At 48.7% G+C, this 288,358-nt stretch overlaps 1 protein-coding gene across 3 annotated transcripts; it reads left to right on the top strand.

Annotated features, from left to right (window-relative positions):
- Positions 1–73,710: 73,710 nt before the first annotated feature.
- On the top strand, positions 73,711–287,596 carry RUNX1 (RUNX family transcription factor 1; the record flags this gene model as incomplete). 3 transcript variants are annotated; one of them, XM_084231751.1, is made up of 8 exons in its annotated part: positions 73,714–73,771; positions 196,145–196,183; positions 201,652–201,905; positions 207,915–208,071; positions 228,292–228,396; positions 249,669–249,860; positions 280,848–281,009; positions 287,121–287,596. In XM_084231751.1, 8 exons carry the CDS (start codon positions 73,714–73,716, stop codon positions 287,594–287,596), a joined length of 1,443 nt encoding a protein of 480 aa, XP_084087877.1. The 3 variants fall into 3 exon arrangements, with proteins under 3 accessions (XP_084087879.1, XP_084087877.1, XP_084087878.1); XM_084231753.1 differs by lacking the exon at positions 196,145–196,183 and having other exon boundaries at positions 73,711–73,771; XM_084231752.1 differs by lacking the exons at positions 196,145–196,183; positions 249,669–249,860.
- Between the last annotated feature and the right edge of the window lie 762 nt (positions 287,597–288,358).

The raw sequence follows: 288,358 nt of genomic DNA, 5'->3' as shown, positions 1-288,358 counted from the left end.
GTGAAAAATGTGTGGCACCTAATCAGTAGGATTCTTCAAGATTTTCTTTCAGCAAAAAAGTGTTGAAAATTGTGCTTCTCAATTAATTCATTACATGTGATGCTTTTACTCTTCAGTTAACTAATGTGGAGATGATGATGATGGTGATGATGATGGTGATGATGATGATGATGATGATGTGCCTAAAAGTGAGCACTTACTCTGTGCCAGGTCCCCACCCCCAAGCATTTATGTGCAATTCCCAGATACACTTGTTAACAATTATTTGAGGTAAATATAATTATTGTTTACAAAAGGGAACAGATTACAAAAATTATACCACATATATACTCATGGTCACAGAACCAGAAAATGATATAGCTGAAAAGGGAGTCTTTACCAATTTTGTGGTGGCTTTTCACATCAGCAAGGCTTTACAATTGCTACATGCAGCTGTGCATGAACTTTTCTATCCAAAAAGGTACATCCCAAAGCAAACAGACAATTTCACTTAATCAGTTGTTGCTATACATTTATTTTTATTTTTTTATTTTATATATTTTTTACATCATGCTTCATTTTTGCACAATGTGTGCATTTTCATCTTGGTTATAGTCCCCACAGAATTCCCACCTTGTTTTTTTATTTCCCCTTGTCCCCGAAAATCATATGTTGGAGACTTAACCCCCATGTAACTGGTAATTTGGGACAGGAGGTAAACAAGGTTAAGTGAGGTCATAAGCGTGGGTCCGCCCAAACCCAACAGGATTAGTGTCCTTATGAAAACAGACACCACAGAGCTCTCTGGCCCACTCAAAGAAATAGTGAGAAAGCAACCATATGCAAGTCAGGAAGCAAGAATTCACCAAGAACCAAACTGGTTGCCTGCTCTATCTTCAGCTCTCAGCCTCCAAACCATGGGACACACTCTTCTGTCATTCAGGCTGCACAATGTGTGATGTGTTGTTATGGCTGCCTAAGCAGACTCACACAGTTGTCTACAAGAGAAGGGAAAGAAGAAAGATGAGAAAAGAATAACAAGAGAAACAAAAGAAGGAAGCCAAATCACTCAAAAACACATAAGTTGTTACAAAAGTGGTCCCGAAATCCATTGTTAGTGGCAGACTTAAGACCATGACTGCAGTCAGAGTTCAGTCGATTTTGATAGTTAAGAGAATGGATTGGGAAGGGACTGGAGGGTGGGTTCATTTTTGTAATCATGACACATAGCTATATTTTAACAAATTAAGTGGGTAAAACAATAAAATCAGTTCAAAGCTTTCAATACGTACACGAGCATGCTACTCATTAGTCTATTCCCAAATGGTTGCAATTCCATAGCAATGTTTAAGAAGCTGACATTTGGATTAGTGTGCACTTTTCCAGAGCACCCAGAGATGACACATCCCATGCATTTAATTGTCCATATTGGGAAATGCAATTTGTGTTTTCATCTTTCTGGGTGAAAAGTGCGTTTCAGACAGGAAGAGTTCAGAGCCGCACATTAGCCAAGGATAGTCGCATTTCCTGCAGCCCAGACTGGGATCTGATTTTGCCTCCCCTGGGCAGCCTGCCAACAAGGAAGAGATTATAAATACATAGAGGGAAATTTTGCAAACCTCTTTTTCTTATTGAATATAAATTTGGAGAACTACAGTTAGAGAAGGAGAAATACACTGTTAGATAGTATTAAATTTATCATCCTTCCTGCAAAATGATTTATAAAACTGCAAAGACGTATTCTGGTGGATGCTGTTAGGAATCCTTGTCTGGGAATCAAGCCATGGATGCTCATCAGAATTCCCGCGTCAAAAGCAATGAAGGATGTTTTGGAATCCAGGTGTAATTTCCAGACACAGAAGGAAGTAAAGAGTTTCAAGGTGGATCGGCCAGTGATTTTGGCACTATCATTGCTTTTTCCTGAACTGGAGAACAGAGCACAGAGAATAAGAACTTTGGAAGGAAATTGAAACAGTTGGGGAATTTTTAACAAGTATGTAGTGTCCAGGCGATCGGCTTAGAGACACAGCCTGGGATGCTGCTGAGAGGAGGGTGGCTAGGTCTTTGTAGGACACAGCCTTGAGGTTTCTCTTTTTATATATTTTTTAGGCTTCTCCAACTTCTGCAGCTGCTGCAGGACAGGTGAGGAATTGGCAGGGATACTTACTCTAGGGGAAGTCAGAACATTCAATGAATTGAAGGCACCAGAATTAGGCTTCCATTTCATGAATGCCAAAATTACAATCTGATGTTTCTAAGAAACATATCATTTCCTTCTATCCACCTTCTAGGCCATGGATCAAGAACAGGACTTGGGGCTACATCTCACCCATCTCTAACCAAACCAAGCACATTTTGGCTTGACTCAAATCTAGCCTGACTTCTTGATTTGTCAAGAAGACTTGGTAAACTGTTTTAATTCCATCACACGAGACTCACTATTTGAGTCTTATCAAAGCAAAGTGAAAATGATCAATATTGAAACTTTCAAGGTGAGCCTTTTCAAATAAGATATATTTACTTTGAAAATTGTTCATAAAAGATCTCCCCATATTTGGGGCACAAAATAAATCATTCTAGATTCAAATCTAAAGTGCACTGCAGGGCCTCCCCGGTGGTGCAGCGGTTGAACGCTGGGCTGAGAGGCTGCCCCCAGCCTCTGCAGCATCGGTTCTATCCCCGACCTCTGGGCGAGGGTTCCACATGGCGCACAGACCTCTCCTGCCACCCGCTGCTCCCCTCAGCAGTGTATTTCGTCAGTCTGCCTGCTCTGCTCCTCGCTCTGGCTCTGGTGAATTCTCTCACCCTCCCACACTTCTGACTGTACCCAATGCTTGTATAAATAAATAAATAAATCTTAAAAAAAAAAAAATAAAGCGCACTGCATCCTTACTTGGGATTGTTGCTCTTTCCATAAACAAGGAGTGCATTTTTGTGTCTTTGTTTACAATTTCTGATCTAAGATGCTGTGTTTGTAGGGGGAGAAATTGTCCATGGTTCCCTCTGTAGGTTTCAGTTCATGATCTATAGAAAATTTCTGTGGTTGATATATTATGGAAACACTTCTTTACAATCATCTGCCATTGCCTTGGTTCTGAAAGTAGAACCCAATTGACCCATGGGGTTATTTTTAAAAGAAATGTCTTCACCATTTATTTTATGAAAATTATGGCTATGTACTCTAAAGAAATATGGATCATATCTGAAAATTCCTATAATCTCATCATTCAAACAGAAACATTGTTAATATAAAAGGAAGTACAAATTTTGAGTCATAGCAATGCCAAAAAAGGAATATGTACCGAAATGATGAAAAAAACATGTTCAAAGTCACACAGCTAGTTAGCACCTACAACAGGTGATCAGTCATCCCAGTTGGCTCACGGCTGGCCCAGGTTTAAAATGGAAAGTCTTGTATCCTGGGAAAACCCTCCGTCCATGAAAAAATCAGGACAGTTATTAACCTTTGGCAAAACCAAGACTGATCTGCAAACCTCGTTGTCAATGCATGCAGACTTACTCATCTGTGTAAACAATGAGCACTTGTGATACAGGGTTTAGCAACTTTGCAAATATGAACTCTATAAATATGGAACGTATTTCTATGTCAACACATGCGATCCTGTAATACAATGTTTTGTAGTTGTACCTCACTCTATTGCATGGATCTAACAAACTTGGTTTCACTAATGCTCTGTTGATGGGTGTGTGGATTATTTCTAAATGTTTGATCTGGCAAACAATCCCAGGTTGCAAAAATATCTTTCCACATACCTTTTACTTAGAACAATATGTTTAAAGTCAAGAGCATACACAAAACTTAAGACTTTTAGAATATATTGCTGGATGTCCTGCCGAAAGAACATACCAATTAGCCTTCTCATCAGTGGCCACCTCCTCCCCAAGAATGGATGTTATCAAAAATCCAATCATTCATAATTTCATGTGGGAGATCACCCATTCAATAATATTTTAATTTGCAGATTTTATGAAGGAAGTCAAACACACCTTTATGTTTCCATCAGGTATGTGAATTTTTGTGTGTGTCAATGTCATATTCCTAAGTCGTGACCCTTTTTTACTGGAGTATTTATCTTTTTATTGATAAATGATCTTTTCATTTCTAAAAATTCTTCATACACTCCTTTATCATTTTTCCATGTTCTTGTTTGTCTTTTCTCTACCTTCATGTTGGCATTGGTGATGATCCAAGCCACAGAGAAAATTTTGAATTGAAAATAGCCAAATATTGTACTTACTCCCCAAATTTTAAATTTTAAATGCCATTTTCCTCTTGAGCTAATATAATTGAAGTCTTGTTCCACCATATTTACAAGAAAATTCTTGCTTGACCCAAATCTAGTGTTATGGGCACCAACATAATACAGGGGACGGAGTGTGAGGCAGAGCTGGAAGACCCGGTCCAGCCCCCCATCACCGCCTGTCACTTGGGATGCAGCATTTACTTCTCTGACACTGGCATTGTCGAGCCCACACATATTGCCTGCACCAGGACAGAGAATGCTGGAGAGCTGAGATTTTCAACCTTGGCTGCCCATTGTCATCCCCTGAGGAGATATTTGATCTCTGGACACCCAGGACAGGCTGCAAACAATTAAAATAAAAATGGCTAGAGTGGGCCCTGGGCACCCCCCTTTTTCTAAGTCCCCTGGGGATTCCAGTGGGCAGCCAAGCTTGAGACCATTGATGAGTGGCTGCTGTTTCTCCAAATTTACGTGAGGATTTCTCTAATTGTTCACCAGACCTCTGGCCTGGACTTTGAAAATGGCAAACAAGCCTAGGCTGGGTCCTGTGAATCCAGGTCATTAGCAAGTGTTTCAACAGTGATCATTTGTAGGCATTTTGGGACATGCTGAGCCATCTCTACCTCTACCAGTCAGTACCCAGATTCTTTATGGGCATTCTTTTTGCAGTAATGTCAACATGAAGGTGATTTTAGTGGTGCAGACTTGAAATACATCCTCAGGACTAGTCCTCTGACACTTGCCCAGCCCCCCTGACATTATCATATATTATTAAAACTGCACAGAACATTTGGGGTCAACCACGTCAACCCCAAAAGAACTGAAGGCTGTCATGCATAGTCACACAGCTCTCAAGCAGCAAAACCAGAGACAAGACTTGGGCAGCCTGACCCCTAATCCAACACCATTATCACCTCTCCAGGCCTCAGTCTCTCCATCTCTGCAATGGGAGCAAGACCTCTCCCCCTCCCTTTGAGGAGTGTTCTGACCCGGGTGAGGTAATGTCTGCGGGGCTTACAAGGGAGACTAAGATGAAAGGCACTGTAATAAATACAAAGTGCTATTTTTTATATTATACTTTAAAGCTCTGTCAATGTTGAAAGGGCCATTTTATATAAACATGCAGAAACAACAGTAAAAAGGAAGTACCCCCTTTATCCCGCTTTTTATATTCTCATACCCTTTACCCAATCATTTTCCTCTGCGTTGCATCAACGGTGCCCATGCCTGGTTGGGAGGAGGAAAAGAGGTGAGAGAAGGTGCAGAGGACAAGGCGCTGCTCTGCTGCTTCCCTGCTATACTCTCAACCACCTGGACTTGGCTCTTATAACAGTCTCACAATTTGCACTGAGCGCTGATCTGAGAGGGCCCGTGCTCAATGGCTGTCTACCCCACTAGACCAGCAGCCTGTGGGGACAGGATCCGCAGAACTTAGACCTGTGCTTCCCCGGTTTTCTTTGAGTAAGTGAATACTTGGGCTTCTGAATGATCCCCCTCAAAATGCAAGGCTAACGGCTGCAGGAACCCAACAGGGTTTCTCTAACACAAAAGGGCTAGTTTGCCCTTGAGATCCGCACCTTTCCCCAGGGAATTTCATGTTTTCCTGCGCTCATTACCACCCTCCAATACACAAAACGTGTGTGTGTGGTGCCAGCTTTGATACTCCAGCCCCTGGGCGCATGGGAGGTGGGGGTGGATGGAGTTAAGTGCTGGGAGCTGAAGCCGTCAGCATTTTTAGTAGCTCTGACTAAATGATAAATGTAGATAAGACAGCCTGTCTTCTTTTGGTGGAGAGTCTGCTGTGAGAAAATATGCATTGCTTTATTCATCATCCGTGAACACATTATTAGCCCCACTTTGATGATCAGTAAATCAAGGCTCAGAGAAGTTAAGTAACTAGCACAAGGTCACACAGTTAATACTTTAGTTTAATCATCAGGTTTCTAATCTCTGTTCTCTCTGCAAAGGCACACCATCTTCCTGCCACTTGAACATGTCTTTTCCTTTCTAGATTGTCTCTCTTGCTCATACAGGAGCAGGCTTCTAGAAATACGAAGTGGTTTAGGGCTTGCAGGGAGTGATGGTCAAAATATTTAACAGTTCACATGACACAGATGCTGGTTGGAAACCACCAGTTGCCCCTATAGGGTTTCCAAATAGAATACAGGCCCTCAAGGTAACTTTGAACTTCAGAAAAACAAAATGTAAGTTTTCAGTATAAGCAACAATTGGGATATAAACACTTAGAAAAAGTTATGTAGGAGACTTGGACTTGCAGGCTGACCTTCTACATAATAAATCCACCTAAGTGCACAGCTAGACACAGTTCCCTCAACCTTGCTACTCTTGGGGGTCAATTTCTGGGGAAAATGTAAGAGTGGGTTTAATGAGATCAGTTGACATAGTGTTAAGAATGGTTTGTTTTATTTTCAAAGCTTGAACAGTTGTGGTTGGGGCAGAAATCTCTACTCTACAGCTTGTTCTGAACCCTATGGTGATGTAGTCTGTTATGACTTTATTTTTATGATTAATGCATTTGCATTTCTAGCTAAAACTGCCTTCTTTACTGAAGGACAAAGCAATGAAAGTTTGAAAAATGATTAAGCATTACTAAATAACATTTAAAAAATATATGTCAGTGTTAAAAGTAATCCTGCAGCATGACATTATCGTAGTATTGCTATCAAGTATAATAATATATATAATATAATGTGAATTATTTAGATTAAATACATATTAAAACCATCCAAATGTTCAGCAATTAGAATTGGTTATGTCAAGTTCAGAGTCATCTGTTCTGGGTTGTGGACCTGTGGCTAATTTTTCTTTTCTTCATCTATATCTGTATTTTAAAGTTTCCCAAAGTGAGAACATGCCCTGCATTTTACAATTGTGAAGAAATTCCTGAAAAGTTTAATCATGACCCAAGAACTTAATGATCTATCACAAGATAAAAAAGATAGGTGAAGAGGGGCAAGGCAGGTAAAAATGAGTAGTTATTTCATGGAAAAATGCGGCGGTTAAACTCAGAGTGAAAATGCCCACGGTGGCTTGCTGCATTCTGTCTCCACGACATAAATAACTGGGCTGATTTTTCTTTCCACTGCATTGGCCAATTTAAGTGTAGTGTGAACAGAGTATTTGATTCATTTAGACTGTTAGCAAAACTCCAATTTGGAGTAATGCAGGGCTTAAAACCTATGAATATTCTCAACCCCCCATGAGTTGCTTCTATGGGAGCAAATTCACCTCCTTAATTATTGCGCTTGCCTCCTATGCTGGGGACGCTGATGGGCCGGGTGCAACACCCGTGTGTTTCTCTGTGACAGCAACATCACCTCATGAGGGCGTGCTGTCTGCCCCTTGAGAACATTTGTTTCTTAAGGGGGGGTGGAGGGTTTTTAATATATATGCAAAGAACCATAATGAAATGTGTTTGGCCAGAACATAATCAAGCAAGATCCCATCTCGTTTCAACAATTCCGAGCGCCAGGGGTTGAAGCCATTTTTACCGTAACTCAGAGTTGAGCCCTGTGAAGTTGCCGCCTACACAGGAAATGACTTGGAACAGGTGGCCCTCCGAGCTTGCTGGTCTTGTCTGGCTCCGCGGGAAAAGCTTGTGGGCTACTGAGTCACTGAATAATTATGAGCTTGAACAAAAGGCTCTCAGATCAGCCCAAAGTCAAGACACAGAGAAAGGCAAGGTATAGCAAAGACTGTCTGGGCGTGCTGGCTGTTCCGAGGGAGCTGATGAATGAGCATTCCTGGGAAAACAATGCGTCCTTGGTTTGTGCTCCTCCTGGCTCCCCTAGCACCTGGTGGCAGCAGGACGAGAACGCACAGGTGAGGAAGCGCTACGGCAGAGCTCAGATTTTAATGAGTGTAAATGCCTTAGAAAATATCCTACTTGGAACCGTTCCTCACAAAGACAAGGAGCTGTCATTCTTCTGCTCTGTGTCCAATGTCCAACATGGATCTGTGGACATCCATCCATTCATCCATCCATCCATGATCCCTTCCCATCTCTTTCCAGACTGGAAGAAAATGGGACAATTCTGCCCATTTCACAGATGAAGAGGTTGAGGCTTAGGAGCTCACCTACCTAGCATCATCCTTCAGAAAGGAGAAATTGGTGATGTTATGGTTTAAAATGAGTGCCCTTACAATAGATAGTTCCATGTCTCAGCTCCCAGGACCTCAGGATGTGGCCTTGTGCAGAGATAGGGTTGCTGCAGATGTAATGAGCTAAGGTGGAGTCCTACAGGGGTAGCATGGCCCCTCATCCGAGAGGACTGGTGTCCTCAATTAAAAGAACACCCTGTGAAGAGAAAGACACACGGGGTGACACCATGTGAAGATGGAGGATTGGGTGATGCAGTTACAAGCCAAGGAACGCCCGAGATTGCCCGTGAACCACCAGAAGCCAGGGAAAGGCAAGATTTCAAAGAAATCATAGCCCAACTGACACTTGGGTTTTCAACTTCTGGCCTCAAGAACTTTGAGACAATGAGTTTCTGTTATCTTAAGCCACCCAGTTTATGGTACTTTGCTAAGGCAACCGCAGCAAACTAACACGGATGGGAACCAAGGTTTACTGAGTCTAGTGAGTGTTACCGCCTTTACTCTCACGGTTCCCAGAAAATCTGCACTGCATCAAGGAAATTTGTAGGGAGGAAATAGAGGTTTTCAAGTCCTTCAAAAACTAGAGTTTCCTTTTATCTGGGTTGGGTATGTAAGTTTTAATAAGAATGTTTTAAAAACTTTTTTAAAAAGAATCTTTTAAAAACTTGTTTTAAAAAGAAGACATTGCTAGTTTGTAGAGGAGCCATTGAAGTGAAAATGGGTGTTGTGTGGTTGAGAGGCGAGAATAACAGAGTGGTCTGTTAAAAGTGGGAGAAGCAGGGGCGGCAAGGCCACCATGTCATTCCTAGAGGACTCCCTCATGTCGCGAGTCACACCTCGTTTCAGGAAAAAGACTCCAGGTGAGACCCCACTTGCAACATACAGGATCAGCGTCTGCAAGAACCCGTTCGCTTCTGACACCAATTCCAGGCACAGGGGTGCTGAAAACACCCTCAGTTCTAGTCATTCACTGGGAAGATACACAGAACTCACCCCACATTTTTGTACTCACAGTTACAGTTTATTAAGGGAGAAGGACACAGCTTAAAAGCAGCTGAGGGAAGAGGAGGATGTGATAGTCCAGGAGGGAACGGGACTCAGAGCCACTGATTGTATTTCCCCCGGTGGGGTGGGACAGTGCTATTATGCCTGCAAGGATGTGTGACAACATGAGCACTTCCAGCAGGAAGATCATCCCAGCCTTGGGGTCTCATCCACACCCTGGACTGAAAACTGAACTCTTGTTTCTAGCCCCTCAGAGGCTGAAGCAGCTACCCTGGGACCCACAGCCTCCACCCTAAAGCAGGTTGGTGTGGCTCAAAGTCTCCTCCCTAAATCACACTATTATTATCTGGCTGGTCTAAGGCCCCGGGGCAAACACAGGCACTCCTAGCAGGCTTGACATTCCAGGGGTTTGGCAATTACCTCCCAGCAGCCAAGGGTGAAGGCAGACCTCTCGGGGCAAGTTTAAATTACTTAGCACCCCCTGGATTAAACACAGACCTCCACTTTCCAGCTACCCTTCCCCTGGGGAGACATCTCTGCCACCCCAACTCTGGGAGGAAACTTCCCTCCAAGCCACCCTTGGGCTGGCAGGGAGCGGGGACGGGTGGCCCTTATCTCCTGCCCGCTCCTGTCTTTGGAGGGAACCTGTTTGGAGTCTTCTCATGGTGGGGGGTCTTCCGTGCTGGGGGTGCTTCTGCGCCCTCTCTGTTGTGGTCACAGGGCTTGCTTGAGTCAGGAGCGAGATGAGGAGTAAGGAAGGCCTGGCAGCCGTTCTTGGCCCAAGACTGTCCACCCCTGTCTATGCAGATGTCTCTTTCTTTTTCCTAATAAGCCTGTCCTTTCAAAATGCCACAAAAAAAATGAAGGCAGGCAGGTAGGCAGGCAGGCAGGCAGGCAGGCAGGCCTGGTCAACCAGGATGGGACATGAGACAGTGGGGAGGGAGTCTCAGAAGGGTGAGCCCTGGGGCAGCAGGGACTGCCCCCTCCCCACTTCCCCAAGATCAAAACCAGCGCCTGCAGTTCCCTGCAGCTATCCCTGTGCCTGTGCCCAGATTCCCTGAGGGCAGGGTCCTCCCATGGCTCAAACTGGGCCAGGGGAGTCTTTATTCCGTATGATGTTGCTGTCATGCCCACATACAGAGCCTGTGGCTCTCCCACCTCCGAAGCTGCCCTTCGTTACCCACTTTACCAAGAGGAGTGGCTGGCTCTGCCCCCTCGGTGACAGTGACATTCTTCCTTCTGGCTCTGCCACCAGCCTGCTCCCTGCATGCCTTGGAAAGCAGCTGCCTTCGCAAGGGCATTCAGGCATCTGTCTAATTTCTTGAATTTTGCTACCAAACAGTATAGGCTAATTCCACGTTTTCTTTAGCATGCGAACATGTGTGAGCATTTGAAATATCTTCACAATGCAGACAAAAATTACAGACCAAGGGGAAAAGTTGCCTGAGCCATACCCCTACCACAGCTGCTGCCTTAATGTTTGATGCAAAATATGCTGCAGGCGAAAAGGGCAATTTTAAAAGGCAAAAGAGAAAAGACAGGGAAAAAATACAGGAAATTAGTGTAATCATTTACAGTCAATTTGAACTTTTTTCCACAACTTTACAGGATTTGGAAGGATGCATGGCGTAGCAAATGAGTGAAATGAACATTTTATTTTGGGGGGAGGGGTGGCGGGCTCTGAACCTCATACCTGCCACCAGAAAGGGAGCTAAAGTTATCGAAATTGTTTCCATGGAATCAGAAGACCTACAGGATGGAAGAAATGTGTTTCGAATCTTGAGTTTTGACCCATCATTTGAAATTCATTTTCTCTGACTTTTCCATAAGCCATGCCAAAGAAAACAAAGGAGCCGGCCACTGCCCCGTGTAGGCTCCCCCACGCCCACCAGCCCACTCCCTTCCCAGATCGCCATGTGGCCACTCCGAGTGGGATCCAGAGGCATCTGAAGTCTTCCCAACATCTGTTTCTCATCGTCAAGAGCAAAAATTAGCATCACCTTCGGCCAGAATCTGCATCGTGTCCATAATGCATTAGGGGCGCTTCTCCGGTTTTGCTTGGTAGTCTGGCTTGATAGTGCAATTCCTCTTCACTTCAAAGGTTGTTCTCTGACTGAAGAACTTCTCCAAGCATGGGAGGGGGCAAAAAAAAAAAACCTGGTCTTTATTCTAAATGGAAAAGTAGACAAAATCCCCCCCCCCCCCAAATCTACCAGCGAACCTAGAGGCAACATATCCTGGATAGCGGAGTGAAATAATACAAATCTTCAACAAGGCCCAGGGCTCAAAGCGCTCCCCTAAGTGATCCGTAGAAAAGCTCAGCCGTGCCCACGTGTTTAGAGCATGAGGGGAGACGGTAACACCCCTGCAAAGCCTCATCTTGGAGCTGCGAGTCTCCACATCTCACCCATCGGGGTGCTGGCGTGACGTGGGGGCTACGTGCTGTGGTTGTACTTTTCCAGTTTATGCAGCTTCTTTCGAGTAGATTAATATCAGGCGTAATGTCAACATTTGGAAAAGGTTTGTGACTGACAGGGCTGAAAAGGCATATTTCTCCAACAGCCTGTTTCTATAATCAAAGTCATTCTTCTTCAAGACTCAGACCACCATATGCTTCCACTTTTTTCTCTCTCCCTCTTTTTTTTTTTTTTTTTTTTAATCAGGGGAGCTCAGTCCATTGGATCCCTGTATAAATATCAAATATATGGAGACAGTTGCAGAAACTCAAGCCAGCGCACCCTCGGGCCCCTGCGTCCCCCTCTTGTGAGTATTTATTGAGGCCGGGGAGGCCTCTCTGCAGTGGGGTCAGCACTAACGATGGTAGTAGCTGATGTTTATTGAGTGTTTACTATACCCAGACTAAGTGTTTCATGTGTGCTGGGATTTTTAGTCCCCCCAGCAACTCTATGAAGGACAGATGAGAAAACTCGAACGCCAAGATGTGTTAAACAACTTGCCCAGGACGGCCATTCCGGCGCAGCAGTGACGCCACACGACGCGCGGCCGCCATCTTGCCCCACATGACTGGGCCCTGGGCGCCCGCTCAGGACTCGCGGGCTCATAGCTGCGTGCCCCGCCCGAGCACCCCATTTCCTTTTAGGAGCGTGCACCTCCATTCCCAACGGACTTGTGCCCCTTTTCTATGCCTAGTGGACACTGCACCCTCATGGGGGTGGTGGGGGTGTTGAGGAGTGATGAGCTGGGATGCCCTTACAGGCTGGGAACCATAAAATGCATTTGGTTCACAACTGAGTCTTTCTCAGAGCCTCCCATACACCTGACAGAGAAATAGTTCGAAACAGTTAGTCTCCATCAAGCACATATTGTTTATGATACTCATCTGATGATGATGAGGGCAAAGGTGTGCATAGATTCTTGCCCTCAGTCATTTTGGAAGCTCCATCCCCTTGCGCACACAGACACACTTCTGGGCTTCTGTGTCGCTGTGGGACGCTGTTGAGGACAGTCAGAAAAAGCCAAATCTTGACTTAGAAAAGGTCTGGGCCCTTCATAAGCGCAAAGAGCAAATCTGGGAAATAACAGGAGCCCCCCCAGTGGGTGATGTGGGAGGGTGTCCCGTTTCTGGGAGGATCCCATGGTCTTTCCTTCTGTGGTTCTATGGGGTGCAATCCCCCCTTTCTGCCTTTTGATGAGACTTCACCAGAGATGTCCTTTCCTTCTGGTCCTCATAATGGGAACAGCCTCTTGTTATATGTGTGGAAGTTGGGGGTGGGAGGAGTACCCCAAGGTCCTGGCAGGGAATGGGCTGACCTCTGACCACAGAGAGCTTACACATTCTTGTGCAGCTTAAAACATTTGTCAAGAAATGATGATGGGGCCTCCCTGGTGGTGCAAGGGGTTAAGGACTGCACTATGAAGCAATTCGCAGCCTCTGCAGCACTAGTTCGATCCCTGGCCAGTAAGGGAGCAACCCACATGGCACAGCAGACCTCTCTTGACTTACCTGCTGCTCCCCTCAGCAGTGTATTTCAATCAGTCTGCCTGTTCTGTTCCCCACTCTCTTTCTGCTGAATCATCTCACCCCCCACACCTCTGGCCTGTACCCAGTTCTTGTAGCATAAATAAATAAATCTTAAAAAAAAAAAATGATGATGCAGAATAAGCAAATACAAGGTTAAAACAGCAATAAGAAGAGAGAGTGAGAACTCAAAAAGCTGAAGATGGTTTCTGTGTGTCCTACAGGCAGAGGGACATAGGATGCGAAGGGAATTTGTGGGAGGTGGGGGTGCTGTGTATGTGTGAGGAGTACACTTCTCTTGTACTTCTATCTCCAGCTCCCCTGCCCTAGCACACCCATCAGCTTGGGGCAAACCAGGAAGTTGGTCAAGGGAGCACCATCAGGAAGAGAGGAAAGGCCTCAGCTCCACAGTCTCTCCTCTTTACTGTTCTCACGTCTCACTGTGGCCCACCAGCACCGGGGAAGGCTCCCCAAACTCCGCTTTCTAAATAGCACAGTGGAACGCCTAACAGATGATAAGAGTTGCAGAAGGTAAAATAGTAGCTATTAGGGGAAAGTTTTAAGATTATGGAAAGAAAAGAGAATATCCACCTTTCTCTTTGAAGCTAAGTAAATGATTAGTCTTATCTATCTGGCATATTTTGCTCACATGGGTTTGGGGGTTGTTGTATAGAATTATAATTTTCTCCTTGATGCTCGCAAAGATAAGCCGGCATCCCTGTGGGTGGCAGACAGAGCTTTCCCGGAGGCAGAAGGGCACTTTCTGACTTCTCTCCCTGGGAAATGACAAGGAAGCAGACAGAGGGAGCTTCCGCACAGGTGGAAGAGGTGCCATCTTCCATTCTCCACATGGATTTCTCAGCTACCCCTATGGGGGGAATCTCTGCTTCCCACCCCGTGCTGTCATGTAAAGACATATTGGGTGGACCAGGAACCAGGTGGGAAAGTGCCAGGCAATCTGGGGGGTTGTGGGTCCTGTGCCCGCAGCATGCCCCATCTTGTCGCTCACGCTTCATTTATCATGTTCTCTGTTCACTTTCCTTATCTTGTCTCACACCACCTAGTCAAGCCATTCCAATACTGCAAACTTATCTCAGATATTTCAAAATATTTAATAAGTACTGGCAACCTCTTGGGTCACCATAGATGGGGCAGAGGTGATCATTCCCACCGCCAACCCCCAAACTGGGGGAGCCACATTGTAGGAGCCAAATCTCCCCAAAAGGAGCATCTCCTTGGAGTCTAGATGGTGACTCTGTTTGATTTTTCTGGGAATCAAGGAATGTCTTATTTCCTTTTATGTGGTCCAGGTTCTGAATAACAGATCTCTGGATATGACTTTCTTCTAGAACAGGTGTTTGGCAATTTGACTTGAGCCACCACTTTTGGAGAAGGACCTGTGAAGACTGCCCTCCACGGCAGGTGTCTGGCTCCCACAGGGAGGAAGGCTCTCATCCCCGGGCCCTGACAGGGCCTCCAGCATCCTGCCTTCTCTTGAGTGGGAGTAACTGGACAGTGCGCCAGGCAAGTTCTCCTGCCAGAAATAAGACTCTGTGTGTTGTTGGTTTGCAGGGCCCACCCCTCACCTCCTTCCCAACCAGCTCCCCCATCATAATCACTGGTGTCAGGCTGAGGTTCCAAAGGGATGATGAAAAATGAAAAAAAAAAAAAAAGGCACACAATCATTTGGACCAGATCATATGAACCTGGAGGTGTTTGATGTCATGAGGACGAAGACGCTGGTGTCTATAGAACTTAAGCTATTTCTGGGCTCTTTCACACGAGCATTGCAAAACCTTACCTTAAAGAAGAGGGTAGAACTAGTACATTTTGAGTCTTGGACCTGTGGGACCACAGAATGATCCAGAATAATCTGGTTAAAACTAGATTTTTATTTTTTTACTCCAGAAAGAAAAAACAAAATCTGCCTCTTATTCCCAGCTCTCTCTCTCTCTCTCTCCTTAAGGAACCATAACTGGTATCTTGAGCTAAAGACCCAAGGCCCAAGAAGAGCCTGGATAGAAATCCTTGGCCAGCACACACACAGAGGCCCTGGCTCCAAGGGCTGGTCCTTCACTCCTGCTGGTGCGTGGAGGCCAAGGAGACAGTTTTCTCCCTGGATCAAAAGTGTCAGGAAGGTGAACGAAGTGACATCTAGCAGTTGACATAGTTTTGAGGCATTCTGTGCAGAACTTAGGAAGCCAGTCCTGTGCTTCGGGAATCTAGCAGAATGTTCCATGGTGTGTAAACAGTGTTCCTGACTTGCACTGTCAGGATTCCCATGAAAATGTCAAGATTGAACTTAAGTCACACACGAAGGATTCGGGTAGAACCTCAGGTTACCAAGCAAATTACCCCCCAAAGACCAGCTCGGTTCCTGACTGGAAGATTGATAAATCTCTAGGAGAAAAACCATATCAAAAGATTAAGTTTGGTTTAATTAGACCAAAAAAAAAAAATAGAAAAAAGGATAACCATCAATAGAGATAAATCTTTCTGAAATTTTAGAAATCAGACTTCAGCATCTGCAGCTGTTCATTTTCACAGCCTTCTTAAGATTTATACCCACAGTTTTATTGTAATCATTAATCTAGATGATCTAAGATTATGTTATTGCATTAAAGGCTAACGTGATGAAAAGATCAAGGCATTTAATGAAGTGCAAAATTCATCCCACTTAAGAAAAGCAACACTTTGCTCCCAAGGGAAACCCAGGCAGAAAAGGAGGCTTTTTCATGAAAGTTATTTGTTTTTGTTTAAAATTCTGGATGGCAGGATACATTTATGTCGTTTTCACACATAAATAGCAACAAGTGTCAATGAAGCAATTGAATTCCTTGGCACCCAGCCTGACTCTGCAGCTGGCTATCTTCTCAGCTTTATGAGCTACATCAGTAAAGTTGCTGTGGATGATGCAGGGGCAGAGAGAGAGAACTGCAAGGCTGCCTAGAGTTGGCTTAAAAGGTAAAACACCTCTCGGGGCTTAGAAACTCTGCTCCACCACAGTTGCCGCTCAGCTGCTTCATCTGACGTTTCTTGCTTAACTTATGTTAACGCATGTTCAGTTTCTGGGATGTCACCTGCTTAGTTGTGGCTAAAATCCTATTTGCTGTTTTAAACCATCGTTCCCTCTTTTTTCTTTCTGAAATCATTTCTTTTTTATTGTGCTAAAATGCACCTAACATAGCCTTTACCATTTTAGTCATGTTGAGGTGCACAATTAAGTGGCATTAAGTAACGATCCCACATTTCTTTCTTCATGGTAAAGATTTAGATAAGCATTAAGAAAGGCAATTTGAAAAGAAAATACCCATGATAAGGATGCTGAGGAGGAATGTGGCCACATCCATTTAAATGGTATACCCCTAGGAAGGGATTGTGATAAAATAATTAATTTTACTGAATTCTTTCTGTATATAGTCATGGTTTCGTTCTTGTCAGTTCAACCTTCTGCCTGAAACACAGAATCTTGTTCAAACAGCAGCTTTTAGTCATAATGAGGCCTACCTCGAGGTCAAGGAAACAGGCCCAAAGTAACTGGGCAAGAAGTATTATGACCTCATTGCTCATATGCAGTTTCTGTGATGTCACCAGAATCCTAGACACACACGGAGCCTTTCCCACAACTTCTTTCCCTCTTATTATAAAGATTGTAAGATTCCTGGATAGCCAAATAAAAGGAAGTTGTTACGAATGTTCAAAAAGAGTAAAAATAAAGGAACAATCTTATGGACAAACTACAGACCTCACATAGGAGTCGTTCTAGAGAAGTTGATGATATGGGGTGGAAGCAGGATCTTTCCAAAGTAGGAATCTCAAAGCATTTATCCATTTTTTGTTTTGTTTTGTTTTTTCTAACCAATGCAGGGTTTTCAACAAATCGACTGGTGGAGGCTTGCTTACCAAGACACATCACACTGGACGACAACACGACCTATGGGAAGACAGCAGATGGCAGAGAATATTCAAGAAACAGTTGGCCATTTCAATCAAATGCCAATCAAAATATGAATGGGCTCTTCCTCTGGGCCTGAAATTCAACATTTTCATGAACTAACACCGCCTGATGTCAAATACCAACCTTTCTGGAAAGACATACATCCACTTCTGCACAACTCATTTCACTCACTCAGATGTGCCAATACTTTTTCACCTCTATCATCTATTAGCTCATCAAAGGCAGAGTTCACGTTATGTTCATCCTCATGGTGAATGTCAAAAAGTAGAAGTAATTGACTCATCCCTCACACTCTGAGGGCTTGTAAAACCACATGCATGTTTCTTGCAGCTTGTAGGGACACTTTGACAGCAAAGATGGGGTTAGAAAGGCAGTCACAAATAAGGTGAGGGGCATGGCTCTGCCTGCATCCGCAGGGGAAGCATGGGCGGGGTAGAGAGGAGCCTGAGAGTTTGCTGTTGTCCTTTTCCCCAGGGCAAACCGAGAAGAGATGTCCCAGGAGGGCTTCGCGGTGCTGGAGGTCAGCATGGGTGGAGGCAGGTGTCTGCAAAGATCCCACGAGGTTTGAGTTAAAGCAAAGTAGGAAATGAAGACTTGCTGGTACAAAGTGAAGGATGACAACGGATTCCAGTTTTGAGCATGTAATAGTTGCTGAAAAATGTCATGTCACTCTTTAGGCACGAATGCTTCGCAGCAGATGTCTCTGCAGGAGAAACACCCGGCCTGGGGGAAGGAGCCCGGAGGACGAGCTAGCAGTTGCATGATCAAGGCCTGCCTCTGACACTAATTGGTTGTGGAGGCTCGAACAAGGACATAAATTCAGTGGCTCTCAACTCCCCTCTGAAACGAGGCCATGTGGGCGTTGGAGGACCTCTCTGGAGCTCTCACAGGGCATCGCGCTGTAAATCAGAGAGAGCAAGTCAGCCCCACGACACTGCTCCTCCAGATCAGCCGTGGCCTAAACACCTTCCTGTGCGAGACCCCAGGCAGGAGAGAGGGCCCTGGCTCCAGGGCCTTCCATGCCCAGAACTGAGACCTGTCCAGCAAGTCTCCCAGGCTCGTCGGGGTACTGAGCCCTGTTTGATCTTGGCGAGAAAGCCGAAGAACCTCGCCCTGATGGCCTTGGTGCCTCGGCCCTGATGCCACGCTCACCTTCTAGGTGAGGCGTTCACTCTGCAGTGACCCGCCCACCGCGACAAGTGGCCGCTGCTCCACTCTCAGCCCCACGTGCTCTGTCCCTTTGTAAAACATTAGAATCGTGGCAGAAAATCCGGGGGGGGGGGGGAGAAGAAACAAGGAAAAAAGTCTTATTCTGGCATGTCTGGCATGCATTAGGCCGGCAGCGGGTGAAATGTGTAAATACCTCGATGCATGTTAAAGACTGTTTAATAGAAACCTTCCCCTGTGCATGCTTAGCCTTTAGCAGAGCTTTTAAAAATAAATCTCGGAATGTTTTATTTTCTCTTTATTATTTCCACTTAGCAGCGTTCTCCTGCCACCCATGAGGTGATCCTCTGCACGGCCTGAGACTCCCCGGCTGCGTGTGGCGTCCTGCATGGCCATGGGAAGCTTTGGGACACATCTGGCAAGGATGGACCCGAGAGGCCGCCGTGGTCCCCGTGTCAAGCTTAAGTGTGGAGGAGGCTTCACCTGCTGGGTTTGTGTAACTGAACCCTCAGGTGTTCACCCCGATCAGTCCCCGCGGCCTCACTTCTCAGGGTGTCCCCTATGGTCGGCTGAGCGCACGTAACTCTTGGCTTCAAGGAGTTCTCACCCCACCTGCCTTGTCATCCTGCTCTTGTCTGCGCTTTTTTAATGCTTTGGGAGCAAAACAGTTGGGTTTTATTTTTTTTAATTTGTCTGTCATTAGCATAATGTCATCTTGGGGTACAGCTGCTCCCCGATGTGTGCACCTCTACAGTGCTTTTGTGACAAGTCCCTAAGGGCAAGGAGGAGGCAGGCTGGATGTGGGAGTCTGGCCAATGACCTTGCGTCCCTGGGGGACAGTGTCCTCCATGGTGTTCCAAGGCAGCTTTGTCAATGTAGCCCCCCAACTACAGCCCCTCTGATGTGGCCCCCTGCAAAGATAACACTGACCCCCCCACTCTCAAAATTCCTGGAACCTGGGCACATTGAGAAAAAGGCCTCAGAGGCAATGAGCTTCCCTTTTTCTCTGCCTTTTTACCAGTTTCAGTCTCTTGAGAGGCTTCATTCTGGACGCTAGGTAACAAACGACCTATCTGTGTGGAAAAGCTCAGAAAGACAGTTGTCACAGAGTCCTCAGCTTTACAAACTGTATTGGCTTCGACACTCATTATCTCTGTAAGTGCTGTTTTGCAGTGCTCACTTTACAGCTGAGGAAACTGAGGCACAGAGAGGCTAGCCAGATGACTGGAAGTCACACAGCCAGCATGGTTATACGCAGGCCGGGGACGAGGTTAACCGCAGACCGGGGAGCCAAACAGCACCTGTTCCTCACCACCCACTTTGGGCTTGCTCCTCTCCCAGATAACCTGTGCATAGGGAGGCTGGCCCCTGGGAAAGAGAAACCCCTCTAGTCAGTGCCTTGTGGGTGGTTCCCTCTCCAGACTTTTAGGGCTCATTTGCCTCTGCCCTTATCTCCCCTAAATAAGTTCCCTGGTGACACTCCATCATTCAGCCTGACTCCGATCCTGAGTCAGTTCTACCTGCAGCAGGAGGCAGCTTCTCCCTCCTTGGGGCCTAGCGGATGTTGGTTAAGAAATGCCCCCAGACCCAGCACCTTCTGGGCGGCCAGTCTGGTGGTGGCCACTGTTACCGTATATGCAGTTTCCAAAATTATAATGTGTCCGCTTCCTTGGTGAACCCTAGGGGCCAGGACGACAGTACCGACACCGTCAGGGAACAGGGAGAAACCACAGAAACAACTCTAAGCATCGGCAAGCGTCGGCTCTCTCTGGACACAGTAGAATGTGAGTGATGCCACTGTCAAAGCTCCCGAGAACCTCAGACAGCTGCCCATTTCACCCAACTCAGGTGAAGGCATCAAAGAACAAAAACTCAGGGTGCATGAGAGTTCCTGATGCACTTAGCAAATATGGGTGTTAACTTTACTAATCAAACAAATCATTCAGATGACAAGTCAAAATGCAGTGACCATGAAATTATAGATCTTAACCTATCACATCTTTATTGGGATGCTTTCTATTACTAAAGTAAGAAGTGTACCGTGTAGAAATTTTAGAAATTGTGTACTAGCAAAGCAAAGACGAAATGGTATCTTCTGTGAGTCCATGACTCCAAGATGATTAGAGTTAGCAATGGGTGTGTCATTCAAGTCCTGGCACCCTTGCTTGTGTGTGTGCACATGTATTTGTGTGTGCAACACATATACACATGCATGCATGTACATATCCATGTGAATGTGCATGCCATGAACACACACATACGTATAAGTATGCTTGTGTACACATGGACATGTGTATACACATATAACACATGTGCATATATGTGGGTCATGCTAAGTACGCTATTATAATCATTTTTATTTCCAAACTCATGCCATGTGTGGCAGCATGGATGGAGCTGGAAGGGACTGTGCTAAGTGAATTAAGCCAGAAAGAGAAAGGTAAGGCCGGATACTGTCGCTTATATGTGACAGTATATAGAGGACCCGAACAAAGGTCAGGCAAAGACAAGCTTTGTGTATTAAGGGTTGATTTAAAATCAACCTTAGCCACTGACCATAGATCTGAGATATCCAGGGGGGAAGAAGAGAGGGAGGAAGAGGAGGAAATATGAGGGGGAGGAGAGCACAGTGGAGGATGGTGGAGGACGCGGGTGCTGTGGTGGTGGAGAGCTGCCGTGACCACACCAGAGGGGGGACATCCCATACTGTCAAAATATCAACAAGGGTATAAATCAATGATACTTCATTAAAAAATAAAAAAATTAAAATTAAAAAAGATTAGCAAAGATATTTTTAAAAAAAAGAAGACCAAGAATTATTTTTTAACCACCGACAACCAAATAAATAAATTAATAAAATCTGGGAAAAAATGTTTCTGATTCACAGCTGTCAGGGACATCTTTGCATGCTGTTAGCTAGGCATGTGGTTGTGTAATGATTAGTCCCGGGTCTGGGGTCTCACTGGTAGCCCCAAACTGCCCCCAGACCCCGCTCTCCCCTGCCCTCTCCAGGCTGCCCTCCTGCCCCGGAGGAAGACACCTGAGCGGCTGAGGACAGTCTGTCCACACGTCCCCTACGCGCGTTCCCTGCCTTTGCCTGCACTGTCTCGGCAGGACGAACTCCTAGGAGTATAAATAGGGGCTCCAAGACCAGGGGGCCCTTGAGACTCACTGTTAAACTGCACTCCAGAAGCTTCTGCTAGTCGGCAGCCCCTCCAGCACCGCGTGTGCCCCCTGCCGCCATGGCGAGTGCAGCAAACCCCTGTCTGCACGTGCTGGGAGCTGCACAGTTTACAATTTGGAACTAATTTGGACCATTTTACTTAGAAGTTGTTTCTTCTTAAGAGATGTGTGTCTTTTTCCTTCCTCTTGTGGTTTTGGCAACAACAGTCATCTTTTCAGCCAAATTCGACTAAAGAAGCAGCGAATGAGACATGTGGACAGGGAAGGCCCTTATCACGCGTCTCCATCCCATGGGTGCCCCGCACCAGCCCTGCCTGTCGTTGGTGAGAATACACTGCTTAGGCGGGTTCCCAAGACAGCTCCCTTACGTTTGGAGAGCTCCCTGCTTTCCCAGGCACGCGGCGGGGCGCTAGCCGCCATGAGGAGAGTGCATGGGTGGATGACAGCCCAGGATGGCGAGGCAGGCAGCTCCGGGACCCAGGCCCGCTGCACGGTGGGGGGCTGGTCACTCCCCTGAGAGCCTGTCTTTCCTCAGGTTTAAATGGGAGCGGAGTGAAATTAAACAAGCCCTTCTCTCTGGCTCCGCGATCCATGTGTGCGTGGAAGCATTGACGAAAATGGTATCTGTGTTGAGTTTATAAGGACACATTTGCATCCTAGAAGCCTGTGTCAAGGCGGTGGGGCTGCTGCCACCAGGGCCCACACACCGGATGCTGACCCCACGCCGATGCGCTTCTTCCAGGCTCTGGAGGCTGGGACTACAAGGCCAAGGTGTTGGTGGAATTGGTTCCTGCTGTGTCCCTTTCCCTGGGCGTGGACTTAGACAGGTCTCACTTGTCTTCGCGTCGCTTCCCTCTGTGTGTTGCTGGTTCCAAATTTCCCCTTTTATAAAGACGTCAGTCACACAGGTCTAAGACCCATCCTGGCGACCTCATCCTCACGTGATGGCCTCTGCACAGACTCTGTCTCCAAATAAGGTCAAGTTCAGAGGTCCTGGGGTTTGGACCATTGCTGTGAGTTTCCAGAACACACTCAGCCCATCGTAATAGCTACAGCTCACTGGTAACCTCTGCTGTGACAACCTTTAATCGCTGGGGAGACAAGTCTGGAGGGGATCTGCTCCACCGGGAGCCCCTTCCTGTCCCCCGCCCCCCAACCCTCCCTCCAAGAAAGCAGTAGCAAACTCTGGTGTCATTTCATCCCCAGAGGATGAAATGAGTTTTAACTCAGTTCCACACATTTCAGCTTACTTTTATTTCCTCATGCACTCATGTATACACAGACCATTGGGAAATACAGTTTATAAATTTCCTCAGTGAATGAGGGTAAAGGGTTAAGCTCAGCTTCCCTTCACCCAGATGGCCAACCCTCCAAAAAGGTGAAGGAAAATTTCACAGGAGCTGAGCTAGAAAGAGAAAACCATTCCTGGCTCCAGTTGGAGAATCGTAGCATCACACTGTTGGGCTGAAACTCAAGTCCATTTAAGTATCACATCTAATAATCATACAAATGCCCATGCTTCGGTAAAATTTGCAAAGAAAGGAAGTAAATTTCATAGATCATGTTCTCATGGTAGATCCGACTCTCTGCTTTCACATAACTTATTTCCCTTCAATATAGATATGTTTTAGGGTATTAAACATTTTGAATGATCTTCCTTAATGCTTTCACTCAAACATTCAAATCAAGGCTGTCTCTTCATATTAATTAGCGTAAAGATCAGAAATTTCCCCCACACTGGGGACCAGTTATGGAATAGCCCAGTCAAGACTTCAGCCTCCTTTGTCCCTCGGTTTTTTAATCCAAAAAAAATGGAGATAATTGGCTCTGTTTTTTTTATCTCCTACTAAGGGCTCTGAGTTAACTAGATAATTCCTTATATAAACATTGCCTGTAAGTGATTAGGATTAAAATGTGTTGTTTCCTACAAACTCAGTCAGCCCAAAGGAAAACTTTGTGGAAAGTTTACTGTGAGTGACAAATGTGGGTTGAGAATTACAAGTTTCAAAATGTTAAGAAAACGGAGATAAACCATTTCTCAATGCTATTATAAAAGCCACTGTGTGTTTTAAATGAGGACATTGGGGAGTTTTTCCTTGAGCTTCACATAAACGGTCATGATGGGGATTTGGAATGAAGTAGATCAGGCACTCATTTACCAGCCATGACTTTCTGGAAATGGATGTACCGGAATCCCAGGACACAGAGTCTCCAACTGGGTTACCAGAATTGAAGGGATGACCTCTTCTTCCAATGCCATCCTTCCTGCCTTCCAGCTGGAGTCCTGCACAGTCAGTGACTAACAGAAAAATCCCCTGTTTACATCTCCTCCCCAATGACTCAGGTAAATGAAGATGGGACCCTGAGAATGGTGAAACCACTCCATGTCCAAATACAGACAAGACAAGAAAGGGGCAGCTCCATTTTTAAGCACTCTTGATGTTCAAATTCCAAACAAATGCAGCTAGTCATCTGGAAGTCTTCCAGGATCCATCATGGGTGCTGGGTATTTCCCCAGGGAGCTGTGATTGCCAGGGATTCATTGAGGCTGGAAATATGCTTTCTGCTCTGGGCCTGAGGAGGATCAGGGAGCTTGGGGCACTAGAGATGGGGGTTACAAATGAAAATGAAGTAGGCATCATCATCAATGTGTAACCTATCCCTCCAGCTCAGTCATTTCACACTATTTCCAAGTCTCCCTCTACTCATGCAATGTCAAGTTCACCATCTTTTGTTTCCCAGATTCTATATTGCTCTTATCCTTGTACATAGATTCTCTTGTGCTCATAATTATACTTTCCAGTACATACCCAGTCTACCTCTGCAAATGTCATTCATTTAGTATGACTTCTTTTGAGTTCAGTCCCTTAGGTCTCTTCAATATACACATGATTGATTCTCAATTTGTCTTCCTACGCAGACCTTTTGGCTTTGTTAGCAGTCAACTTCCCCATTCTTTTGGATTCTGATGTCTGTTAGGTACAATCAGAACTCTTGATATCCAAAAAAGATGGGTGTATCCCAAGCCAAGGGTGAAGTCTCTGCCCCTAGGGTGTGTAAGAATGCTTGTTGATGAGTTCTGAGAAAATTGTTGGCCCACTGCAGTGGATTGAAGCATGTGGTCAAACGGATATTTTCAAGTCCTAGCCCAGACACCTTGGAATGGGACCCCATTTGGAGATAAGATCTTTGCAGATCAAGTTGGCATGCGGCCATATTGGGACACAGTGGACCCATTGTTTTGCTGATGGGGAGTCAACAAAACATGTGCTCAACTTTGGAGAAACAACATAGCCACGCATACAAATATATGTGTGGCTGTTAAATATATGTTTTCCTGTTAATATAACAGGAAAAAAAATCGCCATGACTTTGGTCCAATCCATTGGTTATTTAGATAGGAAATTTAGCAAGGTTAATTAAAGAAGGACTCCAAGAAGGACTTCCCAGCCTCCTTGAGCCCTGTTTCTTCTTTCCTTTCATCCCTAATTCCCAGGATTTGTTATTTTTTCATTGATAATGTCGTTGAGTTTCCTTTCCTCCCCATTCATTCTAGTGTCCAGATCATCTTCTCTCACCTGAACTATTACAAATTCCTCACTGATCACCTCCCTCCCTGTGGTTTTCAGGCTCATCCAACCCAATCTCCATTTCATCTCTAATTACTTTTCTAAGGAACTCCCTAGAGTAAAGCTCAATCCCTTTATCTCCTGCCATTTGTTTGGAAGATTTATATTCAATTTGTGAACTTTTTAAATTCCATATTAATTAGATATTTAAATTGAAATATTTTCTTTTGAAATACATATTTAAAATTAAGATCAATCAAACTTCCCTATCTTCTACTATATAATAAAGAAAAACCCAAGAATGCTCAATTCTTATACTCTACTTCCTGTTTTATCTATTATGGTTTTCTAGTGCTGATTTCAGTTCTACAATGTTCTTTATGCCATAACTCATCATTCTTATTACTGCTGATTTATACAGACAAGTAGTTTTGGTTTCATCCCTTTTTTCTTTGATCACACCTCTGAGCCTATCCAAGATCTGAGGTATTTGTTCATTGTCTATTTTCTTTCTGAAGAGGATCTTTTTGAAAACCCTTTTTTCAAATTCCTTAGAGGGATGATTCCTTCCCTCTTAAAAAATACCAATGGTGGTATTTTTTTCACCATTCACAGAATGGTGAAAATACATTCACTCTCATTGTTCACCGATAGTTTAGCTAGGTAACATTTTCTTTTAGCACTTTGATCAGTGTCTTTAGCTATCCATATTGTTGAAAATTCTGCTATTGATCTGATTTTTGTTCCTTAATAAATCTGTCTTTTCTCCATGGCAGCTTTTAAGTTATTTGCATCAACTTTCAAAATCTTATATCAATACACTATGACTGGGAACAAATTTCCTCATTTTTTCCCTGTTTCTGATATATCATGCTCTCTGAATCCGTGGAGTTTATCTTTCATAATAGCTGAAAAATCACCAGTCTTTATATCTTCACACATTTCTTCTCTATCTTTTTGAAATTTCAACTCACCCTTCTCATTCTTCATTGCCCTTTGTATTGTCCGTCTTGTTGCCCTGCCATATTCCACGTTTATTCCAATGTGTTTTAATCTGCTATTTCTACTCCAGCTGCTCCACAAGACTAGGAACGTTGTCCCTCTTTGTTATACCCAGAACCTAGGAGGGACCCCAGAATCCCTCACTGACTGAATTAGTTTCATATTTGATAGGAGATTGAAGCTTAGCAATACCAAAGGCTCCTCCAATGGCAGACCCCAAGTACATGATAAGATGGACTCAGGCCTGGCCAGTCTGACTCTTGAGACACTGAATGCACAACGAACAAATAAGTAAATGGAAGAAAACTAATCCAAAGATGTAAAACCAAAGCTGTGACCCGTCCCACCTTCTCCTGATTACCAACATGGAAGCTTTCTTTCTCTCCAAACAGCTCTGTGATGTCTCCAGGCTACCCAGGGGACACCGCACAATCATCCTCCTGACAATGACTGGTGGCACTGAGCACCTTTGTTCACTTTAAACTTGATTACTTATTAGGTTTTGATTTTGCTTTTTGGTAGCACTGACTATTGAAGGCAGGTAGGCAATTTGAAGAGTCAGAGAGAAACTGATGGGATCTGTCTTTGCAGAGACTAAGCCACCTGGTGGAATTTTCAATATGATTCCAATCGAGCACCCAGTAGACTCAATCTGGCATGTCCCATAGAACATGATCTGATCTGGGATTGTTCTACTTCACGATGGCGTGAAGGTGATACACACCCAGCAGAAACCACCTTTCGTGCCTTGAATTTTGATCTTTTTCTAGGTCAATGGTACAATTCTCTCGTGATGCTGGGCAGAGGCAGAAGCAGGAGCTGCAGCCCCAGTGAGGGTGACAATCCGCGGGACAGCACACGGTGTGACCCGCATTGCATTTTCCACCCACATTTTCTGCTCGCAGCGGGTTTATTGGGCAGGAACCCCACTGTGATTGCAGGAAGAGCTACGTTGACATTTTAAAGGAGGTGGGCAAATAAGTGAAGAAGTAGCAGACCTCACATCCCAGCTCTTCTCAATGTCTCCTGATGAGCAACCGGTTAGCACGCTCACGTAGCACTATCACGTCTCTGAAAGGCTCTCCATGGTTTTGTCAAAAGCCTGGGCAGGGGCAGGGCTGGGTAGCTGCAGCTGGGTAGCTGCAGGCAGAGCTGTCTACACCCAGGCTCCTTCCTGCTGGCCTGGCAACAGCTAGACACGGTGGGCAATGCCACTACCCTCATGACAACTGCTGGAGCGTCCAAGGAAGCACTTCCCTGCCAGATGGCACATGGAGAGCGAACACAGCAAACCCCATCTGAGTAGAGCTTTTAGTAAGTGTGAACAGTGCTGATGATAAGGGCAAGTTTCGTGGAAGACCACTTAGAAGAACGTGGTCATTCACGTGGGTGTAAGACCGGCAGGCTTATCTTGCACACGTGTGTGTGCTCTCGCTTATCTCAGCCGTCACGCGGCGGAAGCGGATGTGCAGATCAGCTCGCTCAGCTGCCACTGCAGGACGGTGGGGGACAGAAGAGCGCTGTCTCCTGCAGGCAGAGGCGGCAATAATGCAGGTACCTCACAGCTGTGTGTGAGAGCAGGACCCGCCAGGATGTGAGGGCCTGATGGGCGGCCTTGTGGTAGCGGTGTAGGTGCTCATGGGAGAAGCGCTTTCTCTTCAGGGGAAGATCATCTCTGTGTCTCTGGCTGAGCAGCCAACTCAGGAGCTCAGCAGAGAGTTTGGATGGTGGGTGACCAGCCGTCTCTTCCCTGCCTACCCCCCAGGGCAAGTGGGCAAATTTCTGTTTGTGTGAGTCCTTGATTAAATTTGTATTTCTCTGGAGACAACAGGTTCCATGGGCTAGAGTTTTGGGTTGTCCCACAGTTTTCTCCCTAGCAGAGAGCAGGCTGCTTGGCACGTGGTAGGTGCTTAAGCAGTATTTGTTGAATGAATGGTCACCCAGCTGCTTTAACTACGACGATTACTACGGTTTCCATTATTCTCAAAACAGAATTTGGTTTTGTATGTTATAGGTTGTTATACTGAAATAGGGTTCCTGACTAGATATTATACATGTCTTGAAGATAGGTCAAGAGAGGCTTGAATAATATTAGTAATAATAATAGTAACATTCAACTTTGTTTTGCAAAAAAAAAAGGAGAAAATATTTTTTCTGAGGATACGTGGTTCACACAATAGAAATCTACAATGCAGACCAGATCAACACAGCTGACACCATAGGAAGGTGTGTGTGATTTTGGGGGGATAGGTTGAAAATTAAAGGCATTTTAAAGGAGGTGGGCAAATAAGTGAAGAAGTAGCAGACCTCACATCCTAGCTCTTAGCACGTGATAGGTGCTTAATCAATATTTTAAATGAAGAAAAATATTTTAAATGAAGAAAAATAATTAAGACTTCATTCTGTGCAAAATGTAAGATAAACACTGAGAAAATGTATGGGGAAGACAGAAAATAACACCACCAAGTGATGCTCAATAAGTCACAATTAGAACAACTTGCAAGAAGCCTGAATTAAGTGCTTATGTCCCTGCACCCTATTGGTAGGAGTCAATTGTAGTTAAATGACTATAGGTTTCTGGAGTGGAAAGTCAAGCACCTCGACTCACCCCATGAGAATTTAAAGAAGCAGGGTCTTGGCTGGCCCAGGACACCAAGGTCAGGAAAATGTTTTGTTCAAGACCTGCATGTCCGACGGCTAGACCAGCCTGAGTCAAGTGCACCGGAAGTGAACTAGGTGGCTGTGACAATGGGGTTGTGCAGGAGAGGGTCTGGTAGAAGATTAAAGGAGGGAAGCTGGGAGAGGCAGCGGACCACCCACCCCGATGGAGGAAGCGATGATGTTTTCCAGACACGGATCAAACGGCAGACACATTTGCAGCAAGGGGAGTTGGGTGGTGGCAGAGGGAGGGGCTGAATGGGGAGGCCAGAGGGACATCTGCTAGAAATTGACTTCAGCCAAAAGAGGAAGCAATGCAGAATGCTTCTCTGGATCTATTCTAACCAACAAGGAAGTGACAGCGGCTCTGGAAATATAGTACTAGGTTAGTCCTGAGTTTATGGCAGTTGACCGTGGGTGAGCGGGGCATCGTCAGATGGACCAGCTGGTTTGAAAGGCAAACTTCTAAAAGTTTAGAGCAAAGACCGGTGGGATTTCAGGTCCAGAGAGTGAAATAGCAGGTTGTTTCAAGAGGAACAGAGAGGCCTTGTTTATGGCACAATCCCAACTGGGAAGAAAATGGAGAAGTAGCTAAAGAGGTGACCAAACAGGAAATTCTCTGTAAAGTCAGATGTAAAAACACTTGTACACACACACAAAGACGGACGATGACTACAAATGAGAGTAAGAATAGTGTCAGGAAGCCTGGCACTTTGAAGAAGTTTGAAAAAGAGGCTAAGGCCCCAAATGAGGGTCCAGGGAAAGAACAAGGACAGGAGAGGAAATCTGTCAGGGCAGCTGGCATGTCATTCAGGCAGACAAGAGAAAGGAGAACTCGACTCAGTTAAATTTAACAAGTATTTACTGGCCATCTTCTCTAAGCCATTGTCAGCATGGGCCACAAGTCGCAGGCCAGATAAAGAAAGCAGACAAACAAGGTAAGTTTTCATGGGTGCTGTGTATCTCCAGGGGCTTCAGGGAGGAAACACTTCACTAAGGAAGAGAACGTGGAGCGAGGTTTGGAAGGAGCTGGTAGGGACCCCGCACTGGGAAACACCAACACCGCAGGGGCAGGTAGAGCAAGAGACCTGCTGAGAAGAGCGAGTCGGAAGGTTCTATAGATTCAAGGGTGGTTTTGTGGGATGATGGGGCAGAAACACAGTCCCTAGAAGGTGCATGAAGTGAGGGAGAGGAGACCGTAAGTTTATTATTTCCAAAAGTTTGCCTGTGATGGGAGCAAAGAGAAGATGACGTCCTGGAGAGGTGTACCATCAAGTCTGAACAAGGGCTTTCTTCTTCTTTTTCATTTGTGTTTGTTTATGATCTTATTTTTCGTTTGTATCTGTGCCTTAAATATAGCTCTAAGCTTAGAGGAAATAGCGAGTAGAACAGAAGTCACTGGAAATTAAAGATAGTGAGGAAGTAATTGATAAGGAAAGACCCTGGAGGAAGCAGATAGGCGAGAGGGGTTGAAGGCCATTTGAGGACATTAACTGTGAGAAGTGGACACAGCTTTTCTGTTTCAGGTTCAGGGCTCTGGAAATCGATCCACCTGCAGTCAGCACTTGAGGGAAAGTGTGAAGGTGTTTGTTCAGGTGTTCATTTCTTGAATTAAGAAGAATTAAGAAGTGATCATTCCCCAAGAGAGATGAATAATAGGGCCCGAAGGGTATTTGAAGACTGTAGAGAATCAACTATTTAGGGGAATGGAAGAGAGAGACATCACAGGATTTGGAGGAGAAGAGTTGGGTAGAGTTGAGTTCCCAGCTCAAGCAGGAGGCTATGGCTGTGTGGGGTACCAGCTGCATGGTATCTGAGCACCAGCAGTCCGGGTGCAGGAAAGGTAAATGGTTGTAATGAACCAGGTAATTGTGATAGAATGAAAAGAGCACCTGAGAATGGAATAGGACAAGAATGAAAGGAAGGCAAGGGAGGTTTTGAAGTGATAGATCAAGAGGCCTAGGTTATTTAGTGCTAGAATTGAGACTATAAAGTGATTAAGAGCAAACAGATCCTACGAGACATAAGAGGACATGAATAGTAGGCAGGCAGAAGTTATGAGGACAAGAATAGTGTGATGTGCTAGGCAGAGGGAGTGATCCTGGGCATGAACTTTCAAAGGAGGAAGAATCCAGGTTATGTCAAGGTCCCTGGGACTGTGTGTCTGGATCAGAGGGAGGCAGAAACCAATAGTTGCTGAATGGGATTTAAAAAAAATATCATTGTTATGTTTGTTTTGTCTTACAAGGGGGAATAGCTTACCTGTGCGCTATGCTAAGGGGGAAAGCTAGAGGAGAGACTGTTGCTAGAACAAGGTTTTGCAAAAGTGGGAGGGAGGCATCCAGAGGGCAGCAGGTGACCGGCTGCAGAGAGCTGAGCCAAGGAGCAGGAATTAAAGACGGGGCTGGCACCACAGTCCCCTGGACATGGAGGTAGGAAGTTGAGAGGCTGGATTTTCTCTGGGCCAGGCCCTCAGCTGTGAAATAGGTATGGGGAGGTAGAGGCTGGGAGAAGGGAGGTGGAGTTTGGGAATAGTCACGTGAGGTTCTGTTCTCTCCAGCTGTGCTCAGTTACCAGGACTGAGAGTGGAGAGGGCCAAAGATGGATGGATTCACAGTGGGCATTTTGCCAGCTCTCGGTAACAAGAAGACAAAGCGGGCAGAGGATTGATCACCAGCGAGAGGTAGCAGCCTTGTGACCCGAGGGGGCAGGGGAGAGAAGCAAAGCAGATGGAGCCTGATGGATGGAAAGCAATGGGAGGCACCAAAGATGTGGAGGGACTTCAGGGAACAGAGTGGGAACAGTGGGAAGGAAACTCTGAGGGAGTAGAAGGCACCGTGGGGAGCTGGTGAGGATGGCTTGGGCGCTGGACTTCGCTGGAAGCATCTGTGAGTCAACAGTGATAAAATGGCTGTGATAGGAGATGACCTCATTGTTTGAACTGAAGCATCACAAGCATCTGTCTCTTTTTTTCACTGTACATCATTTTTTAAAAATTGTAATTGATTCATTACTTTTTTTCCTGTGAGGAAAAAAATAACCCAAACACACACACACGGATAGTATCATTCTTTGGCCTCATTTCAGTTCATCCCATTCAATTACAGAGAGCATATTGTGCTCTTTCCCTCCATGTTTGTAAACCCCTAATACTTCCTCACAATCTCAAAGATAAAATTCAGACTTTTCCCTTTTGTCACCTATTTTCAGCTGCTCCTTTATGCCTACCCTGTGCTCCAGGCCAACTGGAAACGTGCTGGGGACACATCCACACACAGCCAATGTCTTTCTCCAGCTGGTCCCTCTACCCATATCTAGTATTTTCTCAACCCACCATTCCTTTCACTCCCTGTCTCTCTCTTGTTTAGCAAAGCTAGAGGGCTGGGCGGCCAAGTGGTTGCACAGCTACCTGGAGGTTTATGTACAACTCCACCCCACACTGCAGGATGAATCCATAGCAGTCAGTGGATATATATTTCCTATAAACTCTTAATTACACCATCACCTTCTCCAGGATCTTGTGTCAGTTTTCTGGTATGTTCTTCATACTGTGCATGTGATGCTCTTTGGAAACATGTTGCATCTTCAGAAGAGGAGGGGTTAAGTCATGACCTCACTAGTTTTCTATTATGAGCCCAGGGGGGTGAAAGGGATGATACACATTTTCCTCAGGTGAGTCCTGCAGGGATGAATGATTTACACCTGGAATTCAGCTCTTTGTGAGTCGTGGGAAGCGATACAAATAAGGTGTCTGCACTTACTGGTTTACTTGATTAGGATACCATAAGAAGCATAAGAAAAAATGAACCAACATTGCCTCAATAATAAATATATTTTTTAAAGATTTATTTATTTATACAAGCACTGGGTACAGCCAGAAGCGCAGGAGGGCGAAAGAACTCACCAGAGCAGGGAACAGAACAGGCAGACCAACGAAATACACTGCTGAGGGGAGCAGCAGGCGCGGCAGGAAAGGTCTACGAGCCATGTGGGACCCTCGTCAGAGGCCGGGGATCGAACCAACACTGCAGAGGCTGCAGGCAGCCTCCCAGCCCAGCGCTCAACCACTGCACCACCAGGGAGGCCCAATAATAAATATTTTTAAAAAAGAAAAATAGGAAAAGTATTAAGTAATCCTTTTTATCTCATTTAACCCAAACATTGGCTACATTCTTTTTCTTTATGTCATGTTATTGCATTAAATTTTCACATTTCTAGAATGTGAGGTTTTATTTATAGGAGAGGTTTTATTTATAGCTAGAGCAATGTGACTGATGGAAAACATGCCAATATGATTTATCATTAAGTCTTCATATATAATAGCTTAACCTGCAGCGAGTCAAAAATGCAACTTACCTGTAAAAGATCAGTTTGCTCAGTAGGCCCACAATAGGGACTGTGAGTAAAGAGCAATGAGTAAGGAGATGGCGTGTCATAACAGTGCATATAACCCCTCTGCCTCCTACCTGTCTCCATGGCCACGTTGTCAGTGTTGGTGCCAGCATACAATGCTGTCCTTAAAGACCAAAATATGATAGATAGATAGATGGATAGATAGACAGATAGATAGATTAGACAGCATGGGTAGTTGGATGGATGGATGAATGGATGGATGGATGGATGGACAGCTAGAGGTCATGGGACTGGCAAATGAATGCAGCTTAAACAACTCCCCAAGGGTTTATTTCTCATCCAAAAAAATCAGAGATATCTAAGAATTAGAGAAGAATTTTATAATTTTAATTCTTCTGCCTGCCTCCAGAAATAGCCAGCACCTGTTGCTGTTCTTCCTAGACCTAGAAGCTCTCTGACAATAGGCAGCCTCACCAGAAGCAGTAAGTCTTTATCAGCTTCAAGTTGATATTTTTAGGGTGGAATCAGGTATTGTCAGGTTTCTCGGTGACAAAATAGAAGAGTATGTCTGAGTCCTATCTTTTGTTTGACCAATTCTAGTGGGATTATAAAATGGGATAGCCAGTTGGCAAACAGTTTGACATTTTCTTAAAAAGACTGACGTACACTTAACCATATGAGCCATCAATCCCACATCTAGTTATGTATTCAAGAGAAACGAAAACATGTATCAATAGGAAGGCTTGTTTGAGAATATTCATAGCAGCTGAATTCATAACAACCAAGAAAAAGGTAAATATCCATCAACTGGTGATTAGATAAACTCATTGTGCTGCCATAAATTGGAATACTACTCAGCAAGAGAAAGGAACAGTGACCTACTGAATCTCACCAGCAGCAAGCTGAGGGAAAGCAGCTGAACTCAGAAGGCCTCTTGCTGTGTTACTTTGTCTATATGGCATTATGGAAAAAGGTAGAACTATGAATACAGAGCTCAGATGAATGGTTTCTCAGGACTGGGGCATCAGGCGAGGTGTAATTTGAAAAGAAAAGATGAAGCAAAAGGCGACTCTTGAGCCTGATGAGAATGTTCTGGTTTGTGGTGATTTCGTGGCTTCATGAAACTCATCCATGGTACACCTAAAAATGGGGAGTTTTATAAATTTAAAATATCTGACTTTTAAAAATAAGAAGCACTAGGTTAGTGGAGAGGGGGGTCACAAAGAACACTGCTGAGGGGGCAGAGCAGGGAAGAAAGAGAAGCACTCAGGGGAAGCCTGCTTAAGGGAGAGGGGCGTGAGGACATTCCATCGGGCACACAGACCACATCTTCTGAACTGTCGGAAACAACAAACTCTTGCTTTGTGTGACAACGTGGAAGGAACTTGAGGGAATGCTGCTAAGTGAAATAAATCAGAAGGAGAAAGAGAAGTACAGGATAATTTCACTTTTATATCTCATATATAAAATATAAAGAAACAAAGCAAAGGAACAGACAAAACTAAAGCAAAATTAAAAAAAAAAAAAAAACCTCGAAATCTGCAGAGCTGAGCCCCCAGGGAAGGAGGGTGGGGGGTGGGGGGCAAGAGAGGACAGGGCCCAGTAGAATAGGGTGGAGGGTTATGTGTGCTGTGGTGGCAACGTGCTGTGGAAACATGTATCTGAAGAGATGTGGTCCCGTACCCCTAAATAATATACAGTTATAAACCGATGTTACCTCGAAATTAAAAAAAAAAAAAAAAAAGGAAAAGGAAAAAAGAAAAAAATGTGACATGACAGAAACCAGTTGTCTGGAAACCAAAGAATTTACAAGTATAAAAAGAGAAGGAAGAAAGATAAAATACATGACTAGTTGTGATAATGGAATTCAAAGAAGCTTCTTGGTAGAGGCAATTACCAGGATAAAGAAGAGTCTAGTAAGTCAGTCACGAGGGAGGGAGAAAGGCATGCACACTGTTACTCACTGGCTTACTCATTCATGGGTTCATTTGTTCATCCATGATGCCTGCATGTGTCCCGGGTTTCTTTCATCCTTCACATGGACAACAGGCAGGGCAAATGAGAAGACCGAAGCCAACCCCAGGACCAGCACGCCTGGGGGCCAGCCCCAGCTTCACACGGGGTCCTCATGCTTCCACGTTTACTCAATAGTTGCCCCCACCCATTTTGCTTCAAAATGTTCAACAGAGGTAGGTGCCTTTCTTCCCAGGAAGTGAGCCCATGCAGAATTTATGATGAATCCTGATTGGCATGGACCAGCCAAGGAAACCCTACTCTCCTTCAGCAGTGATCACTGGAGAGGGGACATGACCTTGTTCTCCAGATGAGACACAAAGAGAGGTGAACCGTCAGGTCTTCATGTTCTCAATCAAAAGGCAGTCCCGAGGACAGTACCTTTGGTGTCAGTCCCTTCCTTCCTGCTTGAGTAGCTGGAATGAGAGTGTGTCATCTGGCGTTACATCAGCCATCTTATGACCATGAGGTAACAAGTCTGAAGACAAAAGGCCAACTGGCCAAAGATCACAAGAAGGAGAAATAAAAAGAACTGAGTCCTTGAGGACACAAACCTGCCACACCAAAGGTGAATCATCTACCTCTGGCTCTTTGGAAGAGAATACGGTGGCAAGACTAATGAGTCACCATTCACTGCTTTCTGCTTCTTACCATCATAACTGACGGAGAGAGCATGGCTCTAGCTAAGAAGACCCCAGAGTGTGGTCACAGGGTGAGAACCAAGCAATGGCCCACAGGGTTGTGCCTGCAGCCTCACCCCCAAGGCTCACCAAAGAAGAGGAGAGAGGGAAAGAACTAGCAAGAATGCAAAGGAAGGAAAAGACCCCGCTGGGTTCCAGGGAAGGAATCCGTCCATGGGGTGGGAATGGGTAGGGAAGTAGAAGGTACTGGAGATAGGGCTGCTCTAATCTCTGCAGTGAAAGTTGACAATGAGAACAGAGATTAGGGAGAAGACAGACCCACTGGGAGGGAGACAGGAGAAGAGAGGCCCAGATGGTCACAGGATGGCTTGCGTCCACGGGAAATGAACTCCCAGTTTCTCAGAAATGAGCCCAAAGTATCCCAACCAGTTCATCCTGCGGTCACCAAGTCAATGGATGCAAGGGATATAGGTGATTTACATCATCCCCAGTCCCAGTGAAGGGGCAGGCGGAGGGAGATGGAAAGATAAGGAATTAGGAGCCCAGATTTGTGCAAAGTGAGTCAGGCCCTTTGAGAATCACCAGAGGGATCAGGCAGTTGAAAGTCTGAGAGTTCTTTGCTGACTTGCTTGGATTCCAAGGCAGATCTGAAGTCTCCTTTACACCACCCGTCTCCTGCTCCCCAGCAACATCCAATGTTCACAATGCAGTCCTGCAAGTAATTTCCCAGAAAAAAGAATGGACTAGAAGGGAGGTGGGAGACGTCAGATACAGATGTGTCCTCTTCAGACTGCACTTTCAGTTTCTTGTTCATATTTTTCATATTCTGCAATTTTATAAAAATCAAAGGACAGAGAAATTAAACACTATCCCAACATTAACACAATGTAAGAAATTAAGTAAATTCATTTTTAAAATTCATGGCACAGTGACTATCCCTTTTCCTCTAAGTAGACTTGGGGTTTGGTTATGGATTTGGGGTCCAACCTTGTCTCAACCCAACTCCACACCATCTCAGCTCAACTTTGATCTATTACACAACTTTTTTTTTTTATCAGTGTCTCATCTCTGCCAGGCTTGACCTGAAACAGATGATCTTAACCTTTCTTAATCCAAATCAAGGCAGACAGGAAGAAAATATGAACTTGGTGGAAAACACCACCATCCATCAGTGTCACAGGACTTGCATCTCGTCCTGTCTTTCCTTTTACCACATGTGTGATCCTGGACTGGGAGGAAAATCCCACATTATGTTGTGTGATGTTGTTGTGTTATGTTAAAATTGTAATGAAAAAAATCACAGTTTCCCACACTTCAAAGGAAATGGAATTATTCTTTCCAGTTCTACTTTGCAGACAGATTTTTGGGTTGAATCAAAATTGAATTGTCTCCATATTTTTTAATCGAGGGAGGCAAAATTAAAACAAATTGACATGCCTTGAACATTCATGTGGTATGGAATGATAAAGAAATAATATTATTTTGTATTATATAAGAAATTTGAGATGTACACAATGGAAACACATTTCAATCAATGAAGCCACTGTGCAAGTTTTTCTTTAGAGACCACACTTTACCTTTTCTGGTTTCTGTATTTATACCCCAACAAAGAGATGCATCAGCATAATATAAAATAAGCACAAATAACTTTTTATTTCATGATTTACTACATTACATTTGGCATGTTATTAATTGCATCACAGAATGCTTTTAGAAAAAGCATTTTTATAGTTTTCTATTTGGCCAAAGGACTCAGTTACAACAGATTACATTGAATCCACACTCGATACCCAGCATTGTAAGGATTCTTTGACAAGAACGGTGCTTTCAATCACTAGAATATATTGTTCCTACAGGATTTTTAGTGTTCTTAAATGAATATTTTTACTGAAGTGTAACACACATTCAGAATATAATTGTCAACTTTGATGCGTTTTCACAGAATGAACAAAGCCACGTAAACCCCATATCAACAGGGAAACAGAACATTCCCAGCCATCTCCTTCCACTCCCTAAAGCTACCAGCTGCTCACCAGCCACTCCACTCCAGGTTTGCTTTTTGTTGAACTTCATAGAAACAGAATCATAGCTTGTGCATTTTATTGTGTCTGCACCTTTCTCTCAATAGCTGACCTGTGCGGTTCTTGTGAGATGTGTACAGTGAGTCACGTGTTCCTTTTCACGGCGATGTGCCATCCCCATGTTGTATATCCAATTCATTTATCCTGCTGCGGTTGGCCATCTGGGGCACAATAGAAATATCTTTGCTGTAAAGACTCACACCTCATGTCTACTGTACATGGCTGCAGTATGTTTACGTGTAGATTTAAAGTACAGTTTCCATCAAGGGGATGGACTTGTGTGCAAAAATGAAAAAGCTCCCAGACAGTTTTCCTAAGTAATATTACTAATTTATACTCTACCCGAAATGTGGGGAGAGGAGAGTTCTGATGACTTATCAGTCTCTAGGACACTTAGCATTGTCAGTTTTGCTCATTTACTCACTGAGATTCAATCACTCCTGTGCATGAGGAGCATCCTGCTGTTACCTAACTTTGCATTTGCCCAACTTCACTGCATGTGTTTCTTGGTCCGCGGGAGGACTTCTCTGTCAAGTCTTTTGCCCATGTTTCTATTTGATTGTTTGTTTTTTAAAATTGTTGATTTGTCAAGGGGGCACATCTATGCATTATGCACTGTGGCTTGCACTATCACCTATGTGATGGTGTCAGGCGATGAACAGAAGTGTGATGTCACCAGTTTCCTAATGGTCAATATGTTTGGTGTCCTAGTTAAGAAATTGTTGACTAGATCAAGAAGATAATGAAGACACTGTCTTAGCGTATCCTCCAGAAACTTCCTCACATTTAGACCTATAGCACACTTACATGCTTGGTGTATGTGGGGTGAGAAAGGGGTAGATTCTTTTTTTTTCATGTGGAAATCCTTATGTATATTTCAAAGAGCATCTTTTCCCACTAGTTGTTGGCTTCTGATTTCTTTCTTTTTCTTTTTTTGCTATCAATCTATTTTTTCAAACAGTTATACTAACTTAGAGTGTATGCCCTTACACTGATACCACCTCATCTAGGTAACTATAGTTTTATAAAAATTCTTAGTTTGCTCATATAATTCCTCCAATTTTGTTCTTAAAGATAGATATTCTATTCTGGAGCTTTTTCATTTTTGCACACATTTGAATAGCAGTGTGTCAATCTCCACAAACATAAATACATACTTGTTGTGATTTTCTTTTAAATTATGTTGAATTGAAAGTTTAATTTGTGGGAAATTGTCATTTTGTAAGATTGAGTCCTCTAATTCATGATTATCAGTTGTTTATGTGCATTTTTATTTATTTGTATCCATTGTAATTTCTCACAAACACATTTTGTAGTTTACAGTTTTTTCTCTGTTTTAGTTTGAATATGTTTTAGTAACACATCACAGATAATATGCCCTTCAGCTGTGTAATTCATTAACAATTACAACAATTGCATCATCAATTCCAGATATTGTATTTTTTAACTTCCTAAATTTCTATTTAATTCCATTGCCTTTGTACTTGTACATTCCAGCTCCCTGGTAATATTCTTCCCTTTTTCATCATCTATTTTGTCCTCATTAGAGCTTTTTTGTAAAAAATACAATTGAGGGTTCCAGTATTGTCTGGGTTAGGGTGTTTTTCCTCTCTTTGATTGTTTTTCTCTCTCTTGATCCTGTTTCTTGGCAAGCCTACTAATTTTTGCTGAAACTCAAACATTATTTACGAAAAAATGCAAAATTTCTGGATGATCTTATCTAACTTCAAACAGAATTTTCTTCTGGGCCCTTAGAGATGGCTGACACAGATTCAGATCTCATAATCCAATCAGGGAATGGGTTGATTTGAAATTGGATTTTAGTCTTTACAAGGTTTTATCTAATTTCCTGCTTAGCCTTGCTCCTAAAATATAGTACTTCAGAGGTCTCCAACTGGGCTGCTAATAGGTCTCTCTCCTTTGGAGACTGAACTACTATCTCTTTTACCCCAAGATCAGGAGATAGTCAAGGGTTTTACGGAGAGATTTTGGCTTCTTAGCAACTGATGTCCACACAGCTTCTCTACTTCCAACCTGAACAACTGAAGACCCAGAGAAAGCTTTAGTAGAGAAACATCCAGAGTATATTTCCTTTCTCTGAGCTTACTTTTCTTCTGAGCACTGTCCTTGTTGCTTGCATAGGGCTGAATGTCAATTTTTATCTTCCCAGGACCATGAGACCAGCAAAAACTTCACTCAATTCACTGAGATTGTTTTCCTCTTTGTCACTGAGCTAAACTTGCCTTTTTTCTCAGTCTCTTCACCCAGGATATGAATAAACAAGACCCTTAGGAAAAATGAGCATAGTACGTTTCTTCTTAATGAGTGACATTTCTCTTTAACATATTAGATCTTCAAATGTAGTCCATTTCAGCAGCACTTTACTCACACTCTCTCTTTGTTGGGGGTGTAGGGTACTCACGGTCTTGGTTTTTCCAGTTTTTCTTTGTTTTTGAAGCAGGATTGTCTGTCTCAAGCTAATCCTCCAAACTATTAGCTGAAGTCCTTCCCAAAGATCGAAAAACCAAAGAAAAAAGAACTTAGATTACGATTTCCATTTTATACCTTTTTCCCCTCTTGGGATGTCTTGGAAGAAGAGATTTGAAGAAAAGTCTTGCAATTACTCAATTTCTCAGTGAATTCCATTACACTGATTAAGCACTGACACATACTCTGGATGCCTACGATGTTTTCTGTTTTTAAAGTTCTTCCACATATTCGACTATAAATTCTTAAATTGCTGTGTGGTAGTCATTATTACTGGTTTCCAAACATTTTAATTATTCCTTCTTCTTGGTAGTCCCACCTTCTGCAGGAGAGCCTCTCTTGGCTCTCCTCTGGTGGGTGTGACTAGCTTCTGGCCAATGAGTTGTTAGTATAAATACAGTGTCTTTTTCTGACCAAAGATTCCCCTTGCCCCTCCAGAATTCTCTCTTTCTTCTGCCACAGTGATCAGAAATATTTCAGATAGTGCTCTGTCCTTGAGTGAAAATGATGACAATATGGAACAGAGCCCCTCCCAAGCCATGGGGAATGAAAACTATGGGTGATAAACAACCTTGTTTTAAACCACTGAGGTTGTGGAGCTGTTTGTTACTGCAACATAACCCAGCCTATACTGAGTCATACATTGAGGAAGATATGGAATATCTACAGTCCTGTTGTACTGATCAAACTAAACAAGATTCAAATTCTTGCCCAGAAATCACCTTATGAACATGAAGAATGTCCTATTTATTTCTACTGGCTTTTTATCTAATATGGTTTAACTAAACTATTGAATACAGAAGATATGTGAGGAATTTTTTAAATGACTGTGTGAATCACCTAATTAATCCCTTTGTATGATTCTGTGTATGTAAGACAGGAAGGAAGAATATTATGATCTCATGGATTTGAAATCAGATAAATATGAAGTCAAATCCTAGTTCTATCACTCTATGTAACTCCAAGCAAATATGTGAATTTCTCCAAGTCTCTGCTTCCTGAGCAGTAAGTAATACCAACCTCTAGGGGTTGTTATGAGAATTAAGTGAAAAGATATGTTGACTCATTAACATAGTTTCTGGTACTTGTTAATACTTAACAATGGCAGCTATCATGATTAGTATCCATCAAGAACCAGTAGAAAAAAAGAAAAATATAGGAGGGGTTGGAATATCACTATTTCAGAAGTCACTCATACATTCCCTCCAGTTTTATTTATTTTTTAAATTTTTTTTATTTATTTTTGCATAAAAAAACTGGGGTGTAGGCCAGAGGTGCAGGGGGTGAGAGGATCCACCAGAGACAGAGTGGGGAGCAGAACAGGCAAATGTACTGAAATACATTGCTAAAGGTGAGCAGCAGGCGAGACAGGAGAGGTCTGCTGCACCATATGTGGGTCAGCTCCCTAGCTGGGATGGAACTCAGGCCTTAGCAGTGATGTGCTGAGACTTAACCCCTAGGCCACCCCTCCAGTTTTACATAAAATGAAAAGGAAATTAATCTGAAGAACAAAGCAAAGCTAGTTTACAGAAGAATAAATCAAAAACTAAAATAATGGAATCCATTAATCTATTCAAGGAACTACGAAATTCAGATATGTGGTGTCGATATGTCCATGTGTTATATATATATATATATATATATATATATATATATGTGGATATGTTTGAAATTTAAGATTTGAGATGCATGAATAGATCTAGATGAAAGATAGATAGATAGATAGATAGATAGATAGATAGATAGATAGATAGATAGATAGACAATATCTACCTAGGCAGCTAGATAAAGGATAGAGAGTAGGGGATATTATATACAAGATCACACTTGAAGATTCTCACAAAGCTCTCTTGAATACAATCAACTTAGTGCACATGAGCAAGACTTCTAGGAAGGCAATGATTGTTACATAAACATGGAGTTATTAAAAAGAAATCACGGTCTGAAAAAAATGTGTATCATTTTGCATTTTCATGCCAATCTTGGCATGAAATTTCTAAAGACTCATCTTACAGACACCATGGTATAAGCAAATACTTTGAAACACTAATGTCAACAGAATGTTTTGAGAAAAACAACTCCTTGGCTCCAAAGAAGGGGCAGATCAAATAAATGCTAAAACAATCTTTATACCCAAACCCTCGTAGATTACCCAAGATGGTGCCAATGCTGGCTGCCACTGGGCACAAAGCAGGGTCCTTGGCCTGCACATGGACTCAGCATGGCAGCCAGGTTCTTGAGGCCATGCAGAAGATGCCCGTTCTCTTCAAGGCTAACTCCAGAACTGCCATAACATCACTTCCCCGAACCATATTGACCAGAGCTGCCACAAGCCTCATATTTAAGCAGATAAGAAATAGGCCTTTCTATTGATAACAGAGGTGTCAAAGACTTAGCATCCATCTTTATTTTGCCATGGTTTGATATGGCAATGCCTTGTACAAACATCGTTTAACAAGGGAATGATTAAATCATTCATTGCCTTAAACTCAGATATGCACATTTTTTCTGAATGTGTCCATTTCCCATAAGCATCAAATTTTTAAATTCTTCCCTTTCACCCTTCCTTCCTATCACCCTTCCTATCCACTTCTCTTTGCATCAACTCTCTCCATCCCTCCCCCATCACATCTCCTGAGTGGGGGACTATCGCAGCAATAACAGAGTGAGCTAGAGACCTGGGCCCTTGCGGTTGGTGCGGATACTTCTGGAAGTCATGTGTTTGCGAGTTGGCAGTGCCCCCTTTGAAGCTTGGAAGTGAGAAGAAAGAAAACAGCAGATACACATTTTTCTTCATTGCACAAATTTGTGGTTTCAAGTCTACACTTTGCAAAATATGATTTTCCTTTCTCAAATAAAAAAATAAGACTGATAATATCGGTAAATCACAGAGCCATTGTTGAGTCACATCTTGAGGATTTAAGTGTAAATGGATAAGAAACATATGGATTGCATTGCCCATGGAGCACACACATTGGAAATGGGTGGGGGAAGTATCTGGCCCAAAGTGTTTCTGGTTTGGTAGAGCTGGGGTGGCTTGGGATGTGCAGTGCAGGATGTTAGCCACCCAAATGCCAAGAGCGGGCTGACTTCATTCCATCCCACTGCCAAGGCAGTGCTGGGTTTTCATTCACATTCAGATGTACTTCACTTCATTTTTTGTGCCTCACATTATAGACTTGGCACTGTCTGAAGATTCCTTCCACTCTGGGTTCATATGAGCTCTATGTCCTGGCATGAGCAACGTAATCTAATACAAAATGACATAAAGTTTGGGAAACTCACGATTTGATCTCATGTTTGCTTTAATATGGAAAGGTTGAATAACATTCGATTACAATTCACTCTACTTTTCATCTTCTCAATGAAAGCAAGGGGCAGCTGAGCAGAGGTAAGTGGGGAGACTTCAGTGTCTGGGGAAGTGAGGGGAGCGGGGAACGGGCCTCCAGGGGTGTGAACAGCTCTGCAAAGATTTAAGGACGTAGCACCCATCTTGACGACGGGCTCATCTGCCTCTTGGCCTTTTTGGCAGTAAGTTAACTCATAAGAGGGACTTGAAAAAGAAAAAAAACAATTTACTCTGATGTCAACATCAAGATTTGAGAAAGGAAAATCGCTAATTCTAATCACAAAAATCAAGGACGGGGAGAGGAGAGGCAAGGTTGGTTGAAAGAGAATCAGCTGTGTGTGTCTACGTGTAAGGCTGTCAAAATCCACTAGATAATAGACTTGAAAGTGTGCGGTCTGGACCCGCCCAGTGCCAACAGCCTTGTGGAAAGGAACAGACCCCATCTTGGTTGACTTGCGGGCTCATACTTTGTGCTGCCCAGCCCTGCCACTCCCTAACCCTGGCCGTTCTCACATCTCTTGGGGATCCCCAAGGTCCCCATGCCCAGGCCCCGGTCCTCACCTCCAATATGCCCACACACCCCAGCCCCTCCTCCCTTCTCAAAAGATACGTCTGATCGTGTCACTCCCCAACTCCACACCCTTCGGTGGCTCCCCAGCATTTTTTTTTGTGGGACCCTTGCTGGTGGCCAGGGATCGAACCGGCCCTGCAGAGGCTGAAAGCAGCCTCGCAACCCAGCGCTCAACCGCTGCACCACCAGGGGAGGCCCCTCCCCAGCTTCTTAAGTCTGACTTCCACAGCATCACACAGGAGGGGAAGGTGGTCAGCCCCCTGCTCAGCCCTCAGGCCTCACCTGTCCATGACAATGAGCCTCACATTCTACTTTCCAGTCACAATGAGTTGATCTCAGTTTCTCAAGTGCCAGTGTCTTTCTTGAACCTGGAGCTTCCCCTCTACCTGAGATGCCCCTCCTTCCTCTACCCGGCTTACCCCCCTGGTTCACATCTTCCCTCCAGTCTTCCCAGACACCTCGGCTGGCAATCAAGCCCCTCAGTGTGTTCTCTCGACTTCTATCTAGGGTGTTGTAACTGCTGCCCTGGTTTACTCTAGATTGATGGATGATCGTGAACTCTGACCACGCAGGCTACAGCTGTCCCGTTCACTTTCATATCTCCAGCAGGAGAACAGGGCCTGGAACTTTCTAGCTGCGCAGAAACATTTGAAAAGCAAGTCTGAGTTCAGGTCCTTGTGAGAGCTGATGTCCTATGTCAACTTGGGTGGGCGATGACCCACTTGTTGGGTCAAAGACCAGGCTAGATGCTGCTGGAAGGTATATTTTAGATGCGATTAGTACTTCAATCAGTAGATTTGAGGGAGGCAGATTGCCCTCCCTAAAGTGGGGGAGCCTCATCTGATCAGTTAAAGTCCTTAAGATGTCAGACCTTCCCGGTGTGCAGCAGTGTGAGCCGATTCCTTAAAACAAATGAATACATCCCTCCCTGCTCCCCCTCTCTCCTCCCCCGCCTCCTTGTCCTTCTCTCTCCCCACCTAACAGTTCTGTTTCTCTGGAAGATCCTGACAAAGATGTGGGAGAAGTGCACCTTCTACCTCTCTTGATTTTCTATTCATTCCGCGGGCACAAAGCTCAGTGCCGCTGCCGGGAGCCCCTGCTCAGGGCTGGGCTGGGCTACGATGCTGGGTGGGAAAGTGGGGCAGGGGTCTGTGGAGTCTTGTCTCCAGGTCTGGGTCTGCTGGGTGACTGGCAGCCCGTGGGCACGCTGTCCTCTTTGCCACACAGCTGGGTGACCCTGTCTGCCGGCTCCCACTCCTCGGCTGTCTCCACAGCCCTCTGGCAGTCACAGACACCATTTGCTGACTCTAGAACTCGGGACCTGGGAGAGAGCTGGAGGGAGAACTCTTGGTCTCTGAGCTCTTCTTTCTCAGCCCTTTATCTGGGGAAGAAGACCCTACACCAAGTCTAAGCCTTGGGAGGGAAGGTTGGGGGTTCAGGGTCTTTTCTCGGGGATATCCCAATCTTGCCCCTCTGCAAAGGATTGAAACAGTGACCCCCCCCCCAAGATACATTCATGAGGTAACCCCCAAATCTGTGACAGTGACCTTACTTGGGGAAAGTAAGGGTGCACATATGATTAAGTTCAAGATGAGATTATTTGGGATCATCTAAGAGCCCCTAAACCCAGTGAGAAGTGGCTTCATGGAGACTTGAGAGGGGATGACACGCAGGAGAAGGTCATGTGAAGACAGAGGCAGAGACGAGGGTGATGCAGCCATAAGCCAAAGGACATCTGGAGCCTCTAGAAGCTGGAAGCACAAGAAGGATCCTCCCTACAGCCTTCGGGGGTGACCGTGCTGCACCTTGATTCAGACGTCTGACCTCCAGGACTGCCCCAGAATAAACTGCAGCTGTGGAAGCCACCCGGTGTGCGGTGACTTGCTGCCGCAGGCACGGGCCAATAGGACACACGCTGGTTGCCTTCCCTTTGGGGGGAATCCTGTTATCATCAGGACGTGGGAACAGTAGACTGTCTTACTCATCGGGAGTTATTCTGATGTAATGTATATTCCAGGAATCTTGCTCGCTCCCCTCTGGGACTAGGCGTCTGGAACTCAGATCACCAGGAAGAAATTAGTTGACTAATCAGAGAGCGCTGAGTGAGGAGAGTCAGTTCTCTCCTGAGAACTTTAAGAAACATATTTTTTTTTTCTAAAATTGTCCTGAATTCTCACTTACAGGGTAACACGAAGTCCAGCAGACACAGGGCTGGGGAATTCCTGCTGCTTTCTTAAAGACGGAAACTGATTCCCTCCCAACTCCCGCACTTGTTTTTCATAAGCGTACACCCCTCTTGGCCAGACTCCCGGCGTGTAAAGTCAACTATCTATGACCAAATGAATTCTCATTAACCAGGAGACTTTTCTGATCATTTAATAGATAAGGTTGCTTCTCTTCAGTACTTTTCAGCTCCACTTGCTGGTCGTCAGGCTCAGTTCTATGGACCCTCCGGGCTGCCTGTCCCCGCCAAACAGAGAAATGTCCACACCTGGAAAACCTCCCAAGTTCTAGGGATGTGCTGACCAGAGGGAATTTCTCCAGAAGAAACCAATAAAGGATGTATCATTGTCACAGCACATGTGAGGCTAAGTTTTGCCTTCATTCAGACCCAGGTCCAATCCCAGCTTTGCTTGCATCGATGGGTGACTTCTGTAGCTGATTGCTAAAATTCCTGAAGCCTCGGTTTCCTTGTCTGTGAAGTCGAGAAATTAGCATCTAGATTATATAAAGCAGTTGTGAGGAACAAAATAGTTATAAAATGTAAAGGACTTAGCACTAGTTGTGTCATCTTTTCTCTGTTTAATATTTCTCATTCACTCTTAAACAAATTCTTTGCCAACAATGATGGAATATTATATACCCATTAAAATGATGCATCATAAGAGTGTTTAATAATGTGAAAAAGATCTGTGTTGTATTACTAAGGGAAAAAAGATTATTAAGAAGTATGTATAAGATCCCAATTTAGATAATGAAATATACAAGAACCTATACAAATCCTTACATAAAAATTGATAGAAAAAATAGACTTAAATGAATATACACTGAAACTTTAATAGTGGTTATCTCCAATTAGTGGCCTTTTATGAATTTTAAATATGTTATTTTTTACCATATTTTTAAAAGTTTTCTGCATACTACACTTATAATCAGGAAAAAATTCATGCAACCTGGGGAAGTGACTTGATCTGTCTATTCACTGGCAAATTAGGGATAGTAAAAATTTCTGAAGATCAAAGGAGAAATTACATAAAAAGTATTTTGTCCCATATGTAAAAATTAGTTTAAGGAAGCAATGCTTTCATTGCTAATGTATGAGACTGAGTTTTTGGTAATTGGTGTTGGGCTGAAAGTTTTAGCACAAAGTAAAAACTCAACATACTCCAAGCACAGTCTTTGCTGTGCACTTGTAAGGAGACGAGACGCAGGTATGTGAGAAGGCTGTCTGGGCTGGCTTCGTGGGTACAGGACCTCTGTGATCTCAGTGCTCAGAAGGGCCTGCAGGTTGGCTCACTGCTCAGCTGCCACCACCTTGAAATTGATACTGAACCTCACAAATTACACAGCCCGCCCCGAATGCAGCCTACTGTGTACAGTGTGTGAAGCCAGGAATATAGTAAAAGAAACTGAATAGTCGACATTAAGAACGATAGCTGGCAGATGAGGAGGTAGTAAGTTTCTTTGGCTGTGCTTGGAAGAAGCCACTGGGAGAAACAAAAGCATCGGAGCCTTTTGGGAGCTAATTGAGTGGGAATGAGAGACGGCTGCCATTTTGTGAAAGAGAATCTGTTGGCAAACAAAATCACTGAACCCTGATTAAGGGACGTTCTCCTCTCAGTTCATATTAAACACTTGAGAGTTTGTTCACACTTTTGATAAGATTCTAAATAAAATGAGAGAGAGAGAGGTTTATAAAAATAGAAAACTTTCACTCTAAAAGAAAGCTGTTGGCTCAGACTATGAAGGGAAAATGTAGCTAAGAAGACAGCAAGTTTTGCTCCCTATAGGATCTATTTCTGTCACAGAAATCCTCAACATGATCTATTTATCCAGAGATTAAGGTATCTCAGGGATTTGTGTAAGACTTGGCCGGCGGCCCCTGGCGCTGCTCACGCTGACGGGAGGCTGAGGTAATAGGGCTGGGTGATGGAGGACCAGGGTAGAGCTTGCACGTGGCCCCTTCCTCCCAGCAACCAGAGGGACTGGTGACTTTGAATTTGGGGTGATGTCATCTTATCTCTGAGGAATTGGTTGCTACCGGCTTCTGAATTAATAGGGGCCTGTGTCCTGAAGTAACAGATTCCACACCAAGTTATGGAAGCGGTAAGCATTCAAAATCAGGGGAACCACCCCGAATGTTGCTCAGGCTGTCTACTTTTGGGTCAAAGAGTCCTCTTATAACATCTCCTTTTCCAGGGGTTGCCCACATACTTTCCCCCATTATTTATTCATTCATTTATTGATTTTTATTGATTTTTTTTTAATTTTCTTATATTGTTGTTAATTTTTGTCCAATATTTGATTTCTCCCCTCAGGTGCAGTCCCTGTAGTTCCCCCACCACATCACCTGTGATCCATCTCCACAGTCCCCTGTGCTCTTTCCTCCCCTGTTTTGAGGCTCCACCCTCTCCATCCCCTGCTGGGTGCCTCAGATCTACAGTCAGCTTGCGTGTTTTGTCTTTTTCTTGACCTTTTGTTTGGTTTCTCTATATTCTGCATATAAGCGAGCCACCTGATATACTTTAAATCAAAACAGTTAGTTTTAATCATGGGAAGATAACACAGAGCGTGGAAACCCTCTCTGACCCAGGACTTAGGTTTTTCAAACTGCCCCAGTGTTCTAGAAGCAATTTTTTTTTTTCTTTGGCATAGAAGAACTGGGGTGTAGGCCAGAAGTGTAGGGACAGGGGGAGGAGATTTGAGGCGACTCACCAGCAGAGACAGAGTGGGGAGCAGACCAGGTGGATCCACTGAAATACACTGCGGAGGGGAGCAGCGGGGAAGACAGGAGAGGTCTGCTGCGCCAAATGTGAGTTAGCTCCCTGGCTGGGGATGGATCTATCTATTTCATCAGTGTTCTTAGTGGTGATAGTGCTGAGGCTTAACCCCTAGGCCACCTGGGAGACCCTCTAGAAGCAATTTTAAATAATTTAAATAATGTGGCCTATTATTTGAGATTTACACCCCAACTAACTTTTAGAAATCAGGAACCTCCAAAGTTCAAAGACAAAAACAGAATTCACAAAGATAACAGGTCAATTATTCAATGGCACTCTTTGTCTCTTGCTCCCGACAGAAAAGCTATCTGTGCCCATGTAGGCAGACAGATATACGGATAGATACAGATATTGAGAGATGATAGATGGATGATAGATGATGAAGATTGCTATTAAAAAGGAGACAGATGAAAAGTTTCTCAGTCAGAGAAACTTTTAATGTAGTAGTTTTTATTCAAGTTGTATACTTACAGGTGCTAAGTTCATGCCCTGGCACAGTGCAAAAGTAAAATCTGTTTTCCCTTATCGGTGAAGGATACTAAGCAATTATCCTCCTTAACTTGAGGAGTTCTATAACTCCAATTTCAGAGTTTTAATATCCCTGGGATGGCCACCAATTTGCCAGGGCTGAAGCCAGAAAAATAAAGATGCTTAATTTAGGATATCTACGCTACATCTATCATTTTAACTCAATGTAGATTGTGTTCTAAAAGTTCACCTTCAAAAAAAGAAAATGATTCTTGCTTTATTGCTGATGAGGATTTCTTTGACTGTCCCTCCTGTGTTACCAAGTTACATATGCTTAAAATGACTGAGGCATAAGCTCATGTTTCCTGCATCTTCTTAAAAGGTCAAGTAAAGTCAGATTCCCTAACACTTTGTACCTTTAAAAAGATTAGAAAATTGGGCCTCCCCTGGTGACGCAGCAGTTGAGCGCTGGGCTGCGAAGCTGCCCATATCCTCTGCGGCGCCAGTTCGATCCCCGGCCACCTGCGAGGGTCCCACATGGCGTGACAGACCTCTCCTGCCGTACCCACTGCTCCCCTCAGCAGTGTATTTCATCAGTCTGCCTGTTCTGCTCCCCGCTCTGGCTCTGGTGGATTCTCTCACCCTCCCGCACTTCTGACTATACCCAGTGCTTGTATAAATAAATAAATAAATCTTTAAAAAAGAAAATTTTAAAAAAATAATAAAAAGATTAGAAAATTGCAATGTGCTATTAAGCAGTTTGCACACATATCAAAAAATAGAATGAGCCCAGATGAGTTTTCTCATTACTGTCAAACAAATTATCACAATCTGAGTGGCTTAAAACAACAAACATATTGATTCTCACATTTCTGGAGGCTGGAAACAGGTCTCCCTGAGCTACAGTTGAGGGGTGAGCAGGGTCCTGTTCCTCTCTGGAGGTTCCATGGGGCAGTCTGCTTTCTAGTCTTTCCCAGCTTCTGCAGGAAGTCTGCACTCCTTGGCTTGTGTTCCCCTCCATCATCAAAACAAATGCTGGCAGATTAAATCATCCTCACCCTGCACTGCTCTGACACTGACCTTGTGCCTCCTTTTGCTCCTTCAAGGACCCTTCTAATTTTATTGACCAACTTGGACACTCCAGAAAAATCTCCATCTGAAGGTCTTTAACTTAGTCACCTCTGTGAACCCTCTTTGCATGTAAAGTGACACATTCACAAGTTTGGAGGCTGCAATGTGGAACCTCTTAAAAGGCTGTGACAACTTCATTCAATGTTCTTCCTCTGGTGTTCACTTCTCTCTCTTCCTTAGACAAACCTGACATCTGATGACTTAATGGACCCCCCGCTCCCTTTCCAAAGCATGTTGGTACCGCCCTGGTTTTGACTCTTACTAATGTTCTGTGAATTTGGATTGGATCCATTGGGTCGTTTTCACGTAAGCCCCCTATGGACAAAAATGCATACCAGAAAGGCAGCCACCGCTCTTCCCCCTCTCAGACTAAAAAAGTTAAATAGATAGCTAATAGGCAGACAGCTATATGGCTAGATATTGAGAGAGGATAGATGGATGACAGATGATGAAGATCGGTATTAAGAAGGTGACAGATGAATGACTAGACGATAGACAGACAGATAGATAACGGACAGACCGAAAGATGGATACATATAGAGGGATGATATATGATAGATGAATAGCTAGAGATAAGTGATAGAAAGATAATAGCTGAATTGATAGATAATAGACAGATACATAGACATATGATGGGTGTATAGCGAGAGGTTGATGGTGGACACATACATCGTAGATGGACAGAGAGACGATAGAGAGATGGATGGGTAGAGATAGGGAAGTAGGCGGGTAGATAGGCAGGTAGATAGAAAAATGGAGAACATCCCACCCAGCCAGCAGAAAGATTTCAGACTCAGATCTGACTGGGATAGTTCAACGCAGGGCTCAACACCACATTGCCACGTGTCTCCCTAATAGTCCTTTCCCCAAAAGGGGCCTTCAGAACCTTCCCAGGGTTAGAGGCTAACCCAGACCACAGGATGTGTGTGGATGCGGTGAAGGTCTGGCCCCACCTCCCATGCCAGGCAGAATGACTGCTGTGGGCGCGCCTTGCAAATCTCCCTCCTCGCAAAGCCTTGTATGAGCTTGAGATGAGTCTGTCCAAGTCAGAGCTTGATGACAAGATTTCAGGTCACGTCTACTAACCTCCACTATGCTGTTGAGCCTTAGGACATAAATATTGACCCCCTGTACTGTGGCACTCGTTCAAATGAGCCCAGTGGACTGGCTTGAGCCCAGTGGAAGGCTTCAGGTCACCTTCACCAATGACATGAATGACCAGGAACGGCAGTCCACACACCTCCAAGCCCTTCTGCACCTCGCGAGTGAGGAGGCCAGAGGTGAGGCTCACCCCTTTCTGAAACAGCCTTGAGACATCCATCAGACCTCTGCCTGCTTGCTAAGAAAACTGCCATGAAGAAATTCTTTTAATTCATTTAAACAATCCTTACATCTATTTGAGAAGTAAAAGTCTCTTCCCTGCTCCAGTACTAAAATTAACTCCCTGGAAGGCGACAGTGAGGCATCCAGGAAATCATTTGTTGTTGACCCACGAGGACCTTAGCCCTCAGGCCTATAAACAGGCCTGTATCACAACCCATCAAAAGAGAGATAACTAGATGCCAGCAGAACCATCCCGCGGGTTTAAGCTGGATAAGCTCATCCAAACAGTGGCCTGTCCGAGCGGGGGCTGCCTTTGCCAAGCTCTGCCTTCTCCAGCGGCCAGGGACCCATCCAGAAGGAAGCAGGCATCTGCTTTCTATCTTTTCTCACGGGCTGGTCCACCCGCTTCTCCTACCTAAACTCCACCGCCTGTCTTTGCACCATCATTAGGAGCTTATAATAGAAATCGTTTTGTCTGTGTGTAGTGGAAAACACCAGTTTAAACAGGATGTCGGAGATCGCAGCAACTGACCCAGAACACGGGCCAGGGCAGACATGAAAGGCCCCAGCGTTTCATTCACAAAGGTTTTCTGGAAGAGGCTCTTTCTCAGCCTAAACAGTCACGCACAGGCCGCGCCGGCGCTCCCCCATGGCTTGCAGCGCAGAGGCGATGTCTTGGAAAGCCCTGCAGCCCTGCAGCCCTGCAGCCGGCGCGGATGGCCGCGAGCAGGACTGGGAGTAATTACCAGCCCAAGAGCGTGCTGCCTCGCAAGCGGCCCTTCTGCCAGCTACTCCCCTTGAGGAGCAGAAGGGAAGGAGCTGTCCCACGCCTCCTTGTTTTCCTTGCCTTCAGTGGGACAGTTTCAACTGATTTTGATTACCCTGGCGCCAAATAAATGAAAACATTTCATAGACGTATAATCATCCATCACTGTGAAGAAAGGAAAAATGTTTCATGTTCAGTGTGTTTATAAATACACTTAATGAAAAAAGGACAGTGCTGTCCAGCCTGCACTCCATCGCTGCTGCTGCTGCCGGCCGCACTGTCCCACCACTCGGGTCCCCAGGGCTCCGCCTGCTGCCCCCGACATGTCACCGACAGCGAGAGGCGCTCAAGGTAAATCAGGCCACCGTCTAAAGTCTGGCACCTTCCCCTGGACAGAGGGCGACGTGGGCCAGGAACAGGTAAGAGGCTTGTGGGTAGGAACAGGAAAGGCAGCTTCTGGCTTAAGGGCCCGCGTGAAGCAGCACCATCCCCGGAGGTGAACGCTGGTGTGTGCGGGTCACCGAGGCCCTCACCACGGGTGTGGGTTTAAATGCGTGGAGGATTGATCATGGCGCAGTGTGTGGGTTCTCCCAACGCCAGGGACTGCGGCCAGGGTGGAGGGAATCCACGTTGCTGGCCTGCACCGGGGCTGTGTCCCTCTGGGCTCCATGCACTTGCACGGCCATGTTCGGTACCTGGGGTTTGGGATTTCTGCACGGGTGATAATACTTTCGTGAATGAAAGCTGAAGCAACAAGTTCTCTCTAGCCTCTGCCTCATCCTGGTGAGGTGTTTGGATCTGGGATCCCAGGTGTAGGCCCGGTAAATGCCCACAAGATCACCTTGGGCCTCCATTGTCATGAGTTCTGTGTGTATGATCCAGCACACGGGCAGTCCTGTAACATATTAAAATAATTTTGGTTCCTTTTCCCCTAAATGTCACTTTTGCAATGTGTTAGATATTTGCATTCACATTTGACTTGTAACCAGGGCCAGACGACTAGAGTATGGAAGAGACTCCTTACAAGTCATGTATGCAAACACATGTCCGCTTCAGTCCCCGGGAGGGCCGCAGAGTGGGAAATCCATCCAAACACCTGAAAGTTATCAACATCACCTGAGACCGTTTCCTGATGCCAGCCAGGTGGCCGGCCCAGGAGCAGAAAAGACAGAGGCCCCCCCACCCCTGGCATCACAAAATCTTGAAGAACAGAGCTTGCAGTTGTGTTTATTCCAGGAGCCTGTGAATTCGTCAAGAAGAAGCAAGTGCAGAAGTCAGATATTCTATGTGGCACCCTCCTTTGGTGTGGGGCCCGTGAAGCCAGAGCTGGAAGGAAAGTTCCAGCATGTTTAAAACGCCTCTGCATGCCAAGCGGGCTGTAAGGCCCCATGCACGACGCAGGATCTTCTGTGACTCTCACAATGCATCAGATCCAGACTTAGAGTAAGTGGGGAGGGGTGTTGTTTATCGGGATTTATTTACATATTCTCAGAATCTGTCAGTTACTGGAATTTCAGGACACATCCCCCACCTCCAGTGAAATAACAGCAATGCCAGTTCATACTTGTACCACAAAGCCATTCAGGGTACGTTTTCCCATCAGATGCTCTTGACCACGTTGGGAAGAGGAGAAACTGGCTGAGGGACAGGATGGAGCATGACATCGCGGGCAGAGGATGACCCGAGAGCCGGCTCTCCCCTGCTGCCTGTTCCACCCCTTGTGCTTCCCCTGTACTTATTTATTCCAGTGAGGACAGACGGACCTCAATACTGGCTCACCTCATCCTTCCCCTGTGCTCATTCATTGTGACGTGACTGTTTCATTTCCATCGAGATACGCTATTTCCCCACCTTCGAATGGGGACTGGCCTTGCGGTTTGCTTGGGGCAGTAGAAAGCAATAGAAATGAAAACATGTCTGTTTCAAGTTTAGACCTCGGGAGGGGGATGTGTTGCCCTGGTTCTCTGTCTCTTCCACCCGCCTGAGAACATGCCTGGGCTGGCTTCCTGGCAGGGAGCACAATCCTAGTCTAGCTGGCTCCCGAAGCGAGAGCCCAGACGAGGTCAGCAGAGCACCCAGTCATCCTGCAGCAGTCAGGTGACAGACAAATGACAGGTGAGTGAGCCCACCTGAGAACAGAGGAATCACCCCACTGACATACAGACCTGAGAACAGTAACACACTGGCATTGTTAAAAAGCACGCAGGACCCAGGGCCTCCCTGGTGGTGCAAGGGGTTATCCGCAGCCACTGCAGCATGAGTTCAATCCCCTGGACAGTGGAACTACCCACATGGTGCAGCAGACCTCTCCTGTCTCCCCACTGCTCCCCTCAGCAGTGTATTTCAGTCAATCTGCCTGTTCTACTCCCCACTCTGTCTCTGGTGAATCCTCTCACTCCCTGTACCTCTGGCCTGTACCCCAGTTCTTGTACGCATAAATAAATATTTTAAAAATAAAGGGTTAAATTTATTAAAAAAAAAAAAGCACTCAGCATCCTGGGGAGTTTCTTAAAGATTTTTTTTTTTTATTTATTTATACAAGAACCGGGGTATAGGCCAAATGTGAGGGAGGGTGCTAGGATTCACCAGAGACAGAGCGGGGAACAGAACAGGCAGACTGACTGAAATACACTGCTGAGGGGAGCAGTGGGCGAGACAGGAGAGGTCTGCTGCGCCATGTGGATATCTCCATGGCTGACGGGGATTGAACTGGAACTGCAGAGGCTGCGGACAGCTTCACAGCATGGCACTCAACCACCTGCACCACCAGGGAGGTCCAAGGATCCTGGGGAGTTTTTAATGAAGCATGATTGTGCCAGCAGGTGACGGAGACACCAGTTAACAAAAGCGGGGTGGACCTGGGCCACTTTCTAATTTCTAAAGGTGTAAGAGCAATGGAGGAGCCAGCCCGGGGCACTCCCAGCTTCGCAGTCAGGGGTGGACGGCGAGGGCATCGGATCTGCCGTCTAGGGTGACAGCAGCGCTCGGTGTGAACGACTAAGCAGTCCCCAGGATATTTGGAGGAGCCGAACGTGGACTGGTCAGTTGAGTCACTTCATAGACAATCCAGGTAACTGCTAAGTCATCTCTTTGCCTTTCTGAATAAGATCTGAAATGACCTAAATATATCCTACCTTTTATGAAGACGTGGACGAAAGCAGGCCTAGGCATGGTCAACTTATATTATCCCTCAAAAATGCTATTTAAAATCTCCAAAGAGAACAGACAACATCTTTGTAGTGTAATTGAACACCTTATAAATAACACATATTGTAGAGACAAGAAAGACAATAAAATTGGGGAACTACCTCCTACAAACCCTCTGAACTTTCATGAAAATATTTCCACTAACCTCAAGCAAACAACTCCTGTGCTGATGCACAATGGAGGGAAAGTTTGAATGCCTTTGAAACACATCTCTTTCCTAGCTTAGCTCAATCTTGGATTAAAAATTCAAACAGAGTGAAGTTCAAGGAGGGGTGTCTTCTAGATTTCTTACAGAGTGGTGACGGGTGTAGACTTTGGAGCCAGCCTGCCTGGGTTGGAAATCCTGGCCCTCCCTCCGCCTCCCCCCACTTTCTGTGTGGCCTTGGAAATTACTTCGTCTCTTTATGCCTCAGTTTTCTCACCTGTAAAGTGAGGATAAGTATGGGGTTGTGAGAAGTAAATTAGTGGTAGGCATTATACAGGGGGAGGGGACGAACCAGTGACAGTTACTGGTGTAATTAGTGAGCTCTTAATGAATTCCATTGCAGATGAAGTTAACATCAAGTGCTTTCCTGTCATTTCTTCATTTTTAAAAATTTCTCTGCAAAAAGGAAGTGTTTTTAAGTGATCAGGGGTCATAAATTTGACCATTAAAATAAATAGGGTCATTCCTCTCCTTTTTTGTTTTGTATAAAGAAACGTCTTTCAAGTGAAAATATGGTCACCAAAGAGGGAGACATAGTTCTTGTCACTATTATTATTTTATCTCTTTTTCACCCACTCCTGACTTTGGTTGAGAAGCAAAACTCCATTTGTCCACGTCCATGTGAAATCTTGGCTCCATTTGTTTTAGTGTTTAGATCTACTACAAGATCTCGACACAATGGGCCTCCCCTGGTGGCGCAGCAGTTGAGCGCTGGGCTGCTAGGCTGCCCGCAGCCTCTGTAGGGCCAGTTCGTTCCCTGGCCACTGGCGAGGGTCCCACCAAAAAAAAAAAAAAAAAAAAAAAGATCTCGGCACTTATTAATAGAAAGGCTATTTGGAAATTAATAAGATGTGATGTACCCAGGATCCTGGAAAAAGTGATAATATGTTCAAGTTTAAGGAATTTTTCTTCCCTGCTCCTAGACTCCAATACCTATAAAACCTCAAGTGCAAGTAGATGACAAAAAAGAAAAGTAGAAAACTGAACCCATTTTCTAGAACATTCTGGCAGATACTGCTGTAATACTAATGTAATACACCTGGATGTTTTTTGGAAGAAAAAAGGAAGAAAAGAAAACAATATCTTCATCTCCAACAAAGTAATGTGGTATCAAAATGTGGAGAGATTTTTGGTGACTAGCTACAAAGGGGATAAACAAGTGAGGTGTAAGTGGTCAGTAAGAGGCATCTTATATAAGGAAACAGAGGGGGCATTTGGTGAGAGATGAATGTAATTAAAAACAGGTGTCTGGAGAGAAAGCTTTGGAGGGAGAAATGCCATTCAAGTCTCCACCCTTAGAAAGGGCACCAATCTGAGTCACTACCAGGTCACCCACTCACAGGTGCTGGAACTGGCGGCCAGGAGCCTCAGGTGAAAGACAAGGTGGGCGAGAATCACAGGGTCACTCTAGCAGCACCTAGTAAGTGCCTGGAACTCTACATCCTAAAATAAAGTCTCCCACTCTTTTGATAAATTTTGGGGAGACAGGAGCCCTGCTTTATGCACATCTGAACTGCCCACCTGGCTCCCCCAGCACCCAACCCAGAAGGAGACATAGACTGGTGTAGGGTAAGTGAAAAAGCATCAGGCTTTTGTGCCCTCCCACCATTAGGGTGAATGATGGATCCTTGTGGTCCTGAATGCATGCCTGATGGTGGACACCTGGAGTAGGGTGTGGGCATGTGTAAGTGGGTACACCTGGGCTAAGACTGGGCTTATAAGGGCAGCATCACAGGGACCCCAGCAGAGAAGCAGAACCATAGGCGAAGCAGAGAAGGCCAGAGAGCCCAGATAGAGTGAAGACTTGCTGGGGGCTGGGAGGCTGGCAGGCTGGAGGCCTGCTGGAGGCCTGCCAACCTCCCAGCCTCCCGGCCCCCCAGCATCCCTGCCTGCCATGTACCTGGTAAATCCCAATAAAGGCCTGCAAAAGCCACTGAGGGCTCCAGGACTCTCTCCTCCTTTACTCCGTCTGATCGGGTCATAAAGATCCTGCTCCATGTCCTTCCTGCCATTACAACTGCGGACTTCTGAAAGTTCTTCCCAGTGAACAGGGAAATGATGGAGAAGTCAGCAAAACACAGGTGAGTCCATGATAATTCAGGAAGGAGACAGGGTTGTTTGTGATGTGACCCCTGAGTTGTTATTATGCAAAAATATTCTAGAATAGTTAATCAACATAAAAAATAAGTCAGTAGTTGGCATCAGAGTAAGAGCAAGGAGGGTGAGTTGGATGGACATTGGCTGGAGCCCATATTAGGGAGAGCAGATGATGCACACACTGTGCAGATCTCAGTGGTTTACGGCTACGGGTTGATTTCATCCCATCAGCTCGCCAGTGGCAAGTTCTTGAAGCTCAATCCTCGCCTGTTAAAGAAGCATCCCCCTCGCCACGACACTGCCAGTCTCAAGACAGAAGGAGGAGTGAACACACCAGACGTGTGTGTAAAGCACACGGAAGCACAGAAAATGTTGTGGACAGTCCTTCAGCCCAAGCACCCAATCAGACAATTCTGATTTCTAGTCCAATGATGATAAATATGCTTTCTGCACCCCCCGAACACTGGCTCCTACCACTGGTGCCCTTTGGATCCTTTTTAAAGAATTGCTTAAAGTCATGCTTTTGATATTTGGGAACCATTTTTGAATGTGGCAAATAAAAACAATCTCTTCAGTTATTTGTCAGCTGTGGGAGGGTGTGAGCATAAAGCCACATCTGTCCAGCCCTCCTCTAGCAGCATTGAAAAGTGATATTTTTCCCTTCATCATTTTTACAAAAGGCCCCACATATAGCACATTAATTAGTTAAATAGTAAATACTATCTGTTAAATAGTAACACAGCATCACCCCCAGCTAAGCGCTAGTGTGTACTTAGTGCTGAGCATGTGCCAAAAAGTCTTCTAAGGGCTTTAACCAATACAATGCCCATAATTTTTTAAAGATTTATTTATGCATACAAGAGCTGGGGTGCAGGCCAGAGGTGTGGGGGGTGAGAGGATTCACCAGAGACAGAGCGGGGAGCAGAACAGGCAGCTCTACTGAAAGACACTGCTGAGGGGAGCAGCGGGGAGACAGGTGAGGTCTGCCGCGCCCTGTGGGTCAGCTCCCTGGCCAGCAGGGGATCAAACTGGTGCCATGCTGCAGTGGCCGTGGACAGCTTCATAGTCCTGTGACTTAATCCTTAGCGCCCCTAGGGAGGCCCCACAATGCCCATTTTTTTTCAGGTGAGAAAGTCGAAGCACAGGTAACCCAGGCTGCTTCCCCTGGGGACACAGCTTGCAAGTGGCTGACCTAGGGGTCAAACTCAGGTACTGCAGTTCTCAAGTTCATGTTCACAGCCATGATTCTGGCCCGCCTTACCCCAGGACTTAAAGGGGACAGGTGTTTTGTGTTATTTTGCTCTCCATCAGGGTGCCTGCTAACAGAATACACTCAGCAAACACATATTGAATGAGGAGACGGTTCAGCCCCACAGTGTGAAATGACGGAGCTGTTTCCAAGTGTCTCTCCTTCCCCCCACGCCTCAACCTTCACTTTTTAATTAGCGTCTCTTTGACATTTTCCTGCCAAAACCGTACCTGGGAAGAAAAGAGATGCACTTTTCCTTTTAACAGTTATACCACTAAATGTCTCCAAGATGACAGTCCGATGTGTCCTGATTCTTTCCCTTTATTGAATAGTTTTCCCAGCGCAGTGTATCACCTGTACCAGGTTCCCCATCCTGGCAGCACTGACTTCGGTTTCCCAGACAGAAATGCAAGGGAGCCCTGGACTCAGATCCGAAGCGGGCTGCTGAGGGGCGCCCCACTACCCCGGGAGAGTCGGGAGCCCGCAGCGGCCACAGCCCTGGTGTTGCTGGTTTGGGCGTTTGCCACCCGCCTGTGGTGGCTGGTAATTGCTGGGTTCATTGTGTGCTTTTGGTCTCTCAGGTGTATTTCCTCAACCAACACAAAAAGAGAATGATAAGGGCCAGCGCATGGAGGTGTTTTTGTTTTCAGCTCTAGCCAATTGCTCGAGACCTAAAACAAAAGTCAGTGCAGATGGATGGGGGCGAGATGATGACGCTGAATACAATAGAAACCCAAACCTCCCCCTGCAGAACATGCCCAGCCCCAGCTGTCAGCCACTTCATTCAGTGTAGTTGCCACCCAGCAATTAACACGCCCGGGTTGTCCTTTGGAAAAGGAGCAGAGAGGAACAATTGCACAGCGGGACCTCCTGGGCAAGAAAGCAGGTGAGTCCGGCGTGGAAAAACGATCCTTTCTCCATTGTTTCTTACTGTTGGTCAAACCACGGGCAAGTGAGCCCGGTGTTAAACTCTCCTTGGGGGCCTTGAAAGGACTGCAAGAAAGAAGAAGAAATCCCTGCCTGTCCACAGTGATTGAAACCCGCTGGCGTACTGTGTCCTTAAATTGGCTTCAAACCTCCTTGCTTCTTCGGTGCAGTGTGTTCCCATGCGTGTCTCGCACCTGGGCCATCAGCTCGGACTATCAGCTCCAATACAGGAGACCCAGTTAAAGCTGAATGTCAGTTAAACCATGGCTAATTCTTTATTCTCATTGTGTCTCGGGCACATTTGGGACTTACTACAGACATATTTTTTTTTCCTCTTCTGCATCCAGCTTATTTCACTAAACATTATGTTTCTGAGCTCCATCCACGCAGTAGTATGTATCGAAATTGCATTCCTGTTTATGGCAGAGTAGTATTCCATTGTGCATCCTTCTGTTTTGTTTTGCTAACCTTGGCAACCCTCAATGCATCACAGAAGCATGTCCCTGGTAGAAATAAACTTGAACTTGAGAGTAAGTGATGGGCCAAAACCATGTTATGTTAGTCCATTAAGCAAGGGTTTGAAATACTATGAAATACGTTCTTACGGGTTTTCAGAACCCCAAAGACAGAACAAGCTAACGTTCATTCACTGAGTGATATGAACAATGATGGCAAGCTTGGTGCTCAAGGGTGTTCATTTTAATAGGTGAACCCTTCTGAACCTAAAAGAACTCATCACTAACTTCCCACCACCAGGTCCTGTGTGTCCAGGGCCATCACTGTTCTGGAAACACCATAACTCAGGACACACAGTGTGGAGTCCTACCTCCACCCTCTCTTTAGAATTTCCATTGGCATGCCCAAGGAGGACTCCTGAGGAGGCATGACATTCTGGAAGGGATAAAACAATCTGGTTAGCATCACACCATGGCTTGGAATGAGGAATGAGTTAGCTCCTGAATGACTCTGGAGCCGGAACCCTATTAATGAATCCTTGAGTAGATCCAAGAATAAGATGTGTTGTGGAGGACTGAGCACAAACAGCAGGATACCTAGAATTCAGGCATCAAACAAGATCATCTTTATGTATTAAGATGCTGCAGAAAAACAATGAATCATTTGACTTATCGTTAAATCAGATCATCTCCTCCAGGCCTCATTTCCGTGGCCGGGTAACTTCTAGAAGAGGGGACACTGCTGGGTAGGATGGCTGGACTTGCTCACACCTGTGTGCCGGCAAGGACAGAACAGAGTGAAATCAGTATTCAGGATTCAGGTGTGTGTGTGTGTACTGTGTGAGTCTATATACTTTCTGAAGTGAAATTTAGAACAAGTTAATTAGTTAATTTATATTCTGGAAAAAAAATCCTGTTTCATTTTTCTTATTAAGATGCAACACCAGATTCTTCAACAAACAGACAAAATATATTGACTCCCGTGGAGAGTACAACCAAAGTTAAAAACTCTCTGAAGGATCATTTCTCTTAGTCTTCTGATGCTTCCTGTTATCATAAAAACAATAAAGATTTAGAAAATGCCTCTCAGCTAGTAAGGACTATATTACCATGCTGACTACTAAATTAAAAGCAATAGTCTCAATCCATAAGGCAGACTACGCTGACCCACTTACCTAAAGGCAAGAGCCAGATCTTGGCTGTATCTATTTTGAACTGGCCGTCCTAGCATTGCCAAGGGAGATAAACAATAAATAAATACATCTCACTGCAGCTCGCCCTGCAGCTGTGTGGACCAATACACAAAAGAGTAGTGCCATGGAGATAGAATCGTTTTTTTGGACACAAAGAATGTGTTGGGTCTAATCATAAAAGCTGTTTCTAAATTTTCTTGTTGGCTAATATATGAAAAATGCATTTATCATGTTACCATTCCTATGTATACAATTCAGGGGCATTAATATTTACAATTATCATGTTGTACAACCATCACCACCATCCATCTCCAGAACATTCCACCTTCCCAAACTGAAACTCTGTGCCCAGCAAACAATCATCCCCCAAGGCCCCCTCCCCTCAGTGCTGGGAATCTCAGTTACAAGTTCTGTCTCTGAATTTGCCTAATCCATTAGTACAATACTTTTCCTTCTTTGGGTGGCTTATTTCACTATTGTTTTCAAGGTCCATCTGTGTTACAGTATGTGTCAAGATTGTATCCTTTTCGTGGCAGGCTAGTATTCCACTGTGTGGCTAGACTGTATTTTGCTTTTCCATCCACCCATTCGTCATGGACACTGAGTTCTTCCCACCTTTTGAAAACCCATGTGAGTTTTGAGTCTGTTTGAGGTGAGGGAGCTGCTCCCCGACCCCTACTTAGACAGGAGACGTTCTACAGCCACAGTCACTCTGAATCATAAGCAGATTCTCAAATACTCAAAACTGCAAACTTGGTCTGATGCCCAACAAGGCAGTTGGGGCCTCTTGGGCTGACCTTGTGGGTGGGTTAATGGAGTGCGGTCAGCTCCTGTTTTCCTACAGCCTCGTGTTGCTTTGCCCACCCAAAGCCTTGCTAAAAAAGGCCCTTCACGGCCAAGTGATGAAAAGAAGGGGGAGAGGAGGAGCAATTAGGAGGCGCTTACTTATCACCACTGAGAAAGTGGCTGGGCTCACGCTGGGCCTCAAGCGTGTGACGTGGATTATTTCACTCCCGTGGATTCTTGGGGTCTGTGTGACTCTCTCTTTAGAGCTCCTTTTGCTGAAACTTCCCCTGCAGAGGGGTTCAGATCCTCTCCAGGCCCTTTGCTCCCAGCCCATCTCAGTTCCTGCTCCCAGTGCCTCACACCACAGCCTCTTGGACCGAGTCTCCTGGCTTGGGCATCCGTCCTTATGGGCAGCAGCCTGTGTGTGGGTGTCCATATAGGAAGCGTCCTGGAGAAGGAGCTGGGAATTCCTAATTAGCCCCTGCCCCTCCTTCCAAGAGGACACCCGTCCTCCCAGGGATGAGTCGGGCCCAGAACCAGCAGCACATGCTGTCTGCCTGGGTCCACTAAGGCCCTCTCACTAGGTTTGCCAAGAGTGACAGATGGTCCCTGCTCCTTGGCTCAGGGGTGGGCACAGAGGAGTCACACTGTTACTGCCTCCCAGGACCCTTCTCTCTACACCCAGCCTTGCCCCACCCTGTCTTTACTAAGAATCAGTTGTCCAAATGTTCTTCGACTACCTCTTTGGAAATCCCCGCTCAGTGGCTGTCTCTCGGCCACGCTGAGGTGGAGGCTGGTTATCCAGGTGTTTGCCGGCAGCCGCTGAGGCCCAGCTCCAGTGCTGCATGGAAGCGGCTGCCCAGCCCTTTGAAGAGTCACATCCTCTGCCCCACATCAACCCGAGACTCAAGCAACCCTTAGAATCCAGCTGTTTTCTGGAATGCAGCCATACAGAGTTTCCAAATTTGCCTTCCTTTTTTTATTTTAAATTGTATTTTAATTTTTTATTGAGGTAATGTTGGTTCACAACACTATGATTTAGGGGCCCAGGCTCACACCTCTTCAGACATATGTCCCACACCACACCCATGAGCAAAGCATCCAGAACCCTCCACTGCAGTCCATGCGCTCCCCCGTGCGCCCCAGCCCGCCTCCCCCTTTCTTTAGCTATAGTTTCTCCCACCCTATCAGAGGAGTGGATGCTCTATAAATATTTCTTGTATTGAATGGAAACAGAAAAAGCCACAGAAGCAGTTTAGATGTATTTGGACAAACATACATAGAGTAATAAATTTTATATTTGATTCTTACTCCAGCGAAGGAGGAGCCGCCTGCCTGCATTCCAGCGGCCTGGATGTCTCTCTTTGTTTAGTCTGGGGAGCCGTCCTGAAGGAACCAAGCTCAAGTGGCTCTTTCTTGTCCATTCTGTGTATCTTCCCATTGCCTTTGTTTTGCTTGACTCTCCCTCCCCGCCAGCCCACTGCCTCCCCTTGCCTGGTACCATGCATCCTTGTTCTGCCCTCTTTCTCTTGCCCCCCTCCCTCTGACTCTTATCTTCTGCTCCCCTCTTGTCCCTCATCTTCAACTTTCTGCTTTCTTCCACTCTGGGGACTAAGAGATCCTGCCTGATGGCCTCAACCAGGGCTGGTGCTTTCTGCATCTCTACCTTTGCCACAGCAAAAAAAGATGGCCACCATAATGCCATGTGCTGAGCACGCCCAAACTCTACAACTTAAAGCCATGACCATGGCTTACAGCTCACATGGCACCAGGAGGCTGGGCGGTGCTGTCAGCCATGGATGGAACTGGCTGGTCAGTTCTTCTGAGTTAGCCTGGCGCTTGCCCAAGCACCTGATGGTCAGCTGGCTACTGGCTGGCCTAGGATGACCTCAGCTGGCACAACCGCCTCTTCCAGTACCCCAGTCCAGGCATCTTCAAGTTGCAAGCAATTTTTCAGTCCTCTACGTCCATCAAGTGTGTCGCTATCCGGTGGCCAAAGCGAGTCCTAAGATCAAGTTCAGCTTCAGAAGGGGATGAAGTGAGGGCTCTGACTACGCAAGACGTATGAAAAACTGAGGCTTTCAACTCATCACCGCCCCACTGCCCTGCGTCCCCACTGCTGATATGAATCCTGGTGCTTGTCACCCTGTAGCTGAAGCTGCAGCCTCGGATTCCCCAGCCACTTGTCCTAATAAGCCCCACCTATAAAATCCCCTGCACAGCAAGCATAGCAATAGAGGCTGGAGGCACATGAGAAAGTATCAAGACCCAGACTCTCAAAAGTCAACAGATTCGCCAGCGGTCACCAGTTCCACGGCCAGATCAACTGTCCAAAGTCGATTTCATCGCATCCCTTTCCTGATCCAAAGTTTCAATGACTCCCTACTGTGCACATCAAAAGCAAATTCTTAGCTTGCTTTTGACTTTTTCCTTTGTGTGGCACAAGCTTTTCTAAGTGGGTCTTTCTCTTTCTCCTTCATCCACTCTTCTCTTCCCAAACCGGGCTCCTCACTGGCTCCCTAGCAGGCTTCGCTGAGTTCCAATCTGCTTTCGCCTCGGAGCTCTGGTCCATCTTCACTGCTGGCTCCATCCTCTTGCCTAGCCAGAAAGGATGTCCATGTCTAGTGCAAACAAAATGAAACTTGAGCATCTGTCAAGGCCCAGCACAGGACTCCACTGTTATTTTGTGGTGACAGGATTTTCAGCTGCAGTTTCATCCTGACTAAGATGCTGTGCCCTCCCAGCCCAGCCAGGGTCTCTGCTCAGTTTTGTGAGTCAGACTGGGGACATTGGGGGGTTCATGTAGGACAGGTTGCCAGGCTGCAAAACTTAAGGAAGCATTCACTTTTAGGGTTGAACAAGTCCAGGGTCAGCTCTAAGAGCCAGTGCTTCCTTAAACTTTGCATTCTGGTAGCACACCAGTCAGCTACAAAAAAAAAAAAAAAAAAGATAAAATCTTGCCGTTTTCAACAACAAGGGTGGACCCTCGGGGGTGGGTTAAGTGAAATAAGTCAGACAGAGAAAGACAAGGCTCTTGATTTTACTCATGTGTTAAAGAATCAAAGCAAAAAAGAAAATAGAACAAAACAAATCCTTAGATTCTGACAGGGTGCCAGGTGCCAGAAAGGGTGGGGGAGGGGTGGGTTGGGAGGAACAGGTGAAATGGGTCAGTTGGATGGTGGAGGATGGTAACTAGATCTTTGCTGGTGGGTGTGGTGTGACAATGCAGAGGTCCAGATGTGAAGCTAAACATCTGAATTGCACAGTGTTATAAACCAGTGTTCACTCAATTTTTAAAAAATTATATCATTATTGAATTATCTAGATTGTATAAGAAAATGGAAATACATTCCATGCTCATGGATGGGAACAACCCATATAATCAAAATAATTATTCTACCTAAAGTAATATAAGATTTAATTTGGTATTTATCAAGATACCAACAACATTTCGTAAGTAAATTAAATAAAAAAGATTGAAATTTATATGGAACCAAAAGTTGCCTCAAAATAAAATTCCTCAAAATAACCAAATAAATCCTGAGGAAAAAAATGAGAGAAAGAGAAGGCATCATATTAACTTGCTTTAAACTATACTATAAACAATAATACTTAAAACAATATGGTATTTTGGCATAAAAATAGACACATGGATCCATGGAATAGAATCAAATGCCCAGAATAAAACCATGTATCATCAATTTTAATTTATGATAAGGCAGACATGACCAAGCAGTGGGCAAAGGAGAACCTCTAGAAGAAATGGTGATGAGGGGCTTCCCTGGTGGCACAAGGGGAAGCACAGCACTGTGAAGCTATCCACAGCCTCTGCAGCATGAGTCCGATTCCCCGCCAGGGAGGTGACCCACATGACCCAGCAGACCTCTCCTGACTCGCCCGCTGCTCTCCTCAGCAGTGTATTTCATCAGTCTGCCTGTTCTGTTCCCCACTCTGTCTCTGGTGAATCCTCTCACCCCCTTGCAACTCTGGCCCGTACCCCAGTTCTTGTATGCAAAAATAAATAAATATTTTTTAAAAAGAAATAGTGATGGGAACATTGGATGGTCACATGTAAAAGAATGAAGTTGGGTCATTCAAACTCTATACAGAAAAAAACATTCCACATGGATTAAAGACTCAGATAAAAGACTTGAAACAATAAAACCTATAGAAGGAAACACTGACATATGTTCCATGGTGTCCATGGTTTGGGAGGCTCAACCTCTACAGCAAGGGAAATAAAAGCAAAAACAAACAATTGGGATTACCTCAAATTAAAAAAGCTTTTACACTGAGAAGAAAAGAAAAACATCTTATTGAATAGGAGAAAATATTTACACATTACACAACAAGGGGTTAACATCCAAGATACATAAAGAACTTCTTCAACTCAAAAATAAACAAACCAACTAATAAATGGGCTGAAGATCTGAACAGACAGTTCCCCAAAGAGGAGCTCCAGAAGACCAGCAGATCCATGGGAAGTGCTCGTCACTACGTCTAACAAGAGAGATGCAGGTTAAAAGCACAGTGAGCCACCATTGCACACCCTGAGAATGACACAAGTTGAGAAGACCCCAACAATAAGGCCCTGTTACACTGTTGATGCAAATACAATCTGAAGCGGCCATTGTGGAAAGCAACCTGGGTTCGCCTTCAAAGACTGAAAATGAAAATACTTTATCATTCGGCAATCTCAACCCTGAGCATCTATCCAAAGAATATGAAGCCAGGAATTCACTGAAGTGTTTGTTTCACATTATTGTCCTACATTTTTAATTTTTTTTATTTTATATATTTTTTACATCATTTTTCATTTTTGTACAATGTATGCATTTTCAATAAGGGGGTGGGAATTGTATGGGGACTATAACCAAGATGGCCTACATTTTTTCAGTGCCCTTTTCAATCGCTGGGAGCGCCCCTGATAGCAGACTGCTCGAGAAGACGTGGTCTGTCCACCCCATGGATACTACTCAGCCATCAGGAAAGGCAAAATGTTGCCATGTAAACAAAATGAAGGAATGAAGGAATTTAGGTGGAGTCAGGAAAGTCAGAATGACAAAAACTGGCAAAGGAGGGCAGAGGGAAAAAAGAGAAGGGACTCAAAAGCTGCTACCCCATTTTTTAAGTGTGCTACACCGTTTTCTCAGTAGGGTTGATGTTTTTCATTGTGACATTTTGAGGCTCTGTGGGAATGTCAGCCTGCCCCTGAGTAAACGAATGATTTTCTTCCGAAAGAACATTTAATTCAAAAATGAAGGGATGACCACTCAGGTTTCTCCAGGATTGACTGCAGAGGATGTGTCTGCTCATTCTTACCCAGCCTGTCATGTAGGGGCCAGATGTCATGATTTTATGATGCTGGCAAGCGCAGGTATTAAAATTCACATATTGCGTGTTTCCATGTTGAAACAGCAACCACGGGGCTCTTGCCTCTTCCATTCAAAACCACTTTGCATAGTCCAGAAAGCCCTGATTCTCACAGCAGCCCTTGAAAAAAGATAGCATTATGTTTCCACTGGCAGAGTCCTCTGCGCGTGTGTTCATTTGCCTACCACCAGGAAAATGAGGAGCGAGTCCAATAAAAGTCCAAAGTTCCAAAGCCAGGTGTTTGGGTCTGTCTGAAGACACTGGGCCTCATCTGAAACACCTGAATCAGATCTTACCTGTCCACCCAGAGCGATTTCTTGCTCCTCTGGCTCAGACTAATTTCAATTTCCTCATTTCCCTTTTTTTTTCTCACCTGGCTCTCATGCTAAAGTCAGACTCAAGGTTGGATGCAGTGGCTGGAAAGCTCAGGGCCAACTCGGAATGTTTTCATCCTTTGCCCAAACCCGGAATGCTGGGCATCACTAACATCCAAAGAGTGTTGCTGAAGTTTTCTAGTTTTACCCTCCTGGTTTCAAATGGCACCAGAAGCAGAAGAGCCAAAATTCCGTATGGAGAAGCTATTCCAGACAAAATTCCTGGCCCCAAGGCTGGCCTGAAAAGATCCAGATGCATCTGGGAGAAGTGGCCAGATCCCTGGGTGCCTGTGTCCAGGGAGCCTGTGGAAAGGGGTGGCTGTCATGGTGGACCTGATGGAAGGCAGGGGCCTTTGTTCTGGAGCAAAACACAGGCCTGACATCTTCAAGGCAGTGTCTGGAGAGCAGGGGATGTCACCCACAGAGATGAGGATGGCCGTGGTGAGACCACGAAAGTACCTGCAACACACGGCATGAACCCACAGTGTCTGCAAGAACTCGCAGGATAGATGTGTTTCCAAACTGACAACAAGGTGAAAACTGGTAGTCTTCTGGCCCTGGAGGAAAAGAGCCTTCTGTTTCTGCACGTGTGACCATCAGCTTGGGAGATGGAGCACACGGGGACCTCCCCCATCAAGTGTCAAACCTCAAAATGCAAACGACGCAACCCCACAACTTGGGAGAAGAGGTCCAAGGGACAAAGAAAGACATCTCCATCTTGGAGGACAGGAGCCAGGCCTCTTGTGGACTTCTGTCTAGAAACATCCAGGGCTTACAAAATTATACCTTGGTAATAAGGTAGAAAATCTAGCACTTTCCAGAAAGTTCTAGCAGTTTTAAAAGTTAGAACCTTCCAGAAAATTCTAGCAATTCTAAAAGAGCTTTCCAGAAAGTTCTAAGAAAAAAAGAGTTCTCAAAGAATAGAGAATAGCATCCTATTCTTTCTTTACCAAGTTCCTACAGACGCAAGACTTCCCTCAGAACAACTTCTCAGATGTTAATCTGCATGTAGGAAGTGCGGGTCTCCTGTGACAATACCGACTTTCATTCAGCAGGCCTAGGTCCCCACCCTAACAGTCTCTGTGTGGTGTCAGCACTGCTTACCCTCGAGGGGTGAAACATTCTAAACGCTGAATTTGTGGAACAATTATCAAACAGCATATATCTGAGGGACTGGTTTCAAGGCCTGCCTTTTAAAGATTTATTTATTTATGCATACAAGAGCTGGGGCACAGGCCAGAGGTGCAGGGGGTAAGAGGATTCACCAGAGACAGAGTGGTGAGCAGAACAGGCAGACTGACTGAAATGCACTGCTGAGGGGAGCAGCGAGCGAGACAGGAGAGGTCTGCTGCGCCATGTGGGTTGCTCCCTAGCTGGGGATCAAACTCATGCTGCAGTGGCTGAGGACAGCTTCCCAGTGCTGTGCTTAACCCCTTGCGCCACCAGGGAGGTCCTCAAGCCCTGCCTTTTAATGTTAGTATTTCCAATCCTATTTCCCTGCAGAGCAATACATCTTCATCGAGGAAAGGCTAAGAAAAAACACTGCAACTCTTGCTGGCTCTGACGTCTGGCGGTGATGTCCACTTGAATTGTATGCTCGTGAAGAGAAGCCGGACTCCTGCAGGAGACAACTGTGCCTCTCTGTGGACATCCTCACGGGCGTCCAGGAAAGGAGGCCTCTGGCGGGTGGCTGAAGAGCTACCCAGTTATTTCAGCCTCTGGCTTTGCCAAGAGCAGCCACACTCCCTGGATGAACGTTCATGTCCATGTCCCTATTTGGGAGGTCCCCTGAGGTCATCGGCAAACATCCCTGTTGGGACACAAGATTCAGTGGGATGCGTGCAGACCTCATCTGGCTACTCTGTCCCCTGGGGGACACCCTCCAGCTTTGGGGGCCCTTCTTTGACTCCATCTTTTGGCCAGACTTGCTTCACAGTAAGTTGTTCAGAGACAAAGTGAAGGAATCAGGGCCTGAAATCCCCTGTGCAGCGTTCGCATTGGGTTGCGCTGCACTCGGAGCCTGGGCATTAATTACAGGGTTAAACAACCTGCATCTGCCCTCCTGGGCTGGTATTTTTATAGAGTCATTAAAAATGACACCTGAGCATTTCTCCCTGATGGTGGCACGTAGGAGCAGCTGCCAATCTGAGCTTGGATGGGAACTGCCACCTGACCACCTGGCAAAGCCAACGTCTCCCTCAGCCGTGCAGGGCAGTTCCCAGGCAAACAACCCAGGCCTGAGTCACTCGCAAGAAGTAGGGCAGAGGGTGCGGGTCCACGTGTGAACTCAAAGGATCCTGAATAGTGGTGGTGAGGATGGGTTTGAGGAACTCCAGGCCGTCCGTGGAAGGCATGTGTGTCTCGGCTGGGACTCCTAGGGAAGGGGTGAGGTCAGTTTCATCATCGGTCGGCGGGGTCTGCACTTGCAGTCACCACTCAGAGGACACCCGGAGGAGGCGAATGTATAGGCCTCCAGGCCCTGGCCCTGCTGTCCCACTGAAGCAGAGGACCCCCACGCATGGTGAGGTCTCCCAGGAGGTCTCCCCAACCCCAGATTTACCCACCCTGTCCTCTGAAGACCCCACTGGGAAAGAGTCCTAGGTGGGCTGTAGCTTGGTCTGCTGAGAACGGCTGATGGGGAGACCCCCACCTGTCCGGGCATCCGGACACCTAAGGCCAAAAGCATCTGGGGACTTTCTAAAAGGAAATGCTGGAAGGATTTGTCTGCACTGCCTCTTGGATTTCTGAGTGCTTATTAAGTCTGGCTTAAAGTGGCAGCTGCATGTCACAGCATCCAGCTCCGAGGACTCATCTGGGGGTATAACGTGTAACAAGAAAGAAGAGAACCTGATGGGGGACTTAACACAGAGTTGACTTCCTTAGGGCGCACAGGGACATCATGCTTATCTGAACCAAGGATTTGCATGGAGAAAACATACAAAACATGCTGTGCATCTGGACATTAGCAAACTTCATAAAAGAGACACCCGCCCAACTGTCCTTTCAAATATGAATGAGTTGTCAACATTGGGCCAGAGAGCTTCGTGCCGCCCGGGAGTAAGCTGTCACTTGAGTTTCAATTCCTGCTTGAGTCAAAACAGGAGTAAGTAAAATCATATTATTCCTTTGTGAGGACGGAGCCATGGCTCCTGGAGACCTGTTGCTGGGGGTGTGGGTGACGCCAAGCGGATGCGGGAAGGCCCAGGGTGACACGTGGGTGATTCTGATGGTCCAGACTTTCCAACGTGCCTCTGCCGGCTCTTAGGGATCCATGTGGAACCTGGGCCTATTAGAAGTACAGTCTCAGGAAGCCCAGCGTGCCCAGGGGTCCCAGAAGATCGCCCTATTTGCAGTCCCTCCCAAAGGGTGTGTCTTCCGGAGGGAAAGGAGTTGCTAGAGAATATTCCCTCACCACAAGCAGGGGCTTGCTCTGCAGAAGTGCTCCCCCGGTAGTCTCTCCCTGGTCAATCTTCTTCCCGAGCTCACAGTGTGGGCCTGACCCTGTGGTGTGCAGGTAAAATCAATTACTGACTGATTTGAATTGAACTAGAGAGCTGCGCGCACTCAGCTTTCACAGGTGAAACGAAAATTCCCCAGTGGCAGGGTAGACACAGCTTGAGTCAAATTCCGAACCTCTTTGTTTTCCTTTAGTTCGTGTGTGTGTGCGTGTGTGTGCGTGTGTGTGCGTGTGCGTGTGCGTACTATGATTTTTATCTCTTCACTGACAAGATGTTCATTTTAGGAGGGCCAAAACCACATGCCTTTGGCTTGGTTAAAATGATCTTCACTTCCCCCAAATTTCCTTTTTTTCAGGCTTTCCGATGCCAGTAAGGGGCTCGATCATTTCAGGGGTCCAATCTTCGCCCAAACATTTCCTTTGATTATTATTGTGTCTTGGACAATTTGACTTCAGCCGTTACAGTCTTCGTGCAGGACTGAATTCTTCAGAGTTGAGGCCCCACATCTTAAAGGATGGGCTCCATATCCTGCCTGAGCAGCAGCCCCGAGCCAGGGTTGAGTTACTGTTGAATAAGGAGCAATGAATTGTTATCGAAATAATCAGTAGTTCCCCAAACCACAAGGAGCAACAAGAGGAGCCGCTGTCCTAAGTCAGCAAGGACCCCCGAGAGGACAGGAGGCTGAGTCATCCTTTTCCACAGTCTGCCTCTGGCAAAGTGTCCTAGGCCACTTTCTTGTACGGCCTGGGGGAGGCAGGCAGGTGGAGGGAAGGAAGGGCCCAGCTCAGAAAGCAAAAAAAAAAAAAAAAAAAGAAAAAAAAAAGAAATTGCCATCACTTAAGTCACATGATTGGCAAGAACCAATGGGGATGGGCTGTGGAAAGGGGAACAGTTAAATTTGTAATTTGGGTTGTGTGAAAACTTCTTTGGGCCTCATAAACAACCACAGAACCACAAGTCGGGGAGGCTGGCAGTGTCAGGAGGCTGAGCCCGGCAGTGGTCAGCGAGGCAGGCGAATCACACCGGCTGCAAACCACAGGCCCGGCTGAGTGGTGAGCATCACCGCCCGCAGCCAGGGCGCGCGGCTGCTTTCTTTTTGAATCTTTAACAATTTGAATATTTGTTTTTGCAAAGGTACCTTTCTCCAAGGGCTCGGGGAGTCCCAGAGATCTTGAGGGGGAAAAAAAGAAAGAGAGATGTAGGGGCCAGGATGGGGGTCAGGTGGGACGGTGACCTTTCTTGGTTTCTGCTCCTAAGGTCGAAGCAATCACTGAGCCCCCCGCCTTCAGCAGAGGGTGCATTCTCAGCAGGAGGAAGCAATGGCCTCGGAGAGCATATTTGAGTCATTTCCTTCATACCCACAGTGCTTCATGCGAGGTAAGTACACGCCGGTCTTTTAATACGGACTTTTGCTCAGCTCTGCAGCTCGTGCAAGGGCAGACCTTGCTAAGTGGGTGCCCGGGGGCCCCGCCGCGGCCGTCTGCGAGGGGGGAGCAGGAGGACGCTGGCGTGTGATTACAAGGCTATTGGATTACTTATTCATCAGATGGCAGCTCTTCAGAAATGTTTTAATAAATACTTAGTTAAGCTGCTGGAGTTTTCCGTCGGTGCGTGAGAACGTTGTCAAGGGCCAGTCCTCTGGGCGGCTGCTGCCGAACGTCCTGGAGATTAGGGAGATTGTCCTGGGCCTGCTGGGGGCTGTTTGGCTGCCCCGTGCCTGGGGTGACTGTGCGGCTGAGTTAGCCGCAGCTCAGCAGGTGTGTGTGGCCCAGACTCCAGCCTGCCGCGGGGCTTAACGGGCACATGCACGCTGGAGGGCTGAGCCGGTGCGAGGTGGAGAGAGGCTCCCGGGGGCCCCTGGCCAGCTCGGGGAGCCCAGGGGTAATGTGGTGATCGTTGGGCTCTAGAGGAAGACCCAGGAACCTGGCGATTTGGGGGAAAACCCAGCAAGATGGGGAGGTGCAGTTATGCCTGCAGCCCCATTCAGAGAGGCAGGCGGCGTCTTTCAAGAGAGAATTAGCAAGTGGTCACGTCCAGAAGTCTCTCTCACTGAGTGGTGATGGTTTCTAAGTCAAGCCTTGCAGTTTAAGTCAGCAGCTCGCACGCTTCTGACGAGACCCAGCGAGGGTGGAAAATCTGTCTGCATTTTTGCAACCAGTCTCTTGAAATGTGTAAGGCTGGAGTGGAGCTGTGTGTGAGTGCGTGTGGGCGCGCGTGCCTTTGGTGCCTCTTGGGCGGGAAGAGAGGGCCAGGCTTAAGAAAACAAAAATAATAACACAAAAATGTCAGGAAGCGTTGCAGTGTGTCCGGGCCTGCACTCTGCCCAGTGCCTGCGACGTGTGGCTTGATGGTTTGGCAGTGCTGGGCTGGAGTGGGCTGGGAGGGGGGGTAATTAATTTTCTGGCTACCAACTCTCTCGCTACTAACTCTCTCGCACACCCAAATAGTAACTGTGACTCATTATTTATTCATACAGACAAGTGAGCAGGGGAATGCAGAGGGCTGCCAGCCACTCTGTCACAACAAACGCTATTGTGAATGCCACCGAGCTCTCTGCTCCCGGCCGCTGAAATTTCAAATCTTGACAAAGAGGGGCGTGTGTATGTTGGGGTGGGGGGGGTTCAGGAGAAAGGGAAGAAAGCAAGTCATTAACTGATGCAAAGCTTCAAATGAGAGGCTTTTCAAGTGCTTCTTTACTGGCAGTGGAGGGAATTTTAGTGAAGTTGAATCATGCCAGGCGTATGACTCACCCTCCGAGCACCCACCGGGGCTCTGGTGGCAGAAATGCCGGCCGCGGGTGAGAAGCCGCAAACTGCTCCCTCTCTCGTTGCATTTCCTCTGGGCTGTTAACAAGCAGAGAAAGCAATATTTGTAGCAGAACAGAAAAGGTCTTCCTGCCTTTCCTCTGTTTGAGACCCTGTCCCGGCGATGGTCTTTTCTCTGTCATCAACTCAGGAGGCAGATGCAGGAGACTGGGCGAAGTTCCCCCGGGGAGAGGGGTGATGAGGTGCACAAAACTGTCCTAACCAGTGGGACAGCCAAGACAGGGAGGGGATACAGTCCTGCACCAGGAGATCAAGGGAGCCGGGTCCCTAACGTGGCCCAAGGTGCCCCGCGGAAGGCCACTGGCCAGCTCGGGTTAGGGACGGGGCAGCTGCTCCCAGGGGCAAGGTGGTGGCCGGGGTGGGGCTGGGGCCCAAGAAACGAAAAATGGTCTTTTCACTCCTTCCTTTCAATAAAAGGGACTTGGGGCCTTTCAGAATCTCTAGCTCGATAATATGAAATAAAGGCTTCATTTCAGCGTTCCAAAGGGAAATCTCGGCCATTTCCTGGCTCACGGCCTCAAGGCGGTGTGTCCAGGTGAGAGGCGATGGATGACGAAGGGTGGATTAGCCGTCCACACCACCCTCTGGAGCCTGAGCAGCAAAAGGTGGTGTTGCTTTTGGTATCGCTTAGGCCGGGCCTCAGAGAGAGCATTTGCCAAAAGGATCTTCATCCTCTGATCCTCAGCAACAGATTGTTCTTTGAGCTTCTGCTGTCTCCACGGCCTGGCGGCCACTGGCACAGCTCAGCTCACTGGCCACTTCTTGCTGCTGATAATTTATAGCCTGTGTTCCCTTCCCAACTGCTGCAGAGAGCTAGAGGGGAAAATAAGGTCTTGTTTTCTTCCTGGGATGGTCTTTATCAGTCCGTGCAATCCTCACAGAAGGAAACCCATAACTCATCTGTAGTGAGATACCCATGTGGACACGGTGGGGGCTGTGGAGCGGTGTGGGCCCTCCTTCCCTCGGCGAGCCCCGCGCGTCTGGAAGGCTGGTGCGGAGCGAATGAGGTCGCCTCTCCTACCACGCCGCGCCCCAGGTTCACTTCACCTGCTTCGGCAAAGATAAGAGGTGATTGCAGTTCTCTGGAACGACCTCACAGGGTTCACAGCATGAAATTCTGGCAGAAACCAAACCTTTATCCCCTCTGAGGCCTCCGAGTCACTAGAGGAGTCGAGGTGGGTGTGGGGAGGAAGAGCGGTAGCACACACTTTGCAGAGCACCTCAGGTAGGCTGGTTCTTAGAAGTGGCTTAGTGGTCTGTGCGAAGCCTGAATGCTAATATGCCTCGAGTTCCTAGAACCACAGGTAACAATCTCAGCGAGGCCGACTCGCCGCGTCTTCTCGGCGGCGCCCTTCAAAGGCAATTGAAGACTTCGGGGTGAAGTGTGTGAAGCCTGCATCTCTGTAAGCCTCAGTTTGCCATGATTTTTAGAAAAACATTTGTGGAGACACTTGTTCCCTGCTTGAAGGAAGAGGAGAGATGGCAGAAAGGCATAGGTTAAACTGAGTGTGAAATCTGTTATTTTTCCGGGGCTGCCCTCCCGAAGACCATGGAGTGGCAGAAGCACAGACTCTGGTGGACAGAGTCTCACCGAGAGCCCTGGTGTAGCTCAGTTATACTTTTCAAGGCTTCCAGGGGTGGGGAGGCCCCTCCAGAGACTTCGCTCCCTGGCTGTCTTCTCCCTGGATCCTCCTCTGTGTGTGTCTGTTTCCTGATCTCCCCATTGATAGGGGCACTGACCTTATAGCCTCAGCGTCCATCCTAATTACCTTCTGTAACTTTAATTACCTCTGTAAAGATCCACTCTCCAAATACAAATGACCTCTTCATCCTGGGACTTCTGGAGGAGGACACAGCCCTGTGTCCCACAGCCCTGTGCATCTGACACCCCTACCCACCTGGAGCTGAGTTCTTCATAGGTTCTGTTCTGGGTGTGGAAGGATCACATGCTACTGGCCCCTGTGTGAGATGGAGCTATGGATTCTGAAACTGCCCACACATTTTGAAACTAAGAAAAAAAGGGTGTTAAAAAATCTATCTCAATTCACAATCATGCCATTTAGTTCTTCACACGCTAAGAAACTTTTGAAAATGACAAAGCAATTTTGAAATGTTAAGACTTTATTGTTTTTTAAGACTTATTTGTGCATATAAGAACTGGGGTACAGGCCAGAGGTGCGGGGTGAGAGGATTCACCAGAGACAGAGTGGGGAGCAGAACAGGCAGACTGACTGAAACACACTGCTGAGGGGAGCAGCAGGCAAGGCAGGAGAGGTCTGCTGTGCCATGTGGGTAGCTCCCTGGCCAGGATCGAACTCATGCTGCAGTGGCTGTGGATAGCTTCACAGGTTGTGTCTTAACCCCTTGAGCCACAGGGAGGCCCAGAAATGTTAAAATGTTAAAAGAGCAAAGAGCAGTCTCCCAGAGAAGCTTCTCTTCCTCCCAGCGGTTCTGTCCCTGTAATTCAGAACCTTTCCAGACGCACGCTATGTAAACAGGGAAGGGAGTAGCAGTGGGTGGACCCCAGGAAGTCTCAAATGGACTCACACACCAAATCCAGCACCAGGAGCAGAAGCATCTTCAGTCATAGCTGCTGACCCAGGATTGAACGTTGCAAGCTTCCTTGGGGGAGCGGATGAGTGCCCAGAGAGTTGCCTGTTCTCTTGAACTAGATCTGAAAGCTTGCTCAGAAATGTTCTGCCCCTTCCTGGGGAAAAAAGGCTGGATCTGATGCTAGGACAGAGAGTGGCTCCAAGGTCTCTGTACACAGGCTTTTGTGGAGAAACTGGGGCTTGGCTGGAGTCAGGCTAGAGGACAGCAGGAGTTCGCAAGATCTGCTGAAAGAAAAAGCCACCAGCAATCAGAACATGGAAACACCCGTGCTGAATATATATATTGCTTTCTCCTCTCAAGTGTAGTACTGGTAAAATTCCCACCACCAATTCACCCGTGCACTAGCACCATAGTACGTTTCTCCTCTTTATGAGTCCTGGTGTTGCTTTATTTTCCTGAAAGCTGGGAGCCAGGATCTCCTGGGCCCTGAGAGATCGTCATCTCCATGCTCCTCAGGAATACTTCTGAGCATACACTGTATCAAAGCCCCAACTTGAGGGGGGCTTGCCTGCTGTCTTGGGTGGCAGGGGAGGTGGGCACCCAAGAAACGCAAGCAAATTTGCAGTTTCTCAGGTAACTTCCTAGTGACCCATATTAGTCACGAGAAGTCTGGTCTCATTTGAGTTCTGCAAAGAGGTTCGTCATTGGCTAGACCGACTTGCCTCCTGGTTACCAAGTTCCTGGTCAAAATCTCCTGGTGCCTCCCGGAGAGGCCTGGTCAGAAACACCGCCAGGTTTCTTAGTTTGACAAAATGAAGCAATGTTTTTAATTATTATTTAAATTTCTGAAAGAAAATAGTAATCCTGCCATTTCACACAGGCAAAGCATTTCCCCACCTTATCTCAAAACTGGCTGGCCCACCATGGATTTTCCACAGGATGGGGGTTGTGAGCTGGCAACTTGGAGTTAAGGTCATACCAGTTTTCAGGGTCAATGCCCAGAGTCACATTTCTTTCTTGGTGTTCTGGAAAAGACAGAGAGAGCATGTATTTACAGGAGTGTTGAATAGGAGCCACCCCACGTGGCTAGGGCTTGACTGATCCACCAGCAACTGGAGGATGTTTCCTTTTGCTCTTCCACACTCTTCTGAATTCCCAAAGCCCATGGCCCAATAGCCTAAAATTTGTATTCAGAGATGTTCTTTTCTACAGAATTTCTTGAGTCAAGCTTTCTGGTAAGTTAGCCTTCTTGCATTTACCAAAAGATATTTTTATCTTTGAAACATGACAACCAGATAATGCCCCTCCTTCTAGGCCATAGAGCACTTATTCATACCTTGTATTTCCGCAAGTTACAGACTATTTTTGCTTCGTAATTACTGGCCCTATCTCCTTCCTGAGTCTGGATGCAAATCTATCTCCCTGCAAGTGAATGCCTCATTTTTTTTTTTTTTTAAATCTTGGTTCACTTTTTGCCTGAAATGAGAAATAATGTAAACCTTTTCTTTTACTTTACTGAAAAAAAAAAAAAAAGGTGTTCATTTAGAGAACAGTTGATTTCCATGGTCCCCAGTGTAAATTGCGCCCAGACATAAAACACTACCAAAACCAGAAATCTCAGTTGTCTCGTGGGGTGTTCTCAGTGACTCTGCCCGTCACAAGACTGACACTTCTTTGCGTCAATTGTGGATATCTGTGTAAACTCCAAACCCACACCTGATCAAGCGCTCAACTTGTCAAGGGCTCACCTTGTCAAGTCTTGAAGCCATGTCCACGGGAAGAAAGAAACATTCCATTCTGCATTTTGCAAAGCTTCTGCTTAAACTTCTTTGCCAGCCCTCCAGATTTTACTCCTGATTTTTTGGATGTCCTCTGTAAAAAATGATGGTTCCTAAAATAAATTCCTCTGATCTCTGCTCAGAATAAACTGAAAGGACAGGAGCAGAAGAGTCTAAGAGAGCCTGAGGGGACCAGCCTCTGTCTCCACCCTCCTTGAGATTTATGTTGTCACTTTTTCTGGAAATGTGTAATTCAGATTCGTTTTCATTATTATAGAGGCCACAGAAAAATCTAGAAAATACTGTGGTCATCAGCTTGCTAGAAAAGGATATGGTCAAAGGAACAAACCCAAGCCAATTCAAACACTGGAGCACCTTGCATGCTATTCCATGGGCACATGGTACCCTCGGGTGGGTTTTTATGGGAGGCCAAACTTGTCAAAACTGCTCTTTCATGACCCAATGTAAGAGTGGTTTCCTTTTTATGCAAATGTTTCTCAGCACCTCTAGCCTTCTATGTTTATTTTTTAGTACAGCCTCAAAATGTGCAAAAGAGAATGTAGATAAACTAAAATACTCTGGTTCAGGTGCCATTTTTTTTTTCAGGATGAGTTTCAGTGCCAACCACCATTTGCTGCACTTTATTACACAGCTTCTGTGTGCACTTTGATCTGCACTCACCCAGCCCCTCATTCCACCATCTGCAGGCTGCATCTGTGTGGCCCCAGCCACCTCGCTAACAGTCACAGCTGAACTTGACCTTAACCCAATTTGAAAGCACGTAATTTATAAAATCGAAGGTGGATCTGTGTCTAAAGCCCGTGCAATGGTCTGGAGGAACTAGCAGAGGAACTAGCAGGAGGAAGGGAAATAACAGGTCTGTTCCACAGGAGTTTCTCTTTCACCTCAGCACCTTTCACGGCTGCTGTCAGACTAGAGCAGGGATGGGTAGAAATGAAAACCTACAGGCGTGGACAGGTAGGAACTGAAACTCCAGAAACTCCAGCTGCTGTTTATTATTATTCAATCCTCTGTTTATAAAGACCGGGATGGCTATTACTTCCGAAGTCCTAAAGGAGAGGAAAAATTATTCAACAACCATAAACAAAGAGCAGGACTGTGCTGGGTGTGGGGGCATATGAGAGGTGCAAATGCCAACAATGGAAATTCTGTTCAGCTGGCAATCATCCTGCATCCTTACCGCGTGCTAAGAAAAAAAGTTATGGCTTTCATAGGCCTCCCTCCGGGTCATGTTCAAAACAGAGAGATCTTAGAGGTGCATGGGACTGTTTAAATAACAAATGAACTATGAGAAATATAACGGAGGAGTCTTTGTACTTTGCAACACTTTCTAAGTCATATATGTTTTCTTTTTTTTAAGATTTATTTATTTATGCATACAAGAACTGGTGTACAGGCCAGAGTTGCGGGGAGTGAGAGATTCACCAAAGGGTGGGGAGCAGAACAGGCAGACTGACTGAAATACACTGCTGAGGGGAGCAGCAGGCGAGACAGGCAAGGTCTGCTGCACCAAGTGGGTTAGCTCCCTGGCAGGGATGGGACTTATGCTGCAGAGGCTACGGATAACTTCATAGTGCTGTGCTTAACCCCTTGCGCCAATAGGGAGACCCCATATATCTGTTTTCTAGATATAATTTAATAGTTTTCTATATAGAGATGTCAACTGACATGATACAAGACTATATACGTGGATAGTTCCAGGAAAAAACTGGACATATGTATACTTTATTTGTATCTGAAGTTATATGACTACAATTAAATACCTGTATATGCAACTACATATATGCATAAATTGTGGTATATATAGCTATGCAAAATAGTAAATGTAATTTTATGTGTAAACACACATGTGTGCATGTGTATATGAATATATGTGTGGGCATGTGTATATGAACATATGTGTGGGCATGTCTATATGAATACATGCACACACACACACACATATATTTCCCTACTGGTGTGATCTTCGGCCTCTCTCTGCTGAGGACACAGGCATTCCCTCCCCCGAGGCCAGCTCCTGGCTCCTGATCTGCGGGACCCTGGAGCTCTGCAGACAGGACTTAGCTGGCTGATTACAGGGGGGTCCCCTGGGGGGTCTGAATGATTAGCAGACGCCACTCCTCATCCTCCTTCCTTGCTCTTTGCAGTGACCACATATTATAGCTCTTTACCAGCTGGATCTCTCTCACTGTGGAGACATTGACTAGGGTCATTTTCTAGAAGCTTCTCAGGCACCTGTAGGAACCTATTTCCCACTCCCTGGTGTGTTTAGATGTTCGCGCCCACTGTGTGTTTGGGAGTCTTGGCTCCTTTGCTCTTGGAAGTGCCCACCTCATGCCCACCGCTCCTTTAGGTCAAGGTCACAGCTAACCAGTTGGTTCTGGTGAGTCTGGTGAGGGCTGAGCAACCAGAAGAGCAGCAAATGGGTATTTGCATGTGGAGGGGCTGCCTAGAGCATGGACCCTTGAGAAGAGGGGAACACAACCTTCTGCAGCCCTGGAGCCAGGCACAAGGCCCCCCTCCCCCCTCCCCCTCCCCCTCCCCCTCCCCCCCTCCCCCTCCCCCCCCCTCCCTGGGGAGCCTGCCTCGCAGGCTGCACTCAGTGCATAAAGAGCTTCCTCCCCTTTCCTTCCCCCCTGCTCTGCTCCTCCCTCCACAGTTCTGTCCCTTTCCTGCCCTCACTCCATTTCCCCCCCCTCCTCTCTCTCTCTCTCTCTCTCTCTCACACACACACACACACACACACACACACACATATCACCCTTCAAAATTCACATGTTTTAAAGAGTCCATTCTGACTTCTTCCCATAATGTATTGAGTTTGTAAAGCTGAGGGTCATGCTCATGGATATTAAACAGATCACAGTAATGACTGGTTTTTATTGAACACATACTATGTGCTGGCACAGGGACCCTGCTAAGGATTTTCCAGGTGGAGCAGTGGCTGCTGCAGGTCTGGACAGTAGTGTGCAGGTCATGCCACATGTTCGCATAGTGGCTGAGCAGGCCGCCAAGCCCATGTACCCTCACTAAGTCCTCAACCACCTGCCCACACTGCTGTGTTGATAGACTATAACTGTGGCATGTGCCTTATACAACCCATCCCCAAAGAAGAAATTAAAATAAGGTAAAACTTCAGATGCAATTTGTAGCATTTTTTCCTTCCTCTCCACGAAAACCTCCATTTGACTCAGAAAGTCCTGGACACCTTCTCCTTTTGCTCACTGGGGCTCAGCTCCAGCCAGCAGACCTCCAGCCTTCACCTGGACTGCCCTGTGGAGGGACCCCATGCCCGTGGCCTCTGAGCCCTTTCCTGTGAGCTGAGCTTGTCAGAGGAGGACAGGCCTAGTTGGGAGTGGCTGGGGAGCAGGAAGCCCAGGCTGTGGGCTCAAGAGGGGTGGTTCGACCCCACTGCCAGCATCTTCCACTCAAGTCAACTTGAGTCTTTTACCCAACCAGGCAGAGCCCAGGCTTCTTGTCTTTGGAGTGGTGCAGTCAGCCCCACTGGGAATGATTGTCAAGGGCATTTGACAGTAGATACACAGGAAGTCAGTAAGTGAAGGGCAACTGAAAAATATCACATGAGGTATATGGGACGGAGGTCGGGCAGGAAAACCACGTTTGCTAAGCCCAGAACCTGGTGCTGCCTCTGACCCAGGTACCAGGCACACAACTGAGTCATCTTCTCTTGGGGTAGCAGTGCAGAAATAAAACCTTAGCACTCCTGGCAGAAGCTCAAGTGCTTGGATATAAAAAGTGGTCAGTGATGGCTAGTGTTTATTGAGCACATACTGTGTGCCCTGCATGGGGCCCCTGCTAAGCATTTCCGGCATTACCTCATTAAACCCTTTGCACCACCTGTAAGTGCTCTCATTCTCGTCCTGAAATGTTATGTCCTAAAAGGCTCCCTCCCTGTCCTGGTTCATGCCCAGGACTCCAGGTCCAGAGGACTCAGCTGTCAGGGGCCTCACACCCCAGTCCAACCCTCAGGAAGTCCAGGAGTCCCTGGGTACAGTGTCGTCTCCACAATGACCCTGGCCAAGGTTTCCAGTGAGGCTCCCAGCAAATGCTACCATCTGGGTCTGCCGGTGGCGGGGATAAAATTCCACCCAGAAACAGCTGACTCGGTGAGACAGCCAGAAGTGGCCGGCAGATTCCTTCTGACAATGGAGAGCCCCCATCGCTGTCCTCCTGCAGACCCTTTTGTGATTTCCAAAGTCCCCATCACATGGCCTCTAACCTCATTACAAATCCTTTTCTCAAGTAGGTGGGCTTGAGGATTTTTTTTTTTCCTCTGCAGCCTTATTTGTATAAAAGGCGTTTCTCATCTGATCATTCTACAACCAGTGACCACACAGTCACAGAAGCTCCTGCCCTTTCTCCTCAGATCCACATCCAAAGGACACAGAAATTAATTACACTCCCCTCCCCCCAGCTGTTCCCAGCCAGGGAGAGTCCCCTGCTCACAGGCAATGTGGGGATCCCTGCCAGCCTCTAATTGTTGCTATGCAAACATCTTAATGGGAACAAATTAAAAGGCGCTCAAGCTAATTATTCTCCACAATAAAAAATAATAATAAATGAACACAGCTGCTTTGGAAAGGTGATTCCGTGTTACCTGGGCGGAGAGGCTTTCTTTGCGCAGAGTGTACAATTGACAGGGGAATAAAAGCTCCCTGGTGTAAAGTGGAAATTATATTTTGGAGAGCAGGGTGACTCTGGACACGCCCTTTTCATGCCTAGGGACGTGCCTGCCTTCTGCATACACGCGGCCCTGCTGCTCGCCCTCCTGCCCCATCTCCCCGGGGTGGCCCGCGGGCCCTGCAGTGAAGGCTTGGGTCTCCGGGGAGCTGCACCCCCCTCCCCACGCCGCAACCACCGGCCACTGTGGCCTGTGCCGGCCCCGCCCCTTGGTGTGACAGGTTTCACCCCAACCACGTGGGTTTCGGATCAAACACGTCACTTACACAGGCACAGCTGCTTCAAGCAGCTTCGACTCTATCCCAGTTTTCAATACAGCCCTTCCAGCTGGAGGAGACGCGAGAGGAGCCCACGGTCCGGCCGTTGTCACCCAGGGGCTGGCACCAAACCTGAACCCGAGGGAGGCACCCTCCCTGAGTCACACGTGGTCCTTGCAGCCTCCTGGAGAAGCGTCTGGGTCACGCGTTAGAGTTCCGTGGGGGTGAAGCTCCTTTGGCTATGCATAAGGAGAAGCCTGGTGGGGGGCTCCCTAGGGCATCAGGCTGCCCCCTTGCTCCAAACCCCGTAAGCTGGGGGGCAGCTCTGAACCCCCACCTGAAGACTATTTTAAGTAAGCACAGGTGGCAACAAAGGTTTGAGAAGGCACCAGGCCACACAGCTCAGGAGGTCCAGATGCCTGAGGGCTCCCCCACCCTTGATGGGGCTGCGAGCACAGCCTGAGGGCTGAGCCGAGTAGCCTGGCTGACTGCTGCCCTCCTGAGCGCCTTGTCCTCCTCTGCCCAGCATGTGTTCACCTGTAGGCTCCCATCTAGGTTGCTGGGAGGCCAGAGTCGGAAATACCCAGATGTGGCTCACCCGCTGCAAATCTCTGGCTGACATGAGCCTGAGCAGTGGTTTCTCTGCTCCTCCTGACTTAGCTGAGTTCATTAGCTACTGCTCTGCCTGCGCTTTCCCCTCTTTCTCTCTCTACCCTGCAGCAAACTGAAGCTGAACGCGAGCCCCATTCTGTCATTCATGTAACACACCTGCGCGTCTCATGTCTGCTGGCGTTTGGGGGCTCTTCCTGCTGGCGGCAGGTGCCAGGTGGGCGGGAGTGTAACGAAGGAGCCCTGAGCCCAGCCTGGCCAAGTCTGCTCTTGCTCTGCCAGCTCTTCGGTAAAAGGAGAGGGCAGGCACCTTCAGCTCAGGGCTCCAAGTGAACGGCAGCCTCAGGGGCAGCTTCAGGAGCCTTCTGCAGTTTCTCAGCCTCACCACTGTTGACCTGGCCCGTGGCATTGCAGACTGGGTCGTTCTTTGTTCAGGTGCACTGTCCTGTGCTGCAGGGTATTCCACAGCCACTGGCGGCTGCTGGCACCATCTCCCCACGTGCTGGCTGTCAAAACAGTCTCCTGGCATTGCCCAAGGGATAGATACCCAAGGGGTATTCCCCAAGGGAGAGATGGCCTTGTCTGGGAACCAGTATTCCAGAAAAACCTTAGGAACCAAGCACCACTGTTGCTTCCCATTTATTTACAGACCAAGGAAATAAAAAGAGGTTCTGATTTTGACCCTCCCCAACACGTGTGCTGCCCCACACTTAATCTGACCCCTGCTTCCACCTCAGTGTCCTAACTCTGCTTCAAGAATCCACCAAAACCAACAGTGCAGGCGGATCTGTCATAGTCCCTGGTATTAAAGAGCAAAAATTAAAAGGCAACCTTGGGTCAAATCTGCTGAGGACAAACAAGAAAGAACTGAGGACCTGGGAATCCTTTCTAGAGGACTGTTCTGTTAACTTGGGTTTCAATCATTTTTCCACTGAGAAACTGGGGCAAGGGAGGGAAAAGTAGGTGATCCTAGAACCTGCCCGAGGATGCTTGGGTTGATGTTCACGATGATTAAATTTCAGAAGGAAGAAGCTATCTCCTAGGAAGTGCTGAGAAAGTGTTGTTGGAATGTCGAGTTTTATTGAACAAGCACTATTATGTAGCATCACCAAGGGCCAGGCCCTGTTTGAATTGATTTACAAACAGGATACCAGGTGTCATCACCTAAGCAGAGTGGACAACTAATCTCTCATTGTGCACATGGGTGGTGGGGGCACAGAGGGACCAAGACACCCCTCCAACATCATGCAGGCTGGATTCAACCCAAGTCTGTTGTTGGCTTCTAAGTCCTTAACCACCAAACTGTACGTTTTCTCAAGAGATGGTCTTCTAGGGCCTCCCTGGTGGCACAGGGGTTAAGTCTCAGTGCTCTCAAGCTATTGCCAGCCATCGCAGCATGAGTTCGAGCCCCGGCTAGGGAGCTGACCCACATGGTGCAGCAGATCTCTCCTGTCTCCCCTGCTGCTCCCCTTAACAGTGTATTTCAGTAGATCCACCTGTTCTGCTCCCCACTCTGTCTCTGGTGAATTCTCTTATCCCCTGCACCTCTGGCCTGTACCCCAGTTCTTGTATGCATAAATAAATAAAATAAAATAAAGAGATGGTCTTCTATGGAGGGTATGACCTGGGCACTGACATCCTTTGGAATAAGTTCAAAACCAGTGATCTTCGTCTCTAATTATATGAATCAAGGGACTTAAGGCCGTGATTGATGATGAATGAAATCTTAACTCTCTCAAAACCATACCTGATGTTCACAGCGCTAAAATTCTGAATCCTTCCTGTGCCTGATTTTGAACAACTTGCTCTCCTTCTCTTGCCATAGCAGGATTGCCAGCATGACTTTAATGGAGACTCTTGAAATCTAGAAGGAAGGTGGTCAAAGGACCGAAGAATATAGATTCAAGGACCTACAGATCACTGAAGATTTGGTCAAAAGTTCCTGAAATCCCAAAGTATATTCAATGCCACTTTTCTATCTGCTATTTTCAAATCCCCCTGGGCGGAAACTCCTTCATGCTCGCTTGCACAATTTCCATTGTCCCCAAAACTTTTGGTAGCAGGTTCATTAGCACCACCCACACACAGGGTTGTTGCTTGTTCAGTGTAGGTTACAAATGCTGGACATGTGTCCACACATGTGCTGGGGCAATGGAGACCAGAGTAGCCTCTCCCCATCACAGACATGGAGGACACACACTATGTTTGCTCTCTGAAGCAGTCAGGCTATCAGAGCAATGGGCTGATGGCCAGGTCTTCTAGGATGCCCATTTGGGAGCTCATGCCAGAGCCTACATTCTAGTTCTGGCTCCTGTAGTCATGTGCCCCCTGTAGTACTTACCAAAATATAACATAAGGTTTTCTCTCCCAGAGACTGTGAGGTCTTTGAGACATAAACTCAGGTCTCATTTCGCTCTTGTTCACAGCATCTGCCAGGATGTGGGCACTCAACAAATGGTGGATGGATGGGTGGATGGACAGATGGACAAGTGGACAAATGGCTAGATAAAGTTCTAACATGTTGTGCATACTGCTTGGGGATGAACAGAAAAGTTTACAGGAGATTTTTTTCACCCACACAACCACAATAGGGAATGAGTAATTAGAACCTTTACTCACACTTGTTTCCTAACTCAAGTCCTGTGAGCCACTAACGCTAGAAGAGAGTGTGTGGGGATATCAGGGCAGAGGAGCCCCACCTCTGTCCAAGGGTGGGCAGCCTATGGGAGGTGGGAAATGTTCCAGAAGCATGTGACAAACACCACATAGTAAGGGACTTATTTCTGTGCCTCTTTTGATTGCTTGGTTCTTTAAATTGAATACCGATGTGGAAAAATAAGTCTATGAGCTGTGAGAATTCATAGCCATAGGACTGATAATAAGGCCTGTCCATTTCCTAGTAGGTAATTTCTAAGACACCAAATAAAGCAGAAAGTATGCCCTCTCTTTCTCTGTTAATCCATTCAGAGACCCCTTTATGGAAAAACTCAGCTATACTTTTCCTCTTCTAAAAAGGGAATTAGTGGAAAACAGAAGTTCAGTAAGTAACTTACGGACATGTGTGATTAAGTTCTTGATGTTGCCTGCATCAGTGATATCCTCAGAAGTTGAACAGGTCCAGGGACATCTAGCCCAGTGTATCCTGAACTCTTTCTCCATGTCTCTTGGTTTAAGGGAAGCTTTTCTTCAGTGAAATATTGGGCAGGCGATGTTCCACATGAGTGCTCCCCATTCTATACTGAGACCCTCAGCAGCTGTTAGAAAATTGTAGTGTCTGGGGCCTCCCGGGTGGCACAGCGGGTTGAGTGCAGCGCTGTGAAGCTGTCCACAGCCTCTGCAGCACGGGTTCAATTCCCGGCCAGCCAGGGAGATTCCCACATGGCACGGCAGACCTCTCCTGTCTCGCCCGCTGTTCCCCTCAGCAGTGTTTTCAGTCCATCTTCCTGTTCTGTTCCCCGCTCTGTCTCTGGTGAATCCTCTCACCCTCCTGCACCTCTGGCCTGTACCCCAGCTACTGTATAAATAAAAAATAAATATTAAAGAAGAAAAAATAATTTTTAAAAAATGGAAAAAAAAAAGAAAAAGAAAATTGTCGTATCTGGTGCTTCTAAAAACCCTAAGCATCCTCCCAAAGCCCTTCTACACCTAAATCCCCCACAATCAGGCCTGGACTTTGACCATCTGGAAAAATCCGCATTTTCCATAGCCACATCTGTATCTGAGAGAGAGCCACATCTGTATCTGAGAGAGTATCTGAGGAGTTTCTTAGTGGATCCTCTTTCTGAATAAACACCTTCTTAGCATGTGATTTTCATTCTTTTCTTCAGACTTGGTCCCTGGTTTCTGTGGACCTGCTTGTTCTGTCTCCTTTCTCGTTTATTCAGATCAACTAGTGGGAACTTCTTGTGATAATAGTCTTTTCTTGTTACTTTTGTCATTTTCTTCTCTACGCTTATCATCATTAAGTATCTTAAATCAGTGGTTCTTAAGGGAGGGGGAGAGTGAGGGGGAGGGAGAAATTTTGTCCCCACAGCATGAAAGTCAATGTCTGGACACATTTTTAGTTTTTGCGCCTGGTAGAGGAATGGGAGAGGAATCCTGGGGTCTCCAGGAGACACCAATGATGCTACTAAGGGCCCTGCAGTGGCAGGCAGCCCTTCATGACAAGGAATTACCAGGCCGGAAATGCAAACAGTGATGAGGCTGAGAAACCCAGCTTGCATTAGTACCAGGGCTTGGGTTATTCTCTCTTGGTGTCTTACTCTCTGGAAAGCACAGCCCCACCCCCCATGATTGGGAAAGCAGTTGTGCATGTCCTCAAGGAACTAGCACATCCAAGGGCAGAACCCAAGAGGTCTTAGCAGCAGTGACAGGAATCTCCAAGCCGTTCACGGCCCAGTATCTACAGTAGACACCGAAACACTATACAAGGAGGGAGGCCTGAAGACTCTCCTCAGAGCTGTGTGTATCAGAGGAAAAGGAAGGAGACAAAGAGAAGACAAGAGAAGCCTCGTACAGAATCTAAGCTAAAGACAGCACAAGAGGCAGCAGATCAAAGGCTGGAGAGAGGAGATAAGGTGAAGCAGGAATCCTAGGAGTGGAGTCAGAGACACCGGCAAGTCGGCACGGAGGGTGACCAGATGGCTGACAGGGGTACGCCTGAGGTCCACAGAGGAAGGGTCTCTATGGAGCCAGAGTCCCTCAAGAGAGAAGCTAAGGACTGGAGGGCAGGGGGCTGGGCCAGCCGTTGGGACCTTAGAGAAGCTTCAGGGCGAGGCATGGCCCCAAACCCTAGGGAGCAGACCTGCTGGAAATGCATTGAGCTAAGGAAGCTGTGGTTTTCTGGCACCTACTATGTGCTCAACTCTCTCTGCGGCCTTCACACATTAACCCACTGACCATTCCCACTGCCCATGGCTTATGAGTCAACCGTCCTGTTTAAACAAGGCTCTGACAAGGCTCAGCGTTTAGATAACCAAAACAAGGATCTTGAAGTTTAGACAGGTTGAGAAAGAAAACCACAGCGGTCTGGCTACTACGCCTGGCTGCATCAGGGTTGAAACTGAGATGTGTGTATTGCTTTCCACCAAATCATGGCGACTCGGCCATTCCTTCCACCCAGCTACAGGCCCTCCACTGAGATTTCCCCCGACCTGAGCTTGGAGTTGGGCTTTTGAGCTGACTGCCCACCAGGCAAAAAGGAAGGAGGGAGGCCGGCTGAGCAGCCGAGACAGTGGGGAGACAACCCCAGACTTGGGGAGGGGAGGGTGAAAAGCCAGCTTCCATCCCCTGCTTCGCAGATGTGAGCAACTAGGTTTCAAAGTAAGTAGATTTAACGCAAAGAACTTCCCTCCCCAGTGCAGAGAGCAGGCTGCTGAGCTGGGGGCCCTCACTCCCTTTTTCTCACTTCCTCTGTGTCTTCAGCGAGCCTGGAACCAGGTTCTCCACCCTTCCCACCACCCCCATTTTCCTCCCCAGCTCCTTCTGATCCTGGAGCCAAGGCACCCCATGCTGTGAATTAACACAGGAGCTACACCCCCACCCCCCAGGAGTGTTCTGAATTGTTGAGCTCATGGTAGCTCGAGGTAGAAAACAGCCAGGACACAGCTGCCCTGGAGGAGCTTCCCATCGAGCAAGGCACCAGAGCCGGAGTCAGGAACAGCCTCTGAGCAAATCCAGGACTGAAGCAGAGGAACAGGGCGCAGTGAGAAGCTGGGATCTGAGGAGGCTGGGGAGGAAGAAGCCATTTTATTGGGGCGGAAAAACAAAGAAGAGGAAATGAATGAGCAGCCTGGGCCGCTCAAGGAAAGTGCAACCAGACACGAAGAGGCCACTTCCACGGGCCGCGAGCAGTGAGAGTAAAGCCTGGTCTTTGGATTCAGCAGCGAGAAGGCTGGACTGGAACCTGACGAGCAGGAGGCACTACACGGGCAGCACAGAAGAAGCCCCTGGCGTGTTGCTAAAATGCAGATTCCTGGAGCCCCCTGATGTACTGGAGAGGCTCAAGGACCCCAGAATCTGCATCTCAGCAGGCCTGACATCTTAGTCTTACTTTGGGAAACTTGCTAACAGGAAGCTTTTGACTGGTGCTAATGAAGTCAAAATGGAAGCTTCGTGAAATGTCAGGGTTTAGTGATGTTCACCGTCTTATTTCCACGGCTGAAGGCTAGCGTGGCCTTGGCAGGCCCTACAGCATCTGGGTGGTGGATTCCCTTTCATGCTCTCACTCATAGAGTGTGGAGTTCTAGTCCAGTCTCTCAGATCACAGATAATACTTTCTGCTATTTAAGTGTGACTCAAAAAACCTGTGTGTAAAGCACTTGCCACAAGGCCCTCATGTCAGTCTGAGACCTGGCGGGGCATAGCATCCTCAGTTACAGCCTCCGCGACCCGCAGCCCTGCAGGAAACCACACAGTGGCTGAAAAGCAGGACCCGGTAAATTCCCACCTGGAGCCGTGGGCGTTTTCATTTCTAGGAAAGACCTAGGAAATACTTTTCTAGGAAAGTAGGCTGGGTGTGTGCGAGTATGAGTATGAGTGTGTGTGTTAATTATTTGTCACACCTCCTTCTTCTCCCACCCCATCTACACTCCCCTAAATCCCCCAAAGTGTTCTCTGTTGGGATTTTAAAAGTCCCTTTAACTCTTTCAAAAGCTCCTTCCCTCTGCAGCAGGAGGGATTTCTGTTCCATTCACAGGGTGCCTGGGGGTGGCTGGTGCTGAGGCAGCCTGGGAGAAATGCAGCTGGGCTGCAAGATTTGCAGACCCGCCGTGAGAATGCTCTGCAGGGACAAGCAGCCTGTGGGAGACTGGAAACTAGACAGTGGCAGAGGCCCATTGGGCAGGGAAATCCCGTTTCCAAGCCTGTGTGCACCAGCCCTGGAAAGCATCACGGGAGCAGCAGCAGAGGACAAGGAAGGAACCTGGTGGAGATGCAGAGGCTCAGGCCCCATCCAGACCTACTGCAGCTCAGTCTGCAGGTTCACAACAGCTCCAGGGCCTTCGCTTGCTCATTCAATTCTGAATCTCACCTCTGTGACCTCCCTCAGGCTCTCACGAAGAGCCTGTCCTGGTGGTGGAGGCTTGCAGAGACCTTCAGTGGGGTGGTTGCGGGGGAGGGGTTCTCAGCCCTCTCCCTAAGGGCACCCCGCCCTCCTGGATGCTCTCCCAGTGACTGCACCTGCAGGGCTGCCGCCTCTGGAAGCCTCTTGAAACAGACCCCACGCTGCTCTAGGGTGGGGCTACACTACCTCTTTTCTCTCAAAGAGCCTGGGATGCTGACAGCCTCCAAGGGAGGCATCCTGTTTGTCGAAAAATAAACCGGCAGTTAAAGCAGGGTTGCAAGAGCGAGAAAACCACAGGCCTGCGAGCCTCAGATAAGGCGCGGCCAGGCAGCTTTTGCAGAAGTTCCGCGGCTGCAGTGTAAGGCGCAGGGCCCGCGCCACCACCACCTTTCCTGTCTAGGCGTTCTTGTCCCTGCCGTTTCTGGCTGTTGCTTTCTACGTTGCTCTTTCAGTTACTTCACCATTGGTTTTCCTTAAGCATCCCCTGGCTCCCCTGCCAGGAGGGGTGGACAGAGGGTGGACTCCCCGGGCGGTGCACACAGATCCCACATGGGCGGAAATTTACAAGCTGTCAGGAAAATGAGTTTAGGAGCAGCTGAAGCTGCTCTCTTCTGTAGTGTATAATGATTTGACCTGGCTTCATGAAAAAGGAAAGGAAAAGCCAGGTGGATGAGAGACCTATTATAACCCTAGAATCTTTTGTAAAAGGAACCTGAATGTCCAATATCCGGACTGTTTTCTTAGAGTAAGTTGACCTGGCCGGATTCCATGTGGTGAACAACTAATTACCAATCTTCCCCTTTTGGGGGATATTAAAAGCTCTTTCCCCATTTGCCTGTTATCAGATAAACAAGGCAGATGAGAAGTCAGTGGGTAACCACAGGTACAACCACAGTATTCGCGGGAAACCAAACGACTTGACCCAGGGAGGCAAAGGGTGTAATTGAGAATTAACCTGAAAATCGTTTTGCTAATAAAATTCAGTGTTCTCGAATCAGTAATAACAATTTCTCTGATCATTAGAATAAGCCCCACAAAAAAAGGAGAGAGAGATCTTTACCCCAAAACATAGGGTACAAGCCATATGCATTCATTTATGTTTCTGTGTTCGTGATGAATAAAACAAACTGGGTAAATAAGTCACCTATTTTAAGGATTTCCTTAAAGGAGAGTCACAATCTCTTTCCTATTTCCTCCCCTAAAAGCTTCTTCAAATTTACTAACCCCCCCCCCCCCCGACAGCAGTTCCTCCTGGGAAATCACTCTGCCCACCTCTTATTTTCAAGCCTGTCTCCCCATTTTATTGCTCTTCTTTGGTCTCGTGCACAGCCTCATACTGAATTATCTTGCGGAGTTTGAAGCCCCTTGGTTTGATCCAAATAAATAGAGGGTCCCCTGCATTTTGGCAAATCCAGGACCCTACTAATGAGTAACTCAACCTGGTGATGAAATGGGGGAGGGGGCAAGTCAAGGGCTGGTTGGCTTCTGGGGAAGGAGCAGAGGGTTGGCATGAGCCAGGCAACAAGATGGCGCCTTGGTGATCTCGTAGACTGGGGTGGGCATGAGCACCCTGTGGGAGGACATGCTGCTACTCAGGCTGTGCAGGGCCAGCCCAGGAGGGTTTTAAAGGTACTTAAGAAGAAATTTTCTTTATTGGGCAGTTGTCCAAATTGAGGCCTGATTATTTTTGCTATGTACGACCCACCTCATTGAAAAGTCCCACATGCACTTTTTTCTCATTTAAAATTATCATAAACAAATGAAGGAAAAGATTGTGAGTAGAAAATAATAAATCTGATTTTAACTACAAATTCCAGAATTTACACATCTATAATTGCAGTGTCCTTCAAAGTAGTCCCCTGGGGAAAATCTACCTTCATTCCAACAGCTCCATTATTATTTTAAGCATTTTTGGAGCTACTCTTTGGAAATGGCTTTCAGGGTGAGTTTATTGGTTAAACAAGTAAAAGCACCTCCTGACTTTTCCATCACACCTCATTTTTGATGGAGACAAGTATTACCAGGCTTTATTAGCAACCGTCTTTATTGCTAGTCTCAGTCTCAGATGGCTTCTGGCTGTTTCTAAAAATCAAATCCATAGCTGATGTTCCAGACATTGTGATTATTTCAGAGAAATTATCCACCCTAGGAATGCTCTTCTGAAAAAGGAATTTTGGCACGAGGACAACATAACATACAGTTGCAAGGTGTCTGTGTCAAAGAGGAACATTATCAGCCTACAAATCTTTGAGAGGGTTTAAAGTCTACTTCAACTTACAGCCATATCTGGTTAAAAGAAAAAAGGAAGAACCAGCGTGTGTGCTGATGCAGTAACACAGGGCCTTCAGCTTCAGCTCAGTTACTTTGGGTGGGAACAAAACGACATCATTGATCCTTGTTATTTGAAAAGCTTAAAGAAAAAGATGCAGAGAGCGAACAAAAAATTTCTGGTCTTTTGGGGAACACTAAGAGACTTGCTTGTACTTCAGAAGTGCTCTGGTGATTAACAGCAGGGTGTTGGTTCTCTTCTGTAATAGATTCCAAATTATCCAGGTCTAAACAAGCTGGAATTGTGCTTGGCTCTCTTGGGGAGCTTGGTTTGGTATTTTATAATCACAAGGACGCAAGCCTCTTCTACCCAGATAGGTTGTCTCCATAAGTCTGGCTCTGACCTCATGACATAAAACGGCTGCTCCAGCCCCTAACATCATATCCACATTACAGTCAGCAAGAGGAGAGACTATCGAAGGAAAAGAGCTACTCTTTTCCTCTAAGAGCAGACTCTGAAGTTTGCCCACAACCCTTTGCCCACAACCTAAACAACCTATGAGGACACCAGGCTATAAGCAAAGCTGGGAATGTGGTTTTCTACTCTGCAGTCATGTGCCAAGCCAAATAAATATATTTATTTGTTTATATATGTTTGTGTTGAGCATATTACATCTGTATATTGCATATAAATATATAAGTATCTACAATATGTAGAATGGACACATTTACTATAGACTATAGAATAACATATTATCTATAATGTATAAATTATGTTGCTATGTAATCAATATAATATGCCATAAAATGTGTAATTTGATATAATTATATTTATATGTAATATAAGCATATTATAATAATATAGAAATTATCCATATATAATTATAATAAACAGGTTAATATGATTAGTATAATCATTAATATATTAACATACTCGTATGTAATATATCAATATAGGTCAATTTAATATCTAGCAATATATGCAATACATATTATACATGCTATTATAAAGACCTAGTAGAAACATATTAACATGTAGTAGGTACATGGATAATAACTGTATTATAGATTTTATCTATAATATCTATATTTACAAACGCAGTAATCTGCAGCCTATGGAAACTTCTGGCTCCCACAAGTGCTCACCATATCTTGGTTCCATCCATTCTGAGTCCCCTGCACTCCCCAGCAGTTACCTATGGACAAGGGGTATGAACCCCGTTCCTGAGCCCCTCCCCACTGCCCACACTCAGGCTGCTCGGGTCCCCTTAGCACAGGGGAGAAAGCCACCCGCTTGCCTAGAAGGCAGGGCTGCTGGACTGGGCCCAGCATCCTGGGTCACGGTGCAGGGTCGGTGGCCTTTGCAGCCCGCGCTGCTGGCTGTGCCTCTGGTGGCTTTAGCCAGACCCACTTAGCAAACTGGGGGGACGGAGCATTAGGGACAGAGCAGGGCAACCCTTTGTGGGTGAAGTCTTGGCCCCTCTTTCTACAGCGAGGACCTTGGGGGCCCACACATCTCACACTTGCACCATCTCGCAAGCAGCAACAACGAGTTGTCATGATTTTGAGACTGGCCATGGAACACAGCTCTCGTTCAGAGTGCAAGTGCACACACTCACGGTCTGGCGACGCCTGTGACAGCTAAGTAGAGCCTACCCTTTGGCAAGGATCTGTGCTTCGGGGGTCTTTCTGCCTGCTGCCTCTAACTGGGGCCGGAGGGGGCTGTGGTCCCCCCCATAAGACCCGCTACAAGGCCAACGTCCCCCATGCGGGAACTCTGGCCTTTTGACCTGGAAGCTGCTTGTTGAGCTTTCTCCAGCACCCGCTGCTTGAGGTAGGAAAGAGCTGCAGGGTGTCCCAAGCCTGCCTGGGACATCAGAGGCCTGTCGGGTCATGCTGGGCCCCACTAGGGGGCTGGCCCACTGGACTAAAAGCTGAGAGGGAGGCTCCTCTCACTCACTCACTCACCACTCACTCACTCATTTTTCCAGCCCACTGACTCCGGGGAAGGGTCACGGTGGTCAGAGCCTCTCCCAGCAGCTCAGGACACGGCAGTCCCCACCCTGGACAGGACACCCTGCATTCGCACCCCCACCCACACTCAGTGGGACCACTGAGCCATGGCAGTGAACCCCTCGAGCCCCCTTCTGGGGTGTGGGAGGATCCAGAGCCCCGAGTAAAGCCTGCAGGATGCAGGGAGGACATGCGCTCTGCATCGTGGCCCTGCTTGGGCATCGATTTCATTTTCTCATCCACATTCTAACAAAATGACATCATTTAAGGACCTGTGTGTATCTCTCAGTCGCTTCAGAGTCTGATGCTGGGAAGCAGTTCCGTGGGGCTGAGGTTTTCTGCGGCGTGTGCCCACCCAGGCATGCTAGTATCCAGGGTGCTTTGCTGACATCGCCGTGTCTGGACTTGCTGTGATTGTTGCTTCATACGCAGCAAGCAAACAGTTTCCCCAATAGAGCAAGAAATAGCCAGGTCTGGAAAGTTGCGGATGCCTCATTTACGTCGTTGTTTGAGCTTGCCACGGGGCAGTGTTCTAAGTACTTTGCAAATAATAACTCATGGTGTCATCCTCCAACAGTCTTGCTCCCATGGCAAATACTGTGATTAGCCCCATTTTACAGATGAGGAAACTGAGGCACAGATTGGTGCCCCTGGGTCTCAAGTACCGATTCAAACCACTGGACTCAGAGCTCAACTCTACTTTCCCTGCTCAGTCCCACCAGCATAAGCCTGACCAGACCCAGGGAGAAGGCACCCACTGGGCCAGGCGTGGAGTTTTCTCCCGAGAGCCGCTAAGGCTGCCAGAGCCTCACATGCTCCCACCCATCTCAGACAGGAAGGTGGCAGAAGTGAGAAAGTGAGGCCTCGAATTCCCAGAGGACCTCATTCCCCACCCCTGTGCGGATCTAGTGAAGCTCCCCAGTGCATCAGAGACAAGGTGGACCCCATGCCGTGGGGGTAAGTCTTAGAGGGGGACAGGAGGCAGACAGCACCCCCTCTCAAGCCTGCTGACAAAGAGCCGGTCAGGACTTTCCTTGAGGTTTTACAGAAGCAAAGTGACAAAGACAAACCTTGAAACCAACCCTTGAAAGGTCTGAGGAGGGCGGGCAAAGGTGCAGGAGGGGGCAGGGGTGGAGATGGGGGATGTGCAAGCTCAGTGGGATGCAGGAGGACTCCGGGTGCTGTGGTGGTGGGAGATCCCCCGTGACCACACCTGGGGGGGGGGGCATCCTGTACCGTCAAAAAATTAACAAGGAGGTAAGAAACCAGTATTTTATTAAATAAGTTAATTTTGAGAAAAGTTACATGGCAATTCCTCTGGAAAAAAAATAAAGTTGCAGATAACTGCTCTTTCCATGAAATGAGTGAGTCCCTATTTTAATTTTATGTAAGGGATTTGCAGGCTCCATTAATGTAGTCACTTATTGTTTTTCAATCAAGATGTCCCCTACACCTTGGCTTAGTCCACAGAGAGCCGGTCCTGGCTTCATCGTAAAGCAGAGACGGTCACGGGCCGGGGGGCCCAGGGGTGCGGCGGTTGGCAGCGTCAACAGGCTCCCCTTTCCGTCCTCCGAGGGCAGTGACACCCAGAAAGCCACCACGGCCACAGACCTGCAATTTGCTGGTGAAGGTGGAAACTCGTTTGCATAAACCAAACCCTTTCAGGCCTCATTGCTCTTAGCTTTCTCCTCCGGTTCTTGTCTGCAAAGACCCCCACAGCCTCTGTGCTGGCTTTGCCTTCTCCACAAAGCTCCTTAGGGGCCCCCCTCAGAAATTAGGGCCCACCCAATCTTCCCTTAGGCGCATGTTTAAATGAGCACCAAGCAAACCCACATGCCAAGTGCTGTGATTCCTGCCCCGGGGACTTTCCAGCCCCAGCTCATCTCCGTCTGTCCAACGCAGGATGGGGACACCGTGCTCAGACAGCACCTCTGTGTGCTCCCAGGCTCTGGAGAGAAAGTCTAGCAGAAATGAGCTAAGTGTTCCACAGAGAAGAGGCAAACGCATGCGCTATACAAGGACCCTTCCTCAGTTGTTTCTTTGCTTTGTGTGTAGTTTTGATCAGGGTGGGGAGGGGAAGCTGAATTTTTCTATTGATTTCCAAGTCTGCAAAACGTGAAACTGGCAAACCCCAGTTACCCTGAGACTATGCAAAACGCCCACTGTCTGCTTCACCGTTCCTTGCTTTCTCTGGAAAGTGACATCTGCCTGAGATGGGCTTACCCGTACTGCCGGCAGGCAGCCCTCAGCTGGCCCCTCCTGCACGCAGGAGAAAGCTAGTACTGCTAGAAAGCGAGTGAGCCGGTGGAGCTCCCAGGCAGTGGGGTATGCAAAGGGCAGGTGGTGGTGGTGGTGATGATGGTGATGGTGCTGATGATGGAGAAGGTGGTGATGGTGATGGAGAAGGTGGTGATGCTGATGGAGAAGGTGGTGATGCTGATGATGGAGAAGGTAGTGATGCTGATGATGGAGGAGGCGGTGATGCTGATGGAGAAGGTGGTGATGCTGATGGAGAAGGTGGTGATGCTGATGATGGAGAAGGTGATGATGCTGATGATGGAGAAGGTGTTGATACTGATGATGGAGAAGGTGGTGATGCTGATGATGGAGAAGGTGATTGATGCTGATGATGGAGAAGCTGGTGATGGTGATGGAGAAGCTGGTGATGCTTATGATGGAGAAGCTGGTGATGGTGATGGAGAAGGTGGTGATAGTGATGGAGAAGGTGGTGGTGGTGGTGGTGATGGGGCACCTATTCTAAGCACTTCCCACAGATGATCTCATTTAATCCCCACAGCAACCCTGTGAGTTAGGTATTCGCATGCACCCATTTTCCAGCAGAGGAGACTGAGATGCAGCGGGCCCACACACACACAGACCGAGTGATGCAGTCTCTCGAGTGCAGGGCCAAGGCCTGTGGCTCCCTGAAGGTCGAGTTTTTGTTTTGGCGCAGATGGAGGGAGGACGGGGCTGGCCGGGGCTGGGGAAGGCAGAGTCCAGGACATGCTGGCCGTGCCCGTGGAGGCTGGGGCTTGCTTTTGAGGATTGCTGTGAGCCGAAGCACGTGTCTGAAAACCAACTGGGTTTCTATCCACATGGCCCTTCATGCTTTATGTTCTGGGTTTTCAAATGAAAAGAAAACCAGCCTGACCAGTCTTCAGGACTCAGTCAGAACTTTGAGGTGCACCTGGGAAAGATGTGCCAGAGGCCTGTTCTCGAGACAGACGGGTCGGCCGCCTGACACACGGCCTGCCCCGAAGTCTCCAGTACGCCGCCTCTGCCGGCCTTACAGTGTGCTCTGTGGTGAGATGCCAGGTGGGTTGGTATTACCTGGGCTAGAGCTTGGCCAGGAGCTTCAGGTGAAACTTTTGTTTTTGTAGATGGGATGGAGGACAATTTATTTCGGGTTCCTAAAAATGAGTTCTGGTTCTGGTTCCCCTTTTTCTCAGCAGCAGTAAAACCCCCATCAAGTAGAAAGTTCTGGAGAATTGGATAGGGGTTTGACTCCAATTTGGTCATTAAACTTGTTTCTACCTTGCTACTCCCCATCTCTCTTGAATCGTTAAGGTCCTTCGCCTGCCGAAATAAATAGACAGCACCAAGTGGTTGAGGGCAGAGATTTTTCTTAACTCATGTCTTTTCGTGGGTATCATGCTGACATTTCCAGCATCTCTTTGAAGGTGAACTGAGCAAAGGTGTGTTCCTTTTTCACGGGTGTGGACTCGGGCACCCAAGTCGTGAAATGTGCCCACCGGGCTATAATGCTCCACCGGAGCCTGGATGAGGGTTGTCTGATTTTGAATCCGCCTCACCTGGCAGGCTCACCTCCCATGCAGGGTTTGCCAGTGTTGCTCAGTAGCTGCAGGTTGCAGACCTAGACCGGTCCCGTCTGGCTCACCCGTGGGCACGGTTCTTTACATACCAGCTGAAGTTGTCCATTGCCTTGGGGAAAAAAATCCAGGTTCAGCTGACTCTACTTACTCACGATATGAACTTTCAGTTGTTGTTCATTGTTTTCTTTCTCTTCTTTCAAATGTTATTTTGAGAAACATTTTTCTGAAAAATCAGAAAAATGTTAAGAAGTTTGTTTGGTTGTCCAGAATCCTAATAATTATCTCAGCCCTTGTTAATATTTTGGAGTCTTTTTGTCCGCACTTTGAAAATATATTTTCAGTTGGCCTCATGCCTGAAGGATTGCTTTCTAAACTACCTTTTATCTCCTAAAAAACATAAGCAATTAAGAATTCTTCAAAAATACCGTGTAATCGTGGCAGCGGTCTCCACGCCACGGCCAGACACAGCACCAGTCTCAACTCACGAGCAAGGCAGGCCATCTCCTTTCCAGTGTTTTGCCCTAGTGGTCACTGCTGCAGTGACCAGCTCTGAACATGATCTTTGGGTGATTTTTGATTATTTCTCTAGGGTAAATTTCTAGCAGTAGAAATGCTGATTCAAAGGCTTCAAGCATTTTTAAGAGTTTTGACACGGACACGTTGGCCCCTGGAGAGGTTATACCAATTCACATTCACCATCACGGTGCAAGGAAGTGCTGGGGTCCTTCAACACTGCCCTCCCTGGACACTGGCTTTGCGGTGTGTTAGTCTCTTTTTTGATTCCACCCCATCTCTGACTGGGAGGTGAGTGTCTTTGATGAACTCACTTCCAGTAGCCTCCCCTCTCTCTGCAGTTGGGGGTATGGTCACACCCCCCCCCTCACCTGGCGGGGCTCTCTCTGCAGAGTAGGACTCACCAGCAGAGCGGTCAGTACTCAATGAGAACCCGGGTCACTGTGCAGGTAAAGGTGGCTACGCATTCGCCTTCTCCCCGTAAGACTAGACCACACCGGTGCCAAGTCTCTAATGTGTGTCCTCGGCCTGGCTCTCCTCTTAGTGATGCGAGAGCAGACCTTCTACGGCTCCTGTCATCTCTAAAACAACGTCAGCTGCTCGCAAGCGCCAGTGTGAAAGGTTGCTGTGCTTTGCCCCTTCTTTAGTTTCTGCTTACCACCTTGGGTGTATCATTTCCTTCCCAAGTTCTGCTCCTCGGCTCTTTCTGCGTGGTGGCTTTGGTGATCCGGCGGTGGTGAGGATGCACGCAGTAGCTCCCAGCCCCGATCCACCTCACGTGCAGCTGCAAACGTGGGGATGAGCGGTTCTTATTCACTTGCACACTGGGCATATGGAGAAGCTGACACCACTACCATGCAGGCACTTGATCTCCTCTTTCCTCGATGACAGATAAACCTGCGACATCTTTAGAAATAACCGAGCCTGGAATGAAAGTCTCTTCTCGTCTCAAGGCCCAAAATTAAGAGTAAGGACTGAGTCCCTGCTGACCTCGTAAGCTCCCTTAAGACACTTTATAAAGTAATTCCCCACTGTGAGTGGGTAACATTCCACTTCTCTCCCTCTCATTCAGGAAAGGAAAAATCATGTGGATATTTGAGCTTTTGGAATGCTTGTATCCTGATAAATAGGAATGTACTGGAAATGTCATCATTAACACAAAAATCTAGCTTTTCGATCAAGACACAGAGAACCATGCACACATAATAGGGGCACATGACAGCCAAATTTTTTAAACCTCACTATTAAATCTGAACCTCATGTTAGATACGGGGGATTAAGCTAACGATCATATTTACTTCAGTAAACTATTTTTTTTAAACCCTAATTCAAAGTTTGTTTCTGACCAGCTACCACCTTAATCCCATAGCACCTGCCAGAAGACATCCAATAACCCTCTCTTTAGGTCAGAGACAAACATACAAAAGAGAAAGCCTTGGCTGGAATGACTCATGTTACAAGCCAGCTGCTTTCCAGAATCCGTTAAGCTTTAGGGTCCAGATCTCCTTTTGTGGCTTTCTACAGACTTTATTTGAACAGAAAAATTACAACAACACCGGCCACATAAAAGCTGGGGAAAGAAGCTAGTTGGGGTGGAGAAAGTGCCCAACATTTTACTCTACTTTAAAACCAAATGGCAAGGGGGTTCACCAGGCTGCTTCGTGGAGCCTGTGCCCCTGGCTCCTGAGCGCCTTGCATAACAGCAGAGAGGCTGACACGGGGAGGTTCACGCGGACCCACGGCAGAGGGCTTTCCCAGGCCTTGATGTCAAGGGCGTTTTTGATTAATGTAGATTCTCTGCCCATCTTCCTCCGCTCCCTTTCACCAAGGCCAAGTTGGTTTGGGGTCTCTTTTCCAGTTCAACGCACTAAGGGACTTACCTTTTCCCGACACATGAACGTGTTCTTGCCAGCAAGAAGCAATGTGCTAGTGATTTTTTTTCCTAAGTGACCAGTCATGAGTCAGTGCCTCAGAACTGGGGGAGGTGGGAGGGTGGAGAAGGTTTCCCAGCAGGGAATTTTCAGGACCAAGGTTGGTATGTGCTGTGGTTCTGGGAGGGGAAGACAGCTGGGAAGATGAAGTGTAGCTGCTGCTCCTGAATAGCTCAGTGGCCTGGGATTGTCTCTTATGCGGGGTGTGGTGGGGGAGGGGAATCCTTGTTCACATTTACTCGTTGACTTACTTACCAAACTTTTATAGACCATCACTCTCCATCAAGAACTCTTCCAGTGTGTGTGTGTGTGTGTGTGTGTGTGTGTGCCATGTCTTCTTGATCCAGTCCTGTGGTTTTGGGCATTTAGGTTGTTCCCATATCTTGGCTATTCTAAATAGTGCTGCGATGAACATAGGAGTGCAAGGATCCTTTTGAACGCATGTTTTTGTGTCCTTTGGGTAGATTCCTAGAAGTGGAATTGCTGGGTCATATGGTAAAACCACTTTTAGTAATTTGAGGGTCCTCCACATGGCTTTCCATAGTGGTTGAACCAGTTTGCACAATGGAATACTACACAGCAATCAAAAAGATAAACTTATGCCATTCACAGCAATATGGTTGGAGCTGGAAGGGGTCATGCTCAGTGAAATAAGTCAGAAGGAAAAAGAAGAAAAATACCAGATGTTTTCACTTATGGGAGGAATACAGGGAAACCATACAAGGGATTGGGGATAAAAAGATGAAACTAGCAGGCAAACTGTAAATTGGAGACATTCCCAGGGGAGGGGGGAGCATAAGAGTCTATCATCATGGTTCCTGGGTGTCTTGGTGATGGGAATTTTATGGGGACAACACCTGAGAAGAGAAATGAAACATCGTACAAAAATGAACAACGATGTAAAAATATATAGATAAATAAATGTGAATTGCTATCGAAAAAAGATAAAAAGAACTCTTCCAGAGGCCGGGATTAGAAAGAAATCTGAGGCATAATCAGATAAAGACGTTCTCTTACACAAAGGCTGTGCCTTTATGTGAAATATATATGTAGGAAGAAGCAAAGGAGAGGAGAGGTTGGTCCCTTGGCTCTCCACTTACTTAAACAGTAAGATGGAAACGATGATGGAAAGGAGATGAATGAACAGATTAAATCTCCAGCAGTGTTTATCGGTACCTCCAAATCTATGTTATTGGGTATTTAAGAAATAATGGTTTTCCTAAGGTTCATGGAATAATAAAGACTTGGAATTGGTCTAAATGCAAAAAGGGAAAAAAACTTGACACCAGAGCATGCAATATGGTTTTCACATGTCCTTTAAAGAAGATGAAAGAGAGGCCCACTTAACACCCCCGACAATACTGGGGCTGTTACAGACTGCAGTGTTTTCCCTGAATGATTCTAACGTCGAGCCTCATTCTCCACATCATCCCTTTATGCGAGTCAGTGTGAGCCCTCAGGATAGGCTTTCAGCTGGGATACTGATACCTGGTGTGCTTGGCCTCACATCCCTTCAGCATAAACCGATTGGATTGTCAAGCTGACAGGCAGCATGGGTCATTTTTTGCACGGGAGGAAACTGAGGCACAAAAATATCAAGCTTTTTAGTCAAGCTCCACTTTTACTTAGTGTAAACATTTTAATCCAGCCTGGAAAGTATGAATCTGAGAAAAGTCATCCTCAAAACATTTGGCTTCCATTATCTTCCTCAGTAGCTTTCACTCCACCTAAACCACCAGTGCACGGTGGGCCCTTTGCCAGTGCAGGCTTGAGGAGGAGGGGCTGAGCAGGGGCAGTGCTCACTGGCCTGGGTTGCACTGCACCTCCGTGGGTGGGGACTCCTCCAAGCTCTCTAGAAGGCCTGGTCCTACAGAGCATCTCAGGCCCCTTGGCCCACCTTTCCTGCCGGCCCATGTCCATGTCCAGGTGTCTGGAGTGCTCATACGCCAAGGTGCCATGTCCCAGAAGTATCAGGACATGTAATTATCCTAAAACTGCATTGACCAGAGTTTGATTTTCTCTGGCGAATCCAACCAAGCTGCGTGGTCGTGGTGAATGACCTGCAGTTGGTTTGTGCAAAAACATTGGTTTCTCCTTTCAGGTTAGGCTGCTTGACAACAGAGAGGATATTGAGTGGGATTTATGTCAGTCTTTGTTTTTTGTTGTTTTGTTTTGTTTTGTTTTAAGATTTATTTATTTATGCCTGCAAGAATTGGGGTGCAGGCCGGAAGTGCGGGGCAGGTGAGAGGATTCACCAGAGACAGAGTTGGGGAGCAGAACATGTGGAGCTACTGAAATCCACTGCTGAGGGGAGCAGATCACTCAGCATGTTCAACAGCCCCCATCTGGGCCCTTCAAAACCCATGACCTGGGAGAAAATTTATCCTCACCTCCACTTTCACCGGCGCTTTGTGAGCTCTTGAGAATGACTGTGTAGACGAGGGGCCCAAGGCAGCAGACTTGGCACTGGGTTAAGAGATGCAGCAGGATTTCCCTCCTGATAGATCAGATTTCCCATTGACGTGCTTCTAAATTCTTTAAAGCCAACAGAGAGCCCACTGATAATTGCCTGTAACTCAACACAAACACAAACACACACACACACACACACACACACATACACGCACACACAACGAGCTCGCCCGCAAGGCAGCCCCGCCCTCCCTACTCCGGTTAGGGGCCTCTGCTGTTGTTGTCTTGCTTTACTGCTTTTCCCCTTTGGGATCAGGAACTCTTTTCATGCACGGTCCTGTTTGATATCCTAATACAAGTGTAATTTCATCTTTTCCCAGAAGTCTTCCATATGCCTGGTCTCCGATCATCACTCTGTAGTCAGTGTGGCTGTAAGAGCTGAGGCAACCGTAGGCATCTGCTCATCCTGCAGCCACGGAAAGGAGGTGGGAGTGTCAGGATCCACCTGGACTCACCAGGACTGAGTTTGATCTTGATATTCCTATTCTCAAAGCGTGCATTCAACAGATATTTTGACAGAGGGTGATTAGACAGTTTTCCTAGAAAGACGTGCATGATCTCGGCTTTCCCCATTGTCTTCAAGTGCTGCCTCACCTGGCCCTGCCTTATCCGTCCTCAAGGAATTCTCCAGCACAGAGCTGAGACAGGCTGGGCAGCCGTCCTTCCAAGGACACGCTCACCTCATCTTGTTGCTCACTTCACTTTCCCACACGTGGTAGCGCCTTCCACATGACTGGAAATCAAGGCTAGTTATGGGGGAGGGCAGGTCAGAAGAAGACAGAACGACCACCAAGTACAAAGGCACTTACCTCCAGAGGGGAAGGGAAATGCTCGCCTGGGTGATGCCAACACAGCCCACTCGTGTGTCTTACCACGGTGCCAGGATGAAAGCCATGGGATCTGGGGCTGTCGGTCAAATGGCTGCGGGTGGGGCTGGGAAAGCTTTTGGAGAATGCAGAGTTAATGCTCACTCTTGAGTTACACGCCGCCCAAAGTGGACGAAGGAATGAAGATGACATTGGCAGCAAGAAAGAAGCCAGTTGTGGACTTAGAGATGAAAGGGTCACGGTCGTGCACATGCTCATGGTAGTGGGGATCGGGTGGGCAGGTGAGACAGTGAACATATCGGGGTCTAAGCTGGATCTAGAAAGGGGGATTGGAGTCTAAAGGACTCTGAATGTCTGAAGGGAGAGTTTGGACACATGGAAGGTCGGAAACACTTTTTTTTTTAATATTTACTTTTTATTTATACAATAGCTGGGGTACAGCCCAGAGGCGCGGGAGGGTGAGAGGATTCACCAGAGACAGAGTGGGGAGCAGAACAAGTAGATCTACTGAAATACACTGCTGAGGGGAGCAGTGGGTGAGGCAGGAGAGGTCTGCCGCGCCATGTGGGAATCTCCCTGGCCGTCTGAAATTGAACCCGACCTGCAGAGGCTGCAGACAGCATCACGGAGCTGTGCTCAACCCCCTGTGCCACCGGGGAGGCCCTGCAAACACTTTTTAAACTGGGACATTAAACAGTTCTAGAATGTGAAAAAGATCGCACCATACTGCTTAGACAGTGTTTGAGGGGCAGGGCAGACAGAGGCAAGAAGATCAGTTTGAAATACGTTGACACAACACACATTAAAGAATAAAAGTGCCCGAACAAGGCACTTTCTCTGCAAGAGCAGAGAAAAGGAATGACAGAGCAATGAAACCCTGTGTGCTCAGTCCACAGGGCTCCAGCGCCCGAATCATGTGATTATAAAACACGCCCACATAGTGAATATTCTAGCAGCCACAGGCCAATAAAAAGATACAGGGAAGATCCCTTTTATTTATATTTTTATTTAGCCAAAAAAGTCAAATAGTATCATTTCAACCTATCTCCTGTATAAAAATGATTGATGATCACTTGTATTTTTTCCTAAGTCTTGGAGATCCAGTTTGTATTTTACACGGTACGTCTCCATCAGTCCCCACTTACATTTCACATCCTTAGTAGCCACATATCACTGGTGGCTACTCTAGTGGCCCGTGCAATTCTAGAAGCTACTTATGGTGACTCAGAGATAGGATAACTTGTCTCTTGTCCTAACCGGGGCACTTCTGAGAGTGGGAAGGGCAGTGGACCTAGCGGCCAGCGGACTGTCCCAGCCAAGCAGAGCGGGTGGTCTCCTCCTTTGTCTCTTCTCCCAGACCGCTCCATCTGCTCTTCTTCCTTCGGGTGCCTTCAGCCTGGTGGAGAAAGGCTATGAGTCATGCACAAGCCTTGATCTGGGCCCTGCCCAAAGCCCTTCTAAAGCACCAAGCTGAACGCTGGCATCAAAGATTTGCTGACTCATCCCTCCTCCATGCTTCGCCCCGCTGGCCCCTGAAGAAAGGAATGTTAGCAATAGCAACGTCACTGTCATGTGCTGCACCTGTGTGTGCCAGGTGGTCTCCCTACATGACACCTGTGACCTTGGAGCTAGTGTTACCTTCATGAAGTTCAGGGAGGTTGTCTAACTTGCCTGAAGTCACCCAGCAGCACGGGGACTCCAATTCAGGCGCTCTGCATCTGAGCCACATGGCTAACCTTGTGATTTATGGCAACTTAGCTAGAGGCAGGGGGTTCTATGGCGTGCTTTGGAAGGCTGGAAAGAGAGAATAACATGGCTTTATTTTGTCAACCCATTGGTATACCCTTCTGCTTGTGTTTCCTGGAAAGGAAATTGAGTTCAGTTGGCTCCTTGAGGCATTTATGGTGGCAAAACAGATTTTCCTTGAGGACCTGTACCTTTCAAATCACCAGATCTCCAGTTGTCAGTGTGTGTGTGTGTGTGTGTGTGTGTGTTTGTGTGTGTATGTATATGTTGTGCAACCTACTAGCAATATAGCCACTGACTGCGAAGCGACATTTCAGCTCCTCAAACCTTAAAGAACTTGTGACAGCCATGGGTGAGCCTTCTTGTCATCCTGCCTTAGAGGAGGACAAGATTGGGATCAGCCCACCAAGGATGATGGGAGATACTGGTTCGTCGTTGAGACCCCGCCTGTGCAGACGCTGATGAGTAGATTACAGTCCCAGGCAATCCAGTTGGGGTTGGGGGACCGGCCACCATGGGTTCCAGGGAAATCACAGACGAGCCTTCCCATCTCCAGGGATTGGATGAAATTCAAGGCGGCTTATGTACGAGAGGGGTAGGAGGTCCCAGCGGCAGCCAATTGCCCAGGTCCTTACTTCCTGCCCAGCATCCCTAACAGATGCCCAGCTGGCAAGAGCTGATGGTGTATTTGAGAGTCCCACGCCCTAGACAGAGCTTCCAGAAGGAAGCAAAGATTCAGCTAGACAATTAGTGTCCCTTGCAGGGCAGATGGATTACATACCAGGGCCGGAGTGGGATTGTGGAGGCTGCTAACTGATAGAGTGTGTCTGGGAATAATGATAGTTTCCTAGGTTTAAAAACAGAGACTACATAACATAGAGCTTCTTAGTATAGATTCATTAAGTGATTAGTGGAGCTGAGAGGGAGGGCACATTTCAGTCTAATCTGACTCCAATTTGAGTCAAGTCAGGAAATTTAAAACATGGTGTTTGTGAGGGCAGAAAAGACTATTTTCTGGGGTCTAAAATGAGTCACACAGAATTCCTACGGTGTGGATAGGATTGTAGAGGAGATGGTGAGAGATTTAGAAATTAAAACACAGTCTCTGTCTTGCGTGCATGCTTATCTCTATACCTCGTTGGCATAAGGAACTGATTCTAAAGTGAAATGCCACCTTAATAAAGAACATGATTATGACCACTGCAAGGTCAACAGATCTACCTGGGACTTTCTTTCTATAACTTGGCAATGGCAAAAGTATAGAGGTTTATGCTGCAGGTGGGAAAGACAAGGATGAGGTTGTCTTACGACACTGAGGTAGACAACAAAACTAAAACTTGGAGTCTCCCCAGCACCATCTCAGAAAGGGCCAGGCGGGATGGCTCGGGGATGGGAAGGTGAGTTTGAGACACAAGCACCGTGTCCAGGTTGCGCACTCGGAGGCCAGGGTTGAGTGCTGGCTGGGCCTGCATCACAAACCAGTCACGTCTCTAAGAGGCAAGACAGGCCTGATTTGGAACTGCCCATCTTGTGGGCCTCGGATTGACTATCGCCATTTCCCAGCTATGACCCCTCACATCCCCACCGCAGGTGCCGAAATAATGGGATGAATTGGATGTTAAACAATCCCTGGTCCATTGGGAAACTCCAGTGATGAATTCCCCACCAGACAGGGTGATAAGACAAGGGTCGACCTTCCTGAGTTCAATGGAACTTCACTCAGGACACTCTCAGCCACGCCCTGAAATCACCACTCCGTTCTCCTGGGAGCAGGAGTGCGGGTGGGGTCCCTCAAATGCTGTGACAGGGGCAATGGAGGGCTTTGATATTCCATACAAGAGGGATGAGCCAGTGCCAGCTTCTGTTTTCTAGAATGATCTGATACAAGAAAATTCTGCTAAGATCAAAGATGTCCTTCCATCCCATGGAATGTTGCCATCCTGGGTGTGACTGTATCAAATCCATTCCAAGTTGAGACAAGGGGCTGTGGCTGGCAGAGCTGGGGTGAACAGCTGCCGTTCTAGTCCATCCAAGTTCTCTCCTCTGCCACCGTCCCGTCCCGAAAGCTGCCACACTCTCTCATTTCTCAACAGCAAAAGGGAATGAAAAAGGTATTACACTTTAAAGAAATCTTACCTGGTGGAAGAGTGAGTATACTGATTATTTTGAAATTATGTTAATAAACAGATAAGAACAAAGAGGCAGGACACAGCTGTGTTCTACCAAAAGAATGTATTTGAAAACTCATTTGCTTTGTTTTTCTTCATGAGTATTTTAAAGGTCGTGTTCCACTGAATGAGGTCACAGTGCTCGCTTTGGGCTCACCAGCCCATCTTAGGCTGGGAAGGGCTCATTTCTGAGCTCAGGGAAGCAGTGGGCCCCTTCCCCCGAGGACAGTAACTGCCCCCAAGAATAGAAATGCAGGAGTGAGCCATGAGGAAGAGCCCCCATGGTGTGTTGACCTTGGAGATGAAGTCGAGACTTTGTGCTGCTCTTCTGGGGATTTCACGGATTCAGGAGCTCAGTGACATAATTCAGAAGAAGGTTCCCAAGACCTATTTAAAATGAGACCTCGATGAGTCATCTAACAGACAGCTTTTCTCCTTCTTGTTCACTCATCATCATCAAAGTGAGAATCATCAGTGAAGTATGTGAAATTGTAAATTTGTTTGGCTCATGGTTGTGTCTACATGCACGAACTTTTCCACTTGTGGGAGGCTCCCCTTTACCATTCATCCCTCCTGCCCACTTGCCTACATACCCGTTATTTTCCTACCAGCTGTCTGCTGCTCCCTTGGTATCAAGATCTGCTCTCACCCAGCCAAAGCCAGGTTCTTGGCATCTCACATATAGTCGTAACGGCATCTCCACTCTCTCGGGTCCTTTGCCATTGAAGATTAAGATGGATTAAGACACCCTGATGACTTTTTCAGACTGGGAAGTGATTTCCAGTGTATTGGGATTTGGGGAACAGGACATTGGAAGGAGAGCTGATGATTTGAAAAGAGCTCCAAGTGAACATAATTTGCAAGTAGGAAATAAATCATCTCTGGGTTATAATGAGCTAGTGCTGTCCTTACCCCAATGTGTTTGGTTAGAATACTAAGTTCTGCTAAGTATACCGTGATGCCACAGTTCCATTACTAGCCACTTGTTGGTCTTTTTTCACTACAGCAACAATACATGGCAACATTTATTTTCCTCTTATGTTTTGTACTCATTCTTGCTTTCAATAACTATCTCAACTGCCTGCTATGTGCCTAAGATGCTGTGGGTATTGCACTGACTAGGCAGAAAACACCGTCTTCATATAACTTATGTTAAAGACTAGAAGTCAAAAATAAATAAGTAAAATATACAGTCTCATGGTATTAAGAGAAGATAATGTTATAAGGAATGGAGAAAAAATAAGAGGCAATTGAGGGTGCAAAGGTGGTGAGGAAGGATCACAGTGAGAAGATGATGATCACAGGTGACTGAGGTGGTGATGGCCTCAGCTGAAAGAGGGGAGAAAGGGCGACAGATAGATATCTGGTGCCAAGGTGTGCCAGACAGGAGAAACAGTAAGTATAAATGCCACATAGGGTGTAGGGTGGATTTTTCCATTTCTGCAAAAGTCCTCATGGCATTTGATAGGGGTTGCATTGGATCTTAGTATTATTAAGTTTTCCATTTAAGTCTTAAATGACATTCCATGAGTGTGGGGTGCCACTTCACTTATTTGCATCTCCCTTCATTTCTCTAAGTAGTGTTTTGTAGTTTTCAACATACAAGTCTTTTTCTTCCTTGGCTAAATTGAGTCCAACATCTTTTTGATGGTATCAAAAGTGGAATTGATTTTTCATTTCTTTTTTAGATTTTTCATTACAAACGTGTATTCTGTTGTATCACTGCAAAGACCCAACTTTGTTGAATCCCTTATTTCAGTAGATCTAGGTTTGTGTATATTCCACAGAATTTTCCATATGCAAGATTGTGTCATCTACAGAGATAATGTTATGTTTCTTTCCCAATTTGGATGTCTTTTATTTCCTTTTCTTGCCTAATTGCTCTGGCTAGACCTTCCAGTACGATGGTACCTAGAAGCAGCAAAGTTCCTTGTTTAGCTCCTACTCTAAAAGGAAAACCTTTCAGTTTTTCACCATTAAGTATGATATTAACCATAGAGTTTTGTATGTATAAACTTTATTATATTGAATGGTTTCCTCTATTCCCAATTTATCAAATCTCTGGGGTGCTGAACAGTTTTGGTAATAGTCAAAATGGTTGTACAATAACCATTCTAAATGCATGCAAAGCAAAATAAGTCAAAAAGAGAAACACAAATATCAGGTGAGTTCACTCATATGTGGAATATAAAGAAACAAAGCAAAGGAACAGACAAAACTAAACCAAAACAAAGAAAATTGGATTTTTTACTTCAGTATGATATGTAAGTTGATGTAAATAAAGCTATTAAAATTCTTTTTTAAAAATAGAGCCAAATAGGGGATTATTGCAAATGCGGGGGGGGGGTGGAGTACAAATAGAGGTGACTTGCAGGGACAATGAAATCACTGTTCTAAAGGTAAAATGAACATCATTCGAGGACAGGTTGGGTAGAGAGTACGAGCAGAAAAAAGATGAAGAGAAGATTAAAATACTCTTTAGCATCAGCAATGCGGGAACTAAAGTTGCAGTAGAAGCAGGAAGAACCATGGGGAGTTAGATTTGGAGGGAAAATCCAGGAGTTGACTTAGACACATCAGGGGCGGCCCAGCTCACCCCAGCATTGAAAGAAGTGGCGCAACAGCGACCTAGTAACTAGCCGTTCCCCTGCAGGCTCAAGGTTACCATCAAGTGTGGCCTCATCCATACTTCCCCCAGAACAATACTCAAATCAAGAGGCCACTCCATAAGGCAAATATGAGAGAGATGAGAGACATAAAGAGATAACAAAGACTTTCCAAATATTGAGAATTTCCAAAATCATCATCATGGATGCAAAAGTAAAGTGCAGGAACCGCTCGCCTGAGGAACACTCCCTCGCAGAACCTCACACACAGTAGGGATGTGATCAGTGGGGACTGGTTGGTTGTTGTTTAACTAGTGTCCAATGAAAACTATGGTATTATCATTTCTGTAGATTGGGAAAAAACAGTAGACTTTGAGTTTCTTTTTTAGGAATTGCTTATGGCTCTATCCTGAGCAAAAGATTCCTTCTCTATCTTGCCCCCTATTGTTTTGGGATATTCTGGTGTCTTGTATTGAAGTCACCTGCCTTCAATTGAGTCACAATTCAAGAAACAACTGAGCAAGAGTCAAATGTAAGGGTGGCTCCAATGTCTTGGGGGAGAAGGTTATCAGCTCATTCTCCTGGGGAGAGCCAGCTGAACTAGTTTGGAAAATTTCACTTAGCCTTCACCCAGCAGGTTCCTCTTTCTCAATGATATCAGTAGTGACTTACTTAGAAGTTCTCATTTAATGGGATGACCATATTTATCAGTAGAGAAGGCTGGGATCTGCATGGTGTTAGCCTCATGGGACAGGAGAAGTCAGAGCTTCTACTCATTTCCGTGTGCGTCCTAGGGGGTGAGGACTGAACCATGTGTGGTCACAAAATGCAATTCTTTCATCTCCATCCCCACATGTTGGGCACTAGACTCTGTGTGTTTTAAATGCGAGTCTGTCTTTCAGGGGGTTTGGAACACACGTGTTCCTTTCAACTCCACCAGACCTTGAGATCTGCAAGCCAGAAAGACTGTTCTGGAAGGAATTTAGTCAGGTGGGAGTGGGGGAGGCAGCCATACACCAGACTGGGACTCTGGGACTCAGGAATCGCTGGGCCCCCAGGCAGCCCCTCGCCACGCACACTCATGTGTGGGAGCTCAGAGGCCTTGCTCTCTGCTGGTCTTGTTGTCCATAAAACACAGATAGTAACACTTGCAAAACAGACACCAAGTGGAATGCGTTTTGTGATGTTGGGAGGAGAGGCAGCCTGCTAGCAGATGCCAACAGTGTGTTGTTCTACAGCAGGTCTGGAGCCCTGGCCTTGGATTGCGCCAGAGAGGGTCCTGGAGCCTGGGCCAAGGGCGGCCCTGCACACCAGGCTCCCAGCTGCGTCCAGCTGGCGTGAGATTAAGGGCCCCTCTGCCCAGCTGCCTGTGCCCCACTCACCCACAGGCCTGCAGTCAAGGTGCCCCAGGCCAGAGAGCCACTGCCAGTCACCCAGACTAGACCCACTGACAGCCATGTGCCCGCCCAGGTCACGCCCATTCCGTCTCCCATTTGCGGGCAGAGCAACAAAGGCTGGCTCCTTGCAAACCCAGGGTTTGCTTGGGAACACAGATTTCCCGAATGCACGCCAGGGAGGGTTTGTGATGTGTTTGGTCTTAAAAAGAAAGCAGTTGACCAAATGAGGGGACCTGGCTCCTTCCTCGCCCCGCAGAGTGGAGGCCGAGGCTCAGTGGTGCTGAAAGCCAGGGAGAGCTCCTCAGGGGAGGAAGCCAGGCGGCAAGGGGGCGGGGAGCTCATGGTGCAGGAACCGCCGCCTTATCTCTCGGCGTCACACAGTGTTCATGGCCGCGGTGTGGTCCTCCCGAGGAAGCCACAAGGGACGTTCTCGGGGACACGGGGCTGATCTCTGTGGCCCCCGCCAGGTCCCCTTTCCTAAGCCCTCTCTCCTCCTCCCCACGCCTCTCCCAGCCCATCTTGCTTCCCTAAATATTTTTGAGAGAGGAAATCAGGACAGTAAAGATATTAATTTTCAGGGACTTAACCCTTTCCTGATGGACTCAAAGTTACAAAAGGGACAGAAAAACGAGCAGGGCTTATCCCAAAGTGCCCGTCTCAATGAGGGGCAGGCTTCAGAGCCCACAGGGCGGGCAGAGGGGACGTGGGGGGCAGAGATGTTGCTGGGCAGGTGACCTCATGCATTGCACCCCCACACCCTTGCGGGACTTGCACCCCTCATGCCTCCCAAATGCACAGAGAAGGCCCCGGTGAGCCCCTATGGCAGCACCCAGCTGAACGGGTCTCAGACTATAGAAACCGTCTCAGAAAGCCGGAGGAAACAACAGGGCTCCCTGTGTGCCCTGAGCCGTGGATGTGAGTGTCAGCGTGAGGAGCTCCAGAGAGACAGAGGGAGGATGTGCCAGAGAGAAAGGCATTCCTGCGGTGCTCGAAGCCCTTCTCTCGGAAGGTCTGGAAATAAGCAAGGCCTCGAGCATTTACTAAGGGAGATGGCGCGCACGGTGCCTTCCAGCACTGAGGCTACCTCCCCAGCTAATTTTAGCAATTCCTCTTGGCAAAGGAAGGGTGCCCCGTCCCCAGCTATCTGGTGCTCCACACACCGGCTCCTACAGCTTCCTTTGATGTTGGCGGGGGGGATCTGCGGACTCAAGGCCAGATATGCTGCAGGAAGAGACGGCCTCAAAGCCATCACGCCGCCCTATCTCCCTGTGGCAATAAGATGCCTGTTTTTTTGTTTTTTGGGTTTTTTTTAATTGTGAAGTTGCAGCTCTTAGCTTGAAATGAAATATGGGCCTCCAGGCTTGGGATTTATGCTCAGAAACGATTAAGTCAAGTGCCGTCCAGTATCCTCCCTTGCAAAGCAAGGGAGCATGTTGACACTCTGACTTTATTTGAACTCATGTAAAGATTTTCATTCATATTTTTAATTCCTGATAAATGAATGCCATTTAGGCCTGCAGGCCATGACAGAAAGTGGCCGGAAGCCAGGGGATGTGTTTCTCATTGTGGAAACAAATAGTCATTTTCTTTTCTCAAACAAATTTCTGCAGTTTGGTGAAGGGTGTGTGTGTGTGTGTGTGTGTGTGTGTGTGTGTTGGGTCTGTCTGTCTTTTAAGAAATCCAAATTTGAAATTAATTTTCTGTCTTCGTGGTAGCAATGCTTCTGAGTTTTGCAAAATATTTTGATAGGCTCGCTGTCCCCTTGCTCAAGACCTAAAATCTCTTTTGTTGTTTTGTGTCTTTCTGTTTTGTTTTGTTTTTTAACCTCCTGACCTCACAGTATAAAGAAAAGTGATAAACTCTGGGGAACGTTACCCTGAAGAAATGCCTACATTTTTAGATCATTCGCAGCAGCTCTTTCTGTAAGGGAGATCTTTGTGAAAACTGATTTTTTTTTTTTTTTTTGGCCACTGACAGTTGTGGGAGAGAAAAGAGAAGCGCTGAAGACAAATGGGGAGGGCAAAGAGAGGGAAGTTTGGGTTTCGTTTTTGAGCCGACCATTATTTACGAAGGGTCAACACTGTCCCAGGAACTTGGCTTTGAGACCAAAGGTCCTGCTTGCAGTTTGCTGAAGTTTCGGCATCTCTGATGGCTGCTGGAGCAGACTCGTGCGTGGGGTTGGGAAGGAGCAGTCGAGAGCCTGAGGATGCTGGCAGGAAGTGGGGAGGCCCTCCTGCTCTCTCTCCCTGCAGGCCTCCGCCAGTCCCTGCCCACAGCTGCACCCCTCCTGGGTCTCCCCCTCTCTCTCCTGCACCAGATTCCTGGCCATCCTCCCGCTAGCCACCATTGAATTCCCTCCTTCTTTCCTGGGGTGCACACCCGGGCCCTGTGGCAGTGGAGAGGGAGCAATCTAAAGTCAGTCCCGAGCCCTGGAGGTGCTTTGACAGGGAGGTGTGGTGAGGGGGGATCCTTCCCTTGGAGGTGGAAAGTCAAATCCCCGGCTCCAGGTCCTACTGCCAGGAGGCAGGCTGCAGGCATAGGAGGGTCAAGGCCCAAGGGCAAGAAAAGGGGCCAGGACCCCAACCATTCTCAGTGCTCAAAGTTCTGAAAAGCAAGTGTGCCCTGGAGGTGAGGCAGGGGCGCTCTGCATGGTGGGAAGGGCAGACCGAAGAGCAAGAGCGAAGAATCCAAAAACACACTTGCCCAGGGGTATGTCCCAGAAGGTGAGGACACAGAGGAAGGACTAGGAGACCTCAGCCCCTCCGTGGCCCGCGTCCAAACCTGCCCCCAGTGTACACAGGCCCTGAGTAATGGAGCCTTGGCGCACTCACATCTCAAAGTGTCCCTCAGAACATGGCAACCCTTCTCCCTAGAGGTCGTCTCAAACAGAATCGCAGTATGTTTTTTTCCCATTAGGAGAAAGAGGATTTGAACTCATTACTCACCCTATCATTTTTATTTCACCAACACCAATGAGAAATGAGTTCCTCGGTCATTAAATTCCACCCGCTGTGGTCAGAGCTGAAAGGGTCAGAAAGTTTCTGCTGGGAAGGGTGGGGCTGGGCTGCAGGGTTCGTGGGGACAGCCAGGGCCCTCCCAGCCCTGCTCTCCGCCGGCGGTGGCGGCTCCCGCCCTGCACCTCCCGCCCGGCCTGGCCCAGCCCTCTGGCCTTCTGCCGGCTGTTGACTCCGGCTACTGGTCAAGTTTCCCCCCAGCCCGGTGCCACCGCGCGGGCGCCATCTGACTCAGCTTTCCCGGACTTCCTGACACCCAGTTCACCGCTTGTCTACAGGACTCTTCGCTGCAACGTGTTGCAATTCCAGCCAGGAAACCAAACTAACCGCCCCAGAATTTGGCTGAGGTCTCCGAGGGTGCAGAACAGAGGTTCCCAGTCAATGTTTAGGCTGGAAGTTCAGGCCAATTTTTTTTCCATTCTTTTCTTTTTCCAGCTTTATTGCTCTATCGCTGAGCATCTGCACTGTAGAGGGTCAAGGTGTGTGGCATCAGGTCTGGACTTACACGTGCTGGGAAATAATTACCAACCGTTTAGTTAACATCATCCCACAGATTTAAAATATGGATTTTGTTTTCTAGGCCCCTTATATTGACCGATTTAATGACAGGCCTGAAAATGTCCATGTATGCGTACATGAACCTAAAATGCAAACTCTTTCATGAGGTCCTTACTTACCCGTGGAAAAGGGTCATTGAGCCACGCATTTAGAGTGTTGACAACGTGGGTAAATACTGCATGCTTTCTTTCAAGTGTATAAAATGTCTTCAAAGATTATTTTTACTTTTTCAAATTAAAATGGGAATGGCAATGATCAAGGAAACCTTGTTCCTCCTTGTCGCTCTGCTGCCGCTAAACGACCCCGTGGTTGCCAAATGAGCTCCATGTTTAGTTGACTGGAACTTGGGTCTTGATTCCCTGCTTCTCCCCTCACTAAGGGGGATGCGCCTCTTTCCATGGCTCAGGGGGCCTGGAGCCAGCTTGGCACGTTTGCAGCCACCTCAGCGGGAATGTGACTTTCCCCACAACCCCTTGCCCGACTCCAGAGGACATGCAAACATCAGCTTTTAGAAATTAGTGAGTGGAGAAGCTCAATATGGAAGAAATAAGACCATTGCTTTATCTTGCCCGCTCATTCCTGAGTCACTTCCTTATGTACACGCATGCATGCGTGTGTGCGTGTGTGTCTGCGTGCGTCCGTGCACCCATGTGTATGTGCATATGTGCCTCTAGGGTCAAGCAAACAGACCAATATTCCCCTGCAAACCTACCCTGTATCATTTTCATGGTGTTTGACCTGAGAAGGCAAATCCAGTAGAAAGTCACTAAGAAATGTGGGAGCCCCCACCTAGGGGATTAGTTGCTTTTGCCCCCAGAATTGCTCCTTCCCCCAAGATGGTTCTATTTTAATATAAAGGTTTCTGCTTTCTCATTGCTAATCGGGCCCTTATTTTATACTCCCGTATAGTGAAGTCATTTTGCCTGGATTTAATGCGACCCACACTCGTGAGCCAGCTCTGAGGTGCACATGTTAGATCTGGGGAACAGCCTTTTGTTCTTCCCAGCAGTTTTCAGAACTCCTGAAATGGGCTCCATGTGTCTTTCTCAAAGCAGCCACCTGAGAAGTACCCCCGGAGGTGAGTGCATCCGCCAGCCACGCGTGCCCGGGGCTCAGCACCCCTCAGGGTGCTCCCCAGAGGCCCTGGACTTTTCCTGGCAGGGAAGGAGAGTGGCCCTTTCAGGGAACGGCCGGCCTGGCTGCCAGCTCAGCTAGGGACGAACCAGCTGGGAGTCTCTGCTCCCCTCCCGCCTGGTCTGGGCAGGCTGCCTGGCCAGTCATCCTTTTAATTGCCGGCCCCACCATGGAGAAACCAACTTGCAAGGGCCACGCCGGCCACGAGGTAGCTGCCTAGCGACCAGCAGGAAGGCCCAAGTCCAAGCTCACAGGTCCCGCTTGGACGGCGGTGCAGATGCCCTTGTGGGTGTGTGTGACGTTTACCCGGTCAGGACATCACCGTTCTACTTGACTTTTGCTTCTGGGTATAGTGCTCAATTCGTGACACCTCATTATCTTTCTAGAAGGGAATTTTCCTTCAGATGGCTTATCATTCTGAAACCATCACTTGCATATGGACTGATTCATGTCCTGCTCCCCGAGTGTTAATTTTTGAGCCAGGCACGTGGTCCATTTCACCTCTTACCTGCTCCCTCCCACTGTGCTGAAAACAGTGTTGCACTCGTGTTCACTAATGAGTCCCTTTTTTTTTTTTTTTAAATCGAGGCACCAGGAGGCTGCGTCTGACCTTCCCAATGTGCGTGGTTATGTGTCAGCTCCATCTTGTGTGAGGTTCTGGGAATCCCCAGACATCCTGTGCGGGGTGGGGGTGGGGTGGAAATCAGGCTGCTGGCCCTCTCCCCTGTCCTGTAAAAAGGTGGGGCTGCCCAGCTGCTAGAGAAGCCGCTCCCTCGCTCTCTGGAGGAGCAGCCTGTGACCTTCCTGGGGCTGCCATAACAAGTGGCCGCAAATGGGTGGTTGAAAACAGCAGTAACTTTTCCTTGTGCAACTCCAATGCCAGAAGGCTAGAATCAAGCCAGGACCCCGCTTCTTTTGGAGGTTCTCAGGGAGAATCCTTACTGGCCTTTTTCTGCCTGCTGCTAGGTGGCCAGTCAGCATCCTTGGCTTCTGGGCACCTCACTCCCATCTCTGCATCCATTATCACGGCGTCTTTCCTCTGAGTGTCTCTGTTTTCTCTTCTTCTGAGGACATCAGTCATCAGATTTATATGACTCAATCCAGCCGTACCACTTTTTAATTAGCTAACCTGTCAATGAAAGTGAGGTTCTCAGGTTCTGAGGCCTGAGTTTGGGGAACACTACTCGATCCAGTTCAGGTGCTATGAACACGAAAGTCTATTAGTTGTGTGACTTCAGGCAAGTCCTTTGTCTCTTTGAGCCTTCGTCTGGCCAGCTGTAAACCAGGATCTGAGTGATGGGCAGAAGGCGTCGGTGTTTGTGACATGCTTACCGAGGTGGCAGTACCCAGTGAGACACTTGCGGGGTTTGGTAAGATAAAGCCGCCAAGTGCCACAGATGTTTCACAAAGCTCCACTGGATAGCGAGACATCAAGGGCCCCTGACCAGACCCATAGCCAAGAAGCACAGGGCGGGGTATGGACCAGTCTGAGGAGGCAACAGCAGACACGAATATGCTTTCAGCAGCAGGATTTTAGCAGAGGAAGGAAAGATAAGGGAGTTCTGGCAGGAGGTGTGGGCATGTACAGAAACCTGGGCAGGAAAGGACTCCCAGTTGGTCAAGATGCCCAACACCCAAGATGGGGGAGCCCTGGGGTACAGAGAGATAGGAAAGATGAAGGCACCTGGCATCCCTGGCAGCCCGGGAATCCCCTGGGCTCACTTGTGGCTTTCAATTGGCCAAGGCCGTTCAGCCTGCTCTGTCAAAACCAGCTGAGTAGCTTACAAACAAGATACTCATTTCTCACAGCTCTGGAAGCTGGGAAGTCTAACAGCAAGGTGCCAGCAGGTTCAGTATCTGATGAGGACCCCTTCCTGGGCAGGGAGCTCCCTGGGGTCCTAATTAGTGCCCTCCTGGAGGGCACTAATCTCCTTCATGGGAGCTACACCCTCATGACCTAATCACCTCAAACCATCCCCACCTCCAAACTCCAACATGATTGGGTGTCAGCATCTAACCTATGAATTTGGGGAGGCAGGTGTAGACAGTGTCCATTGACAGTTTCCAGTCTCCTGGTTGGTCACAATGACCCACGAGCCCTTGAACCTCGCAGCACTCAGGCAAACACAAGGTCACCTGTGGTGCTGTAACCCAACGCATGGCACTGCTGTTGCCTATAGTTGGTTGTTGAGTTTTATCTGCCGTTATGGAAAATGTCAACAGGGTCCATCCCCATCTCCAATGTTGGAGCTACTCATGGAGGTGTTCCAGATGTGTGGGTACATACACCACCCTGGTTCATGACATAACAGCAGCAGGGCAGTGAGGTTCACCATCCTGAACCTGTCCTTCTGGTCCACCTTTGGGACTGGCCCCATGCCACTGCTCATTTCTATCATGGTGCAAAGCCCCAGAGCTGATTCTCTTTGATGTGACTCCACATACTGGATCACGCCTGAAGTCCCCCCTTCTTAGGGATTCCTACCCAGGGAAGCTTCTTCTGGAAGCAGACCCTTGTCTGCAAGTGCACCATGGTTAGGAGGGCCAGACCTTACTCCTATCACATATAAACTCATGGAAGTGCTTCTGGTTGGTAAACAAAAGGATCGTCCTAGTTCTCCTGCTCTACTGATGTTCTGCCAGCTCATGGACCTGGCTGGTCCTCCCCGATGGTCAGGTGGCTCCAAATGAAACAGACATAAAGACAGCCTTCAGGAGGGGAGCAGGAAGGAAGCAGCAGAGAGGTAGAATCTCAGAGATCCTGGTCAGTGGTAGGACAACAAACCTCGAGTCCTAGATGTTCAGAGCAGGAAGTGATCTTATCGCTGTGGAAACTGCTCATTGTGCTCATTCTTCTGCCTCTGAACTGGGTCTGCTAGGCGTGTCCTTCCACTCCATCCTCTTGGATCCTCTGAGCAGGGAGCGATGGGGCTGCTTGGTACCTGGGAGTTCATCCTGTGATCCTCTCTCTGCACAGCTGTGGCAGTGGAGACCTGGCATCTCAGCACCTGCAGGGGGTTGTGGTGTCCGTACAACCTCACCCTCGAGGTTGCCCTCTGCACCATTACCTCCCCTCTCAAGAACTGCAGTATGAGCTCTCTTTAGACATTTCCATTTCTATGGCACAAAAAAACTAAGTTATACCGGGGCCCACAGCCTTTCATAGTTGCTCCCCAAGCTATTTAGGTGCATTCACTGTGTTTCAGACTGGGTGGGGAGAGTTCAGGAAATGAAGGAACCATCCTTGGAAGTGCCTAAGCATCCTGGAAGGAGAGAAACTATACCCATTGGGAACACATCATGCCAGGATGATTTCACAAGCCTAGGGAAGCTCCTGTCCTTGATAAGTACCCTTCCCCTTCATTGACCACATTCCCCCCTTTTTTTCCACAGTCTCCTCATTTCTCCCCATTCTACAGTGCCTTAGTGCCCTCCTGCAAAGGAAGGGGAGGAGCCTAGGCAGGCGCCAAAGCATGGTTTAACACACTGGGTGGTGCTCCTGCTGTGGCCCAAGGAAAAGTCTGGCAGGGCCACAGGCTGGGTGGCTGGTTCCACCCACCCTGGAGAGGGAAGCAACACTAGTCTCTCAAAACAGTGTTTCCTACCAGCCATGAGGAGAATGCACAGCTGAGGCCAGAGGGGAAGGGGCAGTCCTGACCCACCATGGTCCCTGCAGCTGGGCTTCTCTGAGGCCAGCCTCACGCTAGGGGCTCCTGATGCCATGTGGTAAATGAGGTAGCTGAGTGGGGCATCTTGGGCCCAGCGTGGCATGGGAGGGTGCGGAGGTGGGGAGAGGAAAGGATGCCCATCGTATCTGTGTTCTTACGATGCTTAGAAACTGGCAGGAGGAGTTCACAGACCATGTCTCCTTTGAGCCCCACACAGCCCTGCAGGGAAGACAGGGCCAGTAGGGTCGGCTGACCCTAGAAATAGCTTCCGGGGCCTGCCCAGAGCCACCGCGCACTGGATGGGCAAGGATCCTCCCACTGGGTCTTCAGGGTTGGACAGGACTCTTCCTGTCCAGCAAGCCTGCCAGGAGGCGCTGTGTCACGGGGCCCTGGACGGAGCTGTTCTTTCACCTTCTCTCTTTCTGGGAGAGGGACTTAAGCTTTTCCAAATTCCTGCCTCTGCAGAGAGCTATAAGCACCCCTGACTTCCATATTCTTTGGTGGACGTTTCACCAGAGTAAGTCTCTGTGTGTGTGTGTGTGTGTGTGTGTGTGTGTGTATAAGGATTTTGCTTTTATAAGGATTTTTTTTGTGGTGTCAGAATTCAGAGGCGGCCTCCCTCCATCAAGATCGTAACCAGACTCACATTGTGATTCTTTCTCATTCCTGTGAGGAAAGATGGCAGAGCTAACACATGTCTCTGCTCCCCTTGACGCGTCGACTCTTAAACGATTCCACAACCCCTCACTTTCCCTCTCAGGTCCTAAGGTGGTGGGCCAGGGATCAGCCGTTGCCTCCAAGCCAAAAGCTGGACACGGGCCACTTCATCCAGCCCCAGTCTCCAGCCCCCTAATCTCCGTGCTCCCTGTCTGGTGTCAGCCCCCGCGCCCCTCACACGCCTGGCTTTCCTCAGTGACTTGTTAAATGCCCCTGTTCTCACCAAGTCCCTGAAACCCTGGCCACAGGGCGGGAGAAGCCAGGTTTAATTGAATCTTTCAGCAATGATTCACAGAACAAAGCCTGCCTGTGTGACCTGGAAACCACAGAGCGGGAGTCTAGAAGCCGTCAGCATAGTCAAAACAACGTCCCTGCTTCAGCCATTGATTGCAGTTCAAAGGAAGCAGCTGTAAGCCGGGACATGGTAATGACAAGGGACGTCCGAAGACATACACGTACCTGGACATGAAGCCTCCCGCGGCGAGGATTCCCCAGGCCTGAAATCATGTTAGTGGCTTCAGGACGGGCTCCTGGTCCACGCGGGCTCCTGGGAGAAGCTTCCCAGCTGGGCAGTGAAAGTGAAGTGTTCGTGTTCAGGGCCTGTGTTCCGCGCTGCAGTGACCAGTCACCACCGCAGGTGTTCATCACAATAGATGGGCTGGTCTCACAATCCAGAGGCTAGACGTCCAAGGTCAAGGGGTCAGTAGAGCCATGTTTCCTATTCAGACTCTAGGGAAGGAGGTTTCTTGGCCTTTTCTAGTCTTGGGGGACCCCCAGCATCCCGTGACATTCCCGGATGGTCTGTGTCATCCAGTCTCGGCTGCAGTTTTCACAAGGCCTTCACCCTCTGTTTTTCTGTCTTCTTTTCTTGCAAGGACAGGAATGTTCCACTGAGGGGCCACCTGCTCTGGCATGACCTCTTCATCACATCTGCAAAGGCCTTATTTCCAAAGAAGGTCCCGTTCTGAGGTTCTGGGGAGATGTGGATATGTGGAGCCCACTACGAGGACGCCATCGCTCACACATCCCCTTGTCCTAGCTTGGAGAGCTCTTCTTGGCTTTGGGTTTGGAAGCTTCTCCACTGGTGGAAGTCTTAGTGCCAATGTTGATGGTCAACTTTTGTGTTTTAAAAACAGATGGTGCATGGCTTAAGAGGAAGAACATTGAGAGATCATGTAGGGAAATCTAAAAGGTGGATCAGAGGGCAGCACCCAAGGACAGACCAACATACACATGTATCTGAAACTGTTTGCTGTCCCTGGTGCCGCGTCATTAGAGGAGGAAATTGTTGATTGCAGTAAATAATGTAACACAAGATAATAAAACATGATTGTCTAAGATGGGCGGTGAGCCCATATACAACAGTCTCTGTTCATATGTGGGAGAGGAAGATAAGCCCACTGAGGAATCTAGAAGGAACCCCATAAGATTCCCCAAGGACCCTCCATTCGCTTCTCCTCCTCCTTCCTTGGCTTCTCTCGCCTGCTGAGCTTGTATCAACAGAAAATGCCCTTCTGTTCTATTCCGCCATCCCTGCAGATCACCACCTTAATTCTCTTCTTTTTTCCCTTTCTTCCTCTAAAATAGTGACTTCTACGCCACTTTTCCTCAGCAGGACACCAAAGAGTTGTCCTCACTGCAATGGTCTCCTCCCGCGTAAGTCAGAGGGCAGACTGTGTAGAATTCGGAGATTCTTAGTCACACCCTCCCTTTTTCCTGACTCTGTGTGGGACTCTCTGGCACACAATGACATGCACTTTGTTAACTTATTTGAAACTCTAAGACCCATCATCTCACCCACCTCATCCTTTGAAATAAATATCCACCCCCTCTGCCCTACTTTTCACAGCATGCTGATTTCTCGTCACTGTTAGGGTCGTGCTGTTCATTTCCCGATTCCTCCTCTGGCCGCTCTTCTCCCTGCCCCACATGTGTCCTACACTCTCTCCTCTTTCCAGTTGACCTTCAACCCTTTGGGGTCTCCCCTTTTGCCTTGAACATCATAGACCCATGAGTGTCAACTGACCCCCAGGTACCCCACCCCGGAGCTCTGACTGTATTTTCAATTGAGTCCTAAACACATCTGTCAGGAAATCACCTCAGGGAACCCCAAGGCAAATGTGCACCAAACAGAATTCGTCAACTTCTCACACTCGCCACATCCTTGTTTCTAGAACGACCCCTTTGTCACCAGGGTTCAAGCTTCAGAATTGACTCTGCTGCCCCCCGCCCTTCACCCCTAATCTAATCATTGGCTAACTTCTGATGACTCCATCTCCAATACGTTTCTAAAACCCATTTCCAGCTGTCTGAGAACCAAGTTTGTCGTAGGTCCGGAACATAAGGGAGAAGGTGTGAGTGACCCTGACAGTAAACGATTGTGTATCATCACCATGGTCGTCATCACCACTGATTTACATCCAGAAGACACGACACACTAGTGGATGGTTTGATAACCAAATAATCCAAAGTGCTGATACTTATCAAAAAGCAAAAACCATTTATTATTAATAGTAATTATTTTAGTAATTATTGGTAATAACGATGTTAAATTTAAGTAGCTTTTATTTTGCCCTTGTCTATAAATTTCAATCAAGAGTTTTGGAGATAAAGGCCATTGTTTCTGGAAAGAATGACTCATGCAGTATTTTAGCTTCATGTTTCCTGTGATTCACACCACCCCTGGATCTTCTAATTCCTAACATTCCCAGAAGTCATGTTGAAGACAAGACAGATGCCTGGGATATGGTTTGGGTTGTTCATTAAGTCTTAATCCTCCAAAAACTACTTTGCTTGCTGACAGACAACGTCTACATGTAGAGACTTCTTCCTTGGTCTACAAGGGAGGGGTGGCACACCCACAGGACCCAGAACTAGACATGAAGCTCCCCCTGGGGACCAGCATGAGGCAGGTGGCTTTGACAACGGGTCACCAGCTTTGGATCTGTTACCATCACCTCTTGGTTGTGAGATCTTGGAGGATGACTTCATTTCTTGAATTCATTTTCTGCTTTTTAAAATGTAGATGACAATATCATAGTTGTTTTCATGAGGTTAGATTGTTTTTAACCATAAAGAAAAAATTAACAAGAAAACTAAGAAGTACTGACTAGTGCTTTCCCAACCACAATCTCCCCTTCCTGCCATCTCTCCCCCCCACCTCTCCTGGCATCAAGCACTCTGCCACCCTCTGCGCCTCGTGCTTAACAACTGTCCTAAGCCCCACCCTTTTTTTAATTGATACAAGAACTGGGGTACAGTTAGAAGCGGGGGAGGGTGAGAGAATTCACCAGAGCCAGAGCAGGGAACAGAACAGGCAGACTGATGAAATATACTGCTGAGGGAGCAGCGGGTGGCAGGAGAGGTCTGCGTGCCATGTGGGACCCTCGCCGGCGGCCTGGGATCAAACCTGCGCTGCAGAGGCTGCGGGCAGCTTCGCAGCTCAGCGCTCAACCGCTGCACCACCGGGGAGGCCCCCTAAGCCCCATCCTTTAAGGCATTGGTCCAGCCAGCACGAATGACCTACAAATACCAAAAAAACAGGTCTCAGAACCATTTTGTTGCCAAGGAAACAGACACAGCTATAGTGAAACGTAAACTATATTATGTGATGATGAAAGGAAACTTAAAAAAAAAACAGTATATTGTCACTGGCTGGTTTATGGTCAAGTCAAAGAGTTATCAAGGAAAATCTGCTGAAAAAAATCAGTTCACAGGAAATAATATTCTTCTGGATGCCAAGGCTCATCTGGATTCAAATATTTATCAAATCTACCCCTTATTCAACTCATAATAAAGATTGGTATCACATTCACAATTGAATCTTTTTTAGACTTTCAGACAAATGTCCAGAAAAAAAATTAATTCATTCCTAGTGGGTGAAGGTGACATACACAGCATCAACCCCTTGGCCTCAGACCTCGGACCCCGAGCTGTCGGAGGGGCGTCTGAACAGCACCGTGTGGTTGCAGCTTCAGAGGAAGATGTGCAAAGCCATGTCTGTTATCTATACAGCAGGCTTGTCAGGGTTCAGCGTGTGGCTCATGTTTGTGTGAACAGAACAGGGACCTTGAGGAAAGCAATTAACTATTTCTTTCACACCAACTGGGCATAGAAGTCAAGGAATTCAAGACACTCTCCCCAAGGAATTTTAGTAAAACAACTTTCTCCTATTTAGCCTCTCAGCTGCTGTTGATCTTCCAGGTCCTTTCCACAAACTCTTCATCTTCCTCTTTGATATTTTAGCCTCTTAATCATTTTAAGTCAACAATCCTTAAGTGACAGTTTCACTGATAAAGTACCTTTATAATGATAGGCTGGGTGCTTAAGTTTCCGCCCACATCTTCTCGAAGGTGGTGACCTAATTGTAGCTGATTCTTCCAGTAGAAATACTTGTTAACCTCAAGTTATTTTTGAGCACAGCTGAAATAAAACAAATTGCTTTTTCAGCTTACCAGTCCAGATTCTGGATCTTATTTTCCATTTCTTCTTGTCCATTTTTCCATGTAGGTTTTATCTGCTACCTATAAAGCATGAAAAACAAATTATTCCACTCAAATCTTCGGAAAGCGCTGTTCACTGGCACAAAATCACATTGTCTGATACTTATTCTCGGTTTGAATTTCTGGAAGGGAAGCCCTCCTTATGAGGAGACTTAACTTTCCATCAGTAATGGGGAAAACTGTTTCCCTCTCGGGAGCGTGGAAACAGCACTCTAAGAGAATACTCAGACGTCCACACAACTGACTTTTAACTCAAGTCTGTTTCCTCACTGATGCTGAGACCTTTTCTGCCCTGGAGATTGGAAGAAATAAATGGGGAATTCAAATGTGAGGCCAGAGAGCACAGCCCATTTTGGAAATTGTTCCAGTTGTGTGCTGATGCCGTGCCTCCCTTATAACCCGGAGCAACCCACACATCGCTCTCCTCCGCGCAGAAGCCCCGTCCCCAATGCGGGCAGATGGCTCCAGCTGCAGGCTCACCATCTCACCACTGTCCTCTGTGGTGCTTAATTATTAATAGTCTCTCTGTTCAGACTAAAAAACACCCTGTTTTGGTGGATAAATCACATAACCCCCTCCTTTGTGTGATTTTTTTTAAGATTTATTTATTTATGCATACAAGAGTTGGGGTACAGGCCAGAGGTGCGGAGGGTGAGAGGATTCACCAGAGACAGAGTGGGGAGCAGAACAGGCAGACTGACTGAAATACACTGCTGAGGGGAGCAGCGGGCGAGGCAGGAGGGATCTACTGCGCCATGTGGGTATCCCCTGGCTGGCCAGGGATTGAACTCGTGCTGCAGAGGCTGCAGATAGCTCCACAGTGCTGTGCTTAACCCCTTGCGCCACCAGGGGGGCCCTGTGTGATTTCTTTTAGGTATTTGAAAGATGCTTTATTTAGAAGGGAAAAAACAAACAAACAAGCTAAATAGTTTTAGAGCATTTAGTTCACGGTTAAGAAGTGACCCAGACCCTGAGAGGTTCAATGGCTGCCTCCCCTGTGCACAGCCAGGATCCAAGTACTGAAGACCTATCTTTATAGAGCACGTTCAGTCAAGCCGGAGCTGTTCGAAGTTCTTTACCTGCATTGACTCATTTAATCCTGACATCAACCTGCGGGCAGGTGTTATTATTATGCCATTTCTTGTCCGAGCAAGAGCGGGGCTGTGCTTAGAGCCAGGAAACCTGCTTCTTGAATCGGAGGAGCTGAGCAGGGCACACGCTGGCCGAGTCAGCACTTCCAACCTGGGTCCTACTCTCGCCTCCCAATGTTGTTTCTGGAGTAAGGAGAGGAGAGCTTCTCGGTGCAAACTTAGTCCAACTTTATTTATTTTTATATTACTATAAACATCACTGAAGTCTCGCAAATGCACTAAAAAACAGGTATGAAATAGTTACCAGGTGACAGAGTCCTTCTCAGGGATGCGAACTAGAGCACATTACAGCAGGTCAGGGGACCTTCACCCCGCAAGGCAGGCGGCCATAAAATGATGAGCACAGCCACCCCAGACAGACCAGCTCCATAGGAGGCTGGCGGTTTTATTTTGGGACTTACGTGTCGAAGCCTGTGTGAGCGAGAGGGTCAGTCCCTCCAGATCACGTACCTGTAATTCTCTTTATACCTCACCTGGTAAAGCACTCAGGGAAAGACTTTTCTTAGTAAATACTGTTTGATGGTGATTGTAGAGGGTACTTGCATGGACCTCTGTTACCAGTTTATACACACACACACACACACACGCAATGGCCATAATGATAGTGACTTCTAGGAAAAATTTAAGAGGGTTTACATCATATAAAGATTGGAGCATATATTTAAGAGCAACCCAAACCCCAAAAGAATGTTCCACTCCATCCATGGCCATGTGGGTCCAGGAATGACCCACGAGTCCAGGACCAGGGCCTGGGAGTATATGCTGCGTCTTGGCCCATGGGCCGGCTGCAGCACAGATTCCGGGGGCGGAGCCTGCTGCAGGGAGTGTAACCAGCCTGGCTCTCAGCTCTGTCCAACTCAAAGGGGAGCAGGGCCTCCTGCTAGAAGACCCGTTAGTGTCCCCAGAAGGGCAGGGGCGGGAGAGAGTGAATGGAGACACAGAGGTAGGGTGCCGTGAAGGACAGTAGTGGACGCTGAGCAGCAATTTAACATAGACACATATGTTGATTCTCAAGGATGCACATTGGAAACTTGTAGGAACTTATAATACAATGTTACTTCAATTTAAAAATGCAAATGCATACATACATGCCGGCATAATAAAAATAAAGCACAAGGAACCACTTGGTCCAGAACGGACAACGGCGTTGTTTCAGTGTGAGAACGCTGGCACGGGAGACCCCAGTGCCACCTGAAAATGCCTTTTTGCATCCAGGTGGCTTAAGGGGGCACACCCCCGTCTCAGAAAAAGGAGCCCTGAGGGATACTGAGGTCTGAACAATCAAGCTGCCACCGTTTATCAGCGGAGCTGGCAAAAACATCAGACAATCCCTCATGACCTTCCGCAGCTGCGTTTAAAAACTGGAATTTCCTCGGCCTGATCTGGCTCACAAAATGAGCAGCAAATGTCGAAAAGTCGATGCTTTTTACCCAAGAAACACGCAGCTATGGAATATGTGAAGCTGTAGCAGACACAAAACTCCTGCTTGGTCTCTGTGCACTTAGCTTTTTTTTGTTGTTGTTTTTTTTAAGTTTAATTTAATTTTTCAAATTTAATTTTATATTCCCCATACAATTGCAACCCCCTTATTTTGACCCCAATCCCTCCCCTCCCCACCCCCATCCCCCATAGAGTGTCTCTAGTTCATAGTTGTTTGTTGATTTTGATTTTCACTTTCTTATGGTTATTCATTTTCCTGGTCCCTTATTCAAGTTTCCTAGATTCCTGCTATGAGTGAGACCATCCGGTATTTTTCCTTTTTCTTTCTGGCTTATTTCGCTGAGCATGATCCCTTCCAGCGCCATCCATGTTGCTGCAAATTGCATGCGTTTATCCTTTTTTGATTGCTGAGTAATATTCCATGGTGTATATGGACCCCATCTTCTTGATCCCGTCATCTATTTTTGGGCATTTGGGCTGTTTCCAAAGCTTAGCTATTGTAAACAGTGCTGTTATAAACATAGGGGTGCAGGTGTTCTTTGGAATTGATGTTTCTGTGTCCTTTGGGTAAATACCTAGGAGTGGACTTGCTGGATCCTATGGAAGCTCTATGTTTAGTAGGTCCAGAAATCTCCACACAGCTCTCCATCGTGGTTGGACCAGTTTGCACTCCCGCCAGCAGTGCAGGAGAGCTCCTTTTTCTCCACAACCTCTCTGCACATAGCTTTTTACAAATTTAGAAAAATCTTGAAAGTCATGACCTTAAGAGAGGTGGGACAGGTGAGACGGGCTACAGCTCCATCTGTGTGCCGAGGCCCTCCCGTAAGTCACGTCCAGGACAAGACAGCAGAGCAGGGTTCTCCCGGTTACTGGCCGTTCCAGTTAAAAACAGAACCATGAGATTCGACAATATCCCCACACACCGGGGAAGTACCGACAACCACACATCAAAACTAGGCCTTTGGTCATATACCTGAGGTTGCCAAAAAGAAATATTCATTTCTTTGGAAAATAGCGTTTCCTTCCATTTTCCCCAGGCAACCCAGTGAACGTCGAGTCCTGTAGAAAGCTGACGTCAAAGCAGCACCTTCACTCTCCTCAACGGGGAGGAAGCCAAGGTGATGTGAGGGCGTCTGGACGGGCTGCTCATCAGCACAGAACGGCCCTTAGGCAGTCAAGGCCAAGGACGTGCTCCCCGTCACCTAGTAACGTCGGGTAATGTTACGTAAGGTAACGTAATGTTGCCTCGTAACGTCCCGTAATGTTACGTAAGGTGATGTAATGTTGCCTCATAACAACGTAAAGGAACGTAAACGTTGCCTCCCCGTTGCCTCAGAAAGGCCTAGAATGGACGCTCTGAAGCGAGCAGGGCAGTCACCCGTCTCACATGAGGGAGGTGCTGGGTCAAAGACGGGGGTGGTTTTCAGCTGCTCTGGTGTCTCCATGACAACCCCCATGCAGGCCCCTGGCCAAGCGCCCCGTGTGTTTCCAGGCCCCACACTTGTGAAGTCGCACCTAATCCAGAGCAAACTTCTGAGAGTCGGGCCTGGTGGACGGCAGCTTGGCGATGTCGTGGTCACCCACTTATCTCTGGTAAAGGCAGTGACTGTGGTGAGACATGGCAGCACCTGGGGTGTTGCCTGACATGCTCATCTCTTGGAATAGTTTGTCCAAAGTCAAATCTATGCAATTGTCAAGCTGCTCAGCATTAATTCCATAGCTCACATTCAGTGAACCAACAGTGAGTTTTAGCTTACCACCCGCAGAGGGAAGCCATTGAATATTTTTGAACTGAGAATTGACAAAATCAGAGTACAAAGCTGGCAAAAATTTGGCATTTTTAACCCTGAAAAATATTTGTGTCTCATTGGAAATTTAGAGGAGAATTTTAAAAATGCCATAATTGACCTATTAAAAAAAAGTCACTAAAGAAAACTAAGCAGTCCTAGATTCTCTGAGCTCCACAATAAGACATATTGGAAATTGTGGAATAATGTCAAGCTTGAAGAATCATTGCTTTTTTCCAATCAACATTATACTTTTCACTTTTTTAAAAAATGAAATATTAGATAATGCATAGGGACCATCACTATTTTCAAAGCTCAATTGTTCTTCATTCCCATGAGCCAACATGATAATTGGAATGCTGTTCTTTTCCAATGGCCTTTCATTTAGAGAACTTATTTCTTTCAAAAGTTCCCCAAAACTCACGCTGTGGATGATAATGTTGGTTCGCTTCTATGCTTTTATCTTCCCTGTTTCCTCACCTAGACTATGTTTTCCTTCCTCCCTACCCACTTCAGAGCCCAACTGCTCTTCCAGGCCCCAAATAACACTGTTTCCACAAAGATTTTTCCAGTTTTATTGAGACCAGTTGGCAGACAGCATTGTGTAGGCTTACAGTGCTTAACCCCCAGATGGAAGGGATCCTCCTCTCCCCTGAACTCACACAAGTTGCCAACTAGACACTCTTCTGGTACTACATACTATGGTTTTAGGTATAAAATTTAGGCATATAATTTAATTTGTGTTTCTCCGGGTTAAAAGTTCTTGAAGTGCGTAACTTTGCCGTGAGTTCTAGACAACAGGGTATAATAGCAACAGTGAGAAAAAGAACCAGTGGCAACCTCATCCTCTACCTGCCACCAACTGGTCTACCTTGAGTTACATCTCCTTGCCTTCCGGGTTAGTATGCGGGTAGGTTATCCAATAACTCTGAGCCTGGTTTCTTCATCTGTAAAACATTGTGCTATATTGTGAGAATTGAAAAACTTAAAAGTTTCCAACACAGAGTTGACATTGAAAGTATGTCAAGTAGGTCCATCCGTACCTAACCTCAGATCCTGTTCCCTAGAATGATTTCCCCAAAAGTTTCAGTGGCCGACCTGGAAAAAAATGTAAAACATTTGTTCATAGATCTGTTTAAAGAAAAAAAAACACACAAGAACAAAATGGACTTTGCTATTTTTTGTATGGTGTGAATAATTCTGTTCCTTTAAGGAAGATCCCAAGGAAATAGTTAGCGTGTGTTATGGTCCTTTGAGAAGGAATGTTGATAGAAAACAGGAGCAAACAGTAAGCCAGGAGATCGTGTGGCCCTTATAAAGTTAATGCTGTCTTCATCTGCACCAGATTTCATGCTGGCTTTGTTTTATTCATTTTGTACCCCTCATCTGAACCCCACATTCAGGTTTGGGGAACAGAACCAAATGGAACATGAAATGTAAAACCAGATCCAGCAAAACATAGTGCGCTCTCTCTGGCTTCAAGTCAAAACTTGGCTGAACCACAAAGCTTCACCTGGTTTTCAGTAAAAACCACACTGAACCACCATTTTTTTTTACATGGTTTCGGTTTGAAAATGGGGTTTCATGCAAAACTTGCCCTAGTTTCAGAAGAGTTCCTTTGTGGGCACAGGGGTGTCTGAGCTGATGTGGACTCCACCTCATGGGCACCCTCAGCTCACCAGCCTGGTGGTAACCACTGCCCAATCTGCCCTCTGAGGTCGAGGTATGGGTCCATGTGGTCATTGAGATGCTGAAAAGCCCAGATGTGTCCACAAGAATCCTGCGTGGTTTCTGTGCACTTGGCTTTTACAACTCAGAGAAATTCTGAAAAGTCATGACTTAAAAAGAGGTGGAAAAGGTGGGATGGGCTAAGGAAGAATCTGGGCCAAAAGTCCATATTCACCCCATGTTTTGAGATAGTAAAGGCAAAGTGGGATGAGTATGTGGAGAGGTGAAAACACTCAGCTTCCCCTTCTTGGCAGGGAATTAAACCAACCTTAGAGACTAACAGTGCTGCCAGAGCCTAGGCAGTGAAGACATTTGGGAATGAAGAAACTCCAAGTCAGGTCTGTCATGACATATGGAGATACCACGGGGATATCATAAGGGGACAAGCCCAATGCATGAGGACAGTAGCAGAGGTCACACACGCCAGTGACTGAAAGAGAGATCTCGCCATGCTGCAGGGGCAATCAACAGAAAATGCCGAAACCACTTTTTCCTTTAAGTACAGTCACTTTTCACTAAGGTCATGCCTCTCTGCCAGCAACAAACCACTCAGGTGACAGCAGTGCCACAGGCCTGACCACTTAGCCTAGGTGTGTGGTCACTGTCCCTGTACTGAGGGGTGTGTGGGATTCCTCTTGCTGATGTTTGAACCACAAGGAGATCACCTAATACACATTCCCCAGAACACATGCCTGTCGCCAAGCAACACACTGCAGAACGTCGTGCCTTGCCCAGTCACAACAGAGTGGTGCCTCATTAACCAAACCTAACATAGCAACTTTGCATTGACACAGAAGATCAATCAAGGGTGATTACTTATTTTATGATAAGAATCACAGTGGAGTGCCATCCAATAGCAAATGTCTTTAGTGTGATAACCGAAGACTCCTTTCACCGATCACAGAACAAAGATTGCATTTACCCAAGCTTTGGGGAACACATTTTCTACATCTCCTTCTTCAATTCTACCCATTTAGGGAGCACAGGTTTACCTTTGGTTATTTTTGCTTGTTTTCCTTTTAGGGCAAGACATACTATAAATGACTTAGGTAGGTAATAAGCCAGTGGAAAATGGGGCCAGCGTCTCATTTCCAGAGATTCTTTGCCACACAATCTAGTAAAACCTTCTGTTTGTTGAATGACTAAGCAATTGGATATCTGTCATAGAATACTCATATGGAGTTAGAAATCAGGTGGACATTTCCCAGATGAGAAGTGTTAATTGCACACCCCAGGGTTGCTGTTGGGCTCTCTAGTTGAGTAGTTTGTGAATGACCTGAAAGTTTGAGCATTTAACAGTGACATTTCCAGTTTTTCCAGTAAAAATCTGCTTATCCAGGTGCTATATAAGTAACTCGGGGGGATCTGAGTAGTAGATATAAAATGCCACATAAACCTCAGTGGTGGCCTGCCATAGTTTAAGGGGACAGTGTTCTAAACTGTATTTAGAAAATTATGGCATCTGAGTGATGAGTTACAGCCCTGCAAAGGGTCCTTACAATTGTCCCAGAGATTGTTCTCCCGGTGACACTGCAGCACCAGGCATGGTGCCGCTGGGCAGGCCACAGAAATCCTTTCTAAGGAGCTGGTGAACCACACAGTATGTTGTTAGGCTTCTTCTGTGAAATGTGTGGCTCTTGAGGTTTGATTGTTGCAATTCATGGGCCTCCTAGAAGAATCATTTCTCCCTCCTCTGAACTCTACCGGCTTTTACCTCCCAATCTAACTGGCCTTTCACTGACCTGATTGCTTCCTACCTTCTGGTGTGGTTGTGCTGCATCTCCTTCTTCAACTCAATGAAGGCAGTTTTTCTAGTAAAAATCAGCTTATGCACGTGCTATATAAATGGAATAAACTATAGGGAGTTCTGAGTAGTGGATATAAAAATGTCACATAAACTCAAATGGCCTGCCATAGTGCCAAGGAGACAGTGTTCTAAACTATATTGAGAAAATTATGGTCTCAGTGATCAGTAACAACCCTACAAAGGTCATTGCCATTGACAAAGACCTTGTTCATAGAATGTACAGTGTGCTTAATGGATGATGGCTGGGTGGGTGGCTGGAGGGAGGGAGGTGGGGGGCTAGATGGGTGGGTGGATGGATGAAGGTGGATGGATAGATCTGGTGCAGTGAGGGGTAGATGACGGTTAGATAAATGAATGGGTGGTAGATGGGAGGCAGAAAGTATAACAAAAATTTTAAATATACCTGGAAGGTAATTAAAGTGATCAAGATAATAAAGGTCACTTAAAATAAAACAAATGCTAACTTTTTGAACTGTAATAATTGCAAAGAAGGGATAAAATTAACAAAATTCTAAATATTTAGCTATTCCCTGGATTCGTCTCATTGAGCCATCATCTAGAAATTAATTAAGTCAAAGAATTTTAAATCACACCCACATCTATTAAGGCCAGACCAGCACTGTCTATGTGACCAAAAAATGTTCTTTGGCAAAAGGAACTGGCCCAACATTATATTTCCTCACAGCTCTGGAGAGCTGAACAGTGTTCACAAGTCAATTCAACGGTAGATGATACGGTGCAAGTGTGTACAGACATAGGCTTGTCCATGTGTCCTTCAACTTGTCTGAGCCTCAGTTTCCTTTTGTGTGCAGCTAGGAGACATATGCGATACCTGTGTTGCCTCAGAGGAATATGAAGATTGAATGACCTGTTAGATCTAAGACCTCAGTTTGCAACCAGCTATTAAGTAGCCAAGCCCATATTGAAATCCAGAATTACCTAACCCTTGAGACTTATTTTGAAATAACTTGAATGTACAGGAAAGTTGCAATAGTCACATAAGAACTTCTATAGACTCTTCACCAGGTTGACCAATTGCTCTTGTCTTGCTCCACGGCTTCACTGGGGAGCCGCGGGGGCCTAGTGGTCTGAGCACAGGCCAATAGGCCGTGGCTGTCCCGAAGGGCCTTGGTGAGGAGTCAGAGAAGTCACGACTGTGAAAAATAAGATGCCAAGGTGATTAGCTGCAGCAACGCTCGATAGGCCCTCTGACCGGCTGCGACCAGGGGATGCGAGGTGACAGCCGGGAAGACAGGGCGGAGGTGACCTCTGAGGTCAGTCTTGGAATCCATGCTCCGGTGACTTGTCTTCTCCCAGCACAAGGACTGAACTTGAAAAATCCCCAAGAGAATATTAGTTGACTGAATTTGGAAATGAGAGTGTAGCTGCCCAGCCTGTCCCTGTGTGGCAGCCGGCCGGGAGGGCACTGCCCTGGCGCCGCTCTGGGAGCAGAGCATCCCCGGCCCGCGCCCTTGCACGCTCCAAGCCCGGGAGTGGAACGTACAACTTCCAGAGCTGATCACAATTCTCAGAACTGAAAAGTTCCCTTTCGAAGGGCCTGTTTCGTTGAGCTGCAGGAACCCCTGCACGGGCAGGAAAACCGCTGAGACACGGGAGCCATGAGACCATGCGCGGCCTCGGCCGACAGCGTGGAGCTCCCAGGACAGATGCTCGGACCTCGTAAAGAGTTCTGTATCCCATAAAAACGGCCCCGGAGACGACCCGTTTTGCAAAGTAGGCGTGACACCGGCCTTTTGTCCTTCCTTCGGTTGGTTCTCCTTCTCCTCGGGACTTATTCACGGAACGTTGTAATTAGATTGCACGTTGCCCTTTTTCCTTTAACTGCTAAAGCGCCGTCAATCCTGGACGGCATCCACGGGTGCAGCCCTTATGAATCTTGCTGTTCTGCACATCGCACCATGTGCAGCCGGCAGCGGCAGGGCCTGTGTTCCTGGCATGAGGGACAGTCGCTGAGGGAGATCATATGGGCTCCTGGCAGAAGTACAAAGTGCCTCTCGCTGTTTGATCTACTGTCTTAAACTTAAATGCAAAATCTGATAATTGGGTCAGGCAGGAGAAGAAACTGTGCAGTAAACTCCTTTTCATTTCCTCCGCTGCGTCTCCACGTTTCATCTTTCTTCTCCCTTGTTTGCTTCTCTTCCTCACACTGCCCGCTCCTGGTTTTTTTTTTTCCCTTGGCCCTGGAAAGAGACAGACTGCCTGGTGGGGTGGAAGGATGCGCAAGGAAGTGGGAAGAGGGCTGAGAACTAGTCTGAGGGTCTGCAGTTACACACACACACACACACACACACACACCAGATCCCGGGAAGGGGCACACGCCACGCCTGCCCCTCTAACCACAGTCCTGAAGAAGCAGAGCCAGCTTTGCAAACACCAGAGTCACGGCTGGGCTTGCTTGTTTGCAAAGATGACTGCCTTCCCAGACTTGAGTTTGTTTAGTGGAAAAGGGCTCATCGGAGTCTCCCCAGCTTAGGGCATCAACAGACAGAGGGTTCTACTTCAAGGGGCACCTGAGACCATGGGCCAGACCCACCTCTTCACGCAGGAGCTAGAGGGGAAAGGTTCGCCTGAGACCTCTCTGCCCAGTCATTTCTAAATGGGAGAGGGGCCTGTTGTTGATTTCGCCACTCGAGACCTGTTGCAGAATTGCCTGTGTGGTGACTGGATTCCTTTAGCTGGACGTAAACCCCAACGTGGCTGCCTAGCAGGCGTGGACTGAGCAGTGGCCAACAAGGGCACATGGCTGAGAAAGGACAACGCTTTCTGCCAGCCTCACATCGCACGTCTCACAGGGCAGTTTCTCACCCTCGGGTGAGTCACTAAGGTGGCCCACAGATCAGGCCACCTGCCTGTGGTGGTAGATGTTCCATGGACACTCGACAGCACTGTTGGATTGTTCCAGAAACTTCTCCCTAAAAGACCACCTGCGACTTAGGGAGGAGACCCCTAGGAACAAATCATACTGAGGCCCTCTTCATTAGCACCCCCTTACCAATCATGTCAGCTGGACTCAAGATAAAAGAACATTCTAGAAATCGTAGTCTTAAATTATAAAAGGCGTCACAGGGGGTGCTGCCTGAAGAGCAGGTGAGATGGAGGAGGGACAGGCCTCTGTGAATATGGAGGATATGTTTTACCAATGGTGGCAGAGGCCGCCCTTTGAAGTTCTTTCTATTAATGGCTCTGTAGTTTGGGGCTTCAGAAGGTTCTGTTCCAAATTTGTTCTCTCCATGCTCAAGTAGCCCTTTAACTTGAACCTCAGTTTCCAAAGCCCCTTATAATCATCCCAGACTCCTGGCAGCCTAGGGGCTCCTGAAGGGGGCTGTCCAGCGAGAGCAAGCCAGCCCAGAGCCCTTCAGCGAACTCTGAACCAACCCACCTATTCACCACAGAAGGACAAGCCAGGATGCGGTCCCAATGCCAAGCACTCTCAGCCTCCCTTTTGCTGCCCCGGGATCCAGGGCCAAGGGCTGAAGGGGGATTCAGCAGCCCAGAAATGCTGATTAGTGTTTCTTCTGACTTTAAGGTGCTTGGAAAAGAGGGTGTGGGGGCAGAGGTGACGCCTGTGTTTCTCTAGCCTGCTCAGCCTCGGCTCCTGAATTTAGGGAACCCGCAAAACTGATTTTTGAGTAGGGACATTTTGAGGGTTATTTTTAACATATGCATAGTGGAAGGAAGCAGCTGGCAGGCAGGGCTAGAGAAAATGCTGTGTGTGCGCAGAAAGCACCCACCTGCGTTTGCACCGGCCCCTGCGGTGTTCCGACTGCTGCCTCGTCGTACTGTTAGACCCAAGCTCCTGAATCTCTGCTGCCTGTTTGTTTCTTTGGACGTAAAGCTTTACAGATTCTCAGCTTGTTTCTGATTTGGGAGAACTCCAAGCCTGTCCATCTATCTGACGTCGTCTGATACAGAACAGTTTTTTAACTTATTTTTTATATTTATTTTCTTATATCTTTGTTCATTTTGGACAGTATTTGATTTCTCTACTCAGGTATCACCCCTGCAGGTCTCCCACCACCACAGCATCTGTGATCCATCACCCGCAGTCTCTTGTGCTCTTCCCTTCCCTGTTTTGACCCCTCTATCTCCCACTCCCTTGTTGGATGCCTCAGATTTATGGTCAGCTGACAAGTTTGGTCTTTGTCCTGATCCTTTGTTTGGTTTCTCCATATTCCACATACAAGTGAAACCATTAATATTTCTCTTTTTCTTCTGATTTATTTTGCTTAGCATAATCCCTTCCAGCTCCATCCATGTTGCTGCAAATGGCATGCATTTCTCTTTTTGATGGCTGAGTAGTATTCCATTGTGCATATGGACCACATCTTCTTGATCCATTCATCCATTTGGGGGACAATTTAGGTTATTTTGAAGATACAGAGCAATTTTTCAGGACTCACTTGTCAGGACAGAGATGGTCTCTGGCTCCTGAAACTTACTTACTGACCCTTGAAATGGACGGACTCTTAGGTGACCACCTTGGAGAAAGTATCTACTCTTGTTTCTGTCCTAGTTTAAAGAACTTCAGCTTTACTATTTAGAGCTTCCGCTCATCTATAGATTACGGATAGAATGGAAGGCTTCATTAAATATTTTTCTACCTACTGACACCTCCCCCCAAAATAAATCCAATTTTGACCTGACATGAAAAATAGGCTGTTTGTCTGAAGGGTAGTTTATGTTATCTAACAAATTTGCAAACTGCCCTGGAGACGCATGTCCTGGCTAGAGGGTCTTTGTCAGGTTCAAGTCACCGCCCTCCAGACCAATAGTTAGAGCCTGTTGGGCACTCGGGGTCTGGAACTGCTGTCAATTACCACCCCCACTGGTGGGGTCACACCACACCCTGTCGTTGATGCTGACATGACTGTTACTTCTTCCTGCCATGGGGCTGGGGAATATTCTGTCTTTAAAAACAATAAATTGGACCACGTCAGTGCAGCCCCAAAAATGACCTCTGCATGCCTGTGTGCACCTCCCAGGGGGCTATCTGGCCTGAAGTTCAGGGGCCTTGGAAGGAGGTCAATGCCCCAACATGCCAAGTGTGTCTAGGCGCCCTGACAGAGGGTGCAGAATTGCGCTTCAGTCCAACTAAAAGCTCAGTGCAACTGAGAAACACTATTCTATAAAACATGTTTGTGAACTTATTTTAATCAGACACCTAAGTTTTCTCCCATGTTCTGTCCCAGTTTAAAGAACTTAACCCCTGGCCACCAGGGAGGCCCAAGGCCTGCCCTTTCTCTGACTCCTGCCGGTTGTACATCTCCTTTGTCCACACATTGCAGTGAAAAGGACAGTTTACACTCCCTGAAGTTCCCTCGTTTGCAGCCTCTGTGACCATGAAAAGTGACAATCAAAAACTCTGAGATGGAAATTAATTTAGAAACAGCATTGCCACAATTCGTATGTGGCATGTGAAACCATAATAGCAATTTCAGCAGGAAAAACAAAAATAAATAGAAGGGTAAATGACATTAATTTCCATTTGCAGCAAACCCATAATTGAATCAATACCAGATCCTTTGGGAGAAAATTGCTGTCACTGATTGGTCGGGCGAGGCCTCTGTGGACATAGAGGGTAGGGTGACATGGCCAGGATGCTGAACCCTAAAACCCCACTGGAGGGGTGCCCCTGGACCAGCTCCATACAGCAGTGGTTCAGCCGAAGCCCGTCACTGTTGAGTGTGGTCCCGGGAACCCTGGGAGGAAGTGGGGCTCCACAAAGTAAACAAGAACATAGAGTTCTTTACACAAACGCTCAGAAAGAGCACGCCAGACATCCTTCCTCCTGCCCGCACGGACGGGGCGGGGGGCTTTCTCCTTCTTGTATCATAAATGCATTTGCTTTAGCTCTTTGCTCCGACGCCTGGTTCCCTGGGAGAGGCACACGCGGGGAAGGGGTGAGGCCTGAAGCAACCAGGCCGTCAGGAGAAATAACAACACACAGGAGGGTTTTCTTCTCGCCTCCTGGCTGGTCGGTCACTGCTTCCTGCAGATGTGGAGTTGGAGTGCGGGCCATGAGCGAAGTGTGGATGCACACTCAGATCCGTGTGCGTGTGTGTGCTGTGTGCGTGACAGCATGTGAGTGCCCGTGCCAGGGTGCACACGAAGAGGCATGTGTGGGAGGGAGGGAGGGAGGCCCTCTCTTCCCTCTACATAAATAAGTTTCATTTATTTGAAGTTGAAGAAAGTTTTCATTCTTCGACTATTCTGAGACCAGCACCAGAATATTCTGCTTGGAGGCGCCAGGCTCAGTGCTCCCTCGGGCCAGGATTCAGGCCCAGCCAAGCACCTCAGAAGCCTCCTCACAGAGGAGTCCACTCTGCGCCCTGACTATTCACCAAGTCCCCCGGCGCCATCATGGTGGAGACAGCCCAAAGAACACCCCACGGTCCAGGGAGAAGTCTCGTCTGGCCTGGGATCATCCTGGCTCCTTGGGGGTGGTCGAGCATATCATTCGAGAAACACATGAAAACAACCCCAAATTATTGGGGCTCCCGCATCCCAAGCCTCTCCTTCCACCCATCCCGCCCAGTGACTGAGGGGTCTGGCATTATAGCCAATGGCACGATGGGGTTTAACACTTAAGGGTGTAGAACCATCTGGGCAGAGCAGCTCATGTACTTGGTGGATTGTGGCACTGTGGATGGCACCAGAACCCACCCTCTTTCCTGGGCACGGCTGTCCTCACCCCGCCTTCCCCAGTCTCACCCCAGCCTCCTCTGCCAGAGCCTGGAAAGGCCACGTTGTCCGGGAAAGTCACAGACACAGCAGTTCGGGCCCCGGGATGGGTGTCGTCAGCCAGTGCTGCCCCTGGGCCAGCCTCTGGACACGCAGACACCCCTGAGGCGCCCGCGAGGCCTGGGACAGAGCCACAGCGCACTGTGACACGGGCCTTTGATGGGGCCGCCCTTCGGGGTCACTCGGGAGCTGTGGAATGGCGGCGAGCAGAGGGCTGGTGCTGGACTGACTCGATTCCTCTCCTCGTTGCTCTGGGCTCTCACGGACCAGAAGGGCGGGCTCGGGTGAGTGGCAAAGTGCAAGAACCTGTATTCAAATGTGACCCCCCCAGCCAGACTCTTGAGGTTGCGGGCAGGCAGCGTGGCAGGCAGGAAAGTGGGAACAGTGACTCGTTCGCTTCTGGAGAAAGCCGTGTTCAACGTCTCTTAATCACACCTTGCACAACGGTGCTGCAGCAGGTGCGGGTCAGGGAGGTCGTGGAGTTCAGTCAAGATTCTTTGGCTTATAAACCCGAGACATCTGTCTGCAGAGCTGACCCTGCCACAGGGGAAGGGTGGACGTGGGGAGTCAAGGGTGGGGCTCCAGGGTACGGAGGGAAGACCCGGTGATTTGGTGGTGGGTGACACACATGTGAAGAGGGGGAGCCGGAAGCCCTGCATCATATGCAGGCTGTAAACTGTTTCCTCCGAAATAAAGTATTTTAAATTTTTAAATGAAAACAAAAAGTTTAATGAACCAAAATCTCAAAAAAGATCCTTTGGGTTCATTGTTTGAACCCAAGCAGAACTTCAAAAATGCCCAAGTGGAGTCAGAAAAACAGAGACCAACAATCTCAACAAGCGGCCATCACCAGAGAGAGATCTCAGGGGGCAGGTGCAGAAAGGAGAGCGCTGCAGCTACCTGGTTAGCACTAGTCTCCTGCCACCCCTTCCCTGACTGCCTGGTACGTGATTTCAGATCCCACCAAAGGAGAAGAATTAACTGGAGCATGGAAAGGAGAGAAAGAATTTTTTTTTTTTTTTGGTCCCACAAAACATCCTGTTTTGAATCCTAAGCAAACTCTTAATTCAGGGAGGGTGTTCAGCCTTTTGCCTTTAGCAAAACATAGTTTCTTCTTTCTAAAGGTTTTTAAATGTTTCCGTGGGAGCAAAAAGTGGAAGGAACTTCCCAGGCATCAAACATCTATAAATTAATAAAACACACGCTCACACACACACTTATGCACACATAAATAGAACTTCCATGCAACAGAACGTGCCCTTAGGGGAGTGCTCTGGGTCTTGTCGGAGAGTCCGTGACTGAGAACTTGACATCGTGCAGGCAGAATAGCCTGGTGAGGAAGTCGTGTTTCCACTTAGCGGCCGGATCTTCGTGAAGAAGGTCCAGGCAGAAGAGCGACTTTTAGAAAACCCAAAGAGTTGAGCGTGTGTGATAACAGAGTGCCCCCAACTCACACCTCTTTGGTTCTAGTACTGTTCTGCCTGTTTGTGATTTTTCTCCCAGCGGATCTTTCCAATGAGAAACCCTGAATTTCATTTCAGAAACATGCAGGGTTTATCACAGATGTGCTGTTTTGTTTCGCCTCTCGGTTGACCTGACTTTTATACTTTCACTTGCAGATGTAGGAGTGAAAAAATAATCATATGTTAGTTGAACTATAAGAAATTTGAGCCAAACTCCTCTTGACAGTTAACCCAGTTGGAGCACAGCTGACTTCTTGCCTATTCTGGAAAAACACCCAAATGTTCCCAGTATCTCCTTAATGCAATTACTTGATTAGACAAAGACATTTCATTTCCTAACCACTACAGGGATAAGCAATATAGCTGTCAATACTTTTGCACAAAGGCTCAGGCAGGGTGGTCACCCTCCAACTACATTTTTATACGCTGATTAGTGCATTTCCATCAACGCTTCAAAACTCACCTTCTTTTTTTTTTTATCGGTGATAATTCTCAAGTATTTTTATTTTTTTATTTTATTTTTTATAATAAATTTTATTTTTATATTCCCCATACAATTGCAACCCCCTTATTTTGACCCCAATCCCGCCCCTCCCCACCCCCCATCTCCCATAGAGTGTCTCTGGTTCATAGTTGTTTGTTGATTTTGATTTTCACTTTCTTATAGTTATTCTTTTTCCTGGTCCCTTATTTAAGTTTTCTAGATTCCTGCTATGAGTGAGACCATCCGGTATGTTTCTTTTTCTTTCTGGCTTATTTCGCTGAGCATGATCCCTTCCAGCGCCATCCGTGTTGCTGCAAATGGCATGTGTTTATCTTTTTTGAATGCTGAGTAATATTCCATGGTGTATATGGGCCACATCTTCTTGATCCAGTCATCTATTTTTGGGCATTTGGGTTGCTTCCAAAGCTTAGCTATTGTAAACAGTGCTGCTATAAACATAGGGGTGCAGGTGCTCTTTGGAATGGATGTTTCTCTGTCCTTTGGGTAAATACCTAGGAGTGGAATTGCTGGATCCTATGGAAGCTCTATGTTTAGTAGGTCCAGAAATCTCCACACAGCTCTCCATAGTGGTTGGACCAGTCTGCACTCCCACCAACAGTGCCGAAGAGTTCCTTTTTCTCCACACCCTCGCCAACATTTGTTGTTGCTAGTTTTTTTAATATGTGCCATTCTCACTGGTGTAAGATGGTATCTCATGGTAGTTTTGATTTGCATTTCCCTGATGACAAGTGATGTTGAACATTTTTTCATATGCCTGTTGGCCATTTGCATTTCCTCTTCAGAGAAGTTTCTTTTTAGCTCTTCTGCCCATTTTTTGACTGGATTATTTTCTTTGTTGTTGAGTCTCATCAGCTCTTTGCAGATTTTTGTGATCAGTCCTTTATCATTAGTGTTGTGTGCAAAAATGTTCTCCCAGTCGGTGGGGTTCCTCCAAAACTCACCTTCTTAAACCCTGGGCATCTTTAGGGATTTTGCTGATAGAAGAATGACCTTCTCCTTCATCTGTTTCCAAGTTTTTATTTTGTCACTGGGTAGGGACCACATCACAGCGATTTGCCTCAACCCTTCATTTAAGTTAAGTCGGTTATGTTCAGTGGGCCTGCCCTCCCAGCTTGATTTGAGACCACCATGAAAGCCTGAGAGAGCCAACAAAGCCTTCACCCTTTTGCCACTTCACCGACACTCCCAGCTTCTCGAGTAAATCAGTCTATTCCACAGTGTTCTTTATTGATGACAATAGCCACCCCCGTTCCTTGGGCACACACCTTGGGCGAGATCATATGCGACACACATATTCACAGTCTGGTCTCACCCTTCCCATCCCTGAGAACAGTCATCCTCAAACTGAAGTGTGAGGGTTGGCTGCCTGGAGAGTGCGTTAACTTCCAAACTGCCTTCCATCTCTCGCAAATACTCGGTTCCTGTAAGATGTGGGTGGACACCGATGAGCTACAATTTAACAAAACTGTGTTTCCGATACAGGTGGTCTATGAGACTATGCTTCGAAAAACTCTCCTGTAGACCTTAGATCAACTTGTTATTGCCACTTTATAGGTAGACATCAGGTGGGAGACTTGCTCAAGCTTCCAGGGTCATCAAGCCAAACCTCTAGGATGCTAATTACTTCCCCAAACCCACCTCCTAATATTTTACATTGGGGATTAGGGCTCCACCATATGAATTTGGGGTAACACAAACATTCAGTGTGTTCAGCATTGCAGCAGGGATCATCGGTCAGTGACATTTCTCCTCTTGTTTTCTCCTCCCACCTTTAAGGCAGGTTTTTAACACAGTTCTAAAAAATTATGAACTGAATCTTGTAAAAACCCCTTTACTCAGCCATAGCCAAAGGTGTAAAAGAGAGCTGCTCTTTTGATCGCTTAAAATATTGCCACTTACATGTTTAAAGAAAGGGAATCAAATGAGCCAAAAGTGTCCCAAGGGACACCCAAGAACTTGCTGTTGGGTTTAGATCTGGGCCTGTAGGAGTGAGGTTCATGAGTGATGGTCATGCTTTGCTGGAAACTTCCCTAAAATCATTTCTGAAGTATGGTTGCCAAACACAAACTCGTCATTACTAAAACTTGACTTCTCGGTCTCCAGGTTTTGCTTATTGAATTTCTCTTCTACTTCTTGTCTCCCTCCACCCAGGGGCCCAGAAGCCTTTCTGGCTGCCCCTCTCTCAGCAAAATTACTTTCTTCTTTCTCTGCAATGCTTCCCAACTGGTTTTTGTTTCCATTCTATCAAATCATGTTGAGAACATTGTCTAGTGATCTGTTTGTCTTTCCCAGAGACCAATAAACATACTTCAGCTTCCTCAATCAGAAATTGTATTCAGAGACCAAAAGAAGGTAAGGGCTCACCTAAGATAGAAGTTAATTTCTTTCACGTGGAAATTCCGTATGTACGTAGTTCGAGGCTGACCTGGCAGCCCCACCATGTCATCAGAGATTTGGGTTCCTTGAATTCTTCCCCATTATACTTAATTCTTTTTTTTTTAAGATTTATTTATTTATTTATACAAGATTGATTGATTGATTGGTTGATACAAGCACTGGGTACAGTCAGAAGCACGGGAGGGTGAGAGGATTCACCAGAGCCAGAGCGGGGAGCAGAGCAGGCAGAAGGACCCAAGTACACTGCTGAGGGGAGCAGCGGGCAGCAGGAGAGGTCTGTGCGCCATGTTGGACCCTCCTCCGGTGGCCGGGGAGCAGCCGGGGATTGAACCGGCGCTGCAGAGGCTGCAGGCAGCTTCACAACCCAGCGCTCAACCGCTGCGCCACCGGGGAGGCCCCATCATACTTAATTCTTGACTTCCATTCTCAAGAATGGCTCATGGTCCAGGATGGCTTCCCGAGAGCCAGACATCATGCCCACATTCCAGTCAGAGGTCAAGGGTATTGGAGGACAGGGCCCATGGTGGAAATTTTCCTGGACATCCCATCCAGAATGTCAAACTATTCCTCATTGCCTAGTTGCAAGGAAAGTTGGGAAATGTCCCCTTTACCTAAACAGATTGTGAACAAAATTGGGCCTCTCTTCTTTGGAAGAAGGGGAGGAAGAATATTGGGTACCACACAAACTCGTACCAAACAAGCACTCGCCAAAACTCAGTGGATTAAATGGCTACTGGGTCCTTGGGGTGGACATGTTGCTGCCAACATCTCCCCTACGCACTTCGTGAGGAGCTACTGGAGAGCGGGCTGGCGTGCGGCACCATGATCATCCACTCAATGTCAATAAAGGATTTATAAACAGAACTTTAATTATATTCTCTGGGATCCTACAGGATGTTAGTGCTTCCCCTAAACCGGGCTGGAAGTTGGCACTAAGACGGACACCTGTGGGGATTAGGGTGGGAAATCTTGGGGGTCTATCTTAGTATTCTGCCTACCACAGATACTCTGTAAAATGCACCTAAATCATTGCATAATTATATGTATAATTAATTACTACCTAAGCTCATCCTTACAAGTGCTTGATTTTTTTTTTTTAATTTTCCTTTTTCTGCCTCTAAGCAGTTGTCATTAATGACACTTAGGCTATGCAGAACAAACTTGCATTTCAGTATCGCCTCCCTGCGGTTTCTTTCCCATAATTTCCATGCATGTTATTTATAATATGGTTGTTAAAATAAGATATCGGTTCTGAATACCAAACCAGTAAAAGCAAAGTGCGAGTTACGCCCCTTAAGTAACATGTATAATAATTCAGCTAGAAGACCTCGAACAATCACTTAACTCTGGTCTGACTTTCTCCTTCATAAACTGAGGGGCTCAGACCAGACCTGACCATGTAGGTGTCACTTTGGGCAACATGTCAGGGGCTGCAAGTGACCTTTGACTTGATCTCAGTTTGCTGGAAGATCTGCGAGGCCTCCACATCCCACAGTTCTGTGATCTCTGCTATCCATTGGACGGTGACGCCAACACCCTCAGAGGGACACCTGCCAGTTCCCTGGGGAGCTGTAAGCTCCTTGCAGGGGAAGCTCATGTGTGGGGCCTGGCGCAGTAGTTGCCAGAGGGACAGGACCCAGGAACACTAGCTCTCCGTCGGCTGAGCAAGGCTGGGGGAGGACATTGAGACACCCCCTCTCTATAGGAACCTGTAGGGTTGTAACGGGGTACAAGTCTCAGCACAGGCCTTTATACTTCGGTATGTCACTAGAGATTGTTAACAGGGCATTGGAGGAAAGGAGTGGGAGTCGCCAGGGTGGAGAGGCCTTCTGGAGCCCTGTCATGCCTCCATCTTTGCCTCCTGCTGCCCCAAAAAGATGTTCCCTGTCTGAGTGCGGGGTGACAGGGAAGGACAGAGGGAGACAAACAACAAACAGGAACAGCCCCTTCAGCAAGGCCTGGGTGGCCCTTAAAAAGATTTCTTAGGGGGACACAGATAAGCTTCAAAACATTGCAGAATCCATCCCCCCTTGGTATGCTAATGTTTCGATATTAATGTCCAGTGAAATAATGCCTAGTCTTAAAATACGCACCTTAATGCAGAGGCTTGTCAGGGGGAAGCAGCTCCCCTAGGCCTGCTCTTTGGAGGCCAATTCTGAACTCTTCCACACATTCACTGCTATTAGCTGCATGTTTGGAAATAAATGTTTCGGCAAAGACTTCTCGGATTTGGTCATTTCCCGCAGTGCGGGCTGACCTCTGGGGCCAGTCCGGAGGCTTTGCCTGGCTGTGTGGGAGCCACGGGCACTTCGGGGCCTGCAGGGTGGGGCTGCCTTCCAGATTTGGCTCTGATTAGCGGGGGTCCCCTGAGGCCAAGCAGCCAAGCCAGGCTCCCTCGCCTCCCTGCAGTGGTAGGAGACATTTCCCAAACATCATCTTCGCCACCCCCAGTCTCCTTGCAGGGAAGGTTCCATCTCTAGTTCGATTATGAAAATTATGTTTAAAAAAACACGCACCGTTGGGTCTACAGAAATCCCCTGTAGAGCAGCTGGGAAGAGTGTATTCACAGAGGTAGAAGTTACTGGTTTTAAATCCTGCCCTTAGTCACCCCCATGCATGAACCCCAAAAGTGGGCTAATAGGACTTCTTAAACTAATTGCTCTGCAGACATTGGTGGCTTTACAGAAAGGACTGTATGGGTTGTCGAGTTCTTCCATTCCAACTTAACTCAGAGACCTGCTTGCTCCTTCCTTTCAAATCTCCGGTTCAGTGCTCTGGGGGCAGCGCGGGGGGTGATGTGCACAAGGGTTCCCGTTTCTCCACATTGTCGTCTACAATTGCTTCTTTTTTTTTTTTCTGTTGCATAGTCATTTTATTTATTTATTTTTTTAATAAATTTTATTTTTATATTCCCCATACAATTGCAATCCCCTTACTTTGACCCCAATCCCTCCCCTCTCTGGTTCATAGTTGTTTGTTGATTTTGATTTTCACTTTCTTAGAGTTATTCTTTTTCCTGGTCCCTTATTTAAGTTTTCTATGATTCACCACTCTAGTTCTAGACCTTCAGTCAAAAGTGAAATGAGAAAGGCTTTCTTTTTAGTTCACCTCTGGGTGGGGGTGGAGATCATGAGGCTAATGTGGGAGAGAAGAAAAAACTCCCATGAGGGCTTCTGATAGCTGTGGAGCTGGGGCCTTTGACATCAGGGTTGTCCCGAGCCCAGGAATCAAGGTCTGCGGAGCTCCCTCTCACACGCCCCACAGCGGGACAGTCACTTTCCAAACCTGAGCAAAGTGTCCCATTCTCCTTGAGAACTTTTGGAAAGACCCCAGGGAAATGCTCTAGAACGGCTGCCCCAGAGAGTGGCTTTATGGACCACACAGCTATGAGACACTTGCAGGAGGCGGACAGGCTCCTGGGGCGAGGCAGAGAGAAAAATAAAGACTCCTGTGGAGAAAAATGAATAGTTATATATGATGTACCACAACATACAGGGCCTCTGTGAAAAGTAGTCACACTATTTTCATAGTCCAGGAAAATAGCTCTGGATTCCTGTCCTGCTTCCAGATGTGTGAATGTATCTGGAAAAAACTGACAGAAATAGACCTGGATTGTCTGTTAATGAGGAGTCCCCCTTTGGAAAATAAAGTCTCAGCATATTCATTTGCAATCATATAAATAAGAAAGTGAGATTATTCGGTCACTCACCTGAGAGCATGCCCATGGGGTGTGTCTTTACTCTAAACGATGTCCGATCTAGAAAACCTATAAAAAGTCATCAATCTGAGCAGTAGGTTGGCAAATAGATACCAGTTTATATGAGACAAGTGTCAACATATCTGAGAGTGATGGTAGCCCAAAGAATCTAAAACTTTTTCCTTCAATATTTATTCAGCTGACATGTATTAATCCCAAGTGCTGAGCAGAAGACTGTGGAAGGAGCTGTCATAATGGAAAAATCTTTGTCCCTACACTCAAAAATCTTTTCGTCTATTGGGTGAGATGGCCCCTATAAAATAAGGGAACGTACTTATTGGGCCCACTGAGTCACGAATCTACCTCCATGTGTGGTTGGAAGAGGGGACAAGCGTGGGTTATAGGAAGGCCATGGAAGAGCGGTCTCTGAGCTGGTCTCAAGAGGAGGATCTAGCTTGGAGAGCAAGAAGGAGCTGATTACTGGCTGAAAGAGGAAGTGCCACACATGTGGGGGAGTCTGAGGTAGAAGCTCTTCCCTCTCCTCTGGAGCTCAGAAGACATGTGATGCCCTGGTTCTAGAGTCCTGTGGAACGCACCACTCCCTCTGAGGTGCATGGGAGAGGCTGGGGATAGCAGGAATGTCACAGCCCAAGTTCCTTTATGGCTGCTACTCTGCATGGCACCAGGTGACCCTGGACAGAGAGGCTCTTGTACCGGGTGTGCCAAGCTGGGCCCTTTGATAAATAAATGTCAGCCCTCAGCACCCACTTCCTATGCTGAATTGTCAACCATGTTGCTATTTGATATGAAACCCCTTACACCATTTGCACCTGTAGCACTTGAGTCAGGCCAAGTTATGTAAAAGTACAAAGTTTTATTCCAATTTTTGGATTGTCTTCAAAAAAAGAAGGATTTATGGAGAATGTGACATCAGATCTGGGCCCGGAAGGATGACAAGGGTAGAGACGCATGATGGAAGGGTTTCTAGCAACTGGAATACCACAGACAGAGGGCCAGAGAGGGGACTGTCATGTATGACTTGTATCCATCACCAAGTCCATCAGGCTTGAAGGACATGGTTATGTGTTTGAGGACAAACAAGGCTGAAGTATGAGCTTGGGGTTAGAACACAATAAATCATTTTTGAAGAGAGAAATGTCACAGTGATATCATTTCTTTGGCTAGATTAACCTAGAGGATGTGTGAGACATGAAAGCTATTGGGGAGGGGGAAGAGAGGAATTAAGGAGACCAGTTCCTAGAAGAAATTCATGGGGTACTGAATGGAGATAATCACAGGACAAAGCCAGAGGGGAACACACTATGGGTGGTGAGGGTAGAATTGGCAAAATGCGGCAGCCCACTGAGAGAAACCACATCCATGACTACACATGGAAAACAGGGTGCCATCTCCAAAACCGGAACATCTGGAAGGGAGGGCCTTTGGGGGAAAGGAGTCAATGAGTCTACTTCGGGATGTGTTGAGTTCCAAAGCTCAACGTGAGGTGCAGAGACCAGCAACAAAGTGAATTGAAGGACTAGAGTCTAAGGAGAAGTCAGGGAGTACTGGAAGAAGAATGTTGATGGTCACATTCGATAGCTGGAGTCAGGGAAATACCTAAGTTCTGCACACAACTGTGTACACAGACAGAAAAGAAAGCCCGAAAGAATACTTCCACCAGCGGTGGGAGCAAAGATAGGAGGAGCTGTCCAAGAGGTGAAGAAAAGTCAGTGTCAAGGCTATGACAAGGGTAGAGGACATTAAGAGGATGTTGCAGAGAAGTCTAGAAGGGAAGAATTGAATCAGCAACTGTTGACACTGATGACATTTCAGAAAGCAGTTTCAAGAAAACTGTGGGAGTTAAAACTAGGTTGGGGATGGTGAGAATGTGGAGGTGGAAGGTAGGGGCACTCTGGTGGGGCCAGAGAAGGAGAGACAGGAAAAATGCACCCCCAAAGGAGACAGGTAGAGAAAAGATGGGCTCCAAACTTATTAGACAAGCTTGGACATGTTTGTATGGACAGAGACAGAGACTGCCAACTTCTGTGAGAATGTAGGTTGTTTGATTCTTGAAAACAGAAAAACTACAGTGGTTTTGGCTGCATCTTACACCATTATGAGGTTGTGCTTGACCCGAAATGATAAACTATGCAAAAATGATAACTAATGTCCATGAATAAGAACGTTATGAGTCACTGTTCTCTGCTGTATGGCTGACACATAACAGAGACGCAAGCAAAGCTTCTTGGCAAATTACTTGTCTTGATAATACTAGTCTTGGCATGTCTGTCCTTCATAAAATGATTATTTAACTGCGCTCATTATGAATCTTAGGCATCAAAAAGGTAACTCAGAAAGTTAACATTGGAAACAAAAGACGACGCACATATATAATGCATCATTGGCATTGCCATGCTCTGGAAGTCATGCACTGATATCACAGTAGTTCCCAAATAAGTCAGAAGTCATTGGTTTTCTTTTTGTAATTTTTGATTGATGTAACATTGGATGATAACATTATATGAAAGTGTCAGGTGTGCATCATTATGAATCAATATCTATCAACTACATTGAGTTCATCACGGAAAGTCCAATGCCAGCCTTCACCAGACAATTGACCCCTTTATCCAACTAACCCTTCCCACTTCCCTTCTGGTATCCACTGATTTGGTCTGATAGTCTCAACGTTTGTTTTTGTTTTATTCAGTGCGCTCAGTTGTTTTGCTTCTTTAAGTACCCTGGGTGAGTGAAGTCACACAGACACCAGTGTTGAAAGATTCATTGAGAGTGGAAGTGCTGACATTGAAGCTACCTATTACATTGCCAATAGATAGTTATTAGGGTGATTAATGACATTATACAGAGAATATATTCTTAAAATGTTCACTTAGTCAGTGACATTTCAAAAAATAAAGTAAGCCTTCCGACGATGGCCACAGCGTAAATGATGGTTCGATTATCCCCGGTCACAAAAACGCTGTGCCCACTCTCCAGTTCTAACACTCCCTGGACAACGTGCCCCTTCTGACCCCAGAGGCGATGGGAATGCCTCTTCTCCCTCCGCGTCATTTCCTTGAACTGCGTGGGTAAAGTTTGCCAAGTGCCATTGGTGCTACAGGGAGCAACTCCTCTTAGGTCACGCAACTGAAGCAAGAGCATATGTACCCACCTATCTCACGCGCTGGCATACTTGTGTACCCAAATAGTACCAGTCCAGAAGTTTACTCTCCCTGCCTCACTCTCAGAAGAACTGTGGAAGAAAAGGATGTTACATGATCTGAGTCTACACAATTTTACCCTGATTCCCATGTAATTCAAGAAAACTCTTTGTTTAATGAAGTTGATGATCTCAAAGGGCAAGGAAAATATAGGGGACTGTAAGAAGCACATGAGATGCTTTCCTAAATCTCCTTTCTTCTTCCTACTTTATTTTTTTAAGAAAGAAAAAAAAAATGAGGGAAAGAGAAAGGATGTTATATAAACAATGTTCTGCTTCCTCAAATACCCCATAACATTCACACCCCAGCCCTGTCAAGTGACAATATTTGACTCAATGCCATTTGAATGAAATGGTTTGGGGAGGTTAGAAATATTCTCTCCCCAGTTTTATCAGATCTAGTTGTCAATGTGCAGGAAAATCCATGTCATGTTTACTTGCGTACATTAGAACAAGCTGAAAGGTAAACTCTTCTAAACATCTGAATCTGCTCTGAGGGGTAGGAAAACACCAACCTAAGTAACGACGGAAGATGATGTGCTCTCATCATTGAGCTACATGCGGCCTGGGTCCATGTTCTCTCCCCATAACCACGCTTGCTTTCCATAAACATGTTTTGTCTTAACTAGGATAGGGTTTCATTCTCTGCCCCCCTATCTTTCGTGGTGTAACAACTGGAAAACTGGTGATTCTTGCGAAACACTTTACCAAGAAGACACTAACGACATTCCTTAGGCTTTAAGCAACCATGTCAGAGGGACTGTGTGCTGAATTGGGGCCAATCCATTGTGTGCTTCTCGCTGGAGCCTTGATGGGGATCCTCTGGCAAAAACTGCAAAGATGTCAAGGGGAGAATGTTCTTCAAAACAGATCCTTTTGTGTTTTTGGCTCCTGGGCAGTTCTTTGTATATCTCCACGCAGAGTGAAAGACAGGGTCATAAAACCAAGACCAGCAGAAGAGTCAGATTGAAATGAGTCTATTTCTACTTGACATTTGCAGTTGTTTCTATAGAGGCTAATCTTTATATATATATATATATATATATATATATGTATATTTTATTTTATATAATTCTTACATCACTTTTCATTTTTGCACAATGTATGCATTTTCATCTGGGTTATATTCCCCATATAATTGCACCCCCCCTTATTTTGACCCTAATCCTTCCTCTCCCTGCCCCTCCCCACCCCCCCACCCCCAGCAGTGTGTCTCTGGTCCATAGTAGTTTGCAGCAACATGGATGGCGCTGGAAGGGATCATGCTCAGCGAAATAAGCCAGAAAGAAAAAGAAAAATACCGGATGGTCTCACTCATAGCAGGAATTTAGAAAACTTAAATAAGGGACCAGGAAAAAGACTAATTAATACAGAGGCTAATCTTGATAACATGAATGATTGCAACCTTTCCCATTCAGGCTCCCCATACATCCCGGTTGCTTGGAGATACCCGACATGCCAACACAGGCGGACAGAAAGTGGGTTAAAGGCTGGCCAGGTTTCCCAGGATGCTGCACCCAGTGCAGGGGTGGTCAGCATAGCTCTGCTGAACTTCAGGGTTCACATTGACATGGCATCTGATCACCGAAGGAGGAAAAGTACACTCCTCCCACCTGACCCAAGGCTTCAGCCCACTTGCTGCCTCGCTATTCCATTTCAGTAACACAAAGTTGTACCATGAGTGAACAGAGCCCCCAGGGGCATTGGGGGCCTGAAGCCAGTGTGAGTTGCTATCCAGACAAGTGCAGACACAAGCGAGCCCTCGCACATGCAAGAGAGGGGCGTCTGGTGTCATCTCACCACGGAAAAGGGTCCATTAACCCTGTTAATTGTCCTTGCTGCTCTGCCATCAAATCCCCGCTCACCCTCCCATGTGGATGCCCGGGATGCCTCGTATTCAATTTGTGGCCAGTCCCGGCATTTAATGCCATGTGTATTCATCCGACTAATGGAGATATCAATTAAGCACAATCAGGAGGAGCTCTTAGAGCAATAATGGACACTTACCTGAACTTTGGAGCAGAGTGAAGGGAGCCAAGTGCTCCTCGAGGCAACTGGTAAGTGATTGTTGAGTGACTAGGAAACCTGCATGCTGCCAGCAAGAATACCTGCCGACAGCATCTGCGTCCAGGCTGACAGACTCCACCACCTCAGTGCCAGGCGTGGCATCTTGACTCGAGTGCCTTAGCACAAGTCCAGAGAGATAACCTTACAAATCATAGAAAACAACAATATAAATAACCCCCGGAGGATCACCTCACCTAACAGTTAAACCAACTCTAGGCCCTAGTTCCACGTTCTTCCTGAGAGCACGGGTCCAGCAGAGGTGGGTTTCTCGGGAACGACTTCTGACAGGCTGCTGCCATGACATCTGCAGTACTGGAATCTCACTAATTCAATCCTGGATGGGGCTGCAGGAATAGAGGGCAGGGGACTCATAAAATTTGAAGGTCCTTTTTCTTCATTGTTTTCTCATTTCCTTGAGGAATTAGGCCATGTTTGGCAAGGTTCGGCGTGCCCTCCGAAAGAAAAAGCATGGCTTAAGGAATTTTCTGCATGACCAAGATGAAGTAAGCCTGCAAGCTTTAACTTGCTGCATATGTCTCTCATTAAATAATCCTCCAAACTTCAAAAAAAAAAAAGGCAGAAAGAAAGAAAAAACAGTCATCATCTATAGCTACACATCAAACAATAAAACTATTATTAGCCCGCCTTACCATTTAGAAATTAGCTTCCATACATTCATCTTTCAGATATCTGGCTTTAGTAAAATGACTGACCTTCAAAAAGAGTGTGGGTGAATAGAGATAAAGCGTCTTCTGCAGAGTATATGGGCTGACATTTAAGAGAGTTCTTTAGTAAGTGTCTCAACGTGCCGTACATGAAAAGACACGAGCTGGAAAGAGTGATTGGTAGATTATGTTAAGAATCACAGAGCAAAACATGTTTCTCTGGACCTCGTTTGAGTATGTCTTTGTGTCTTCGATTCAGACAGTTCAGTGTAGCACGGCCAGGATGTGTTGAAATGGGCACCCATCTCAACCCATATGGAAAAATAAAAGCTGCTCCTCTGAAATATTTGGGAGAAGTCTGAGGAGTTGCTGGAATTCCAGGATGGAAGGGAAGGGACTCGGATTCATCTTAGAATGCAGTTAGAATGCACAGGAAGCCACCAGCTCGTCCCCTGGCCACACGAACCCTCCGTGGTCTGTGTCACCCTCAAAGAGTGCCAGCGGGATTCAACACAGTTATTTTTCTTATTCTAAAACAAATGGGGATATCAAAAAATGTACTGCACAGCACTACACTAGTAGTGTAGTATAGATGTTCACAGGTCCAGTTCCTGCATAGCATTGGATGGCTTCATTTAACGATGTGGAAACTGACTCCCACAGAGGACCTTATTGAGTGAGAGAGCCCTGAGGAGCAAGTGGGTCTCAACTCCCACCTCAGTGATCTTTTCCTCTTGCCACATTGACCACACCAGTGTCCACACGAGCAGACTGGCCTCCCCGGACGCATCAGAGCCCATCCCTCAGCAATCTGTCACTCTTGTCTGGACTCCTGGGGGCACAGAGGCTGAGGAGGCAGACTGACTGCAGGACAATAGGATGAACATAGAAGTTGCCTCGAGTCTGGATGAAGACGAGTCTGCAGGTTACTTTGGGTGCTCGCTGATCAGATGGTCGAAGCTGGATGAAAGGAACAGAATAACTCAGCTCAGACCTTTAGAAAACGGGACTGGAAAAGGATTCATCCATATTCCTGGCATCTTCGTGCGATGGTAGCTGCAGCTATCCTTCTGTGGCGTGACAGGAGCAGGCATATCCAGTTCTCTGGACTGCCGTTTGAACAGTGCTGGGTCCTTGGTTCTTCAAGAAACCCAGCTAGACTTGAATTTATTTGATTTCGAGTTGAAGAGCACAAAGACATTGTGGGGGAGCCAGAAGCAAAAATCAAAATTTTCCAAGCCCAATGAAAGAGATGCCAACTGATTATCACTCTTTAGAGGAGCAGAAATTTCCTCTGCTTCTTTATGAAGATTACAGGTAAAATCTCACCTTGCATCGTTAGATTGGAGGCAAGTTCAAGACCAAGTGGTTTGATTAATGGTGAGAAATTTGGAAGAGCTCACAGCATCTTGCCCCCACAACAAAACTAAATATTGCCGATCTCATTTCCTCCCTCAACTTTCTTCCAGAATTTAGAGACAAAATGTACACAAACTGTTCTTCTAAATTTATCCCTGGGTTAGAATAGGTATATGAGTGGGTGTGGAGAGTGTGTATACATGTATGAGTACGCCTACAGAGTATATGAGTGTATGTATAAAGCAAGTGTACGTATACATATATTTTCCTGCACATATATATATATTTAGGAACATGGGCTTTGTGCTATAAAAGGACTAATTTTAAAAATCAAGATGGTAATTATTTCTTTTATGTGCCACTTATTATTTATTATGTGTTTAGAACTTGGCTAAATTCTGGAAACTCTAGATTTTGATGACTAACATAAGACACATTTAACTGGGACACTAATGAATCTTTATACTGGTACACTGCACACATCCCTTTACTCACAGCCCAGGGATTTTGGTTTATGTGGAAGCCAGTGTTCATTTGTCCTGTGAGCCATTAATGTTCCTTCCTCTCGTCGGCAGCTGCAATTCCATGGGGTCCTCAGTAGCCATGTTCTGTGTAGCTTCCTGACTCCACTGACGCCGCTGAACATGTGAAGTCAAAACAGTAGTTGACTGTGTAACAGAAGCTGACTGCCTTCCCCCTTGTTGACACTGTGAAGAATCCAGAAAAGTTGTAACACTGAAACACCCCCATCTCTTTACTGGAGATCACAAAATGGGTGGTGACTATTGATTTCCCTTTAGATCAAAAAGAAAAAAATATGAAGAGGAGATATTTGGTTAGATTCTACACAGTCCTTGGGCTAATCTGAAAGGTCTTGTCTGAGAAAAAGAAGGAAAACACTCCTGGAAACCAAGTCTGAAATGTTCCAGAATTTTCTAAACCACCCAGGCAGAAGCTGTTTGGGGTCTAGCAGTGCCACAAATACTAACTCTGCCCCCATTGGCTATGGTGTTTGCAGACACATTTAGTCTCCCTGGGTAAAAAGATTTATGCAGACACTGGTCAAGCCCTCCTGTGGAGAAGCTGATGGGTGCTTATGGCCCACATCTTCCTGGGAGGCTGGACCTCAGGCTGACTTTCTTGTTTGGTTAGTGTTCAAGACTGAGACTGGACGGTTCTGTTTCTTCTCATTCTCACGTGACAGATGTGGTTTGCCAGCCATTTCCCTGTTTTCTGCCACATATGTGGTCTTTGCTGTATTTCGCATGTGATCCTTACATTCTCTCAGTGGAAGGAGTCAAAATCTTCTTTAGCAGTAGATAAAGCCACTGATGGACAAGTTGGAAGCAAACCAAAAAAAGCTACTGGTCACCCAACAGAGGTGGTCTTTTCCACTCTGTAGGAGTCCACTTTTGCTCATTTTTGGCATTCTCTCTAGAAACAGTTGTTAGAATCGGAAAGTGTGTCTACAGAGTCTAGCAAAAAAATGAAATCATATTTCTTAAATTTGTTTTCATTCTCTGGAATAAAAAATTTTATGGATAACCTATCAGTAGATCCAATAGGATTCTCTAATATAGAAAACACATTTTACTAATACTAACTCATTTACTTGCTTTTTACAAAAATATCCAATATTGGCATAGTATGGTCATTTGTCTTAATTAAACTGGGTCCATCCTTATATAAACTGAGTGAGATAAAGCATCTTCTTAGGGTACTTTTGCGAGGGGAGAAGACTAAGTTTCCTTTGGCCCTAATATTTTGCCAGATAAGTCACAAGACAAGGATTATACTTTGATGTAACCAGAATTCTGACCATCAGAATATTCCCAGGAGGCTAGCTGACTGCTCACTCCTTCCTGCTACTCAGGAAAATCATAGCAAAATCATAGCAAAGGAGTATTACCAAAGACACTGCCAAGCACACTGTGTGGAAGAAAGATCATGACATTTGCTAGAGAGATCTTAGTAGTCACATTTCCAGCCTTTTTTAAACTAGTTTATCATCTTTGGAAAATCCAGACTTTATTTTTTAGCAATTTAAGGTTCACCATAAAATTGAGGGAAAGGTTTCGAGATTTAATATATAGCCCCTGTTCCCACAGCTGCTTAATGTCCATTTTTAACATCCCCCACCAGAGGAGCACACTTATTACGACAAATGAAGCTACTGACACATCATAATCCCCTCAAAGTCCATAAGGTTCACTCCTGGTGTTGTACATGCATAGAGTTTGGACAGATGTGTAATAAATGCAGCCATCACAGCATCATACAGAGTATTCCCACCTCAAATTCCGTTCTTCTCCAACTATACCTCCCTCTTGCCCCTCAGCAGCCCACTGATCTTTCTATTGTCTTCATAGCTTTGCCTTTTCCCCAGTGTCACATAGTTGGCAGAATGGCTTCTTTTATTAAAAAATTGAAGTACTATTGGTTTCCAATACAATCTAAGTTTCAAGATTCTAGCTTCACACCTTGATGAATGGACATCTATCACACCGCACCCACCACCCAAGTCCTAGGAACATTCAGTATCATCAAACTGACCCCTCTCCCTCTTTTACAACCCATTCCTGCCCCCCTCTAGTAACCATCACTTTATTCTCAGAGCCTAAGAGTTATTTTTGTTGTGTTTTGTTGGTTTATCAGATTGTCTTCTTTAACTTAGTAATATGCATCAAAAGTTCCCCCAAGAACGCTTTTCATACCTTGAAGAAGTATTTTTCAGTGCTGAGGAGTATTCCATTTCTGATGTACCAATTTCTTTTACATTCACTCATGGATGAACTTCTTGATTGATTCCAAGTTTTGGCAATAATGAAAAAGGTTGCTAGAAACATCTGTGTGGGGGGTTTTGTGTGGATATAGTTTTCAACTCCTCTGGGTAAATACTAAGCAGTATGATTGTTGGATAGTATGGCAAGAGTATCTAGTTTGGTCAGAAACCAGCAAAATTTCTTCCAAAATGGCTGGACCATTTTGCATTCCCACCAGCAATAAATTCCTGTTGCTCCACAATCTCCTCATCACTTGGTGTTGTCAGTGTTCAGGAATTTGGACATTTTAATAGATGTAGTATTACAAAGGTGCAGTGTTGTAAGGTGTCTCTTCACTATTTTACTTTGTATTTATCCGGTGACATATGACGTGGGGCCTCTTTCCATTTGCTTATTTGCCATCTGTAAGTCTTTATTGGTGAGGTGTCTGTTAAGGTCTGTGTCCCATTTTTTAATCCAGTTGTTTTCATATTGTTGAATTTTGAGAATTCTCTGTACATTTTAGGTGAGAGGCCTTTAGCAGATATATCTTCTGCAAATCTGGGAAAAGATAAATCTGTGATTTGTCTTCTCGTTCTCTTGACATTGTCTTTTGCTGAGGAGAAGTTTTCACTTTAGTGAAATCCACCCTATTAATAATTTCTTTCATGTTTCATGACTTTGGTGTCATATCTATAGAGTCGTTGCCACACCCGTCAACTAGTTTTTTCCTATACTGTCTTCTAAGAGTTTTAAAGCTTTGCATTTTGTACAGTTTTGTGATCTACTACTTTGAGTTAAATTTTGTGAAGGGTGTAAAGTCTGTGTTTAGAGTCCTGCTTTCATGTGGGTGTCCGGTTGTTCCAGCACTGTTGGTTGAATGCGTCCTTCTTTTGAACAATGTATATTCAGCATTTTGACAGCTGTGACATTTGGTGGGTCAGAAAGATCCCCACATATAGGAAAGTATTCAGTTCCAAGAAAAAGAAAAAAGAGCAAATGTGAAGCAGGAAGAAAGCAGAGAGGAAGTAGGAAATAAAACTACCCTGCCTCGGACCCTGAGCCAGATGTCAGAGCAGACGTAAGGAAAAAGAAAAGCTTTCCCGTTTTTCATTCTAATGAGAACTAATTTAGTCCTAAATTAGGAACTGGAATCATTTAGTTCAATATTAGGTTCTGAGAGAGTATTCACTTACATTTTAGTTTGAAATAGATTACTTCTCAGTGAAAGAAGAAAAATGCAGCTTTCGTTGCCGCAGAATCCTAATTGGCTGGAGGCTACCTGCCAATAAAACATATATGGTCCTTCTGGGGATCTAATCCCTCAGTCTCTTCCTGGTGACTTTGGATCTTTTCACTGTGAATATTACACAATCTGTGGTTTATTAGTTACCCCTATTAACCAAGTGTAAACTGTAGAGGCCATGAAGTCACATCCTGCACCTCAGAAACACAGGCAGCCACAAGGGAAAGTCCTCAGCATCAGCATGCCAAGGTTTGGCGTCTTGGCAGAGAATTGGGTGGGGAAAAAAAGAAAGAAAAGAAAGCGGTCATGAGGTTCACTTCTCATTTCTTTGGAAATTGGAGGCCTCTTGTATTCCTGTTCAATCCATGAGTGAAAGCAATTTTGGAAAAAGGAGTTTACCTGGTATTTTGTGTTGAAGAACTTCCATAACACAGGTGAAACGTTGCACTGCTGCCTGGCAGGGATTCCTCTCCCCGCTACCCAGGGAACAGAGGCTTTCTTTTTTTTTACATGGTGTTTGTTTTTTTTTTTGTGTGTGTGCATATAATGTGATTAGAGGGTCCTACCTTGCAGGTGTGTGACTGCACCACCCCACCCTGGCCCCCCATCCTCACCATGGTCCACAGGGCAGAAGGCTTTTCCCTCTTGCTTATTCACTCTGAAACCACATCACTTTGTAGAATGAGACATGACATAAAAGATGAACCCCAAAACCTCACACAGAGCCTCAAAACAGTTTTTGACCCAACTTTTTAGAGGTTTCCCTGCCTGGAAGTCAACCACTCTATTTCAGGTGACCTCAAATAAAAGTGGCCTCTGATGAGGTCTTCTGACACAGAGCTTGTGCTTATTTAATTTGTTATTAATTTAATGTGTTATTAATTGCTTTATAATTTAGTTCACTTATTTAATATATTTATTAAGTAAATATATTACCTTTCATTTTATATATTTATATTTACTATTTCCATACATTTATTCATTATAATATAAATATAATTATTTATATACATTTATTAATTTAAATACATTTATTCATGATAATATAAATATAATTATAGTATAAATACTATTACATTTCCTAAATAAACATACCAGCAATAGATTCATTAACCTCAAGTATATTGATTTCAATGACTATATTTACTAAAGTGTGTAAACTGAGGCAGGGAAGCCTAGCTGGTGCGTTAAGTTATTGGGGTGATTTCCGATACAGCCCCCTAAGAGCATTTGTGAGTCACCCAAGGCACGGCAACTCCCAACAACAGATTATTGTAGTGTTCTGGCTGATGGCCACAGTGTCACAATGACATTCCAGCAGGTCCATCTGTGTTTTAAAAATATTACAGTAACAGCAACAATAATAATAGCTGCGATTGTTTGAGTATTAAGAAACGACCGCATTAAAAAGAGAGATGTCGCATTTGTCAGTCCGGTAGAATAAATGATCACCTGGCCTTTGATTCAATGAGGCTTTATTGGGTGACAAAGATTGGCCCCATCTGCACACAATCTTTGCTGCTTCGGGCCAGGCCCTCTGTCTGCGCAGAGGAAGGAGCCGTGGCCGCCTGGGTCGGAGGTACAATGCAGCCCTTTGTCTCTCTCTTCTCTGTAGACTGTTCCGTTTTTCAATTCTCTGTTTGAAGCCAAACAGGGAATCATTTTCAGTTTTTAAATCAAATTAACCCCTTTTCCACTAAACAACCCTAACTTGTAGTCTGGGTGGGGAGAGAGTTCTCCACTGGCAAGGATTTACAGAGAAATAACAGAAGATAGTATATGTCCTGCTAAACTGGGGACGAACGCCCCCAGATCTGAGTGCTGAGTGCTTGCTTTCCACCAGGCTGGAGATTATTAGCCAGCCCGCTGCGCCAGCCTGCAGCCTGCGGGCCGGGGCGGGCCCTGCTGAGCTTCTGTCTGGAAATAGCTGTTGTCACGCTGAGGGTTTTTGCCTCCGTCCACCCCAGGGTCCCCGTGGCCCCATCTCTGGGTAATTGGGGTGGTGAGCTTCCTGCCGCACCTGTACCGGACTCTCGTGTGTGCAGTTACCAACTTTTATCACCAACGCCTTCTACGCGGATGCCCATCCTGTTTCCATTTAAATTTGCGAGCATCTGTTGCACAGGAGATGAGTTAGCTACCAAACACTACTGTTAGATTTCTCGCCAGCAAGCCCCATTCCTTCATGTGGTTTCTGTTTTCTTCTTTAAACAGTTAATTATGTTTTATTCTTTCTTCTCTAAAAGCTAAATTTAGCCAAGTTTTATACTAATTTAAAACATTTTCTGGAAATGACAGAGTGCTATTGTGAAGGAGCAGAGGCTGCAGCCTGAATGGTTATCACAAGTGACTAGAAGGGGAATGAACACGGCCACTGCTGTCTTCAGCTCAGATTTTATTTGATGTGTATGGACAAATCGAGTCGGGGTCGTAAACTCATTCACAGCAGTCGGTACTCACATGGGCGTGCAGACCCAGAAGGGGGCCTCGGGAGGGGGCCTCGGGAGGGGTCTCCTGTCTTTGCATCTGTTCGTGTTACGCTCCTTGCATGGGCTGAAATAGACTCTGGATTCTGTATGTCACTGGCTGGAGCTGGGCAGGCCTTGTGTGTTGTACACAAACAAGGCCTCATCAGCCCACTTTGCTGTTTTGGGGCTACCTATCAGGTTTTCTGTCTAGGTTTTATTCAGACATTAATAGAGGGAGGAAGGTATGACTGTACTGGGCATGTGGTGACCCATTGGGTTTCAGCTGGGAGTGATCATGCCTACCCAGGGCACATTTGCATGGAGACATGTCAGACCATCACCCCATGGGCGGGGGCACGGCTGGCATCTAGTAGATGAAGGTCATGGGTGCTGCCGCAGCTCCTCCAGCACCCAATGCCCCAGCTAAATAACATTGATGTTACTTAGGAAGCACCCAAGGGCCTTCCACAAGAAGGTATTGTCCACCCAATGCCAATGATTCCAAGGTTGAGGAACTCGCCTTTAACTAATCACCAAAAAATGAAGAAAATCACAAGCTGGTTCACTGAAGGGCTGGTCGATTCTTGTTAATACTAGTATCATCGTGTCACTACCAGTGTGAATATCCCTGAAACTAAGCCCTATTGAAAAGGTTCAAAGTCATATTTAGTGATTATCTCATTTACTTTCTCTAAATTTCCATTTTAGCTGTAGAACAAAAAGAGAAACTAAGAAACCTAGTGCTTGGCTCAGGGTGGCGTGATGTTTGAGTACCAGTCAGGTGGAAACCCGGGTTTGAGACCAGCTCTATTCTATTTAGAAATTGCCAAGCAGGGCTCAGTAGAGGGAAATCTTGGTGGTAGAAGGGGTGGCCACAGCTGTGGGATCAATTTCTTGGTTCCTTTTGTGTCCCTCAAGATCACATCCACTAGGATCAGCCAGTATATGAGCAACATGTTATTTTAATTATAGAAGTGTATTTTGGTTTCCTCTCTAATTCCCTTCATTAATTTCACTCTTTAAAAAACTGTCATTGGTTTACAAATCCATCAAGTATAAAGAGATTATATTTGGAACCATCAAATTTAGAATGAAGAAAGAATCAAAGGTGTGAAAAAGAAGGGCAGTAAGGAAGAGAGAAAAATGAGTAAGAAAGTCAGAAAAGGGGAAAGATTGGGGAAAGCCGACTGTTTCCTGGTGGGGAGCTGCAAGTCTCTGACATGGGAGACCTGGGGACCCTGGGTCACCTGCCTATTCTTCAGCCTGGCCCCCACCCTGCCTTCATCCGTCTTCCCAGACTCACACCCACACTACCTACTTCCTTCCAGAACAGCTGAAGTCCATGACAGATTTGACCCTGTGAGTCCATCACACCCTCCTCTGTCCCTGGGAGACCTGCAGGGCCAGTGGCCACAGAGACAGGGCTCCACCCTCCCTTTCTATTTCTCTGGCATGGCTGTCAGGGCCCTTAAATCACCAACGCATGAGTCAGCCAATGTGTTCACATCTTGGAGTCTTCTCAGCTCTTGAGCACCTCAGAAGCCAAGCTTTCCAACATCTGGCAAACACATCAGGCTGGGCCAGTATTTGGGTGGCAGGTTGGGTTTGACATGAAGGTCAAAGTCAAGTTGAACTGAAAGGTTCTGGTTCCTTGGTTCAACTCCCTTTGGCGGGGGAAACAGACATTTTCATCCCACATTGTGGATTAAATATCTAGGTGTCGTCATCAGAAAAATTGATTTGACACGGCTCTTTCTTCCAAGAGTTCAAAGTCTAGTAGAAACCTCACCTCCGTAGAAAAGAGAACCTGAGTCAAAACTTGATGTGCTAAAATGTTATTTAGGCGGGGCCAGGGGTGGGCCATCTCCAGGAGAGTGAAAGAGAAAGTAAAAGAAAAGACACAGAAAGAGAAAGAGTAAGAGGGATTACTAATGTGCCCTGAGCTTACAAGACACCCACTTGAGCTCCTGGTGCCCAGGCCATTCAGAAAGGCTAAGTGAAGCTGCTGTAGCTTGGAATGAAGGTGAGGAACTTATTGCCGGATCCTCCATTCACTCTCTTTCATTGATGAAAAATCCATCCAATAATGTATTAGCCCTTCTTACAGGCTATTGCCCGCATCTTCAGGCAGGCGCCAGGGAAGCAGAGCACCTGCGTGTTCCCTCCGGGGGATGCACAAGTGTGGCAGATCTGCCTTGTTAGATGGCATCATCCATGGGAATTCTCTGGTCTGTGGTTGCACGAGTAGGAGGCTGAGCATTATGGCAATGGCCATTGCCAAGCGCCCCCAGCCCAGAAGCAAGATGAACCCTATAGCACAGAACTGAGAAGGTCTGGGGTGGTGCTTGAACTGCATCCATCACACTGGTACATGCAGTGTGCTGCGCCCCATGCCCAGACAAGCCAGACACCCAGGCAAGAGCTAGTTCTGGATGTAATATGACCTGGTCACCAGATATTCAGAAGTGCTGGATGCTCCCTACAGGGCTATTTGTAGCATGGAGCCAGCATGCATCCACTGAGAGCTGTGTAGAAGGCAGAGGGGCCTATAGGTTAGGAAATGGGTGATTAGATCTAAAAACCACCATCAAGATTTCCATCCACTGATTTCCTAAGATAAACAGTTATGTCTTGGGCATGGTCTTTCTAAACCCTGGTTGAACCCAGCAGCTTTTCTGAACGTAGATCACAATACACCATGTTTGTCCCACATTTTATATTGGCTCCCCACTCATACTTAAATCTCTAGTTCAAAAATTGGAAAAATCTGGCCTGTACACAACAACCTCTTCCCCATCCCCACCGCCTATTGCGGACATCAATAATTGATCACAGCACCCCTTCCTGTGGCACCCCACATGGTCCCAGCCCTTCCTTTAGGCAGAACTAATCAGCCAGAATTGTCTCTAGATAAACCTTAATGGAGGTCCACCTTTTTCCAGTCATCTTGGCAGAAACAAAGGACCTAAATCTAACTTAGGTTCAAAATAATCAATAGTTATTGTTAGTTGCTTAAAAAAATAAAGACTTGTTGATGAACCTGTTTTCAGATGCAAACAATCCCTGGTAAAGAAAGATACTATCTCCCAGACACTTAGAAAAATAATAATATTGTTGGAAGGATTTTCAAAGAGTGAGTCACCTCCCAGCACAGGTGTGTGAGGGTAGCTCCCACAGGCCCCTTGTAATTCCTTTCACACACTCACGACATGGGCCTCCAGAGCCACACAGAAAACTTCAGAGATCAAGGAGGTCACCCTTGTACTGGACAGCAAAACTCACCTAGCTCCAGCCCAAACACAAATGTATATTAGAGATGGGGCTTCTCTTACCAATTCCCAGTAGCCCTCGGCTCTGCCTCTGAGGCTGCTTCATGAGCAACTAAGACAGGCACCACGGACTGCCTGGGAGATCCAGCTGCAAACATTTAAGGGACAGAAATGGCCATTTTCTTTCTAAATATCGAGAGAGAAATGAGTAGGACCTCAGAACTGAGTAGCGACCTCTGTACGTGAGGTATCCTTTATTCTAAAAAATAGAGAATTGTGTTTTATGGTTCTTTTGGATCTTCCCCAGTGATTCTTAAAATGGGATGTATGGAACTTAGAGAATTGGAAAGTCAGAATTTTCCAGCATGAGCATGACAACAGTTTAAAGAAAACCCAGTAGTACAGTCCAGAGTGGACTCTAAAGAACCCACCTACAAGGAGTCTGTGTATGTGTGTCTCCGTGTGTGTGTGTACATGCGCGTGTGGCGAGGGGATAACTAAAGAGCACTTGTTAAAGATGGTTAAACAGAGCCCTCCGGAGGCACCTCAAAGTGTGTCTTAGCTTCACCTTTGGAAGAATCAGTATTTGCATTCACGTCACTTGTTTTTCTCAGATGAGTGATGTATAGCATTTCTTTCTTCTCTTAAAATTTTTATATTTTTTAGTATTGAGGTAACATTAGTTGACAATATAGTGTAATATTTAGAGGAACAGTTCCATCCTTCCACAGATGTATGTGACCACACCCCCACCATCCAAGCACCCTATTCCTTTCCTCTAGACCACTGAGGCCCTGCCACCTCTCCCACCCACCCTACCCCAGTAGCCTCAATTCTGCAGTCATATTTCTAGACTTTGTTTCAGTTTAGTTTTGTCAGTTTCTTTGTTTGGTCTCTCTCTGTTCCACATATAACTGATATCATCTGGTATTGTCTTGCTCCTTCTGATTTATATCACTTATTTCATCATCCTCTCCAGTTTCATCCACATTGTTGCAAAAGGCAAGAGTTCATCTTTTTTCTCACACTGAGTCGTGTTCCCTCGTGTATATATCTGATGTCTTCTCCATCCACTCCTCTGTCATTGCACATTGAGAGTGTTTCCATAATTGGTTTATGTAATAGTGCTTCAGTGAACATGGAAATGCACATATCCCTTCCAATTAGTGTTGTTGCATTTTTTGAGTAAATACCAAGGAGTGGAATTGCTGGATCCCATGATATAGCTATTTTTAATATTCATGTTTGCTATTTTATCAAAACTAGCATCTGTCTCTCCATTGGTGCTCATGATGTTTCACCAAAATGTATACCCACTGAGGGTGGGTGTGGGCACCTTGGTAAACAGGAAACTGAACAGGATGCACCATCCAGGTCAGACAGTGGGAGTCTGCCTTGGAGAACCTTAGAGAGGTGAGCATTCTCCCCACATATGTGCGTTCTCTATTGTCCCTCCTCTTGCCCCCCCCCAAAAAAATCTCTGGGAATAAATTTATTCCTATGAGTTCAATGAAGTCAAGTAATCAAAGCTCTGTTTTTTGCAAGAAAACCACTGGCTTCTTCTTTGTGTCTTGCTGAAGATGAGTCATCCTGGAAAGTCACCACAGGAGCATTTTAAAACCAAACCCCTAAATAACACAATGACGAGGAAGTCAGGCAACTTGTTGAGAGCCTTAACTTACAGATCTGATTTTTCCAAGTAAGAATAATTTGCATTATTAAATTTGAAGGGAAATATGCTTCTTTCCTTTTCTGGTTTTGGTGACAAGTTGCTGCAGGCTGGGGCACAAATTTGGGATAAAGAGGACATGCCTAATGCTTCCTCACAAATTCCAGGATTCGGGGCCACAAATTGAGTCTTGAGGAGGGCGTGTCCAAAAGGTGAAATCCCAAGGAGGTCTAGACTAGTGAACTTTCAAGGCTGGGGGGCCCCACAGTCATGGCCCCATTCTGCGAGGCCCGTCCCTTCCATAGGGGTTGACAACCACCGTGGTCCAGCCACAGCCATGGACTCAAAAGAGCACACCACAGCTTTGGCCTGGACTCAGAAGTTTTTTCTCCCAATAAATGTAGCTTCCCTCAAAAAAAATTAAATGAGCTTGGTTAGCCTTCTAGTTGCAACTTGATCCTTTCAGCTGTGAATGTGAAGATAGAGGATTTAGAACAGTGCTCACAACTATTTTATTCAACATTCTTTCTGCCAGCGTGGCCATTGGGTATTCATCCAGGTGAAATCTGGAGCTCTAGTCTCCAGAGCCATCCTGTTCCATAGCTATTTCCTCAGTGCTGGAATGTTCTATGACAGCACCCTGTTCACACGTTGGCCATGCATCATGGATAGCTGTTAAGAACTTCAAATTTGACTGTTGCAATGGTGGAACTTTATGTCAATGATATTTTTTTTAAAAAACTTTATTATTTTTGTGTAGAAGAACTGGGGTGTAGGCCAGAGGTGCGTGGGGCGGGGGAGAGAGGATTCATCAAAGACGGAGTGGGGAGCAGAACAGGTGGATCTACTGAAATACACTGCTGAGGGGAGCAGTGGGAGAGACAGGAGAGGTCTGCTGCGCCATGCAGGTCACCTCCCTGGCCAGGGATCGAACTCATGCAGTAGTGTCTGGCCATAGCTCGATAGCACTGAGACTTTCACCCCTGAACCACCAGGGCGGCACTGGCAATGATGTTTAGATTTAAGTTACCACCTGCAACCAGGAGCTTCTTATAGACAGTGTGGCTCTGGAGTCGTCAAGGGGTCTCAAAATTGGCTATTCAATGAAATCAACTGGGGGTTTTTTAGAAAGACCAATCCCTCCGCAGGGAGTCTGACTTCATTGTGTTTGGGAAGGAGCATGTCATGGGCATCATGACATTAAAAAACTCAAATTTAATTTGAGAATCACTGGTCTGGAAGAGACATGGGCTGAGCGAGCTGGGGCGCCGGTCCGTTAATTGTGGATGCGTGAAAACCCTTGAGCCTCATCAATGTAACCCACAGTGTGGCCCCAAAGCAAACTTTTTTCAGAAAACCTCCTTCCCTGACCTGCTCTGTGGAGGCGCTATGCTTAATCTAGCCCACGCGTGCCCGCACCACGCTCTAAAATGCCCAGTGTTGAGCTTCCGTGTGGTGCTCTCACGAACTACCATCAGCATCGAAAATAAATGGCAAAGGCAAGAAAGGACAAATAGACACGACTTCGTGGTCACGCACAGTCAGAGGAAAAACCTCAGGAGGTGTGAGCTGCCCCGTCCCCCAAGGCCAGGGAAGAGACCACCTTTGACACAGGCCGACACGTCCCAAAACAGCTGCCTTCTGGTAAGAGGCCCCCCACGAGAAACTGATTAGAAAATGAGTGTGATTTCCCTTCGACTGTGTGCTCAGCGAAACCACACCAGGAACGGGGTGCCCTTGAGTCTGCGTTGTGGGAAGAAGCAAGGGAAAGAAAGCTGACACCAGGCTGTCGTCATTTCAGTTCTTCCGCGGTGCCTCACAGGCCCATGGTCTTCTCCTGGGTCCGACTCATACAAACTGGTTCTTTGATCATTTCATTAATTTCCTCCTTGCTCCTCTAAGCTTTGGGAGATGCGTGAGTGCTCAGTTTTTTCCCACTCATGGCTGAGTAGTGTGTTGTGCACACGACAGGGCTCTCGGCCCCCAGTGACATTCTAGCAGCACCCGTCGAGCTTCCTCCCCCGAGGGAAAGCCTCGGCATCTGGGGAAAAAGATACAGGGAGAGAAACAACTCAGCGCTCAGGCTGCCCTCTTCAGACGTATCTGCCTCTTGCTCTCCCTCTGTTTTTCTCTTGAGTTGCTTCGATTCTCCATGTAAGGTGCTGAGGTCTGCAGGCAACGTCTGTATATGGTCGGCCCCATAGCCAAAGCCAAATGCTCCATGTGAAGAGTGATCAACAGCGACCTGATTCTTCTTGTGCTTAGGAAAGTAGCTGCTCTGCTTTCCGAGAAGCTCCAAAGAGCTTTAGCAAAAACCAGTTTTTGTTTGCTAGGGATCAAGAAGCTGACAGATTTCATCAATCAAAATAATATATGTGTGTTGTTCTTCCATACCGGGCACACGAACATCTGCCTTTTTTAAAAAAATACCTTTTATTATGAAGAGCACACGTGTTTTTTTACAACTAGAAAACACAATTAAGCAACAAGTTGATCTACATTTCTCAAAGTCTCAAGCCATAAAGATTATCACTTAAGTTGTTAACACAACTTGTTACAGTTATGTGCGTGTCCACCCTGATTTTTGCTTTTGGAGGAGAATAGGTTAAATCACAGCTCAGCTTTTCTGTGGCCAAATCAGATGCACAAGGAAACGCCACGACAGCTGGCATTTGGGATCACAGATAACTCTAGACCCTCCTGATGATAAATCCCCAACCCATTCATGCAGCTATTACATAATCAATCCCTGTTACTTGAATACCTTGCTTACCTGGCTATAATAACACTGAAATATTCCATCTATTTTCTGCTTCTAAGGAACTCAGAATATACTTGTTTGTATCCCTCTCCTGGGACAACACAGTACCACAAACCATGGGGTGCAGAATTACAGAAATGTGTTGTCTCACAGTCCTCAATATCAAGGTGTCCGCATGGCCAAGCTCCCTTTGAAACATGTAGAAGAGAGTCCTGCTTTGTCTCTTCCAACTGATGGTAGCTGGGGCTCCTTGGCATCTCCTGGCTTGTGGCTGCATCACTGCAGTCTCAGCCTCGGGAATGCTGTAGCATTCTGTGTGCCTGTGTCTCCCCGGGACACTGTCCTCCTCTTATAAGGATATTGTCCTATGGGATTAGAGCCTCTACCAATGGCCTCACCTTAAGTTCACTCTAACTCTACTAACCCTACTTCCAAAGCAGGTCATAGTCACAGACGCTGAAAGGGAGGACTTCTCGACATATCTTTGGAGGAAGCAACCCAAAACATAGAGGAAGCAAAAAATAAACCCACATGATCCAATAAGGGAATGATGAAAGATCTAAATTCCTAAGTTTCCAACTGTATAACTCAAACTACCAATGTTATGGCAATTCACAGAATTATTCTAGAAGGATGAGATAGTTTGGGTTTTGATGCACTTGAATGGATCTTGGTAGGGAAGTAGAAGAGAAAGAACTGGACATTCCAGGAAAAGGAACAAAAGATAAGCTCTTAATTCTCTGTCTGGCTCCTGCTGTCCTCTTTCATCCCATGTCCCAGGAGGTGCTAACCCAATCAGGAGCCCCCCACCCGGACCCCTTTCTCTCTGGCCCCACCATTCCTGTGCACGCGTCACTTATTCCAGCAGGAGTATCTCCTCTTCAGTTGCTGCCTCCATCACAGCTACTCATCAGTTTTTATTCATCTATGACGTCAAGCCCAACCTTGACATCCTAACTCCAGACCCCTCCAGACCCCTCCAGAGAATGAGGCACCACCCACCTGTGCCACCACTGTGCCTTGGAGACAGGCTGTTCGCCTTAGGGTAGGAACTGTGCCCACTCCACCAGCATCCACAGCACATGGCCCAGAGCCTCGCTGAGCAGGGGCCCCTGAAGGCTGGAATTCAGAGGCGCTGAATTGTTTGTGGAAAAGAATTGAGGAGATGCGCCTCACGGGAGCCTGGCCAAGGACCAAGGTCTGCAGATGGGCTGACGACTGAGCTATCGTGAAAAAAAGCGAATTATCACAGCGACAAGACCCAGCATGGGGGTCGTCGTGTGAGTGAAGGCCCCTCTCCTGCTTGTGAAATGACCCGACGTGTTGGGACAGAGGCCCCAGCGGGCAGAGCCTCCAGGTGACGGGGCCTCTTAAGTGAGAGAAATGCTCTGAAGTGAATGAGAGCGACATGGCTGAGTAGCACGGAAGATGGAAGGAAGGGGCCGCAGGGCAGAGAACAGCCCGAATAAACTGCAGGGACAGCAGAGCAGGCCCAGCGACGTGGGCGGTCAGAGGGATGGACGAGACGAGCCACGAGAAAGGGTTTTTTTTACCTCTGCAACAGGGTTGCATTGTTGCGAAAGAAATAACCAAGATGTCTCCCTGAGTGACAGGTGGCAGAATTGCCGCTCACAGAAATGGGGACACGAAGAGGCGCGGGTACGGGGTAGGTGGGCCGGTCTCGCCCAGGAGCGCTGCGAATCCCCCTGGGACAGCGAGGCTTTATATAAAGTTAACGACGACTTGTAGGAGTTGGGTTTTGGTTTTGATATTTTTTTAGTAACAACTCTAATTAGAATTTTATGGAAATCAAGTTCTGACTCTCTGGAAATGTGCCACAAGTTTCCATGACGCCATGACTTAAAAATGTAGGTAACTGACACCCAGGGTGAGTGCGGACCCAGCTCCCCAGCACTAATTTCTTCACAAGCCCAGTTGTGAACCGGAAAGAAATGGAAACCGCCAAGCGAGCAGGCCTCTCCGCAGCGCCCCCAGAGCACAGTCTAAAGAGCAGCGTTCCTCTTTCCTGTTACCCAAGATGAAAGGGAATCAGCACCCCTGGGTGCTCAAGAGTCTTTCCTTTTCTTCCTGGGATCACTGAGCCATCCAGACACCTGTCCCAACAGCCAGCGGGCAGCAGCCGTGGAGGGCGACTCCAGGGCCTCCCAGCACCGCAAGGAGGTGGAGCTGCAGGGCTGACCCCGAGAGGATATCAGCAGCGGTCGCTGTGACCTGCTGCGTCTCCACCTGCTTCACACGGTGACCCTGAAGCTCCTGGCCAGCACCGTAAGCAGATTGCTTGTCCTGCCTGGACTCGCGCTCTTACTGGTAAAACAGCCTTCGCCGAGCCCGCGTCTAGGACACGTTGCGCAGACAGATTGTCAGCACGTGGGGATCACCTAGGATGGCGCCCGACTGGGAACAAGCATTCGATCCGTGGTGCATCCACGTTCATTCTGTGAAAATGATTTTGATGTCTTCCCTTGGTTTACACTGGCAGCTCCCAGACAGCAGGCTCCCAAACTGGGCAGCAACTACCCAGTGATTTGCTAGTATTTGGTCTCTCTGGATGCCCCTGGCGCCATATACTCAAAGGACAGATGGGGAAGCAAGGGCCTGCTCCCCAGTCCCAAGTGCAGCGAGACCTCATAGACTGCCTGGGCAGGACACCGTTGTGATTGTCCAGGCTCCTCCATCTCCTCCCATCAGCCCATGTGCCCAGGGCACAGTTTCTTCTTGGAATGCCCTTTAGCCCTCCTTTCCCTGACCTTGCCAGCTCAGTTCCTGTTCAAAACGCCAGTGTAACAGAGTCGTTAAGATCCATAGCTGGAGATGCTTCTTGCTAGGGTGTGCCTTTGGGCAAATTGCTTTCTGTCACCAAGCCTGCATCGGAGGAACACAGTTGAGAGAACTGCACAGAATAAGTGCCTAGCTAAGGACCTAGTCCACCTAGTCCAGGGACAGCGCCGCTGATGGGCTCCGGCTTCAGTTCTATCACCTCGACATCGTCCCTGGCCATGCAGCACAGCCGCTCTCTCCCCTGTCCTCCAGCCCAGGCTTCTGGCGCCTGCTCCACCAGCCTGGGACACTCACTGAGAGACCCCGTTTAGCAGCAGAAACTGCTCCCAAGACACTGCACTCCCCAAGACCTAGCGTCACGCTGGCTACACAGCAGGCATTGTCTGTTGAACACATGCATGAATCTCTTGAAAGGGTACAAAGTATTCAGGAAAAATTAAGAGAATCTTCTGCCACAGCTTTTCCACAGGGTTTGTTTACAGTGGCGTCTGTCACATTTTGAAAAATGTGTTTATGTCAGGAGAGTGAGTAAGGATGTTTAGAGTCATGTCGTCAAGTTCAAAGCAGCATTAGTCACAGCAGCCAGAAGGCGGAAAGCAGCCCAAGCCCCCGGCAGATAAATGGGCAACACGAGGCAGGTTGGGCATGGAGGATGGGGTGTTCTCCAGCCCTGTAGAGGACAGAAACTGACACGCGCCATGGCGTGATGAACCTGGCAGACACTGTTTAGTGCAGTGAGTCGGTCCCAAGATGACTCGACTGACCAGGTTCCAGTCACCAGGTCCACAGGACAGAATGTTGCTTGGTGGTTGTCAGAGGCTGCGAGGAAGGAGGACCAGGGTGGGGGATTTCATGAGTACAGTTTCCACTGGGAAAGACGAAAATTTTCTGGAGATGGAGGGTGGACGGGGTTGTACAACAGTGAAAATGGATTTAATCCCACAGAACGAAACACTTGAAATGGCTCAAAGGATGAATTTTATGATGTGTGTGCTTTACCACCGTGCAAAAATGGAAAAAAGTCCAAAGAAAGCAATGCCTAAGTAGCTCCAGATATTTATGCAGAAGTTTGTTTAGGAGTGTCTGTCTTGCCGTGGACACGTGCATCAAAGGGGATTAGGAACAAGAGCAGAACCTGGGTTTTCAACTCTGGGTTTTAACGAGAAACTGGATCGATTGTGCTTTCTCAGTGCAAAGAGGGAAGACCTTCCTCAGGATCCACCCCAACAGTTTTCCAGTGTTCCCAGAAATGTAATGGAGTCCAGCGAACAAAGAAGCAAATGCTCACATTGCTTTTTTTGCTGACCATTGAATTTAGCCTAAATTGATAAATTTCTTGGTGTGTTTCTGGTTGGAAGTTGTGCCCTAGAAGGTGTGTCAGGAGCCTCAAGTACTTTCATTCCTGTTTCATCTCTTTGGCAGGAAAGTGGGACAAATGATGACTTGGTCGCCATTTGCTCTGGGAGGTGGGAATCTGGGTTCCTAGGGAGGCTTCGGTTGTGTAATAAGAAACATGAGAAGTAGCAGAAGATTTATAAAGGGGGGTGGGATGAGGCCCTAAAATGTGCTAAGATGTTCACTATATCCTTGGAAGAAAATAGCTGGGAATCCCCTAAATTGGTAAAATATCAGTAGTATGAAGGCAAAGTTCTCAAGAAGAGGCTTTTTATCTTTGACAGTCCTCATTTTGGGCAACACATGTCCAACATGGAGCTTGAATTCATGCCGATTTCTCCATCTGAACCTAGAAGGTCATCTCCCCAAAGGAAGAGGGTTTTGCTATTTGGTTCACTGCTCTTGTCCAAGTCCCTAAAAACCTCACCCAGCAGGAACCCGGCTCACAGGATGTGGCCATGAATGAGTCCTTCCATCCATTCCTCAAGTGTGTTTCAAAAATACAACCTAAATACCCAATGCACATGTTCTCTTTACGCTTTGATTCACGGCTAAAAAGACTCATCTGAAATAGTCTTTCCTAAAATTCTACAAAGCTTATTTGGGCAAAAAAAGAAAAACCCTGAATCTAATAATATTCAATTATCAAGCATCAGTTTCCAAAATACCTGCCACTTCCTGGATCTAATTTTGTTTCAGTTCTATAAGAAGACCACCCCATTGAAAAAAGGAAGTATTTTTATCTCCATGCTAATTTGGTAAATCATTTTTTTCCCCTGGAAGAGCCAGCCTACGTGGGGTGTGCTCCAGATGTGTGGCAGAGAGCAAGCCACTGAAAAAGGGGGCCTCTCCAGGCACCCTCAAGGTGCAGGTGCGGGCTTCAGCTGAGAACCTTTTTAGTGTAGGAGTCCAAAAAAAGCCCGCAAGCCCCTCCGGCAAAGGGTGTGGGTGTCACATGCTGTCCTAAGTGAGTCTAGTTGTCTGGATTCCCCCCGACCACTCAGACGTCCCTTGGAAGTTCCTTCTCCCATGGTCATGACTTTTCAAAAGCTACTTGCAAGTCCATGCTCAGGATTGAGTTTTGTAGCAAGAGTGGAGAAGTTAGGTGAATGGTGAATGGTTAAGAGTTTGCCCTCTGGAGTCAAAGTGTCAAAGTTCGGATCCCCACTCTGCTAGCTGTGTGATTAGGCAAGTTAATCAACAGCTCTGTGCCTCAGGGGCCTCCTGTGTGAAATATGGATGTTGATAATAATACCTACCGTGATAGCACTGACATGAAAGGAATTGATATATTAAATTATAATAAATTAACATATTGCCACTGTCCCGACATACACTGGAGCATTATAGCATATCTCAAAATACACTATTCTTTCATGCATAAATTCCATATTTCTTATCTCATGCAATTTGTCAAAATTTCTGTAAGATTTACAATACAGCTCTTACGAGTATCAAACCAGATATTTCTTCCCAACAGAGGATAAAATCAGGACATCCATAAAAAAGACAAATATAAAATAAGTAAGTTTTTTTTTTTAAATAATTTGATAAATGTTGATTCCGATGCATGCCCCTCGCCCCTGGGGAGACCCACCTCATGAGGGAAGATGCCCCCCGCAATGCGGGTCATCGGCAGATTTTCTTTAATCCATAGGCTAGAGGACAGTTGTCATAAACCCGTGCGGAGAAGTCTCCCCAGGAGGTTTTCAAGGTGAGCGGTGTCGTCATCTCGCTGTATTTCTCATCTCATCAGCACCCTCATGGGAAAATTTCTGATTATTGCACAGTGATTTCTTAGATCAACCTGACCTCTATATAGCATCATAGCTTGGGTAAAAGCCAAGGACTGTATAACCATCTCTTATGCCTCTGGTTGTGCATCAGGGAGTCCAGCTGAGCCATCCTACAAATTGACTCCAAGTTCGAGAGATGAACATTGGCTTGTCCATCGGAGCCGCCAAGCTCCACATTTGTTTCATCCCTTACAAGAGGGCGGAACATTCCAGGCGTTCTCTCCCTTTTTCTGTGCCCGCCCCGCTTTCCATCTGTCTTCTTGGAGATACTTCTGCCAAGGAACAAGGGACACGATCATTTCATGAAACTTCCAACCCAAAAGAGGCGTCCTTGATTAGATTTACTATAACAACTCTGTCCAACATCTTTTCCTACCTAAGGATCAGATTCTCACGCGTCCAGAGCCAGATGCGACACGCTGATGCAGAATTCTTATTCTTTTCATTAAACTCAAGCCACTTGAGGATTTGTGATGTGGGTTTGTCCAGGCTCCCAGTCACCTGGACATCTCCACCTGTGCCCCACCCCACCCTCATGCCCAGTGCGTCTTTCCTCTGCTCTGTCGCTGTGTCTTCCTTTCCTTAGCAGCCCCAGCCCCTCTCCCCAGGATGACACCCACTCACATCTCCTTTTCACTGATCCCCGTGGCTCTCGGTGAAGCGTGGCTGTGCCTGGGTCTACCACGCCCACCTATCCCGGGAAAGATGTCCCTTTGATGTTCTGATTTATAGCAAGAAATACACACATTTGGGCTGTATCCCAGTCCTGACGCAGAGCTCCTAAAAATCATTGGAACGTCTTGTGATGAGGACAATATGGGTGATTCTTGTCATATTAATGAGGTGACTTTTGGAAGCAACTGAAGGCGCAAGGGTGGCTGCCAGGAGCATCAACAATGGTGTGACTGGAGAACAGACTCTCAGTCCCACCCCAGACCCTGAGGCGGTCCAGTCACCAGTGGCCGGAGATGTGCGCAGTCTGCCCGTGCAGTAGCTTCCTTCAGAACCACAGGGAAGGGGAGGGGAGCTGCTGGGCTGGTGAACAAGGAGCGGTGCTGGGAGATGGCGGATGTGTAGAAACCCGGTGTCTTCTTCTCCCCCGCCTAGCTGTGGCCCCGCTTCCATCTGGCTCTCTCTGCACTCTCTGCATTTGATAAACCAGTGGTCTAGTGGGTGAAGGGTTTCTCCCAGGTCTGTGAGCCATTCTAGGGAATTAATCACACCTGAGGGGGGGGGGGCATTGACACCGCCCATCTCTCATGGGAGGGTCAAAAGCACAGGTGACACGCTGGCCTTGAGGTGGGCTCTGAAGTGGGGGTGGGGCTCTCAGCCTCGTGGGACTGAGCCCTTCCCTCTGGGACCTGATGCTGTCCCCAGGAGAGGGCCAAACACGCGCTTTCAGCATCTTATCACACCAGCTCAATGCTAGCACGCCGGCCAGTGAGGACACTGCTGGAACTGGGGTCGGAGTTCTCAGGTCCACACTGGAGGTGGTGGGCGTCGATATAGGAGGTCGATCATACAGGAATCTGGGGGGTTCTGAGCAGGGGCTTGGCTGTCAGCGGCCAGGGACTAGGTCCTGACAGTCCAGGCAGCCTTGGGTTGCCCTGAGCCCTACAGCCCTGTTGCTCTCGTGAAACGAGAACGGCCTTGATGGCTTCTCCTGGGTTGTCCCGAGCACTAAGTCAGATACACGCGGGGCCGGCAAGGTCCGACGGGCCACACGGAGCAGCCTCCGCCCACGCCGCCTCTCCCTGAGGCCTGGATCCACACTGCCCCTCGCTGAGGCTGGGCTCCCCGCCCCCGGGCCTCCTGTTCCCCGTGCCAGTGTGCGCTGCAGCTGTGCCCCGCCCGCCGCCCGTTGCCCTGTGCTGCCCTCCCTCCTCGGCCCACAGCAGGGGAGCGACCCTACATTCTCTCCGCAAATCCTACACTGCCCGTGACTACACTCCTCATGACTCCTCAGGCCCTTCCAGGGGACGCCATCTCCCTCCTTCCCTGGCTCCAGTGCACTGGCCATGCCGCCATCCCTTTGGCAGTGTCCCGCATCCAGCTGTCAGTATTCAGTGTTCAACCTGCTGCCCCCTCGGGACTGGACCCTTGTGAGGGGTCAGGTATCACAGTTTCGTCACATCGTGTTCCCCGAGATAGCGCAGGGTCGGTCTTTGCACACAGGTGTTGAATATGGAATTTCGTTTGAGCTTATTGCTCCAGGGACCTGGCACGCTGCATTCACTAGAAGGCAGCAGAAAGCGCCGCCTTCCCCAGGCCAGACACATCCTGGTAGCTGAAGGGCGGCTCGGCACTGACTGGGGTTGGGGGGGTGGTTTGTGTCCGCCACACAACAACAAGGGGTCCCTTGAATTGCGCTTCACTTGCTGTGTTAGAAAATCAATCAGTGACTTCACAAAAAATCTTACCTCCCTCCTCCCTCCCTAGAGCCGCCATAAGTAGTGCATTTCTCGTTCCCCACCGTCCCACCAAAAAAAAAAAAAAAAAAAAAAAACTCCTATTCTGAACCTAAATAACTCTCAGATTATACATTATTGGATCTGCCTCGGGCCCCTGGGTGCCATGCCTTTAAAGAGTGGCGAAGACAAGCTACACCTCTGGGTAAATGCTCTTTATTTCCAACGATGAACCAGGTGACAAGGCTGGTGACAGGCAACAAGTCAGACCCCGGGGACACTTTTTTCCTATTTTTATAACGTTAACATCTGTCCTCCGTGTCGGCAAAATTACACTGACCTAGAAAAGTGGAATCTGCCAGTGTTAAAACTGGAAGATGATCTGAAGTGAGTCACCCAAATGATACTGCTCTCCTGCCCTTCTTCCTCTCGTCTCGCAGCACCATCCACTTTGCCAAGAAACAACAGACATGGTCATAGACGTAATCAAAACAGAGGCATGTGAATATAAATGAGACAGCGTAAGACACTCGGCCTTTACATGCAATGCTCCTTTGCAGGATTGCACTGCATTTCTCCTTTGTGGCTCACCCTTACTGCTCTGTGCAATCAAGCGCATCCTAGGAAGGTGAGCCTTGGCGCACACTTGGCCCGAGCTAAGCCAGGACGGAGGGGCAGTCATCAAACATCGCCAAAGAGACATCCAGTCCAGGGCCACTGAGCTGTATCCCGGGTCTCTTCCTCCCGTAGGTTCAGTCCCACATGGCACCCACCACCAAGTCCACACAGCCCATTGTGCTCCCTCCCCACTTTGCGCTGGCTCCCCTCCCCACACCTGAAGGGGGTTCTGCCCCTCCAAAACACCCACAGCAGTGTAAGTCGATGGTATCTGCACAGCAAGGGCACTGTTCTCTGCACGGGGTCTGCATTCTCCCATTACGTTTTCCCCCTCCCGTGTCTCAGCCGGAACTCAAGATGTTGTCAAATTAGTAGGAAGTAAAATAGGATGATATGGACATGGTCGTGGTGTCTAAATACTTTTGCACGTATTTCCTTCTGTTACTTTGCAGTAGAAAATAGTGCAAGTTCCATTGATTGGGCAGCAGCCAGGCTAAATAAACATCGTCTAGGATTGTCTTAGGGGATATCTCATCCAGTGCTCATAACAGAGTCATGAAAGAGGAACTGCCCCCATTCTAAAATTCAGGAAACAGATTCATTGACCAGCCCTAGGGAAGCAACACAGCCGGCACACCAGGCTCGGCTCTCTGGATATCAAGTTTACGCGGGCTTGCTCGAGCACCACGGGTGCGGACTTCACGGTCAGATCTCCGTGTGGATGCTGGAGACTGAAGCTTGTCCTATCCCCGGCGGCCTTCCTGAGTTCTGATCGATTAAGAGACAGACAGAAAGCGGGTCAGAGGCCAACTTCCTTGCTGCTCAGAGCCAGAATGCAGGATGGGGCTTAGATCTGTGACCCAAAGCCAACGCCAAGATCATTTCGTAGACCCACTAGCACGCGTCTGTCTCAGGTCTTCTGGGCCTGTGCAACTTAGCACAGAGAGACATAGACCAGAGTGCAAGCCCCCTGCAGACACTGGCCCCCAGGGGAGACAGGGCAGAGGGAGCCCACTTCCTACAGCCATGTCCTCCTGTCCCCACACTCATCAACTCACCAAGGGAGGGGATGAGAGCCTGGGAAGACACCTCCCCAGGCCATGCAGCAGGAGGAAACACTGCCCCCTACCATGTTAAGGCGTCCCACAGAGCGGGCACGGCAGGTGTTCCTGGCAGGCCGGGTGCATTTCCCACTGTGCCATCCCCAACCCCGACGTTTGTCACGAGAATCCCCACAGAGGCCAAGATGTCAGGAAGTCCTTGTTCCCAGCACTTCACTGACTCACTGCATGACCCAGGGCAAGCCACTTAACTAGCCTGTAGCTTAATGTCCCCATTAATAAAGTCAGCGATGTTGACGGGAACCCTCCCTGTGTGTAATTCTCCCACCACGAACAGCCATGAATGGATCTTGCAAACTCAGCTACAAAACAGCCGCCTGCCGGGAGACGACCACTCTCAGTACCGGCGTGTCTGCCGGCCCCCAAGCGCCCTCAACGCCACGATCTGCTGGAGTCACACTCGGGCCGAGCGAGAACTCCCTCGCGGAGCCTGGGCGACTCCAGCCTCGAGCGAGCGTGCTGAGTAACAGCAGGTTATTTCATGCCTGCCGAATGCTCGGGGCCTGCACAGCTACACACTCAAACCTATATTTTACCCCATTGACAGGCCCGGAAAGGACATATGGTTTAGATTTTTAGACAACACGCCATGTAAAAAGCCTTTCCTTTTATAGAGGCGTATTTTTAGCTTCTCTGAAACTAAACTCCAGGCTGAACTGAATCCATACGGTCCTCAGCTCCAATCAAGAACCCAAACACAGCTTCGTGTCAGGGTAATACATTGTTAACTGATATGTCAGAAAATCAATTAATTACTTTTAAGGAGCAGTTAAGAGTATCCCTACAAGGCTGCTGTGTGAATTATTAAAGAAAGCCATGTAAGGCCCCCCTCCCACATCCCAACCAAAGCCCGTGTCACAGCATGGTGTAAAATGTGCATTTTGCCCGGAATGCTACTTGAAATTAGTGTGAAGTTAGAGGAGTGCAAAAAGAGAGAGAAAGTGATGAGGTTGAAGGGACATAGTGCCTGGCAGAAGGGGGTTTGCTGATACTGCTGAACAGTGACCCAGGTCCGAGGCTGCCATCCTGGGCTTTCCAACACAAGCACCGATGCCTCAGACAGAGAAATCCACTGCCACACGCACAGCTCCATCTGCCGATGGACAGCCCTGCATCAGGGCCCGGCAGGCTCCTTCTATGCCAGAGATAAGCTCAAGCAGGACCCACACTCCCTTCCCCCCATCAGTTCTAGAGGTGGCCAGAGACGAAGCCCCCGGGTGGGAGGACAGAGCTTCTCCAGGGGCTGTTTGGTATCGACTCCCTGTATTTAGCTTATATCCAGTCACACTTGTGCTTTCTGTCTCCTGTATCTGGAAACAATTCTAAGACTAACCTCCTGCATCACATGAGGATCCCCGAAATGTAGCAACAGCCCCTTCCTGCCTTGAGAGATCTTGCACCTCAAAACAGGGGAAGCAGTGAGAGTCTGCAGTTGTGAAACGAAGGAGCAGGTTGGGACACCAGCGCTAGGCTCTATGCAGATGAGTCTTCTTGGCTGTGTTTCTTTGGTTTTGGTTTGACCAGAAAGGTTTACCACCTGGATGGAGAAAAACCATAGATTTGCATAAACAGAGGATGTGTAGTTCCATGTTAGAAGAAGTCTCCTACCGCTGGCCAGCTGTGGTTATCACTGTCCTACACTCAGATTCTTCTAGGCGGTTTTTTGGGTGGCTGACAGTGTTAACCGAAAGCCTCAGGCACCAAAAGTCACAGAGAGGAAGTAGGCCAGGCCACTAGACTTACTAGGACCTAAGATTTAAAAAGAGAGCTGCAGAGGGCTATTTTCTTTTGCCGCTCGGCAGTTAGAAGCCATCAACTCTGGCTCTGAGATCTGGCTGGAGTATGACGACAGTTCAACCCTCATTCATTCCTACAAGTATTTTTTTTTTTTTTTGAGAAATTACACAGTTCCAAGTGCCTTCCTTGATGCAAGGTGTTCTCCAGCAGTGAGCTGGATCAAGTCCCTCTGCCACATGGAGGGTGGAGGCAGACAATACATAAATAAATTACACAAGACAAATGCAGCGATGAAACAGATAGGAGATGCTGTAAGGGTGGGCGGGGGGTGACCATTGCTGCTGCTTTAATAGGTGACATTTGAGTAGCCCAGGCAGAGGGAAAGAACATGAAAAGGTCCTGAGGCAGGAAGAGCAGGGCACAGCCAAGGGACAGAGCAAACTGAAGGGCATATGTGCACTGACATATAGGCTGGGGGGCTCTTCCAGGCCTAGAATTCTGAGTCTCCTGGAAAGCTCTCCCAGAGCTTGGGTGGAGGAGGGACACAGTGCAGTCGCCATTGGTCCTGGGCTGCGGTGGGACTGGCTGGAGCAGCTGCTACCTTCCTCCCTGCTACAGACTCTGATGCCCACTGACTGCAGGTCACTCTGTGTTGGGAGCACGGCAGCAAGTGTGACTGTCAGGAACATATCCTTGGCAGAGGACACATCTCTGTGCCTCATGTGGCTAATCAGGAATCAGAGCCCCTTCCCCGAGTGCATCTGCAAGGCAGCTGCTGGTGCCTTGTCTAACAGCCTCTGGCTGCTGCTGCTGTCACTGTTACCTTCATGATCCCACGTGATCCCACACTGTCTTTTGCAGGCTGATTTTCACCAACTTCTGCCCAGCAAACATTTATGGACATAAATGTTTTTCTTATCCCCTGCACCACAGCAAGGAGCAGCTTCATAAATGAAAGTCAGGATGCCCCTCTACCCCTGACCCGCCGACCCACCCCAGTAAGCCCTAACTAACTCTTTCTGTGCCTTCCTCACCGGTCATGCAGGCATTGGGCAATATTTTAATTAAGTGCCAGCATGAGTACTATGCATCCTGACCTGTGTGTGGTTCACCCAGGCCTTTCAGGCCGCCCCAGACAAGTTCACCCTTCCTGTTCTTTTTTGCACTGCCCCAGGCAGGATTCAGGTTTGTTTGGTCCAGAAACAAAGGCATGGGCTATTTGCTGCAGGTAATCTGTTGCATAACCCTAGAGATAAAGATCAAGATTCTCCCTCCTGTCCCCAGCATGCTGGCACCTGGTGGGCGCACACACAAACACACACGAACCCCAAGAAGATCTATTAGAGCATGAAGACAGGATTCTAAGATAAGCTTTTGGGGCTCCTGAATCATTGGCCTCCTTAGATGTATATGCAAAAGAAGTTCAAAGGCTGACTTTGACTAAGGGTGTTTGGAGAAGGTTGATAAAATGTGTCTGATAAAACAAACACAAAAGACTTTAGCAATAAAGCCCTACAAATTGGGAAAGCCGGACTGGGCAGCCGGGTGTGAAATGGTGTTATCTACAGCCTCAGTGTTCCAAGATAGTGGCCTAGCGCAGGGCTTTATCTGCCCTCCACAAGAGTAGAGATTGCACCTCCCCCGAACCGCCCGGTCTGCAAAGCCCAGGAAACACCTTGCAGAGGGGTGATGCAATATTTGCCATCCCAGCCCTCGGTGACAGTTACAGCCGGGTTACGACACAGCCCTGGGCGACAGCGGTCCCACCCAAGTCCCTTCGCGCTCTTTTTTCCCTGGAGAGAGAAATAGGACCTTTGGGTTCACACTTTTTGGCTCCCCCCTTACTTTCAGTTTAGATGATTAAAAGAGCAAAGAGACAGTCTCCCCTCCTTCTGTCCAAGGTGATTTAAAAATACTTTCCAGGTGGGAGATGAGTACTATCTCCTCTTCATCCCTGGTTGCATTATTTCTCGAGACTTCGACTGCTTCTCGGTATCTCTTCCTGGAGATTTATTGCTCGGTCCCTGCGACTTCTTCAGGACTGGAGTTGAATTTATGTGATCGCCATCAGGAAACCACTTTGAAAGGGAAGAAATCAATTCAGCCTTTCATGAGTTGTAAATTTTCTGTAAATGAAATTTCACAAGACCCTCCCCTTTTTTAAGAAGTTCAACACAGCACCCTGCGAGGGTCATGACCCACTTCATGGGTCAGGGGGTTCCCGATGGGCTACTTACTCTTGGGGGGCTTTGCAGAAAGCATTTCTCAGAGCCTCATTTTCTCACTGTGCACTGAGTGGATCACACAACGTGTTGGCCGAGACTCTTTACCTCTCAAAATGATTTGATGCTCTTCCGCAGGAGTAGTGTCGCTCTCCTCTGCTTCATCATAATCTTCCCTGTGATGAGCGTGGGTGATGTGCAGAGCGCTGCAGTGGTTGTCTCCTTGGGCCTCCTTGACCATCCCCAGACAATGGCCTGGCTCTAGACTCAGCCAAGCAGGAAACTGATGAGGAGACCCGAGGAGAGTTAGAGAATCGCTCGCCAAGGCACCTAACTAACGAAGGGGTATGAAGGAAAATAACGGTGCCTGTGGGTAGGCAGGGGCTTTCAAGCCCTTCGGCTGGCAAGCAGCTGCGGGGAGAACTCGTCCGCTGGGCTCAGGGCAGATGTGCAAAACAGGGCCTCAGGAAGCAAGCCTTGTTCCCCACCGTGCTCTCCAGTTCCCATTTATTTCTTCTGCTTTTTTTCTTCCCTTTTATCTTTGCTATAATAATCACCGTTATCATTATTCATCTACAACCAATGAAGGTCACAACCCATGGTTCAGAAACTGCCCCCACGCCAGTGTCCTGCTGCTTCGTCCTAAATCGGAAGTTGAGGTGTCTTTTCCGAGCCCCTGACCCATGAGCGCACGCTGAGTGGGGGCTCCTGTTATGGTTTACTCCCTCCGTGGAAAGCCCCCCAGGGAAGCGCTGTCCTTACCATCAAACCTTCCAGTCGACTCTTGCTCCTCCTGGCTTTGAACACACCATTCAGCCCTAATAAATAATGAATACTAATGACAATATTGAGACACCTATTTGCATTGTACTCCCAATAAAGTCAGAGGGAGACATGGGGCTGCTCCCTAAAAATGGCCTGTGGCTCTCTAAATAAAGGGCTTTAATGCATTTTATATTTAAACCATAAGGCCATGGGCTCAAGCCCAAGTAGAGATGGGCTCTGCTCCTTAAGTACCATTCTGGAAAAGTCGCTGAAATATTTATCCATCTCTCCGGGTTCAGTGTTTCTAAAGCAGCTTGTGTCTTTGCACCACATTTCTAGAATGAATCTGTCTGCCGATCCTCTTCAACTGGGAAGGGACCGCCTGTCAAAGCCGCCCTTTTGGTGGTGTCTGTGAAACCTCTTGAATGAGAACGCGAAGAACAGCTTTGCCTTGTAAAATACATGCAAGTCAAAGATTGATTTCTCTGTGCCTCTGGTCTGGCCACGCGGGCGCTCTCACTGGCCCGGCTCTCTGTGACCACAGGAAGGGGCTCAACCACCGCAGCCTAAGGAGAATTACACTTCCAAACTCAGTGGGGTTAGCAAGATTGAAGATGATGCAGGAGACCTTTTGCCATAAAGCCCGGGGCTCAGAAGTGGCTCAGTCAATGTCAGAGACCATTATGATTATCTGTCCACTCTCCGTGCTGTCATCATGACCCTATTAGCATAAATGGGGTTTTCACTTCCATGAATGAATCAATTCCATAGCTTCCTCTGTTCGCATGGACTGGAAACATTCGAAGGAGAAAGATGCCCAGAGGTCAAAAGTCCTAGTCTCTTTCCTTTAGGTAGACGTATCCCCGAACCTGTGAAAACGTAGCATAGCCAAAAACCTGACACATCTGTGAGCTGCTGTTATGCCACCCAGTTATTTCCAGCATGATAAATTATTTCCTGGGCCTACTAAGCCAATAGTGTAAATACTCACATATAAGTTTGATTTGTAAAATAAATAAATCAATAAAATAGAAAAGAATCATACCCACGTTGAAAGACCAAAAAATTTGTCTCCAAGGGAATTTAGCTATTTTCAGGAATGCTGACACACAGGACAGGTCAGAAGTGCTGACTTCCCTTCTGTTCCAAGTAAAATAAACAGACCTCCAGCAGCGATAAGACTCTTGCTCACAGGGCACTACTGGGGAGTTAGCAGAGTTTATGGACTTGGGACTTCAACATCCCAAAATCTTAAAGATCAGTGAAGAGAGGTTCTTTTTCTATACAAGGTTTTTGTTTTTAGATTCTGGGAAGAAAGGTGACTTGATAAGTTTCAGATGAAACTGATAGACCATTTCTAGATATTTATCCAAATTTTTCTTTTTTAGTTCTGGATAGTTCCAGCTTAGTAAAAAAAAAAAAAAAAAAAAAAAAAAAAAAAAAAAACAAGAAATATTCCAATTTGGTTCTAACCCTCCTCTATAATATGGAAGGGGTGTGCTTTATGGCTTTGCTCTGACTTCCTAGTTTATATCTAAATGTGTGTCTAATTCTACTCAGATCTCTAGAACACCTTTAAATATAAAGATGACAAATTGCAGAATAACATTCCATTACAGAATATTACTAAAGGAATATTTAGGGGCGGGTAGTATCATTAATCAAACAAATCTGTCATGACCCAAAAATAAATCACATTCAAAATTGAAAATAAAACTTCCTCGTCACTTGATTTCCTTTTCACCCCCAGTCACCAAGGGGTTAGCCTGAAGTCTTCACCCATTTTCACTCTAATTGGGAAGAGGGGCAAATCCTTTCAGTAAAAAGTGAAAATTGCCAGTCTGGAGATGCCCGAGGCAGAGGGAAATGAAGTGAATTCCCTTGTGGACTTGGTTAGTGAGGGGGAAGCTGCCTCTCAAAGTGCCCCTGTTCCGCCTGCCTGTGTCGGATGAGGATGCCCAGATTGGTGGGTGCATAGGGAGCCAGGCTGCCCTAGGCCCACACTTGGGGTTCACGATGCTGTCTCTGGCCTTTGACCTCCAGTCACTAAACCTGGAGCGCACTCAGCTTGACAGCCCGACAGGATCTCTGCAGACACCAAGTGCAGCCCCCAACACCCCCACATTTGGCCAAGTTTTCTTCTTTCCTCACTAGACACCCACTTCATTATTTGGTGTTCCTTGCCAGTTCTGGGCTAAACAAATTGCTCCTTTTATGAAAGAGCCAGGAAATCAACTTGATCTGGCTGTTTTTTTCTCTTATAATAAGTGAGATGCTGTTTAAATCAAGGCTTAGGCCATGGTAGATCATCTGATCAATGAATGCTCTTTAAAAATTCTTGAAATCCACATTTATGTAAATATTCGCTGCCTGTCCCTCCTCAACACTTGTCCCAGAGCGCTATATTTACCAACGACGCTTTTCAAGTTTTCCTCGAGATGGGTATTGTCAAGATGCAGCAGAGCCGTTAAGGTAACTAGAGCAGCAAAGACATGCTACATGGTAGGTCATGAAACTGCTCCATCATCGGTCAGTAGTTGGACTAGAGATGAACTCAAGTTTATTTGGGGATCAGTTGTCATCGTGACAACTGTCCCTTTGCTCTTGCTATTTAAAGGAATTAATTGCACCGCAAATATATGTGGGGAAAAGTCTTCAAGTGTTGTTTATGCACTTAATCATTTTTAATAATTTTGGATGATCTCTATTCATTGCACACACCAATATAAGTTGGAAATTACTTAGTAGATAATATCATTCAGTTCGTTTGTGTTGTTAAAAATTATTTTATTTTACCTCTTCACCTTTCAAGAAGACATGGATGCTGCAGTTAACAACATGTATTTGTTCATTTAAATCCTAGGTTTAAATCCTACTGCTTTTCTAAGCAAGTCTGCATCATGCCAAAAGCTTAAATTCAGCGTAGCCGTTGTTTGACTGAGAAATAGACAATGATGTTTCATAAGAAGGCTTCACAAAAATTTGTAATATTCCATTTCCATGTCTGGTGCTTTACCCGTAAAATGATTATGATTAGTGATTATTACCAACATCAATTATATAATATGGCTAATGTAAGCTGGAAACATGTAACCACTACAATGCAGATCCTAGGAGTTTTATGAAACTTGGGAAAGGTAATTAAGTAATTATGTTGAATGATCACTTCTAGTGCTGCTGAATTTAAGCCGCTTTTTATTTCATGATACAACATAAAATTTGAAAGCTTCCATGGCGCAGGATGATTCCATGGCCCCAATCAGGGCAAGAGCAGAAATCTATTTAATATAAATTCAGTTTTCCAAATTTGAAGTTAGCAGGCTCAATATGAGAGAATTAGTCTTCTGGTCTGTCTGGCAGGAGGTGAAAAGCTCACGTCTAGTGCTGGTCCTCTCTCCATCTCTCTCTGTCTCTCTCTCTTGCAGCAATGCTGGTTTATAACACTGTATGTTATTCAGTGGGACAAGCTCAGTAACTCGTGGCCGCCTGGCTAGTGACAAGCTGGGCCTCTGGGCTAGTGTTCCCCCAAAATCAGCTGAGTAGGGTGCTCCTGTCGTCAATGCATGGGGTTCACGTGGACTGTGTGAATGAGTCATTCATCACGTCATCCACAATGCAAAGCCCTAACTACTGCTCTTGGCATCAAGTGCCTGGTTACCTGGCCGTCATTCCAGCATTTGTATCTATGCATCTGTGCATATGTGAGTGTGTATTTATACATATTCAATATATTGTACATAGTAAATGTTATATTCGTGTCTTTCCTCCAAGAGTGCGTGACATTCATAGAAACCCCATGTGCTGGCTAGTTTTGGGGACTCGCTTTGTCTGAACTGTGACACCCATTGTCCACACCTGATGATTAATTCAGACCACCCTCCACTCTCCGCCCCCTGCTCCCCCCCCACTGCTCTGCTGGTTCACAAAGGGGTCCTGGGCTCATTTTATCAAACTCACCTCCAGTTCCCTCCAACTCTCTCCTAGTCCAACAGTAAAAGAACCAGTTAAATGGACTCGATTAGTTATGTGTAAACATCCACGCTGCATCAGGGAGAAAAAATCATGCCTTCCCATTTCTTAATTCTCCCCAGCAAGAGATTAAAGGCAGATTATCAACACGAGGGCCCCATGCACCGGGGTGTCACTTACTGAAGGGGCCATATTCCGAGAAGCCTTGCCAGGCGTCTGGTCCTGCGCGAAGGTCGCATGTCGTCACACACACCTGCACAGTGGCGCCTCCTCCTTCCGGGGGGTGGGGGGAGACACCTGTCCTATGTCCCTCTGATTGAGTCACTGGGAAGTGACGTGACTGTCAACTGCAGCCCCAGGGAGGAGAGGCCACTGGAGGCGTGTGGGACATGAGGGATAAGGGCATCGAGTCCTTTGTACTTCGCTCTTACTTTCTTTTTCACTCAGCTTAGAAAAATTGTGTCTTGTTTTATTTAGTCACTCAAATGCCTGAAGGACAGCAGACTCTGATTATCCGCCATCGAACTTGATAGCTCTTGCGGGTGTAACACGCAAAGTCACAGGGACGTGCTTGGCTTGGCGCCCTGGTCCTCTCATGCAGTGATTTTGGGATGTTCCTGGACACGTGGGTGCTTTTCTCTCGTGTGGGTGAGGGGGAGCACTCAAGGAGGAGACTGTTTCAAGCACAGAGAGGCTTCTCAGCCCATCACTTAAAACTTAGGGCTGATGGCATCCAAGAAAATGAACAAGATCCCTGCCCTACTGGGGTTCACACATCCGCCCCTTCACCTCTGTACCCAACCCATAGGACTAAGGGGTAGAAATCAGGTATGTTTGTCCCAAGGAGATACTTGGACCTTCACAGATTCCAGCAGCCTCTGAGGAGGCAGGGCCGTGGGGTGGGGACAGTGGCCTCTGTTACGATCCAGCCACATAGTCCCTTTCCTCTTATTTCCTCCAAGAATAAAGGAGAGGCAAACCCACCCCATAATTGAGACCAGGAGCTGCCTCGCTGAATGCAACAATTACTGTATTTTAACCGGAAAATTGCTAGCAAATTGACGTATTGAGTGGTTTCTGAAAAATCTATATGTTGTATTTCAAAAATAAAGCTGTTTATAGGAATGGAGAATAAGTATCATTTAACCACTTTGCAATTATGTTTTAAAGTCTTGGCTTATGACAAACAGAACTGCTTAGTCTAATCCACGTTACCTCTATGCATTTCATAGAAAACTAGCTTTGCTGGAAAAGAAAAAGATAAGAGATACTTTGGTCCTTGTTCAGGGATCAAAGAAACCAAAGTTGTGTGGCGAGACATCGTGGGCAGCAAATGCTCCGTAGATGTGAACAGCAGCAGGGGAGGTTGGCTCGTGGCTCCCCAGTGGCTATGAAAATCCACTAGTGGCAACAACCGTGGTGAGCGGGCCTTTGCAGCCCAGTGGGGTGACAGCATGTATGTCCCTCTGCCTCTGGGTCAGCCAGTGATGCTACAGTAAAAACTCTGAGCTGTGCCCAGGACAGCAAAGAGGGAACTAGGAGTCACTAGTGCGTTACTTAACAGCTTTACCGAAGCAGGTCGAAGCAAGGTTGACGTGAGCTCTGACACATCTCTCAGGGTGGGCTGCGTCGTGGGTAGCTACGAGCCTCAGGTGACAACGGAGCACTTGATACATGCCTAGATCGGATTAACGACGTGCTATGAATATCCAATGCACGTAGGATTTCAAAAACTTAGTTAAAAAAAAAGATGTAAGTAACGTCAGTCATTTTATATTGATTGCACAGTGAGATGAGAATGATGGGGTTCGATTGGCTAAAACACAATATATTATTAAAATTAATCTCACCTGTTTACGTTTTCAATGTGGCGCTGGGAATATCTGAAACTACTTGTGTCTCAGGCCTTAGATGTGTGTTGGGCAGTGCGGCTGCTGCATTGGAATAAAAGCAAATGCCCACGTTGTCTTGAGGGATTTGTTGCTATCTGGGGGGGATCTGCTGACGGCATGATGATATGAGCCGTCTCTCGCCCAACGGTGAGGTATGCTGGGTACAATGGGGCACCCCAGAGGTAAACTGTGAGGGTTCAGAGTGGGTTAATCACCAAATCCTGGTTTCTGTCTATAAAGTGAGGGGGATACTTGTGGATCATTTGTTGCTAGAGGGACACATGGAATAATGTATCTGAAGCACTTAGCATGAGGCCTGGTGGACGATTCACTGGCAAAATGTCATCTCATCTCTATTATGGTGTTGCTTTAGCTGCTAGAACAAAATACCAGACTTGGGGCAGGGACAGGGGTGCTGATGGGGGAACACACAGCAATTCATTTCTCACAATTTTGAAGGCAGGAAAGCAGAGATCAGCTCTGGCCTGGTTGGTTCTGGCAAGAGTCCATTTCCTGACCCACACTCGGCCACCATCTTGCCGTGTGCTGACCTGTGGTGGGGACAGAGAGAGAGAGAACAAGAGAAGCCCACCCTTGTGGCCTTACCTACCCCCAGGACATGTCAGGGAATCCACCTCCCCGCCCCCACCCCAGTCACATGGGGGGTTAGGGTTTCAACATGAGAATGCAGGGGGCATGAATATTTCGTCCAAGACAATTGTTCAAAATGTCCAGTCAGAGGGTGTAACTTGTTTTGCAGTGTTGTTTATGAGAAGCTTTCAGGCACTGCCGTGCAGTGAGTGCTGGGCACAGCTGTTGCTGGGTAACAAGCAATTGGCATGTCCAGCTCTGAGCTGGTCCCTGGGCCAGCAGCAGCAGCGGCAGCGGCAGTGGCAGCAGCAACACTGGGAGCTGGTTGGAATGAAGGGTCTCAGGCTCTGTCCAAACCTACTGAGTCAGGCTGCTCCTTCTGCGAGGAATGCCCTCTCCCCTGACCCCCTCCACCTCCCTAAAGCCTTACTCTTCCTCCAGCCCTTAAAACCTGCCCAGCCTCCAAGAGTCAAATAGTTATCACCTCCATGAGGCAGAAGTCTTGCCCAGCCCCGCCAGCTACCCCTTTCTCCCCCTCTGTCCACTCCACCACCTCCCTGGACCAGCATGCGTGCCTCCCAGCAGCCACAGCACCTCACTTCCCTTAATCATTCGCCCTTTGACCCCAGGAGTCTAACACCCTGCCTGGTACACAGAACACAGAGAGGCTGAGGGAGCGAGGCAAAGGCTTCACTGCTGGGTGAGTTGAGTCCTCACCACGGCACTTGGAATGAGGACTCAGGAGGAGCTAGAAAGCCTTTTGTATTTACTATGAGTTGAAAAGCCTCTCAGGCCCATGGACCGTGACCCACTCTTCAAACTGAGGCCAAAGTAAGTAATTTTTGAGATATAATGGGGAAGGAGTCCAGGAACATTGTCTGATGGAGATGATGAGCCAGCGGAGCACACGGTGAAAGATGAGGTTGGGGTTCGGCCTTCAGAATTCTGTGTAGGACTCCCAGACCTGTGCCTAGACCCACGTGTGTGTGCGCGTGTGTCTGTGTGTGTCTGTGTGTGTAGAGTTCAAGAATAACCGACTTTCGGAAAGTTTCCAATATTCTCCAAGCTGAGGTTTCTCCTCTGTCAAATGGGGATAATGATGTGGCTGCAAGAATTCAATTGAACAAAAATTATAAAAGCATTTTTTGGCCAGAGCCTGGTGTACGGTGGCATCCAATGGGGGGAGGGGCGGGGAGGGCAGGAGGTGCTGAGCAGGTCCTAACCTTTGACAGCTCCTTGGGCAAATTGTTTCAAATCTCCCCAGATGCGCCTGCACCCACAAATAGCCCTCCCCTCCTGCCCTCAACCCCACCTTCACGGCACTGCTGTGCTCTCTGGGCCACTGACACAAGACAAATGAAGAGCCTTTACCAGACAGCACGCATGCCTTTCAAACTCCACTCACCTCGCCTTTGTTTTTAGGTTAAAAAAATACCTGGCTTTTCTCTGAGGCTTGCTAAAATATCTGGTGTGTAGACGAAACACTTGCTTTCCCACTCTGCTTCTCCTGTTTCTCAGCCTCAGACAGGAAAAGGCTTCTAGGGTCTCAGGAGAGAATCCCCAAGGTGGTGCTGCTGGGTCTCTGTCCTATGGCTTCAGCTGTCTGGTCAGTCTTGCTGCGGCAGTTCCCAGCCTCACCTTCCCATGCCTTTTCGAACGGAACTTACTAGCTTCAGAGTACGTTATTATACACCTGATTGATGATTAGTGCAAATGATTGTTTCCAACCTGGTTCTTTTTTATTATTATTATTTTAATCTTTATGGAATGATTTTATGTACATGTAAACCACGACCTTGGTTTTTTTAGGGTGTTTCATTGAGACTACACACATTTAATTCCTTTAATCTCTCATCATAGGGCATCCTTCAGAACCCCTTATTATTCTACTAGTTCTTTTGCTTTGGCAAAAGTATAAGACTAAGGAGCTGCTGATCTTGTTCTCCTGCCTATTTAAACAGCGTCTGGAAATCTGAAATAATTACCTCCATTCTCCAAATTTTTAAGCTGTATTTTTCTAATATTGTAGATGGAGATGAAAGCTTTAGTTCTGCTGTGTTTGAAATGCTGACATCCTTACACTTTGAAAAATAGTATTCCCTCCCTGTTATTCATTAGTGACTGACCAGCATCAATATACAAGGCTGATAAGAGTCATTTCAAATTCAGAACATCCCACGCAGATATCTAGAGCAAAGAGAAACCGCTTCATATGACTCTGCTTAATAGATTTACCTACAGCTCTACAAACAGCAGCATATAATGATTAGTATTTGGAAATTATCATATGACCATTATTTCCAATAATAATTGGTATCATCTGTTATTTCAAGAATGAGTTTTAATTCTGCCCTCTTAGCAGAAGGCGGTGGGGAAAGGAAAGCTAGCAAAGAAAATATTTCTAAAACAGGCTATCAATGGAAGTTTATCTATCAGCTTGTTTATTTTAGAAGATGTATTATTTCAAATTGTTTATTTTCATCACTTTAAAAATAGTCCTAGTTTTACTTCTTGCATTTAGTTTCTATTCTGGTACAGATTTTTAAATGCATTTGCATTAAGTTAGGATTTGGTTTTAATTTCACCTTGAATTCTAATTCATTGTTATTCCTTCCAAATGTATTTTTAATATTCATTAAATAAGTAATATTTGCATCACGGCATCTAAAATTTAAAAGAGGTGTTTCTATGAAAGATAAAGGTTTATTATTAGCTGGCAATGGAAACATTGGTTAAAGGCACATAAAACCATGTGAATATATACCAGCTCATTCTTTATTTAATGGTTTACTGTGTTAAGCTATTTTTGTGCCAAAGCTGGATGATAAGTTATGAAAAATTCCAGTGCTAAAAAGTATGAGACGATAAGCTAACCGAGAGAGAGAGAGAGAGAGAGAGAGAGAGAGAGAGAGAGAGAGAGAGGAATTCATGGCATAGTTGCATTTATTCCAATTAGAATGAAATTCATCAACTCAGTAAATTTGGTGTTGCTATCAGTATATTCATACAATTATTTTCATTTTCCTATTTTCTATTCTTTCAGAATGTGTACATGGAATGAATCCATCTAGAGACATTCACGGTATGTTAAATCCCAAATTATACATTTTAAGTAAAATATGCATTCATATACATATATATATTATACTATTTTTACTTGACCAAATAATTAAGGTTTTTTTTTTTTTTGCTGATTCAAAAATACTTAAAAGCTATTCTCCATATTGTAAATGTCAAACCATATAAAACATTCCAGTGAAACCTTAAATGACACCCTCAGACCTACAGCATTTACCACAGGTGCATTCTGCTGTTATTAAATGACTCTAAAATGAAAAAAAATAATAATAAAGCTTGGCTTCTATCTGTTATAACCTGGTTTATTACCTTTATTATAGCAATGTGAATCCAACACTTTTATGAGGGTAAATGTTTACTAAGCATCCCTAAATTTTAAAGATTACTTTAAAATTATCCTGTTTGCTACTTGCCAGCTGCACCATTGCTTTATGGCGTTAAAGTGAAATCTCTGGACATCAAGGATAGCATCTCAGAGAAACACGTGTGGAGGAAGCCAGCAGGGGAAGGATAAGGACTTCTGTCCCTAAGGAGTTAAAGTTCAAAAGTGAGATCACTCAAAAAGGATCAGAAAGTCACTCCAGGGCAGGAAAAAAAAAAAATTTAAATCCCCAAATTGAAAAATGGACAGTGTGGTCACTCTTCAAATTGCTCTCCTTCCCTGTGACATCAGCACCCACTGCAGCATGTGGCCCAAAAGCACTAGCAAAATACCTTCTCTGATTTTTTTTTAATTAAATGGTCACTGAAAATAGAAGTCATTCTCCAAGAAATAGTGCATTCTTTGGGGATGAAATTTTAGAAATGTCATTTACTCACAGCGGGAGACTTAAGCCAGGGGTGGAGCTTCTCATTCCACCTTTAGGCATCGTATATTTTTCGGAGGTTTTGGAAAAAGCAAAAACGTATTCAAATATTTTGACACCATCTGCAGGATGTATTTACCGAACGTCGGGGAAGAAAAAAAGTCAATGAGTTTATTGTTTTCCAGCGAACTTATTTTCCTTCCAGCTATTCAAATACCACTTTTAAAATTCCCTGTGAAAACTGACATGTCATTCCTGTTCCGAGTCCTTTTGAAATTTTCCCCGTGCAACAAATTGGGGAGACCCACCGCGCCGCACCCGCAGCGCTTCGTTGTGCGTTTCCTTTTGTCTTAGGATCGCCGCAAAATTTCGTTTTCCTCGGGGCGGGGGGGGGGGGGGGGCTCGCCGCGGACGTGGTGCGCGCCCCTTCCAGCAAAGGCAGGGGAAGGGTCCGGCGGGAGTGGCGGAGCGCCCTGGGCGCAGAGGAATTCCCGTCCCGCACGACGTTACGAAACTTTACAGGCAAAAGCCCTTTCGACAAAGGGGTCCCCCGAGACCCTCCGTTGCACCCCATGCGACCTGCTTCCCGTTCCCTCCACTTGCCCCGCAAGGAGAGGGCGGCGTTGCTGCTCGCCTCTGGCTTCGCCTGTGTCTCCTGCGGCGCAGCCAGAGCGCGCGGGGCCCGGCCCCCCAAATGCGCAGCGGCCTGATTTAAAATCAACCTGTACAGCTTTCCTGGCGATGGTCCTTGTGGGTGTCCGAACTCAGGTTTATGGGTTCAAACTCTGAGCTGAGCAGCGCCCTCGGCGCATCTGTCCCTGGAGCTCTTCTAGCCAAGGACGCGACCTTGACCCCCGCCCTTGGGAACGTCCGACCCCGCGTCCCTAGCGGGTAATTTAGGGTTTCAGGCCAAACAGCCGGGGACCTGGACGAGCCTTCTCTGACCCTTGCGAGGGGCGATGACCAGCCCCCCAGCTCCGCGGTCAGAGGCTGTTTCCGTGTGCGCTCCCGAGCCCGCGCACCCCAAGTCCCTGGGGGTCCCTAGGGATGACTTGGCCGCGGGCCCCGGCGTGCCTGGCGCCTCCCCGGAGATGCTGCCCGGGCGAGGCCACAAGGCTTCGCTCCTCCCGGGCTCGCCCCCGCGGGCAGCGCCGAGCGGGACGGCGCCCCTCGGGCGGGCGGGCAGGGCAGGGGGCGTTTCCTGAGGGCGCAGGATTTGGAATCCCTCGGGCCGGGCAGCGCGTTCGGAAACGCGCGCTGGAGGCCTTGGAAGGCGCCTGAAGTCGGGCTTCTTCCAGGTCATTTTAAAAGAAAAACGCAAAGGCGGCTTCGCTCCGAGACCCCAGGCCCATTACAGCCAAACGCAACTGGGCGCTCGCGGGGCGCGCCCGGGGTCTCTGGAAGGGGCGCGGGGGTGGCCCCCGGGGAGCAGCGCGAACAGCCAAAGCCGTCCGACCCGCGGGCCCGCGACGGCGGGGTCCGGGCAGAGGGTTTCGGGCAGGGGCGCCGCCGCCTGTGGTCGGGGGGCTCGGCGGCGCCGATGGCCGCTTCCTGCCTTTTCTCCCCAAACTTAAGTTCTCCTAAGCGCGACCCCAGGCCGCGGGGAGGGCCGGCCGGGCCCCGCGCCGTCGGGGCGGCCCCGGAGCGCGGCGCGGCGCCCGGTCCCCCCGCGCGGCGAGCGAGGGCGGCTGCTGCCCCCTGGCGTCCGCCCGCCGCCCGCTGCGCCTCCCCGGGCGGTGCCGCCTCCGCGCGCCCCGAGCCCGGGCCCAGGGAACCGCCCGGCGCCCCGGAGGGGCCCTCGCGGCCGCCCGCCACGGCCCCCGCGCCCGGAGGCCCCAGAGGCGGGGCCCGAGGAGAGTCCTGGAGCGGCGGCGGCTCCGCACCCCGGCCGCGCGCCCGCAAATCGGGGAGCGCAGACGGCGGGAGGGAGCGGCCCCGCAGGGGGCGGGAGGGGACCCCTGCGCGCGGGGAGTGGAAACGGAGGGCTCCGTGGGGAAGGCGAGAGCCCGCGGTGGGGGGCGGCTCGGGTGTGGGGCGGCAACCCCTACCCCGTCCCGGGGCGCGAGGAGCTCCCCTGGAAGAGAGGGGGTCCCCGGGGGGGGGCAGGGGCTGCGCGCGCCGGGGTGGGGCCGAGCCCCTCCAAGCCCGGCGAAAATGCCCGCGGCGCGCGGTGACCGGCCAGGGCCAAGTTCCCGCCCGCGCGCAGAGCCAGGGGTTCGGCACCCCGGCCGCTCGCGCGCGGGGGCGGGAAGCGCAGTCGGGGCCGCTTCCGGGGCGCGGGGCGCGGGCGTCCGGGCCGGCGGGGCTCGCGCTCGGCCCGCGGGGGCGCCGCGGCTGCGGGCGGGGCGCGCCCCGGGTCGCTCTCAACTTTCTTTCCCGGCGCCGGCGCGCGGGGTCCTACTCGGGGAGCCCGTGGCCCGCCGCGGAGCGCGCTCGGCCGGAGGCGGCTTCACGCAGCCGCCGCCCAGACGTGGCGTAAAGCCCCAGCGGGAGGAAACAACCCCCGAGCGCAAACTGCAAACACAGACGGTGCCGTGGCGACCGGCGACCGCCGCCCCACCGAGGGAGTCAGCGCCCCTGCGCGGCAGCTGCCCGGCCGCCGGCCCGCGGGGGACCCACCCGCCGAGGAAGCGGGGGCTCGGCCGCGGCGCCCGGGGCTCCATCCCGCTCCCGCCGCGCCTCCGGGGCGCGGGCTCCTCCCTCCGGCGGGGCTCCGGGCGGGCCGGGGCTGGGGGGCCGCGCGCGCGCCGCGTCCTCCCGGGGCCGGCGGCCTCTCCTGCGCCCCGCGGGCTCGGGGCCGCCGCGGCGCGTGTGTGCGGAGCCGCAGGGCCGGGCCCGCGCCGGGGCGGGGCCGGGGGCGCGCGGCGTGGCGCGCGGGGGCGCGGGGCGGCCGCGGTCTCCACCCGGCGCGTACAGTAGCGCGCGGCGGGGGCGCGCGGGCCAATTCCAGGCGCCGGTGGCCGCGGCCGCGCCCCGGCTGATACCGGAAAGGCCCGTGATTGGCCGGCGCCGGCCTATGCAAACGAGCTGAGGGAATGGAATTCCTCGGGCCGGGCTTACAGTAAAAGCACGTTCATTTCCAGGCACGCTCATTCATAGCGCCAGCGGGCCAAGGCGGGACGGGGCCCGCGGCCGACCCAGCCAGGGCACCACGCCGCCCGGCCCGCGCCGCCAGGCACCTTCCCGGGGCTCCCGGGGACGGCGGCGGACAGCCCCGCGCGGCCGCCCCTGCGCCACCTGCACCGGAGGGAGCTTCGATCTGTATTTTCTCCTTCCACTTTTGAATGAATTGGTTTCTTGGCTGGTGGGTCCACTTCTCTCCTGGCCGTGAACTTTTCCCCGGGTGCTCGCGCTGACAACCGGAGGAGAACGCGCGCCGGGCCGGGAGGCGAGTCCTCCAGGGGGGTGTGCGCCCCCCGCGCGCGCGCGTAACTCGAGCCTCCTCCGGTGCGCTCGGGTCTGCGCGGCGGGGCCTCCCCGCCGGGCCCGCTCCACCTGCTGCGGTTTCGCGGTGAATGTGGGCACTTGCGCGCCCGGCAGTTAACCGGCGGGCGCTGGGGCGACGTTGGAGGAGGATCGTCTCGCTGCTGCCCGGGTCGGGGCTGACTCACCGCGTCCATGTAGACGGTGTCTGGCTCCGGGAAGGTGCGCGTCTGCGTGCGTGGGACTCGGCCGCTGCTCAGCTCCCCCCAAACCTCAGGAGCACCCACCCACTTCACCAGCATCCCCAAACCCAAGTTCTCCGATGCGGAGGGCTGCGCCTCGAGTGCCCCGGGCCTGGACTGTGTCTTTTTTCAATTAAGCGAGCGCGCTTTGGAAAGCTGGGTTTTGGGAACTGAGCGTGTCGCCAGCATTTCTGGCGAGAACATGACAAGTCCTTCCAGCCCGGCCGTTCTCCAACTACTGAAGCTGATCTTCAAGGCTACTTAAAAAATCTGCAGCAACATTAATGGATTTCTGTTGTGTTTAAATTCTCTACAGATTGTGTTGTTAATATTTTATGAAGGGAAGCATATGTATGTATTTATATATATATGCACATACATTAGCACACCCTTTGGAAGTCGGAGCTCTTGCTTTTGAGGACTGAAGCCAGTTTTGCATGATACGAGCGCCGTCGTTTATGGAAGACACGCGTGTATTTTGTCTTGCGCTGAGACTTTAGGCAAAAGTCACTTGGGGAGGGGGTAGCGAAGCGAGAAAGAAACGGACAGGCGACCGACCACGGAACGTCCCCAATCTGTGTTTGCTGGCCCTTTCGCTCTCCGCCTTCAGCCTCTAGGACGCGCCCGGGGATTGTGCCTCCAGCAACTTTTATAACAGCCGCGCACTGGACTTAACCTCTCCAGGCTGGACTGGGGCGCAGACACGTCCCTCCCCAGGCGTTTGCCTCTGGATTCGGGGGGCCCACGGTGTAAAGCGCCGGGCGGTCGGTTGCTAGGAGCCCAGCCCGGGTCTGCGGCCGAACGGCCGGGCCCGAACTTCCCCTCGGGACAGTTAGCAGCGCGCCCCTCCCCCTGCGCCCCGCCGCCGTAAGAGCCCCTCGGGCCGGCGCGGGCCTCGGGGAGCCGCCGGCCGGAGGGAGAGCCGCGCCCGCGCCGCCGGGGGTCGGAGCCGCTTGCAGAGTCCCCACTCAACCGGCTTGTTGTGATGCGTATCCCCGTAGATGCCAGCACGAGCCGCCGCTTCACGCCGCCTTCCACCGCGCTGAGCCCCGGCAAGATGAGCGAGGCGCTGCCGCTGGGCGCCCCGGACGCGGGCGCCGCCCTGGCCGGCAAGCTGAGGAGCGGCGACCGCAGCATGGTGGACGTGCTGGCCGACCACCCGGGCGAGCTGGTGCGCACCGACAGCCCCAACTTCCTCTGCTCCGTGCTGCCCACGCACTGGCGCTGCAACAAGACGCTGCCCATCGCCTTCAAGGTACCCGGGCGGGCGCGGGCGGCGGGGGCCGGCGGGGGCCGGGCAGCGCCCGAGGGCAGCGGCCGGCGGCGGCGGGCGGGGCCGGGACCTGGACAGGGGCCGGCGCGGTCCCCACCCCGGGCGCCCGCGGTCCAGCCCACCGCTGCGGAGACGCGGGGATGCTGCGTTACCCTGGAGACCCCGGGGTGGGGGCAGCGGCGGGGCTCGAATCATGCCAGGCGGCCCCAGAGGCGTCCACGGAGGACGGGCGGGGACACCCCAGCACCCCCGCAGGGAGCCGGAGCTTTGGTACAAAGTGGGGAAGTTAGAAGCCGGCGGGGACAAGCCTGTTCTCGGGCTTCTCCCTCTGCCGTGACGCGCAGATGGAGGCAGGACGCAGCGAGAGACACTCTGGTGCCTTCGGGTCAGTGGATGTAAACTGACCAGGAGACACCGTCGGGGCGCCCACCCCGCCCCCCCGGAGCAGCCCTATAGGAAGCAGCCTGTCCAAAGTCCGGGGCGGGCGGAGATAAGTTTGCAAAAGTTTTCTGCCGGGTTTTTGCGAGCTTCCAGCTGCCTCTGCGGAGCCTCCGTAGCGAAATCCTGGTTCTTTTCCTGGAAGCCCCGCGGGCGGCACCTGGGGCTCACCTGGGCGAGAGGCGGCCGGGGCTGCCCCGGGCCGGGGCTGCTCCAGGGGGGCGGCTGCGGGGCGCCGGGCTGAGCAGCTGCAGGGGGCTCGGTTCCCTCCTCACCCCTGAGCCGGCCTCGCTCTGAGCTGCCTTTAAAAACCTTGGCCTTCAACTGGGATGTATAAACAACCCCGGGCGTTTTTAAACAACGACTCCACCACTCTGGCAGCAGCAGCAGGAACGGGGTTCTGCGCTCCTCGGGTCTTGCTGGGGGTGGGTTTTAGTACAGTCAGGGCGGTCGGGCAGTTCCTTTTTATTTAAAGGGCTAAGGCGGGTTAGGGGAAAAAATACAAAGCTGTAAAGAGCAGACACTTTAAAAAAAATCTAGTAAAATATTTGTGTCCTTTAAGGGGAGATTAATTTAATATCAGCTCTTTCTGGTTCCAGGTTTAGGCTGGAACTTAATCGCACTATAAAAATTAATGTTCAGTTTTTTAAAAAAATACTGTCACTTTTTTAAAATAAAAATTCTTTGTTTTTAAACTTTACCCACCTTCCACATTTAGATTAGGATTTCTAAAACAAAACAAAGGCGCAGTTGGCTGTGTCTCTAGAATTGCCTCCGATTTCTGAACGCAGAGGTTTTGAGGGGATGGAATGAAGCTAAATTAGGACTCTGCCCTTCCTGCCCCTTCCTCCAGTGATGTAGCTTAGGGCTGGGGGCCCATTTCAGTTTTAAATTACCTGAATCCTGAAGCCCTTTACATAGACAGACCCGGCTGGCAGATTCCCCTGCACTCGCTGCGTGAGCGGACCAGTTGGTTGGGCCCTGAGGTCACTTTCAGATAAACACAGAGGAAAGAGAGCAAGTTGATCAGCAGCCAAAAGGTCATTTACATCAGGTTGCCCCGGACACACTAAGGGTTCTGGGGCATCTATGGCTTTCTTTGGGGTCAATCTTCTGAATCGCTCCTCTTTAGCCAGGAAACCCACCCCCAAAACACTAAGTGATTAATAAAGAATTGTTCAGGAGTCAAAGTGATGTCCCGTCTCAAGACACCACATGACAAGTGTTTGTTCCTCTAAAGGAACAGCAGAAGTCATCTCCAGTGCTTTTATGAGCCAGCCAGAATTTCTTTCTAGCAGAAATCTTCATAAGTATGGAGGTTTCCTTTTAAAATTCACTCAAAAAATCATGTTTATTTTACTAAAGGATAGTTCATAGGCTGTTAAAAGAACAAGGTGTAAAGCCCTTGAAAAAAATTCAAGGGGATCTTGAGAGCCTTTGGGAGAAAGGACAGGACAGCAGAGAAATCAGCCTGCTTGATTAGTACCTGTCACCACCCCGGTCCCAGGAGCGAGGCCTTCCTGGAGGAGACCTCCCCTCTGCTGAGTGGAAGGAAAGGACAGACACAGTTTTCAGTGAAGGAAACCAGCGCAAAGTTTAGGGAGAAAATAAGCTGAACTTCACAAAGTACTGTGTTCTGTCCCGGGCTTCTCCCTGCTCTTGTTCTGCCAGCCACTGCCCTGGGCATTTCTACAGAAATGATTACTTTAAATTTTGGATTTTAAATAAGCCTCAGAGAATCTGCTGACGATTACCAGGAAAGAATGTCATTCTCTGTAAGAGGGAGGAGAAAATGTGAACCCATGCTACCATTTAGATGCTATTAAAAGAGATGTTAAGTGATTCTTGAAAAATCTGTTAAAATTCTAAGGGTAAATACACTGCCTTAATCTTTGAAACCACGGGGAGATTTTAAATTACGTGCTTTCCTTAAAATAGATGAAAATTATCCTAGTTGCTTTTCCTGGGCCTGAAAATGTCCCCATGCCCCAACTTCTCCCATGAAAACACCTTTATTTTTTACTATTGAGAGAGCTATATTTTACTATTGAGAAGTCTTGCAGACAGAAGCAGGCTGAAAAGCTGTCTGGCTGACTTGGGCTTTATTTTGCAATACGGTAATATTACAGTTTGTTTATACCCTCCTCGTACACCAGTGTCCATCGGTATAAACCTGCCAGCAGCAAGTTCAGAGGTCTGGGATGCTGCGGGTGATATTCCTTTTATAAGAAGGAAATAAGCAATGTTTGCCTCAGCAAACTCGTGAGTCGTAGCGATGGGGTAAATGTCGTCTGGACTGTATTCAGAGTTCAACTCCATAATGCTCTTTGAGACGCTGGAAAATTAAGGGATTTGAAATAAATGAACTGTATCTGTAATTCCAACTTAGAGTTGGTTTACAATGCCCATTTCAACTGTGACCCAGAGCAGTGTTGGGAGGTGTGTGTACTATAGAGGAGGGCTGATATTTTGCCCAACTTCCTGATGCTTTAAAAACAGAGAAGTAAAACAAAATATGAGATATGCTTTGGCCAACAAGTCCCTTCTTGTCTGTTTGGCCTGTGTTAAAATGTAAATGTTTGTGTCTCCTTACCCATTGTTTATAGCTTTTCATTCCAGTTACTTCTTTTTTGCTGTTTGAAGTTAGATTTTGAAAATTGTCTTCCTATTAGCAGTGAAAAAATCGGTGTCAAATTTGTAGACATGTTAGTTTTAAAATAGAAAATATTTTTTGACCTTGCCTAATTAGGCTTGTTAATGATCAGATGACACAGATTATTTATATAATTTTTCTGGATTTCATATTTTTCCCCTTCCCCCCACCAAAAGAAATCCCTCTGAGATCAATAAAAGGCCAAATCAATGATCTTTGGTTACCAGATATCTTTCAGCCCTGCTATGATATTTTAAAGAGAGGAGAAGTTAAGTTCCTGATTTCTTTAGTCTTAAATTCCCTCATCAACAAACTTTTCTTATTTAGCATCTTGATCATATTATTCTAGACGTGTCCCTACTCAGTGCAGGTGTCTGGAACGGGCCAAATTACTAACAAGGGTGGTTTGGGAAGCATGAGTGAGTCCTGGGTCTGGAGCACTGTGATAGGAGCTAATTGCAGGCGGTGATTTAGGATACATATTGATAGTTCTAAAATAAGGTTTACATACTTGAACATCTTTACAGAATCTGTCTCAATGATGAGTTATTCAGTTTGCAAACCATGCCGTTGAGCCAGTCCCTGTATTCGTCCTACAGGTGGAATTAAAATCAAGAAGCCAGGTCATCACAGGGAAGGTGGCACAAGGAAGTAACAGTGTGTCTTCGAGGGGAGTATTTCAACACTGGGAGCTAGTTTTACATAGGAAAGTGAAAATGCTGAAGAAAAAACAGTAGGAAAAATTTTAAGAGACAGAAGAGAGCAGAATAAACAAGCATATTTTGTGGGACTAGAAAAAATGGTAATAGTCACTACACGACTGATTGGGGAGATGTATTTCAGTGATGTTTTTGAAACAAAAGGGAATTGTCCTATTACTGCTCTTAATTAAATGACAACAAACACTTATAAATGGGAACTAAATACCTAATTAGAGGTGCTTGGGGAGTAAATAGCTGTGTTTTTAAATCTCCTTTATAGAAAACATGTCCAACAAGTGGATGGAAAGGGTTAGAAGGAAAGATGAAAGGCCTGGCCTTGTTGACATGCAAGTTGGATAAAAATAGATGAGGAAAAGGCCCACAGTTTGTCATGAGAGTCCACTCTCCTGGTATTGGCTTGGGGTTACCTCCAGCCCTTATAGTGAGTGAGTTCACTTCCCTGTCATACTCCTCACACCCAGGAGTGAACATCGTACTGAGTAAAAGCAGTAGGTGGACCCAGATGATGGGCCAGGGTGGTGGCTAAGCAGGCACTGGGAGGGATTTTTCAGAAACATGGCTTTGCCATCACAGAAGTGAGCCTCTGACAGCCTTATATACAAACAGGAAAAGAAGACCAAAAAGATGAGTTTTACCCCCCAATTATGTACCAATTATGAGGTCAACATCAAGAAGTGGAAGACAGGGGAAAAAATAATCACTGTAGAGTGCTTTACTCTCACAACTCAAAAACAAAACAAGATTATATTGCTGGAAGGAATAACACAAATTTCTCTACTGAGAAAGTACTCTTAAGAAATAGCAGAGGGCCTCCCCAGTGGCGCAGCGGTTGAGCGCTGGGCTGCGAAGCTGCCCGCAGCCTCTGCAGCGCCAGTTCGATCCCCGGCCACCGGCGAGGGTCCCACATGGCACGCAGACCTCTCCTGCCGCCTGCTGTTCCCCTCAGCAGTGTACTTCAGTCCTTTTGCCTGCTCTGCTCCCCGCTCTGGCTCTGGTGAATTCTCTCACCATCGCGCACTGCTGGCTGTACCCAGTGCTTGTATAAATAAATAAATAAATCTTTTAAAAAAAAAAAAAAAGAAAGAAAAAGAAATAGCAGAAATGACATGAACAAGTACAACATGGGACATTTGGATTTGAAATTCTATAAACTTTTAAAAATAGAAATGAGAGAACTAATATAAATGTCCAGGATAAGAACGTAGTTTCTAGAAGGGTCAAGTGATGCCCAAGAAATGGATACTGTTACAGGAAGCATCTCGAGGCCCTGCTCTTTAGCGCATGTTACTGCTTTTTATGACCCTTGTATCAAAAATATTTATTACCAGTTTTCTTCAATGGTGCTGATAAGAATCCATTCCTCTTCAATTACATGAAAGGGGTTCCTCTTCAAGGTCAGCGGGCTTTGGAGAAAACCTCGGGCATCTATCAGCAGGTAGTTCACACATCTCAGGCTCCAGATATGAAAAAGCAACATAGTTCCACTCCCGATTCAAAGTTGCGCATCAAAGTGAATACTCCTTTGAGGTCTGTGCATTTAGTGATTAGTAATAAGCAAACAGGAGGTTTCTGATAATATTCTTTTGAGTGGGGAGGGAGAGACTGGTAGCACAGAATTCAGTGCTAGCGAAAATCAGATGATGGAATTGAGGAGGTTGACAGAGGTGACCTGCCAAGGGACTTTAGAATCACCCAAGAATTGTCAGCATTTCGGGTATAAAGATGGAATTTAATTTTAACAGAAATCAATTTAAGCACATCAAGGCCAAGTCGACCCTGTAAACCTTGTCAGGAAGGGTCTGGGCAAGTGAAAGATGGGTTAGGTTATAAACTTAAAATACAAGCTGTCCTGTGTCTCAAACATTAAGAATTAAGGAGAGGAGATGGCATGTGCGAGCAGTCTCTCCGTCACGGTGAATCTTGTCCATTTGTGCTGCGTAACCACATGCAGCTCAGGAGGTGAATTTTTGGGAAATGTTTTATGATATGAAAATTTATATTGCATCATGCATGATGGAATTCAAAGTAAACCTTCCCACTATTTTGCTTCACGTTGACTACAAGTCCTTTGCAAACTGAAAAGAATCACAACGTACTTAATTTTAGAACAGTGACAGCCAAATAAGGCAAAAGCTTGTGACGTGCAATGTGTGCCTTTGTCCCTTGTCTGGTGTTTAGGTGGTGGCTCTGGGGGATGTTCCAGATGGTACCCTGGTCACAGTGATGGCGGGCAACGATGAAAACTACTCAGCCGAACTGAGAAATGCTACCGCCGCCATGAAAAACCAAGTGGCAAGATTTAATGACCTCAGGTTTGTCGGTCGGAGTGGAAGAGGTATGTACCTGTCAAAACTGAGCTGGGAACGTGGAGTATTTACATGGCAACAAGGCCACATTTCCAAACTTCTAGAAGTTTCTGTCACGAGATGCCTAGAAATGCCCTTTCTTTGTGTCATTATTGCTATGTCAAGCTCCTGAAAAAAAATATTTATTTAACACTTACTGTTTGAAATGGAATCTAGCTTTACAGGATTGTTTTTTTGTTATTGAATTGGTGTGAGACTGATATGGAACCTGCAAAACATGAATTGTGAATGTCAAGGAAACCCTTCAGATCTTACTAAAATGTAAAACTCTAAAGCTTAAAATGAGGATTGTGTAGTTGGGGTCCTCGCTTTGATATGGAAGGGAAATCTATTCATGGAAGCCTTCAACATAGGATCACGTGCCATCTGTGGCAAGTGACAGAGCTGGGATGGTCGCTCCTTATGATTTTTTTTTGAAGTTTTTTTTTTAAAGATTTATTTATTTATATACAAGAACTGGGGCACAGGCCAGAGTTATGGGGGGTGAGAGGATTCACCAGAGACAGAGTGGGGATCAGAACAGGCAGATGGACAGAAATACACTGCTGAGGAGAGCAGTAGGCAAGACAAGAGAGGTCTGCTGCGCCATGTGGGTTGCTCCCTGGCTGGCTGGGGGATCGAACTCGTGCTTCAGTGGCTGTGGCGAGCTTCATAAATTGTGTCTTAACCCCTTGCACCACTAGGGAGGCCCCCCGCTCCTCGTGATTTGAAGGGATTTGTAGCGTATGGTATTGCAATGAGGTTACAAGGCAGCTTACCTTGCTGTTGTAAAATAGGAAGAAATGATGCTGGTGTGGTGCCGTAGTTTGATGACAGCTGAACTTCCTATTTCATGTAATTCAGATGCCTTATTGTTGGGGTGAAGAGTTGCACCCAGTGAACATTTTACTTGCTAATAATATTAGAGCCTGGATTATCCAGAGGCTCTGTTACCTCACTGCAGGTCTCGATCTAGTTTTATTTTTCTTTGCCTTTGGCTTCTCCTCCAAAGACTAGTGAAGAGAAGGAAACTTCTTCGTGGTCATCTCTTCTGGGCTTCCAATTATTTTCAAATACTGTGTTCAAATATTTGTAAGCACTTAAGTCATATTTTATAAACAGCAATAATACTAGAAGCTTAATAGAGGGAGGTAGGGGAGTTTTTTTGAAGCTCATTTTTGTTATACACTGTTGAATAGCTTATGAATAAAAGTGATTTTGAATATCATCCAAACTCTTATAATACCTGAGTAGCATTAGATGACTTTGCATTAGGGAAATAAAAAATAAAGGAACACTGAAACATGAGTAACTGCCACTCCGTGTGAAGGTATTCAAAAATGCAAGAAAATCTGTGTTCCTAGGGAATTTGATTGGTTGAAAAGGGGCGGGGGAATAAAGGCGTGTTGATTCTTTGGGCTGCAGGTTTTGCTCTCCCAGCTGTCTGGAGCATTTTCAAAATAGAACCATAGGTGAAGAAAATAAAAACTTACAGAATGATTGAAAATATATGTTCCTTGTACTAACTGTGTTAATGACAGGGTAATGCAAAGAAAATTATATCCACTTATTGCAGGCATGAGTGAGGCTATATGGTATAAAAGCATAAGTGATTAAGTGGGTTCACTTGTTATATTAAAAGTCCCCGCCTTTCGGTAAATGGAATTCACATTATGATTCAGAGATGTGTGTTTAGAAAACATCTTGAAGGCTGCAGATGAGGAGCTGGCAGAGTGGGTGAGAAGCCAATAAAAAACAAAGGTCCACTTGCCTGGGCCAGGCCTAGCAGCCCGCTAACAATCTGAAGTCAGTTCTTGTGGATTTTTACAGCGAGGAGTGGACAGCTGGGGATGCTTTGTCACTTTTCCAGAGAAAGTATTATTACCATAATGTGCACCTGGCTGGGTCTGTGTTTCAGGTTTTGGTTATAAAAGTTTGGGAAACTCTTGAGTGACCCACACCAGTGATTTTTTTTTTTTTTTTCCCCATAAGGAGTTGCAGTGGCTTTCTGGCAATGCCCAGTTAGTTGGTGATAATAAAGAATGGGATTTTGAAAGCAGCGTGCTTCCTTTCCTGGCGTGGAGGGCTTGTCTCTCTTCCCTCATTGGCTGTTTCTGTTTTGAGTGGGTGACTAATAGGTGCTTGTGTTTACTTGGGGAACAGTGAGCTATTTCCCCAAGGTGTGGATTGTTTGCACTTGGCTGCCTGATTCGTGCCAGTATGCCCTTGAGTTTGCATAAAACCCTAAGAGTAAAAGAGCTGCAGCCCAGGGTGGGCTGTCTTTGGGTGCCCCAGAGAGAGAAAATGAGCCTGGAGGCCATCAGGACAGTATCTATTCTGCAGGACTGTGCTTTCCACGAGTGCTAATAAGTGACCCAAAGTACCGGAACCCAATCGAACAGTTGACCCAATCATGGTTACTAGGTATATTGTCGGCCTCGAGGGATATTGCTTTTGTGGTTGGTCCTACCAGACGGAATGAACCATCTAAAATCCCCTTTGACTCTGTCTCATCATTTTTCTCTTTAGTCGTAAAACTCAACTTGATTGAATTATGTGATTTTGAGCTGAATTTTGATTTTGCTCCAAAGTGATTCAATAGTTCTTTCAAGTGTAATGTCAAGGTTTGCCAGATATTTTTTTTTTTTTTTTGCAATTTGCTTCCCATTACAAAGAGACCAGATGATTCTCACTAATTTTGACAATTAGTCTTAATCTTCTTCACTGAATATTTAGTTCTTTAAAAGTTTCAGTGCATTTTATTGTGTTCTTAAGACTCTCTACTAGTTTATTCTCTGTTTTTGAAAACATGCCTGAAAATATGCCATTGGCATGGACACCACGCAGTGGCTGAGAAGGTCCTGGCTCTTGACTCATCCAAACAATTCATGCCAGTTTCGCCATCTGTCAAAAGCCAGTGGTCTGATGAATTCTGCCAGGTCTCTGGCGCTCAGTTTGCAATGAAGGACAGGAAAAAACCCTCCCTTTTCTTTAGGCAGCTGCCAGTCCATGGGGATCGTAAAACCTCGGAGAAATTGCCAGGGGTTGACTATGGAAGGGTTTTTCTCTGCTCCTCAGAACTGAACTGTCTGGGTGCTGGCTGCTGTCCAGGATCTCAGCTCCTAACCCCGGGTTCAGCCTGTAACCGGGAGAACCTGCCCTTCCGGATTTTATGGCCTGGCTGACAACACAGGCCCCTAAAAAATATTGGTGAAGGTTTGAGCCCTCTGAACCGTCTTCCTTTTCTTCCCTTCCCTCCTTTCTCTCCTGCCCATTTCAGTCACGTTAAAGGTGCCTCCCGCCTTTGCAATTACCTACCATTGACCCAGTGTCCCCATGGAATCCGACAGCTCCTTTACCCCAGGAGTAGAGGGGGGCCGCTTCCAAGAGTTGAGAGGTTCCACTGAGCACACAGGTTGTTGCCTAGAACAACGGATGCTTAGTCCCCCGTTCCAGGGCTCCCTGCTCCTCCAGAAAATTGAAGTTCAGTAGCACAGAGAGTTCTCAGCGAGGTGAGTTAGCAGCCCTGGCCATGGGCAGCTGGGGCAGGTGCTACTGACCTTTTCAGTTACAAGAAAGTGTCTCATGACTCCAGCCGAGAGACGTTTAAGAAATTTTAGCAATGAAATCTGTGAGTGCTTCCGTCCCTCTTGCAGTACTTAATCAGTTGGAATCGATCAATCATTGAATACGGCTTTAGTTAATTCATTTTAGAACCAAAGAGGAAATCTAGCAGACCATATCATCAACCACATCGTAAATGGGGGAAGAGAATCCACTGCAAATTTCCTCTTGATTTTTCTGAGACTATGATTTTTTTTAAGAGTCTATCTATCTATCTATCTATCTATCTATCTATCTATCTATCTATCTATCTATTTATTTATACAAGCACTGGGTACAGTCAGAAGCGCGGGAGGGTGAGAGAATTCACCAGAGCCAGAGCGGGGAGCAGAGCAGGCAGAAGGACTGAAGTACACTGCTGAGGGGAGCAGCGGGCCGCGGGAGAGGTCTGCGCGCCATGCGGGACCCTCCTTCTGTGGCCAGGGAGCTGCTGGGGATCGAACTGGCGCTGCAGAGGCTGCGGGCAGCTTTGCAACCCAGTGCTCAACCGCTGCGCCACCAGAGAGGCCCTGAGACTATGATTTTTAATCTTCTAAGAAAGTCAGGGATCATTTTGAAAATCCCTGGAAGCCTTCTCCAAAGGGGCACACCCAAAAAGGCTTGGGTGCTCACATTCGTATACCTGCTCACCTGCTCACACAGGTTCACATACACTGTCAGCTTCCCAGGCCCCTGCAGCTGGTTGGAGGACCTCCAGGCATGCATGCACCTCCCCCACCTCACCAGCCAAAAATCTGTGATTTGGGGACATCTCCTTAATCCTGGGGGCCAGCCTAGCACCGTCCTCGGTGTCGTTGATAATTGGAAAATGAGCAAATAAACATGGAAGGGAGTCCTCTTATAGCTGGGCTGTTTGGGTCACATCAGTTTTTATTACAGCAGGACTTGGGGGATATAATTAGGGAATTAGATCCCCTTCAAACTGCTGGCCCACAAGGCTGGGGGCGCTCATCGGGGATGCATGCTTGTAGTCCCTCGAAGGGAAGCGGCCCTTCTGTGTCTCTCCTCTCATGACTGCTCAGACCCCGTCTGCAGCTCTCGCACGAGAAGCCCACACCCGGCCCGGTGAGGCCATGGCTGCTTCCTTCTGCTGGAACCCGGCTCAGCTTCTCCGTGTCCATGTTGTCCACCCCAGCAACTTCCATCAAAATAAGTCCCCTCTCCTGATGCTTTTACAAAATGAACCTCCTTCACACGGTCTGCGGTGGACGCCGGCCCAGACATAATATTTACCCTGCCACGCTCGGGTTACTGTGCATCTCCGTGGTGGCAGTTATTTGGGGTATTCTCACCCTCGAGTTATTTTACTTTGTTGGGGGGACAAGAGCGGGGAGCTTGCCTTTCCGAGGAGTAACAAGTTGGTTGCGATGAAGAGAAGGTAGATTTTTGAGGAGGGCCAGCTGCACTGGTATTCTGGCCCAGGGAGACGTGTGTTGGTGCCGGCTGTCGCTGAGAAGTGGTCTCGGTGACTCACGATACCATCAGAGCATCCAGTCATTGGAAAAGTTTGTCTGGCAACGCAGAGCTCCTTCATGGAGAACATTCAAGGTGATTAACTGCTCAGCTCCAGGAGAAAACCCTGGGCAAAGACGCGAGTTGCGTTAACATCAGCTCTCCGGTTCTCCCCACCTCGACTGTGGCTGATCTGTGCGTTAAGATGAGTGTGGACTGGGCTCTGTTTGCAGACTTCAGTCTGGGTAAATAGGATGGAAAAAGATTCCCTAAAACTCCAAGCCTGGGGGCAGCTCGCGTCCATCTTTCCCTGGGATGGCAGGTTGGGAGCTCCGTGCCTGGTCGGAGGCAGAAGCCTCTGGAGGTGGGGGTGCCCGTCCCATTCCACGCTCGCCCATAAAGAGTAACGACCCCTGCTCGCGCCCCTCTGGGCCCAAGCCCGGGAACAGCTTCTGGAAATCTGCTGGTGGGAGCCTCCGGCCTCCCGGCCTGGCCCCGCGGGGCGCTCCTGCTGGTTTTATGACGTGCCAAGCGTTTGCCGGTGATGTCAGGCCCCTTTTTTAAACCGAGGTTATTTGGGTGAACAATATTTTAGGGCTGGTGAGCAGAAGCGGCCCTTCGGCCCGCCCAGCCCCGCCCCGCCGGCCCCGGGGATCTGCCCGGACCGCAGCCCCGCAGCCCCGAGGGTCAGCAGAGCGGCTGGAGGGCCCGGGTCGGCCTCGCCTCTTCTGCTCTGGGTTGGCGAGGCCTGGAGGGCGGGAGGCGCCGGGAAGATCCTCGTAGGCGCCTTTTTTTCATTCTTAAAGAAAAATCGCCGTGGAGAAGCGGCAGCTCTGCCTGCGCCGGGTCATTAAACAAGTCGGGATCAGCCCCGCGGTGTCTGCGAGCAGGAGACCGTCCGCGGGAGCTGCGGCCCGGGGAGCGCGGGGCTGGGCGGGGGCGCGCTGGGGGCGCGCGGGGGCTTGAAGGGGGTGCGCGGGGGGGGGGCTCATGGGGGGCGCGCGGGGGGGGCGCGGGGGCTTGAAGGGAGTGCGCGGGGTGGGGGGCTCATGGGGGACGCGCGGGGGGGCGCGCGGGGGGGCTTGGCGGGTGGCACACCGGGGCTTGGCGGGGGGCGCGCGGGGGGCGCGCTGGTCCACGGGGCATGTGTGCCCCGTAGCTGCGGGGTGCGGGGAGGGGGTGGGGGCGTGGCTGTGTCTGCTGTGGGTGTGCGTGTGGAGCTGTGGGGGGGTGCGGGAGAGGCGCGCGGGCGAGTGTGTGGGTGCGCATGTGGGTACGTGTGGTGTGTGCTGCTGTGATGGGTTCATGTGCGTGTGTAGGTGTGTGCAGAGGTGTGTCTGGAGGCGCGTGGGGGTGGGTGTAATGGCAATATGTGTGTGGGGGTGGGTATGTGTAGGGCCTGTGGGTGAGCGTGTGCCCCTGGGGGTATGTGGGGGTGTGTGGATGTGTGTGTGTGGGGAGTGTATGTGTGTGGGGCGTGTGGGTGAATGTGTGTGGGTGAGCATGTGGGTGAGTGTGGATGTGGGTGTGCAAGGTGTGTGTGGGTGGTGTGGGGTGGTGTGGGGCGGTGTGTCTGTGTAGGAGGTGTAGCTGTGTGCGTGTATATGAGTGTGGGGGGCGAGCGCGTGGGAGTGAACACGCTGCGGTGTGTGGAGTGTGCTGTGGGATGTGTGGGTCTGTCCCGCGTGCTTCCATTGAGACGGCCTCTCCTGCTGATCCCCTCTGGGGACGCAGGCACCTGACCTCCGAGCAGAGCGACTTGCAGAAGCGCCTGAGGAGCGCGCAGATGTCAGCGCTGAAACCTGGCAGCTTTGCGGCTCCCAGCAGGGCCCAGGGATCTTGCTGCTGCTGGGGATTTGTGCTCAAGCCCAGGTCCAGGCAGCGCCTCCCCATTGGCCCCCACCTCTCCCTACCTGGGGCTGTGGGGCTGTTGTCAGCCTCCTCCAGGAGGTCTCAGGCCGCAGGGGGTCGAGACCCTGGCCTTCCAGGGAGTTTGCAGCGCCCGAACCCGAAGGCTGGTGGGAGGAAGCTTAGAATGGTCTTCCCGGACCCTTTCCTGCCTTTCCCAGGTGGAAAACCCGCCCTTCGGGCGCCAGCTAAATGCTGTCAGAGCGTTTCTGTTTATTTCTCCACACAGATGAATCTCTGCTTTCGCCTGCAGAGTAAGACAGCCCTTCGGGACGCAGGCCACGCACCTGCGGAGCTTGCCTCCTGCCTGGCCCCAGCCTCAGGATGGCCCCTGAGCCACGGGGAGGGGGCCAGGCTGGTGCTCACGTGGGCCTGGGGCCCGCAGAGCACAGAGGAAACCCCTGCGCATCTCAGAAGCCACAGACAGGCCAGGAGGGGGCCTGTCGGCAGGAAAGGACGTTCCGTTTTGCTTTAGGCTTTGGTTTGGGGCCTTTACACATGTTTTTCCTTAATTTGATTTGGAATCATCCTTTGCGCTGCAGCCAATTATCGGTTCTTCTGGCTTCCTCTCTCCCTGCCTCCTTCCACTCCCTCCCCATCTATGGTCCACCTGCCTGCCTCCCTCCTCTTATGCGTCTGCTTATCAATGTGGATGACAGTCTCACTGGTGGTTTCCAACTGGGGTGATTTTGACCCCCAGTGTGGAATGTTCCACATTTTTGGCTGAGCCTGGGGACTGGGGAAGACCCGCCCCCCCACCCCCCCCAGCATCTAGGGGTGGACACCTGGGATGCTCATCTCAGTGCTCCAGACTCCCCTACAACAAGCCCATCATGCACTCCGCTGCCCAGGGCTGGGGCGGCCTGCAGTAGCCCCAAGCTCGTAAATGACAAAGTGTCCCCTTTACCCGCTTCTCGAGTACTTTCTGCCGCTCTGGAGAACCATGAATTACTCCCTGCACATGGCTCGCACAGAGATGGGTGAGCAGGCACCGCTAAGCAGGGACGTTTTCTTAGAACTAGGATGGGAAAGCCCCGATGTCCTGCGCCCTGCGCCCTGGGACTGCACCATCTCTGCAGGCGGCAGCCTCTCCACCGGGACGTCCCAGTGTGAGTCAGCAGGGACCGCCAGCAGCAGTGGCAGTGCACCCCAACTCTCAGAGCTCAGCACATCCTGCGCCCCCAGCACACATCCACCCACCCGGGAGCCTGAGTTGCTGTGAGTGGACGGTGTCCAGTGGAAGCAGAAAGCACCCAGCCCCGGTGTGGCTGCTGGTGGCACCTCCCTGGCTCCGAAAGGCCTTGTCTGCACACCCAAAACCAGCATGGGGAGACTCCCAGGGGAGCTGCCACGCCCCCCACCCCCACCCCTATCTCTGAGATAGACCTGGATTTGCTGCCCACAGGCAGGCGGCTGGCTGGGCTCTTCCAGAACATCCTCCCACCTACAGTGACAGGCTCGTTCTACCATCACCTGTTTTCTAGGCTGACATTCAGAGATGGCAGCTGGGGAACGCCTGGAGAGGTGGCCCCGGGGTTCTCTCCAGGCAGGGTCTCCCCTGCCTGCTTTCTCCAGTGTTCATGATTTTGCTTTCACTCCGCAGAGACCCTTGCGCCTCACTTCCCTGCCGGAAGCCTGAAGCATGCATCTGCCTCCTTTAAGCCCCCACAGCAAAGGTGCCAGCTAGGACATCAGTTGCAGGTCAACTCTCTTGAGATTCCCAAGAGTTAAGGGTGTGGGTGGGCCGCGTCTCAGCAGGCACAGCACCAGGCCCACAGGCTGCCGGGAAGGGCTGAGGAGCAGCTGTACCCTGAGGGGCAGCCAGCAGTGGTGACTGAGCCCCCCAATTGTGGATAAGACTGAGATGTGCCCTGAAGCCCTGCCCCAGAAAGGTGGACTCCCCTAAATTTTCAAAACACCCAAGATTTAGTCCCTAGCTAGAAAGGTACATAGGGTGTCCTCAGTAACTGCCAGGGCCTGACCCCCATCAGGACTTCAAATGAATGACTGCCCTGGACTCTACGTTCTAGGCAGGAGAGTCTAGTGGTTAGTGATGACCTTTTCTGGGTTCTGCACTGAAAGTGGGGTGCTCACCCTGAGCACAATGACATGGGGGCTATATTTATTCTTTGTTTCTGGGCTGCCCTGTACATTGTTGGGGGGTCAGTGGCATCCCTGTCCTGTACATTGTTCGGGGGGTGGTCAGTGGCATCCCTGGCCTCTACTTTGTAGCCAGTAGCAGCCCTTCCTGCTGACAAACAGGAATGTATGCAGACATTGCTGAAGTTTGCGGTAGGGGGGTCACCCGAGCTGAGAACCCTGGCTTAGAGCTGTGTGCCCCTGGGCAAACCACTTGGCCTATCAGAGCCCAGTTCTGCCTTTGTCCATTTGGGGGCTGGGGAGTGAAGACTCCCTGGGATAGGACAGGTTTAGTGGCTGCCACCTTGTGTGGTAAACCCCATCACTGTGCTGAGAACTCTGAGGTCACAGTAACAGCTGACAACACAGGGAGCCGCTCCCCTGTTCATGTAAAGGGTGAGTTTTCCAGGAGGGAACGTCCACCCTTATCCTGACGGCTGGCCCTGTGCGATCTGGTGGCGAAAGGGTTATAGGCAGTGGGCGCTGCGATTTCAGATTAGCGATGGAACAGACGAAATTAAATATGGACTGTAATTCGAGGCACTGTTTTTCATGGGAAAAGAAGTTTTCCCGACGCAGCCCTTCCAACTCTTTTGTCCAAACATTAATGGCATGCAAATATTTATGATTCATACATGCCCCTTAATTCCCAGTCGTATTTTAACAATAAACACTGCGTTTTAACAATGAAGCAAAATAATCCCTTTGTCCTGTTGCTGGGCTGGCACCCTGCAGCATCACATTCTTCCTGTGGGTAACCGCTGGCTCCACCCAGGTTTAGGGGAGTTTTATGGTAGTGCCACGGCAGCCTGCCTCGGACACGACTTAAGGACACCCTGGCTGCTTTTTAAGGTTGTATCTCAGCGTTTTTAAGGTTATATCTCAGTTTCAGAAACTGCAACTGAACAGCCATCCCTGTTTTTTTTCTTTGGGGGGCCACATAGACAGGGGGGATTGATTCATCCGGCTGGTCCTGGGAGAACTATCTTCTTCCTGCAGTATCATCTTGCATTCGGCTGAAGTCAGTGGGTTCTGGATGACATGAAAGCTACGTGTCCCCCTTGATACCCTTCTGATTCATAAGGACACCATGGAAACACACACATTGTTTATGATGATGCTGTGGGTCTTGCAGGGAGCGTGATATCATAGGAGGCGGGAGCCTGCGCAGGCTTCGCTCCCCCCATCTGTACGGGGGGGCATGCCACATCTTTCATCTTTGCCTCAGACGGCTGTTGGGAGGGTAAGGACTATATGGAAAAAGGATCACATGACGTGTTACAAGGTGTTGGAAGAAGAGTCTCGGCTCCACTTTGGCCTCAAGCTTCCCAGAAGTGAGACTCTTGCAGGGAGGAGGCCAGGGAGCAGCGGGGGTGGCTCTGTCTCACAGATTCGGAAAGTTGGGGATGACACGTGGGCTGTTCCCACTGTCCACTCCTCAAGGGCAAGGAATTTCCTGTCCTCCATCCTGTAAGATCCTCTAAGAACCTCATGGGATGAGAGCACAAGAACGGTGTACATATTCCTAAGACATGAAGAAGGATATGGCATCCCGGCATTTGCCAGATGTGCTCCTGTGACAGACCGTGTGTTCTAACCAATAATCGTTCAGGTTTGAGGCATTTTTCAATCAGGGAAGTACAGTCCTTTGCTCTTTTATAAGTATTGTCCCCTGCCCCTGGAGGTCATTTCATTCATTCATTCATTCATCAGATACGCTTCATGCACCTACTGTGTGTCAGGCACTGGGCTCCCTTTGGAGGTACCCAGTCTGCTGTAAAAGAAGCCACAGATCCAGGGGTGAGTAAGGGACTGACAGTGGAGAGGTCAAGGTCAAGGACAGGGGTGATGGGAGTCAAATGAGCAGGGGCCTCTGTCATCCTAGTTTGGACATTTCAGGGTGACCGGGAGGCTGTCCGACTGCAGACATCCAGGAGAGTGTCACGCAGAGCCAACAGAGTAGGGGAAAAGCACCTGGCCTGTTGGGGGCCTGAGGGACAATCCTATGCCCAGCTAGGGTCACTTGTGGTGAGGACTGAGACCAAAGGGGCTGCCACCAGCCTTGACACCCACCTGGGAATTTCATCCAGACCATGGGGAACCAATGGCTCCGAAGCGGGATTGGCATCACTGATACAGATTGTCCAAAGATACAGTAAGTCCTCACCTGACGAGCTCCGAGGGTTTTGGAAATGTCAGTTTTAAACAAAATCCCATATACCGAAACCAGGTCCTCCAGTAACATGGTTTGGTCTGGTGTTGACCAGGATTGTTTTGTTTTGTTTTTTTTTCCATTGATGTTATAACAGATGACTTTGAAAAAAAGGACAGTACTGTTGTCCTCTTGGATTGCAGACGGAAGAGTGGAAGGGTGCTGGCCAGGGCTTGCGGGCTTGGGGAGGCATCTAGAAACCAGTTGTCCTTGCAGGCAGCCTCAGACTTGCGTACATCCAGGTCACAGACACCCTGTTTGGTAAATGTCACTGTCCCTGGAAGTTGGGCCCCACCAGGCCCTCCCTCGCACACCCCCAGCCAGGCCTGGAGTTTCCCTGGCCCTCACCCACCACCCTCACTGCATCCTGCCAGACAGTGGGTATGCTGGGTGTTTGACGCTCTGGACCGTGGGCACGTGCAAGGTCAAGGCTAGGATAGGCTGTCACTATGTCTCCTGACCTATGTGATCTTGAGCCTGCCGGGTAGAGACTAGGGGACATGGGTGTTCAAACGGCGCTTCTGGAACAGGGCAGCATGCATGGTCTTGGCCTCAACAGGGCTGTGAATTTTGCTTCTTGGTGGTATTTGGGCTAAAAGGATTAAAATTTGGTTCCATAACCCAGAGACTCAATTATATGAAGATAAAAGGGAAGATCAGAAAAAAAATCGTGACATTGGGAGAGGAAATGCAAACCAATCACAGGAGCATGCTGGTGCCTTGGGATCAGATGAAGAGTAAGGCTTGCCATCCCCTCCTTGTGTAAAGCTGAGTCACACCCAGGCCACCAGAAAGGAAAGCCATGGTTTGAAGTGAAATCAGATAACATAAAGAACCAGCCATCAAACTGGGAGTTTGCAGAATAATTCATTGATCCACTTATCACACATTTTTGTAAGATTTATTTTTATTTATTTATGCATACAAGAGCTGGGGTACAGGCCAGAGATGCAGGGGGTGAGAGGATTCACCAGAGGCAGAGCGGGGAGCAGAACAGGCAGATCCACTGAAACGCACTGCTGAGGGGAGCAGCAGGGAGACAGGAGAGGTCTGCTGCGCCATGTGGTAGCTCCCTGGCTGGGGATCAAACTGAGGCTACAGTGGCTGGCGATAGCTTGATAGCACAAGACTTCAACCCCTGTGCCACCAGGGAGGCCCTCAAACATTTTTTATGGCTTCAGAATGGAAGATGCACAGATTAGTAACACACTGTGCTCATCCAACTCATTTTTTTGTTTGTTTTTGTGGGACCCTCGCCGGTGGCTGGGGATCGAACTGGCGCTGCAGAGGCTACGGGCAGCCTCGCAACCCAGTGCTCAACCGCTGCTCCACCGGGGGAGGCCCCATCCAACTCATTTTTATGCAACCTCTCCAGAGAAAATACGTTGCATGTTTTAGGTTTTCTCTAAGCTATTTTTCACACGATCCATTCTTCTAAATGAATGCTCTTTTATGGGAAATTCTCAGTATTTCAAGCTCCTGACTTTCAGCCGATTTTCAGAGGTTGTCCTCAGGCTCCCCAGCTGGCTTTTGCCTGTGCAATGCAGGGGCCGCTGGATAAAGGCGTCTACAAACCCAGTGCCCTTTGCACACGAGTGTGTCTATACTGCATCACAATTTCAGCTCAAATTTGGAGAAGCCAGAGAATTCTGATCAAGTGGAAGCACTGGAACCCTATTGAGAAATCCCCCCTCCCCCCAAAAAAAAACCATCTAAATGGCTTCACTGTCCAGAAGAGTGGTGTTTGGTGAGGAAAAGGAAGAGGCACAGGAGCATGAATTTTGGCTGATAGGTTTTCCCAGGAGAAAAGTGAGAACTGTTAAGTTCAAAATACCCCAAATTCAGATTTCTCCCAAAATCTGAGGGTACCTTGATTTCAATAGTTATCTGTGCTCACACTGAGACCTGCAACATAGTCAGAAAAATCTTCCTGCCCCCACCAGACCCTTCTGGCGTTCCAGAATTTGCAAAGAGCAAGATGGGACCTTTCATTGGCTTCCTTGCATTTTTTTGGCCTTTAACTTTTCTCACTCTCTGGGTGGCTTAAAGTGAGTGAGCACAACTGACTTTGCTGTAGAGACGGCGGGAATGCGGGCACAGGAGAGTGAGTGGAAAATGTTGAGCTGATGAGGGAGCTGACCTTCCCTGCTCGCTGCTTCCCTTTCGTGACAGAGGGCGGGTTTCACATCCACCGAAACTGCCCCAAAAAGGAGAAGATGAATCACCCCAAGGAGAGGGACAGAAAGAGCCTGATGACCCGGGAACCCACAGAGGCAGATTAGCCACCCACAAGCCAGACCCAGCACTGGGGTGACAAGAAGACAGGCCCCCCAAACGCCCAACGGCATAGGAAGGCAGTACAAACCTCCCCCTTTCGGCCCTCTGCTTCTCCCCCACTCTCCGGCCATTTGAGAGCAAGGCAGGCGCACCTTCCCTCCACCCTGAGGCTCAGCCACTTCCCAAATGCGGGTGGAGGGGCGTGTGTTCAGGGAGACTGTGGGGCCACAGGGTCTGCCCTCAGCTTTATTAGACCACGGTCAGCTGTCAGGTTCCCAGCCCTTGGCCCATAAACGCAGAGACTAATAAGCCCGGGCCTGGGGTGGGTGACAGCCTCGCCTTGGAGAGGTGGTGCTGTGTCCAGGGAGACTCACCATGACTTTCTTCCCAACTAAATAAAGCAGTTAGCATTTCCCCCTGGCATTTGCACAAACACACTGGCTGTGAGGGGCCGACACATGCCCCGCAGGGGAGCGCTTGGCCTGACTTGTTGATAGCGCGGATCAGCCAGCCACAGTTGTGCCTTCCAGAGGCGCCAGCTGGCAGGGCGGGGGAGAACTTGAACTTTCAGTTCAAGTTGAATGTGCCATTTTCCTCATGGGTCTCCAGGCCCTGCTGGCTGCCCCCTGCTGTACCTTGGTGTCCTGGACTTCCCAGAGGAGGGGGTGGGCCTGGAAAGGCGGCAAGCCCCCCCCTCCCCTCCCGCATGAGCTTGAGGCCACAGGCTCCTCCTCAGGGCTGCCCACAATGCTGGTCTCCACGCAAGCATGTTCATCATTAGTGATAATTAAACTGGTCTTTACTGACTTGGTCTTTGTTTTAACTGACATGACACTCAGAGCAGGAAGGACTAGGACCTCCATTTTACAAGGCATTGAGGCCCGAGCGGTTCAGCAGTTTGCCCAGGTCACCCGCTAGGAGGTGGCAGAGCCAGCAGGGATTAGTTGTGCTTGAGAGTCCGCTCTGCTAACACCCCTCCCCCGTGCACTTCCGCTGCCTTGGACTAGGGTGACCAGTCTCTTTTCTTCTGCTGTCCCAGGCGTTGAGACAAGGCAGGCCACCTCTCTCCCTAGCCCTTGCTTCCCGCCTTCTGACTCAGCCCTGGTGTCTGTCCCTCCTGGCAGCCCCCGCCCGCCACACCGGGGCTTCCCCTTGGGCTTGCGAGGTCTCATGTCCCACCTGCCTTGCCTTAGCTTCCTCCGCTCTGATCCGCCCACAGGGCACCTGTGTCCCGCAGCTGGCCCTCTCGAGAGCCAAGGCCGCGGCCCGAGCAGCAGGCGCAGGGTCATCTGGGTGCTGGCCAGGACCTGGCTTGCCAGCAGGGCCCAGGCCGGGCGCAGGGAGCCTTCCCCAGCGGGGACTCACTCGAGGCTGCAAAGGTCAAGTCAGTCCTCGGGCCCGACCTTCCTGCCCTGCGCCCTGCCCGAGGGGGCCGCCTGGGCCGGGGTGATTCAGCCCTGCGCTCGCCTTCGCGCTCTGACTTCTCGTCTGGCTGCAGCTTGCTGGGAAAAACACTTGAGAGTCTTTTGCGCTCCACACCCACGCACTTAAAATACCAGACCCATAGTTCATTTTCATGAGGGAATTTTGGCTACGAGAACGTGCTCCTCGCGCCACAGCTGCCTCTTCTGCGTGCAGGTGCCGAGCGAGAAGGGCCAGAGTCAGAGCAGGACGGGGCGGGGCGGGGCGGAAGTGGGCGGGGCCGGAATGGGTGGGCGGGGCCTGTGGGTGGAGAGGGACAGAGTGGGGAGGGTGGGCGGGGCCTGGTGGTGGGCGGGGCCTGTGGGTGGAGAGGGACAGAGTGGAGGATGGGCGGGGCTTGGTGGTGGGCAGGGCCTGGCGGTGGGCGGGGCCTGTGGGTGGAGAGGGAGAGAGTGGAGGGTGGGCGGGCCCCAGTGGTGGGCGGGGGCCTGGAGGTGGGCGGGGCCTGGCAGTGGGCGGGACCTGTAGGAGGGACAGAGTGGATGGTGGGCGGGGGCCTGAAGGCGGGCGGGCCCCGTGGTGGGCGGGGTCCGGCGGTGGGCGGGATCTGTAGGTGGAGAGAGACACAGAGTGGAGGGTGGGCGGGGCTTGGCAGCAGGTAGGGTCTGGCGGTGGGCGGGCCTGGTGGGGGGCGGGGCCTGTGGATGGACAGGGACAGATTGGAGGGTGGGCGGGGCGGCGGTGGGCGGGGCCGGCGGTGGGCGGGGCCGGCGGTGGGCGGGGCCGGCGGTGGGCGGGGCCGGCGGTGGGCGGGGCTGTGGAAGAGCAGATGGACCCCGGGTCCGGCAGGTGGTCCGCGATGCCAAGCCACTCCTGCCCGGTCCTGGTCGTGCGAACATGCAGGAGATAGAAGGCAGTGTTTTCCCAGAGTGGAAAAATGTCACACACACCTGTGAGAAAACATCATCACCTATTCCCGGTGTCTACAAGGTGATAAGCAAACACCCGGCCTCAAAGCGGGGGCGGTGTCCGCAGTGAGGTCCCTCGCCCCTGGCCACCGAGCCTCGGCACTGCCCGTCCCAGCGCCCCGCACCTGGGGGCGGGAGCTGCTCGGGCGCCTCCTGCGGCTGCACGCGCTGGAGGGCAGAGCGAAGGCTTCGTAACCTCGAGCGAGGGTTTCCCAGACCCAGATGCTTGGGTGGAATTTGTCCGAGTTAAGCAAGGGGCGTCGGTCAGCGCAGGCCTGCCAGGCCGGAGGCCCAGTAAGAAACGGCTTCTGATGCCAGCCCGGGCCTGCGCTGCGCCTCCAGTTCAGTTTGGGTCCATTAGAGTCGCTAGAGCTGTTTTCACTTTGGGGGCGATCGGGAGATGGGTGGGCAGTGGTAGAACATGGGAAAAGTCCAGATTCCTGGTGTTGGTGACACTGAAATTCCAGGAAGAGATTTAGGGCCTGGGGGCAATCATGAAGCTCAGCGAGCACAGGCCGGGAGATCTGGCTGCTGCTGCGTGGACCCGCTGTGTGACTTTAGGCAAATAACTTAACCTCTCTGAGTCTTAACAGGCTTTCGAGCCCGTTAAGAACACTAAAATCTATCCTGTGTATTTCATGAAAATGTTGTGAGGCCCACATGACATAGTAAATGGAACAGCCTTTGAACGTTGTAAGTTCTAAACAGACCTAAAGATATGAATCTTAAAAAAATGACTCTGTCTTTTAGGAAATCAAGAATGGGATGGAGGTGGCCGGGCCACCCAGTGTGGGAGCGTGTCATGGGGGCTAAATGCACAGGTGCCTGGAGAGATGTTGTCACCCGTAGTGTCAACCCTGAGCCCTGACAACCGTTGGTGTTTGGTCTGGGTAGAACAGTGTTCCTTCGAAATTCATGTCCACGTCAGAATGTGATCTTATTTAGAAATAGGGCTGTGCAGGTGTCACCAAGTTAAGGTGAGCTCTTACTGGAATACAGTGGACCCTAAATCCAGGGAGACTGGGAGACAGAAGAAATGGCAGAGGAAAGAGTGTCACGTGATGAGGGAGGCAGAGACTGGAGGGACAGGACTACAAGCCAAGGAGTGCGGCCACCCCAGGGGCTGGCGGGCAAGGAAGGATAGACGCGTCCTTAGAGCCTGCAGAGGAAGCACATCCCTGCCAACACTTTGGCTTTGGACTTGAGCTCCAGAACATGGAGACAATGCACTTCAGTCATTTTAAACCACTCAGGTTGCGGTCATTGGCACAGCTGCCCTAGGAAAGGAACACAGCATTTCCATGAAATCTGCAAGGCCTGAAGTTGCCAGCCACAGGGAATGCACCCAGGAGCTCACACTCACCTACACAGAGATGGGTGCCTGGGAGGCTGCATTCTCAGGAGATAGCTTCAGAGTTGAAAGTGATTCTGTATGTATCCCACAAACCCTCCAAGTGCACGCCAGGAAAGGGATATGGAGAGAGCAAATCCTTTGCATAGGAGCTCGGGTCTCCTAACTTTCTTGCTCACTTCACCCCCTGACCCCCCAATCCTGCACACTCACAGACGCAGACCCCCCCCGCCCCGCCCAGACCTCCTTGGTCAGTGGGGAAAGGCCATTGGCCGTTGCTTATATCTGCAGGAAACTTTTTTTAAGTATTTCAATCCCTCCCTCCCTGAAGCCCCCTCCCCCTGTCATTTCCCACCTTCCTGCAGGGAGGCCGGGGGTGGAGAGGAAGCCTTCAGGGGCATCAGCACTTGCAGACACGAACCCCACTCTACCAAACGCTGTCAAACGGGCAAAGAGCCCACAGCAGCCACAGAGTACATGGTGATCGCCAAGGAAGGCGCTGGGGAGATGAGTGATGGCCCTGCTTTGAAGGCAGGAAGCCTGAGACCAGGGGAGGCATGAGGGAGCCCTGATGGCTGGTGAGGTGCTAGGAAGAACCCTAAGTAGAAATGCAGTGGTTTGTGAGTGCAGTACAGGGGAGCAGAGCCTGGCAGGGGGAGGGGTGTGGGGAAGGAGAGGAGGAGAAAGAGTAAGAAAGGACAAGAGGGTGGGGTCTTCTTATCAGAAGCCCCTGAAAGTTGATTCTGGGATTTGAGGCTACCGGTGACACCCCTGCTGGGCTCTGAGCTGGGAGGACGATTGGGGGGCCTGGTGGACAGGCTACTCCCAGCTCTGCGGGATCTTGGCTGCTCTGATAGCTCTTAGAAGCCAGAGACTAAACAGTGGCCTGCAGAGCAGGTGACCCCAGGGCTGCCTCCACGCCGCTGTGCCCTCACAGTGGGCCTGGCCAGGGCTGCCCCCACCCCTTCCTCTACATCAACCAGGTACCAGGGCACAAAGGCAATCTGAGGCTGTCCTAAAAATGGCATGTCCCTAAAGCCCAAATTGACTCTACTCCAGGTTCCAGGAGTGAGGTTCACCAATGGGGACGATGAATCTGGATGCAGGGCCTCGGGGTCCCTGCAGTGCCCCATGGGGACCTCCCTAGAAAGCATCCCAGCCTGTTGGACAAGTCACCTGGGACTTGGATATAAAGTCATGTAGGAAGAAGTCATTGCCGTCACCCCAACATCTCATAGATGTTAATGTGGAAAGAACACAGACCTGGGGATTGCAGGGGTGTGCGGCAGTGGCGGGCGGGGGTCCTGGTGAGGCATCCCTGACTCACTGTGGCCACAAGTTATATTTGCATGAAGTCTGTTTCCTTGGCCTTCTTTTGTATTAAAACATACGTGGCAGTTGAAAAAAAGCCTGTTCTTCCGAGCTTGGGGAAGGAAGACAGCTGGATTCTCAGGGTGGATTTTGGAGCAGATCGGGGAAGGCATGGACATATTTGTTTTCCCCTCCTTCATTTTTTGGCCTCACAGCATGCTGCATGGTTAATAGGAGAAACTGTTTGTAGGAGAACCACTCTGCTGATGTGCAAAGTCTCGGCATCTGCTTTAGTCAGACCTTAGTGTCCTATAATCGAGTTGTAGCAAATAGAGAACAATAAAGTTGCGCACCATGTACACACACACCTATTTGAGTACCTTGTGCTATTGCATGGAAAGGTTTTCCTCTTGTTAACTCTTTTAACCTCTCTGGAATTCTGTAAGGTAGGAGAGTTGTATGTACCCATCCTCCAGGTTAGGAGAGGCACAGAGAGGCCTAGAGTCTTGCCAAAGGTCAGCTAACCAGAATTCAGACCTAGAGTCCACGCTCCAAAACCATTTAGCCAAGAGGAAGTATTTTTAAGTTATTCATATATTTATCCCCAATCACTATATCATTAATTTTAATTACTAATATATTTATACATTATTAATTCTACTATTAATCCTAATTAATAATAGGCTTATACTAGTAATTATACATTCATTTCGTTATTAGCATATTTATTATCTACATGTTTATATGTTAGTGGTTATATTCTAAATTATGAACATTTTTAGAAGTAATTTTTTAAATTAATAATTTTTAAAAGTTATTAAAAGTCTCGCACAAGACATGCAGTGAAGACTCACATCTCCTCAGTGTAGGTAAAATGTTTCCATAGAAATCTATGTTTATTCTAATTGTGCTAATTAAATCTCAGTCTGTCAGTTTTATAGCCTGAAGTCCACTACTGACCATATATTTTGTTTAGCCAATGCCGTGAGTGCCTCTAATAACATCTAGCCTTTAAAATAATATTGAAAGCCAACCAGCAATTATTATTTAGTATTTTTTAAATGCAGAGAAAATAATACTAACCTAGCCTGTCCTCAGTCTTAGAATTCTATTTTTCCTTACCCTGGGGGGGTGCAGACAGCCTCAGAGGGGAAGAGGGATGTGGGTTTTTGTGTGTTTTATAAAAGCGGGGACTGTGCAAGGTGGGGGGCATGGTGGATAGCTGCCAGTCTGAGCCGTTTTTTCAGGAGTCTTGACTTGAAAGAGGACCAATGCCCATCTCTGCTGATCTGGGACCATTTATTAAAGATGATTGAAGTGGTATTAATGATCGAGTGTTGTGGTGCAGTGAGACCGGCACCATAGGTGTACTTGGCAGAATTTTAGCAAGGCCCAACTCCAAGAAGTGTTGGAAAGCCCAGGAGCTTGTGCCGAGGTCCTGCTGCCTTCCCGGCGGGCGGGCTGCAGGGCAGGGACTGGGGCGGGGCCCCGCAGGCATGTCCAGGCCCTCACCTCATTCTTTGGTGCCTTTTGTGTGTTCTCACAGGGAAGAGCTTCACGCTGACCATCACGGTCTTCACGAACCCACCACAAGTCGCCACCTACCATAGAGCCATCAAAATCACCGTGGATGGACCCCGAGAACCTCGAAGTAAGTGGCCGCCCCTGGGGCTGGCACTCGCTGTGGGCTGGTGCACTCAGAGTGTCAGGGACAGTGTCTGAAATCCCCCGGCTTGGATTGACATCACTCAGCATGACTCGGGCCTCTGCTGGGGGAGGGGGTGACTTTGACAGGGGCATGGGGAGGGGTGTCAGGCCCTGCAGGGAGAAAGCATTTTGCTGTTGACTCTCTCCCTGCTCAGAGGTTGTCTCTGGACTCTTTGAATCATCCACCTAGAGGAGAAAATCAGTCTGACTCAAGTGCCTGGAACACTTGCAAGCATGTGGACTGCGTGAGACTAAGGAATAGCCCCGCAAATAAAATTCAACAGAGTCAGAAGCAAATAGTGACTAGGAGGTTGTTCAGGCACAGAGGAGGCCGGGAACAGCCCTGGAGGGCAGAGCAGACCACAGGGGCTGCTCATGGCCACGCGCCGGCCTTTGATTCATCTGGTAAGCCAGACAGAACATGCTGAAAATGACCCTTTTCTTTCTGTGGCACCGATCAAAATCTGATTCCAGGATTGTTTAAAATAGAGAATGGCAGGGTAAGGGAGTGCCCCGGGAAAAACCAGTAAATATAGAAAATGGCACCAAAAAAAACAGCTCCTGTGAGGAAACCTTTTTAAAAAAGGAGTGAGTTGTTTAGTCTGCAGAAAAGATGTCTTCACGGTGACTTAATGACTATCTTTGAGTAAATACGAGAGTAACTCTTTTCCAGAACCACACCCTTCCCCGGGATGGCGGCTGGGTCACGGTTCCAGCGCTTAGAGCCAACTGGAGCGCCAGCCTGGCATGCGAGTCCTCTGATCCCTATCAGGTCCCGGGGAATGAGTGTTCTCTGCCCCCGGGTGAGGGTGGACCACCCTGGACGCCGAGATGCGGGAGGCAGGGCTGTACCGCAGAGCAGTGGGGTATCTGGGCTCTGGGGCAGAAGCATGGAGTTCCGGTTCAGGCACTTTGGTCTTGCAGATGTTGGAGCCGCTTTGTGCCTTGGTTTTCTCACCTGCAAAATGGGAGTAACATGAGCACTTCTTGATCAGATTGAATGAAACAGTGCTGTGTGCCGGGCTCAGAATGCAAGCAGGAACGTGAGTCTTTGTAGTGCATCCCTGCGGCTTCTCGCTGGGGACAGGCCCCTCTGAGGACCTTCCCGTGGGTGCCAAGGGAGGCTCTAAAGAAACCCCTGGGGCTCACGTTCTGTAGGGTCATACTGGGCTAATGGCCACCTTTCCTGCAGTCCTGGCCATGACCTCACAATGTTTCTGTCACCTGCTACAAGTATCCGCAGTGCAGCCTCCGCTTTCCCGATGCGATGCCCCAGAGCGGGCAGCACCCGGCAGAGAGCCAGGGACAGCGCCCCCTCCCGGACCTGGTGTTCCTCCTGCGGTCCCCTTGGTTCTGCTTATCATGCTGCCCGACTCCCTCCACTTCTGACCTCACTTTCCCTTCTCAGCCTTTTCACTTTAAGCCCATGTAGATTTTCCGGCCATGCCCAGACTCAGAAAACTTTGGGGTGTGGTAGCATCCCCTGATTCCAATTTATGTGTGAAAAGCAAGCTATTAGGCTTGCTATTAGGCTCAGGACCACACAGCTACCCTATTAGGCTCAGGACCACACAGCAACCACCAAACCTAGTGCAGACGTTTCCAGTCAGGACGGCAAGGTAAAGACAGACAGGACTCTGCCGTCAGCATCACAGAAACACCCGGCAGGCAGGGACTCCAGCAAGGAGTGGGGTGGGGGCCTGGCAGTCATGAGGTGTGAGGACATTGAACTTGAGCGCATTTGCACTTTGAGGAAGGCACACTGAGAAAGCTGTAGAATCTCTATCTTTAAAAGTAGAAGCAGCAGCCGTCTCCGGGATAGTTCAAATGGCCTGGAGGAAGAAGGTGTGAGCAGGTGGCCCCTGATGTGTCTTCAACTTCCACTAGTCTCTGGTGCTCACAGAAGAGCAGGCTTTGCCCCACTGCCAGGAATTCCTGTAACATTCAAAGAACTAAGGAGGTGGTCAAGCTTCAGACAGCAAATGGTGGCGGCCTGAATCCGAAGTACTGGCCATCAGAGGGGACATGTGGGGCTGGGGCCTTTCCTGGGTGTAGGTTACGCTCCCTGCTGCTTTGTAACTGAAGAAGCAGTCTTTATTGAGAGGGGCCTTTGAACAGACAGAAGGGGTTTGCTTCTAAAAGTCACCCATTTTTCGGGAGTCTTTCCTGCTGAATGAAATGTGGGGTCTAAGAGGTAATCAGTGTAAATAAGATAAAAAGAGGGACTTCTCGAAGAAAAGTGAAATGCAGAATGCCAGGCTACCCAGGGTGATGACTCTTCTCCCCATGAAGGGGGGGGGGGGGCGGGCGAGAATGGAGGAGGGAACGTGTGTCACCAATTGTTTCAGTGAGCTGCTGTTTTCGTCACTGTTGAGAGTCATGATTCAAGGCCGGGATTTCTTTTTGATGGAATTCTGCTCACGGCTGCTCTTCTTCTTTTCTTTTAAGAGAAATTTGACAGACCGTTTCCCTGTGGTGTTTTAGATATAATTAGCACTTAACCATGTGTGAGCTTGAGATTTACAAGATGATGATGTGATAAATGTACAGAAGGTGAAGAAAACGATTACCCAGTGAGGTCCCTTAACATACCCGTCACTTCATGGAGCTGTGATCTGTGTGTGTGTTCAGAACATTCGGACCATTCTCTCAGCACCTTTCAAATACACAACAGAGCACTCACAGTTAACGACGGTCACTGTGCTGGCTCTTTGGTCCCCGGAGATTATTCATCTTATAACTGGAGGTGTGTCCTCTTTGAATATCTTCACTCATTCCCTCCACCCCCAACTCCTGGGGCAGCCTCCAAGCTCCTCTTCTGCTTCTATGAGTTTGGCTTTCTTAGAGTCCACCTATTAGCGAAATATGTCTGACTTATTTCTCTCACCCTAATGCCCTCAAGGCTTATTCATGTTGCAAATGCCAGGTTGTCCTTTTTTATGGCTGAATGATATTCCATGGTCTAGATCCACTACATATTCTTTATCCATTCATTTATCATTTTTTATCCATTTCCATAGACTTTGAGGCTGTTTCCATGTCTTGGCTGCGGTAAATAATGCATAGTCACGTTCTAATGTCACGAGGTCGTGACGTGCCCAGCAGGACACCCAGACAGCTTCAAGTCTGTGCGGTAATAAGACCTCCCAGGTCCCTTCTATTGTGCTGGTGCTTTGAATTCTGGGTGATTTGGTCAAAATGGCCTGGCATTGCGCAGTGGAATCCTTCTGAAAGTTTTCTTACTTAAAGACTGTGGGGACTGGGCGGGACTGAGAGCCAGATAGTCGCAGAGGTGAGAGGCAGCCACCCCAGGGAATGAGATGACTTGCCTAGGTTGAAAAGAAATGGTTGGTGACAAGGCCGGGAATAGAATGAAAAGCTCCTGCCCCCATCCTCACTCTTACCTCCCTCCCTGCCCCCCTCCCCTCCCCTTCTCTCCATGCACACCTGCCGCAACAGGTGTGCCCAAGAGGACTGAAAATGTTTTTCGTTTCCGAGGGTTACTTGCTGCTTTTCCCATTCCACGGATTTTTTTTTTTTTACATCTCTTACCCATAGAGAAATTATTAATTGTTGAAAATAACATTTTTATGGAAAAAGAACACCATGAGAAGCACACTCTGTGGGGAGCTGGGCAAGCCCAGTGGGCACCTGCTTCAGTCCAGAGGGAGGAGACTGAGTGCTTGTGAGCACGTGGGAGGGGCATCTCCCTACGCACAAAAGATGGAAGGGAAGGGAAGGCTATTTGAGAGATGATTTTTATGTAGTTTTTATATTCTGGGGGATCTGATGAAAACTCCAGCTTCCAGCCCATGTGTCTGTAACTTAGCCCTGGTGTCTGTGATGCCGTGATGTTGACGTGTCAATGCGTGTCCTCTATGGACAGGGCACAAAATGATTTGAATGCGTGAGTGAGCCCAGTGCCTTGGAGGAAGGCGTTTTGCTAAGGACAGGTTGGGAAGAGCCAGTCAGGGCCCTAATGGACCCCTGCGTGGGAGGGCGTCCCAGTGGTGTGGAATGGACAGTCATTTGATGTCATGGGCCATCGCTGCCTGGCCAGGTATCTGAGACATCTGGATCACTGAATAACCCAATTAAAATTTGAACAGGTTAATAAGACAAATACTGGGGTTAAAGGAATCCTGTCCTGGTGTTAAAGGAATTCTTTAGAGAAACTGTGGCGTCTTGAGATTCACAATAATAGATAACTGGGCAGAGGTGTTACTTAAAAACTTTAAAATAGGCTATTTCCTGGGGCCTTAGCCTTTTTGCCAACTAGCCCGTGGAAGAGGGAGTTAGAGTTAAGATAGATTATGGAAGGGCCTGGCTCCCCATCACATATAATTTTCTTCTATGATATTGAATGTAAAAACAAGCCCCCAATATATATGTAGAGAGAAAAGAAACAGGATCCTTATTTATAGGTGGTGACTGTGCTTCAAGTGGAAACTAGGCGTGTATGAGGTACCAGTAAACCTATAATGACAATGGACCTAAAAATATTTAAAATTAAGTTTTCCAAAAAGCGTGAGAAGAGCAGAAATATTTATGGATTGTTCTTGTGCTTGATGAATAGGCAGTTCTTGTTTTAAAATAATGTTATTTTCTCTTAATAAAAATGCCTAATACTTTTGACTAAGACAATAAAATAAAACTTAAAAATATAATGAGATCTATAATATGTAAATATATGTACTATATCATAAAATGAAAGACATAATAATCGCCTACAGAGAGTCCCAATAGTTGCCCAGCACTTTTCAGAGTGTTTCATGTAGAGAGTCCCTGGCCCAAGGTCAGCAGCGAGGAGGCCAGGCTGAGACAAAGCAGTGCCGACGCTGCAGTCCACAGACGCCAGTGTCTATTTTTAAGATGGTACCAACTGCTCCTTGAGCTTCATTATATTGAAATTTCTTTCTGACATTTTTTTATTAGGAGAGCTTATCAATAAAATTCTGGTTCAAACGCAGTTTGTCATTGAGAAAGCACAGCGTGTCACTTTGGCAATCATCGTTTTTGTACCAAAGGCCTGGGGTCAGCGGCCCCATACCCAGCCACACGGCCACCCACTATCTGTTGGCTCTGTGTCCGTTACCAGAGTCGGCTCGGGTCTGCCATCACCAGGGGCCTGAAGCAGGGCTGAGGCAGGGCATAAGCCTCCCGCTGCAGGGCTGACATGCAGGAAAGACAGTGTGGCAAGACTGACCGCCAGGTGAGGCGTCCGAGGCCAGTTCTCTTGGCAAAGGGTTTCCTAGAGGACCCGTGTGCTCAGCAGGCAGTGCTCTGGGAGGGTGAAAATGCGTGTCATTCTTTGCTTGGACTGGCTAGTGGCAGGCCAGACAGTCTTATAGATCTGTGATCTCAGGATTGCAATTATCAATCTGCAGTCACTTTGTTTGCTAGAATTGTTTCAAGCTGATCTTCCAGCAAATAAACAGTGATCTCCTTCATTCCTCTTCCCTGGGCTGCTGCAATTATCAGAGTTGGACTCTGGGGCTTTTTTTACTTCATATGAAATTTTGATCCACAGTGGAGGAATTAATTCTTTTTATCCCGCCCACCCCAATCTAACGTAGGAGCCAGAGAGGCTCAGGGAGTGGAGAACGTTCTACATACTTATATCCCTCCCCCTCATTTTGAGAGGCATTTCCATGCTAAGATATTCTGGGGTGACTTCACCATCAGCCCCTCTGTGAGAAGCTCCCCAGCCACCTAAAGATGTGGCAAAGCAATCTGCAAGACATGAGTGATCACCCTATGAATTTTAGAATGTCTTTGTTTATTATTTTTAGTGGCAGCAAAAAGACCAAGATGAAGAATTTCATATACACAAAGATGTCCCTGACCTTGAATTTTCAGTGGACTTGACTCTGACCAAAGTCTGAAGGGATTCTGGGGGTGATCGGGAATGTGAGAGGACCCTGGGGGAGAGTACGCCTGCCCCGGATGCAGGGAGAGCTCAGCTCCTGAGACATGGGGAGGCCGCTGCCCTCTTGGTAACGTTCTATTTAATACAGACGCCACTGTGACTTTTAGATGGCGTTTGTACTGCTGCAGAAAGGAAGAAAACGCTCCTTCCAGGTATCGGTGAGAACTCAAAGGTCCCTTCTCAGTGTAACGCCAGCGCCACAGAGAGAAGAAACACAGACTGATAATTAAACCACGATGACCTTGAACTTCTCTTTCTATCTAGACCATTGCAAACCCTATCACTGTTTTGAATGCCACAGCAGTGAGTCGAGACCCAAACTAATCCATCGCAGTCCTTGTTAGAATTTAGTACATGCAGTGCTAAATGAAAAGAAAAAAAATTCTTGTCAGCATTTAGGCTTCCGTTTCTTAATCTTAAAACATGCGAGAGGGTTTCTGGATCCCAAACTTGGGGACCTGGTTTCACAGTGGCGCCACCAGACCAGTGGGTGTGAAATCAGGCAATTATCTTAAGTACTTTAGTCCTCACTTTCCTCTTCTGTCGAACCAGGCAATGGGACGAGATAATCTCTAAATTAGTTCACGCTCAAAAGGGGTAACCAAATAGTGTCAGAAAAACAGACCCATAGGTGCCCCACAAACAAAGCCCCGTTGAGGCAGGAGCCCTCTGAGGCCTCACCATCCCAGGTCACAGCTGATCGGCCACAGACCGGCTGGGAGTGATTTGTTTTAATTTCCTGTGGATCTGATTTGTCCACCACAGACGTGATTCCCATCAAGGTGGAGGTCCCCACTTCAGCACACGCTGACTAGGTGGATGATGAGTTTGGGGGTCTAGGAGGTGCCAGCCCGGCGGAGTCCCCATAAAGCAAGGACAGCAGCTGCGCTGACCTCCGGGGCCGGTGGCCTGAATGCGCTGTCTCCACAGAACATTTAGAACCCAGCAGACAGTGCAGTTATTTGTATTTAGTCTTGGAATCCTTTGGAAATGAGAAAACTCTAAACGAAAGGATTTGTGATTCCTAAGTTTAGAAAGTCATGAAGTTGCCATCATGTTGCATTTTTCTTAAATATTGAAAATTTTTGATTTTTTTGTTTTTCAGTTTTGTTTTGTATTTAGACCTGGGAAATTTTCTTTTCTGGCATCTTTATAGACCCTTGAAACTTGCTGTGGACACTGTCCCCACCTCCTTCATGGCGTAGGTGTGGCACTAGGTGGAAAACTAGGGAGAAAAATACCACCTAATGTGGAAAGTCGCACTGAGACCTAATGTGGTGCTTCTCATACAGGTGACCCTCGAATAACACGGGTTTCCACTGTCAGGGTCCAATATACATGGTTTTCCTACAAACAGTGATGTGAACTGCTGGTATCAATAAATGCAGCCCAGTACCGTAAATATATTTTCCCTTCTTAATGATTTTCTTACTAACATTTTCTTTGCTCTGACTGACTTTGTTCTAGTCGGGTATAGAATACACACGGCACAGAGCACACGTGTTCCTTGACTATGGTGGCTGATAAGGCTTCCAGTCAACAGCATGTTATTAATAGCTACGTTCTGGGGGAGTCAAAACCTACACCCTGCTTTTCGACTGCACAGGGTGGGCCCCCCACCATGCCTGAGTGTCTCAGGCTGTGTGTCCACCAGGCAGGCTCTTCCATACTGTGCTAGAAAATTGACATGAAATGAGCCACTTGCCCCGCATCGATGCAGCTCAGCCCATGGGTGCCTGGAGCACAAGCCACAGCCAGGCTTTGCAGGCAGAGAAAACATGGTCAGATTTGTACCTGGTTTGGGGGGACTTTTTGGATATCTGTTTGGTGAGGCATTTCCCTATCCCCTCTCCCGCCTCCTGGACACCCTCCTGAGCTTGCATGTCACCAGGGGCGGAGTAGGGCGTGAAAGGGCAGCCCCAAGCCAAGGTGCGTGGTGAGTAGTCCCCTAAGGGGCCATGCATGCCGTCCAGCCCTTCTTTTGGGAGGCCACAACAGAGGTGACCATGGCAAATGGAGGAGCAGCCCCCTCCTGCCCTATTGTATGAATACCCCCCAACTGCCAGTAGGTGGACCTCAATTTGCAGATGGATTACATTTGGTAGTCACAGCCTCAAAAGTGCATAGTCACTCACCAGCTCCTCTGCTGTTCCTCTTTTGAGTAGATTTGTAATTTCTTTTCATATTCTGCCCACTTATCATTTTTTTCATTTTGAAAAAATAATTCATTCCCCTTGAGCTCCCCCAAAGGCTTGGACGTGCCCTGTCGGCCAGGAAACCGAGAAAGGCTTCGTAAGAACTGGGTCTAGTGCATCACCCAGAACCGCACTACCCGCCACCACTATGAACCCAGAAAAGCTGTTTAAGTAAATTAAGCCAAAGTCACCCCCTCATGGTAGATCTGTTTACGATCATTTGCCTTATAGTACAGTCTCTATGTTCTCCGCTATTTCCCTGTTCTTTTCCTTTATAAATAATTTTTTAGAAGGTTTGCTCTTTTGCCAGAAAAGTTGACTATAAAAATGTCAATGAGGTGCCCCTGACCCACACCAGTAGCTTTGACCGGGCGCACACTGTCCCACCAGACCCCACAGCACGCCCAGTTCCGTGAAACTCCTTTTCATGGCCACCTCGAAATTTCTGTGTCTGAGTCATGCAGTGTCCTTGGGGAATTGCTATAGCCAATAAGTAGATATTCTGGCTATGCCTTTATTGATAAACATCAAGGTAAAAGGAAAAAAAAAAAAAAACAATACTGGAGCATCCAGAGCAAAGTTCTTTTCTCTTTGCCTTTTTTGTTTAAAGGAACAGAATCAAATTAATCCACCAACTCCCTAGACCCCTATAAAGTCAGTTAATGGCGATACATTAGTTTGGTGCCTCCATGATTTACACAGACTAAGTTGCTTTACAGCACGTACTGACTCCAACGCCGACTGTTCGGGAAACCTTTCCGTGTCCTTTTCATACAGCGAGACGGTGCACCTTTGAGATCATTTGTTGGCTTTGTTTTGTTTTGTTTCGTTCACCATGGCTTAGAAGTCAGCCTTTTGGTCATTTGAGATAAAAAGTAAACATTTGAAATAAGTTCTTAAGTCCTGTATACGTGGATGGCCCTTTCTGGATGTGTTCCTTGTTCTACCTCGTTTTCGCTTAACCTTTGAAGTGGTTTTATGTCATTTCCAATTCATTCATTTTAAAGAGGTAGAAGTCTACCCTGCCACCTCCTTCAGCTTGCTGCCCCCATGCTGGCAGGGCCGTGCCTGAGTCCCAGAAATGAAGCAGGACTCTGAGCTCCAGGGAGCGAGAAAGGAATGTGGAGCAAGGCCAACCTGGCCTGCTCTGACCCCTGTTGCTTACTAGCTACCTCTCAGTTTTCCTACCTGTGGGATGGGCACAATGAGACCTCCCTGCCTGAGGCGGGTCATGGCCTGAGAAGCAACAGGAGCAGGAGTTGGAGGGTCAGGCCCCAAATCCTAACTCAGCCCCCAACTCCAGCTCAGCCTCCTCGGGTCTAAGACCAGGAAGGTGCACCCCCATCTTGGGGGTTCTTGTGCAAGTTAAACTCATGTGATCACAGCCCAGGGCCTGAATGAGGGGCGCTGCTTACACAGGTAGGCCCCGTCCGGAGCCTCACCCACAGCCCTTCAAGGGGAAGCGCTGAAATTCCACCCACACGCAGGCCAGATATTTGCCATTGCCAAGTGATTTGAAAAAAATATCCTGGCAGATTGGGCCCTCAGAATGCAATACAATAAGAGCTTTTTTCTCTCTTTCCTTCCACCCTTCCTATTACTAACTCAAATATTGAATCACTGAACCCAGGGAATCAACAACCATATTGAAAGCATGTCGCCCTGCTTCCTTGGGTAGAGGTGGTCTTTTTCCAAAGATTTTATCCAAATGTTTCTTAGCAGAGCATCAGCACCCATGCTACTATGAGACCAAGACTCTCAGCATCTAGAAGCTTCCACTGAGTCATCTACAAAGTGGGATGATGATGGGAACTCTGTCTGCTGCAGAGGGTTGTTGGATGGATGGAGATGATGTATAGTCAGGCTCTTGGTCAATAATCTATTAGTTAGGGGCCTCCCTGGTGGCGCAGCGGTTGAGCTCTGGGTTGCGAAGCTGCCCGCTGCGTCTGCGGTGCCGGTTCGATCCCCGGCTGCTCCCCAGCTACCGGAGGAGGGTCCCACATGGCGCGCAGACCCCTCCTGCCGCCCGCTGCTCCCCTCAGCAGTGTACTTCGGTCCTTCTGCCTGCTCTGCTCCCCTCTCTGGCTCTGGTGAATTCTCTCACCCTCCCGCGCTTCTGACTGTACCCAGTGCTTGTATAAATAAATAAAATAAATAATAAATAAATGAATAAATCTTTAAAAAAAAAATAATCTATTAGTTAGATTATTAGGTAATATAACAGATATGTAAGGAAATAAGAGAAAAATAAGAAAAATTTTAAATGATTCTGTAGTATATTCAAATCTTAGGGGCCTAAAACAATTATGGGCTACTTAAAGGCAGAATTCTTATCTTCCTACCTTTGGGGGTTGATAAGAACATTGTAGAGGAAAAACAGAGACTTTTCAGTCAATCCCACTTCACATATTTTTCGGCATTTTACCTTTTGCCCTTAGAATATCTTACTGTGCTCTTTGCCAACCATTTAAAAATATTGGAAACAAAAAGCCACCTTCACCATTAAGAGAGCTGAGTTTTATTTTAATATATATTTATTTTCCAAAACCAAAGGCGGTTTTTTTCTCTCCAATCCTGTTCTTTCATTTTCTTTCCATGAGACACGCACACAGCCAGGGGCCCCGGGAGAGCAGGAGACCCTCTGCCCTGGCTGAGTTCTTCAGGCTCCTCTCCTCACCCCTGGCTTTTTATATATGCAGCTCGCCTGAGATGTCTGGGTTAGATTTCAGGGAGGTGAAACGTTACACCCTGGAGCCTCATGCCAGTTCCCCAGGACGAATCAAGCTGCAGCTGCTCAGAGGCAAGAATCTCTTAAGGCTCCCAGGCCCTTGCTGTCCTGTTCATTTGCTGTCACGCTGCCGGGAGCCGCTTTGGAGAAACTCCTTCTCTTCCATGGGTGATTCAGCCGGTCTCAAAATAAATAGGTAGCAGAGTGCAGGGAGAAAGAACTGGAAACCGCTGAAATTTGAGTCTCCAGGGCTGGGCTGTGCTTGGGAGCTGCTGGGTTGAGCTGTAAAAGGAATCCAAGCCCTGGGCGAGGGCGGCCTAGTGGAAAGGGGCTGGCGGGGGAGGGAGCTTCGGGCCCTGCTGGCTCCCCACAGCCCCAAAGACCCTCACCTGCAGAGGGAGAGGCTCTGATGGTTTTAAGATCTTAGCTGCTTCTCAAAGTAGATTCCACGTCTGGGGGAGGGATGGCACTTTCAAGGCCTCATCTACGCTGGAGAGGGAGAGCCAGCCTGCGACCCCGGGCAGCCCAGATCAGGACTGGGACGTAGCCAGCCTGCGACCCCGGGCAGCCCAGATCAGGACTGGGACGTAGCCAGCCTGCGACCCCGGGCAGCCCAGATCAGGACTGGGACGTGGGAGGGCCAGGTGGCGGAGAAGGAGGGAGGTCAAGGTGTGTGCGCTCACAGCCCAGCCGAGAAAGGAGTGAATAAGGACCCAGCCCACAGAGCCTGGCTGTGAGTAGGGGCAGTCGTCCTAGCTAGATTTCCCACGGCCGTGGCCATTAAAACCAGAAGTCCGTTTGCCCACGGAGTGCTCAGCTGTGCCAGCCCCTCAGTCCCACCGTGGCCGGCTTCCCGAAGCTGCCGGTCCCACACCTCGGCGTCCACGCCTTTGCTGACGCAGAAAGAGGACCTTGCATCCCGGTGACTGGCTGGTTGCAAGTCTCTAGCCCAGCGGCCTCCCTCCTCTGCCTCCTCCCCGCAGTACCAGGCCTGTTCTTCATTACCTGCCCTACCTATCTTCACAATCTAGCCGCAAACAGCTTCGGTTGACCACACCACTTCCCGATTGAAAGCTAATACTGCCTGACTCATTCTGTGTTACGAAGCTCAAGCCAAAGAAAACAAGCTGGAGAATAACCGGCTTGTATGGAGCTTGAGAAGCTCTCGGAGGCCCTGCTTGCGGAACCCTATACAGTAGCTGCACTGTATCTCCGTGGCCGAGGCAGAGAAAGCCAAGGAAGCAGAAGTGGTTAAAGAAAGAGAGAGAGAGAGTGATTTGGGGGGAAGAAGGGGCAGGGAGAGGTGGGGGCTGGAGAAGGAATCCCACAATCTGCTCCCTCCCGAGCTGGGCTTGTACACCCCGGAGTGTTCACACAGAAGGGGGACTGTCTGCGGAGTTACAAGGAGAGAAAGTTCACGACACTGGTTGAAAGGGTGGTTCTGCTCTTGAGGTCCCAGCATCGAGGAGCTGGGCAGAGGCCCCGCGATAGGCCTCCCCAGTCTGGAGAGGAGCTGGAGGGAGCGGGTGGCAGGCTTTGCTGGGGAGCTACCTTTAGCCTTCTGTGGGCCCTGCACCCTGGCTCAGCTGTGCTCAGGAGCGTGACCAGGGGGCACGTGTGTCTTGGAATACATACATCTCTCCATCCCCACATCACTCAGGACCAGTGGGACCTGCATTTTCAGCACTGGGCTGTGACTCCTGGGGAGTCCCAGGGAGGTAGCCACAGACCCATTGAGGCAACCCTAGGGCAGAGACCCCCTCCTTCTCAATCATGGGCTAACAATATGGATAAAAGCCTGCGGGGGACCATCATCCCCCAAACCTCTGAGAGCTTTTTCTCTGGGCTTTTTCAGCCCAGCCAAGAAAGGAATGAATAAGGATCCAGCCCACAGAGACTGGCTGTGAGTAGGAGCAGTCGTCCTAGCTAGATTTCTTGGCTTGGCTTGGTGTGATGTAGGGCCCTGGCCTGCTGAAAACCCTGCTGGTCACTCTTGGCTTTCTTCCTGGTCAGCACTCAGGGGCTCTGAGTGGCCAGGACGTCCCTGGCCTTTAGACCGCCAGGGCCCCTCGGCCATCTACTGAAGGATTCTGACTGGCCTGCCAGCTCCTGCTTCCCTGAGGCCAGCCCAGAACTTCAGCAGCACTGAGGGGGGGGGGGGGCAGGAATCAGATGTCACCCCCCACGCCCCAGGGGGCCTAGAGGGCAGGGCTGTTAGGAATGGGAGGGAAGTTCCTTACCCTTTTCCTGCAGTGGAGCTTACTGCTTCCCTGGATCACAGAACAAGTCTAGCCCCCAAGAGTTCAGTCCCTCCCTGCCTCCCTCATTCACTCACCCGGTGTTTAAGGGGCATCGCCCACCTTGAAAGGGGCCTCAGTTTACCCAGTCCTGTCGGTGCTTCTGCTGGTGCCAGACAGGGGAGACCAGGGGAGTGGGCAGAAGGCCGCATGGGGAGCAGGAATGCTCAGGCCGCTGGGGGAGCAGGTGGAATTAGGGGTACCTGGGTTGGGTACCCCAACCCCTTCCACTTAGGCCTTGCCTGTCCAGGCTGGGGCCGGCTCTGTGGCAGTCTTGCAAGAGCCTGTTCAAAGCTCCTGAGACCACACTCAACTGGTCTGTGAGCACTGCCCACCCACCTCCCGTCTCAGCCTCCCACTGCCTTCACCCTCCCCCCCATCAGTTTTCAGTGAGTTAACATTGCTGATTTAGAGCATCGTGGGGCGTTCAGGTGGACAGCATGCTATTTCCACATCTGCACATGTTCCGTCATGCCACAGTGACCCCCGCCCACACGACAGAGCTCCTTTACTGGGATAGCGCACCCCCAAAGTCGCCTTCCCAAAGAGCTACCCAGGGGGCAGGAGTACTCAGTCAAGGGTCCATATCACATCTCTGCAGGTGGGTGCTGGGTTCTTCCCTCACTGCGCCTGAGCCGGGGCCTCGGGAGGGGCACTATCACTGTACCCGGATAGACAGGCTGCTTGAGAAAGTCTTGAACCCATGAGCTTTCTGTGTCCCCTCAGGAGGAGGCGTCCACCCCCAGAGGGCTCCCTCTGGTTGAGAGCAAGGAAGGGCGGTATGTTCCGCACCCCATGTTCTGTCCCCTCCTCACCGAACAGTGACAAGAACTGGGAAGGCCATGCTGAAGGGCTCCGGGGGCCTGGGCCTCAGGGTCATGCAGGGAGCTAAGAACTCACTGTCCTGCACCGTGAGCCTCTCCGTGCTATGAAGGGAGCTCTGTCTCGCGTCTGCTTTTGTCCTATGAATTTGGGGAACATGATGGGTGTGGTGGGGTGCAGTGGAGGCAGCAGTTGGTGGTAGGCAGCTTTCCTCTCCCCTTAACTGCTGCTTTCTACAACTTTCTTTTTATGTTTCTCTGTCACAGTCCATGTCCTCAGGGCAGCTGTGTGTGTGTGTGTGTGTGTGTGTTTGTGCCTGTGTGTGTGTGTCTGTTGGTGTCTCTGAGTGTGTGTGTAATGTATGTAATAGCCACTACAAAAAACAAGGGAAGCAAGGGACCCCACCCTCAACTCAGGGCCTTTGGCACATTCTTTTTATTTTTTAAATTGCTAGAAGGAGAAGTAAAGAAGACAAGCTCTGTAGACTGTGTAACTTCTGGCATGATCGAAACTCTGCTCAGTTATGACATTTTCCCTCAACCCGTAGTTTTTGTGAGCCCCCTATGGTTCTATTTCTGCAGAAAACCTAAAGTTCAAACTTCTTTCGCCTCAAGTGAATAGTACTTTCCTGCAGTGTATGGAGGGTGGGTGGACCACACTAGCCATGAGGGGTCTGAGCACACAGTCAGTCAACATTCCGTGTGCCTAATAAGTGCTAGATGTAGTTGTAGGCACTGGAGATACAGCTGTAAAAAAGAGGCAGCACCCCGCCCTCCTGGAGCTGTGGCTCAGTGGGCATGGAAGGAACATTGACAAGTGCTGTGGAGGAAACAAGAGCTAGAGGGGTGGAGACTGGCTGGGTCAGGGGAAAAGCTGCTGCTTAAACTAGGGTGTTGAGAAATCCCTCGGGGAGAAGATGAAATAAAAGCAAAGACTGGAAGGATAGGAGGCGTCCAGTCCATGGGGGTCTGGGGAAAGAGCGTTCTGGACCAAGGAAAACAGCAAGTGCAAAGGCCCTGAGGCCGGAGCGATAGCAAGGTGGGCAGGGTGCCGGAGCAGAGTGGGCTCAAACTGTGTGTCTCGTGTCTCCTAGTTTTAAGCAAGGGGTATTCACCTGGGGGGCTCAGCAAACGCCTGCAGGCCTCTGGAACATGTCTTAGGCCAGGGGAGAGGCCACTGTAGACTGTGATTGGGGAAGCCCCAAATTAGGGAAGCCCCCCACACAAGCAGACTTGGTGGTGACCTGCTTGCCTGTTACAAACACCAGAGGCACCACTGCCCCCGTGGGTGGTTCTCCTGGTGGCTGTCCCCGGGGCCCCTAAGTGAGTAGGAATGCATGTGCTAGGAAGGCTTGGCATCCCAGCGGACTTCCCCACCTGCAGGAGGTAGGAGCGGCGCGAGCAAGGAGGAGGAGGCACGGGGCACCTGGGTGAAGGAGGGGGGGCTAGTGTTACCAGCCTGGTGATGAGCAGTAACCTCGGGCCGACATTCCCACGCTGCTGATGGGAGGGATGAGCAGGAGACCAAGAAAAGTATCGTTTTCTAGCCAAGAAGAGAGACAGGGAAATGAAACCTGGATTAAGGGTGAGCAGAGTAGCTTTCTGCCCAGCTGCAGCCCCTGAGGATTCCTGGAAGGTTTCAAGGTGAGTTTCAAGGCCACTCCCTCCAGACGGGTGATGTGGGACAGGAGCAAAAGCGATGGGATGTTCCAGGCCCCAGGAAGGGCTCAGTGAAGGTCACCGACTGTCCAGAGGTCCCTGATAAAAATGGCAGGGGTCGGGGCGTATGGTGCAAAGCTGCTGGCCACCAGCCCACCATCAGGCCTCTTGGAACCCCAGATTTAAAGACCTGGTGAGGCTCAAGTTCGAGTTCTGAAGACCGGTTGACAGTGGACTTGGCTCCCAAAGGCCAAGTATCTGCCTGAAAAAAAAAAAAAAGACAGAAAACTCCGACGGTCCTAAGACCACCGGACGTGGTCCGAGAAGGCCCCTTGCGAGCTGGCCCAGGAGAGCCCGTTGAGTCGCTAATCGCTGCAGATGTAATTGCTGCGAATGCTTTTAGAGCCCCTCAGAGTAATCCGTCTTAGTCCTTTAATTCCAGCCTTCCAGATAAGGAGGCCGAGTGATGAAGAGACTTGCTCTCGTCCACGGGGATGTCGGGTCGGCGAGCAGGTTTGGCATGGAGAGCCCTTAGCCCCCAGACCTGCGGTCACGTTCCCTGGTGCCGCGCAAGGATTATAGCTTCTGTGCTGACACCCCCGCCTGCGAGCCCCCGAGGTCTTAACTGTTGCATTCCCAGAGTGGGGTGCTGGGTCCCGTGCCCCAGCGGCCTGCCCTCCCCGGCAGGGCGGGAGCTGCTCCCCGCGGGAATTCCTCTTCTTACGGCATCGCCCGGTTGTCACCCCCGGACTCCCTGCCTCGTCTCCATGATGGGAGAAGAAGCCCGTCACACATCTGGCCAGCTGCAGGGCGGGCTTCGAGCTGTTTCAGCTGCTCTGCTTACGTTGAAGAATTTAACAATTAAGGGGGAAAAAAAACAGACAGTGATCCCCATATGCGAGCACCACACCACTCCATGCCCGGGCACTCGGGACCCCACTCTGGGATACCTGGTATTTGAATTTCTGGCCCATAGGAGGGGTCACTCCCGCCACCACCCACCCACCATTAGAAGGGTGGATGCTCAGGCCCACCCAGACCTTCCGAGCCAGAGTGGCTGGTGATACCGATGCCCACTCGGACGTGCAGGTCACTCTCTGCTCAGGCCCGCTGCCCGCCCAGGAGCAGAGAGTGTCAGCAGAGCGTGCAAGTCCCACTCTCTTGTCCCTGCCATCGACAAATGCACAGCCAAGTACCTGGGCCCGCGGCTCACTGGGGGTTCCCAGAAACTGTCTTTCTAGGTGCACTGAGCGGGGGGCTGTGTGTGTTTGGGGAGAGGAGCTGTTTTCACACCTGCCTGCTTTCTCCAATTGGCTGTGTGAATTTGGGTCAATGACACAGCCTCTCTTCCCGCCCCTCAGTGGAAGACCAAGGTTGCTTTCTCCAGCCCATCTTCATGCTAAAGCCCTGTCACCTGGTGCTAGCTTCTTAGCTTAATGCTAAGGAAAGAGGTTGGGGCAAGGCAGGGGGAGGGAGGCAGTGTACCCGTGTTTATACACCAACATTGGGCCATGCAGAAACCTACACCTATAATGTATTTCCTGATAGGTGCTCAATGGGGCACTAAGTGTCATATACCCCATGTGAGGTTGTAGTGGGGGGGTGTATTAGAACCCCCATGTGATCCACATGGGATCGTATTGCCCAGCAGTAAGTTAACCAGCAGGTGGAGAGTTTGCAGGGAGGGAGGTTTGTCTCGCCACCTGCAAGTTACTTTTAGGATCATAGGCACCCGTCGTGTCGTTGCTTTCAAGTCCTGGTGACTTTCAGGACCCTTGACCCTTTCTTTTTCTGGGAAAGATGAGCTGTCCTCTGCACCCACCATTTCTTCCCCACAGTCATAAAGCAGCAGCCAGTGAAGGCACGAAAAGTCCTTTATCTTTGTATCTGGATCCTTGCCGTTCCTATCAGAAGGGTGGACGAGCATCATCTGAAATACACACATCCTTTTAGACTAGTGTGAGAGGTGGAGGGATGTACACACATGCACGTTTAGGTGTCTTTGGGGCATTAGCATTCCACTCTGCTTTTTCTCAGCTACTCACCTTAGCCCTGCCTTACACCTTCCTCACTTTCCGGCTGGGACACTTATCAAGGACCAGCCAACTCGTGTTAGAAACAGGGATGGCTGTGTGGACTGCTAGAAAATTATTCTACTCAGCCCAAATTTCCTTTGCCGGAAGATCATATACTGTGTTTCACTTGCAGCCACGATCAACACTGACAGATCAAAATGCTGTCTTGAAAAAGGCAGTTCAATTATTGATGAGCTGCAGTTACCTGCTTAGACTACTTTTTAGAGCGGAAGACCGGACTTATTATTATTTATCACAGATATCAGAACTTTTAGGGTAGCCCTCTGGGTGGCCACCCCACAAAACTGCTAAATGTATGTTTTGGGGATGAAGAAGTAAAATTCAGCAGTTGGTTTTAATTTACTTGAACTCTTTATTTTCTTTTGGGCTCTTTTATGATGCGCCATATATACCAAAATTTGAATCAAGGATTTTTTTCAAAAATGTAAAAATGGAAATAGGGAAATAGAAGTTTCCTTTTCAACTCTGCTTAAGGTGCAATAAAATGTCCGAGGATGAAATCTGGAGGTGGCCACTATTTTTTGGAACACCCTATTGACATTCTCCAGTGAGTTCCAGTGTGCCCCCCAACCAGGCTGCCAACATGCCTAAGTTTGGGGCTGCATCGTAATTCACCAGAAGGCTCGCTACGGAGCTGAATTCCCCATGGCCCCTGAAGCCCAGTATGCAGTGAGAAAGAAGAAAAGTGAATCTGATAGTGGACATTTTCCATACTCCCGTATTTAAAATTCAGAGGGCAAATTGACATTTTAATTGCACGCAGATACAGGAAACTGGAAACATAAAGCATTCATTTTCCCCAGCTTGAATGTCTATATCGGAAGCTTCTCTGTTTCACACAAAATATTGCTCTTTGGCACCTGAAATCTGATGGTTTCAGAAAAGAAGAATTCCATGTTGCTTTAATCTAGCAGAGAAATGCAAGAGCCACACCTTTAATATGATAAAGCTTTTTATGTCCCCCATGACTCTCCAGCATGCCTTGTGAGGAAGGGACTCAGGATTTCCTGCAAAAGCGAAAAAGCTTTCACTCAGGGAGCAGACGCTGGGGGGGCGGGGGGCCTGGGTGCAGACGACCTCTTTCCCCATTCCCCAGGCATGAAACTGAGCCCCAAGACTCGCAGGGCTTAGGAAACAGCTTAGAGTGAAGAATTGTTTTCTCTGAGCGCTGTGCCCGGGCATTCCTGCTAAAGTAGACAGTCATCGCTTAATCTCGTTAAATGACCGTGATTTTGGCAGGTGTCAGCTGGTACAGAAATCACTCACAGGTTAGTTAGACCTTTTTTTTTTTTTTTTTTTGCAGCATAGGGCAATGAGACAGGACTAATAAAAAATAAAATCTCTCCCCATACCTGGCTGCAGAGGAGGCTTACCTGCCATGATTTACCCCCGTCCCGTTTCTGGGTGGCATGTGGCCCCCAAGCCTGGTGGCTGTGTCAGAAGTTACCTAGGAGGACCTTCCTTCAGAGACCAAAAGCCCCGTGTTCGAAATGAGCTCAGACATCTCCTTCCCCTGGATCACCCGCTGTCCTTGACACAGTGTGCCTCAAAAATGCCACTCGGAGCCCGAGGAATGTGAAGTTTTGAAATAGACACAAAACCTGCTGGAGCCTCAGCACCATGCCTTGGCCAATCTGCATTCCTTCAGAGGTGGCAGAACCTTCTAGAATCATTTGTCCTGCCTTCTTCTCTCCTTGATTCCTGAGACCAGGCAGGAGGCCGTGGTTAGAAGAGCAGGCCTGTTATGCTTTGAATGGTTTTTGAGTCAAAATTGTTTGTTTTTCTGCCAGGCAAACTTCAGATTTTTCAGTCTCTGGTCAGGAAGTCACAGAGATGAGAGGAGGCAGGAGTCTGTCTGGTCAAGCTCCATCCACAGGCACCAAGTGACACTATGACTGACCGAAATAAAATGTTCTAGAAAGACACGTTTTTGTGCTTCTCGGGGGACAGGGTGACAGGCATTATGCCTAGGCCTGGCCTGACGGCCTTTTGCCCACAAGGCCGGTACTTAAAATACTCGGCCGGTGAGAGGCTGTCCCCTGTGTGCTGGGCCTGTGTGACTCAGGCTGTTTGTGTTCAGGCCGCGTGCTGTGGGCCCAGGGCTGAATCAGAGTCCAGATTTGCCTTGGTGACACATGAAAAGAGGGAGCGTTGCATTTGAACTGCACAAATATTATGCTTAAGTATTTTTCCTCCTTCTGGAGCCAAGCAGGTCTTGTTCATGATAAAATCGCTGCAGTATAGTGGGTGCTTTTTCTGGTCTGGAATCTGAGACCGCGTCAGCTGTGCCAGCCAGCCTGGCAGCAGGAAGAGAGCAAGCCAGGGAGATTTGGAACCATCCTACCAGTTATAAGACTTAATTTTGTAATTGTAGCGATCGGGAGCTGGGTTAAAATGTACTGGTGTGGAGGAGATCAAGGGATCCTCTTTCTCACGGGGAGCGCGGGGTCAGGGCATCTGAAAGAGCCCCAATTGTAAGGAGCCTTTGACCACAGGGGAGGGGTGTGAAATTGATCAATGACTCTTTATTCAAAGCAAGGGGGGAGATTGGAGCAGAAGGGCATTCTCCTCCCTGTGACTGTGGGTACGTGCGCGCCTCAATCATTTTGATGGAAGATGAAGGGATGAAGGCAGAATCCTGAGCCCCAACCCTCCTGATGGGTTCCTGCAAGTGGCCTCTAGCCCACTGCATCTGGTGACAGTCACCTTGACAAGGAGCAAGACACTGTCCGTGTTGACACCCAGGGCCCGCTGTGGACCCGGAGCCCCCAGGAAGCTCATCCAGTCCGCTGTGGCCGCCTCTGGCCTCCTAGAGGCCAGTGGACATGAGAACAATACATCTTCCTGTCCATCCCCTCTTAGGGGATGCACGGGGGAGTCAGCTTCCAGGATGAAAGAATGAAAAGCTTGCAGGGAGAGGGTGAGCGAGAGGCTGCCCCTGCCCTGCATTTAGCAGGAAACCTGACCTCCCCAGGGCTGTGTGTTTGTAACCACACCTCATTTCCCGTTGGAAAGGGTGCGCCAGCTAAGCCCCAGGGCCCACTTGGCTGCTTCTAAGACCTGCCAATGGGGGGTTCACAGGGGGAGCGGCCTGTTTGCAGGCCTGAGAGGGCACCTACTCTGCCCCCTGGCTTAGCCCACACCAAGTGGCCAAGTGCCAGCAATTAATGCACCTTCTCCCCGTCCCGTCACCACTATCATCACCACCCTGCCCTCCATGCCCCTGCATCCTGCCCAGTAGAAATGGGTGCAGAGGCTTGGGGTGGGTGCTGGGGCCCAAAGGACAAAAGGAGCCCCAGTCTGCTGTGGGGACCACCACCCCTAGGGAGCCTCTGCTTGTGCAAATCTCCTGCAAAACCACTGTGGGAGCCAGGGGAGAGGGAGGGGAAAGACAAGAGAGCCCCAAATTTTAGCAAATCCACAATACATTTTCTGATCTTTTGCCTCCCTCCCTCCCTCTCCTCCTGTCTCCCACCCCCTCCCCACACTAGGACATCGGCAGAAACTAGATGATCAGACCAAGCCCGGGAGCTTGTCCTTTTCTGAGCGTCTCAGTGAATTGGAGCAGCTGCGGCGCACGGCCATGAGGGTCAGCCCACACCACCCGGCCCCCACACCCAACTCTCGGGCCTCCTTGAGCCACTCCACTGCCTTTAACCCTCAGCCTCAGAGTCAGATGCAGGGTAAGTACCCTCACCCTCGGGCAAAGTGCATCCCAACCAACTCTGACTTCACTCTGCTCAAAAGGTAGCTGGGGACCTTGTTAGACAGGGTCTCAGGGGGCTCCCCCAGAACTACTGAGTCAGATCTGCATGGAAACAAGCTCCCCAGATGGAGAGAGGCCCTGCCACGTAGACTTTGGAGAGGCTGGGCAGAGACATCGCTGTGCAGGGATCGTAGCTTGAATCGCAGACTTGGCCTTGACTGTGCTATCTTCTTAGCGCCCATGAGACTTGAAAACACACAGACTTCAAGTTCTTATTGCCCTCAGATTATGTGTGGGGATCGTATGTAAAATGTTTTCTTGAAAATATAAAGACATGGCAGGAATGTCTGGCTGCCATCACATCCAAGGTAGTGTTTGCAATCAACACATTTGCCATCCATGAAGAATGTGGGCTACACCCCCCCACCCTCCCCGTGGAGCAAAAACACTCTAAAACAGCAATAACTGCATAAAACCACTGCAAATGAGGTAATACTCAAAGTTCGTTGACAAGGTAGGAACTACTGACCGCAGTGATTATTTGCTCTCTGATTTCCAATTTCTGAAATGCAGCCATTTTCCTGGTGCTATGCAGGGCGCAGCTGTGGGTGACAGAGCCACCGTCAGACCCTTCCTCAGGCGTGTCAGCTCAGGGACAGGTGTTCTGGTGCTTAATAATCAGTAGTGCTTATTCGAAATGTGCACATTGAATATTTTTAATCCCACAGTGCAAGTATGTGTGGCTGATTAGGTCACAGGTCACAGCACATGGAAAAGGTGGGCGGGTAGGTGGGCTGGGGTGACATGATCCTCTTCTTCTAAATAAAAGAAAATTCTCGAGGCAGTTCTTCCATCATGTCTTCAGAGGTGTTTCAGTTCTTTGATGTCACCTCCAGGACTCCAGCAGTGACGTCAAAGGGAACTTCTGTTTCCTTAGTCCTCATCACATAACTGACCAGTTATACGTCTGGCTTGATAAAGGGATGTGCCTTTTTCTGCTGAGAATGGAGCTAAAAGTAGTAAGCATTTGTAGTGGTGACGGAAAATTAGCCTTGCGGGGACAGGTGGAAATGGTCTCTGCTAAGAGGGCTTTGTTGAAGATTTTGGGGGAAGAGGGAACCAGATCTGATCCCCTGCCCCCCTTGATAGATATGCTGTCTTTACCAAAAAAGAAAAAGGCGGGGGGGGGGGGTGAATTCTTGTCCTAGCTGTCAGCAGCCCTTGGTTGGTGGACGGACATTCTTCAGCTCTTTGGAATACTGTCTGCTTAGCAGAGTATCGGGTTAACGCCGGGCATTGCCAGTTTCGCGTTCCTTTTAAAAGACTTTTTCACTTTTGCAACATCTCAGTAAAATAACTTGCTTTTAGAGTGCCCTGGGGGCTTAGTGGCTACTCTCAAGAATGTGTGAACTATATAGCGGGTATACGAGCTTTCCAAAATATGATTTCTGGACTTAACTTGTAAAAGGAGCAACTCTGGAAACATTAGTATCCAAGACACTTTCATGTAAAACTACTTTTCCTTTTCCACTTTTTTTTTTTTGCCTCTTGCTAGAAGAAAATGCTGTTTTACCCTCCTCATGTTTGGAGTAGATCCTTGGGATTTTTCCCTGAAATTAGAAAGTTAGCAGGGATCAGGGTAAAGTCTCTTTCAGCCAGAACTTTCATTTTGTTCTTGACAGGTAGGAAAATGGTTATTTTGCAGGATTAGCTGTAGAGCTTCTATATTATACTTAAGAAGATGCTTTATATTAAAATTCAGTGTGTGTTTATGGTTTTCTTTGGAATGGTAGTTGTAAGGAATATATCCCAAAGGTAGCTGGTGTGGTCTGCATTGGTGCTGGGCAGATGTGGGAATGTTCTCGGCTCTTGGGAAACATCGGTGGGCACCTGGAGAATTTGTGCATTTACGGAGTCTGGGGGATGCGGTCTTGCTTGAACTTCATCGGGAGGGTCGTGCCTGCAGATTTAGCTCCGTCAGCAGGAAATCACAAATATAAAGTAACACCTCTATTTATCTAGAATCAAATATGCTTGAGAATCACTCAAAACAGACATCTCAGATTATCTGCAGCCAGGTACAGATGAGGGGGCAGGTTGCCATGCCACCAAACCACTGTTTATTTGTTGAGGTTTTAACTATAAAAGGACTGAGGTTAATTTCAACTTCCTATTTTACCAGGTCTTAGAATTGAATGGAAAGCCATGGTGTCGTGGCTGCAGGCTGGTGCAAGCCAAGACCTCGTGAACTACAATCGGGTTGTAGGATTCTTTCCTAGTCGTGGGAAAGGAAGGGACATGTGTCCAGGGCAGATGCTAGAAAGATGAGGTGCTGAGGCGTCAGGCACACCTACCTCTTAGAGGTAGCTTCAGGCAATGCCAGCAAGTCACTTTGAGAATTGACTCCTGACTCACCAAAAATGATGCTCTCTATGCTTAAGGCGGTCTAACTTCCTCCTTTCTAGGAAGATGAAGATGGACTTATATCTGTTGGTGCAAGAAAGTCTCAAACCACAGAAACAGAGAGGCGTGTGTGTGTGTGTGTGTGTGTCCCTAAGCATCGACACAGGAGGCTTAACTCTTTTATTGGACCAGTTAGGTTACAATTTGGCACGGGTCAGACATTACTCCAATCTCACCACTATTCTGTGGTTCAAGACAGAGACCCTGAACCCCAGAGGTTGACAATCACCAGCGACTCCGAGAGGGCATGAGTGACCTGGACTAAACCCCGGCTGCCAGACCAGAACTGGTGGCATGTAGGGTCCCTGGGTCCACACTCTTAGATCAAGGTCTGATTGGACACTGGCTGACCAGTGTCCAGGAGAATCCCCCTGGTCCAAGGGGGGAGTAGGAGCAGCACCGGGCTGGTTATTCATGGGGCCTCCACATTGTGGTCTGTCATCACCGTGTCAATGGTAAGACTTCATTTCTCAGCTGGTGGACAAAAGGGATTTTGGACTGATGCTCCCGGGAGAAGACAGCAACCCCTGTCCAGCTGTGGTGGTAACATACCTACTGCACACCACCTCTTCCCTACACCCCTCTTTGTCTCTCACTGTGTCTCTGTCTTTTTCTCTCTCTCCCCTTCCTTTCTTTTCTAACAATCCCAGAAATTCAAAAGCAGTGAGGGGGTTGCCCTGGAGGCAGAGGCTACCATCAGCCCCCGCATTCTCATATGCGATAGATATCTAAGGATCATTTAAAGATATAACAAAGCAAATCATCCAGCATGCTGGACATCAACCTGGAAGACACATTATGAGGGCACAGAGAGGGAGTCCATGTAAAAAGGACTCGTGTGTAGCTGTCACGGGGTCAGGAGCCTTCCAAGGTCTGCAGCATCGGGAGAAGGCTGAGCCAGGTGTCCCTGCAAATAAACGGAAATAAATAAATGTCAGAGAGGGCAGGGACGGAGGGAGGAACAGTGCAATGAGATGAAGAGCTTCCGAGTGGGTGGGACACCTGGAGTGGCGGCCCCGGCCGGTGCTAGCTCTCCTCCTGGCCCCTACCCTCCCGGCGGGCAGGGCACTCACAAGCCAGCAGAGCACGGGCCAGAGCTCGGTCACCCGCTGCCGTGGTCTCAGCCGCTGCAGCCCACGCTGTGCATTAGGGAAAGCGTGGACGGTGCATGCCAAGGAACTGCGTGCAGCCTGCAGGGAAGGAGGCTGGGAGAACGCCAGTCTTGCTTTCGCCTTTAAAACAGACCTAAGGCCTCTGCCGGCTGTGCCGGGCCCTGGGTTGTCTAGTCTGCAGCCGCTGGCCCGAGGCTGTGGCGTCCCCTCTCTGCTCCCCTGAGGTACTAACGGCGCCTGAGTGGAGGCGGCCGCCTTTACTCTCCACCCTGTTTACGGAGAGGCTGGTGCCGCACCCAGAGCTCCCTGGACGGACGCTGTTCAAACGCCACCGGTGTGTTTACAAGCACCGCACAGCTAAGGGCTTAATAAAGCAGCCCTTCAAAGGCCCGGCGCCCTGTCAGCACCCTCGTCCTCAGCACCCACGCCGAGCCGGCCGGTTTTCAACCAGCATTGGCATGGACGTGTGGTTCCAAGTGATCCGACCACGTTTTCCCAAGCGTGCTGTTTACGCCTCGTGGACATCTTTTCTAATGAGAAGAAAGAAGGGTTTGCTGCAGGCTTGGCGTTTCCTGATAGACCGTTCCCTGTGTAGATTTCTCACGTTCGGAAACTGTCCCGGTTCTTGCCAATCTACGGAGCAGCACACACGCATATACGCGTGCATGCACACAAGCACACACACCACACTGATGTGGACAAGGAGGCAGACACACATGCAGACTCATGCATTCAGGCATGCAGGTGTAGACAAGAATACACATGCACGTAGACACATGTGTACATATGTGTTTGTGCACACATGCACAAGATGCAGGCAAGTATGCATGTAAGCATGTAGACACACACTCGGCCACACATGCACTTGGTCACACTTTCACACAGTCACACATCTGCATGGTCACATGTACACAGCATATAAAAGCTTTTGCCCAACAGAGTCACCGCCTCTAACGCAGCTGCCACTGGACCCCTTGCTTGGCATCAGTGGTTAGTCAGCAGGAGGGTTAAGCTGAAAACCCAGTGACTGAGAAAGACAGCAAGGCAAGGGCTCAACAGGGGACTGCCTTAGTACAGAACTGGCTACCGACACATATTACTGCTTACAGGACTTTTGGTAAATCCACCTGTTGGCACCTCAGTTTCCCTGCCTGTGAAATAGGAGTGATCATTACATTTGGAGACCCTAGGGCACCGTGAAAGGTGGCGCCGTGGGCATGAGAGCCCACCCACGGGTAATGCTTAGTAATTGTTAGTTGTCCAGACCCCCATCCTCGGCACCAAGTGTATTCATCTATTCCTGTGGCCACACTATTGCAAGTTTGTTAGCTCAAAACAACAGAAATTTGTGTTTTCGCCGTCCTGGAGGCCAGAGTCCGCAGTCAGGTGTCAGCAGGGCCAGGCAACCCCCGCAGGCTCCAGGGGAGGATCCTTCCGCCTCTTCCAACCTCCGGGCCCCAAGCTACAGCCCTTGGCTCGCTGTGTCGCTGTCGCTCCTGTCTCTCCCCCACCTTCGCCTGGCCTTCCTGGAGTCAGCTCCTCTTCTGTCCTTGTAGAAACTTGTCATTTGATTGAGGCCTCAGCCAGACAGGCCAGGAGGATCTCATGTTCTCAAGATTCTTCCTGTAATTCCCTCTGCAAAGACCCTTTCCCAAGTGAGGTCACATTCACATTTCCCTGGGTTAGAACACAGGTGTGGACGCAGCTCTTGTCCATGTTCTACCTACTGTGCAGGGGGGCAGAGAGGGCGGGGGCGTCAGGTGAGTCTAGAGATGGGCTGCCCACGTCCATCCCCCAGTGGATATGATGGGCAGGCAGAGGTGACCTCAGTGTCTCATGTCTGAGTAGCTTAGTCATGTCTTCTGGTTACTGACATCTCGGCCTATCCCTTGCCAGAACTCAGTATCCATGGTACTTTTATTTTCCAGCCAGGGGGAATGTATGAATTTTCTTTTCTACATGAGATCAGCGATTCTTTTTTTTTAATTGAGATAACATTGGTTTACTACACTGTGTAACTTTACTACACTCTGTAACCTTGATATTTGTATAGACCAGTCCATGCCCACCAGCAGAGAGCTAATTTCCATCTGCACCATCTAATTGACCCTTCTATCCATTCCATCCATCCCTTTGCCCTCCTCTTTCCCTCTGGTAACCACCATTCTGCTATCAGATCCTAAGGGTTTGTTTTGGTTTCGGTTCCAGTTCATCCATTCCGCTGCTTTGTTTCTTGCTATTCCACATATGAGTGAAATAATCTGGTATCTCTCTTTTCTCCATCTGACTTACTTCACTTAGCACTGTCCCCTCCAGGTCCATCCATGTTGTCACAAATGGCAAGATTTTGCCTTTTTATCAGCTGAGTAGTATTCCATCGTGCGTACGCGCCACATCTGCTTTATCCATTCATCCGTCGTTGGGCACTTGAGTTGTGCCCAACATCTTGGCCATTGTGAATAGTGCTGCAGTGAACATAGGGGTGCAGATATCTTTTTAAATTAGCATTTTCATCATCTTCAGATTGAGTGGAATTGCTGGATCCTGTGGTAGTGAGGTTAGATGTTTCTTACTCTGTTCCAGAGCTCCTAGGCAGAGAACCAACATTCTGAGAGTGGTCAAGAAAAGGGTCTCTGCCCTGTATCAGGGAAGCCATGGAGGGTAGACCAGGCACAAGAGGCCTGGGTCTTCCCGCTTTAACCTCAAGCTCAGGGCTCAACAGATGAGTCATTGTAGGGGCAGCAGGTGGCATGATGACCACAGCAAGCCAGTTGGGATGGACTCAAGAATTCGGCCTCTGGGAGCGCCAGAGGCCAGTGGCCTTATTTTGAAGAGACTTTGCGGCAGCCAGCATTGTTGACCAGACACCCATTTCAAAAGACTGGTGATTCACTTTGCATATCTCATAATCCCAAATTTACAAATCAGCAGAAAGGAGCCTTGCACATTTGGATATTTAAAAAAAGAAACTCTGACCCGCTGTCATGAATGGTCGCACAGTTGACCGGAAGTTTGCACCCAAGCCCAGCAAACCATACATCCCCAAATGAGCAGTGGGGAGGAGCTTCTAGTGTATCCTGTAGCCCTCCTAGTTCTCCAGTTTCAGTTGATGGCTCCACTCTCTTCTTTTTCCTCACACGATGGAGTAGAAACACAGGTCTATAACTCAGTTATTTCAGCATTCTCTGAAGTGCAACATGGTGGATTGAGGTAAAGTGGAGGAGGCGCTGTGAGGACTCCATCAAGCCCTGGGCAGGAGAGAACTCCCTCCCCCCCCCCCAAGCACAGAGCAGGGTTTCTCTTCCCCAGTGTCAATAGCCACCTCAGTGCCTGTTTGCTCTCTATTTTCAGATTTCACTCCCGCAGCCTCAGCCCCATGGAGCTTTCTTTTTCTTGAACAATGGCCTCCAAAGGCAGGAGAACAGCCCAATTGTTATGGAGATTAGAGATCTGGATTGCAAAACGCCCTGAATAAGATCCTCACTGTCAGCCCAGTTTCTTTCCATAGACTTTTCTGTCATAATCTCTTTCTGGCAGAACATTTTCTGTTTTGATACTAGAGATTCAATTACCACCCACGGTAAATAAAACAAAATAATAATTAAAAAAAAAAAAAAAGCACAGAACTCACCCTAAAAACAAACATTGGCCAAACATGCCTATTTTCGGTTTCTTTGTACACTCTTGAGGGTTGATAGGAAAAAGGAATGTGCCGTTTCTTCTAAGGTTGGGTCTTCAGGTGGCGTGCCGGCCAGCTCAGCGCTGGTTCTCCTCCGTGGGGTGGATAAAACATGGACTCTTTGAAAGAAATAAGAATTTTCAAGAGAAAACAGGATCATGTACCAAACCCTGGATCAGTCATGGGTGAAGGAGCTCGGAGTCCTGCTTAGGGTTTAGGACATTCCCACTCTAGTTCAAGAGCTTGAAACCAAGCTCTTCTGTTCATCATCAATAGCAGATGTTGACTAGCCCTTCTGGAAAGGTGATTCTGCTTCTTCACATGAACCTCTGGCTGTTGGGGGCGGTGAGTAGACAGGGTTAACCAACTGCAGGCCAACCAAGTGTCTGCCCAGTCCCTCTTGGAATGAGGAGGATGTACCCTGCCCCTCAGCTCTGGGGTTTGAGTGTGACCATGTGGGCATCATAAAAGCAGAGGGTCCACCAAAGGGCTTTGGGCCCCGGAGGACCTGGGTGGGTTAGCGCAGCCCTGGGTGCCCACAGCTCCCCCAGCTGGTGCAGCTAAGTGCCCCGGACCTGTGACTTGCTGGTTCGGGGGTGAAAGGAATCCTCTTGACCCTACAGTTTTGTGTGATCAACTAGAGTCATCTCAAGGGCAAATACGAGCCCCAAAGATCTTACGCTGTGCAGATTCCTCCTGTATCTTTGTGGGGGTAGGGGGAAGGAACACTACCTCCATTTGCTGGGGGGCGGGGAGCTTTAGAAGAAGATCACCTCAGGATACAAAGGGAAGAAGGGGTGATCAGCTGGTGATCGTGTTCCTTGGCGCTGCAGGTCACACAAGGGAAGTGAGCAGTGAGTGTGGCTGCTTTGTGGAGTCCCCGGGGGCTGTCGCTCTCTTGGGCCACTCACACTCCATTAGTGCCTCTCTCTGTGCGTATCCGGTGGCAGATTATGTAATGATAAAGTTACTAAAATATCTGTAGAAGTCAGCACCAGCTCAAGCGCTGGAGGAGGCGTTTCTGCCTGTGAAGTGGTTTGTTTAGGTGCCTCCTCTCCAGATCTGTTCCCCTTCGTCCCTACTGTGTTGTAAGTGGCCTGCTACATGGGATCACTGTAGCTGCCTGAGTGTTAAGCCACGCTGCTGTGGGTCATCCCACAGGGCTGGGGTTTTAAGGATGTACGCGGAAGCTTTCGAAATGTGCAATTCATTCCCCAACTCCACTGCAGAGTTGCAGCTCAGCCTGTTTGTGATCCTGTCTGAACCGGGTTGTGAGTGGCTCCGCGTCACGCAAGATTATGGCGAGGACATTGCCTGGACACAGGTGTGCCAGGCCAATAACAAAATAGTAACAGCTCGCATTTCTAGAATGGCCTGGTGGCTGGCTCCTTCAGTCCTCACCACCAGCCATCCACGAGGTGTGTGCGTGGACGGGAGAACGGGGCCACCCCTGACCTGCTCGGGCACTAGGTGGCCAGGTGACCCGGCACTGTCCTCTCCGCCACCCAGGGAGACCCTCAAGGAAGCCATTAACAAGGTGGTCTTAAACTATAATATTCTGTCATTCTGAATATTGCCACTCCTGGGGATCTGTGGTCACCCTAAAGTTTTAGGGAAGCCAGTGTCCCAGACCCTCATCCTGCTGCCCCCCCCACCCCCCCAACCCCCCTCAGCGAAAAGGCGCCGTCTGGTTCTTTGGGTAAGACTCCGCCGTGTGACGGACTTCCCCAGCCGCCGCATGTTGCTAGATGAGAAAAGTCATTGCCCAGACATGGATCTGTTTAATTTAATATGATTTTCCACAAATTACAAAGCATGACTTTAAAATTGAATTTGTGCAAAATTACAGATGACCAATTCAGGTGGAAGGGAAAGGAAATCTTGTTATTCTTATTCCAGAATCTCTTCCCGATTTCCCCATTTGATTCTTTCACGCCTGGGGGGAGGGGGTATGCGGAGAGGCCCTAGAGGCCCGGCGAGGAATGGCTTGTGTTTTTCAAACTTCCTCCCTGGTCACTCAGGGCCCTCCGAGGGAGGTGCAGCCTGGCCACGTCCCGCAGAGCTCCAGCCCTTCTGTCTGTCTGTCCCATCTGTCGGAATAGGTCTCTGCCTCCCATCTTGTTACCAAAAGGGCCTAAGAACTAACTTGGAAGCCCCCAGAATGTTCTTTGTGAGGAAAGCAGAATCTGGACCTGTAAATTAGCTCTAAGATCTTGATGGTGGGTAGCAGGTGTGGACTGTTACCCTGCTCTCTTGGGGACCCAGCAAGGATGGCTTAAGTCTTGCGCAGGCTGTAGAATGGGCCAGGTGACCATAGCTCCTAACTCCCTGGAGGGTGTGCGGATGAAAGCCCTGGCTCCTGGCCCTCCGGAAGCCGTCTTCTTTCCCGTGACCTCGCCGCGCGGGTGGAGATATTTGCCGAGTATTTAACACAGGCTGGTGCTCTGCAGACACGGCAAAGGCCGGCGATCATCTCGCTGCTGTCGTGTCTTGTGCGCTCGGCGGGGGCGCTGGGTGTAGCACACGGCGTGGGTGACCCACACAGCCACCCTGTGCTCCTGATCCAGGGTGTCTCCTGCTGCCTAGCACTGAGGTCACCCTGGGTGCAGTGGTGAACTCCTTCCAGCTTTGCTCCCAGGGCAAACTGACAGCGGAACCCACACCCACTGTTCCAGAAGGGCTAATGGGAAGGGAAAACTGCTCAAGTTGAAGGGACCTTAAACTTCTCTGCTCAGTGCCCTTTATTCTACGCACAAGATACTTGGGGCCCAGGAGCTTCCAGGGTGCGTCTGAAAACGTCAAGACGTGGGGCTCCTGGCCCAGGGCTCGCCCCAGCCCTGGCACCCCTACCTTGGAAGTGACCATCAGTATCCAAGGCGCATCACATTTTTGTGTTTTCGCTTTGGGGGTGTTGGTAGGGGAGGGGTGAAAGGAAAACAGGAAGGTCGGTGGGGCAGCCTTCCAGACAGCTTCAGAGCTCCCGACGGCGTGGAGGGGAGAAGGCTCAGGACTGAGCCTAAAGGCCAGATCTCACCAGGACATTTGGTCTTGCTCTGCCTTCCAGGGCCTTGTCCGAGAGGCTCGCGTCTCCCCGGTGAGATGACTGAGCCCCCGCTTGGCCTCTGTGCCCTTTGCTTCCTCCAGTTCTAAAATGCTGCAGTTCATCCTTAAAGGAGGAGGGACTTCTTGAAAAGGCAAAAATCAAACACACACCTCAGCACCCCAACTCTGCATCCTGGATGGCGGAGGTGGGGAGTCCACAGCTGCATGGAGGCCAGCTGGACACACCCTGACCCCGGGACCCTGTGGGCAGCTGTCAGATTGAACCCCACCCATCTCACCCTTGATGAACTGGACACAGTCAGAGGCTGCGAATGGTCAGACTCTGGCCGTTCTCGTGAACCAGCTACAACGGAGTTTCACCTTCCTATGTGATGTTAAGTAAATACTTCCCTGTGCTGATTTTGCCTCCAAGGCAGAGGAGACCGGCAAGCTGAAGGGGGCAGGCTGCGCTGGCAGGATGGGGGCTTGTGCTGAGTGCCAGTCCCTCGCCCCAGCTCAGCGGGCTGCCGCCAGCTTCATAGCATTCTCTCCCCAAGGGGCGTGTGGCAGTGAGGTCACAGGAGGCAGGGCCACCGGCAGGCGTCCTGGTGATGGCCACACCCTCGTCCATGCCACCAGGGTCAGGGTCAGGGTCACGCATGGCAGGCTGAGGGCTGCTCTGAGAATGTCAGGCGCAGAAGCCTAGTGTCGTGCTGGGCCCCTCCATCGCTAAGGCTCCATGCCCCCTTGTGACCCTGGCCCTGGGAGAGTGTGACCACGTTCCCTGGGGATGGTGCTCCCAACATTGTGAGTCCCTCAGGCCTGGCCTCACAGTCCGAGGACTGCAGATTTCCAAATGATGAGAGAAGGAGGAGGGGGATGGGTGGGAAATAGCCTTTTCTTGTTCAAAGATGCAGTTCTTAGAGTGACTTGGAGCTTCTGACCACCGGAGGTGAGTGCATCACAGAAAGCTAGACCAGCATGGACTGCCAGGCCCCTCACCGGGAGCACAGGGAGGTGAAGTGACTTGCCGAAGGTCACACAGCCAGCCCCCACCGTCCAGTGCTCAGCTTTCCTCCGCCTGTGCTCCCCAGCTTGAGCACATTCCTCATTCTTGGATCCAGCAAAGAGAACCTTCCAGAGCATTGCCTTCAAAACAGCACTTATGTGAACGAGGGGGCTGTTGGAACAAGATGAGGCAAACCCCAGTGTTCCTCTGAGTCTGCTCCACCCATTTTCTCATCTTTATATTACCCAAAAAAAAAGTTTCAAATAACCCAAACAGGCAGGGTCTGATCTGCAGACAGTCTGCAGGCATCCGCCCAAGAAGCTGCCGGTCGGCTCGTCCATCCTCCTTGGATTTATGTTGTGTGTGTTAAGCCTTAAATTGTTGAGACTCTGGCTGGCTGCAGTGGTATTACTGGAGGGTTGGTGCATGTTTTCAGCTCACGGAGCTGGCTCCGGGACTGGAGGTGTTGGCCCCGAATCAAGTCCAATCTCACACCTGTCTGAGACAATGAGGGCCTTGTTAGACACATCTCCCGTCAGCCGGCGCGGACTGCTTATTTTTCACGTTCAGAACAGGGAGGGAGGAAGATGTCCCGGAGAAGGGAGAGACCCAGGCCAGATTGGGAAATGCTGGGGTCAGCTGCCTCCCTGCCCTTCCCCTCTCGCCCGCCTCTCTGTCCCCCTCCCCCCAAATTATAAACTTCTCCTTATTTTTGGAAATTAAAAAACAAACAAACAATACCAACAGTAGCCCTCTATGCAGGAGAATTTCTGACTGCCAGATGAGGGACTCCAGGCCTGTTGGAGAATAAATTCACTGGCATCCCTGGGGTGGAGCCACAGAGAAGTGGAGTGCGTAGAGAAGTGGGGTGCATAGGTAGGGTGGGGTGTAGCCCCCTTTCAAGTGCTGAAACTTGAGCCCTTTGCACTGGGCCATGGGGTCTTATTGGTAAAGGTTTTTGCCTCTTGTTTTCCCTGTATCGCTGACATGGCAGGGGCTGGCACAGAAAAAGAAGGGAACTTCCCCCCAGCTCTGTATTATTCGCTGATCAAATAGAAAACAGTCCTGGCTCAGCCCATCTGTCCCCTGTCATCAGCAGGCAGAGCAGAGCCGCCTGCGGCCCTGAGTCAGGGCACCCTTGCAAAGGCAGCTCCCTGGGGCCCTGAATCCAGGCAGCCACTGGGCAGGCCCTTTCCTGGGTCCAGATTGGCTCCTCCAGGCTAAAGGTTCACCATGGTTATGATCCAGCCAGAGCTGCCCACATGCCTGGCTTTTGTGGGGTGCATGATGCTGAGGGCCCTGGGATCAGGCAGGTCCTACAGTAGGGTGCCAGCAGCTGGCAGGCGCGCCTGGCGCCTCTTCTCCGTGCGTCACATCTTGGGAACCAATCCCCTGGCTCCCATCTCAGTAAGCCGGCTCTTCCCTGAGCTGACGGCTTTCGGCCACTCTGCTGGGCTTGTCCCCCAGTAAGAATTAAGCAGCCCCTGTCCTCGCCCACAAATGACTAGTTACACACTGAGCCCCGCTGCTGACTCATAACGTCAGCCTGGGGCTGAGCGGGGAGAACATGCTGGCAATTTCATCTGAGACCTGGGACTCCGGAAAGGAAGTGGGGCCGTCTGTTTTTCTTAGGGTGATTCCCTATGAACTCAGCCCCCTCCCCCAATTCCGTGTGCCTATCAGCACACATGCCCAGAGGGGACAGAAGGACTGAAGGCTTTTCAGAGGGAGCAGAACGAAATGACAAGGGGCCAGGTTCCCCTCCCAACTGGGTCTGAATCTCTTCCATGTGCCTTTGGTCCAGTCACTACGTGTGCAGGTCACGGACCCTCAGGGAGGCTGGGGGTGACGATGCACAACACCCCCAACCCCACTTCACCCCCGGGCTCCATGTTCATTTCACCCGCGTGCTGCCTGAACACGCCACCTTCCGAGGAACGTGGCCGAGAAAGCAGACGCCTTTCCAAGCCAGTGTGGCCCAGGAGGCCCCATACAGAAACCAGTGATGCCACCTGTCTAGAGCCTCTGGCCTCTCCTGGCATTTCCCGCTGCCCCCTGTGCTCCCCCAGGCTCTGAAAAGACCAAGAGTCAAGCAGATGAGCCAGAGGCAGACGGGGCCTGAGTGACCATGAGCGGCTTCTTCTCACCTGCCTCCTCCTCTGGCCCCAGAACGCCGAGGTCAGCCCTCCCTGCAACCTGGGGCCTTCGTGGCGCCCACCCAGAAACCCCTCTGCTCCTCCCTTCCCCTCCCCCAGGCTGCTTCTCTGGCCAGGACTTGTCCGTCCCCACCAAGGACCCCGACCCGCCAGCTCCATCACCCGTGCCTCCCACGTGCCCACCTCCCCAGACCCTGCCCTCCACTGTCACCAGATAGGACTCATCGCCTCCACCGTGGTGGGCTCCCGGGGAGCGGGGGCCGTGAGATCTCGCCTGGTCTGCAAAATCATCACTTCAAACCCCCGAGATGCCTTCCAGGAGTCGGCACTGCCCGCTGCCTGAAGCCCCACGCCGGGCACCGGTGCCCTCTCCTCCCCACCCGGAGCTGTGCTTCCGCGGACGGGTTCTCCTAGGTCGAGGCTCCTCCAGAAGCCCAGGAGGACCTGGCTGAGGCCCCAGGGCTCGGGGCCGGGGGTCACGGGGGAAGCACTTCCTCCGCCCTCAGGACAGGTCAAAACAGTCACTTGCAGATTTTCATCCCAGTTTCAAAACTTCCTGCCCCCAGCAATTTCCTTCCTCCCGAAGCGCCAGCCCTAGGGTAGGGCCCTCTGCTGCGTGGCCCTGGATTCGCCCTTTCTCCGCCTCCCAGGGTGCCCAGTGAGGAGAGCCGATGGCCCTACCCGGGAGCCTGCACCCCACCCGGGCCTCCCTGCCCTCTGTGACGAGGAGGAGCGGAGGCATCTCGATGCTACTTGACCTCTGACTCCCAGCCTTGTGGCCACTAAGGCCAGAGAGAGCTGCTCCCCTCTCGCTGTCCGGACCCCCCGGACGAACTCTGCGGTCACCTGCTGTCCCCCCCGGCACCCTCACTCCCCAGCTGGCTCACCTGAGACCATCTTCCAAACACCTGAATTGGTTGACACCTTTAATGAGGGACTTTGAGCCCAGAGCAGGGGTGGCCATCATCCGTGACCCCCACGTGCCCCTCCTGCCCCACTGCCCTGCTCTCCCTGGCCCGAGTTCTCCCCTCCTCCCGCATTGCCGCCTTCCCTAAAAGCTTCCTAGGTTCTTCCTGCTTCCAGCACTTTTCAAGCGCCGTCTTCAAGCTCTCGCTTTATCTTGGCGGCCTCCTGCCCCTGCTCACACAGCCTGCGTCCCACAGTGACCCGCTGGCCTGCCCAGGGTGTCAGGTACCCCAACACCCAAACCAGGTGCTGCCACCGCTCACTCTGCGCCCAGCCGGGTCCAGGGCAGGGGGAGGAGCCCCCCACCCCTATCCTCCTGGGCGCGGCCACACTGCCAAGGCCCAGGCCCTGGCGCCCGCACGGCCGGTCACCGAGAGAGCAACACGCGCGTGTCCTGCAGGGGCCGGTCCCTGCCGCCCGCCCTGCCCCTGCCCCTCCCCCTCCGGCCACCTCCTCTCTTCCCTCGGCTCCTCGAAGCCTCTTCTGTGCAAATCCCGGGAAAGTTCTGGGCTGGGTTGTTGAGACTGGTTGGCTTTTTTTTTGTAAGAAGACAGGAAGTTCCTGTTTATTGGAAAGAAAAGTGCTTCGTTTCCAAAGCCGGAGCCAAGCGGCCATAGGATGCGCCCTGGGTGCCTGCTTTCCTCCCGGGGTGGCGAACACAATGCAGAAGGGAAAGACGCAGGGAGACAGCCAGGGCGCGCGCACAAAGGAGACGTTATAATAGGCTTTTGTTGGTACTTGCATTTTCTTGTTGGAAACAGAGCAAAGACCCTGAGGTGCCGAGGTGCGGACAGAAACCCGATGTTATCTGGCCTCTGGAAGCCCTGCCCGGAGTCCGGCGGCGGGGGGGATCCAGAACGCCAGGAGCCGCAGCCGGGCTGCTCGGGACAAACTGCTCAGCACAAACGGGGCTTTTAGTCTTTCGTAAACAGCCTGTGCCCCAGGGCTCAGATCCTTCAAAAGTTTGCCTGCGTAATTGCGTTTTCACTGCTGTCTGCCCTGCGCTCATCTGTCTAATCTAGAGGTTCAGACAGCCAGGCCGAAGCCTGCGAGACTGCAGGCGCGCGAGCCCGCGCATTTAATCCACTTGAAAGACAGACGCAGCGGAGCTTGGCTCACTCATTATTTTAAGTGATGGTGGGGGGGGGGGGTGGCGGGTGGCGCTTGCCATAAAAGGCTTTAAGATCGTCTGCCTGGTGCGGCCCCTGGGCAGCTGAAAGCCACAGGGAGACACGGCCACCCCGTGACCCCTCTGCCACCGCCTCGTTTCCGGAAGGCTGCCTCCCCCCTGCGACCACCCCCCAAACACGAGGTGGGTGGGGAGCAGGGTGTTGACTAGAGTTACTCATGAATTCGCAACAGCAGACGCCAGGACTTATTGGAACTGGGGGCTGCTGGGCTGGGTTTCAAGGGAGGAGGAGACAGCCCTGGCATGAGCACCGCCCTCCCAGGCCCAGACCCGTGAGCGGCCCGAGGAACCCGCCAGAGCGCGTCCGTCCATCCTGGGCTTGCTGCGTTTTAGAGATTCATGGACACCGGTCCTGGTTTTGTCAGTTTCGGGCAACTGGATTGGGAAGAAAGGGCTTCTGTCGTCATCTGTCCACAAAGAACCCGAGGGTCTTTTTAGTGACTGCCCAGTCACTAACCTACGTGGGCAAAGGCAGGTGCTTGGCCCTTGCGCTCCAGCTTGCTCGGAGGGGCTGGCACGGAAGCCTCGCAACTGGCGTATCTGCTCCATCACCCCAGATGTTGGAAGGAAACCTTAGCAGTGCTGGCAGGGATTTGCATCATCATCTAGTTCCCCGTGACTCGTGCCCGGGAAGCTCAGGGGCGGCAGGCAGCGGCCTGTTCCTTCCCAGGTGGCCAAGCCGGCGGTCAGCTCAGGAGTGAGCTCGCAGGTTTGCACCTGCGACGGTGGGGCTTGGCGCGCCCGCCCCAAGCTGGGTGCCAGGCCAGGAGACGGCGTGGGGACAGAGCTCTCCTGGGTGTGGACAGAGGCGTGGCCTTCAGCCCCCCTGGGCCCTGCAGCACGCCTCATTTCCGCCCACCCTCAGTTCCATTTGTTTCTGCCCTGGCCGGGGGCTGCATCCATCTTCTCTGGGTCTCGGGGCACCTCTGCAAGTTGCATCATTTAGGCTTGTCTGGCGGTTTGACGAGGATGGTAAACCACGTGGCCTGCATGCCCATCAGGGCTGGGTGTCCTAAGGCCCCATGGGCATTTGGGCCGTATCCTTCTCCACTGGGGCTGGCCCTCCTGTCCCTGTAGGGCGTCCACATGCACTGCCGGTGGCCAACACCCGCAGAGGCCTCGTCCTCACTGACAACCAAAAGTGCCCCCAGACATGGCCCAGGTAGGGTCCCTGGAGGAGAACTCACCCTGGGGGACCCATTCTGGGAGATTCTTGCAGCATCTCAATGCCCGCAGCCAACAGGCATCACTCGAGCATCTGCACTCGTTTTGATGCCAAACCTCTCTGCCCCCCCTTTGTCCGCAGGAGTTTCCTACTTGTCTGCTGTTGCAATCTCTACTTTTAAATGAAAAAACAAAATTCTCCGTCACAGCCCAGGTCTCGGCACCGCCTTGCCCTTGTCAGTGAAAGCGGGGCTCTGGAGGACGGCGTCCCTCCGCCGGGTGCAGTGTCATCTTTCCCGGGGCGACCTGGGAGACTAGAGGCTGTATCTGAAACACCATTTGCCCTCAGTCCGTCCATAAACGGAGCAAGGGTCCTTGGATCCTCAGAGGCCTGCTTGTGCCCAAGAGCTTGTGTGCGTGTGTGTGACTTTAGACCGAGATCTGGGGGGTTGTTTCAGAGACTTCTGGCACATCTCCATGTGCCTTTCTGAATCGGGCTTGGGGTGATCAACGTGGTCAGGTAGTGGCCCCTCGGTGGAGCTAACTTTATGAGTCTGTGCTCTGTTCAGCGCTCGGGATGATCTCGTGAAAGTGTTCCTGGCTGTCAGCTTCAAAGGGCTCCTTGATGCTCCAACGCCAGCTCGGCAGCGCGGGCAGGACCCACCGCGGTCCCCTCGGTTCACAGCAGGGTCAGGTGCTGAGGCGTGCACAAGGACAGCAGGCATAGGGGCAGAGTCCTCTGCGTAGCTCTCCCTGGGAGTGAGGAGAAGACTCCCACAGATAGGTGAAAAATGGTGTTTTCGATACTCTCAAAAACCAAAGCAGTACAATTTTTCTGAAGGACTCAAAATTATTTTTATTGCATCATTTTTTATCACAGTAGAGTTGGTTTACAGCACTGTGTATGATGTGGGGGCACAGGTTCAAACTTCTTTGGGTGCATGTTCCTGTACCCACTGCCAAAGCCCCCAGAGTCCTCCACCATTGAGCCCTTCAGCCCCCTCCCAACCCCGGGAGCCTCAGTTCTAGGGTTTGTTTCTGTTTAGTTCTGTGTGTTCCTTTATTTTGTTTCTCTATATTCCACATGAGTAAAATCATCCGGGATTTGTCTCTTCCTGACTTAACTTCACTTAGCATCGTCCCCTCCAGCACTGTCCATGTTGTTGCAGATGGCAAGAGTTCATCTTTTTTTACAGCTGAGTAGTATTCCATTGTGTATAGGTGCCACCTTTATCTATCGTCTGTCGCTGGGCATTAGGGTTGCGTCTGTGACTTGGCTGTTGTGTACAGTGCTGCAGTGAGCTCAGGAGAACATTGCAGCCCAGGAGAACTAACATTGAATTAGTATCTCTGCATTCTTCAGGTAGATACCCCAGTGTGGAATGGTAGATCTACTTTTAGTGTTTGAGACGCCTCTACACGGTTTCCCATAGGGTCTGGACCAGTAACATTCCCACCAGCAGTGCACGAGGGTTCTTTTTTCTCTATGTGCTCATCAGCTCTGGTTTCTGTTTTCTTCCTTCCTTTTATTAATGGGCCATTCTCACCACCATTGAAAAAAAGTTTTGCATCTTCTTCCTCATGTTGCTCCAATGGCAAATATCCCAACAATTTAGCAATTTTTGAAAAATAAAGAGAAGTGTGTCAGATTTCTTGGAGCATTTCCCTACACAGAGAAGCCTCCAATTTAAGAAGTATGATGACCACATCTCCTCCTCTGGAAATGAGCCTGTGAAAGGGAAGCTGGAGCTGTTGGGTCTGTAGAATGACTCGTAGGGATGAAGCAGGTGGCTGAGGCTCACAGCTGCCCACCCTGCTGTGTCTCTGCGGCCAGCGAAGGGAGAGCAAATCTGAGAGTCGAGCAAGTCTTATGTCTGCGGTGCGGGGAGAATCTGCTCCCTGGCGCTGTCCTTATTTCTGGCAGGGTGGGGGAAGACTCAAATGTCAAAGGCCAGAGGGGATGCTGGTGCCCTTTAGGAGAGAGAGGGTCAACCCTCTGGCCATTCAGGGACTTTCTTCAGTGCTAGAGGTGGGCCCACAGTCAGAATGTTGGGGTGAAGTACCAGAATCAGGGTGCCTGCTGCTCCCTGGAGGCCGTGTCTCTAGGAATGAGAATGCTGGGGTAAGCAGTGCAGGGGGAAGCCCGCTCAGAATCCAGCTGCATGGCAGCAGAGCCAGGAGGAGCAAGGCCTGAGGAGGACAGAGGAGAGGGGCATGCAGAGGCAGACAGGGCCTTGGCTGACCAGCACCCAAAGGGGCTAGGTGCCAGCTCGTGAGCTGTTCCCCCCTTGTCAGAATGTGCTTCTCCAGGTCCAAGCATACAGGACGCTCTTAAAGAGCTCTAACTCTCTGACATGAGCCCCGCCTCAGGAGGGAACAGTCCATCCTGGATTTGCCAGCCTCGGGCTATCTGTGTCCTACTGGCACCCAGCTGGCAGGCAGCTGCCCTCTGCAAAGTGGCTGTGGTCCTCCCTCTGCAGAGGCTCGTGCTCAGGGGCAGAGGGCTTACATTTCATCTGCATAGCACGCAGATTGTGGACCAATGTTCCCCCGGTGAGAGGCTAAGGGAATCTTGCAGTTGGCCAAGAAAGGGCTTGTCTCTGGGGTCCCTGAGGTCTGAGGTGGGGCACTTCCAGTGTGAGAATTCTCTGCTGGGCGGCCCCAGGCGGGTGCTCTCTGACCACCTCCCCACGGGGTGGGGGGTGGGGACCAAGTCTCCAAGGGACTCCGTCATTGGCCTTGGCACACAGTGAGTGAGAAGCAGGCTGGGGGGCTCTGTTCTAATCACTCAGACCCCCAAACCATTCCCTGACTACATCCTGGCTCAAGCCCCCCGAGAGAGCTCAGAGAGAGGGTCCCAAATCCAGGAAATGTGTGAGACAGGCACCGACCGAAGGACCAGCCAGCATCTTTCATGTTCTCATTTTCCCCGTTGAAATGACCTCTTCGGAGCTTATTAGAATGTCAGGTTTCAGGGGTGGTGGCTTTAAATGAGTGTCTCTGGCATCAAGTCTGGAATGGAAGCATTCGGGCCCATGCCGTGTGGGAGCTGGGTCACAGGGCCCTCTAGCACCTGTGAAAGCCACGGAGGGGCCCAGTGAAGACTAGGGTGGCAGCTAAGAGAATGCCCAGCGGGGGCGCCACCCAAGTCAGGTGAGGGGACCCCACTCTGGGGTCTCTGCCATCCCACGGGCAGCCTGCCTGAGGCCAGGAGTGGGCTGGAGGGCAGCAGACTAGCACAGAGGGCTGGGCTGGGTGGCCTCAGCAGACGCCAGGCTGCGAAATGACAGGACACATACCTGTCGTGCTCCAGATCTCCTTCTGGGGGGAGGCGGGGGTCACCTTATAGTCTCAGCGGTCCTGAAGATAACATCGCTCCTGTTTCCTCACCTGCTGCCACCATTACAAGGACCCTGGCAAAGCCTCTGTCCCGCTGCTTAATAGGATCTGCCCAAGGGACAGCTTTCACCGTCTCCGCTTGGTCAGGACTTGGCAGCGCCACCCTGGGAAGTCCCGGAGGCTCTGCTTCCCCACACCCGGCTCTCCGTGGCATCGATGCTGGGGCTCTCCCAGCACAGCCATCTTCAGAAACCCCGTCTTGCGGTCTGGCACTCCTGGGCGGCGGCGGCCTCTTCCCCACCCCCTCATAGCTTCCTGCCTTGAGGTGTCCTTGCAAGTGAGAGGTCAGTGAATAAATGTCCTTCGATGCCAAGGGCCCCAACCAAGCTACAGGCCCCCCGAGATATGTGGTCCTCCCCACACTCTTTCTGGCTCTGCCTTACAAGGAACTAGCGAAATGGCCCAGGCACTAGAGGATGCGCAGGAGGAGCAGACAGCCGCCTCTCCCCTCTGTATTTTGAGACTTCTGCTGGGAGGAGAAACATGGAGGCGTGCAACAAAATGAACAGGGCAGTCTCAGGATAATCTGAACAGGCCTTGTCACAGCCTGACGGCCCGGCTCCGCGGGAATGTATTCAGTCTGTCTGCAGAATCAGTCAGGCCTGGAAAGTAGGGGGGCCACCGCGGTGCAGAAAATAAGTGTGCAGATCGTCTTTTGGAGAAAGGTGTCTGCAATGGATGTTCCTTTGACGAAGGAAGGGGACGTGGCTGCTATGTGAGAAGGACAGAGCCGAGACCTACATGCTCTGTAGGTCAGGGCCACCCTGCGACCACGGCCCCCCACCCCTGGGAGCCGCAGGTCCCCTCCCTCGGACTCAGGGAGGCGGCTCCTACAGGGGAGCAGCCTTATCAGAGCACGCATCTTTCTTAGCAGCCAGTGACTTATCCCTGAACCCTCCTTCCTTGGAGGCAACTGTGCCCAAGCGCAGATCCCTTTTCCAGACGCGTCCCAGACGGATCTGGCGGAGGGAGAGGCCTCGTGGCAAGGGTTGAACTGTTTCCCCTGGGAACTGTCTGGCAGCCCTAATGAGGAATAGCACTTTGCATTTATAGAGGGCCTTTCATCTGCGGCTCTCAAAGCAGCTCCACAAACATTAATTAACTCTCACACCTGTGAGGCAGGTGAGTCTGGTTACCCCCATTTTTAGAGATGAGGAAACAGAGGTTTGAGAGGAAAAGTCCTATGAGGAGCCACCAGGGAGGGGAGCAGCATTGAGTCAGGAACCAGCATTCCTGCATGCCCAGGGCCCCTGACAGCAAAGCTCCAAAGCCTCCCCAAACCTTTCCGTCCCGTGGTCTGTGTCCCAGAGGCCGCGTCGGTGGAGGGTGCAGGCCCCACAACCTCGCTCCCTCTATCCTCACTCCCTCTATCCTCGCTCCCTCTGGCGGGCATCCTGCCCCGGGATCCTGTACACCCCGAAGGCCTTTCAAAGGCAGCAGCCCCAGGCTGGTCTCTGCCCCGGCTTGGTGCTGGATGCTTCCCTTCAAAGTAATTGCTGGAACAATGAATGCATCTTAGCCGTCCATGACTAACCAAGATGTCTGCAGCAAGCCGGAGACAAACGGTTGGCAGATGCCAGCGCTATTTCACAACCTCTGTTTCCAGGATCTGGAGCTGGTGGGAACTGACTCACGTTATCATGGGATTTCACTGATAGCCACAAGGTGCTAATCCAGCATTGGCTACCTGGGCGCGTAGGTGACTGCCAGCCCCATCGTGGGGGGCTGCGGCCGTTTGAAGCCCCGTGCAGCTGCAGCATCTCAAAGACGGTGGAATGGTCTGGGACATGCCTCTTTAATGGCAGAGAATGACCCCAGGGAAGCTGAGATCACACAGTTCTGAAGGTCATGAGAGGCAATCCGGGGACACCCCTTTTTGTATGCAGGGGAGCCCAGTTCTTGGCCCCGGGGGTCCGCAGGGGGAGATGTAAGCCAGTGCTGGGGCTCGCCCTGACACATCACCCTGGAAACTGACTCACGTGTCTGAGTCCTGAGTCACATCCTGTTGTGTCTTCGAGAGGCATTACACCAGCTACCCGGGCCTGAGGTGACCCTGGAGGGCACCCCGGAAGTGCCCGGCTGCCTTCCAAGCTGCAAAAGGGAAAAAAACTCTTCTAGGGAAAAAACCAGGGCAGCCCCAAGGGTTTATAAATTATATGTTCACTAACCAGGATTGGGGTGCGAGGGCCTCATGACCCCGCATAACCGTCTGCTCTGTATTTAAATGACTTGGAACGGAGGCTGAAGACCTGTCTTTTGAGGGATCAGCTGAAAAACCAAAGAAAATCCTTTCTAAGTATATCAACCAAAGTGGAGGCGCGGAGATGCAGCGCTCCGCCACCCTTCTACCTGGCGCCGCAGAGGAAGAGGCCCTTTGTGTAGAGGGTGGGATGAGAAAGCCCACAGCTCCGGGTTGCCCGAGGAGAACCAAGAAGGCTGGTGGGAACGTGAAGACAGAGCAGGGTGCTTTAAATGTTTCTAAGGACAGCTTTTGTCTTTATTTGTCTTTATTGCTTTCCTGACATTTCACTGATTTCAAGTCCAGTTATTATTTCTTTCTGCTTGCTTTAGGTTTATCTATTGTTCCTTTTTGTCTCATTTCCTAAGGTGGGAACTCAGGTTATTGATTCTAGATCTCTCTTCTTTTCTAATATATGCATGTTTTGTATCACTCTCAGCCTATTAATAATAACGCTCCTGGCTGAGCTGCCTCGGGGCACACACCTGGGCCCAGGTGAGTTTCCCATAGGTTTTCCCCTTTGAAGCCACTGTTAGTATTGGACCACCCCTTGTAGTTCCTATTATGACTGAAGAAATCCCTCAGCAGTAACCATCAGGAAACTGAAAAAATAGGTGTGTTACTTACAAGACCTGGAAATTATAACATACCTGGGCCACAGTGACATGGGAGGTAGAGAGAGCTGGGACCTAGGGTGTTCCTTTTACTGGGGCTAGGAGGGCAACGAGGGTGTTGGGATATCACAGGCCTACTCTTGATTGGTACATTCAAATCTGAGAAGCAGGGAATTTAAAGCATGAGAAGAGAGACAAAAGAAGGGAAAGGAAAAGATAGAAATCTAAATCATCCAGGATCTATAAAACAAAGGAGCCTCCATGGAGTGGCTTGGCCCTTCCAGGCTTGTGGCTGCCGTGTGTGTGGGGTGTGTGTGTGTGTGTGTGTGTGTGTGTGTGTGGTGGCCCTCTTTGAAATGGATGCCCCTTTTGATATGGATGCCTCACATCAAGCTTGACTCAGCCAATTGCATTACAAAGAAGAAAAGTCAACTCTGGGAGCTTACCATGCAGAGCATTCAGTGCTATAAATGTCCCTCTAAAAACTGCTTTGGCTGCTCTATTCCACAAATTATAAGTTGTATTTTCATTTTTGTCTACATACTTTTTGATTTCTCTTGAGAATTCTTATTTGATTTATGGGTTATTTAGAAGTATGTTCTTTAAGCTCTAAATATTTGGGGATTTCCCAGCTGTCTTCTGGTTATTGATTTTTTTTTTTGATTTTTTTTTTTTAGTTTACATCCATGTGGCCCTGAGAAAACATTTTGTATAATTTTATCCTTTTAGATTTGTTATGGTGTTTTATGGTGTAGCTTTTATTGGCCTATCTGGTGAATGTTCCCTGTGTCCTTGAGAAGAATGTGTTCTCTTGCTGTTATTGGACAGAGAATTCTATAAAAGTTAATTACATCAAGTTGGTTGGCAGCATTCAGGTCAACATGCCCTAATTATCTGCATGCTTGACGTAACAAATACTAAAAGAGGGGTATTAAAGTCTTCAACTCTCATCGTGTATTTTTCTATTCATCCCTGCAGTTTGATCATTGTTTGCATCATGTTTTTGATACTCTTGTAAGGCGTATATATGCTGAGGCTATTTAGATCTTAGAGAATTAATTCCTTTATCATCATGTAAAATTCTCTTCCCTAACCCTGAAATTTTTTTCTTTCTCTGAACTCAGTTTTGTATAAAATTACTACAGCTTCTCTACCTTTTGATTGATGTTCATATGGACTCTTTCTCCACCCCTTCACTTCTAACCTGAGTCTTTATATTGAAAGTAGACTCCTTGCAGACCACATAAGGTTGTCTTGCTTTTAATCCACTCTGACAATCTGCCTTGATGTGTTTTACATCATTCACATTAAAGTGATTATTAATGCAATTGGGTTAATATTCTATGAATAACTGTTTTATATTTGTCACACTTCTTTCATTCTCCTCTTTTTCTGCCTTCTCTGGTTTTAACTGAGAGCCTTATATTATTTCCATTTTATCTCCTCTTTTGGCATTTCAATTCTACTGTAAAAAAAATCATAGTGGTTGTGCTAGAGTCTTGTGTAACAAATGTAAATCACCATCCAATAACACTGCACCAGCTCTTCCTTCCCATTTCTGTCAGTATTATCACCATTTCATTTATCCATGTAATAATTACCTACTACATTATTACTATCATTTTAAATTGTTGTAGAACAATCGAGATGAAAAATAAGACTTTATTTTACCTTGCTTCTCTGCTGTTCTTCCTTTCTTTATATAGATCAGTGTCTGACCTATGTGAGTTTCCTTCTCCCTGAAGACTGTCTTCAATGTTCTTCCTGGGGAACTCTGCTGGAGATAAATTACTTTAGTTTCTGCTTGTCAGAGAATGTAATTTCCCCCTCACCTTAGAGGGAAATCAAGAATTATAGGTTCCTCTAGATTAGTGGCTTTTTCTTTCAACACTTTAAATATTTACTCCAGTCTCTTCTTGGATCATTTCATAAGACAAAGTTGTTCCCTCCTAACAAGGTGTTCTCTATGTCCTCAGTTGGAATACCTAAGTATAGATTATGTGATATTTAGCCTGCCTGGTATACACTGAATGTCCTGGATCTGTAGTTTGGTGTCTGTCATTAATTTATGAACTTTTCAGCTATCAATACCTCAAATGTTTCTTCCATTCTTGTGGTCTCTTCTGTCAGCTTCTGGTATTCCAATTACGCATGTTGTACTTTTTTTAAATTGTCCCTAACTTTGTGGATATTCTGAGGTTTTTGTGTTTCTTTTTATTCTCCTTTTAGCTTGGGAAGTTCCTATTCACATATTTTCAAATTCTTGCATTCTTTCCTCAGCTATGTCCAGTCTTTGGATGAGCCCATCAAAGGTATTCTTCATTTCTATGAAAATACTTTTCATTTCTAAAATTTCCTTTTAGTCTTTCTTAGGCTGTCTCTCTCCCTGCTTACATTACCCATCCGTTCTTACACATTGTCTTCTTTTTCCATTAGAGCCCTTAGCAATAATAATCATAGTTAAATTCCCTGCAGTTCCAAAATCAGAGCTCTGAGTCTCATTCTGATGCTTGCTTTGCCTCTTCAAGCTGTGTTTTTTCTTGTCTTTTGGTGTAACTTGTTAATTTTTTTTCCAAAAGCTGGATGAGCTGTATCAGGTAATAGATATTGAGGTAAATGGGCTTTTCATATAAGCTTTATGTTCAGATAGCCAGGAGTTGAGCTGTGTTTAACACCCACTGTAGTTGTAGGTGCCAGAGGCTTTATATTATTCTCATATCCTTGTTTTTGTCTCCCTTTTGCCTTTCGGCTTCCCTAAGAGTTCCTCCTTAAATAGTCTTGCAGCTCTTTTAAGAGTCACCCACTATTACTACAGTGGATCCTATGAGAACCTGGTGGAGTTCCTGAATGCAAACCCACGAACATGTACCCCACCCTCACCTCCCAACACACACACGACCACAGCCCCGAGTTTCTTACTCTGACACTAATCTATATGTAGTCTCCTACAGTTTGTCAAAATTACCATCTCAGTGTTTCTCCTAGTTTACAGCTCCAGTGGCATCTGCTCCAGTGAGCAGACCTCAATGTGACTTTTCTGTATTCACCTGTTCTCATGAGGTCGGTGTGGCAGTCTGCCCTGCCATCTCAATTCTTTAATAGATTCAAGAAAAGTGATGGATTATCAGCCTGTTCAGCCTTTTTCTTGATGTAAAGATAGGAGTATGTATATAATGTAAAGACAAGCTCTTTACAATTCAGGGCCGAAATTGGAAGCTGCAGGACATTTTGACATGAATTATTTGATAGCACTTTTTTATTCTGGATGCTTTTTGATACTGCACCCTCAAAAGATAAAAGCACCCTCTTTTCTTATTAAATGATGTATGCCCTGAATTCCACCGAGCTCACCGCTAGCCTCAACCCCACTTTATCCCAAGCTTCTCTCCCCTTTTTTTGACCCTCATTTCAAATGGGAGTGGGGCTCAGGAATGCACCCACTATTTGATGATCAAAAAGCTGAAAATAACCTCACAAAATGGTCCTGGTAAAGTGACTGCATCAAAACATTACGTACTCAGGAAAACACAGGTTCAAATTTAAATGTTATAATCCAGCAGTTTTGTTTTTTTTTTTAATGGAAACGAGCTGGTTGAGATTGGATTCTGCCTTCTCTATCCTCACCTCAAATCTCATTTTCTTGCCCCTTAACCATTTAATCACTTGGGCCCAATTCCTCTCCAGACCTGAAGCTCTTTATCAGTACACAACACAGTATTACCTGAGCCTCATCCTGGAGCAGGTGTGTGTGTGTGGCCTTACCCAAGAAGAGAAGATTAGTCCCTTGGCATGGATTTCTCTTCCTTTTCAGTAATATAATCATAAAAATGAGTCAGACATAGTGAGCATGTAATATGGTCCAAAACTGTGATGTTTGCCTTATATATGGCTTATCTTATTTATTCCTCACTATTACCCTTTGAAGTAAGAAAACTACGGGTCAGAGAAAATAAGTGACTTGCCCAGGGTCATGTAGCTTGCTTATGGTAAAGGCAGGATTCAACCCGAAATCTGTCTGATTTAAATTAGGTGCTTTCCCTGTCTGCTGCTCTCAGAGGCAGAACATAGCATGTAATAAATACCACTAGTCTTCTTATCTCCAACGTGGGAACAGCTATTTGCAAGTCTAGATGAGGCAGATAATCCAGGTATTCCTGCACACAGCCAATCGTCTCTCACTAGCCGTAGCTCCCTGAGGGGGCAGACTGTCTATAACCATTTAGTACTGAGTGTCCAACACAGTGGCCCTGATAAAGCAAAAATGCATTGACAAAAATGAAGGAATGAAGCAGCAAATAGCTCATGAGCCTAGGAGAAGAAAGGGAGGGAGGAGAGGAGGAATAGAGGCAGGGAGGGAGGGCCTCACAGTGATTACTGCAATAGAAGAACCTTTCCAGGCATCACACAGCCCTGGCATGGCCACTAGTATCATACTTTGCACTCCAGTGAGGCAAGGACCATATTGGTCTTTTTTTTTTTAATTTTAATTTTATTTTTATTTTTATTTTTTTTATAGAGGCATGCTTTATTTATTTGTTTGTTTGTTTGTTTGTTTGTTTGTTTATACAAGCACTGGGTACAGTCAGAAGCGCGGGGGGGTGAGAGAATTCACCAGAGCCAGAGCGGGGAGCAGAGCAGGCAGAAGGACCGAAGTACACTGCTGAGGGGAGCAGCGGGCGGCAGGAGAGGTCTGCGCGCCATGCGGGACCCTCCTCCAGTGGCCGGGGAGCAGCCGGGGGATCGAACTGGCGCCGCAGAGGCTGCGGGCAGCTTTGCAACCCAGCGCTCAACCGCTGCACCACCAGGGAGGCCCCTAATTTTATTTTTATATTCCCCATACAATTACAACCCCCTTATTTTGACCCCAATCCCTCCTTTCCCCGCCCCCCACCCCCCATAGAGTGTCTCTTGTTCATAGTTGTTTGTTGATTTTGATATTTTCTTTCTTATAGTTATTCTTTTTCCCGAAGGACCATATTGGTCTTATTCATCACTCAGTTACCAGCTAAATTAGCACCTGCCTGGCACACAGTAAATTTTCAATAACCTTTTGTTCTTTCTGAGGGACTTGCCAGAGGCAGTCCCTTCAAGAACAGGAGGTCCTGCCCTCTGGAGAGTGACTGACCATGGTCATCTCCACAGCCCATGGCTTCCTGCCTGACGTCGCCCACTTAGCCCCGGGTGCTCCCTCTTCCCAGAGCACACATATTTATTATCACAAGTGTCATTCTCCTTTTTGTTGTTGTTGTCGTTGTTACATTTTAAAATCACTTCAGCTTTATCCACATCATCACTGGCATTTTCCATACTTCACCCTTTCACAAGGAGAAATGCATGACACTAACTAAGTTGTTGTTTGTTTTTTTAACTGACATTAGGAAATGCTGTCCAGGTAGTTGCAGGCACCAAAGTGTAACTTCTTCCAGGCCCCATTCTTCACCCCACACCTCTGCCTGTTCTTCCCTGAGTCTGCTGAGCTCTACCAGAGAAGCAGAGTGAAGGAGCATGGGTCCAATCTGAATTAGGATTCAGCCCATCACCATTGGGTGGGGCTTAGACACCATCTGCCTTCAGAGAGGAGAGTAAGGAAGTATAGGTAACTAATCCCGGGCCCCGCGCAGACAGGCCCAGAGGCCTCCTGCTCTGCCTCTTGGCCCAGTGCCCCCAGAGGTCAGGCACGGCTGCCATCTTCATATTAGCCCTCACATCAGGGCAAGGGCAGACACCCAACAGCAGCTGCCACTTAGACCACATTATCACCCTTTTGGGTTTTTTGTTTTATTTGGGGTTTTTGTGTGAGCAGCTCACCACCACCGCCTTCTGGCCGGCCCCTGGTAATGAACCCCAGCACAGGCAGCCACAACAGAAACAAAGCAGGGCTCTGGGGTTTTAGAGCTAACCGCGCCCCCCCGCCCCAACACTGGAAAGCCAAGTTATGGTGTGAAGGAAGAAGATGTGGAGTGTGAAGCCGTGTTTAAAAAAAAAAAAAAAAAAAGCCACAGAGCTTGGACTTTCATCATAAGGATCTTTTTACCAAAGCATAATTTTAAAAGGCTGTGAAACTTTATGCAACGTTTGCATGGTTTAATTATGAGTTTAGAAAAGCCGAGCACAACTTTTTCACTCCAGTAAAACAAGACAGAGCTTGAACCGTGGCATAATACTTCAGCTTGCTGTGGGTTTAAGACATGGGGTTAGGGGTGCTTGACTGTCTACACAACAAGGCATGAATTGCTGCACCGCAATTCACACCCCACGGGGCTTTATGACAATTATAAAATTTCTTTTGTTTGCTTTTTAAATGATTAACATATTTGAGTCTTATATATTCACTTAGCCAATGGCAGTATTCAGAGACAGGCATATCTTAGAGAAAATGTGGCTACTTTTTATTTTTATTCAGAAAAAATACTTTAGTGATGTGAAAGAGTGAACGATTCAGGGCAGCTGCTCGCTGTCAGTTCCCGGGAACACTGTTACCTGTACTGGTCTTTGTCATTGTCATGGACATTTATGGTCTCCTGAGTTTAGAATGGACCAGCCGTCTTACCTCGTGCCAAGATTCTCCTCAAATCCTCTAAGGCTCAGAATGCAGTGAAGATGCTTCCTTCCTACCCGGTTTCATAGACTTTACATTAAAATGTTTGCTCAAGACTTTTCAAATTTAAAAAGGTCAGTTGTTTTAAAGAATAGGAAGTGATAGACCATGAAAGCTCCCTGTAAGGGAAGGGGTGGGGGGTACTCTTAGAAGACTGAGGAGGAAGATGTGGGTCTCTAAGTGGCTCATTCTGTCATCCACAGTGACAGCTTCAACGACATGAACAGAAAAGGCAAACTTCCACAGCTGGAAAGAGGCCCTGGAGGGAGCCGATCTGAGTATTTTACCACGAGTGGGAATAACTCACTTCTTTAGGTCATGGCACCTACAGAGCTTACAGATGGGGTTTTCCTAAGGAGCTTTGCTCCTTCTAGATTCACTGCCATGGCCAGGAGCCCTTGGGATTAGCAGTTTGGACGCCTCTTTACCCACAAAGATGGTACACAGAGAAAAGTCATGTTTCACCCAAAAGACTGGAAAGCTCACCTGGGTGGGACAGTGTTTAGTATCAATTTCCTCAACACTGTGCCTAAGATAAGAGGGTTCCCCCCCCCCCGCCCCGCTTTTCTTCTGCAAGCAGTGCAATGCTTTTGACAGCAAGACTCCTAGAAGCAGATGCTGGAGTCCAATGCACAAACCCTTTTTGCCTAAATCTTCTCTCCACTGAACGGCCGCCTATGAAACCCCCGGTCAACATGCCGCCCTTTACAGTGACAGGACCCCAGGAGCGGACGGCCTGTGAGGGAACCCGGGACGCCAGGGCCACTGTCTGTGTTCGGCCAAGGTGGAGAGCCGGTCATCAGGCCTCGGGGCCAGCTTCCCAGCCAGACCTGTAGAGAATTCACTGAAATAGGAAGCACTGAATAGCTTGTGGGCTGTTTGGCCAAAGGGACACAAAAGTAACCAAACACTACGTCCCTCTTGGCTCCCAAGGACAGGCAGGCGGGGTCTGTGAACTGTCCGTGGAGATGGTAGCGGTCCAGGCTGCAGAGCTGGGGCTGGGGGGCAGGCAGACAAGCTGCAGACCCTGTCCGAACTAACACTGCCAGGCGTCATCAGCGCCTCCGGCCATCATGGGTGTGATGAAAACCCTCATCGGGGAGAGTCAGCAGAGGAGACCTTCAAGAATCAGATATGAACCGTATCTCAGTGTGGGGCAGGGGGGGCAACATCAAACAAAAGCAAATGCTTGGATTCAAATATAGGCTATGAAACACCGGCGAACAGGCCACAGGCAGGCACGCCACAGCATCAAGACTGGCTTCTCACTAGAAGGCGGTGCTTTGAACCCCCAGCCTGCTCCCATCTAACTGACGCCCCCTGATTCTCCGCAGATACAAGGCAGATCCAGCCGTCCCCGCCCTGGACCTACGACCAGTCATACCAGTACCTGGGCCCCATTGCCTCCCCCTCTGTGCACACGGCCACACCCATCTCGCCCGGGCGGGCCAGCGGCATGACCACCCTCTCCGCAGAGCTTTCCAGCCGACTCTCAAGTAAGCTGCTTGCAAACATACTCTGTGACGTGCGGCGAGCGTAGATGGTTGCAGAGACCGGCAGAGATGTGTGAGGGGGTGGCGGTCATTTTCCATCGTTTACATGGGCTCTCAGGGCCAGGGGGCCTGTCTCGAAGCTCCCTGCCCAGCACTGATTTTCCTCGGCTGATTAGGGAGGTGGAGGCAGGAGTGGCTGGTTAGCAGATTCCAGGGCGGTTGGGGCTGCTCAGGTTTCTCAGGCCAGGGTGGCAGCTCAAGGGCTAACAGTACAAAAGTGCGAAGTGTCACTTCTAGGACTCAGGGGGGGGGGGGGGGGACGGGTCCATCAGGCCGGTGGCGGTGGGCTTATGGTGAAGAGCTTACGGGGAGCCGGGGGGTGACAGGCAGATACACCCCAGGTGAGACGTTTCCAGCTGCAAGCTGTTTGTCGGTCCCGGGTTAGAGCAGCAGCGTGGAAGCTCTGCTGTGGTGGTTAGCGTAATTGTTGTTAATACGAGCTCATTAAATATTAGTCATTTAACCTATGAGACCTTGGGGCTTGGCACTCACCTTGCTCGTGGGCAGGGAAATCGGAGTTAGAGAGAAAAATTCCTTTGTTAAGAGCAAAAGAAGAAACTCCCTGTTTGGGGCTTTGAAATTGGAGCTGGACCAAGCTGAGGAAGCACAGCAGGGCTGTGGCTGTGGCTGTGGCTGTGGCTGTGGGGAGCCGCAAACATGCTTCCCGTGCGCTGTTGTGGGGTGGGGGAGCTCTGAGCGCAGCGCTGGCTTGGCAGCCGTGGGCTCATGCGATAGTGAGTTGGGGGCCCATGGGGGGCAGTGACATCCTGTCCGCTGTTCCAAATGCCGTGTCATGTTGTGTTGTGCCGCCAGTTGTGATTTCACCCAGGGTGTCCACTGCTCTGCCACACCGTGCCGTGGACATGGAGGGCCAGCGAGCCTCTGGGGGGCCTGTCCTGGCATTGTAGGGTATTTAGCAGCACCTCTGCCTGCTCCACGATGCCAGTAGCACCCCAACCGTGCCAACCAAAGCTGTTTCCAGACATTGCCAACCATCCCATGGGCCCTAGTCGCAGACCACTGCCTTCACGGGCCCTTGGATGCTTTAGCCAAAGCGGGGTGCCCCCACGGTGGCCCAGATTTCACATTATTTGTGGCCATTGATGCCCACAAGTCCACGGCACCTGTAGGGCGAAGGAGCTGAGGGAACAGCTCAGGAATCGTGACGTCTGCTGAGCGTGTTTTTCTAGAAGCTCTGTTCCCTCAGGCCTGGTTTGATTCCAAAGACACTTGTTGGCTTTTATTGACCTCGGAGCACAGCCCTGCCCACCGGCCACGGTCTATGTCTGAATGAATGCCTGTTTTCCTTGGAAGTGGTCCTGCTCTGGTTCTGTGGCTGGGAATTTATCAGGTCACCACCCAGGGTGGCCACCGGACAGTCCCCGGGGGCAGTGACGCTGACCAGCCGCTGTGTGGATATAAGAATTGCTTTTTTAGAGGAATGAGTAACAGTCAACACCCCCAAATCCCCAATCCCAGCAATACTTCCGGAAAACCTGGACTTCGACTGGCCAAGGAGGACATTTGTGGCCCAGGGTCTGAAGGAGAAAAAAACCACTTCCCACTCCAGCACCCATGATGAGCCTCTGCAGTCTTGGAGGCAGGACCCACGAGGACCACAGAGAGCTTTCACCAGGGGCAGAGAGCGCCCAAGAGGCAGTGCTTTGGCCTGCGACCTCCCTCTGAGAAATCCAGTGGCCAGCACAGGCCCCAGAGGTTGTCCTCCGCTTGGGACTGGAGGGGTTGTATCACAGAGAAAGCAGCAGCTTGGCTAGCCTGGACAACCCGACCCAGCAACCTAGCCTGTGCCTGCACTACCTCTAACCCTGCCCCACCCCCAGCTCTGTGCCCCAGCCCCACCTGGGCCCCCTTCTGCAGGGGGCAGGGCAGGGGGCCTTGCACTGTCTGTCTCTTTCCTTTGCAGGCAGACTCCATACCTTGTCTGCAAAGAGTTGTCATCTGGAGGTTTTCTTTTCTTTTTTCTTTTTTTAAAAAAAATTAATGTTTAGCTGCCAACCTGGGAGACAGACAGCAGGCATTAATCTGAGTCATGCAAAAGATCCTTTTAAGGCGGCCATTATCTGCTCGGGCTCTTTAATCCTTTGGGGGCAGTGGGAGGGGCGGCTTCACCCATGTCAGGCCACAGAAAGAAGACATGAGCTGTCATGGCAAATATTTAGCCCCATCGGTGGGGAAACTTTTCCAACTAGCATACCTGAATGTGCTAATCCCCAGATTTCCTCTCTTTAAAAGCTGCTTGTGACTCTCAGGGGTCCCCACCTCCGCCCACACTCCTACTGAATGAGGGGGCACCGGGCCCCTCAACAGGACAAAAGGAGCTGTGGCCCCCGGCGGGTGAATCCGACCTGACCCAGGGGGCCAGGCAGGGGATGTCAGACTGGGCAGAAATATGAAAGCAAATATTTGAATAGATTATTTGAATCTGGGCCTATCTAGAGGCTGCAGTTGTTTGGTTATGGAAATGTGTGGAGAGGACATCACTGCATCGAATGGGTGGTCTCTGGTGAGAGGTGGTCCCTGCTGTGTCGTCGGACGAGGGGCCCCGGGCCCTGCTGAAGATCCGTCAGATGTTCTGCACGCAAGTCAAAGAAGCGTTTTGCCCCGGGAGTGGAGACCATCACGTCGTTCTGTTCCGTAGGCCTGCGACAAAGCAGGGCTCGCCGGGATTCCAGTAGCCAGGCCCCAGCACCACCCAGTAGTTGGAACAGACAGGCCGAGCGTGTCCAGACACCGCTGTGAAACAGGGTGACCTTTCATTCATTTTCCAGTGGATTCACCTTTTTTGTCTCAGGGCAAATGAAGCAAGAGGGATGACGGGCGGATCGGCGCTCTGCCTCCGATGACAACAGTTGATTGTGTTTGCCTAATGCCGCTCTTCCTACCTGGGCTTCTGCTGGACCGGAGGAACCTAAGCGGAGAAAGTGCAGCCAGGCTTCCTGTGAACTCTCCAAGAGGCACAGCGCTCCCTCGGGAGGAGCAGAAACAAGGGGCGCCCGCTAGCACGGGGCAGGCACAGGCCCCGCAGAGGGAGGGCTGGCTTCAGGACCCGCTGGAGCACCGCCATGGGGGGCGGCCCCCAAACCCGGTCCTCTCACAGCTTCTTCCCGGCCCACACGTCTGACTGTGACTGGCGGTGAAAAGATTAACAGCGTGTTTGTTTGAAAGTCAGGCTCCTGCTGTCCTCATTAGTGCACAGATCGGCGGCGGCCTTGGCTTGTGGCTGTAAACTGTGATTACCTCTGATGAGTACACCCCTCGTCGCCGGCACCCCAGATTTACAGAGGAGTTCATTTTAAAAAATGTGTAAGAGCAATTAAAAAAAAAAAAAAAAACACTAGCGGGTGGGGGGTGAGGAAGGTGGAGAAAGCACTAGCTCCCCGAGCTGGAATAATAGGTTTGAAATATGAGGAAGTTGATCAACGGCTGATACCTTCCAAAAACAGATTAATCCACCCCGGCAGCTTTCCTTTCAGAGCAAGCTTTTGGCTCCGTCCAGTTTCTCTACCAGCCTGAACACAAAAGGACACAGGCCACATGCCGTCCCGAGCTGGGAGTGATTTTCTGCGTGGATTTGAGAGCTCACCAATTTTGAACCATTTCCGTCTCGCCGGTGCCGTGGTGCGGCTGTCCTTGGGGTTTGCTGACGTGATGGCTGTGGTCCGAGGTCGGACTATTACTGAAAAATTCTAGGGGACAGAAGCGACCCCAGGACACATCCTATATCTACAGCTGGGGTTCTCAGATGGGGGTGATCTGGCCCCCCACCCGACCCCCAGACACCCGGCAGTGTCTGGAGATATTGTTGGTTGTCACGGGGGGAGCAGGGGCACTACTGGCATGAAGTGGGCGGGGGCTAGGGATCCCAACAAATACCTCCAGTGCACACAAGAGCCCCCCCACTGCCCCAACGAAAAGTACCTGATCCCAAATGTCAACAGTGCCAGTGCTGAGAAACTCTGATCCGCTGGACACTGGGAAAGCTTCCTGGCACTCAAGTCCCCTGGTCATCCCCAAGGGCAGCCTGTGCTTAAAAAAGATGCAGAGGGATGCGGCGCAGGACAGGATGGCTCCAGCCAGCGCGTGCAGCTGTCAGTGCGCAGACAGAGTGGGCCGAGGCGCAGGCGGTTTCGCCATTCCCGATACAACTAAGACTGTGTCGTTTGTAAACGTGAGGGCCTGGGAGAGGCAGACCGGGGGCAGAAGGAGTGGGCTTGATGCTCGCTGACTGCCACTCACAGTCACTGCTCTAGCCAGCCTTGGGGTCACACACAGGAAATTGCCAATTTTCAACTGTTCAAGGCCTGCAAATACGGCGAGTCCCTATGACCCCACCTAAATATTACATATACCATGTTATAATGTTATCTATTACTATTCCTAGGACACAGCAGGCCATATGGTATATAGTCGATTAACACTAATCTAGTAACACCTCCTCGGCATTAGTCATTATGTCCTGCTACAGTGTCCTGCACTGTGAGAGTGTACTCGCATCCCAGATTAAACTTAGTAATATTGGCATAGGAATCCACTGAGTATATAGAGGTTGGCAAACTTTGCTGCCAAGGGCCAGATAATAAATGTTTATGCTTTCTGGGCCCCAGGTCTTGGTCAGCACCCCTCAACTCAGCAGCTGTAGCTCAAGAGCAGCCAGACCTCAAGCAACGAGGGAGGCTCAGGACAATCCCATTTTGTGAATGGTGATGCGCTCACTGGACTTTCCTATCGTTTTGCACATCAGGAACCATTATTCTTCCTTCATTTGATTTTTTTTTCTATGATTTAAAAATGCAAAACATTCTCAGCTCGGGGACCATACAAAAAACGGCAGCAGCTCGTGGGTCTCAGTTTCCCAGTTACAGGGATTGGGCCATAACATAGCTGCGTCATGCAAGTCCATACTCTACATGTCCATGTTACATTTATGTTATACTATGGCACGTGTACCAAGTAATACACGCCATCGGGTATTCTCATCTTCTGTTACTGTACCTCATCATACCCCTGCCCCTAGCAGGCTGGTCTGTCCCCACCTCCCTGGACCCTAGTTTCCTGGGTGGCCCCCACCTTCCTTGAACCCTAGTTTTCTGGGTGGTCCCCACTTCCCTGGCCCCTAGTTTTCTGGGTGGTCCCCACCTCCCTGCCACTAGCAGACTGGTCTGTCCCCACCTCCCTGGACCCTAGTTTCCTGGGTGGCCCCCACCTTCCTGAACCCTAGTTTTCTGGGTGGTCCCCACCTCCCTAGCCCCTAATAGGTTGGTCTGTCCCCACCTCCCTGGCCCCTAGTTTTCTAGGTGGCCCCCACCTCCCTGGCCCCTAGTTTCCTGGGTGGCCCCCACCTCCCTGGCCCCTGGTTTCCTGGGTGGCCCCCACCTCCCTGGACCCTAGTTTCCTGGGTGGCCCCCACCTCCCTGGCCCCTGGTTTCCTGGGTGGCCCCCACCTCCCTGGCCCCTAGTTTTCGGGGTGGCCCCCACCTCCCTGCCCCTAACAGACTGGTCTATCCCCACCTCCCTGGACCCTAGTTTCCTGGGTGGCCCCCACCTTCCTGAACCCTAGTTTTCTGGGTGGTCCCCACCTCCCTGGCCCCTAATAGGTTGGTCTGTCCCCACCTCCCTGGCCCCTGGTTTTCTGGGTGGCCCCCACCTCCCTGGACCCTGGTTTCCTGGGTGGCCCCCACCTCCCTGGCCCCTAGTTTTCGGGGTGGCCCCCACCTCCCTGCCCCTAACAGACTGGTCTATCCCCACCTCCCTGGACCCTAGTTTCCTGGGGGGCCCCCACCTTCCTGAACCCTAGTTTCCTGGGTGGCCCCCACCTTCCTGAACCCTAGTTTTCTGGGTGGTCCCCACCTCCCTGCCCCTGACAGGCTGGTCTATCCCCACCTCCCTGGACCCTAGTTTTCGGGGTGGCCCCCACCTCCCTGCCCGCCAGCACCCAGCCCCGCCGCCCCGGGCCGGGCGGGCCTCCTGGGGGCGCCGAGGGCCCGGGGACCAGGGCCGGCCCGGGCTCCCGCTCACGCCTTGTCTCGCCCGCAGCGGCGCCCGACCTGACGGCCTTCAGCGACCCGCGCCAGTTCTCCGCGCTGCCGTCCATCTCCGACCCGCGCATGCACTACCCCGGCGCCTTCACCTACTCGCCCACGCCCGTCACGTCGGGCATCAGCCTCGGCATGCCGGCCATGGGCTCGGCCTCGCGCTACCACACCTACCTGCCGCCGCCCTACCCCGGCGCGTCGCAGGCGCAGGGCGGCCCGTTCCAGGCGGGCTCCCCGTCCTACCACCTGTACTACGGCGCCTCGGCCGGCTCCTACCAGTTCTCCATGGTGGGCGGCGAGCGCTCGCCGCCGCGCATCCTGCCGCCCTGCACCAACGCGTCCACCGGCTCGGCGCTGCTCAACCCCAGCCTGCCGAGCCAGGCCGACGCGGTGGAGGCCGAGGGCAGCCACAGCAACTCGCCCACCAACATGGCGCCCGCCGCGCGCCTGGAGGAGGCCGTGTGGCGGCCCTACTAGGCCCCGCGCCCGGCCGCCGCCCGCGGGCCCAGGGCGCGTTCGGGACCCCGGCCCGGCCCGGCCTCCACCGCTCCCGCCTCAGCACCCGCCACCCCCGGCGACGGCCCCCGCGCTTCTGCAGCCGCGCCCCGTCTCGGAGCCCCGCGGGGACCCGCCCGAGGGTGTCCAGGTCACCACCGCGAGGGAGCCCAGGTCACCACCGCGAGGGAGCCCAGGTCACCGCCCAAGGGTGCCCAGGTCACCGCCGCGAGGGAGCCCAGGTCACCGCCGCCCGAGGGTGTCCAGGTCATCGCCCGAGGGTGTCCAGGTCACCGCCACAAGGGAGCCCAGGTCACCACCCGAGGGTGTCCAGGTCACCGCTGCGAGGGAGCCCAGGTCACCGCCCGAGGGTGTCCAGGTCACCACCGCGAGGGAGCCCAGGTCACCGCCGCGAGGGTGCCCGGCTCACCGCCCAAGGGTGCCCAGGTCACCGCCGCGAGGGAGCCCAGGTCACCGCCCAAGGGTGTCCAGGTCACCGCCGCGAGGAAGCCCAGGTCATCGCCCTAGGGTGCCCCACGTCACCGCCGCGAGGGAACCCAGGTCACCACCGCGAGGGTGTCCAGGTCACCGCTGCCCGAGGGTGCCCAGGTCACCGCCGCCCAAGGGTGTCCATGTCGCCGCGCGAACGCGTGCAAGGCAAGCAGGAAGATTTCCAGAGGGAAACTGTGAATGCTTCTGATTTAGCAATGCTGTGAATAAAAGAAAGATTTTATACCCTTGACT

Source organism: Talpa europaea (genome assembly GCF_964194135.1).
Source record: "Talpa europaea genome assembly, chromosome: 4".
Lineage (NCBI taxonomy): Eukaryota > Metazoa > Chordata > Mammalia > Eulipotyphla > Talpidae > Talpa > Talpa europaea.
This window is presented reverse-complemented; position numbering and strand designations above follow the sequence as displayed.